Source organism: Bufo bufo, chromosome 8, assembly GCF_905171765.1.
Source record: "Bufo bufo chromosome 8, aBufBuf1.1, whole genome shotgun sequence".
NCBI lineage: Eukaryota > Metazoa > Chordata > Amphibia > Anura > Bufonidae > Bufo > Bufo bufo.
This window is the reverse complement of record NC_053396.1, coordinates 155090636-155378993: the sequence shown is the minus strand read 5'-3', so window position 1 is coordinate 155378993 and position 288358 is coordinate 155090636. Positions and strand designations below refer to the sequence as shown.

General features: G+C 43.4%; 1 protein-coding gene across 1 annotated transcript; it reads left to right on the top strand.

Annotated features, from left to right (window-relative positions):
* The first annotated feature begins 136285 nt into the window (after positions 1–136285).
* On the top strand, positions 136286–267108 carry F9 (coagulation factor IX). Its single transcript, XM_040405666.1, has 8 exons — positions 136286–136434; positions 155639–155802; positions 188089–188113; positions 191972–192085; positions 212055–212189; positions 212983–213209; positions 257380–257497; positions 266157–267108. Exons 1-8 carry the CDS (start codon positions 136368–136370, stop codon positions 266705–266707), a joined length of 1401 nt encoding a protein of 466 aa, XP_040261600.1. The 5' UTR covers positions 136286–136367; the 3' UTR covers positions 266708–267108.
* The last annotated feature ends 21250 nt before the right edge of the window (positions 267109–288358 follow it).

The window sequence follows — 288358 nt, the reverse complement described above, 5'->3', positions numbered from 1 at the left end:
GAAAGAGCCATGGAGCATATTTATAGAACTATATAAGGGGAGTAAGAGGGAAAGTATAGAAGGGGAAGGGTGAAAGCGTTATACTCATCATATTGTACACAGAGTAAGGAGAATCTGCGATTCTTTGCTTCAGAAGACGTCTGCAGCTATGCGTCTTGGAGTGAGAGGTTGGTTCTTCTTCTTTTCTCTCTGCCTCTGGGCCTTAGGGGTGCTCTTCGGTTCAAAGGGTAAAATTGTAGGGAGTCCCGGCAGTGATGTTAAATCCTGGACCGTGTCCCAATCCTCAATTTCCAAGGGAGGAATGTCCAGAAGATCAAATGCAGGGCCTAAGTCCATGTGAGATTTGATGGTGATCCTCCTGCCTTGATACGAAAAGGACAATCCAAACGGGAACTGCCATCGATATAGGATTTTATGACTCCTAAGCCAATCTGTGAGGGGCTTGAGGGTCCTTCTTTTCCGAAGAGTAATTGGAGCCAGATCCTGATAAATACTAATTGGAACCCCATTGTATTTAGCTCCATTTGGTAAGCGTACCTTGATTATTATATCTTCTTTGTCTTGGAAGTGGAGGAAGCGGCATATAATATCTCTAGGAGGCTCATTGCCCTTCGGCAAGGCCCGGTGAGCTCTCTCTATTACTATTGAGGCGGAGTGTTCAGGGCCAAGTAAACTTTCACAAATCTCCTTGACTATATCTGAAGAGTCTTGGGGAGAGTCGGTCTCTGGGACTCCCCTAAACCGTAAGTTGTTTCTTCTCCCACGATTCTCCTGGTCTTCCAGGGCATTGAATGCTTCATTGAGACAAGATTGACACTTTTGCAGGCTAATGGCTGTGGCCTCTTGGAATTCTAGGATCATAGCCTGGTTATTCTCAAGGGTTTCAACCCTGCCGCCCACATGTCTGACGTCTTGCCTCAGTGAGTAAAGTTCACTCACGCGCGGCTCCATTGCACGTTGCAGTGCCGAGTCTAGATATTTCCTGGAGATCGGGAGGTGTTAGCGATGTCTGTAGTCTTCTACATCGCTGCCTTCCGCCTGGAGATCTGTCTCACTCTTCTCAGTTTCTTTACAAGGCTCCGGCGCCATCTTGGCTTTTGCAGCCGCCTTTTTAATAAACTTATCCATATCCCCGCAGTTCGTCGATTGCTTGTGGGAGAGGGACGAGTCCCCCGCTTTTTGCTGGCCGATTTTGCCAATGTTTTATGCCGAGCAGCCAACGTTAGCAGATGAAAGGCCGGGTCTGAACAGCAGAGCTCAAGCGCACACGTCCATTCCGGTTCGGCGCTAGCTCCGCCCCCCTCAATGATTTTTTCTTTGTTTTTTAACACAGTACACATCAGGTGATCATCCCTCCCTTCTTCTAGCTTGTGGGCAAATGAGAAGGCTTTGTCACAGCTTAGCAACATCCCTAGCAACCAATAGAAAAGTTGCCTACTCCTTACTATTGCCGAAAATTCGCAAGCGCAAATATATTGGAGCACGCTATCTTCATATAAAGCTATTTTAATGTTCTGCCGTGCCAATCATTTTCTACAGTCTCAGGAAACTTATACCAGCTTGAAAAAATGTAGCATAAATGACCCACGCCTGTATTTCGCGCATTACGCAAATATTACATTGGCAATTTTCGGAATCAAGAATATAATCTCGAATTCTCGAATTTGCGAATATATGACGAATAGTCTACAAAATATTCGCTAAGTATTGAGAATTTGAATATTGCCCCTGCCGCTCATCACTACTGAGAAACACTGTAATGGGATTGGTGGGGATCAGTGAGGTTAACCGCCTCACGTCCGCCCATAGGATATAAACGTCCTATGGGTGGACGTCTATTTCTGACAGCACGTTTTAAAACGTCCTGTCAGAAATAGCAGCTGCACGCTAATCGTGCAGCTGCTGATCGGGTTGCCCGCTGTCAGTGACAGCAGGGCAACCCTAAGACAAGGCAGGGACAGTGCCCAGGTGTCCCTGCCTTCACGATCGCTGCAGACACAGCGCTCACCGAGCGCTGTGTCTGCAGAGCAGGAAGCGCTATGCGCTTCCTGTTCCGGCCCGGCGGTCATGTGACCGCCGTGACCGGAGAGTGCAGGAGCTGTGTGAGGTCTCTCAGAGACCTCGATCAGCCCTGCTGTGAGGCTGTACAGCGCTGGATTGCTGCTGTACAGCCTCTATAGGGATGCATTTGTCCTGTAACTGGGGCTACTATGTCAGCCCCAGTTACAGGAGAAATCAACAGTGTAAAAAAAAATAAAAAGTGAAGTAAATGTCCCCCAGAGGTCTTGTATGACCTTATGGGGGACGAAAAGTGTAAAATAAAATAAAAATAAATAAAGGGTTGAAAAAATAAAAAAAAAAAAAGTTTCACATGTAAAAAAAAAAAAAAAATCCCAAGTAAGGAATAAAAAAAAAAAATTAAAAATAGAAAAAATAAAATAAAATAGACATATTTAGTATTGCCGCGTCCGTAAAAACCAGCTCTATAAAAATATCACATGACCTAACCCCTCGGATGAACACCGTAAAAATAAAATAAAAAAAACTGTGTCAAAACAAGCAATTTTTGTCACCTTGCATCACAAAAAGTGCAACACCAAGTGATCAAAAACGCGTATGTCCCACAAAATGGTACCAATAAAACCGTCACCTCATCCCGCAAAAAATGAGCCCCTACATAAGAAAATCTCTCAAAAAATAAAAAAACTATAGCTCTTAGAACATGGAGACACTAAAACATCATTTTTTTGGTTTCAAAAATGCTATTATTGTGTTAAAGTGAAACAAATAAAAAAAAGTATACATATTAGGTATTGCCGCGTCCGTAAAAACCAGCTCTATAAAAATATCACATGACCTAACCCCTCGGGTGAACACCGTAAAAAAAAAAAAAAAAAAACTGTGTCAAAACAAGCAATTTTTGTCACCTTGCATCACAAAAGGTGCAACACCAAGTGATCAAAAACGCGTATGTCCCACAAAATGGTACCAATAAAACCGTCACCTATTCCCGCAAAAAATGAGCCCCTACATAAGAAAATCTCTCAAAAAATAAAAAAACTATAGCTCTCAGAACATGGACACATTAAAACATAATTTTTTTGTTTCAAAAATGCTATTATTGTGTAAAACTTTAATAAATGAGAAAAAGTATACATATTAGGTATCGCCACGTCCGTAACAATCTGCTCTATAAAAATGTCACTTGACTCAACCCCTCAGGTGAACGCTGTAAAAATAAATAAATAGAAACTGTGCTAAAACAACCAATTTTTTGGTCACCTTGCCCCATAAAGTGTTATAATGAATGATCAAAAAATCATATGTACCCAAAAATAGTACTAATAAAACTGGCACCTTATCCCCTAGTTTCCAAAATGGGGTCACTTCTTGGGAGTTTCTACTGTAAGGGTGCATCAGGGGGCTTCAAATGGGACATGGCATCTAAAAACCATGTGGAGTTCCTTTCCTTCTGCGCCCTGCCGTGTGCCCATACAGCAGTTTACGACCACATGTGGGGTGTTTCTGTAAACCGCAGAATCTGGGTAATAAATATTGAGTTTTGTTTGGCTGTTAACCATCGATGTGTTAAAGAAAAAAATTGATTAAAATGGAAAATCTGCCAAAAAAGTGAAATTTAAAAATTTGATCTCCATTTTCCTTTAATTCTTGTGGAACGCCTAAAGGGCTAACAAAGTTTGTAAAATCGGTTTTGAATACCTTGAGGGGTGTAGTTTCTACAATGGGGTCATTTATGGGGGTATCCACTATGTAGGCCCCACAAAGTGACTTCAGACCTGAACTGGTCCTTATAAAGTGGGTTTTGGCAATTTTCTTAAAAATTTGAAGAATTGCTTCTAAACTTCTAAGCCTTCTAACGTCCTAAAAAAATAAAATGACATTTCCAAAATGATGCCAACATAAAGTAGACATATGGGGAATGTTAAATAATAAATATTTTATGAGGTATCACTTTCTGTTTTAAAAGCAGAGAAATGTAAATTTAGAAAATTGCGAATTTTTCAAATTTTTGGGTAAATTTGGGATTTTTTCATAAATAAAGGTGAAATATTTTGACTCAAATTTATGACTATCATGAAGTACAATGTGTCACGAGAAAACAATCTCTGAATGACTTGGATAAATAAAGGCGTTCCAAAGTTATTACCACATAAAGTGAGATATGTCAGTTTTGCAAAATTTGGCCTGGTCAGGAAGGGGGCAAAGGGCCCAGATGGGAAGTGGTTAATAATAATTATGGTTATTTTTTTTAAACCCATGCTTGGTTCTATCTGAAGTTAAGAAATAAGGAATGTATATGAAATTAAATGTGTGAAAACAAGCCTTTCATGAAGGACAAAAAGGGGACCTTGAGATGTCTGTTAATCAATTTAGACATTCTACTCAGTTTTCTAAATTTTAAACACTTTATTTTGAGAGTTGCATGATTGATGCAACAGATTAAGAAGATCTGAATCTGGACTGTAGAACTAATGGAAAACAAAATTTCTCTTTGAGATTAGTTTATGAGCCATGTTTCTATAGAAGCACTGCAATATCCAAGTACGTCAATTGTCATTCTTAGTAAAATTTCGGTACTCTGCCACAGCCTCTATTTCAATAATTAAATTTCTCTCCATCACAATGCAATATAATAAACTACATAAACTCTAATCGCGTCATCTGTAATCATTTAGAGCCACAGTTGAATTTGAAATTTGTGCAAAATGTATAATACAGAATATTGAGGAAAAACATTACCAATGTGCCTGTTTTGGACAATCTATTACATGCACTAGGTTTCAGGAAATCATGGAAATTGAAGTTGAAGTTCTTCATGAAATAAAGTCCTGCATTGAAGGGGTTTTATGTATTAGGCCCTGTTCACACTTGCATTGTGGTTTATTTAACTTACAATTAGGGGTGAGCGAATTTTATATTTTGAAGTTCGTGTGTGGGTTCGTGTTGCGGTATTTACTGAATTGCGTTATGGATTCCGTTACCACAGACCATAACGCAATTCCATGAAGGAATGCATAACGGATCCATCCGGTTTATGTGATGCTGGAGTCCTCTCCTGCACAGCAGGGACACAGCAGATGAATTCAGGAGGGCATGTGCGGATGCTGGCCATGAGTACCTGATTCTCACAGCTTTAATTAACACTGAGAGCTCTTTATGTACCCGGCCAGGGGCAGAGAGGAGAGCACTAATGGCATTCTGGGCATCGGCCCCCAGGGAAATTTCCCTCCAGGTAAATGATAAAAAGAGTGGTGGCCACACACTGTTTTATGGTTTTCCATATGCAAATCTGGAGAAACATGGAATTGGTCATGCAATCTTGCTCAGTTGATTCTTAACTCCATAGACGTTATTAAAGTGAGCCTTGCACATGTCCCTAAGTCTAATTTATCCTCTGTCCGGATGTGGAGATGAACGACTGTAATTGCCTATGAAATAGCATTTAGGGGGACCATGTTCTCTAGCAACATCAAAAATATTCAGAAATGTAACTCCCTTATCCCCCACTTACATTCTGCCCTAGAAAAGTGCCTACCCTATCTACAATTTGCCCTGGTCCAGATTGTCCTAAAGCTTAAAAAAGTACTGTTCATTAATTCCATCATAACTGTGCATTACAAACAATCACATTCTGGAAAACAAAACATACAAAAAAAACTATTTTAAATTTTGAGAGAACTTTTTAGAACCACATACTAACATTGCTTTATTGTTGTGTGTCCAGCTTTCTGTGCACAAGACAGTGAAGAGGAAACTTTTGAAAGTGTTTGATTTTCCTAGCATTAATGTAGTAGATACATCAGAATCCAGCTCAATGTGTTCCATTATTATTTTCCTGTTTCTAAAAGGCCTCATGCACACGACCGTTATGTGCACCCGTGGCCGTTGTTCCGTTATCTGTGATTTTCTGCGGACCCATTGACTTTCAATGGGTCCGTTGAAAACTCTGAAAATGCACCGTTGTTCATCCGCAACCGTAATCCGTTGTTTCCTGACCGTCAAAAAAATAGGACCTGTCCTATTTTTTTGGACAGACAACGGTTCACGGACCCTTCAAGTCAATGGGTCCGTGAAAAAACACGGATGCACACAAGATTGGCATTCGCGTCCGTGATCCGTGGCCGTAGGCTACTTTCACACAGACTGATCGCAGATCCGTCTGCATAAAAGCTTTTTCAGAGCTGAGTTTTCACTTCATGAAAACTCAGATCCGACAGTATATTCTAACACAGAGGCGTTCCCATAGTGATGGGGGCGCTTCAAGTTAGAATATACTAAGAACTGTGTACATGACTGCCCCCTGCTGCCTGGCAGCACCTGATCTCTTACAGGGGGCTGTGATCGCACAATTAACCCCTCAGGTGCCGCACCTAAGGGGTTAATTGTGCGTATCATAGCCCCCTGTAAGAGATCAGGTGCTGCCAGGCAGGAGGGGGCACCCCCCCTCCCTCCCCAGTTATAAATTCATTGGTGGTCAGTACTTACCTGTGATGTCTGTGACCGGCCGGGCGCTCCTCCTACTGGTAAGTGACAGGTCTGTGCTATAAGGAATCCGCCGCACAGACCTTTCACTTACCAGTAGGAGGAGCGCCCGGCCGGTCACAGACAGCGAAGGTAAGTATAATGCTTCTAAAATTTCTAAGTAATCATGGCAACCAGGACTGCAGTAGCGTCCTGGTTGCCATGGTTACCGATCGGAGTCCCAGCGATTAAACTGGGCCTCCGATCGGAACTCTCCGCTGCCACCAATGATGGGGGGGGATTTTAATTAGGAGGGGGAGGGAAGGGGGACCCAATGGCCACCAATGAATGTACAGTAATACAGGGGAGGGAGGGGGGCCCACTGGCCACCAATGAATGTACAGTAATACAGGGGAGGGAGGGGGGCCCACTGGCCACCAATGAATGTACAGTAATACAGGGGAGGGAGGGGGGGCACACTGGCCACCAATGAATTTAAAACTGGGAGGGAGGGGGGTGTGCCCCCCTGCCTGGCAGCACCTGATCTCTTACAGGGGGCTATGATACGCACAATTAACCCCTCAGGTGCGGCACCTGAGGGGTTAATTGTGCGGATCACAGCCCCCTGTAAGATATCGGGTGCTGCCAGGCAGCAGGGGGCAGTCATGTACACAGTTCTTAGTATATTCTAACTTGAAGCGTCCCCATCACTATGGGAACGCCTCTGTGTTAGAATATACTGTTGGATATTTTCACGATCTAACTCAAATCCGATGGTATATTCTAACATAGAGGCGTTCCCATGGTGATGGGGACGCTTCAAGTTAAAATATACCATCGGATTGGAGAAAACTCTTATCCGATGGTATAAGAGGGACTCCTAACTTTACATTGAAAGTCAATGGGGGACGGATCCGTTTGCAATTGCACCATATTGTGTCAACGTCAAACGGATCCGTCCCCATTGACTTGCATTGTAAGTCAGGACGGATCCGTTTGGCTCCGCACTGCCAGGCGGACACCAAAACGACTTTTTCTTCATGTCCGTGGATCCTCCAAAAATCAAGGAAGACCCACGGGAGAAAAAACGGACACGGATCACGGACCTACGGACCCCGTTTTTGCGGACCTTAAAAAAAAACGGTCGTGTGCATGAGGCCAAAGTATGTGGTTTTGTGGCTGGTTCACCAACTCCGAGAAAGCCTTTTTAAACTTTTGTGACTTCAGAGTTTTTCTAATTAGTGCATTTAGTAGTGATGGCTGATTGTCGGAAGAGTCCTGGATTCTCTGCAGGGAACTCTTCATTATCCTTAATAAAAACACATAGGTATAGAAGACCAACAGGCAGATAATTACGCTTAAATGATAAGCACAGCAGCAATAAGATCTTAGCGCTATTACAGATATTCCCCAGGGAGAAAACATTATAAAACAGGTAGAATAGTTTAGAAAAGTACAATTGATTCTTGCAGAGGGGAGAACGTTAAAAACAACAATGCAAAACCAAATATTTCTACCAGCAAGTATGCAATGTATATGGCTTAAATACAAATATTATTATATAGGTATAATTTATGTTTCATATATCAGGTATGTCATATGAATATTGAAATACTATCCATGTTTGAGTCCCAAATTCTGTAGGCAGCAAAATACATGTAAGAGCTTTTATAATTAAAATCACACGTAGCATAAAGACAGACCATGCTGTTGCTATGAGGCCCTTGGAGGGCCTAGTTCTGGTTGGTCCCATCCCGTTTACAACTGAGTGTTGAAAAACCGGGCAGAATTTGAATCCTCATAAGAACTGCATTTTAAAAAGGCTAGAGGTTAGGGAATTGGGCCACTGGTCATTAACAGGTCTGGACATGGTGAAAAAAACAGGGGTCTACAAAATCTTCACTAAAAAGAGATAAGGTTTGTCACTCAAAGATATGAATGGAAATGTACAGGAGTGCAATCTATCATACAATACCATCAAGGAGTAGAGATGGCCTTGCGATTCGCCCAGCGGTTGTTTTGCTGCAAACTTTGTTCGTTCGCGGTTCGCCGAACAAGCAAACATATGGCGATGTCCGCCGGCCCCATATTCTTTTGCATTTTGTCGAACTTTTACCCATAACACATCCATCAGGTGGTACAGGACAGCCAATTGAGATATTTCAGCACATGGACATACCCCCTACCTTATAAATAAACCTGATCTGGCAGCTATTTTACATTATGTTTTTTGCCAGTGTAGGGAGAGGTTGCTGTGTGGAGCAGAGACAGGCTGTTAGGGACACCAAATGCTAGCTAATAGGGCCACAAAAGTTCATTAAGGACTGGTATAGGTGTGCTATCGATAGGTGTGACATACTGAGGAGTGTAATATACTTATAATATACTTTCTAACATAGAAAGTATATTATAGTGCAATTGTACAGGGAGTGCAGAATTATTAGGCAAGTTGTATTTTTGAGGATTCATTTTATTATTGAACAACAACCATGTTCTCAATTAACCCAAAAAACTCATTAATATCAAAGCTGAATATCTTTGGAAGTAGTTTTTAGTTTGTTTTTAGTTTTAGCTATTTTAGGGGGATATCTGTGTGTGCAGGTGACTATTACTGTGCATAATTATTAGGCAACTTAACAAAAAACAAATATATACCCATTTCAATTATTTATTTTTACCAGTGAAACCAATATAACATCTCAACATTCACAAATATACATTTCTGACATTCAAAAACAAAACAAAAACAAATCAGTGACCAATATAGCCACCTTTCTTTGCAAGGACACTCAAAAGCCTGCCATCCATGCATTCTGTCAGTGTTTTGATCTGTTCACCATCAACATTGCGTGCAGCAGCAACCACAGCCTCCCAGACACTGTTCAGAGAGGTGTACTGTTTTCCCTCCTTGTAAATCTCACATTTGATGATGGACCACAGGTTCTCAATGGGGTTCAGATCAGGTGAACAAGGAGGCCATGTCATTAGATTTTCTTCTTTTATACCCTTTCTTGCCAGCCACGCTGTGGAGTACTTGGACGTGTGATGGAGCATTGTCCTGCATGAAAATCATGTTTTTCTTGAAGGATGCAGACTTCTTCCTGTACCACTGCTTGAAGAAGGTGTCTTCCAGAAACTGGCAGTAGGACTGGGAGTTGAGCTTGACTCCATCCTCAACCCGAAAAGGCCCCACAAGCTCATCTTTGATGATACCAGCCCAAACCAGTACTCCACCTCCACCTTGCTGGCGTCTGAGTCGGGCTGGAGCTCTCTGCCCTTTACCAATCCAGCCACGGGCCCATCCATCTGGCCCATCAAGACTCACTCTCATTTCATCAGTCCATAAAACCTTAGAAAAATCAGTCTTGAGATATTTCTTGGCCCAGTCTTGACGTTTCAGCTTGTGTGTCTTGTTCAGTGGTGGTCGTCTTTCAGCCTTTCTTACCTTGGCCATGTCTCTGAGTATTGCACACCTTGTGCTTTTGGGCACTCCAGTGATGTTGCAGCTCTGAAATATGGCCAAACTGGTGGCAAGTGGCATCTTGGCAGCTGCACGCTTGACTTTTCTCAGTTCATGGGCAGTTATTTTGCGCCTTGGTTTTTCCACACGCTTCTTGCGACCCTGTTGACTATTTTGAATGAAACGCTTGATTGTTCGATGATCACGCTTCAGAAGCTTTGCAATTTTAAGAGTGCTGCATCCCTCTGCAAGATATCTCACTATTTTTGACTTTTCTGAGCCTGTCAAGTCCTTCTTTTGACCCATTTTGCCAAAGGAAAGGAAGTTCCCTAATAATTATGCACACCTAATATAGGGTGTTGATGTCATTAGACCACACCCCTTCTCATTACAGAGATGCACATCACCTAATATGCTTAATTGGTAGTAGGCTTTCGAGCCTATACAGCTTGGAGTAAGACATCATGCATAAAGAGGATGATGTGGTCAAAATACTAATTTGCCTAATAATTCTGCACGCAGTGTATTGTGCAGCAGTTGTGTGCGGTTCTGCTGTGATACTGCAGCTACACAGAGTGCCAAACGCTATTTGAAGTAACTAATTGCAACTGGTGTGATATACCTGTAGCCCCCCAAAAAAAAATCTGATTGAAGGGTGTGATATATTATACCTTCTAACATAGAAAGTATATTAAAGTGCATTTGTATTGTGCGGCAGTTGTATGCAGTTCTGCTTAGATACTGCAGCTATATAGAGGGACAAACGCTATTGGAATAACTAATTGCAACTGGTGTGATATACTTGTTGCCCCCCAAAAAAACTGATTAAGGGGTGCGATATACCTGCTTCCACAAAATACTGATTGAGGGGTGTGATATACCAGATTCCACAAAATATTGATTGAGGGGTGTGATACCCCTGCTTCCACCAATTATTGATTGAGGCCTGTGATACACCAGCTTCCACCAAATATTGATTAAGGGGTTTGATTTACCCACCTCCAGCAAATACTCATTAAGGGGTTCTATATACCTGTTTCCACAAAATACTGATAGAGGGGATTGATATACCGGCTTTCACCAAATATTGATTGAGACCTGCGATACACCGGCTTCCACCAAATATTGAGTAAGGGGTTTGATTTACCGGCTTCCAGCTAATACTTAATAAGGGGTTCTATATACCGGTTTCCACAAAATACTAATAGGGGGATTAATATGCCGGCTTCCACCAAATATTGATTAAGGCCTGCGATACAATGGCTTCCACCAAATATTGATTAAGGGGTTTGATATACCTGCTTTCAGCAAATACTCATTAAGGGGTTCTATATACCTGTTTCCACAAAATACTGATAGAGGGGATTGATATATCGGCTTCCATCAAATATTGATTGAGGCCTGCGATACACTGGATTCCACCAAATATTGATTAAGGGGTTTGATATACAGGCTTCCAGCAAATACTCATTAAGGGGTTCTAAATACCTGTTTCCACAAAATACTGATAGAGGGGATTGATATTCTGGCTTCAACCAAATATTGATTGAGGCCTGCGATACACCAGCTTCCACCAAATATTGATTAACGGGTTTGATACACCGGCTTCCAGCAAATACTCATTAAGGGGTTCTATACACCTGTTTCCACAAAATACTGATAGAGGGGATTTATATACCGTCTTCCACCAAAAATTGATTGTGTCCTGCAGAATACCTGCTTCCACAAATACTATGCTCTTCTATAGGGACTTTGTCACAGGGTCATTTTAAAAATGACAGGCAGAGGAAGAGGCAGGCCATTTCGCAGGGGTGGTAGGGGTCGGGTAGGTGCACCAGGCCAGAGCCTAAGTGGGAAGTTGGAGAAATTGCGTGCCATTACGTCAAAGGACGCACCAGAGTTGGCTGAGTGGCTCATCCTCTGTATCTGCACCCTCCTCACTATCTGCTGTGTGCACCCACAAAGACACCACAAAGCCCCTCTACTCGAGTCAGAGGAATTATTTTCCCATCCATTCTCAGACCTTATCAATGCGCAACTATTCTTGGCATTGGATCAGGAAGAGGAGGTAGCAACGGCCGCTACTTAGCGGTCTGACGACAGTACCCAGATCAGCCCAAGGATGGAGGTCCCCGCTGTTGCTGCCTACTCCAAGATCTCTAATGTCAGTGGTGGTGAAGGTGACGATGATGATGTGTCTATGGATGTCACGTGGGTGCCCACAAGAGATGAAGAGGAGGGGAGTTCAGAGGGAGAGACAGAGCAGCAGATAGTGGGTAGAAGGAGAAGTAGCAGGCAAAACTCGCAGTGCACAGGAGGCAAAAAGCAGACTACAAATGTATCTGGAGCGAGCCATCCACCATGCACGGTCACATCTTGCGCCCAGGACGCTGGAACATGGCTCCACAGTGTGGGCTTCTGACAATAGTGTTGCAATCTGCAGCCTGTGCTGTCAGCGCATAAGTCACGGTAAGCCCAACACTCACCTAGGGACGACCGCCTTTAGAAGGCCCCTGGCCTCCCATCACCAAGCCCAGTGGGAGCAACACTGTCAGAACCCACAAAGCCACACTCCCGGCACTCCACATCCTGCCTCTTCTCCTTCTCTTCTCTCCTCCCATTTTTCCTCCACTCCACCTTCCACCGTGCCATTGTTGTGTTTATCTGGTAAAAGGCAGGCTTCCGTAGCCTAAATGTTTGAACGTAAAAAGTTGATGATGCCAGATAACCCCCTTTCCCAACGGCTGACCGCTGGCTTGTCGGAACTGCTAGACCGCCAACTTCTGCCATATAAACTGGTGGACTCAGATGCCTTTTTCAAAATTTGTGGCCATTGACACACCACAATGGAAGGTCCCCGTAAGTAAATATTTCTCCCAGAAGGGCATTTCAGAGCTATATGGCCACGTTCAGCGACAAGTGAATGTATCTCTGACACACAGTGTTGGTGCCAAGATACATCTAACCACAGACACGGGCAGGGAAGGTACATAACTTTTACTGCCCACTAGGTGAACCTTCTAACGGCTGTAAAGCATGCAACCCGTGGCACCCGTGTGGATTTGGTGTTACCGCCATGAATTGCATGCAGGCCTGCCTCTTCTCCTCCTCCTACTCTATCCTCCTTCTCCTCCTCGGCTGACTCCTCCTTTTCCACTGCTACCACCTCTTCTGCTGAACCACCCCTTCTGCTGCACCAACAAGCTCCCCAGAACCTATTTGACGTGCCAGGTGAGACGTTGCCATGCTGCGCTGCGCCTGTTGTGCCTGGAAGCCAAGAGCCACACTGGTCCTGCACTGCTTTCAGCTCTGCGGTCACAGGCCGATCAGTGGCTAACCCCGCTCAATTTGACAGTTGGTAAAGTGGTGTGCGACAACGGTGCCAATCTGCTGAGCACGCTGAAACAGGGCAAAATGACACACATGCCATGCATGGCACACGTTCTGAACTTAGCCGTGCAGTGATTCGTTGCCAAATACCCTAGGGTCCAGAAGCTCTAGCGGCAGGCCAGGAAAATCTCTGGCCATTTTAGAAGATCTTACACGGCCATGACTCGCTCTGCTGGCGTTCAGTGGCGACACCACCTGCCCGTCAGATGTCTGATTGTCTGATTTGTGACAGCCCAACTCGCTGGAACTCAACCTTGTATATACTTGATAGGTTGCTCCAACAGCAATGTGCCGTTAACAACTACCTGTACGAACTCTGCAGCAGGACAGGTTCTAGGGGGCTTGGTTTATTTTCACCGCACCAGTAGCTGCTCATGAGCGACACATGCAGACTACTATGGCCATTTGATGAGATCACCAAACTGGTCAGTCGCAGCCAGGGCGCCATCAGTGACATCGTACCTTATGCCTTCTTTCTCGATCGTGCATTGCGTTGTGTCATTGATCAAGCCATCGAGGGGCAGGAGCAGGAAGATGAGGAAGCCGCAATGCTGGATGAATTCCCGGGGGGCTACTCCATCTGAGACAAGTCAACAGGAGTCTGAAGAGGAGTCAGAGGAGGATGGTGCCGGGGCGGGGGAGGAGCAAGAAGAGCATGCCTTAAACGTTCCTGGGATCCTTGGTGTTGTCCGTGGCTTGGGGGAGGAGACCGAGGACGACATTATCCTGGACGATGAGCAGGAGCCAGGCCACTCCACCGCTTCCAGTTTAGTGCAAATGGGGGCCTTCATGCTCCAGTGTTTTAAGAGGGACCACCGTATAAAAAGCATAAAGGGCAAGGACCAGTACTGGGTGGCAACGTACTTAGACCCCCAGGTACAATCACTAAATAGTTACCAGCATCACAGAGCCTCTGTGATGCTGGTATTGAATGTCTCATAGTGCACAAGGCTGCTATTGTAAGGTATGCTGACAGTTAAAAAAAATTGGGATGCTAGCTAATTCTGTCTCCTTTTAAAGTTCTAGCATATCTTACATGGATAGGTTGTGCAAGCCAACAACCTATCCATGAGCATACCTTACAATAGTAGCCTTGTGCACTATGACACATTCAATACCATCTCTCTATCCACACAGACTTGAGAGTCAGTGAGCCTCAAAGCTGCTTGACTTTTGTTGGATGGCTTGGGGGACCTGCGCATCTAAATCATTATAATTAGGGTGACAAAAATTGTAAAAGAAAATGGGATGCCAGCTAATTTTGTCTCCTTTTAAAGTTCTTGCCCCACCCACTTAGTTGGCGCTCACCAATCCCTGGGAGGCAGAGGAGGGCCAACAGGCAGCACTAAACCGTCCTGGCCCGCCCCGCCACGCCTACTGGAAGTGACGCACATTAAGGGGCGGACTGTGACGATCAAGCTCTTCTAGCGATTCAAACCAGTTATTGATAGTATTCCTTGCGATCTATGTTTTGGTAAGATTAGCATATATAAAAGCTACCTGTTCATACTCCAGCAAAATGGTCATAGTTTGAGGTTAATTCTGACTGATTTAACCCTGTTAGTTTTACAAAGGGTTTGCCCTGTCTTTGTCTGATCATATTAACCCTTTATGTATGCTTATCCAAATCAGTTTATGGGATCCAATATTAAAGACAGCATTTCTGGTGCACTTTAATGCTGAATGTTGCTGTTCCATATATGTGTGTCTGGCCTAACGACAGTTGATGCGTAGTTGACATTACCATTACATTAAGGGGGCAGTGATTTATACAGTCTTGCCATTGAGACAATTTGTAGGGATTTGTCTGTAGGGGGGATGCACCCCAAACAGAACTTTATCCCTCCCAAGGGTGTGAATGGGATTACGGGTCAGAGTCCTTGACTCTTCACTGTTGCTCAACTCAGTCATTGGAGGACATGGCTTGAATGAGATATATTCATTCAGGCCGTTCGGTTTAACCGTTTTTTAATTTAAAAATACACTTGGATTCTGCCTTCAAGATTTTGTTATCCCAATCCCCCCCTCTTCTTGGTTGGGGGGATATGTTGGATGCCTACAAATTTAGTGCCTCGCCACTGAGGTATATTTTTCCTTGGCAATATTGTTGTAATGATCTCTAATGCAGCGTCTAAACTCCCTCTTGGTCTTACCCACATAATATAGAGGCAAGGTACACTGTGCCAAGTAGACTACTCCCACTGTCACCACAGTTTATAAAATCCCGGATGTCATATTTGACTCCTGTGTGTGAACTCCTAAATTTTTTCAGTTCTCTGACAAAACAGGAAGTGAGCGGCAAGGAATTCTGCTGGGACTCGTCATAAGATCCCCAATAGAAACAAGTCCGCCCCTTGATGTGCGTCACTCTCAGTAGGCGGAGCAGGCCAGGGCGGTTTAGTGCTGCCTGTTGGGCCATCCTCTGCCACCCAGGGATTGGTGAAGGGCCCCTAAGTGGGCGGGGCTAGAACTTTAAAAGGAGACAGAATACTCTAGCAAGCTGCCGGATAGAACTGCAGTCAGCTATTAGAGGAAGGGATAATTAGGTCAGGCCCAAGGTTCCAGCGGCTGGGGGGTCGCTCTTTTCAGGCGAGTGCTCCGACTACAGCCAGTTAGCCTATCTCCCCACTAAGACTAGAGTTAGGGTCAAAGATAAGTAGGCTTAGCTGTATTTTCAATACTGAGCAATAGCTGCAGATCTCGTCTAGAAGCTACCCCCACCATAAACCGCCAATCCCTGACTAGGGCAAAATACCTTATAACCCCTCTCCTAGCAAAGAGCCATACCTATCAAAGTGCGTGTGTAAGAATTTTTGTAACACTGTTTCACTTATTTTAATAGGAGATAATGAAAGTTACGTATTATTATATCTCACAAGTTACACTTAATTCACGACATAACATCATGATGGGTTAGTGTCAAGCTTAGGGCTAACCTTAAGGGTGTTATTCTGGCACTTCCCTGCCTATACAGTGATCTGGACTTGCTTGTGAGTTAAGAACCAGACTGCTACCTCTGTGGATAGTTCCTGGTGTAGTTTGGAGCTATAGATATAAAAAAGGACAAAAACACTGGAAAATCGCAGGTTCAGTGTGAACGGCATCTAAATGGTGGAAAACCTGGAAAGTGTGCTTCTTGGGTTAAGACCAGCACCTCTGTGTGGCAATCGGGGATGCTCGGTCATTAATTTCTATACGCTGAGTCTCTTCTTAAAAGACCCAGCATATTAGAGTGCAGTTCCTATATAGCCAGCAGGTGGGCAGGCCAACATAGGAGATCAGCAATTAGAGATTTTACTATACTCCCTATGGGAGATAGTAAAAGTCTTAAAAAAACAAACTAGTGACATTGTAACCTCCTAGAAGGGGCTACAAAAAATAATAAAAAGTAAAAAAAAAAGTTAAAAACTAAATTATAATTTTTTTATTAAATAAATCACCCCCTTTCTTTAGAATAAAAAAAATAATAAATCATAAAAAGTATAAACATCATGGGCATCACCACGTCTAAAAAGCCATACTATTAAAATATTTTGCCAATATGGTGAATGGCGTAATGGAAAAAAGTATTAAAATGGCCAATTAGCCATTTTTTCATTGCTTCTTTTACCCCTGAAAATGAAATAAAATGTGATCAAAAAGACACACACATTCCAAAATGGTATAAGTAAAAACTACAGATCATCCACAAAAAATGAGTCCCCACACAGCTCAGTAGACATACTGTACAAAAAAATATAAACACCAATACATATGTAGTATTGTTGCAATCATACCTGACCCAAAGAATGAAGGGCACAGGTCAATTGTGCTACATAGGGAATTCAGTATAGACAAAACTCGTAAAACTGTTGTGGAATTGAGCTTTTCCAAATTCCAACCCATTTGGAATTTTGTTCCTGCTTCTCCCACTACATTGTATGCTAAATTAATGGTGGCATTGAAGTACAACTTGTCCCCGCAAAAAACAAGTAATCATATGGATATGTGAACGAAAAATAAAAAAAGTTATGCTCCAGGAAGACAGGGAAGAAAAATTAAAACCTCTGATATCTTAAGGGTTAAATGGACAAATGAATTATAAATGTAAACAATTAATATAGTTTTTTCACATTGTTTGTCAGTCTCAGTATTTCTGCCATGATCCTGAAACAAACAGTCTTGCGTGAAACCCTGCAAACACAGTGGTTTATCAGTTTGTTGATGTCTCTTATCTCATCTGGCAACTGACGGCTTAATCAAGGGATATTGTCTACTCCGTCGGCCCTACTGCAAACAGAGCAGAGCAGGGCCAGACTGGACTGGATTTCAGCCCTGGTTTTAAAAAAAAGACAGGCCCACTTGCTGTGTGGTGAGTGTACAATATGTTTGCGTGCCCCCTTCAGAAGGAAATTAAATTGAGCACTACCATAAATACATAAGGATACAGCAATACATACCCATAACATCAAGTGATGTCTCCACTTCCCTTTCCTCATAGTCTCCATTTGGCCCAGACTTCAATGATGACTTATTTAAGCCATACCTTATCTCTGCACAGTTTGCTAGACAGACATCTTAGATGCCTCACTTTTCACTTTTTCCTTCTGCTACACCCAATACTGTGCTGCCCAATGCCCCTAAGTTCATTCTAATACTGATCCCAAAAGTCTGAGAATTTATAATTTTTTTCCAGTGTGCCCTCATTACTAATAGTGCCCCCTACAGTGATAATGTTCCCCATTAGTGCCCTCATTATATAGAAACATAGAAACATAGAAACATAGAATGTGTCGGCAGATAAGAACCATTGGCCCATCTAGTCTGCCCAATATATCTGAATCCTATGAATAGTCCCTGGCCCTATCTTATATGAAGGATAGCCTTATGCCTATCCCATGCATGCTTTAACCCCTTCACTGTATTTGCAGCTACCACTTCTGCAGAAGGTTATTCCATGCATCCACTACTCTCTCAGTAAAGTAATACTTTCTTATATTACTTTTAAACCTTTGCCCCTCTAATTTAAAACTGTGTCCTTTTGTGGTAGTTTTTCTTCTTTTAAATATGCTCTCCTCCTTTACCGAGTTGATTCCCTTTATGTATTTAAAAGTTTCTATCATATCCCCTCTGTCTCTTCTTTCTTCCAAGCTATACATGTTAAGTCCTTTAACCTTTCCTGGTAAGTTTTATCCTGCAATCCATGTACTAGTTTAGTAGCTCTTCTCTGAACTCTCTCTAGAGTATCTATATCCTTCTGGAGATATGGCCTCCAGTACTGCGCACAATACTCCAAGTGAGGTCTCACCAGTGTTCTGTACAGCGGCATAAGCACTTCACTCTTTCTACTGCTTATACCTCTCCCTGTTCTGCTGGCATTTCGTGCTGCTCTATTACATTGTCTTCCCACCTTTAAGTCTTCTGAAATAATTACTCCTAAATCCCTTCCTCAGTTACTGAGGTCAGGACTGTGTCAAATATTCTATATTCTGCCCTTGGGTTTTATACGCCCCAGTGCATTATCTTGCACTTATCCACGTTAACATGCTGTATATTGGTACTTCCCCTCTGGTGTGATGAAGGCAGTTTTTCTCTTTGGCAGCCTCCGTCAAGGGTACCTGCCAGTACCCTTTGGTGAGGTCCAAAACTGAAAAATACTGGCTTGCCTAACCTCTCAATAGTTCATCTACCCAAGGCATGGATATGCATCGAATTTAGATATTTCATTAAACTTCCGAAAATTGTTACAAAATCGCAACGTCCCGTCTGGCTTGGAAATTAGGACTATAGGACTGGCCCACTCACTTTTAGATTCCTCAATGACGTCTAGCCGTAGCATGAGCTGCACTTCCTCCGAGATGGCTTTTCGCCGAGCCTCGGGTACCCGGTATGGCTTCACCAGACTTTTTGCCTAGGCTCAGTGACAATGTCATGTTGGATTGCAGAAGTGCATCCAGGGAGGTCAGAGAACACATCCGTATTCCGACTAACGAACTCCCTGGTCTCCTGAGCCTGTTTAGAGGAGAGGCTGTCAGCTATTTTTATTGTGGCAACCGCTTCCCTTGCATCAGACAGAGGAGCCGGAACCTCTTCCCCAAGCAAGCCCGGCCGCGGGCTGTCTTCCGTACAGGTGTCCCCTATCTTTCCAAGGTTTTAGTAAATTACACTGCTCTGGCTTTTGCCTCCCTGGCTGATGTACCTTATAATTTACCTCTCAAATTTTTACCCGACCTCGTAGGGACCCTGCCATCTAGCCAGGAACTTACTGTCCATGGTTGGTACCAAAACCCAAATCCGATCACCCGGGTTAAAGATCCGGACCCAAGCCTGCCGATTATAGATCCGACACTGGGCTCGCTGAGCGGCCTCCATATGCTCCCTGACAAGAGGCAAAACGGTCTCTATCTACTGTTGCATCTTGACAACATATTCCAGGACACTTTTATGCGGAGTGGGTTGCTGTTCCACGCCTCTTTGGCTAGGTCCAACAGACCACGAGGATGTCTGCCATAAAGCAATTCGAAGGGCGGGAACCCAGTAGAAGCCTGGGGCACCTCTCGCAAAGCAAACATGAGATAGGGCAGAAGAAGGTCCCAATCCTTCCTATCTTTAGACACCACCCTTTTTCTATAGTTTTTAGAGTTTTAATAAACCTTTCAAACCAGACCGTCCGTTTGCGGATAGTATACGGACGACCGTAACTGTCTGATATGCAGTAACTTACAGAGGTTCCCTTATCACCTTGAAAATAAAAGGGGTCCCCTGGTCAGTCAGAACCTCTTTAGGTAGCCCCACTCTGGATAACATCTCCATTAGCTCCTTAGCTATAAGTTTCGCTGATGTATGTCGCAGTGGAACCGCCTCTGGGTACCAAGTGGCGTAATCAAGGACAACCAAGATGTGTTGGTGTCCCCTAGCGGACTTCGGTAGTGGGCCTACTAGGTCCATAGAGATTCCCTCAAACGGTACCTCAATGATCGGGAGAGGTACCAAGGGACTGTGGAAAAGGTGCTGGGGGCTAGTTGCCTGGCAGGTCGGGCAAGACTTACAGAACTCGTCCACCTCCTTAAACACACTGGGCCAGTAAAACCCAGATGACCCCCGAGAACATGCGGTGGGCTAACTCTAACACGAGTTTGCGATAAGCCTGGGGCACCACCAACTGTTCAATGAATTCACCTCGCAGCTGGTTTACAGGATACAACATACCCTGATGAACCACAAAATGGGGGAACACCGTCTCTGCCCCTGGTTTTTGTGGTTCACCATCTACCATTAATACATTTTCCCAGGCTCGGGATAGTGTTGGATCTTGGTGTTGTGCAGTACCGAAATTATCCCCGGAGACATTGAGGTCTGCCAGCTCAGGACCTGGTGGCAAGTCCTCCAGGTCTCCCACTATTACACTTAGCGGGGTTGTCTCCTCCTCTTCCACCGAAGTGGCGGTCACCCCTACCACTGGACTCAGGTTCTCAGGGTTCTAGTCTCCCCCCTGAGCCGGGCCACTCTGCTAGGGTTACACCTGTCTCATGGGTATCAGTCACTCTCGGAACAGGCCACAGTGCCGGGAAGCCCGGGAAGTCTCTCCCTATTATAGGTTCATAGTGTAGACAGGTTGCGACAGCCACCTCGTGGGTCCACCGGCCGGAAACTGTGGACAGAGACACCATAGCAGTAGGATAGTCTTTTAAGTCCCCATGTATGCACATGACTCCGACTTTACGGCCAGTATACTCATGACTCCGTACTAGGGGAACCCTTACCAGTGTCACCAGACTCCCTGAGTCCAACAGAGCCTCCGCTGGAGTGTCTCCCACCTTCACCTGGCACAGGTGATTCAGTAACTCCGGAGCACCCACTGCACACACAGTTTCCTGGCATGATGTGGACAGTCAGCTCGAACATGGCCAGGCTGCCGACACCACCAGCAGATTATTGGAGCGGGGTCCACAGGGGTTACATCCTGGGCGGGTTTGGTGGGCACCAGTCGCCGGGTCCGGGGTGGAGAGTAGCAGGATTTGACTGCCCCCCTCCCAAAAGAACCCCCCTGCAAGTTCCGGGTCGCCTCATAGCGTTCCACCAAGTCAACCATCTCAAGCGCATTACCTGGAGAGACCTGGCCAATCCATTGCTGGAGAGGGGGTGGCAGAGCCCTCCAGAACATATCTGCTAACAACCGGTCCAGCATAGCAGTGGGGCTCAGCACGTCAGGCTGTAGCCACTTTTGCAAAAGGTTGAGCAGGTTATAATACTAGGGTCTCACAGGCTCAGCAGCGAGTTGAACCCCCACTGATGCACCCGCTGGGCCCGGACCAGCACATTCACTCCCAGTCTTGCCAAAATCTCACAGTCAGCCGCTTGATCGTCCGGCAAGTCAAAATACACCCGCTGAGACTCTGATGCCAGGAAAGGAGCAACGACCTCAGCCGACTGGTCCTGGGGCAGCCTTTCCCTGCTGGCCACTTTCTAATACATCGCCAGGTAGGTTTCAATGTCATCTGTGGATGTCATCTTAGGGATCACTGCACAGACTGCTTTCCAGGTATCGTGGACGCTTGGGGTTGCTCCTGCTGTCTGCAAAGCCATCACGTGTTGTAGCAGCAACTGGTTGGTCTCTTGCTGTTGCTTGTTAGCCTCTCGCTGGTGCAGGTTGGTCTCTCACTGCTGAAAATTAGCCTCCATGAGGGCCTTCACAACGGCCTCCATTTTGTCGTGTGACACAGGTTTGAATTTAGCTGTTTGATAACTAACATATAACCGTGTCCAAAAATGCAAACAATAAATATTTTGTGGAAGCAGGTACATCGCAGCACTCAATCAGTATTTTGTGGAAGAAGGTATATAGCACCCCTCAATCAGTATTTGGCGGAAACAGGTATATAGCACCCCTCAATCAGTATTTGGTGGAAACAGGTATATGAGACCCCTCAATCAGTATTTTGTGTAAGTAGGTGTATCACAGCCTCATTCCGTATTTGTTGGAGAAGGTAAATAGCAATAGCACCCCTCAAACAGTATTTTGTGGAAGAAGTTATTTAGCAACCCTCAATCATTATTTGGCGGAAACTGGTATATATCACCCCTCAATCAGTATTTGACGGAAACAGGTATATAGCAACCCTCAATCAATATTTGGCGGAAACAGGTATATAGCACCCCTCAAACAGTATTTGGTGGAAACAGCTATATGGCATCCCTCAATCAGTATTTTGTGTTAACAGGTGTATCACAGCCCTCAATCAGTATTTGGTGGAAGAAGGTATATAGCAATAGTACCCCTCAATCAGTATTTTGTGGAAGAAGGTATATAGCAACTCTCAATCATTATTTGGCAGAAATTGGTATATAGCACCTCTCAACCAGTATTTGGCAGAAACAGGTATATAGCATCCCTCAATCAGTATTTGGCGGAAACAGGTATAGGGCACCGCTTAATCATTATTTTGTGGAAGCTGGTGCATTCCAGCCCTCAATTAGTATTTGGTGAAAGAAGATATATAGCAATAGCACCCCGGCTACAACTGAGCAGACGGGGAAGGTTCCCATGGCAACAGGACGCCTTCTCAGGCATCCTGCTGTCCATGGTGCTGAACATATCTATGCTAAAGGCATAGATCTGTTCAGACAAAGTGTAAGTAAAATACAGTACAGTACCCTATATAGTGTACTGTACTGTATTATACAGACATCAGACACACTGGATCTTCAAGAACCAAGTGGTTCTGGGTCAAAAAAATGTAAAAAAAAAGTGAAAAAAGTTAAGATAAAAAAAAAACATTTATCACTGAATAAAAAAATAAAAATAAATACACTACACATATTAGGTATCGCCGCGTCCATAACGACCTGATCTATAAAACGGTCATGTTACTTTCCCCGCACGGTGAACGCCATAAAAATAAAAAAAATAAAAAATATGAGAAAATTGAAATTTTGCCCACCTTACTTCCCAAAAAAGGTAATAAAAGTGATCAAAAAAGTCGCATGTACGCCAAAATATTACCAATAAAACCGTCATCTCCTCCCGCAAAAATCATACCCTACCCAAGATAATTGCCCAAAAACTGAAAAAACTATGGCTCTTAGACTATGGAAACACTAAAACATGATATTTTTTGTTTCAAAAAAGAAATCATTGTGTAAAATTTAAATAAATAAAAAAAAGTATACATATTAGGTATCGACGCGTCCGTATCAACCGGCTCTATAAAAATATCACATGACCTAACCCCTCAGGTGACCACCGTAAAAAAATAAAAACAGTGTAAAAAAAAGCCATTTTTTGTCATCTTACGTCACAAAAAGTGTAATAGCAAGCGATCAAAAAGTCATATGCACCCCAAAATAGTGCCAATCAAACCGGCATCTCATTCGGCAAAAAATTAGACCCTACTTAAGGTAATCGCCCAAAAACTGAAAAAACTATGGCTCTTAGACTATGGAGACACTAAAACATTTTTTTTGTTTTAAAAATGAAATCATTGTGTAAAACTTACATAAATAAAAAAAATTGTATACATATTAGGTATCGCCACGTCCGTAACAACCTGCTCTATAAAATTACCACATGATCTAACCTGTCAGATGAATGTTGTAAATAGCAAAAAATAAAAATGTGCCAAAAAATCGATTTCTTGTTACCTTGCCGCACAAAAAAGTGTAATATAGAGCAACCAAAAATCATATGTACCCTAAACTAGTACCAACAAAACTGCCACCCTATCCCATAGTTTCTAAAATGTCACTTTTTTGGAGTTTCTACTCTAGGGGTGCATCAGGGGGGCTTCAAATGGGACATGGTGTCAAAAAAACAGTCCAGCAAAATCTGCCTTCCAAAAACCGTATGGCATTCCTTTCCTTCTGCGCCTTGCCGTGTGCCCGTACAGCGGTTTACGACCACATATGGAGTGTTTCTGTAAACTACAGAATCAGGGCCATAAATAATGAGTTTTGTTTGGCTGTTAACCCTTGCTTTGTAACTGGAAAAAAAATATTAAAATGGAAAATCTGCCAAAAAATTTTGAAATTGTATCTCTATTTTCCATTAAATCTTGTGCAACACCTAAAGGGTTAACAAAGTTTGTAAAATCAGTTTTGAATACCTTGAGGGGTGTAGTTTCTTAGATGGGGTCACTTTTATGGAGTTTCTACTCTAGGGGTGCATCAGGGGGGCTTCAAATGGGACATGGTGTCAAAAAAACAGTCCAGCAAAATCTGGCTTCCAAAAACCATACGGCGCACCTTTCCCTCTACACCCTACTGTGTGCCCGTACAGTAGTTTACGGCCATATATGGGGTGTTTCTGTAAACGGCAGAGTCAGGGCAATAAAGATACGGTTTTGTTTGGCTGTTAACCCTTGCTTTGTTAGTGGAAAAAAGGGGTTAAAATGGAAAATTAGGCAAAAAAATGAAATTCTCAAATTTCATCCCCATTTGACTCTTGTGCAACACCTAAAGGGTTAACGAAGTTTGTAAAATCAGTTTTGAATACCTTGAGGGGTGTATTTTTTAGAATGGGGTCATTTTTGGGCGGTTTCTATTATGTAAGCCTCGCAAAGTGACTTCAGACCTGTAGTGGTCCCTAAAAATTGGGTTTTTGTAAATTTCTGAAAAATTTCAAAATTTGCTTCTAAACTTAAACGTATTACAGAAGTAGAGAAACTGAAACTTAGAAATTTGCTAATTTTTCAAAATTTTTGGTAAATATGGTATTTTTTTATGCAAAAAAAATTAAATTTTTTGACCCAATTTTAGCAGTGTCATGAAGTACAATATGTGACGAAAAAACAATCTCAGAACGGCCTGGATAAGTCAAAGCGTTTTTAAGTTATCAGCACTTAAAGTGACACTGGTCAGATTTGCAAAAAATGGCCAAGTCCTTAAGGTGAAATAGGGCTGAGTCCTTAAGGGGTTAAGAGTGGGACATCAAGGAATATAGTCATAGGTGTTAGCCAGCTATATCATTAATAGGCCTTAGGTCCCTTTAAGAGATTAACCCTTTCACACCCTGTCCTCCCTTCACCTGCGTGGCTTCGATTAAAACCGCTACTTATAAAAATGATTCCTGCATGTTTGAATAGCTGTTTTTGCCAGCTTTATTAACCCAACCTTTGTTTGCCTATTTATATTTTGGTATGTTACATCTGTCTTTTTTTCTCCCTCTGTCATATGGATATTTTTACGTCACTTACTGGCGGCGCACAGCTGCTGCACATGATGCCGGCTGAGGGGCGTCGCTTATATATGGCGCAGTATTGCGCCTTGACGATCAGAGCGGCCAGAAGAAGCGCGATACACTGCGCGAAACGGCCGTAGCCGCCATTCATCTGCAGGAGCCTGTCCGCCCCAGCACCCCACTCGTTTGTCCTGAATGAAGGATTGAATAAAGAGCAACACTTTTGAACACTCCGGTGAGTGCCGCATATTCTTTTTGTCTTCGCTACATTGTTGTACCCCTCAATCAGTATTTTGTGGAAGCAGGTGTATTGCAGCCCTCAATCAATATTTTGTGGAAGAAGGTATATAGCAATAGCACCCCTCAATCAGTATTTAGCGGAAGAAGGTATATGGCACCCCTTAATCAGTATTTGGCAAAAACTGGTATATGGCACCCCTCAATCAATATTTTGTGGAAGCAGGTGTATCTCATCCCTGAATCAGTATTTGGTGGAAGAAGGTATATATCAATAGCATCCGTCAATCAGTATTTTGTGGAAGAGGGTATATGGCACCCCTCAATCCGTATTTGGCGGAAACAGGTATATAGCACCCCTCAATCAGGATTTTGTGAACGAAGGTATATCGCAGCCCTCAAGCAGTTTTTTTTTGTGCAACAGGTATACCACACCCGTTGAAATTTGTTATTCCAATAGCGTTTGTCCCTCTATCTAGCTGCTGTATAGAAGCAGAACCGCACACAACAGCTGCACAATACAAATAGACTATAATATAATTTCTATGTTAGAAAGTATATTATAAGTATATCACACCCCTCTATAACACACCTATCGATAGCACACCTATACCAGTCCTTAAAAGGACTTTTGTGGCCCTATTAGCTAGCATTTGGTGTCCCTAACTGTCCCTGCTGCAAAATGCAACCTCTCCCTACACTGGCAAAACACATAATGTAAAATGGCTGCCAGATCGGGTTCTGTTATAGGGTTGGGGGTGTGTCCATGTGCTGAAACGTCTTAATTGGCTGTCTTGTCCCACCTGATGGATGTGTCATGGGTCAAAGTTTAGCGCTATGCAAAAAAAAATGGTGCGTGCGAATATTGCCATATGTTTGCAAGTTCAGCGAATCGCGAACGAGCAAAGTTCTCCGCAAAACGACCGCGGGGGCAAACCGCAAGGCCATCTCTATTGACAGATATAATTATCAAGCAGAAAACAGAACAATATGCACAGGGATTCAAAACCAAGGGGAAAAGAAGCAGAGTAATAAACCCATAAAGGAGAGCAGGAGAAATAATAACTTAATAAGTGAAATGGGAGAGGAGGTGAGACCAGAAAAGATGGAGGAAGAAAATTTTCCCCACCAGATGACAAAGGGGCGATTAGTGGATTTGGGAGAAAAGAAGGAAGACAGCGCATTGAATACTCCGGTGAAAAGAAGACATATAGAGTAACAAGAGGAGGGCAAAGAAAATTAAAGCCAGAGGGCAAAGAGGGGCAGGGAAACCAACTAGGAATTTATAATTTGAGCTCCCACAGCCTAACCAACGAAGAGCAGAAGGTATTAAATAAAGGTCTGAAGTTTACTACCACTAATTCAGGGGAACAAATTTCAGACTTATTTACATGTGCAAAGGTACGTAAGGAAGTTGAATATTTGTAAGTATTTAGTGTCCAATCCTATTCTAAACCAAGTGACGGGGAGTAAGTGTGTGCATACTAACCTTAGGAATTAGTCCACATTCTATCCAAAGAATAAGAATAATGAGTGCATAGAAGCATTTCAAAGGTGTGTACTAAAGGATTAGATGGTATAAAGTATAGAAAGATATAGAAAGGATAGAAAGAAGGGTAATTTAAGTAGAAAAGAACGAGATGCCTTGAGAGACCTGGAAAATAATGAGAAGTTATAAAACCGGGGGGTGGGATAGTGATATTTGATAAAGATAAATACGAACAGTGGATGGTGAAAATATTAAGTGATGACATACAAATTATTAAAAGGTAACCCAGTAATTGAATATAAGAAAGAATTGAAAAAAAAACACTAGATAGAGGAGTGAAACAGGGAATTTTGAATAAAAAAGAGTTTGACTATTTGTATAATTCACACCCTAATACACCGGTTATTTACTATTTTCCTAAAATGCTCAAGGATCCCCCGAATCCCCCCGAGAGACCAATTGTCTCCGGGATAGAGTCCATCACAAGCAGGGTTTCGGAGTATGTGGACACATTTCTCCAAAAATATGTACCTACTATACCCTCTTACCTGAAAGATACTGGTCAAGTCCTGAGAGTTTTGAACGAACAAAGGATATGTTTCTAGTAACAGTAGATGTTACATCTTTATATACAATTATCCCTAAGATTATAGGGTTGGAAGCGGGGAGGTACTTTTTGAATGAGGATAACACTCTGGAAGAAAACCAAAAAGTAAAGTATTTATATTAGACTGTATTAATTACTGTCTTAGCCACAACTACTTCTGGTACGGAGATAATTTTAATGTTTAGACTACCAGTACATGTTCTGCGATGGGTGCGAAATTCGTACCCAGTTTCGCTAATTTGTTCATGGTCTACTGGGAGTCTGCATATATTAACCCCTTACTAGATGGGGAGAGGGTAAACAGCAACCTCATTATGTGGAAGAGATATACAGATGATTGTCTATTCATTTGGAGAGGGGAGGGGACCTCCCTGAGGGATTTTATCATCTATATTAATAATAATACTTGGAACATCAAATTTATTGAAAATATTAGTAAAAAGAAAGTAAATTTCCTGGATTTGGAAATAATGGTTATAGAGGGTATAATATATACCAAAACCTTTTTTAAACCTACAGACCGAAATGGTTATATAGATGCGAAAAGCTGACATTACAGTCCTTGGATAAAAAGCGTGCCTAAGGGCCAGTTCCAGAGAATTAGGAGAAATTGTTCCCAGTTAAAGGATTTTGATGAACAAAGTGAGCTTATTATAGACAGTTTTAAGGAGAAGGGTTATAGGGAAAAATTATTGAGAACCCATTTGGAAGCAGTGCGACAAGATAGTGGGGACTGGGAGGTAAAAAATAAGATAAAGGAAGATGGGGACAGATATAAATTTGCTTTCTCAACATCATATTCTACAGTATTCCCTCAGATTAAACACATTATTCAACAAAATTGGGGAATTTTTAAAAACGATGATGTAATAGGTCCCATCATTCCGGATAGACCTGGCAAGTTCACATAGTGCGGCTTCTGTAGGGTGCAAAAATAGATCTAAAGAGTAAAAAAAGAACAGAATTAGAAATACCCTTGTTGCAAAGACAAATCAAAGGGAGTTAAAAGTGAAAGGAGATTTATCTTGTGAGAGTATGGGAGTTATATATGTTTTGGAGTGCCCCTGCAAACTTCAATATGTTAGTAGAACACTTAGAAAGTTAAAAGTGAGAATTAGTGAGCATATTGCAAATATTAAAAAGGGTTTGGAGACTCACAGTGTTTCTGCACATTTTAAAAACGCACCAAAAAAATCCTTCGGGGCTGAATTTCACTGGGGTGGAATTAGTACATAAAAAATGGAGAGGGGGAGATCCGGTAAAACAGATAAATAAAAAGGAAGTAGAATGGATTTATAACATGGGTACACTACAGCCTACAGGTTTAAATATCGAATGGGATATAAAATCTGTATGTATGATAAGATATTGTAAGATCCTGAGAATGCACGTAAGAATGTGAAATGAATAGCGAAAGGAATACCCTCATTGCATACCCAAATATCTGATTACTTAGGTATAACGGAAGGCACTTTAGATCACAAATTAATTATGGTACAAGAAAGAACCATAAGAGGAATGGAAAGAGAAGGAATGAAGTCTCTAGGATCGTGGCATTTTAGGCTATGGAAGGAGTCTTGGGACAGGTTAGGTGTGGTGAAAGCTTCTGCAGTACCGACGATAGGGGACCACTCCATTAGAAGAAACACGGTACCTCATTGATAGGATAGTTGTGGTGAAAGCTTCTGTAACTTTGGAGGTTGGGATCACTCCATTAGAGGGAACACAGTACCCACCTAAGAGTCTATCTTGTCTGAATAGTTTTTTTTACCAGGGTATTGATTGGATTTGGGTTTTATATGTAGGAGAATAAACCATAAGGAATTTATACTGTTATTTAACTCCTTTTATGATACTAGCAATACCCATTTATAGAGTGAGTTAAGGAATTTATATGAATAGCAGTAGATAAGATGGATATATAGGACAGACGCTGGAGTGTAAAGGTTTTTTTATATAATTTTAAAGAATGTAAATTATTAGGAAATGTATGTTATTTAAAAAAATTTGAGATATTGTAACTGTTTTAAAATTTTATGTGAGTAAAATGAAAAGTAAGTACCAAAAGGAGAACCCCTCATAAGAAAGGAGTACCCAATCAATTTTGGGTGGGGAGCTTAGGTAAAACACTTGATTATTGTGATGGGGTAATAAATACCGCCCATACGAAAACAAAACTATGACGCCCCAGACGAAGCAGGAACGAAACCCGGGTCGGGCAGGAGTTTTGTGTATTTTATGTGTGATACTGAAAGAAGAAATTTTGTAAGCACAATAAGTCAATACGAATATCCTGTCTTGCGGGTCTTCCCTATGTTCATGCTTATTTTGAAGGAATAACATCAGTCCTGGATGCTGCTTGGTTCAGAGATCGTGGAAGTTGTAGTCAAAGATTGAGAGAAACAACTCCTGAAAGACCAGTGCTTTTTGAACCATTCTCTACTTGTGAATTTCCAGCGCGCACCCAAACTTGTATGTATTGACAAAGTTACCATAAGCAAGTGCACATGTCAGAAAAAGAGGAAAGGTAAGGATTGACACAACTTATGTGCAACCAATGAGAAGATTTAATGATACAGGGTATCTTTGGTTATAATAAAAATAATATTAATATACTTTTGCTCACTCATGAAAGAATGGGGTTTTAGTCTAGAAGACCTATTGAAAAGATGATGAGACCTAATACGATCCTTATCACTTCTGATGATTAGAAAGACCTCCAAACTGAATCAAAGATTTTTTTTTTTCCTAATTTGGCCTTTGTAATCTAATTGGACTTTCTTAACTAATTTGAGAAACTTCCTCAATGGAAAAAAACTTTTTGTGCAGAGGGAAAAACTTTCTTTTGAACCTGTAACTTTGAACAGCTCTCAATACCGGAAAATATCAATGCTAGTGTGAAAGTACCCTTAGTCTCAATTTTGATTTAACTGAGGCATGCAAAATAGTCAGATGTTAGAATCAGCAGAAAAGCTAGTATCTTACCCCTGAATACTACTCTTCAGACTAGGGGAAGTCAGGGCCAGGCATAATAGCGTTTACCCTGCCTGGCCCTGTAAATTTTCATATATTAAAAGTTCAGATTTCTCTGAAATAAAGCCACAGATGGGGATGGAATAAAGACTGCTAGATTCTGCTGACCTGTGCACATGCCGCAGGTCAGCCTGTTTCACTACAATGATTCTGGCAACAGAAGCCCTTTGGGTACGGCCAAACAGGTTTCTGCATGCAATCTTGGAAGCCAACATCAGGAATGGATCATAAAAGGAGAGAAAGTATAAATGATAGATACGACTTCTTCCTTTTTAAATTCACTCCTGGTTTTGGCTTCCAAAGCTACATCTGGAAACTAGTGTTGAGAGCGAATATTCAAAAAATTTATTTTTATCTCGAATATCGGCACTTTATCTCGAGAATTTGCGAATATTTAGAATATAGTGCTATATATTTGTAATGACGAATATTATTATTATTTTTTTTTAAACACAGTACACATCAGGTGATCATACCTCCCTTCTTCTAGCTTGTGGGCGAATGAGAAGGCTTTGTCACGGCTTAGCAACATCCCTAGCAACTAGGGATGAGCGAACCCGAACTGTATAGTTCGGGTTCGTACCGAATTTTGGGGTGTCCGTGACACGGACCCGAACCCGAACATTTTCGTAAAAGTCTGGGTTCGGGTTCGGTGTTCAGCGCTTTCTTGGTGCTTTTTGAAAGGCTGCAAAGCAGCCAATCAACAAGCATCATACTACTTGCCCCAAGAGGCCATCACAGCCATGCCTACTATTGGCATGGCTGTGATTGGCCAGTGCAGCATGTGACCCAGCCTCTATATAAGCTTGGGTCACGTAGCGCTGCACGTCACTCTGCTGATACAAGCGTAGGGAGAGGTTGCAGCTGCGACGTTAGGGCGAGATTAGGCAGATTAACTCCTCCAAAAGACTTCATTCAGTGATCGATCTACAGCTGTGGATCATAGAAGTGCTGATATTCAATTGCTCACTGTTTTTAGGCTGCCCAGAGCGTTTTTATATCACTTTTTTCTGGGGTGATTGGCGGCCATTTTGTGGCTTGTGGTGCGCCAGCACAAGCTACCACCAAGTACATTTAACCATCAATAGTGTGGTTATTTTTTGGATATATACTACATCAGGGGCAAGTTGAGCCTGTCACCCAGCGCCTAAAAAATAGGCCTCACATTTATATTCAACCAAATCTGTACTGTTTTAGCTGGTCAAGTTATTGTTTGTGACCGTCAAAGCACAGTTTTTGTTCTGGGTTGAAAAACAATTCCCAAATTTGCAATTCTCAAAATTTGTGGTTTCTGCTGTATCAGGCCTACTTTAAATCTATCCCTAAAAGGGTATATTAGATTCAAGGTGCTGATAGGGTCATTCTGAAAAACTTAACACACACGCTACAGTGCAGATCCAAGTCTAATTCTGTGATTAAACGTATACCTGTCACCCAGCGCCTAAAAAATAGGCCTCACATTTATATTCAACCAAATCTGTACTGTTTTAGCTGGTCAAGTTATTGTTTGTGACCGTGAAAGCACAGTTTTTGTTCTGGGTTGAAAAACAATTCCCAAATTTGCAATTCTCAAAATTAGTGGTTTCTGCTGTATCAGTCCTACTTTAAATCTATCCCTAAAAGGGTATATTAGATTCAAGGTGCTGATAGGGTCATTCTGAAAAACTTAACACACACTCTACAGTGCAGATCCAAGTCTAATTCTGTGATTAAACGTATACCTGTCACCCAGCGCCTAAAAAATAGGCCTCACATTTATATTCAGCTAAATCTGTCATTACTGGTGTGCCTGGATTAGTGTAATACGGTACCTAAATAGATAGCCAGATAGTGTAAGGTGTCTGTAAAAAAAGGCCTGAATTTTAATTCAATACATTGGCCCGAATAATATTTTTCTTATTGCGGTGAACGGTAACAATGAGGAAAACATCTAGTAAGGGACGCGGACGCGGACGTGGACATGGTCGTGGTGGTGTTAGTGGACCCTCTGGTGCTGGGAGAGGACGTGGCCGTTCTGCCACAGCCACACGTCCTAGTGTACCAACTACCTCAGGTCCCAGTAGCCGCCAGAATTTACAGGGATATTTGGTGGGGCCCAATGCCGTTCTAAGGATAGTAAGGCCTGAGCAGGTACAAGCATTAGTCAATTGGGTGGCCGACAGTGCATCCAGCACGTTCACATTATCTCCCACCCAGTCTTCTGCAGAAAGCGCACAGATGGCGCATGAAAACCAAGCCCATCAGTCTGTCACATCACCCCCATGCATATCAGGGAAACTGTCGGAGCCTCAAGTTATGCAGCAGTCTCTTATGCTGTTTGAAGACTCTGCTGGCAGGGTTTCCCAAGGGCATCCACCTAGCCCTTCCCCAGGGGTGGAAGAGATAGAATGCACTAACGCACAACCACTTATGTTTCCTGATGATGAGGACATGGGAATACCACCTCAGCACGTCTCTGATGATGACGAAACACAGGTGCCAACTGCTGCGTCTTTCTGCAGTGTGCAGACTGAACAGGAGGTCAGGGATCAAGACTGGGTGGAAGACGATGCAGGGGACGATGAGGTCCTAGACCCCACATGGAATGAAGGTCGTGCCACTGACTTTCACAGTTCAGAGGAAGAGGCAGTGGTGAGACCGAGCCAACAGCGTAGCAAAAGAGGGAGCAGTGGGCAAAATCAGAACACCCGCCGCCAAGACACTCCGCCTGCTACTGACCGCCGCCATCTGGGACCGAGCACCCCAAAGGCAGCTTCAAGGAGTTCCCTGGCATGGCACTTCTTCAAACAATGTGCTGACGACAAGACCCGAGTGGTTTGCACGCTGTGCCATCAGAGCCTGAAGCGAGGCATTAACGTTCTGAACCTTAGCACAACCTGCATGACCAGGCACCTGCATGCAAAGCATGAACTGCAGTGGAGTAAACACCTTAAAAACAAGGAAGTCACTCAGGCTCCCCCTGCTACCTCTTCTGCTGCTGCCGCCTCGGCCTCTTCTGCTGCTGCCGCCGCCTCGGCCTCTTCCTCCGCCTCTGGAGGGACGTTGGCACCAGCAAACATGGGATGTACCACCAACACCACCACCTGCGTCACCAAGCATCTCAACCATGTCACACGGCAGCGTTCAGCTCTCCATCTCACAAACATTTGAGAGAAAGCGTAAATTCCCACCTAGCCACCCTCGATCCCTGGCCCTGAATGCCAGCATTTCTAAACTACTGGCCTATGAAATGCTGTCATTTAGGCTGGTGGACACAGACAGCTTCAAACAGCTCATGTCGCTTGCTGTCCCACAGTATGTTGTTCCCAGCCGGCACTACTTCTCCAAGAGAGCCGTGCCTTCCCTGCACAACCAAGTATCCGATAAAATCAAGCGTGCACTGCGCAACGCCATCTGTGGCAAGGTCCACCTAACCACAGATACGTGGACCAGTAAGCACGGCCAGGGACGCTATATCTCCCTAACTGCACACTGGGTAAATGTAGTGGCGGCTGGGCCCCAGGCGGAGAACTGTTTGGCGCACGTCCTTCCGCCGCCAAGGATCGCAGGGCAACATTCTTTGCCTCCTGTCTCCTCCTCCTCCTACTCAGCTTCCTCCTCCTCTTCTTCCACCTGCTCATCCAGTCATCCACACACCTTCACCACCAACTTCAGCACACCCCGGGGTAAACGTCAGCAGGCCGTTCTGAAACTCATATGTTTGGGGGACAGGCCCCACACTGCACAGGAGTTGTGGCGGGGTATAGAACAACAGACCGACGAGTGGTTGCTGCCGGTGAGCCTCAAGCCTGGCCTGGTGGTGTGCGATAATGGGCGAAATCTCGTTGCAGCTCTGGGACTAGCCGGTTTGACGCACATCCCTTGCCTGGCGCATGTGCTGAATTTGGTGGTGCAGAAGTTCATTCGCAACTACCCCGACATGTCAGAGCTGCTGCATAAAGTGCGGGCCGTCTGTTTGCGCTTCCGGCGTTCACACCCTGCCGCTGCTCGCCTGTCTGCGCTACAGCGTAACTTCGGCCTTCCCGCTCACCGCCTCATATGCGACGTGCCCACCAGGTGGAACTCCACCTTGCACATGCTGGACAGACTGTGCGAGCAGCAGCAGGCCATAGTGGAGTTTCAGCTGCAGCACGCACGGGTCAGTCGCACTGCGGATCAGCCCCACTTCACCACCAATGACTGGGCCTCCATGTGAGACCTGTGTGCCCTGTTGCGCTGTTTCGAGTACTCCACCAACATGGCCAGTGGCGATGACGCCGTTATCAGCGTTACAATACCACTTCTATGTCTCCTTGAGAAAACACTTAGGGCGATGATGGAAGAGGAGGTGGCCCAGGAGGAAGAGGAGGAAGAGGGGTCATTTTTAGCACTTTCAGGTCAGTCTCTTCGAAGTGACTCAGAGGGAGGTTTTTTGCAACAGCAGAGGCCAGGTACAAATGTGGCCAGACAGGGCCCACTACTGGAGGACGAGGAGGACGAGGATGAGGAGGAGGTGGAGGTGGAGGAGGATGAGGATGAAGCAGGTTCACAGCGGGCTGGCACCCAACGCAGCTCGGGCCCATGACTGGTGCGTGGCTGGGGGGAAACACAGGACGATGACAATACGCCTCCCACAGAGGACAGCTTGTCCTTACCTCTGGGCAGCCTGGCACACATGAGCGACTACATGCTGCAGTGCCTGCGCAACGACAGCAGAGTTGCCCACATTTTAACGTGTGCGGACTACTGGGTTGCCACCCTGCTGGATCCCCGGTACAAAGACAATGTGCCCACCTTACTTCCTACACTGGAGCGTGATAGGAAGATGCGCGAGTACAAGCGCACGTTGGTAGACGCGCTACTGAGAGCATTCCCAAATGTCACAGGGGAACCAGTGGAAGCCCAAGGCGAAGGCAGAGGAGGAGCAAGAGGTCGCCAACGCAGCTGTGTCACGGCCAGCTCCTCTGAGGGCAGGGTTAGCATGGCAGAGATGTGGAAAAGTTTTGTCACCACGCCACAGCTAACTGCACCACCACCTGATACGGAACGTGTTAGCAGGAGGCAACATTTCAATAACATGGTGGAACAGTACCTGTGCACACCCCTCCACGTACTGACTGAGGGTTCGGCCCCATTCAACTTCTGGGTCTCCAAATTGTCCACGTGGCCAGAGCTAGCCTTTTATGCCTTGGAGGTGCTGGCCTGCCCGGCGGCCAGCGTTTTGTCTGAACGTGTATTCAGCACGGCAGGGGGCGTCATTACAGACAAACGCAGCCGCCTGTCTACAGCCAATGTGGACAAGCTGACGTTCATATAAATGAACCAGGCATGGATCCCACGGGACCTGTCCATCCCTTGTGCAGATTAGACATTAACTACCTCCCCTTAACCATATATTATTGTACTCCAGGGCACTTCCTCATTCAATCCTATTTTTATTTTCATTTTACCATTATATTGCGGGGCAACCCAAAGTTGAATGAACCTCTCCTCTGTCTGGGTGCCGGGGCCTAAATATGTGACAGTGGCCTGTTCCAGTGGTGGGTGACTTGAAGCCTGATTCTCTGCTATAACATGAAGACTGATTCTGTGCTGACATGAAGCCAGATTCTCTGTTACGGGACCTCTCTCCTCTGCCTGGGTGCCTGGGCCTAAATATGTGACAGTGGCCTGTTCCAGTGGTGGGTGACGTGAAGCCTGATTCTCTGCTATGACATGAAGACTGATTCTGTGCTGACATGAAGCCAGATTCTCTGTTACGGGACCTCTCTCCTCTGTCTGGGTGTCGGGGCCTAAATATGTGACAGTGGCCTGTTCCAGTGGTGGGTGACGTGAAGCCTGATTCTCTGCTATAACATGAAGACTGATTCTCTGCTGACATGAAGCCAGATTCTCTGTTACGGGACCTCTCTCCTCTGTCTGGGTGACGGGGCCTAAATATGTGACAGTGGCCTGTTCCAGTGGTGGGTGACGTGAAGCCTGATTCTCTGCTATAACATGAAGACTGATTCTGTGCTGACATGAAGCCAGATTCTCTGTTACGGGACCTCTCTCCTCTGCCTGGGTGCCTGGGCCTAAATATGTGACAGTGGCCTGTTCCAGTGGTGGGTGACGTGAAGCCTGATTCTCTGCTATGACATGAAGACTGATTCTGTGCTGACATGAAGCCAGATTCTCTGTTACGGGACCTCTCTCCTCTGTCTGGGTGCCGGGGCCTAAATATGTGACAGTGGCCTGTTCCAGTGGTGGGTGACATGAAGCCTGATTCTCTGCTATGACATGAAGACTGATTCTCTGCTGACATGAAGCCAGATTCTCTGTTACGGGACCTCTCTCCTCTGCCTGGGTGCCTGGGCCTAAATATGTGACAGTGGCCTGTTCCAGTGGTGGGTGACGTGAAGCCTGATTCTCTGCTATGACATGAAGACTGATTCTCTGCTGACATGAAGCCAGATTCTCTGCTATGGCATGAAGAGACTGATTCTCTGCTGACGTGAAGCCAGATTCTCTGCTATGGGACCTCTGTCCAATTGATATTGGTTAATTTTTTTAATTATTTTTTTTATTCATTTCCCTATCCACATTTGTTTGCAGGGGATTTACCTACATGTTGCTGCCTTTTGCAGCCCTCTAGCTCTTTCCTAGGCTGTTTTACAGCCTTTTTACTGCCGAAAAGTTCGGGTCCCCATTGACTTCAATCGGGTTCGGGACGAAGTTCGGTTCGGGTTCGGATCCCGAACCCGAACATTTCTGGGAAGTTCGGCCGAACTTCTCGAACCCGAACATCTAGGTGTTCGCTCAACTCTACTAGCAACCAATAGAAAAATTGCCTACCCCTTACTATACAAGTTGCACGTATTGCGAAAAAATATGCACATCATTAATTGTCGAAAATTCGCAAGCGCAAATATATTTTCTCCAGTCTAAGGAAACTTATACCAGCTTGAAAAATGCAGCATAAGTGACTCACGCCGCTATTTCGCACACATTACGCACATAATACATTGCCGATTTTCGCAATCAAGAATATAATCTCGAATTTGCGATTATATGCAGAATATTCTACAAAATATTGCGAATTTGAATATTGCCCCTGCCGCTCATCACGACTGGAAACCTGACCGTGAGGTCATACGCTTTAAATGACCCCACAGAGTGGTGCATGACGGGCTGCCATGGCAATATAATTCACTGGAAAGGATTTGTATCAGAGGAGAGGAGCAATGGAGCAAACGACACTGGAAGCAGAGTAATTGTAGGACTGCCTTTTTAGGTTGGAAATTAGTTGAAAGGTCATGTAAAGGGGATGAAGGGAGAAGCAAACATCTGACACTTCTGTCCCAAGTGGTAAAACCCAGCAGCTTAATGGGGGACTCATTTTTATTTTGTTATGGGCCCCTTCTGTGTGCCTGGAAATTTAAAGCGACTCTCCAGTCAAGAGGACAAAAATTGTAGATAAGTCAATTCCCAAAGGAATGATTACCTGCTATTTACTTTCCTCAGAGCTTGCTTCTTGGGTGCTTTTCTTTTAGTTCCACTTCATTAAGACTGTGCAGGGTCAACAGGCAGTCTGTTGAAGTCTAAGACACACCTGCTATGACATCATTGGTCCTCCTTTAGTCCTGCTTCCTGCAGTTCAGACTCCTAAGATTGGCTGCTATGTACTAACATAAGCCTATCACAAGCTTACCAAGAAGTTTCCAAAGTAGCCTAAAGCTGCAAATACACATTAGATAATGTGGCCAAACCTGCTGATTTCTGTGGGGCCTGCCAATTTTTTTATATGTATGGTGGCCTCTGGAATCAACCAGGGCAACAGATGCTGGGGGAGGCAAGGATCAAGCAGATGGATTTCAACCTGTCTGATCCTTTTGTACTCAGGGAGATACTGTAAGGCTAGGGCTACACGACGACATTTGTCGTGCAACATTATGTCGCACCAATGTCGCGCGACAATTTTTAGAAGGATAGTCTATGGTGTTGCACTGCGACATGCGACGCGCTGTGACTTCGACACGACCGTAGCAAAAAATCCATCTTGGATGGATTTTTCTGCGACTGTCACAGCGTGTCGCAGTGTGACGCCATAGACTGTCATTATAAAAATTGTCGCGCGACATTGGTGCAACATTAATGTTGACCGACACATGTTGCATTGTAGTTGTGCCCTATGTGTCCAGCGACTTATTGACACATGTCATCGTGTAGCCCTAGCCTAAGTCCCCTCTGCCTATTTGCCTGACAGCTTTTTAAAATGCATTGCTAGCTTTCGGACAGGGGATCTTGGAGGGTCATTTTAATATTTAACGTCTTGATATTTTACTTTATCTATCTGACTGTATATGCCTGGCCTGCCTCAATCTTATTGTCCTGATTAATATATGCACAAATGGAACATTTGTCGGTTTAGCTTTGTCCTGTATCATCTTTCTTGTTTATATGCCTAACATGGCATCTGTGTACCAATGAAAATTTAATCTCTTTGGAAGTATTGGCAAGTATAGTGTTCTGTTGAGCATAATGCGCTGTTGATGGTACAATCATTATACAAGCAAAACACAGGTTGTATCCAAAGATCTCCTTTATTATGCTACACGAATAGGAACATGAATCTTTGCAGCCTACCCATTAGATATTTTTTTACTTAATTGACAGATATATATTTTAGATGGCCATACATCATTAACATTTGCGCTTTGCTAGTATGTGACGTCTTTATTGCCCTACGAGATGTAATTATGTAAAAAGCCCCTATAAATATCCAGTCTGCACTTTTTGCCCTTTTGTCCAACAAATAGCTTTTTGGTTTTGTTTTATAGTGTAATGTTTCTTTTGCTGAAAACAGACATGGCATTTAACTTGCAATGGAGTACATTAACACGATTGGAGTCTCTTAGGAAAAAGGGGACTCTGTTATGTTCAGTGCTGGCATCTGCATTTGGCACCAGATTTTAATCATCAAATATATTGGCATAGCAGTTTTCCTTGGCTGCCAAAGCCATGAATCCCTTTTACAAGTTGTAAAGCGGATTACGTTGTCAGTTGTTTGAGAAACTTCTCTCCAAGAAATAGGTGTATATAAGGAAATAGTCTTATTTCTGAAGATATTATCGTATAGTTTATGGGAAATTAACAAGGCTGTACACAAGGATTGACAGACTAATTAAAGTGTACTCAATTAACAGAGAGAAAGAAATGAACTCTTTGACTGTGTATACAGATATAAACAATGACAGTGATAGGACCACCTCCTTGACTTCAAAGCGCAGAATAATCAGGAATTTTAAAGAAACACTCCCACAAAAATTTGTATTCTGACCTGTTAGGGTCCATTCACACGTCCGTATGTGTTTAGCGGACCCGCAAAACACGGACATCGGCAATGTGCGTTTCGCATTTTGCGGACAGCACATCGCCCGCACTCTCATAGAAATTGCATTTTCTTGTCTGCAAATTACGGACAAGAATAGGACATGTTCTATTTTTTTGCGGAACGGAAGTGCGGATCCGCAAAAATGTGGATGCGGACAGCACATTCTGGCCCCATTAAAAATGAATGGCTCTGCACCTGTGACGAAAAATTGCGGAACGGATGCGGACCCATTTTGCGGACGTGTGAATGGACCCAAAGAAAGGAACATGATGTAAACTGTATTTGTGAGTTATAACCTCCCTTCTGATCCTCAGCTGTTTCATGTGACCAACACTTCAAATAACACAGAATTTTATGTGCTGACAGGAAGACAGTTTCTCTATGTATTCCTATGGGAGCCTCAATGTCCAGTCCCGTAGGAATGAATAGAGAAGTAACTGACTTCCTGCCCTGTGTCAGTTGAAGAGGCAGAGTGCTGGTCACGTGAGACAGCTAAGAATCAGAAGAGACTCACAAATGCAGTCACTGGTAAGAAAATTGCCTTCACTATAGTTTACATCATGTCCCTTTATAATGGGCCTGTGAATAAAGATTTTAGTTAGAGCCTTTCTTTAACCCTTAGGATACCGGAGGTCTTTTCGTTTTTGCATTTTCATTTTTCTTCATTGTCTTCCTGGAACCATAACTTTTTTATTTTTCTGTTCAAATATCCATATGAGGGCTTGTTTTTTGTGGTATAAGTTGTATTTTCTAATGCCATGATTTAACCACTTAAGGACCACAGGTTTATACCCCCCTAGTGACCAGGCCCTTTTTTCCAAATCGGCACTCCACAACTTTAGCGGTTTATTGCTCGGTCATGCAACTTACCACCCAAATTTTACCTCCTTTTCTTCTCACTAATAGAGCTTTCATTTGGTGGTATTTCATTGCTGCTGACATTTTTACTTTTTTTGTTATTAATCGAAATTCAACGATTTTTTTTGCAAAAAAATTACATTTTTCAGTTTCAGTTGGAAAATTTAGCAAAAAAAACTACATCCATATATACATTTTTCTCTAAATTTATTGTTCTACATGTCTTCGATAAAAAAAAAATGTTTGGGTAAAAAAAAAAAAATAGTTTGGGTAAAAGTTATAGCATTTACAAACTATGGTACAAAAATGTGAATTTCCGCTTTTTGAAGCAGCTCTGACTTTCTGAGCACCTGTCATGTTTCCTGAGGTTCTACAATGGCCAGACAGTACAAACACCCCACAAATGACCCCATTTCGGAAAGTACACACCCTAAGGTATTCGCTGATGGGCATAGTGAGTTCATAGAACTTTTTATTTTTTGTCACAAGTTAGCGGAAAATGATGATTTATTTTTTTTTCTTACAAAGTCTCATATTCCACTAACTTGTGACAAAAAATAAAAACTTCCATGAACTCACTATGCCCATCACGAAATACCTTGGGGTGTCTTCTTTCCAAAATGGGGTCACTTGTGGGGTAGTTATACTGCCCTGGCATTTTAGGGGCCCAAATGCGTGCAAAGTAGTTTGAAATCAAAATCTGTAGAAAATGGCCGGTGAAATCCGAAAGGTGCTCTTTGGAATGTGGGGCCCTTTGCCCACCTAGGCTGCAAAAAAGTGTCACACATGTGGTATTGCCGTACTCAGGAGAAGTTGGGCAATGTGTTTTGTGGTGTCATTTTACATATACCCATGCTGGGTGAGATAAATATCTCGGTCAAATGCCAACTTTGTATAAAAAAATTGGAAAAGTTGTCTTTTGCCAAGATATTTCTCTCACCCAGCATGGGTATATGTAAAAAGACACCCCAAGGTGGGCCTAGGTGGGCAAAGGGGCCCACATTCCAAAGAGCACCTTTCGGATTTCACCAGCCATTTTTTACAGATTTTGATTTCAAACCACTTCTCACGCATTCGGGCCCCTAAAATGCCAGGGCAGTATAACTACCCCACAAGTGACCCCATTTTGGAAAGAAGACACCCCAAGGTATTTCGTGATGGGCATAGTGAGTTCATGGAAGTTTTTATTTTTTGTCACAAATTAGTGGAATATGAGACTTTGTAAGAAAAAACAAAACAAAAAAAACAACCTTATTTTCCACTAACTCTAGGAACTCGCCATGCCCCTCACGGAATACCTTGGGGTGTCTTCTTTCCAAAATGGGGTCACTTGTGGGTTAGTTATACTGCCCTGGCATTCTAGGGGCCCTAATGTGTGGTAAGTAAGTAAATGACCTGTGAAATCCTAAAGGTGCTCTTTGGAATGTGGGCCCCTTTGCCCACCTAGGCTGCAAAAAAGTGTCACACATGTGGTATCGCTGTACTCAGGAGAAGTTGGGCAATGTGTTTTAGGGTGTCTTTTTACATATACTCATGCTGGGTGAGAGAAATATCTCGGCAAAAGACAACTTATCCCATTTTTTATACAAAGTTGGCATTTGACCAAGATATTTATCTCACCCAGCATGGGTATATGTAAAATGACACCCCAAAACACATTGCCCAACTTCTCCTGAGTACGGCGATACCACATGTGTGACACTTTTTTGCAGCCTAGATGTGCAAAGGGGCCAACATTCCTTTTATGAGGGCATTTTTAGACATTTGGATCCCAGACTCCTTCTCACACTTTAGGGCCCCTAAAATGCCAGGGCAGTATAAATACCCCACATGTGACCCCATTTTGGAAAGAAGACACCCCAAGGTATTCAATGAGGGGTATGGCGAGTTCATAGAATTTTATTTTTTTTTGGCACAAGTTAGCGGAAATTGATATTTTTTTTTTCTCACAAAGTCTCCCTTTCCGCTAACTTGGGACAAAAATTTCAATCTTTCATGGACTCAATATGCCCCTCACGGAATACCTTGGGGTGTCTTCTTTCCGAAATGGAGTCACATGTGGGGTATTTATACTGCCCTGGCATTCTAGGGGCCCTAAAGCGTGAGAAGAAGTCTGGAATATAAATGTCTAAAAAATTTTACGCATTTGAGGGGTATGGTGAGTTACTGTGAGATTTTATTTTTTGACACATGTTAGTGGAATATGAGAATTTGTAAGAAAAAAAAAAAAAATTCTGCTAACTTGGGCCAAAAAAATGTGTGAATGGAGCCTTACAGGGGGGTGATCAATGACAGGGGGGTGATCAATGACAGGGGGGTGATCAGAGAGTCTATATGGGGTGATCACCCCCCTGTCATTGATCACCCCCCTATAAGGCTCCATTCAGATGTCCGTATGTGTTTTGCGGATCCGATCCATGTATCCGTGGATCCGTGAAAAACATACGGACATCTGAATGCAGCCTTACAGGGGGGTGATCAATGACAGGGGGGTGATCAGGGAGTCTATATGGGGTGATCACCCCCTTGTAAGGCTCCATTCAGATGTCTGTATGTGTTTTGCGGATCCGATCCATGTATCCGTGGATCCGTAAGAAACATACGCACATCTGAATGCAGCCTTACAGGGGAGTGATCAATGACAGGGGGGTGATCAATGACAGGGGGGTGATCAGGGAGTCTATATGGGGTGATCACCCCCGTCATTGATCATTCCCCTGTAAGGCTCCATTCAGACGTCCGTATGCGTTTTGCGGATCCGATCCATGTATCAGTGGATCCGTAAAAATCATATGGACGTCTGAATGGAGCCTTACAAGGGAGTGATCAATGACAGGGGGGTGATCAATGAAAGGGGGGTGATCAGGGAGTCTATATGGGGTGATCAGGGGTGATCAGCTGTTAATAAGGGGTTAATAAGTGACAGGGGGGGGTGTAGTGTAGTGGTGTTTGGTGCTACATATTACTGAGCTACCTGTGTCCTCTGGTGGTCGATCCAAACAAAAGGGACCACCAGAGGACCAGGTAGCAGGTATATTAGACGCTGTTATCAAAACAGCGTCTAATATACCTGTTAGGGGTTAAAAAAATCGCATCTCCAGCCTGCCAGCGAACGATCGCCGCTGGCAGGCTGGAGATCCACTCGCTTACCTTCCGATCCTGTGAACGCGCGCGCCTGTGTGCAAGATGACGCCAATCGGCGTTAGTGTGACCTGGGAGAGCCGCCGCGATGACGCCTTTCGGCGTTAGCGCGGCGGCAAGTGGTTAATATGGCATACCATGTAGTGGAGAACAGGGAAAAAATCCAAATCGGGTGAAAAAAAAACTCAATTCCTCCAGAGTTTTAAGGGTTTTGTCTCTATGGCGTTTATTTTGTGGCAAGACCTGTGCCCTTCATCCTCTAGCTCAGTACAATTACAATGATTCCACATATGTATAAGTTTTATATGTCTAAATACTGAAGAAAAAAAAATTTACTTTGAAAATCTTAATTTTTTTTTACATTATCATATTCTGACTCCTATAACTTTTGCATAAATATGTCTACTGAGCTGTGTGGGGGCTCATTTTTTATGTGATGATCTGTGGTTTTTTTATACCGTTTTGGAGTGTGTGTATTTTTTATCACATTTTATTCAATTTCTTTGGGGTATGAGAAGCGATGAAAAAATGGCAAATAGGTCATCTTGATATTTTTTTTCCTGTTACGCCATTCGCCGTATTTTAATAGTACAGGCGTTTTTGGACGCAGTGATGCCCATGATGCCCATTTTTTTAAATTATTTATGTATTTATTTTTTTCTAAAGAAAGGGGGGTAATTTACATTTTTATACTTCTTTATATTTTTGATATTATTTTAGATATTTTTTTTATTTTCCTATCTTTTTTTATTGAATATTTCTGTACTTCCTAAGGGAATATAGAAAACCATAGATTGCTGATTTCTTATGTTGGCCTGCCACCTGCTGGCCGACATAAGAATTGCAGCTCTAATAAGCTAGGTCTCTTCAGAGAGACCCAGCCTATTAGATTTAATTACCGGCATCCCCGAACGCAGCATGGGGCGCATGCTTCTGGGTTTTTCACCATTTAGATATCGTGATCACACTTGATCACCACATCTTAGGGCTGTTTCACACGAGCTGATGCCGTTCGTGACATCTGCTCCGTGAATGACAGCCAAGACCCGATGCAGACTGCAGAAGCACGGAGCATTAACATGATTGATAATGCTCCATGCCTCTCTGTGATCCCTTTACTACGAAATCACAGTGAGATAAAGTTGTCACTGTGATTTCGTAGTAAAGAGATCACAGAGAGCCACGGAGCATTATCAATCATGCTAATGCTCCGTGCTTCTGCAGTCTGCATCGGGTCTTGGCTGTCATTCACGGAGCGGATGTCACGCACGGCATCCGCTCGTGTGAAACAGCCCTAAAGGCTGTAATGTCCGCGATCTGCATTATTGCCGGCCATGGCCATTAGCCGCTGTTTGAAACAGAAGAGACCCGCCGGCCATGCCGCCCGCTGTAAGTGCGAGCAGGCGCCATGTTTTAGGATTACACCAGTGCCCTACATGTACGGCGTTGGTAGCAAAAGGGTTAAATGAATGAAATGCAGCATATACTGAATCATTTTCCACAAAACTATATGTCATTCTGCTCAGCTGCTCCTGCTCTGTAACATGCTGTCTGCGGATTAATTAGCATTTTCAGGGTGACAGGTTCCATTTATTAATGAGCTAAAGTAGCCAAGACAGGAATGAGCCATAACAATAAGAGTTTTTGAACCACAGTAAGTAAAGGGCATTCTGGAGATGCTTCTGAGCTTGTGGTGACATGATCATGCAATGGATTCAATAATTAATTGACAGACTGAACGTTGAGGCAGCAGGCTCGCTGTCTAGGAGTTATGGTAGTACCACACACTGAATTGGAAACATCATATTTGGGTAAGTTAGTACAGTAGATGCTGGAAATGCACACTCACTTGTTGAAAAAGCATGATCTTTTTGAGGACATAGACACATTGGGGCTTATGTATCAAACTAATGTAAAGGAAATATGGCTTAGTTTCCCATATTAACCAATCAGATTCCACCTTTAATTTTCCAAAAAAGCTATGAAAAATGAAAGGTGGAATCTGATTGGTTGCTAAGGGAAACTAAGCCAGTTTTCCTTTATGCCAGTTTGATAAATATCCTCCGTTGTGAAGATTTACCAAAAATTTTGAAAAATTCGCAGATTTAAAAATTTCTATTTCTCAGCTTTTAAAACAGCTAGTGATACCTCATATAATAGTTATTTTTATGTTGGAATCATTTTGTAAATGTCATTTTTTTTTTTTTTTTTAGGACGTTAGAAGGCTTAGAATTTTACGTAGCAACTCTTAACATTTTTAAGAAAATTTCCAAAACCCACTTTTTAAGGACCATTTTAGGACTGAAGTCACTTTGTGGGACTTACATAGTAGAAAAGCCCCATAAAGGACCCCATTGTAGAAACTACACCCCTCAAGTTACTCAAAACTGATTTTACAAACTTTGTTAACCCTTTAGATGTTCCACAAGAATTAAAGGAAAATGGAGATTAAATTTCTAAATTTCACTTTTTTGACAGATTTTCCATTTTAATCAATGTTTTTTCTTTAACACATCGAGGGTTAACAGCCAAACAAAACTCAATATTTATTACACTAATCCTGCGGTTTACAGAAATACCCCCTATGTGGTCGTAAACTGCTGTATGGGCACATGGCAGAGCGCAGAAGAAAAGAAGCGCCGTATGGTTTTTGGAAGGCAGATTTTGCTGGACTGGTTTTTAGACACCATGCCCCATTTGAAGCCCCCTATGCACTCCTACAGTAGAAACTCCCAAAAAGTGACCCCATTTTGGAAGCTACAGGATAAAGAGACAGTTTTTTATTGTTACTATTTTGGGGTACATATGATTTTAAATTGTGCTATATTAAGTTTTTTGTGAGGCAAGGTAACCCAAAAATGGCTGTTTTGGCGCAGTTTTATTTTTTACAACATTCATCTGACAGGTTAGATCATGTGCTATTTTTATAGAGCAGGTTGTTACGGATGCAATGATATCAAATATGTCTACTTTGTTTGTTTCAGTTTTACACAATAAAGCATTTTTGAATGCTATATATTTTTTTATTTTTCGGCCGATCGTCTTGTGCAGGGGCTCGTTTTTTTTGCAGGAAGCGTTGACGTTATTATTGGTACCATTTTTGGGTACATATGATTTTTTTAGCATTAATTTTGTCACTTTATGGGGCAAGGTGACCAAAAAATTGGTTGTTTTTGCACAGTTTTTATTTATTTATTTTTACAGCATTCACCTGAGGGGATAAAACATGTGATATTTTTAAAGAGCAGGTCGTTACGGACAAGGAAGTACCTAATATGTATACTATTTCTTATTTATTTAAGTTTTACACAATAATACCATTTTTGAAACAAAAAAAATATGTTTTAGTGTCTCCATAGTCTGAGAGCCATAGCTTTTATAGTTGTTGGCCGATTTTCTTAGGTAGGGTCTCATTTTTTGCAAGATGAGGAGATGGTGTGATTGGTACTATTTTGGGGGGCATATGTCTTTTTGATCGCTTGGTGTTGCAATTTTTGTGCTGTAAGATGACAAAAAATTGCTAGTTTGACACAGTTTGTATTTATTTTTACTGTGTTTATCGGACGGGGTGGATCATGTGATATATTTATATAGCCGGTCATTACAGATGCGGTGATACCTAATATGTGTATGTTTTTTTTTTTCTATTTTTTATTATACAATCTGGGGGAAAAAGGCGTTTTTTTTTTTTTTTTTTACTTGAAACTTTTTTTTATTATAAACACTTTTTTTAAACTTTTTTTAAAAACTTTATTTCTGTCCCACTCTGGGACTTCAACTTTTAGGGGTCTAATACCCTCTGCAATGCATTACAATACATCTGTATTGTAATACATTGCCTGGGGCTGGATCTCCTCGGTTTCCATAGAAGGCAGGTCCCGATGCCTTGCAAGGCATTGGGCAGCCTGTGCATGGCATCGGGCTGCCTTCTCACCCATCGGGTCCCTACTACAACAGCACAGGGACCTGATGAGCTCCCTCACCCACCGCAAATACTTTCTATGCCGCAGTCAGTGTTGACCAAGGAATAGAAGGAGTTAATACACCAGCATCGGCTTTTACAGCGATGCCAGCGGATACAGCAGGGGCCCGGATATCAGGGACTGCTGGGCCCCTGCAGTGATTGGGCGCACACTGCTCCGACGTCCGCCCGATCACCATGACATAATAGAACGTCAAAATGCGGCAAGTAATCATGACATATTATTACGTCATGTGTCGGGAAGGGGTTAAAGACACTCCCCAGTTTATTATAATAGATGCAATCAGATAGCTGAGATGACTTCTAGGTATAGAGGAACGCTAGCCAGTATCTTCTTTTCCCCAGGACCTATCTTCTCAAAGATAATATTTGAATGTACAGTGCCTTGCAAAAGTATTCACCCCCCTTGACTTTTTTTTGTGTTTTAGTGCCTCACAACCTGGAATTAACGTGGATTGTTTGAGGATTTGCATCGTTTAATTTACAGAACATGCCCACAACTTTGAAGATGCTTTTTTTTTTCTATTGTGAAGCAAACAACAAATAGGACAAAATAACAGAAAAAGTTAATGTGCATAACTATTCACCCCCCTAAAGTCAATACTTTGTAGAGCTACCTTTTGCGGCAATAACAGCTCCAAGTCGCTTTGGATAAGTCTCTATGAGCTTGCCACATCTTACTCCTGGGGTTTTTGTCCATTCCTCTTTGCAAAACTCCTCCAGCTCCTTCAAGTTAGATGGTTTGCGCTTGTGAACAGCAATCTTTAAGTCTAACCACACATTTTCTATTGGATTGAGATCTAGGCCATTCCAACACATTTACATGTTTCCCCTTAAACCACTCAAGTGTTGCTTTAGCAGTGTGTTTGGAGTCATTGTCCTGCTGGAAGGTGAACCTCCGTCCTAGCCTCAAATCATGCACAGAGTGCTACTGGTTTTGCTGAAGAATAATATCCCTGTATTTAGCACCATCCATCTTTCCCTCAACTCTGACCAGTTTCCGAGTACCGGCTGCTGAAAAACATCCCCACAGCATGATGCTGCCACCACCATGTTTCACTGTGGGGATGGTGTTCTTTGAGTGATGTGATGTGTTGGGTTTGCACCAGACATAGCGTTTTCTTTGATGGCTGAAAAGTTACATTTTAGTTTCATCAGACCAGAGCACCTTCCTCCATACATTTTGGGAGTCTCCCTCATGCCTTTTAGCAAACTCACAGCGTGCCTTTTTGTTTTTAGCTGAAAGTAATGGCTTTCTTCTGGCCACTGTCATAAAGCCCAACTCTATGGAGCGTATGGCTTATTGTCGTCCTATGTACAGATACTCCAGTCTCTGCTGTGGAACTCTGTAGCTCCTACAGGGTTACCTTAGGTTTCTGCGCTGCCTCTCTGATTAATGCCCTCCTTGCCCGGCCCGTGAGTTTTGGTGGGCGGCTGTCTCTTGGCAGGTTTTCTGTTGTGCCATGTTCTTTCCATTTGGTTATAATAGATTTGATGGTGCTCCTGGGGATCATCAAAGATTTGGATATGTTTGTATAACCTAACCCTGACTTGTACTCAGTGGTGTATCTATCACAAGGCCTAGGGCGGCACTTGCCAATGGGGTGGCAAAATGCCTTGTTTACTTAGTGATAGTTACACAATATGCTAAATATATTTTTTGCCCCTTGTACGATCCGGGGGTCGTCTTATACAGATCCGATGGTATATTCTAACCTCCAGGTGTTCCCATGGTGACGGGACGCTTGCCTGGGGGTTAGAATATACCATCGGATCTGAGTTTTCATGATCTCAGTGAGATCGCGAAAACTCAAATCCGATGGTATATTCTAACCCCCAGGCGTTCCCATGGTGACGGGGAAGCTTGCCTGGGGGTAAGAATATACAGGGCCACGCCGCTCACAGGAGTACATTTATAAACTGTAATCATTAACTTTAACTTTAATCATCGCTGATCTCTTTACTTGGATACCTTACTCTTAGCTCCGGTAACAGCAGGCAGTGCGGGCGGCGCTCACTCACTGACATCACGTGCCTGCTCCTCCCACTAGGCGGGGCAAGCGTGTGACGTCAGTGAGTGAGCGCCGCCCGCACTGCCTGCTGTTACCGGAGCTGAGAGTAAGGTATCCAAGTAAAGAGATCAGCGATGATTAAAGTTAAAGTTAATGATTACAGTTTATAAATGTACTCCTGTGAGCGGCGTGGCCCTCACAGGAGTACAGGGGGATCTGTGGATGGCACTGTTTAGGGGAGGGGGATCTGTGGATGGCACTGTTTAGGGGGGGATCTGTGGATGGTACTATTTAGGGGGGATCTGTGGATGCCACTGTTTAGGGGGATCTGTGGATGCAGTGGCGTAGGGATCGCCATAGCAACCATAGCAGTGGCTATGGGGCCCTACGCCACTGGGGGCCCTCCGGGCCACCTTCTGTTGTTTTGTTTTTTTTGACACACACACTACAAACAGCAGCCAGGCCAGAGCCGCGGACCGCCCGCCCACTACACTAGTGTAGTGGGCGGGGCGCGGGCGGTCCGCGGCTCAGGCTTGGCTGGGGAGGAGTCAGGACTGGAGCAGGGCGCACGCAGGGCCGGGCCAACACAGAGGCTGGGGAGGCTCCAGCCAGGCCACGGAGTAAAGAAGATCCGATCATATTCTAACCCCCAGGCGTTCCCATGGTGACGGGGACGCTTGCCTGGGGGTTAGAATATACCATCGGATCTGAGTTTTCACGCTCTCAGTGAGAGCGTGAAAACTCAAATCCGATGGTATATTCTAACCCCCAGGCGTTCCCATGGTGACATGGTAACTTGAACTTTAATCATTTACATTGCTGAATGCTGATCTCTTTACTTGCATTGAATACCTTACTCTGTCTTAGCTCCGGTAACGGTAACAGCAGGCAGTGCGGGGGGCGGTGCTCACTCACTGACGTCACGCGCCTGCTCCTCCCACTAGGCGGCGCAGGCGCGTGACGTCAGTGAGTGAGCGCCGCCCGCCCGCACTGCCTGCTGTACCGTTACCAGAGCTAAGACAGAGTAAGATATCCAATCCAAGTAAAGAGATCAGCATTCAGCAATGTCAATGATTAAAGTTCAAGTTACTAATTAGTTTATAAATGTGCTCCTGTGAGCGTCGGGGAGGGGGATCTGTGGATGGCACTATTTAGGGGAGAGGGATCTGTGGATGGCACTGTTTAGGGGAGAGGGATCTGTGGATGGCACTGTTTAGGAGAGGGGGATCTGTGGATGAAACTATTTAGGGGAGGGGGATCTGCGGATGGCACTCTTTAGGGGAGGGGGATCTGTGGATGGCACTATTTAGGGGAGAGGGATCTGTGGATGGCACAGTTTAGGGGAGGGAGATCTGTGGATGGCACTGTTTAGGGGAGGGGGATCTGTGGATGGCACTGTTTAGGGGAGAGGGATCTGTGGATGGCACTGTTTAGGGGAGGGGATCTGTGGATGGCACTGTTTAGGGGAGGGGGATCTGTGGATGGCACTGTTTAGGGGAGAGGGATCCGTGGATGGCACTGTTTAGGGGAGGGGGATCTGTGGATGGCACTATTTAGGGAAGGGGGATCTGTGGATGGCACTGTTTAGGGGAGAGGGATCTGTGGATGGCACTATTTAGGGGAGGGGGCCGGGGGATCTGTGGATGGCACTGTTTAGGGGAGGGAGATCTGTGGATGGCACTGTTTAGGGGAGGGGGATCTGTGGATGGCACTGTTTAGGGGAGAGGGATCTGTGGATGGCACTATTTAGGGGAGGGGGATCTGTGGATGGCACTGTTTAGGGGAGGGGGATCTGTGGATGGCACTGTTTAGGGGAGGGGGATCTGTGGATGGCACTGTTTAGGGGAGGGGGATCTGTGGATGGCACTGTTTAGGGGAGGGGGATCTGTGGATGGCACTGTTTAGGGGAGGGGGATCTGTGGATGGCATTGGGGGGGGCCCATAAAATTATTTTTGCTATGGGGCCCATGCATTTCTAGCTACGCCCCTGTGTGGATGGCACTATTTAAGGGGTATCTGTGGATGCCACTGTTTAGGGGGGAATCTGTGGATGGCACTGTTTAGGGGAGGGGGATCTGTGGATGTCACTGTTTGGGGGGGATCTGTGGATGGCACTATCTAGGGGGGATCTGTGGATGCCACTGTTTAGGGGGGATCTGTGGATGCCACTGTTTAGGGGAAGGGGATCTGTGGATGTCACTGTTTAGGGGGGGTTCTGTGGATGGCACTGTTTAGGGGGGGTCTGTGGATGGCACTGTTTAGGGGGATCTGTGGGAGGCACTGTTTAGGGGAGGGGGGTCTGTGGATGGCATTGTTTAGGGGGGATATGTGGATGGCACTGTTTAGGGGGGATCTGTGGATGGCACTGTTTAGGGGAGGTGGATCTGTGGATGGAACTGATTAGGGGGGGATCGGTGGATGGCACTGTTTAGGGAGGGATCTGTGGATACCACTGTTTAGGGGATCTGTGGATGGCACTGTTTAGGGGGGATCTGTGGATGGCACTGTTATGGGTAGGGGGATCTGTGGATGACACTGTCATGGGGTGGATCTGTGGATGACACATATAGCATAAGATGCTATATAGTGTCATCCATAGATCCCCCCATAGCAGTGTCATCCACTGATCCCCCTCCCCATAGCAGTGTCATCCACAGATCCCCCTCCCCATAACAATGCCATCCACAGATCCCCCTCTCATAACAGTGCCATCCACAGATCCCAGTCAGTTCCCTGGACTGGAGAAGATCATCTTGAAGACAGGGAGGGCTGGGCGTTCAGGGGTAGTCTTATACGGCAAGTATAGCCCAAAACCTTTATTTTAAATGGAAAAGTTGGGGGTTGTCTTATACACCCGGTCGTCTTATACGCCGGAAAATACGGTACTTCCTTCTCCTCCTGACTTCCTCCCGACCTTCCCTTGCCTTTTGCGTCCGCGCGTTGCCGTCGTGACGTCACATGGGCCGGCAACTCTTGGGTGAGCCTTAGCTTCTGCAAGTGCAGAACAGATCCTGCACACGGTCACCATGAACAAGTCGTGAGGCCAGGCCCCGGCCACCGATGCACTGATCCCTGAGCCTGCTGTCTTCAAAAACTGTAAGTACCTAAATTACAGTAATTCACAAAAAATCTATTACTTAGTTGTTTTATGGGGTAAGGGGGTTGGGACCCGTTGGGGGGTTAGAGGGGGGAGAATTAGGGAGGGGTTAATACTGTACTATCTCTAGCTGCACATTGTTTTAAAAAAATAAATAAAAAGTAATCTGTAAAATACATTTGTGTTAGAAATTGTGCTTTTTTTTTTTTCAGAGTGGTGAATGTGGACGCGATGACGTGAGGTGGTAGCGTTGCGCTCTCCCCTCCTCCTCCAACGTCGGATCTCCTCTGCAGCATGTGTGGACGCCGTGTCTGATCGTGGCAGTGTGAGCTGCCTGACTATCTTCGCTCTCCTGACGTTTTTTGCGGAGCTTTCACTGTACTGGGAATTACTCGACTGGAACTAATCGACTGTCGGCTTGCCCTTGCCTGTGTGGGGGTGGAAGCGCCGGCGTCTATGTCCGGTGGTACTCCCCCCATGTGTCTCCTGTGTCTCCTGGCCGTGACCCCTTAGTGAATGGATGTTTTCTGAACTCCTGCGCCTGGCCTTTCCTGCTACTCTACCTGTCCGAATTTGATCCTGCCTACATAGCTGCTTCTGGCTGCTCCAGCGGTGGCCCCATTCCTCTGGGTGTGCAGCTGTCCTGCTGTGTACCTTGGACTTGCTCTGTGGGTTGAAATCCTAATGGGACACTCTTTGAAGACCCCGGATTGGTGAGATCTACCCCTGTTATTTTCCCCTGGTCTGGATCCCTCCTTTTGCTGTCTTCCTTGTTTCTCCTGGTGTCTCGCTGCCTCACCTAACCCCACTAAACTACTCCCAACCCCACTGAACTTTAGTTTTAAACCCCTTCTCCCAGTTCTTTTTTTCTCTCAAATAAATTATAATACTAACTCCTTTTGTTGAAGCTTGAGGGCCGGAAGGAAGGAAAAGCAGAAAAAAAGAAGAGATAGTAAAATTTATAATGGGACAGGGGAAGAAAAAAGCAAAAGAAAGGGCGCAAAAAAAATATAAAAAATGAATAATAATAATAACTAGAAGGTGTCGTTTCTGAAGCAACCACAGGATGTTGGCTTGAAATCTGATTGGCTGTTGGTGGCTCCACCCACTTTTTTGAATTTGAATCCCAGTCCTCCAGTGACCAACTGTGCCAAGTTTGAAGACTGTGCCAATACGGGGTGGTTGCACCTAAGGGTCGGGTGGTTGCACCTAAGGGTCGGGGTGGTTGCACCTAAGGGTCGGGGTGGTTGCACCTAAGGGTCGGGGTCGTTGCACCTAAGGGTCGGGGTGGTTGCACCTAAGGGTCGGAGTGGTTGCACCTAAGGGTCGGGGTGGTTGCACCTAAGGGTAGGGGTGGTTGCACCTAAGGGTCGGGGTGGTTGCACCTAAGGGTCGGGGTGGTTGCACCACTTTTTTGAATTTGAATCCCAGTCCTCCAATCACCAACCGTGCCAAGTTTGAAGACTGTGCCAATAAAAGTCTAAGAGCAGCGGCAGTTTTAAATTTTCCTATTAAAACAACTGACTAAAATTTGATTGGCCGTTGTAGACTCCGCCCACTTCTTATAAATTTTAACCTTTGTCACACACTGACCCACCCTGCCGAGTTTAGGTGCTGTGGCTTAAATACTGTGAGAATGACAGCTTTTTAAAGGTTTCTCATTGAAGTCAATAGGGAAAATCTGATTGGTTATTGTAGACTCCGCCCACTTTTTAATGTCCCTAAAATGTGACATAAATTTTCTGGTTGACCCCATGACTAAGTGACCCAAGTTTGGTGAGTTTCACTCCGAAGCTGTATGAGTGACAAACGTTTGCATTTTTCCAATAAAACTCTATGGGAAAAAAAGAGGTTTTCGGGGGCCCGCTTCAGGGGCCCGGAGGGTGGGATCGGTTAACAAAGCACAAGCAAGATACTCGGGTATGTGCCGACCAAGAGTGCAAAGTTAGGTATTTATACTCCTAAATCTGTGCGAGGAGTAGCAATTTGAACGTCTCATTATAGTCAATGGGGAGAATTTGATTGGTTCTGTGTGGCCCCGCCCACATTTTAGGGTCTCCGAAATGTTCTAACAAATTGCGCGTTGACCCCATGACTAAGTGACCCAAGTTTGGTGACTTTAGTTTAAAATCTGTGCGACTGGGAGCGATTTGAAAATTTCCCCTGTCAAAGTCAATGGGAAAAACTTGGATTTTGGGGGCCCGTCCCAGGGGCCCGGAGGGTGGGATCGGTTAACAAAGCACAAGCAAGGTACTAGGGTGGGTGCTAACCAAGTCTGCAAAGTTTGGAATTTGTACTCCTAAAAATGTGAGAGGAGTAGCAATTTGAAGGTCTCATTACAGTCAATGGGGAGATTTTGATTGGTTCTGTGTGGCCCCGCCCACTTTTTGGGGTCCCCGAAATGTGCCAAAAATTTTCGGGTTGACCCCATGAGTAAGTGACCCAAGTTTGGTGACTTTAGCGTCAAAGCCTGGCGAGTGGGAGTGATTTGAAAATTTACCCTGTCAAAGTCTATGGGAAAAAAGGGGGCTTCCGGGGCCCGCCACGGGGGCCCCGGGGGTGGGATCGCTTATAAAAGCACAAGCAACTCGAGTCGCTATAGGTCGAAGAAGTGTAGAAAGTTTGGGGTATGTAGCCCCAAAACTGTAGGAGGAGTAGCGTATAGAAAACGCCGCTAAGAATAATAATAATAAAAACTAGGTGTCGTTTCTGAAGAAACCACAGGATGTTGGCTTGAAATCTGATTGGCTGTTGGTGGCTCCACCCACTTTTTTGAATTTGAATCCCAGTCCTCCAGTGACCAACTGTGCCAAGTTTGAAGACTGTACCAATAAAAGTCTAAAAGCAGCGGCAGTTTTAAATTTTCCTATTAAAACAACTGACTAAAATTTGATTGGCCGTTGAAGACTCCGCCCACTTTTTATAACTTTTAACCTTTGTCACACACTGACCCACCCTGCCGAGTTTGGGTGCTGTGGCTTAAATACTGTGAGAATGACAGCTTTTTAAAGGTTTCTCATTAAAGTCAATAGGGAAAATCTGATTGGTTGTTGTAGACTCCGCCCACTTTTTAATGTCCCCAAAATGTGACATAAATTTTCAGGTTGACCCCATGACTAAGTGACCCAAGTTTGGTGAGTTTCACTCCGAAGCTGTATGAGTGGCAAACGTTTGCATTTTTCCAATAACACTCTATGGGAAAAAAAGAGGTTTTCGGGGGCCCGCCCCAGGGGCCCGGAGGGTGGGATCGGTTAACAAAGCACAAGCAAGATACTCGGGTATGTACCGACCAAGAGTGCAAAGTTCGGTATTTATACTCCTAAATCTGTGGGAGGAGTAGCAATTTGAACGTCTCATTATAGTCAATGGGGAGAATTTGATTGGTTCTGTGTGGCCCCGCCCACATTTTAGGGTCTTCGAAATGTTCTAACAAATTGCGCGTTGACCCCATGACTAAGTGACCCAAGTTTGGTGACTTTAGTTTAAAATCTGTGCGACTGGGAGCGATTTGAAAATTTCCCCTGTCAAAGTCAATGGGAAAAACTTGGATTTTGGGGGCCCGTCCCAGGGGCCCGGAGGGTGGGATCGGTTAACAAAGCACAAGCAAGGTACTAGGGTGGGTGTTAACCAAGTCTGCAAAGTTTGGAATTTGTACTCCTAAAAATGTGAGAGGAGTAGCAATTTGAAGGTCTCATTACAGTCAATGGGGAGATTTTGATTGGTTCTGTGTGGCCCCGCCCACTTTTCGGGGTGCCCGAAATGTGCCAAAAATTTTCGGGTTGATCCCATTACTAAGTGACTCAAGTTTGGTGACTTTAGCTTCAAAGGCTGGCGAGTGGGAGCGATTTGAAAATGTACCCTGTCAAAGTCTATGGGAAAAAAGGGGGCTTCCGGGGCCCGCCACGGGGGCCCCGGGGGTGGGATCGCTTATAAAAGCACAAGCAACTCGAGTCGCTATAGGTCGAAGAAGTGTAGAAAATTTGGGGTATGTAGCCCCAAAACTGTAGGAGGAGTAGCGTATAGAAAACGCGGCTAAGAATAAAAATAATAATAATAAGCTGAAACGCTTTTTGACTATCGAATAACAATATGTTGGCTTTTTCAAGCCAACATAATAATAAGCTGAAACGCTTTTTGACTATCGAATAACAATATGTTGGCTTTTACAAGCCAACATAATAAAAGGGTGAAAACAATTGAAAAGGAAAGAAGGAAAAAAAAAAAAGGAAAAAAAGACCAGGGAAGATAATGGAGAAGTAAAAAAAAAAGGAGGGGCGGTGAGGAGAGAGACCGAAGAATAAAAAAAAAAAGGACTATTCAAAGGAGACTAGAGGGGAAAAAAAAAAGGGAGAAGAAAAACAACAGCAAAAAAAAAAGGCAGGACAGAAACAAATAGAGTCCTTCAGAATTGATAAATTTTTGAGATCACCAAATTTGAGTACCAGGTCGGGTCCAAAAGGGAGGCAGGACATTAATCTAAGAAATAATACTCCTGAACATAGATCGGAGGAGGCACCTGAGGGGGACCCCCATATCGGCGATGGGGAGATGCTTATGGACGACTCCTCCCCAATAGAAGAGATTCTATCTATTGTTAAAAATAACGGAAAGGCGATACAAAACATTGCGGTTCAATTACGGTCAGTACAGACAGACGTCCTCATTATAAAAGATGATTTGATAAAGATTCGTGATAAAATCAAAGAATTAGAAAACACAGTGAATGACACAGAGAAAGAGGTGAAAATATTAAAAGAGGAGAATGCAATATTAAAAAATGATTATAATCACCTGGAAAAATAAATGGTGGATTTAGAAGATCGGTTAAGAAGATGCAATGTCCGAATTATCGGCCTACCAGAATCTTCAGATGATAAAGATTTAGTAGGAATGTTACAATCTATAATCTTGGATAATTTTGGGAAGGAACATTTTTCACCATTGTTTCTAATTGAAAGGGCCCATCGAATCCCTGGTGGAAAACCTACTTTGGGGAGGCCTCCAAGGACTGCAATTATCAAGATGTTAGCCGCCTGTGATAGAGATATGATCCTCAGGCGAGCACGGAATTCTCCTCCGATTTTGTATAATGGGTCTAAACTCCTTTTTTTTCCTGATTTCTCCAAAGAGGTTCAAGACAAGAGACGCACTTTTTTCGATGTTAAAAAATGCCTTCAGGGCAAGGATATTAAATACTCCTTTTTGTATCCAGCCAAATTAAGGATTGTGTTTAATGATACTGTGTGTTTTTTTTTTATACTCCAGATGCGGCCACTGATTGGCTAGATAGGAAAAATAAAATAAAAAAGTGTTTTTTATTGATTGAGGGAGGTTCGGCTGAGGGAGTGGGGGAGGGATGGTCCTAGTTGAGAGTTCTGTTACTTTTTGTTACAGATCAAGGGGGATTTGGGATTTGTGGTTGGTGGAGGGGGGGAGTGATTGGGGAGGGTGGGCTATGGTGCGTCCTTTTTCTTTAGAGGTGGGGAGCGGAGTGATGCCAGGGACTCTACTAACTGGAAGTTTTATTATTAAATAATGGCTACAAGAATACTAACATGAAATGTTCGCGGTCTTGGGGAGAAGAAAAAAAGGCAGGTGGTTCTAGATTTGATACGGAGACACTTGCCAGCTATAGTTAGCCTAGTAGAAACCCACTTTACACAGGACGATCTTATGTCTAGGGGGGAGGTGGGCCACCCAGGTCTACAATTCTACATATACCAGTTACTCTAGAGGAGTTACTGTTTTAATTCATAAACAGATTAACTTTATATGTTTGACATCTTTTGTTGATAGACAGGGGAGATATGTCTTCCTCCATGGTAGGTTAGAGGGCAAGTTATGTATTTTGGCCTTTGTTTATATCCCTCCTCCTTTCTCTATGCAAATAATGACCTCCTTGATGGCTTTTGTGGATCAGTGGCCTCAATGTATGGTAGTGGTCAATGGGAATTTCAATTGTGTTATGAACCCTGAGGCGGATAGGATTTCTAGAGGGGGGAACGGTTATTTTCCGTCCCAGGGGTCCCCTTTGGCTCGGTTTTGCCAAGAGGTGGGTGTGGCGAAACCAACCTCGCCACTGGGTGCTGGAGAAGCCTGGTTGCCCCAGGATTACGGGCCCTCGCATCAACCCATGCTAAACTTAAACCCCATGGCGATTTGACTGTGTTTGTGGGATCTGAGCGCTGTTCGGATATATTGAGTGCTCAGATCCAAGCCATCTGGGGATAAGTTGAATGTGGGGGTTCTGTTCAGTTTGATAGGAGTTATGTATTTTTGTGTAGTTTTACTGTTGTGAATAGAGGTATTTTCTGTACCTAGTTGGCTTACCACACCCAGTTAAGCTAATTATCTCACACAGCCTAACTCTGTAAAAACTGGTTTTGGGCAGAAAAGCCATGCTTCCTTTGTTCACAAAGGACTTTTACTAACTTTTGAACCCCCGTTTCTAATTCGTGCCATTTTTGGATATGTTAAATGTCTGTGTTTACTGTAATGGTTGTGACATTGTATATTTGAATAGTGATTTCTATCCTCACGTGTGTATTGGCGATTTCCCTTTGTCCTGAGAGATAATTGAATTACTCCTCGGTTGTCTCCAGGACAGAAGACATTGTTTAAAACGATGTATTCTCCTGCCTGTGATAATTAAATCAACCCATTGTGTAAGGTAATTGTATCACAGGCAGAGGGGAGGATTTTGTATGGGAGTGTTTTACTGTATTGTACGTGTTTATTGGTTGTTTTTACAAATCCCTGTGGGTGGTACTAATGTGTAACAATGTTATATAAGAACAATAAACACACAGCTCTGGCTGTCCACTGCTTTACCCTCAACACGGAGCTTGGTCTCGTTCTTGGAGGGATTCACTGTATGGTGTTAGAGACTGATTGCTAGGAGTGTAAGCCGCTTGGGTGCGTTTTCTATTCGTCTGCTAGCAGCTATTCGTGAGGTTCCGTTCGGAGTTTGGAGCATTCCCTCTTATGCCGTTCGGGAGTTTGGTGTTCTGTAAGTAGCTGTGCCTGTAGCTCTGGAAGGGGAAGATCGCCTAAACGGTTTTAACCCCTTTTATGCCCGGGGTGCCATAACAGTGGGCCTCGTGGTTGTTTGGGAATACCTATCCAAGGGAAAAAGAGCTTACTCCTGTGTTAGTAAATCGGGAAATTCTATGTCTACAATTGATCCGGCCCTGATAAACAAGGGATACCTGAATTGTATTAAACGGATGAAATACGAGACCAGATCCGTATCTGACCATGTTCCCTTTTTTATAGAGCTATGTATGGTCAGGAACAATGTTAGACTGAAACCCCCTTTTAGATTGAATCCCCATTGGATATTAATACTTGACATCATAATCAGATAACAAAGGAGATCATTTCCTTTTGGGATAACAATATCTTTTCAGCTAAATCCCAATTTGTTTGGGATGCATTTAAAGCGGTTACGAGAGGAATTTTTATTAGTACAATTGCTGATCTAACTAAGCGTTATTCAAAGAGGGAGAAAGAACTGGAGGAAGCAGCCGCGGCTGGAATGGCTGGCTTTATTAGGTTAAAAAGAGAGGAAGCTAGAGAGACTATGCAGAGGACTAGACAGGTTTTCTCTGATTTCCTTTTGGATAAAGCGCAACAGAGGTTATTCTTTAGAGGACAAAAATATTTTTCTGAGGCAGGACGTCCTGGGAATATGCTGGCCAGGGTAATAGCTAGTCAGGATACAAAAAAAGAGATTTGCAGTATTCGTGCCCCGGATCGGACAATTATTGAGAATCAGGAGGGAATAATAGAAATATTTATAGATTCTGTGAATTGTATAAATCAGAGAGTGTTCTCTCAGAGGAAATGATGGACTCATACTTGGATTCTATTTCCCTCTCAGCGCTTACAGATAGTCAAAAAGAACGTTTGGAGATGGATTTGTCTCTTCAGGAGATAGAGGAAGCAATGGACTCCTGTTCAGGTAATTCCTCCCCTGGACTGGATGGACTCCCGTATGAGTTTTATCGTAAATATAGGGAGGTGATTCTTCCCCATCTGTGGAGAACGCTCTCTAATTCAATAAAGGAGGAAGCTCTTCCAGAAACAATGACAGAGGCGGTGATTACAGTGATATTAAAGAAGGGTAAAGACCCCAATGATTTGGGGTCATATAGACCTATCTCTCTCCTTAACACAGATGTTAAACTACTGGCTAAAATCTTGGCGCAGAGGTTATCCAGTGTTATGACATCAATTATACACCCAGACCAAAATGGGTTTATGCCTAATAAAGAGACCCATTACAATCTCCATCGGCTTTTTGCCAATCTGCAGACTTTTGGAGGGTCTTCTCGTTCCATATTGTCTATTGACGCCTCCAATGCCTTCGATAGGGTTGAGTGGGGGTTACTTTCGAGAGTGTTTCTTAAGATGGGCTTCGGCCCCAGATTTACTAATATGATTAAACTTCTGTAAACATCTCCCACTGCAAGATTGAATATAAATGGCAATCTTACAAGAAGTTTCTGTATGACTAGAGGCACTCTTCAGGGATGTCCACTCTCTCCTCTTCTATTTGATATCTATATTGAGCCCCTGGCTGCTAGGGTCAGACAAGACCCCAGGATTTTAGGGTTTGGGGTATTAGGAACGGAAGATCGCATTTCACTATATGCAGATGATATCCTATTTTATGTTCAACAGACTCAAGTTAACTTGTTATATATTATTCAAATGATCAATCAGTTTGGAGAAGTCTCAGGTCTGGATGTAAATTGGGAAAAAAATACACTTATGCTATTGGATAATATGTCCTTAGATAAATCTGCACTCCCCACGTTAAAAGTCCTTTCAGTATTTAGGTATTACAATTTCTCCAAGGGTGGAAGATTTTGTCCCGCTGAATCTAATGCCATTGATAAATAAGTTGAGGTCTAAAATAACAACATGGCTTCGCTTATCGTTATCAAAGGCCGATATAATATCTTTAGTTAAGATGGTGATTCTCCCCCAGCTACTTTATCTCTTTAGGAACTCTCCAGTTTGGATCGGGGATAGGTTCTTTAAATTAATGGAGAGAATTATTAACGATCTACTCTGGGGGAGGAAACGTGACAAACTTAAATTAGAGCATTGGTATAAACCCTTGGAGAGGGGAGGACTTAATATCCCCTGCTTCAAGGGATACTTCTTGGCCATTCAGCATTGCTTTTTCCGGAAATGGAATGATAGCCTGCTATTTAGGCATTTTCTGAATAAATCCCCATATGATAACTTTTTTTCGTTCTTGGAGTCAGATCAATTGACCTACTCCGATAAGGAATTTAAATCCGCCAGCAATCTTTTTATGAAGTCATGGTATTGTATTCGATTTTGGTTTGGATTGAAGGGTTCAATAGGATGCACTCCTTTGTGGTATAACAGGCACTTTCAAACTTTAGTTGAATTAGGTAGAGATCCATATTGGCAAAAAAGTAATATATTACACGTCACACAGGTAGTAGGTAATGGGGATATAGTTTCATTTACTGTATTATCACAAAAATAAAAATCACAGAAATTAACATGGTTTCGTTACCTACAGTTATGATCGGCACTATTAAGTATTAAAAAAAAAGATAGGCTTGAAATACACACTTCTACACAGTTTAATGATTTGATAGGGAATTTGGGGTATAGGATGAAGATTTCCCAACTTTACAGAAATATAATTAGAGCACGATTTGTAGATACCATTTCTCCAGGACAGAGGGCTTGAATGAATGTGCAATGACTTCTCTGGATGACAGGGAAGAGGTATTTCAGGATTTAAAAGTGGTTTCGCATAATTTCAATCACGTTGTGGTGCAGTTTAATATTTTGCATAGACTCTATGTTACACCTCTTTGGCTTAGGAGATGTGGTATTAGGAGTGATTCCAACTGCCCGAGGTGTGATACTCTTGATGCAGATTATTTGCATATTTTCTGGTTCTGTTCAGTGTTGAAACAGTATTTGTGGAATATTCATGAATACATAGAGGGATAAAGGATACCCTTTACTGCTGAATGTTGGGTATTGGGTAATCTTGCCAAGGTGGGATGCCAGTGGGATAAAAAAAAACTTCTCTATAAGATAATGTTTTTGGCCCGAGATGCTCCTAGTATGAATATATGGTTAAACATGATAAACACTAATAAGAAATATGAATATATTTTATATTAGCGAGACAAAATGGCTTAGAATTTGGGGAAATTGGAGCCCTTAGAGCTTCCTCCGCTCTCTTTAGCTCTCTAGTCCTCTTCATCTCTCCCCCGTCTTGTTACGGGGCGGAGGCGGTGAGGGAGGACGCACCATGGGAGGGGATTGGGAGGTTACTTTTGTATGGAAAAAATGTTAATATTTATATATTTTTATTTTATTGTTAAGATTTGAAACACAATAAAGAAAAAAAAGTTGTGCTTTTTTAATTTTTAGAATAATGATACAGCCATTTTATTTAATGTATTTGTGCTAATTTCTGTGCTGTTTGGAGGAGGGGGTGAGGGGCAGTATTACACAATCTTTATATATTTTTTTATACATATACAGATTGTGTAATACTGCCCCTCACCCCCCTCCAACCAACACAGAAATTAGCACAAATGTATTAAATAAGATGGCTGCCTGTATCATTATTCTAAAAATTAAAAAAGCGCAACTTCTGACACACATACTTTGTATTTTACAGATTTGTATATATTTTTTATACATCTGCAAAATACAAAATATTTGTGTCATACTAGGAATGTGCATAGTTTTTTTTTTTAAATTACTTTTTTCGATGATAGACATTTTATTTTATTTCATACATACATTTGTGATGATTCTTTTACAGAAAGGAAGATGTGAAGCTCTAACAGGAGAGGGTGGGGCCTAAAGAGGAAGGGTTGGGGTTTACAGAGGAAGGGGTTTGGCCTTGACAGGAAGCGGTGGGTCAAATTTATATTAGGGGGGTGCCCGAGTTTAGTCTCGCCTAGTGCAGCACAAAACCAAGATGCACCACTGCTTGTACTTCTCAACAACATTGTCCCTTACTTGTTTTGGAGAGTTCCTTGGTCTTCATGGCAGTGTTTGGTTAATGATGCCTCTTGCTTAGATTTTGCAGCCTCTGGGGCCTTTCAAAAAAGGTGTGCATATGTAATGACAGATCATGTGACACTTAGATTGCACACAGGTGGACATCATTTCGCTAATTATGTGACTTCTGAAGGTAATTGGTTGCACCGGAGCTTTTTATGGGCTTCCTAACAAAGGGGGTGAATACATATGCACATGCCAATTTTCTGTTTTCTATTTCTAAACAATAGTTTTATTTATATATTTTTATCATTTGACTTCACCAACTTAGACTATTGTGTTTTGATCCATCACATAAAATTCAGATTAACAAAACATTGAACTTAAGGCTGTAATGTAACAAAACATGAAAAAATTCAAGGGGGTGAATACTTTTGCAAGACACTGTATCTGTACGGTGGGCCCCCAAAATACATTTTACTGGTGGGCCCTGGGCAACCCAGTATTACACTGGCTATACCTTATCCTTCATCATTCTTGATGGACTAGTGATATGCCACCAATGTCTCAGGTGACAAAACCCCTTTAAGAAGGAAAATGCTAGAACCGGGACTGAGTTGCAAACAAGTATTGTGTTTTACATATTATGGGTACATCGTTATTTTCTCTATTTGAAGATATATATTGAAGGGACCATCTGGAACTAGAAAATTTAATTTCCCCTAGGCAGTTTTTGCATAAGCTATGAAGGTACTATTTTAAAATTTCTCTTTAAAAAGTCTCACAAACCTAATATTTTCAGGCAATGTTTTAGGCAAAATAAGCAATCAGTGAGTCTGCTTTTAAGAGAATGCCAGCTACCAATATGTTAATGCTTTGTAAACTGCTGTCTGAAAGAGTTCAATCTGGAACTGGGCCCTTTAGGCAGCAGTAACCATAAAATAAGGCAGTAATTGCAGCTGAGCGTGCATCATATCTGGTTCACAACAACAGCTCATTGTTCATTATTTCCATGAATGCGGACTGGGCCATGTGTGCATCTCATGACTTTTATTTTGAATGGTGGATATCTCGAATATCATCATATGCGCTGCTAGAGGCATAGTAATGCTCCTACCAAATGCTGCATGTCACAGCATGTGTTATCCAAAGCTCATAAGTCACAGCAGAAAGCTTGTGTGCCCTTGATATTCAATGTATCATGATATCAACCACCGAAGATTATCACATGTAAAATGAGAGTATCCATTTTTTGCATCTTGTATTTCAATAGGCTTATAAGGTGCTTTTTTACTCCCATAAAATTGTAGAAACTTTTGGTACATTAGCACATTTTTGGTTACTTATTTTAGAACTCAGGAAATATAAAAATAAACCTCAAAACAGAATGCCATAAAATAATAAAAGAACTGATACTCACCATACCGATCCAATATTTCATATGTGTAATACCACAAAGCAGGAAATATCTGCAAATGGTTTGTTGTTTGTTATATTATATATTGTTATGCTGTCGGTTGCTGTGCCATGCATTACACCCAGTTTAGCTGTAGAGGGATGGCACAGTCTAGAAAGTGTTGGGGGAGGGTTTAGAGAGGAAGGAAGCAAAGTCCATTTTCTGCTTCTTCTTAGGCCTCAAGTTTCTCAAGATCTCTCGCCGAGGTAGCCCGTAGATGGTAACATACCCCATCCATGCAGCAAGGGGCCTTATGTACTTCCCCGAAACACGCCGAGCTCTATCTTAATAAAGCACCTTCTATCATTGGAGTCCACCGGTCTATCTTGCTGCACGGACAGTGTGTGTTACCATCTACGGGCTACCTTGGCGAGGGATGGGAGGGTTGCAAATGTCTTGAGTTTATCTTGCACCCCCCTCCCTGGTGAAGTGAGTAATACACTATTCTGGCATAATATAGTTTTCTTGCAATTATAGCTATAACGAGTCAATCGTGTCTATTAGGACTACTTGACACCTATTAATCCTGCACCTACCAAATTACCTAAGACTTAACTTTTATTATTTATCACTACTTAAATGAAGGGAGAGAAAATTATACGGTGTATAGGAACATACGACACAGAACATAGAGCTATACAACAAATTTTAAAACGACATTGGCATATTTTGCAGGCCGATGTAGACCTGCAACAAGTAATACCGAAATATCCAGCCATAACATTTAGAAGAGGACAGAACTTGAAAGAAAAGCTAGTTCACAGCCATTATCAACCCCACGGAACTGGCAAAAAAAACCACTTGGCTGTCCCACAACGGATCATACCCCTGTGGGGATTGTACCTTCTGCAGTCGGATGGAAGTTACAAAAACATTTACAAATCCAGTGGACGGGAAAAATTATGAAATCAGGGATTATATCAACTGTAAGACAAAGGGAGTAGTTTATATTATCAAATGCAAATGCCCGAAATTATATGTTGGTAAGACTATCCAGGAGCTGAGAAGGCGAATATCAAAACACCTGAGTAGCATCAATACAGGAGAGGACACTAGCCTGGCCAGACATATGAGAGATAAGGATCACAATACAGATGTAAAATTCTGGGGAGTGATGAAGGTCAAAACGGGTCCACGCAAAGGGGACATAGACAAAAAACTCCAACAAGAAGAAACCAAATGGATTTACCTGTTAAATAGCCTATCCCCGAATGGCCTGAATGAGGGGTTCACGTACTCGTCCTTCCTGTAGGCATCACCCCCACCTAAGAATAAAGGAAATAAAAATAACATAATAAATTATCATTTAAAATTAAATAATGATGTAGTATTTTGAAAAAATAGAGCAATCTCCCTGCGCTAAGACCTAAGAAAAATAATAAAAGAATAAAATAAAAATAAAATAAGGACAGCTCCACTGAAGAAGATGGCAACTCCACAAAAACTCCATAGATTTACTGAATAAATTCAGCTCGACTGAAGAAGATGGTAATTTAGTGAAAATGCCATAAATTTACTGTATAGCGAATATATAAGGGGTGGATTATATAAATTATGACCAGGCAATAGGGGAGAAAAGTGGGAATAACTTCAAGGAAATGAAAAATAATGAAAGGGTAATAAATTAATTAGGTATAAGGTAACCGGGGATGTCTAAGAAGAAGTACACCACGAATAGTTAATTTAAACTCGCCCACAAGTCACCGCCTATAATGTGTAGATATACTCATAAATATATAATTATGCTAACTAGAAGGGAAATGAGTAAGGCAATAAGTATGTAGGTCCCCCACCTTCCTCCCCCCCCCCCCCCCCCCCCCCCCCCCCCCCCCCCTCCTAAGGTCTGGTTGTATAAAAGCACTAAGTTTAGCTGAAGTTATTCAATAGGTATGGAGATATATGAGAAGCTAGTGGGGATACACATAAAGCTGTATAAGTGATAACCATAATATTAAGTCTGAGGAGGAGCTATAAAATGAGAGACAATATATGGTGAAAATTTGGGGGATACCTGCTGAGAAATAGTGATTATTGGAGTTGGTGGATATCGAGGCAGGGAAAAATACAAAGCAACAGGATGTAAGTAACTATAAGAAATGAATTCGGAGATAGACATTACCTGTAATATCAGAGGATCGGAACATATGAGTAGCGACGTCGCCAGAGCTTAAGGGTGCAGGCATGCGCAGTGATGAAGCAAAAAGATCCGGAATCAGAGGGATCGTGAACTAAGTTTAAAAACATGCGCAGTAACATACTCAGCGGAGAAAGCCCCAGTTTACCTGACATGCGCGGCACTACCCGATGACATGCACCAATCAGGAAGAGAAGGATAGGAGGTAACTGATGTCAAGGGGTGAGGCCAGAACGTCACAGAGCCGAGCCTTGCCATATACCCAATCGGCACTCTAGCAAGGATTTCCACCACACCCCCAAATGAAACGTAGTGACAATACGTCACCAACGAAGGTCTTATAAGCCAGCGGTGAGGAGAACACGCTCACACACTGCCCTAACCCCTAAAGACGCCGTGCTACGGCGAAACATGTCGGGGGGCAGCGTGAAGCTCTGATTTTAAACAGTTAATCACTGTGGCCTACTAATACAGGAATAATGAAAGACACAGTGCCTATATAATACAGGCAAGCGCGCAGCCTGTTACGGCAGTAGTGTGATCGGACATAGCAGCAGGCACATCTAGTCAGATGACTACACTGCCAGAGTGTTCCAAGTGACATATAAAGGCCAGTGACACTGGGAATTTTAAACCACTAATTGTTACCTAATACATTTTAGTAGTGATAAATAATAAAAGTTAAGTCTTAGGTAATTTGGTAGGTGCAGGATTAATAGGTGTCAAGTAGTCCTAAAGGACATTAGTAGAAGTGATTGTTGTAAACACACCGTATCCTTGCACTTAAAGGGAAAACTTAGAAATTGTAATCGTGTCTATTACAGACCAACAGGTATTTTATGTCAGCAAACTTTTTCAGTGTGTGTTTATATTCACATTGTTTGCTCCAACTACCTATTAATATTCACCCACCGTATGGCTATGTGGTGACGCTTGCACTCCACACCTTTTTCTCTATGTGACCCCATCCACTAATATGGCACTCTACCTCCTGCACCTCTGTGTGTAAGTGGTTATCTTTTTCTCTTCATGGCTCCAGGAAGACAGGGAAGAAAAATGAAAATTTAAAAAACCTCCGGTATCCTAAAGGTTAATCCCAGTTGTGCCACAGATGTTACACACTAGAATATTTGGGTGTACAGTGCACCAAAATAAAAACTTAGCAGTTCTCTTATTTGGCTCATAGAGGTGGAATCTCAATTGCCTAAAGATATTGTCTTATTGAGCAGCCCCTTTAAATACCTAATAGGTAGACAGGTAGGTGCCTTCTATGCAGGGATGGGGTAAGACAGTCTAGGGCCATTGTAGGAAGGGGTACAATTGATGGGGAAAAATAGATCTGTTGATTGTATATTTCATTGAACGACCAAATTAAGGGCTGTGCGAGTGGTTGGTGTAGGCACCGAGTTCTATGTGTGCTTCTACTAAATACACTGGTGGGGATATGGTGTCTGTCGCACACATATGTGGTAGGGTGGGCACTGCAGCACTGAGAAATGCACATAATCAGAAAAGATGGAAGTATATGATATTACAGATATATTATAAATAATCTAAATGTATCATAGAAATATAAATAAAATCTATGACTCTGAGTAAATACTATTATCATGAGGATCTACAGGCACCAATAGTGTAGAAGGGGGGTAAGTACTTAAACTTACCCCCCACTCCTGCCTCCTACAACTAATTTCTCTCAATTATCAAATAAGATTATAAGGAGTATTACCATGGAAAGCTATGTTTAAAGTGTGCATTTTATGATCAAGTAAGATAGCATGAGTCACTCACGCTTGTATTAAGCCAGGTAAATCGTTTTATATAGTAACACCCTTGTATCCCTCTCACAGTTAGCACAACCATGGATAATAAAACTAACAAATCGAGGAACAGCATGCTGCATTTTCTCTTTTAATTATGGGGAGACAATAAACATGTTTTATGAATACGCCGCCACAAAGAAATAACGCACATTCATGCTGATTGCTTTCCAGAACGAGACATGGAGGACAAAGGAGAATGCTTGCTTAAGGTATTTGATGGGGAAAATAATCATAGGTAGATTCTATGGCTACTGCGTCTCACATATTAGCCTTTCAATAGACAATCTATTGTAAATGAAACCATGATAATAGAAAAAGGCTAGAACATGAAAAATGACTTCTCTTCCTAAAAATGTAAAAGTGATTATGAAGCATTAACCAATGTCTATATCTTGTAATACAAACAGGGAAGATCTAGGATTCAGCTGATCATCCCTGGAGGAGATTTCCCGGATGCTATGATAGTGCTGATATGGAAGATAGGCTTTTGCAAAAGTAGAAAATGCAATACAAAGTTCTACGAAATTTAATTTAGAGCTTGTGTTTAATATTACCCTGCGCTGAACATATTTTTTTTTTCATATTGAAAATGGTTAAGCCTTGTAATTAGAGCCTTAAGCGATTTCCCAAACACAAGTCATATTAAGTAAGGGCTCTGTATAACTGCTTTCTTCACTTTTTTTTATATTATTTCATTTATCTATAGTAATGTATGTCACCTTTGGGACATCATGCAAACAGGACACAGGCAGAAACAGTCCAGGGACCAACAAAATACTTTATTACACATATTATAAAAGAACATGACAGTACAATATATGCAGGTTAGGCAATAGTGGTAGCACTACCACAGAACCAAGTGCACCGGCAGACCAGAGGCAAAACCCAGAGGGCGGAGAGCCAGCGAGTCCCATTCTTCACAGAGCCCCTGGTGGTGAGGATGAATTGGGCCGAGGGCTCACTGGTCGCACCTCCAGGAAGGTCCCGGTACACTTGGCCCCTACCTGCAGAGAACCACACTGGTGAAACCACCAGCGGAATAGACAACAGAACTGGAACCCAAGCAAACACAGGACATGGATAAGACAACAAGACAAACGGGAACCGTAACAGAAACAGATGCCTGGACCCCATGTGGAATGAAAGCATTGCGGTCTCAGGCAGACCTGCACACAGACTAGAGATCTTACCTCTAGAGAACCCAGGAGCCCTCTCACAAAGGCAGGACAAACACAGGAACGGACTAGATCAGATACAGTTAGAGCACTGCTAGGCTACACAAGGAACAGAGTGGATCCAGACAGAGAACAGGTACAGAAGAACAGGCAAGGAATGGACAAGGATAACAACATCATTACAGAACAGGTACAGAAGATCAGGCGACAGAATAACATCAATGCATACCAGGCGACACCACAAACAAGGGCAGATGGCAAAACCCCCTGGGTCAGCAGCATTGGGCTACACCCAGTAAGGCACAGGACAGGTTGAACCCCTGTGTGAGCAGCAAGGTGCAACACTCAGCAAGGCAGAAGATAGTCTGAACACAAGCCCCACAGCTCACAGATAGATATAGCTGGATAAACGAGGGCACCTGAAAAGCCACACCCAGAAACAGATCAGGGGCCGTTAAACCCATCAGAACAGTAGTACCAGAACAACAGAACATGCAATCACGAGTGTATCCAAACTCAGTCCCTGTTCACACTCAAGGCTGCAGCCAGCACGGATCTCAGAACCAGCATGCATGGTACCATCCACAGCCAGCACACCGAGCGCATGCAGCTAGCTTGCAAGGCACCAGAGACAGGAACCACAGATATGGAGACACTGAAATCCACAAACACAGGCCACAGTTCACACAAGACACTGCAGCCAGCACGCAGCTCCAAGCAACCAGCATACACAGGTGTCGGCCTGCAGCCAGTATTCAAGAGGGCATGCAGCCAGCCTACACGGCCACAACTGTCACAGTGAACCGCACAGTGACAATGTACAGTCATGGCCAAAAGTTTTGAGAATTACATAAATATTGGAAATTGGAAAAGTTGCTGCTTAAGTTTTTATAATAGCAATTTGCATATACTCCAGAATCTTATGAAGAGTAATCAGATGAATTGCATAGTCCTTCTTTGCCATGAAAATTAACTTAATCCCAAAAAAACCTTTCCACTGCATTTCATTGCTGTCATTAAAGGACCTGCTGAGATCATTTCAGTAATCGTCTTGTTAACTCAGGTGAGAATGTTGACAAGCACAAGACTGGAGATCATTATGTCGGGCTGATTGGGTTAAAATGGCAGACTTGACATGTTAAAAAGAGGGTGATGCTTGAAATCATTGTTCTTCCATTGTTAACCATGGTGACCTTCAAAGAAACGCGTGCAGCCGTCATTGTGTTGCATAAAAATGGCTTCACAGGCAAGGATATTGTGGCTACTAATACTGCACCTCAATCAACAATTTATAGGATCATCAAGAACTTCAAGTAAAGAGGTTCAATTCTTGTTAAGAAGGCTTCAGGGCGTCCAAGAAAGTCCAGCAAGCGCCAGGATCGTCTCCTAAAGAGGATTCAGCTGCGGGATCGGAGTGCCACCAGTGCAGAGCTTGCTCAAGAATGGCAGCAGGGAGGTGTGAGCGCATCTGCACGCACAGTGAGGCGAAGACTTTTGGAAGATGGCCTGGTGTCAATAAGGCCTGCAAAGAAGCCACTTCTCTCCAAAAAGAACATCAGGGACAGATTGGTGAATGGACTGCTAAGGACTGGGGCAAAGTCATATTCTCCGATGAAGCCTCTTTCCGATTGTTTGGGGCATCTGGAAAAAGGCTTGTCCGGAGAAGAAAAGGTGAGCGCTACCATCAGTCCTGTGTCATGCCAACAGTAAAGCATCCTGAGACCATTCATGTGTGGGGTTGCTTCTCATCCAAGGGAGTGGGCTCACTCACAATTTTGCCCAAAAACACAGCCATGAATAAAGAATGGTACCAAAACACCCTCCAACAGCAACTTCTTCCAACAATCCAACAGTGAAGAACAATGGTGAAGTTTGGTGAAGAACAATGCATTTTCCAGCACGATGGAGCACCGTGCCATAAGGCAAAAGTGATAACTAAGTGGCTCGGGGACCAAAACTTTGACATTTTGGGTCCATGGCCTGGAAACTCCCCAGATCTTAATCCCATTGAGAACTTGTGGTCAATCCTCAAGAGGCGGGTGGACAAACAAAAACCCACTAATTCTGACAAACTCCAAGAAGTGATTATGAAAGAATGGGTTGCTATCAGTCAGGAATTGGCCCAAAAGTTGATTGAGAGCATGCCCAGTCGAATTGCAGAGGTCCTGAAAAAGAAGGGCCAACACTGCAAATACTGACTCTTTGCATAAATGTCATATAATTGTCGATAAAAGCCTTTGAAACGTATGAAGTGCGTGTAATTATATTTCACTACTTCACAGAAACAACTGAAACAAAGATCTAAAAGCAGTTTAGCAGCAAACTTTGTGAAAACTAATATTTGTGTCATTCTCAAAACTTTTGGCGACGACTGTATAATGTGGTAATGTGCACAAGCAAACAAGAGGAGTGTATAATGAAATAGTTAAACGCATTCTGTCATAAAGAAAATATTCAAAATTTTTCAAACCAGCACCTGGATTTGTAATTGCATGTAATAAAAAATTTAGTATAACCAATATTAAAAAAAAATTATCCGTATAGTGTTAGGCTAATATCCGTATAGTGTTAGGCTGTTCACCCTGTCGGATCTGTCCTGCCGATATTTCGCCGTGCAGGACGGATAGTCGCTAGTGTGAAAGTACCCTTAAAGGTGGGTTCACATCAGTGTTATTAATTCCGTTTTTGTTTTCCGTTATATCTATGTTAATAATAGAATCCATAAGACGGAAGTCAAAACGGAAGCCTTTGAGAGGCATTCCGCTTTGATCCGTTATAACAAAAGTCTATGGGAATCATAACGGATCCGTCTGGTTCCGTCTGGACAGGACTTTTTTTTCCATTCTGCATAACCGGAACCAGACGGATCCATTATGATTCCTATAGACTTCTATTATGACGGAAAGCAAAATGGAATGCCTTTTAAAGGCTTCCATTTTGCATTCCGTCATATTACAACAAGTCTATGGGCAGCATAACCGATCCGTCTGGTTCCGGTTTTGCAGAACGGAAAAAAAAGGACTGCATAATGGAAACCAGGACGGATCCATTATACTGCTTATAGACTTGCATTATGAAGGATCAAAGCGGAATGCCTCTTAAAGGCTTCCGTTTTGACTTCCGTCTTATGGATTCCGTTATTTTCCGTTATAACCATGGTATAACGGAAAGCAAAAACGGAATCCATAAGGCTGATGTGAACCCACCGTAACTGCTGTTGGCCACTAAATTTACTATAATCTAGGCCAGGAAACAGGCCTAGATTATAGTGGAAATCTAGAAAAGCTCACATGCTGGTCTAGATTTCCACATTGGCGCACTGTCCTGCAAAGATGTGACACAAATATTAAGAGTATGTAAAAATACAAACATGAATAATAGGGCGCCACATGTGCGGTATCAGTTATTTAATAGTAGTTAAAAAGCAAGTTTGCTTACCAAATTGTATTGTGAGGAGTCACAACAACTGTAGAATGCTTGGCTGGTTATTTAAAATCCCGACCAGTAAGCGGTTGTCCTAGGCTGCAGCTGTGGTCCTCTGTGCTGCTCTGGAGCAAACGACAGGCTAAGTAGATAACTGCAAGGGTCCATTCACACATCCGTGGTGTATTGCGGATCCGCAATACACCCGGCCGGCACACTCCATAGAACTGCCTATTGTCCGCAATTGTGGACAAGAATAGGACATTTTCTATTTTTTTGCGGAGCCACGGCCCAGAAGTTAGGGGCCGAAACGCGGAAGTCGGGGCCGCTCTCCGGAAAATAATCTTTGACTACCTGTAAATAATCTTTTATTTACAGGTAGTCACAGACTACCTGTAAATAAGAGATTATTCTTCATCATCAACATCGCTCCTGATGTACCATTCAATTTTAGTCCTGGCAGCGCCTTCCCTGATCCTGAATTATTTTTCCAGTTATCTTCAAATATTAAGAGGCATGTGCCGGTCTTGGTAAATCTCCCAAATGGTGCATAAAATTCACCAATGTTCTGCTGATTCAATAACTGGCATGAGTTTTTGGAATGGGTTTCGATGGTTGAGCAGCTACATGAAAGCTTTACATCACCAAGCAGAATGTCCAGCGTCGGATGGAGTTATATAAAGCACACTGCTACTGGACTTTGGTGTGGTTGAAAAGTGTTCAGTAGATCGGCCAATCATGTTTCTCTATTGGTATTTTGATGTACGAGTCTGGGTTTGGTGAATGCCGGAACGTTACTTGCCTTACTACATTGTGCCAACTGTAAAGTTTGTTGGAGAAAGGATAATCCTATGGGGTTGTTTTTTAGATGTTGTCCTAGGCCCCATAGTCCCAGTAAAAGGAAACTTTAATGCTTCAGCATAGCAAGACATTATGGACAACTGTATGCTTCCAATCTTTGTGGGAATCATTTGGAAAAGGCCTTTTTCTCTTCCAGCATGCTCCAGTGCAAAAAGCAAGGTCCATAAAGGCATGGTTGGGTGAGTTTGGTGTGGAAGCATTTGACTGGTCCGCACAGATAGCTGACCTCAACCCCATTAAACACCTTTGGGATGAACTAGAGCAGAGTTCGAGCCAGGCCTTTTCATACATCAGTGTCTGACCTCATAAATGTTCTTCTGCATAAATGGGCAAAAATTCCCACAGACAATCCAAAACCTTGTAAAAAGCCTTTCCAGAAGAGTGGAAGCTATTATTTTAGCAGCAAAGGGAGGACCAACTCAATTTTAATGCCTACGGATTTAGAATGGGATGTCATAAAAGCTTCTGTGGGTATAATTTTCATATATACAGTATTTATATATAAAATCTATATCTAAACATTTTAAATAAATGTCTTTGGCAAAGCGAGCAAGTACAAGTCTATAGAACCTACCTAAACCTGCAAGTACAGCCATGCTGTTAATCTCATACAGTTCAATATATATGACTCATGTACCCAACCAAAATATTTCATGTCAAATGGTTCATAGAAAAAGATGCCTTTGCTCCGAGGTAAGTGAGTCATCTTGTATTGAGAGCATGGATTGCTCAGCAGTGTAGGCAGCATTTCTTTCACTATTAAGTATTTTTCTTCTGACAGTTTTTGTCTCATGATTGCCCATACTTATACTTTCATGACACATAATATTGTATCGGAGTCCTATCAACAAACATGCCTTGACATTTACAGGTTCTAACTCATAATTTCCATTTTAAGCAGTAATCCGTCATAAGCATTTACATACTTCTAGCCGCAGTCAGTTCTTTTGAAATAGAGATGGGTCAATATAAGAACATACAACCCTTTTCCTTCCCATTCCAATAATGTATACTTGTCCAAGGAAAATCAAGCCAAACTTAAGAGAGTTGGAAAAGAAAACAATCAGTAAATGGTTCTATATCCTAGAAAAAAAAATAAACTGTCATTTTTCAAGTACAATAAAAGAACATATACAGGACAAAGTTATCAGATTATCATACATATCAAATACAAATGAGAGTACATTCAGGATATGGGCATAAAACACAATGAACCATCTGGTCCAGAGGAACAAAAACCAGTCCATAACAAACAAGGAGACACAACAAAGACAGACACACAAGGGAAATAAAAAAAGGCAAAGACAGGAGAAAAGAAAGCTACCCTTTAATATAATAGACTGAGGAATCAACCTAAGAAGGTTGAGAACACAGATATGCATTCCATGGTGCTCATGCATCCTGAAACTTGTCCACTCTATCCAAAAGAAGTGTCGTGATGTACTCCAAACTACAGACTTCTTTAATTCTAGCCTCTAGCACAGCACCGGGCAGAGGACCAGGTTGTCACCATGATCTAGCTGACATCAGGCTGCAGTCAAAATGTGAATGAGCAATCTCAGTGGAAGCCTACACATAAAGCCTGTGTCGGAAACACATTAAGTAGATAAAGATATAAGAGGATCAAAAGGCAGATTTATACCCAGGACATCATAGATAAGTCTCGGTACCTCCTCCCAAAAGGGACAGATGAGAGGACACAGCCAAAATATATGCACCAAAGTTTTCCCCTGACTCACCACAGTGCCAACAGACATCTGATATGTTCGGTTTCAGGCAATGTAAAAAAGGTATGGTACCAAAACATAAGAAGTTTATACTAGTTTTCCCAGTATGTAACACACAATGATGTCTTAGCTGCACAATGCCAAATTAATCTCCAGGTGTCGAAAAATAGAGTACAGACCAAAAAAGCCTCCTATCTGTCCATATTAGGGAAGTGTACTAGTGTATTGGGGGAAGACCGGGGAAGTATCCCATAAGTCACAGAAATCAGCCCCCTAGTTGTAGTCATTGTTTTAGAGAGTTTCTCAAAAGGAATAGGGAGACTGACTTGCTCTGTTCTTAATTTTAAGATAAGAATAATGAAATCCAGACAGGAGATTAAAAGTAGGACATAAAACATCAAATGGTAGGATAGCCAGCGTTTTATAATCCACTAAGTCGGCTAAGCAGAAGAGCTCTTTTTCAGAAAAGAGGTTATGGAGGACTTTTCCGATGCAAGGGGAAATATTACGCCATATGTCACACATGAACGCCATAGATCTCAGCAATAGACCACTCCTCAGAGGGTGCTCTGATCCCCCACAATAAAGAATTAGGGTGCAGAGGCGCAATCCACAATTTTTCTATTTCCATACATTTAGTATACAGTATGCCAACAGAGACGACCATGCCGGGAGTCAACAAAGGGGAGTGGCCTAAAAATATTTAATCACATCCGGAACTGGCATTCTGCCATCTTCCCTAGAGGTCAACAGGATCTTGCAAGAGATGCCATGTCTCTTCCTGGCCCATTTAGATCGAAATGTATTGGACTGGCAGAGTTGCAGCACTGTCTGGGGGACTGAAACAGGGAGTGTCTCAAAAATATATAGTAGTTTAGGCCATATAGTCATTTTGACAGCTGATATACGGCCAAAAAGGTAAAGAGGTAATGAGGGCCTATTCATCAGCTTCTTGACATCTGAGAACAGGCGGGGGAAATTATGGGCATAAAGAGAACCATAAGTGGTCATTAGATTCACTCCCAAGTAGTGAAGAAAAGTAGAACACCAATGGTAAGAAAAAGTACTTTGTATAATCCGCAATAAATCCATGGGAACATTAAGAGGGAGGGCTTCAATTTTGGATGGGTTAATTTTCTAGCCATAGAGTAGTGATGAGCGAGCATGCTCGGCACATGGCAGTACTCGAGTGCTCGAGTGCAATGCTTGAGTCTCCACCCCGCACGTTTCGCGGGTTTTAAGCAGCCATAAAGGGGCAGATAGCCCTCACTGTAATGCCAGTAGCCATGTTGGCTGCTGGCATTACAGTGATTGGCTGACCGGAACGCGTCACCGGGTGCTATATAGCACCCGATGACGTGTGTTCGGCTCAGACGTAGACAGGGAGAGCAGAGCGTAGGACAGGAAAGACAGAGTAGGGAGCGAATTTCACAGTTTTTATTCTGAGAAAGCTTTTCCAAGACCCAAAAGTCCTTTTAAGGACTACTGTGTGTGTGTGTGTGTGTGTTTCAGAGCAGCAATATACTGTATTTAGCTGCAGTCTCAGGGACAGTGCTAAGGAAGGGACATATAGTGCAGGGAGAGAAATTTGCAATTTTTACTACCAAAAGCTTTTCAAAAAGACTCCAAAGTCCTTTTAAGGACTACTGTGTGTGTTTGACAGCAGGAAGATATTTTTATTTTATACCTTTTAGTGACATATACTGTATATCATCCGCAGACTGTGTATTTAATAATCTAGGCCACATCTAGTCCATAGTGTGTGGCTTTGTGTAAAAAATACTGAACTACATCTGCAAACAGTGTCTGTATTACAAATTCCAATAATCTGGGCCTAATATAGTGTCCATAATCTGTGGTGTTCTGTAACCAATACTATACTACATCAGAAAACTGTGTCTGTATTGCAAATTCCAATAGTCTGGGCCTAATATAGTGTCCATAATCTGTGGTGTTCTGTAACCAATACTGTACTACATCAGAAAACAGTGTCTGTATTGCAAATTCTAATAATATGGGCCTAATATAGTGTCCATAATCTGTGTTGTTCTGTGACATATACTGTTCTGCATCCGAAAACTGTGTCTTTAGCGGACAGTAAAACAATCTGCGCCACATCTAGTGACAAAACCATTAATATGAAGAAGGTGAGCACTAAGCGACGGGGAAGTGGGCGTGATGCTGAAGGTGCATTAAGAGGGCGCAATGAAACTGTGCCTGCTGCCAGTGCACCAGAAAAAAAAAAAAAACATCCACCATACCCAGTTTTATGTCTAACTTAGCTGGGCGGCGCAAGACAACAATGTCCAAGTGGGACCAGTGCAAACAGTTGGTCGGTTGGATTGCTGAAGATAATGATTCCAGTCGGTTAAGCACCACCCTCTCTTACACCAAGTCTAGTCTCTGTATCCAAGAGTCTGGTCAACTGAATCCTTACTCTGATCATTCTTCCTCCCACCCTGGAGAGGCTTGCCAAACGAGTGATCCCACACTCGGATATTCCAAGGAGCTCTTTGCAGCGCCACTATTACATTTGGCCCTCGCACCCAGCACGCTTGAAGAGGGACCTGAGATATTGTGCCCTGATTCCCAACCTCTTGAGCCTTCACAGTCTCAAGAAGATGACGATGGTGAACGGCAATCATTCGTTCACGAGGTGGATGATAATGAGACACAGTTGTCAATCACTGAGGTTGTGGTTAGGTCAAGTCAGGAGGATGAGCAGAGTGAGGAAGTGGAAGAGGAGGTGGTGGACGATGAGGTCACTGACCCACCATGGGAAGGTAAAAAGAAGAGCGAGGACAGCAGTACAGAGGGTGAGGGATCCGCAGCACCGCAACAAGCTGGAAGAGGCAGTGGGGTTGCAAAAGGGAGAAGTTGGCCCACACCAAACAGGCCCGCAACCGTTACACCGAGCACCCCCATGTGTAAATCTACCTTGCCAAGGTGTAGGTGTTCCGCAGTATGGCGCTTTTTTGAGGAAAGTGCAGACGACAAAAGAGTGGTAGTTTGCAACCTGTGCTGTACCAAATTGAGCCGGGGTGTGAATACTAGCATCCTCACCACCACCAGCATGATCTGCCACATGGCATCCAAGCACCCTAATAAGTGGGCCAAACGCCTGGGTCCACAATCTGGGTCTGCGGGTCACACCACTGCCTCCTCTTCCCCTGTGTTACGCACTGCTGGCCAATCCCCTGTCGAAGGCGCAGGCCCGGATGTCTCTCGCCCTATACCTGAACCTTTGCATGAACCATTAGCAACAACATCCACTTCCCTGTCCAGGTCCAGCGTCCAAATGTCCATAACACAGTCATTTGAACGCAAGAGCAAATACCCACAGGCCATAGCACTAAATGCGCAACTTTCCAAATTACTGGCCCTTGAAATGTTGCCATTTAGGCTTGTGGACACTGAGGCCTTCCGCAGCCTGATGTCGGCGGTCGTCCCTCGGTACGCAGTCCCCAGCTGCCACTATTTTTCATGATGTGCCGTGCCCGCCTCACACCAGCATGTGTCCCAGAACATCATCCGTGCCCTGACCAATGCAGTTACTGGGAAGGTCCACTTCACCACGGACATATGGACAAGTGCTGGTGGCCAGGGACGCAACATTTCCCTGACCGCACACTGGGTGAAAGTCGTGGAGGCCGGGAGTGAGTCGTACCCTGGGATGGCACAGGTGCTATCCACGCCCAGGATTGTTGGCCCTACGTCCATCAGGGTCTCTGCCAGCAGCTATGTTACTGGCTCCAACCCCCACTTCTCCTTCTCCACCGCCTCCTCCTCCACTTCCACCTCCAGCAGCAGTCAGCCATCAGTCGCTAGCTGGAAGCAGTGTAGCACTGCTGTAGGTAAGCGTCAACAGACCGTGCTGAAGCTGATCTTCTTAGGGGACAAACAGCACACCGCCGCAGAGCTGTGGCAGGGTATAAGGGACCAGACCGAGCTGTGGCTCTTGACACTCAACCTACAACCAGGCATGGTTGTGTCTGACAATGGGCGTAACTTGGTGGTGGCTTTGGAGCTCGGCAACCTGACACACATCCCATGCTTAGCCCACGTCTTAAACTTAGTGGTTCAACGATTTATCAAAACCTACCCCAATTTGCCAGAGCTACTAGTGAAGGCGCGCCGCGTGTGTGCCCATTTCCGCAAGTCATCCACAGCTTCAGCCGGTCTGTCAACACTGCAGCAGCACTTGCGGCTTCCAGCTCACCGACTGTTGTACGATGTGAGCACACACTGGAACTCTACGTTCTTCATTTTGTCCAGGCTTTGTGAGCAGCAGAGGGCAGTTGTCGAATACCAGCTGCAACATGGTCGTCGCCTTTCGAGTCAACTGCCACTATTCACAAGCGAGGAGCGGGCATTGATGTCAGACCTCTGTAACGTTTTAAAAAACTTCGATGAATCCACACAGATGTTTAGTGGCGATAACGCTATTATCAGCGTAACCATCCCACTGCTGCGTCTTCTCAAACGATCGCTTCTCACAATTAAGGATGACTCTCTGAATGTGGCAGACGAGGAAATTGGGGAGGACATTACACAGGGTGATAGCCAGACCACCCACAGTTCGTCTTCTCAGCATAAATTAGACCATGAAGAGAAGGAGGAGGAGCTGGAGACAGTTGCCTCTGCTACAGAGGGTAATACTCATGGAACTTTAATTCCATCTGTTCAGCATGGATGGGCAGAAGAGGAGGAGGAGGATGTGGAGATGGAGAGTCATCCTGATGTTGACATTGACGTCTTGCCTGTTGGTACTCTGGCACACATGGCTGACTTCATGTTAGGCTGCCTTTCCCGCGACTCCTACGTTATACTCATTTTAGATAACACAGATTACTGGGTGTTCACCCTTCTCGACCCCCGCTACAAAGAGAACTTCTCATCTTTCATTCCTGTGGTGGAGAGGATGAGTAAAACTTGTTGAGAAGGTACTTGTTGAGAGATTGCTCCAAAATTTGGCAGAGTACGTACTTCCTTAGGCAGCCGAGGAAGGGAGACAAGGGGAACACACAGCAGTTCCAACAAAGGCAGGGCAACACTCTCCAAGGCTTGGGACACTTTCATGACACCCCGCCAGCAACCTCACCCTGAAGCGCGGCCTAGTGGTACAAGTAGGGAAAAGTTTGGGAAGATACTGATACATAGCAGACCGTGTCAGCGTCCTAAATTATCGCTCAGTGCCTTATATATCTACTGGGTGTCCAAGCTGGACACGTGGCACGAACTTGCACTCTACGCCTTGGAGGTGCTGGCCTGCCCTGCCGCCAGCATTTTTTCTGACCGTCTATTTAGTGCTGCTGGTGGCATTATAACAGATAAGCGTATCCGCTTGTCCACTGGGAATGCTGACAGGTTGACTCAGATAAAAATGAACAAGGCCTGGATTGCCCCTGACTTCTCAACTCCACCAGAGGAGAGCTGAGCTGATGATGAACATAAAGGCAATTTCAATCTATTATTTATAATGTACTCAATCTACTGTAGTGTATTCCCATGCACCTTTTCCACCACAAAAAAAAAGAGTATATGGTTGAATATTGTTTTCTCCTCCTCCTTCTCATCCAGATTGTATATATTCCCTCCACTCAAATTTTTTTATAGGAGCAGCTCAACTGCAGGCCCTCAACTAAATATTTTTTTTATAGGGTTAGCTGAACAGCATGCACTCGCATATAATGTTTTAGAGCGTCAGCTGTACAGCATGCACTCGTATATAATGTTTTAGAGCTTAATTTGAACAGCATGCACTCGTATATAATGTTTTAGAGCGTCAGCTGAACAGCATGCACTTGCATATAATGTTTTAGAGCAGGCATGCTCAACCTGCGGCCCTCCAGCTGTTGTAAAACTACAACTCCCAGCATGCCTGAACAGCCTACAGCTATCAGCCTACAGTAGGGCATTGTGGGAGTTGTAGTTTTACAACAGCTGGAGGGCCGCAGGTTGAGCATCCCTGTTTTAGAGCATCAGCTGAACAGCATGCACTAGCATATAATATTTTAGAGCATCAGCTCACCTGAAGGCACTCGCAAATAATGTTTTAGAGCGTCAGCTGAACAACAAGCACTTGAAAATAATGTTTTAGAGCGTCAGCTGTACAGCATGCACTCACATATAATGTTTTAGAGTGTCATTTGAACAGCATGCACTCACATATAATTTTTTAGAGCGTCAGCTCACCTGTAACCACTCACATATAATGTTTTACAGCATCAGCCGAGCAGCATGCACTCGCATATAATGTTTTAGAGCAGCGGTTCTCAACCTAGGGGTCGCGACCCCTTTGGGGGTCGATCGGCCCTTTCCGGGGGGTCGCCTGAGGCTTCCTATTGTGGGTCGTCCGCACAACGGCAGCGGCCCCTTATCCTCGCGCACAGGAAGTGATGTCCTATCACTGCCTGTGCTTGAAGGAGCCTGACGTCTGGACGGGTAAGTCGGGCCGCCTGTCTGCTGAGGTCCGAGTTTTTTCGTTAATGACACCGCCGCTGAGCACCACTGCCACCAATGATTTAATTGAGCCTGGCTGAGCCTGGCTAATTTTATTTTAATTATTTGGCTGAGCAAGGCTTAATTTATTTGGGGGGACATGAAGCACCGCTGATTTATTTATTTGGGGGACCCTGAGCACCATTGATTTATTTATTTGGGGGGGACCTGAAGCACCACTGATTTATTTATTTGGGGGACCCTGAGCACTTCTGATTTATTTATTTGGGGGACCCTGAGCACTGCTGATTTATTTATTTGGGGGGGACTTGAAGCACCACTGATTTATTTATTTGAGGGAGACCTGAAGCCCCGCTGATTTATTTATTTGAGGGGTACCTTGAGCACCACTGATTTATTTTTTAGGGGGTATTTGTTGTTTATTATTTATTTTAAAGTTATTTATTTGGTTTACAAATATTTTTTATTTATGCTAAAGTTCTGTGGTTATGAATGAATACTTGTGTATTTGAATTAACATTTGGTGTATTGGTGTCTGTGCGTGTTTTTGGTGGGTCATCATAACAGTAGCAAAATTAGTTATGACGTAGCAAGGAAAAAAATGTAATGGTTGGGGGTCACCACAACATGAGGAACTGTATTAAGGGGTCACGGCTTTAGAAAGGTTGAGAACCACTGTTTTAGAGCATCAGCTCACCTGCAGGCACTCGCATATAATGTTTTAGAGGGTCAGCTCAGCAGCAGGCCCTCGCCCCTCATGTTTTGGATGGTAAGATCAGCAAGCCCTTGCTCCAAATGTTTTTGAGGGTCACTAGCACGCCACCAATCATAATTTTTGAAGGGTGTGTATGATGCCCTCCTTTATGTGTAATAAAAGGTGTATTGAAGTGCCTGTTCCTTGTAATTTTTGGCAGCCCTTTCACTTAGTGCATAGGCTTTATGAGTGTAGGAGTCCCACTACCTGAACAATTGTACCACAATGTGATTAAGGGCCCTCCTTTATGTGATATACAGGCTGTTTCGGAGTGCCTCTTGCTTGTAATTTTTTGCTGCACTTGCACTTTATATACAATTGAATAAACAGGAAAGAATGTTTCCAAACAATTTTTCCTGTAAAATATTTTTTGGGGGGGTTTGTGCATATTTTTTTCAGTCTGTAAAAGTGGCCTACAACTCGGACAACATGGTTCCCAGCAGTGACCTGGGAGTCCAAGATGCATCCAGACATCGTCCTTATGCTGTTCCCGATCCATTTCGGTGGTGTTTCTGTCACTTTCTGATCTTTTCCAATGGACCAGGCACCCTCCCCTCTTCAGAGCAGCGGGTGCCTGGTTGTCTCCCATTGACTTCCATTATACTCGGGTGCTCGGTCGAGCACACGAATATAGCAATGTGTTCGAGCTGAACACCCGAGCACCCAAATACTTAGGTGCTCGATCATCACTACCAGACAGATATCCATACTGATTTAAAAGGGAATGTAGATTTGGGAGAGAGATTTGAAAATTAGTTAGTCAACAAGACATCATCTGCAAAAAGGGACACCTTAAATGCTTTATCTTGTACCAGGATAACTCTAATGTCCAAGTGTGTACAAATCGCCAATGCCAGGGCGAACAAACAATAAAGGTGAAAGGGGGCATCCCTGGTGAGTTTCATTAAAAATTTGAAACCACAGGGGGGTGGTATATGGCAATTTAATAGCCGCAGAGGGGGAAGAGTATAACGTTTTAAGGGCCATCAGAAAAGGACCACCAAAACTGAAAGCGGAGAAAAGGAACGGCCAACCAAGCCTATCAAAGGCCTTTTCTGCATCTAGAATCAATAAGTGCCCACATTGCTGTGTGGGGTTAGCTACATCTATAAAATCAATAGCTCGTCTGGTGTTATCTCCTACTTGTCTATGTAATTGAAAACCCACTGGATCCTTGTGAATAAGATTAGGAAGCCAGAATGAGAGCCAACAGTTTCTTAAAAATCTTCTAATCAGACTTAAGGAGGGCAATTGGTCTATAGTTGGTAATATATGAATGGGACATTGTAGATGACATTTTGGGCCCTGTCATCAAATCATTAATGATCTGCATCAAGGTAGGGGGCAGTTCCTGTCTAAATATTTTATAATATAAGTATGGCAAGCCATGCGGACCCGAAGATGTAATGTTAGGTAAGCCTTAGATGACACTATCAAGTTCCACAGCCGTAATAGGAGCGTTGAGAGATGTGATAGCCTCAGGCGACAAAGTAGGGAGGTTACAGGAAAGTAAGAAGCCTTTGAGAAGTTTGCTTCTATCATTGGCATTCCTAGGTAGGTTATCAGGGAGAAAGTATAACTTAGAGAAGAACTTCTGGAAAAGACTGGAAACAGAGGTCGAGTCATACACTAAAGTGCCGTCCGCTCATCGAAAGTCATAAGGGGCATTCAAGTCACTTTTTACTGGAGTTAGTGGGTCAACAAGCTAGAATATTATTTTATATAGTCATTTAAAGGCTATGAGCACCTTCGGGGTAAATTTTTAAAATGATTGCATTTGTCACAAAGAGGGGGAGGGGATGGTGCACCATTGACTCCACCCACACCCCTGTCCCTGCCTACTTGTACTATCTGTCCTAGGTAATGGAGCACAACTGGGCGGCGTTCCCTAGCCTTAGTAAGTGCGGAGGGACAAACAAGACAAACAAACATAGAATAGTCAACAAGCCGAGTAGGAACTTGGAGGTAACTACAGTACAAGAGGATCAGCAAAGACGGGTCAAAAACAAGCCAAAGTCAAAAACCAGGAGAAGCGAAGCAGACACAAGGAGCAAGCAAGGACGGAGATGATCAACGAGTTGGGAGTCAAAAGCCACGCAATCACTCAAAGGAACACTGGATAGGACTACGGTTGAGCGAACCCGAGCTGTAAAGTTTGGGTTCGTACTGAACTTTAGGATTTTTGGACCCCGAACCTGAACTTTTCAGTAAAAGTTTGGGTTCAGGTTCAGTGTTCGGCGAGTTAATGGCGCTTTTTGAAAGGCTGCAGAGCAGCCAATCAACAAGCGTTTAACTCTTGTGCCCTTAGAAGCCATCACAGCCATGCCTACTAATGGCATGGCTGTGATTGGCCAGTGTAGCATGTGACCCAGCCTTTGTATAAGCTGGAGTCACGTAGCGCTGCACGTCACTCTGCTCTTATTAGTGTAGGGATAGGATGCTGCTGCTGTGAGGGAGAGAATAGGAAAGAATCAGTTATCAAAAGTGCTTGTTAACTCAGCGATCTACAGAACTTTTGTTTTGTGGGTGCAGTGCACAATTTTTTTACCCTGCTCTGAGCCCAAAAAGAACTTGTATCCGTCTGTTAGTTAGGTGGGCATCGGCGGCCATTTTATGCAAGTTCAGTGCACCAGCAAAGCATATTTGCATTTGTGACAGTGAAATACAAGCTTGAAATACTGCAATTATATTCTGGGTTTTAAAAAGACACTCATTTTTTGCAAGACCCTACATCTGGGGCCTTTGCTGCATTTGTCAGAGTGAAATACAAGCTTTAAATACTGCAATTATATTCTGGCTTTAAAAAAACACCCATTTTTTGCAATACCCTACATCTGGTGCCTTTGTTGCATTTGTCACAGTGAAATACAAGCTTGAAATACTGCAATTATATTCTGGGTTTTAAAAAAACACCCATTTTTTCCAAGACCCTACATCTGAGGCCTTTGCTGCATTTGTCACAGTGAAATACATGCTTGAAATACTGCAATTATATTCTGGGTTTTAAAAAAAACACCCATTTTTTGCAAGACCCTACATCTGGGGCCTTTGCTGCATTTGTCACAGTGAAATACAAGCTTAAAATACTGCAATTATATTCTGGCTTTAAAAAAACACCCATTTTTTGCAATACCCTACATCTGGTGCCTTTGTTGCATTTGTCACAGTGAAATACAAGCTTGAAATACTGCAATTATATTCTGGGTTTTAAAAAAACACCCATTTTTTCCAAGACCCTACATCTGAGGCCTTTGCTGCATTTGTCACAGTGAAATACATGCTTGAAATACTGCAATTATATTCTGGGTTTTAAAAAAAACACCCATTTTTTGCAAGATCCTACATCTGGGGCCATTGCTGCATTTCTGACAGTCCAATACAAGCGTTAGATACTGCTGTTATATTCTGGTTTTAAAAAAACACCCATTTTGGGCAAGATAATAAATTTGCGGCCTTTGCTGCATTTCCGACAGTCCAATACAAGCGTTAGATACTGCTGTTATATTCTGTTTTAAAAAAAACACCCATTTTGGGCAAGACTCTACATTTAGGACTTTTGCTGCATTTGTCACAGTCAAATACAACCATTCAATACTGCAGTTACATTGTTGTTCGACAAATTAAAAAATTTTGTGACCGTGAAGAAATTGTATAAAATTCTCCTGGCACACTGTTGTGTGACCTCACGAAATGTTTCCTCTTTATGACACCGGCAATGCCTTACTTTCAGTGAACTTAATTGTTGACTATTGGCGGTTACATTGTCGCCTGACATAAACCATCTGTTAGTTTGGTGGGTGAACGCAAAGAATGAGGAGAGCGTCAAATAAGGGAAATGGCCCCGGTCGTGGTGCTGCTGGTGGAGCTCCTGTTGCATGGAGAGGACATGGTCGATCTGTGTCAGCTACACGCACAAGTGAAACCCTTTCCTCAGGTGTGAGTAGGCGACAGAACCTTCAGCGTTATTTGGTAGGGCCAAATGCGGCTCTGCGAATGGTGAGGCCAGAACAAATACAGGCGATAGTAGATTGGGGGGCTGACCGTGCCTCCAGTTCCTTCACATTGTCTCCCACCCAGTCTCCTGCTGAAAGATCAGAGTTGGCACCTGCAGCCGATGTCCATCAGTCCTTCACCTCACCCCCTGCAAATCAGCCAAGCAGTCTGAGCCCCAAGTCATGCAGCAGTCTCTTCTGCTTTTTGATCACTCTGTTAGCAGGGTTTCCCAGGAGCATCCACCTATCCCTGCCCCAGAAGTGGAAGAAATTGAGTGCACCGATGCCCAAACACTTATGTTTCAAGATGAGTACATGGGAGGACCATCACAGCCTCGGATGATGACGAAAAACAGGTGCCAACTGCTGGGGCTTTCAAAAGTGTGCAGACTGACAAGGAGGGCAGGGGTGAAGACTGGGTGGAAGATGATGTGGAGGACGATGAGGTCCTCGACCCCACATGGAATCAAGGTCATGCGAGTGACCTGTGTAGTTCGGAGGAAGAGGCGGTGGTCGCACAGAGCTACCAGCACAGCAGAAGAGAGAGCAGGGTGCAAAAGCGGAGCGGCCATCCCCTAGACAGTACGCCTGCTACTGCCCACTGCAGCAAGGGACCGAGCACACCAAAGCCAGCTCCAAGGAGTTCCCTGGCGTGGCAGTTCTACGGACAATGTGCTGATGACAACTACTTTTCCAGCGGAGCCATCCCTTCCCTGCACAACCAAGTGGGGTACAAAATCAGGTGTGCACTGCGCAACACCATCTGTGGCAAGGTGCACCTAACTACGGATACGTGGACCAATAAGCACGGTCAGGGACATTATATCTCCCTAACAGCACACTGGGTAAATGCAGTGGCGGCTGGGCCTAAGGTGGATAGCAGTTTGGCTCATGTCCTTTCACCACCGAGGATTGTAGGGCGCTTCAGTTTGCCTCCTGTTGCTTCTCCTCCTACTCTGCTTCCTCATCCTCTACCGCCTCCTCATCCGGTCAGCGTAACACCTTCACCACCAACTTCGGCACACCCAGGGGTAAATGACAGCAGGCAGTTTTAAAACTTATCTGTTTGGGGGATAAACCCAACACCGCGCAGGAGCTGTGAACGGGCCTTGAACAACAGACCGATGAGTGGTTGGTGCCAGTGAACCTCAAGCCCGGTCTGGTAGTTTGCGATAATGGGCGAAATCTCGTAGCAGCTCTGGGACATGTGCTGAATTTGGTAGTGCAGAGATTCCTTAAAAATTACCCCGATATGTCAGAGCTGCTGCAAAAAAGTGCTGGCCGTCTGTGCGCACTTTCAGCGTTCTCACCCTGCTGCTGCTCGCCTGTCAGCGCTGAAGTGTAACTTTGGCCTTCCCGCTCACCGACTCATATGCGACATGCCCACAAGGTGGAACTCCACCTTGCACATGCTAGCCAGACTGTGCGAGCAGCAGCAAGCGAGGTGGAGGATGAGGAGGAGGAGATGGAGGAGGAGGAACCTTGTTCACAGCAGGGTGGCACCCAGACCAGCTCATGGCCATCACTGGAGCAGGGCTGGGGGGATACAGAGGACACAGACAATACACCTCCAACAGAGGAGAGCTTTTCGTTGCCTCTGGGCAGCCTGGCACACATGAGCGATTACATGCTGCAGTGTCTCCGCAACGACCTCCGAGTTGCCCACATTCTAACTTGTGCTGATTACTATGTGGCCACGCTGCTGCATCCTCGTTACAAGGACAACATACCGTCCTTAATGCCGTCACTGGAGCGTGATCGTAAGATGCGCGAGTACAAGAGCATGCTGGTAGACGCGCTGCTGGTGGCATTCCCACCTGACAGCGGGGTCACAGTGGAAGCACAAGGCGAAGGCAGAGGACGAGGAAGAGTTCGCCAACGCAGCTGTGGCACCGCCAGCACCTCAGAAGGCAGGGTTAGCATGGCCAAAAATGTGGAAAAGCTTTGTCAGCACACCACAACAACCAGCACCACCAGCTGATATGGAACGTCTTAGCAGGAGGCAGCATTTCACCAACATGGTGGAGCAGTATGTGTGCACATGCCTACACGTACTGAATGACGGGTCCGCCCCCTTCAACTTCTGGGTCTCCAAATTGGGCACATGGCCTGAGCTTGCCCTTTATGCCTTGGAGGTGCTGGCCTGCCCTGCAGCCAGTGTATTATCTGAACGTGTGTTTAGCACAGCAGGGGGCGTTATCACAGACAAGCGCAGCCGCCTGTCCACAGCCAATGTGGACAAGCTCAAGTTCATTAAAATGAACCAGGCATGGATCCCACAGGACTTGTCCGCACCTTGTGCAGAATAGACATGTGTACCGGGCTTACCCAGCCATTGTTATACTACAGCGCAATTGCTCATTCTTGTATTTTGGATATTTCACACTCTTTTGGAGTGTACCCTAATAAAAAAAAAGAAAGAAAATGTGTTGGCTACCTCGTCCTCCTCCACCGCTGCTTCCACCTACACCGCTACGTCCACCGCCTCCTCAAACTCCTACTCCATATGGACCTCCACCTCATAAATCAATTTCTTGTACATATTTAATTTTATTCTATGTAATTTCACTACTTTGTCTGTTACATTTTCGGGTGAGATTCACCAATTTTTGGGTGTGATAACTAGGTAAAGGAGGGGTATATTACACAAATTGGTGAATTTCACCTGAAAATGTAACATACAAATTAGTGTTTTTTTTTTTACATGCCTACTAGGTATAGCAGTGGTACATCACACCTAAAAAATTGTGAATTTCACCAGAAAATGTAACAGACAAATTAGTGAATTTTTTAAACCTGTCTATTAGGTATAGCAGTAGACAGGTTAAAAAAATTCACAAATTTGTCTGTTACATTTTCGGGTGAAACTCACCAATTTTTGGGTGTAATGTACCACTGCTATACCTAATAGACAGGTTTAAAAAATTCACTAATTTGTCTGTTACATTTTCTGGTGAAATTCACAAATTTTTAGGTGTGATGTACCACTGCTATACCTAGTAGGCAGGTAAAAAAAAAACACTAATTTGTCTGTTACATTTTCAGATATACCCCTCCTTTACCTAGTTGACAGCTTAATAAATTTCACAAATTTTTCTATTACATTTTCGGGTGACATTAAACAATTTTTTTCTGTCATAGAGCCCTGCTCTACCAAGTAGGTTGATAAATTTCACTAATTTTTCTGTTACATTCTTGGGTTGACATTTTACAATTTTTGTCGTGAATAAACCCCTGCTCTGCATAGATGACAGGGACAGAAATTTTTAAAAATAATCTGTTTCATTTGTAGGTGACATTAACCCATTTCTGGCGATGATAAACCCCTACTCTGCATAGGTGACAGGGACTTAAATTTCAAAAATTCGTCTTTATTTGGCCCTTTCATTCGATCCTTCTGCTTCAATAATTTGTCCCACATTTGCGCTTCAATAATTTGTCCCACATTTGTGCTTCAATAATTTGTCCCACATTTGAGCTTCCATAATTTTTCCCACATTTCCATATTTAATTAGAAACAATAAACCTTCCTTGGATGTTGTCTCTCTTTCTCACACTCTCCCTCTCTGGCGTGGAACCCTGATTCACCGATAACCGTGATCAACATGGTAGGCTCAGAAAAGAACATCGAAAGTTGATAGAGAAGATATCCAAATGGATCGTGGACATCACAGGGACGTGCGATCAGGAAGTTATCTAGAGTCAACAAAGCAGCAGCAGGGCCTCTCCTGGCTAACGTTTCCAAATTCAAAATACCCCAGTGACATTCCCTATAATTTTTTATTAATCATTCCAATAACAGGGCATCTTAAGAGTCCTGTATTGACACGTGCCCCCTTCTTTCCTTCAATTCTTTAGTTTTAATAGCTTTTCCCACATTTCCGCTTGATCAGAATTAAATTTCATGCATTGATCTCCCTTGGATGTAGTCTCTCTTTCTCACGCTCCCTCTCCGGGGTGGAACCCTGATTCGCTGCTAACCGTGATCAACATGGTAGGCGCAGAAAAGAACATCGAAAGTTGATAGAGCAGATATCCAATTGGATCGTGAACATCACGGGGGCGTGCGACATGGTGGGGCAGTATGTTTGCACACGCCTACACAAACTGACTGATGGTTCTGCCTCCTGCAACTTCTGGGTCTCGAAATTGGGCACATGGCCTGAGCTTGCCCTTTACGCCTTGGAGGTTCTGGCCTACCCTGCATCCAGTGTATTGTCTGAACGTGTGTTTAGCACGACTGAAGGGGGTTATCACAGGTTATATTTCCCAATGTTTTGGGGTGTACCCTAATTTAAAAAAATATAAATAAATTTAAAACCAAAAAGCAGTGTAGGCTACCTCCTCCTCCTCCACCGCCGCTTCCACCTACACCGCCTCATCCACCGCCTCCTCAACCTTCTACTCCATATGGACCTCGTCCTCCTAGCCCAAGATTATTATTTTTTATTTTTACGTATTTTATGTTATTTAAAGTCATTTCCCTATCCACTTTTGTTTGCAGAGCATTTGCCATGCTCTTAACCACATTTTGCTGGCATTTGCAGCCCTATAACCTTTTCCTTTACATTTTTACAGCCATTTTTGTGCTCAAAAGTTCGGGTCCCCATTGACTTCAATAGGGTTCAGGTTAGGGGTCAAGTTCGGTTCAAGTTCGGGTCCCCATTGACTTCAATGGGGTTCAGGTTAGGGGTCAAGTTCGGTTCAAGTTCGGGTCCCGAACTTGAACTTTTTTGTGAAGTTCGGCCGAAGCCGTCGAACCCGAACATCCAGGTGTCTGCTCAACTCTACTCACAAGACTTCGCGAAGTAATAACTTCGGCTCATGGGAGCCAATACATTGTAATATTGTACGGAGTGCTCGCTCCGTACAGTATTCTAGCGAAGTTTTATGTGAATCGACTTCAGATGTTTCATCCAAAGTTGATTCCCTTATCCTAGTCATGATAATCTTACACATGCGTAAATGTTATGCCTGGTCATATGAATCAGTGATCCTGCATGCACCACTGAAATTAATTTAGCAACGCACTCAAATTTGTTAGTGTTGATATAAATATCATTAAGTATGAGCCCTTAACGGCGCAGGTACAAGATAAACAAACTGCTTGGGATGTGCAGCCATCATAATCTGCCAGTTGAAGGAACGTTCTGAGCTGTGGTGACACTCCTTAAAAAGTGAAAATTTGTTCAGGTTAGCTAATCAATTTATATGAATCAATTTGCTCATCTGCTGACTCTAGTACAGAATAAATCAATTGTGCCTTTTTGTACATTAGAGCATCTATAACAAGTAGAAACTGTTGGGATAATATGACATCTTATGCTTTTTTCATGTTCTTTTCATCATTAAATATCTTCAATAGAGATGAGCGAATAAAAAAAAATTTTGATTCGCCAGTTAGCCAAATTTTTGGGGAAAAATTTGGTTTGATCCGAATTTATTTGCGGCGAATTACGTTAAAAACAACTATTTCCTGGCTGCTGAGAGCCTTTGTAGTGGTGTAGAACACTGTGCCTTGCAGTACCACGCATAGGGAGTCTGCTTTGGTAGTGAAATAATACTGTGAGTCCATATGACATGCAGATAACAGGCGTCGCTCTTAGAATCACTGCCCACTTTACTCTTTTGGGCAGTCACGGTGCCAAAACCCAGCCTTACAGGTCAATTTTAGCGCCAAGAAGAAGCGCACTCCTTTTACTATTGATGAGCGGCAGGGGTCATATTCGAATTCACGATATTTCATGAATATTTTTCAGAAAATCTGTTGAATATTCGCGAATTTGAATATTCATTATATTCTCGATTTTTTTTTACTCAAAAAATCAGCAAGGTAATGATCACGTAATATGCGAATTTTCATAATGCGAATTTTTATCGCAAATTTTTCAATTGCCGAGTAAAAACATGATTCCTCCCTGCTTCTTGCGTGTGGGCCAATGAGTCATAGCACTATATAGAATATATTTGTTTTTTTAAATATTCCTAATATTCTAAAACAAGAATATATGGGCGGGTCCCATTCATTTTAATGGCATGCGAACATGAAAAACCTCCAGGTCATATTTGCAGCCACAAAATACTTAGTAAATGCGCACACATAGTCCCACAACATGGACACTGACATACCAGAAGTATTAAGCGATTTTACGATCTACAAGCATTTCTTTTTTATCTGCAAAATTTCGGCAAAGTATTAATCGCAAGAGCACATGCGTTCTGAAGGCGTGGCGTACAGGAACTGGTTTACACACTGACTAGCAAATAGATGGATGCGATGGTTGGAGCGAAGTTCAAGGAGGAAGAGGAAGAACTCCTGGTGACTGTAAGTAATCTTACATTAAAGTAGTGTATTTGATTACATTCCACCTGCATGTCTGAACAATTGCTTTATATGCAAAGTGCGAACTTCTGCGATTCAAAATTTTTTTTAAGTCCACCAAACTTCACATTTTATAATGTCTCACTAGATATTAGTGATAGTTGCATTAAGTATTCCTGTGACATCACACCCACTATGTTAGGTTACCCTGCAGAGTGTCCGAGCGCACGGCATCATTGGTTGCTAATGCTAACTCGCTATGACGCCGCACGCTTCTTGCCGCCACCACTGTACAGTAATATACTTGTATAGATCATACAAGTGTATCACAGTACAGCGGTGGTGGCCTTGAAGCGCACATCGTCATAGCAACCAATGACGCCGTGCGCTTGTCCACTCTGCAGGAAGTCAGGACTGGTTTGTACGGTCCGTAGTTTTGAAAAAACACGCCCGTGTGCATGCGGCCTTACTGTTACGGTTAGAAGATGGGATTGTAGTACGACTGCATGTGGGTGGGGTCTGAGCTATCAGATACTGTCCAGCTAAGCAGAGATGTACCTGTCTAGTGAAGTGACGGTACGGTATGGGGTGTACTGCTGGTTCGTCTCCCCGGGATGCACCCTGGGTAACTCTAAATGAACCAGCAAATACTGGCGGTGCAGGCGGCCTAAATCTAATATTTCCACCTTAAAGCATTAAATACTTTTAGCAGTTTACTTGAGTAAATTATTTTCAATACTATTATTGTTAAAAAAGGGGATTATATGCTTGCATTTTTCTCTTGCAGCGGATGTTGGGTCGGGGCTACAACCGAACCCGATCCCACGCCGAGAAACAAAGGATTGTGCGGGAGTTGGCCTATGAAATGTGGAGGAAAATGGGTCGCAAACACCGCCGTCTGGCCATTTTAAAGAAATAGTCAGACATGAAGCGAAGACAGCCCCGTTTCATTAAAAGAATCCGGGACGAAAAATGCCCAGGTACATACGTAAATAACTTTTGTATGTTTTGCCAGCACTCTGTAATGTATACAGTGCTAAGCAAAAGTATTCACCCCCCTTGACTTTGTTCTTTTATATGTTGACTCACCCCCTGGAATTAACATAGATTGTTTGAGGATTTCCATCATGTAATTTGTAGAACATGCCCACAACTTAGACCTTCTTTTAAATAGGTTTAATTGTAAAGCAAACAACTAATAGGACAAAATAACAGAAAAGGTCAATGTGCATAACTATTCACCCCAATAAAGTCAATACTTTGTAGAGCTAACTTTTGCGGCAATCACAGATCCAAGTCGCTTTGGATAAGTCTCTATGAGCAGTTGCCACATCTTACCACAGGCGTTTTTGCCCATTCCTCCTTGCAATACTGATTCTGCACATTCATTTGATGGTTTGCGCTTGTGAACAGCAATCTTTAAGTCTGAACACAGATGTTCTATTGGATTGAGATCTGGGCTTTGACTAGGCCATTCCAACACATTTACATGAATTGACTCACTGTGTGTAGCAGAGGTAACGCAGTGAAAGCGGATACATTTCTGCAGCACACAAATACACTATTTGAGTAGTATATTCTTAGATAACACCCCGCTTCAATATGTGGTTTTGGGGGCCACTAGTCTATCACACCATTTTGAATACTTTTTTCTAATTGCGTTTGTCACTCTTTGTAGTTGTAGTATCGCTGCAGAACCGATCACCAGTCACAATGCTGCACTATACAGATCCACTATTATATGCTTTCTATATTAGAAAGTATCTTATAAGTGTATTACACCCCTATATACTGCACACCAATCAAAAGGACCTTTGTGGACCTATTAGCTAGCGATTTGTGTCACTATTAACACTCTAACAGTCTGTCCCTGCTCCACACAGCAACCTCTCCCTACACTGACAAAAGACAGAATGTAAAATGGCGGCCAGATCAGGTCTATTTATAAGGTAGGGGGTGTGTCCATGTGCTGAAACGTCTTAATTGGCTGTCCTGTACCACCTGATGGATGTGTCATGGGTCAAAGTTCTTCACAATGTAAAAGAATATGGCGCCGGCGAATATCGCCATATGTTCGCATGTTCGGCGAACGGCGAATGAGTGAAACGACCGCCGGGCGAACCGCAAGGCCATCTCTATTCCTCAATGCACTTTTGGAGTAATTTTGGCAGGCCAGCCACTCCTGGAAAGTTTTAACACTGTTCCATGTTTTCTCCATTTGTGAATAATAGCTTTCACTGTGTCCCAAAGCCTTAGAAATGGCTTTGTAAACTTTTCCAGAATGATAGATGTCAATGACTTTCTTTCTCTTCTGTACTTGAATTTCTTCAGATGGGGCACAATGTGTTGCTTTTTGAGATCTTTTAGCTTATTTCATGTTGTCAGACAGGTTATATTTAAGCGATTTCTTGTTTCTACAGGTCTGGCAGTAATCAGGCCTGGGTATGGCTAGTGAAATTGAACTCAGCTCTCCAAAAACTGTGGTTACGGTAATCACTTTTAATTCATGGAGGAATGGGTAATTATTTTTACCAGGTTGTTTGCGATAGCTTTTTTCCCTTGATAAAGTAAATCATTTAAATACTTTTTTCTCAGGTTATATTTGTCTGATATTCAAATTTGTTTGATCGTCTGAAACATTTAAGTGTGACAAATGTGCCAAAACATTGTAAAACATTGCTGTAAGGTGAGGGACTATGGCTAAGACACCCATTACCCAGAAGTTAACTAGGCCAGTACAACCTAAGGGTACTTTCACACTAGCGTTTTTCTTTTCTGGCATAGAGTTCCATCCTAGGGGCTCTATACCGGAAAATAACTGATCAGTTTTATCCTAATGTATTCTGAATGGAGAGTAATCCGTTCAGGATGCATCAGGATGTCTTCAGTTCAGTCTTTTTGACTTTTCAGGACGGAGATAATACCGCAGCATGCCGCGGTTTTATCAAAGAAACTCAACACTTGCATGAATGCATTTCTTTTCCATAGGAATGTATTAGTGCCAGATCCGGCATTCAAATTGCCGCATCGACAGAACTGGTATTCCGATCTGCGCATGAGCAGACCTTTAAAAATGTGGAAAAAATATACACCGGATCCGTTTTGCCTGATGACAGCAGAAAAACGGATACAGTATTGCAATGCATTTTTCTGACTGACCAGGCATTTTTCAGGCTGCCTGCCGGAATAAAACAACGCAAGAGTGAAAGTACCCTAAGTCCCCTTTCACACGGGCGAGTATTGAGGTGATGCGTGAGGTGAACGCATTGCACCCGCACTGAATACCGACCCATTCATTTCTATGGGGCTGTTCACATGAGCAGTGATTTTCAAGCATCACTTGTGCTTTGCGTGAAAATCGCAGCATGCTCTATATTCAGCGTTTTTCACGCAACGCAGGCCCCATAGAAGTGAATGGGGTTGCGTGAAAATCGCAAGCATCCGCAAGCAAGTGCGGATGCGGTGCGATTTTCACGCACGGTTGCTAGGAGACGATCGGGATGGAGACCCGATCATTATTATTTTCCCTTATAACATAGTTATAAGGGAAAATAATAGCATTCTGAATACAGAATGCATAGTAAAACAGTGCTGGAGGGGTTAAAGAAAAATAAAAAATAATTTAACTCACCTTAGTCCACTTGATCGTGTAGCCCGGCATCTCCTTCTGTCTCCTTTGTTGAATAGGACCTGTGGTGAGCATTAATTACAGGAACAGGACCTTTGATGACGTCACTCCGGTCATCACATGGTACGTCACATGATCTTTTACCATGGTGATCGATCATGTGATGACCGGAGTGACGTCATCAAAGGTCCTGTTCCTGTAATTAATGCTCACCACAGGTCCTGTTCAACAAAGGAGACAGAAGGAGATGCCGGGCTATGCGATCAAGTGGACTAAGGTGAGCTACATTTTTATTTTTATTTTTTAACCCCTCCAGCGCTGTTTTACTATGCAAGTTCGGGTTTGGGTACCAAACAGCGCCCCTCTTACAGTGCCCAAAACGCCTTCCTCGAGAACCCCTAACCGCCCACAGCGTCTCATCCCTCTCCTCCCCCTCCCTGATGGCCGAGCGAAGTCTCGCGCGAGCATCGGACGTCACTGGGCTCGGCGCATGCCCAGTGACGACGATGAAGCTCCTGCCCTCAGTCTCCAGCAAATTGCACTGGCACAGCCCTCAGTGGGTACTGCGTCTGCGCGAGACTTCGCTCGGCCGTCAGGGAGGGGGAGGAGAGGGATGAGACGCTGTGGGTGGTTAGGGATTCTGGAGGAAGGCGTTTTGGGCACTGTAAGAGGGGCGTTACTGGGCACACCAAGGGGAACATAACGCCCCTCTGGGCACCTTCAGGGTTTTATAAAAGTCGTTTTTCTGCAAAACTGCTGGACGGATTACAATAAAAAACAGCACAGCCGATTCAAGGTAAGCTGTGGAGCATGACTGGTTTAAAATCTGAATTTGTGTTATACGAGGTGACAGAATCCCTTTAATTTCCCCCAGTAATATCTCAACAATTCCACCACTAAGGTTTGTTTCAAGAGCTTACACTTTACAGGAAACCTTCAGTTACTCTCTAATATCTCTATATAATGCAAGTTTGTTAATTATATTTTACAATTTTACATTTGTACATATTAAAATTTACAAAAGACATACAGAAATATAATGTACAACAGTTTCTTAAATTAAAAGAAAATAAACCAGAAACCTAACACTCACATAGATGGCAAAACCTCTGCCAGGGCAGGCAGAAAACCAGGACCAATCTTCACTACTTTGGGGAGCCTCCAAGAAATTACCCCCAGCACTAGTTTTTCATACCTTATGAACTTTTTCTTTATCCATTTCCTCATCCTCTGCTGTCACTGTGGAGGATCTGAGCATAGCTTGATTCTTGAGTTTTATGACGCCATCCCTGTGTTATCCCTAGATGACTAGACACAGTCCTGCACACACAAATATATATACAGGACTCACCAGGTAAGGCAGAAGAGCTGGACCCATATTAATATCAATATTTGCAACAGGATGTATTTGAAGTTCTGTTCTACTTTGCACTTGACTGTTATATGTTTAATTCTGATCTCATTCTTCAGTATGACATTTTCACTGCACTGATCCTGAGGAAGTAACGGCCTGAGGGAGTACACTGTGACACAACACTTCATCAGGGTCACTACTAGTGATGAGCGGCAGGGGCAATATTCGAATTTGCGATATTTCATGGATTTGGTAGAATATTCGTCATATATTCGAGAATTTGCGAATTCGAGATTATTTTCTTGATTGCGAAAAATCGGCAATGTAATATTCATATGTATAAAGTAAAAACAGGTGCCACTGTTTTTGTATATTTTTGCAATCTGGTGATATAAAGACTGGGACCGAAAAACTTTCACAACTGGTGCTGGATCCTTTTCTTGTTACATGTGGATGTTCATCAGGACTTACTTGGGTCTGTTCCATGCACCTGTCTGCAGGATTGATGTGGGTGAGCTGGATTTCACAATTTCTATTTCCTAAAAACAGGCACTCACCATCTGGTCTAAATAATAAAATGTCATATTTAATAGGTAGTAAAATATTTGATAAGTAATATAATAAAGTATGAACCCCTAGCTGATTACATTTGTAAATATAACATGTATTGGAGGATATATGTACAGTCGTGGCCAAAAGTTTTGAGAATTACATAAATATTGGAAATTGGAAAAGTTGCTGCTTAAGTTTTTATAATAGCAATTTGCATATACTCCAGAATGTTATGAAGAGTGATCAGATGAATTGCATAGTTCTTCTTTGCCATGAAAATTAACCTAATCCCAAAAAAACCTTTCCACTGCATTTTCATTGCTGTCATTAAAGGACCTGCTGAGATCATTTCAGTAATCGTCTTGTTAACTCAGGTGAGAATGTTGACGAGCACAAGGCTGGAGATCATTATGTCAGGCTGATTGGGTTAAAATGGCAGACTTGACATGTTAAAAGGAGGGTGATGCTTGAAATCATTGTTCTTCCATTGTTAACCATGGTGACCTGCAAAGAAACGCGTGCAGCCATCATTGCGTTGCATGAAAATTGCTTCACAGGCAAGGATATTGTGGCTACTAAGATTGCACCTCAATCAACAATTTATAGGATCATCAAGAACTTTAAGGAAAGAGGTTCAATTCTTGTTAAGAAGGCTTCAGGGCGTCCAAGAAAGTCCAGCAAGCGCCAGGATCGTCTCCTAAAGAGGATTCAGCTGCGGGTTCGGAGTGCCACCAGTGCAGAGCTTGCCCAGGAATGGCAGCAGGCAGGTGTGAGCACATCTGCACGCACAGTGAGGTGAAGACTTTTGGAAGATGGCCTGGTGTCAAGAAGGGCCGCAAAGAAGCCACTTCTCTCCCAAAAAAACATCAGGGACAGATTGATCTTCTGCAGAAAGTATGGTGAATGGACTGCTGAGGATTGGGGCAAAGTTATATTCCCCGATGAAGCCTCTTTCGGATTGTTTGGGGCATCTGGAAAAAGGCTTGTCCGGAGAAGAAAAGGTGAGCGCTACCATCAGTCCTGTGTCATGCCAACAGTAAAGCATCCTGAGACCATTCAGGTGTGGGGTTGCTTCTCATCCAAGGGAGTGGGCTCACTCACAATTTTGCCCAAAAACACAGCCATGAATAAAGAATGGTACCAAAACACCCTCCAACAGCAACTTCTTCCAACAATCCAACAACGTTGACATTTTTGGTCCATGGCCTGGAAACTCCCCAGATCTTAATCCCATTGAGAACTTGTGGTCAATCCTCAAGAGGCGGGTGGACAAACAAAAACCCACTAATTCTGACAAACTCCAAGAAGTGATTATGAAAGAATGGTTTGCTATCAGTCAGGAATTGGCCCAGAAGTTGATTGAGAGCATGCCCAGTCGAATTGCAGAGGTCCTGAAAAAGAAGGGCCGACACTGCAAATACTGACTCTTTGCATAAATGTAATTGTCGATAAAAGCCTTTGAAACGTATGAAGTGCGTGTAATTATATTTCACTACATCACAGAAACAGCTGAAACAAAGATCTAAAAGCAGTTTAGCAGCAAACTTTGTGAAAACTAATATTTGTGTCATTCTCAAAACTTTTGGCCACGATTGCAAATATAACAAGAGGTACTGACAACTTTTTGATATTTCCTACACGTTTTTTGGGTTATTATATTTTTTGAGCACAATTATGCATATGCCCTCACACAATACGTTGTACTAATGTTTTTATATTTATATATTTGCTCCTAGTTTTATAAGAATCACGCAACAACTTTTGTTTTCCACTAAATCACGTTATTAAGTACATCCAGCAGCTCTATCAACGCTAGGGAATAGGTATACTCACCACCCTACTATGTACATATATCCTCCAATACATGTTATATTTACAAATGTAATCAGCTAGGGGTTCATATTTTATTATATTACTTATCAAATATTTTACTACCTATATAAATACGACATTTTATTATTTAGACCAGATGGTGAGTGCCTGTTTTTACTTTATACATTTTAATACAATTTTTTGGATTATAGGGTGAATCATCTAAAAACAGAGCACCTTGACCACAGACCGGGTACGGGTGAGCCACGATATACTTGTTATAATGTAATATTCATGTAATGCGCTCGAAATACAGGCGTGGTTAACTATAGCTACATTTTTCAAGCTGCTAGAAGTTTCCTGAGACTGGAGAAAATCGTTGGCACGGCAGAACATTACAATAGCTTTATATGCAGATAGAGTGCTCCAATATATTCGCGATTGTGAAATCGGCTCCAATGATGCGAATATTTTGTGCGCAATATGTGCAACTTCACATTTTAACAGGTCTGACTACTTATTAGTGATTGGTGCACTAAGTATTGTCGTGAACTTGTGACATTACAGCACTATGTATGTAGAATGTATGTATGGACAGCAGAACCTATATCAAAAGCTAACCTAACTATCTCCCACTAACTATCTGTACTATATATAAGCTAACTAACTATCTAATGTAATGACACAGCAAAGCAGAGAGCACAGCAATGACACTGCTATCTCTCTCAGATCTGCAATATACTGCATACAAGGGCTGCTGGGGAGGTTCTTATATAGTAAGGGGTAGGCAACTTTTCTATTGGTTGCTAAGGATGTTACTAAGCTCAGACAAAGATATTGCAGCCTTCTCATTGGCCCACAGGCAAGAAGGGAGGTTACTGTTAAAAAAAAATATCTAGAATATTCGAAATTACGAATATATATCACTATATTCTAAATATATATTACTATATTCTTAAATATAGTACAGTCCCCATTAATTAGACATTCACCTGACAGAAAAGGCCTTTTATGCTGCTGTATATGCATAAGTCAAGGACCATTCTATGTTCTGTGTGGTGGCAGATATTTGTGGGCTGGCATGAGGAAATTCAGTTAAACGTGGTCATCACAGGTGTTGAATTCCTCCGAGATCCATGCCTCATTTATTTTTAGAAATGTGAGGTAGTCCACACTCGACGAGGGGCAAGCCAAGAGTTCCATGGCAAATTGTGCCAGCTCTGGCCACAGGTCAAGCCTGCACACCCAGTAGTTCAGGGGTTCCTTGCTTCTCAGAGTGTCCACATCGGCCGTTAACCCAATGTAGTTGGACACCTGTCAGTCTAGGCGTTGCCTGAGGCTGGATCCGGAGGGTTGGCTGCAAGAATGATCTCATATCTGAAGTGACCAACACATCTTCAAACCGTCATCTTCTTGCAGGCGCTTTAGGATTGGTACCCGCACCTGTTTCGCTGTGGGTGTAAATGTCTCTGCCAGCGCCTGCAACAGCAGAATGCAGCATCTCTTGCAGCAAGGCCTGGAAATTCTGCATTCTGACAGCCCTCTGTGATGCTGGTAACATGTCCGCCATTTTGTGTTTGTACCGAGGGTATAAGTACATTGGCACCCAGTACTGGTCCTTGCCCTTTTTTTTTATACAGGGGTCCCTCTTCAAACACTGGAGCATGAAGGCCCCCATTTGCACAAAATTGGAAGCGGTGGAGCGGCCTGGATCCTGCTCATCGCCCAGGAGAATGTCATCCTCAGTCTCCTCCCCCCACAACACCTGGGATCACCCTCAAACCCTGCTCTTCTTGTTTCTCCTCCCCCAGCCACCATCCTTCTCTGACCCCTCTTCAGACAACTGCTGACTTGTCTCAGATGGAGTAGCCCCCCCTGGGAATTCATTCAGCATTGCGACTTCCTCATCTTCCATCTCCTGCTCCTCGATGGCTTAATCAATGACAAAATGCAATGCACACTCCAGAAAGAAGGTGTAAGGTACAATGTCACTGATGGCACCCTGGCTGCGACTGACCAGTTTGGTGGTCTCATCAAATGGCCTCAGAAGTCTGCATGCATAGCTCATGAGCAGATACTGGCACGGTGAAAAGAAACCAAGTTCCCCAGAACCTGTCCTGCTGCAGAGTTCGTACAGGTAATCGTTAACAGCATGTTGCTGCTGGAGCAGCCTATCAAACATATACAAGGTGGAGTTCTAGTGCGTCAGGCTGTCATAAATCAGACGTCTGACGGGCAAGTGGCCGTGTAAGATCTTCTAAAATGGCCATAGATTTTCCTTGTATTTGGCAACGAATGACTGCACTACTAAGTTCAGGATGTGTGCCATGTACGGCATTTGTGTCATTTTGCCCTGTTTCAGCGTGCTCAGCAGATTGGCACTGTTGTCGCACAGCACTTTACCAACTGTCAAATTGAGCGGGGTTAGCCACTGATCAGCCTGTGACCGCAGAGCTGTAAGCAGTGCAGGACCGGTGTGGCTCTTGGCTTTGTGGGGCGCAGCAGAAAGGGTGGTAGCAGTGGAAAAGGAGGAGTCAGAGGAGGAGACGGAGGATGGAGTAGCAGGAGGAGGAGAAGAGGCAGGCCTGTATGCAATCCTTGGTGGTAACACCAAATCCACACGGGAGCCACGGGTTACATGCTTCACGGCCTTCAGAAGGTTCACCCAGTGGGCAGTAAAAGTTATGTACCTTCTCTACCCGTGTTTGCTAGACCACGTGTCTGTGGTCAGATGTATCTTGGCACTGACACTGTGTGCCAGAGATATATTCACTTGCCGCTGAACTTGGCCATATAGCTCTGGGATGCCCTTCTTGGAGAAATATTTCCTTCCGGGACCTTCCATTGCGGTTTGCCAATGGCCACAAATTTTCTAATGGCCTCCGAGTCCACCAGTTTATATGGCAGTAGTTGGTGGGCTAGCAGTTCCGACAAGCCAGCAGTCCAGCCGGTTGAGCAAGAGGGTTATCTGGCGTCATCAACTTTTTACGCTCTAACCAGGGGCAGACATACTGCCTGTGCAGCTGGTTCAGCTGCACTGGGGTCCAGCAAGAGAGGGGACCCATCCCAGTGCCAGCAGAGGTGTTTATTTTTTTTATCTTATCATAATTTTCATTCCCTACCTCTGCCAACAGGGTAACCTGGGCACCTTGGTGTGGAGGTGAGGAGGGGGCCTGATTAGCACTTACTGTGAATCTGCTGCCAGTGTCTACACTCCATAGCTGAAGGACCTTCGATGACATCATAGTCCTGTGATCTTTTCTGCAGTGGAAGTGGAGGAAGGACCTGTGATGAGGTCACCATCATGTGACCAGTGCAGAAAGAGGCAGCCCTCAGCAGTGGAGACCTGCTTAGTGGGAGGGAAATATGTCATTTAACTGGGACTGTATGTTAGAGGGGCTGAAGGGAGGGGAGGGTTATCAGTTACATAGGACTGTATGTTATAGAAGACTGTAAGAAAGATAGGTTTTTACATGGGACTGTATGTTACAGAGGATTGGAGGGAGATGACTGGTGTTATTTACATTGGACTGGATATTTTAGAAAACGGGAGGGTATTTATATGGGACTATGTGTTGGAGGGGGTTGAAGGAGGTGATTTAAGTTATTTACATAGTACTGTATGCTATAGAGAAGTTATTTACATGGGACTGGAGGGAGAGGATTGGTGTTATTTACATGGTACTGCACGATATAGAAGACTGAAGTGAGAGGAGTGAAGTTATTTACATGGGACTGCATGGTATAGAAGACTGTAAGGAAGATAGGTTATTTACATGGGACTGTATCATATAGAAGACTGGTGGGAGACGACTGGTGTTATTTACATTGGACTGCATGGTGTAGAAGACTGGAGGGAGAGGACGGGCATTATAATTCATGGGGGCACTACAGAGATGCAGGAGGTATTATAATTACAGAGGGACTGCAGGGAACATTATAAATACTGTGAGCAGTGGTGGAGGGCATTACTACTACTGAGGGCTCTATAGAAGTGCCTTATAGATTATAGGAGGTGCCCTATAGGGAGGCCTTCTTAGTACTGAGGGCACTGTAGGGAGCCTTATTACCACTGGGGATACTATTTGGGGGTGGCTTCTGCCTAGCAGTGAGCCCTGTGATGTCACTGGCACTAATGGACATGCTTAAGTGGTGCCTTAGCCTGTAAAATGGCTGGGGCAGCGCTAAAGCCACGCATCAGTGCCGGTCTGTGTTGGGCCCATGTTCATATATGCCTGAATTATTGAGAAAAAAAAGGAATATTTGAATATATGCAAATTATCCTCTAGGAGCAACGGGTGCGTTACCATTACACCTAGAGGCTCTGCTGTCTCTGCAACTGCCGCTCCCTGTCTACTTTGACAGGGCCTGGCAGTGAAAATGTAATTCCACCCGGCCATGTGCCAAGTGCAGAGGGCGCGGCAGTTACAGAGAGATCCTCTAGGTGTAATGGTAACGCCCCCATTTGTATATAATAAAACATCATTTTTGTCAGCAATGCAGGCACATAAGAACATGGTAACAAGACAGATGCTTTCAGCTGCCAAGCACACACGTAACAGGTCAGTCCTTTAATTGTCTAAGTGTATGAGGGAGTCCTGAGGGATAGCTGAAGGCCTAGGGAGCATTTTACCATCAGCTATGGGCTTCATTGGGGGGAGAAAGCTGGCACTAAAGTGACTAGGGCAGCATCAAATCTAAATATGGAACTGGCTCCACAGCAGTAGCAGGATGTAGTGGCACACATCACACTGCTGGTCTGTGTAAGAGGAGGAGCGGTGTGGCCGGGAATCTGCTGTGCTCCTCCTCCTACACCTACCAGTGTGACACTACATCCTGCTACTGTTGTGGAGCGCCAGCAGCTGAACTGTGATCATGAGGAACTAGGTGAGTATATTTTTTTAACTTCCTATGAATACCTGACCATTACTATTGTGAGGGGGCACATATCTGGACATAACTACTATGTACTGACACAAAGGGGGAATAATTACTATGTGGGGGCATTAAGTATGATGTGGGGGCATTAAGTATGACCTAGTATGAAAAGAATATATATATGTATTGTAAACATATTCACAAGATGTTTTTTATTTGCACATATATGTTTATATTTGTATGTGTGGTTTGGGGGGGGGGGGAGCCCACGTACATCCTTTGCACAGGGGCCCTTTGCTGCCTGTGTCCACACCTGGCTCGAAAATTTGGGCCACGGAAGCCTGCATTCTACCAGATTAACGTGACGACGGCAGGGTGAAATGGTGGAGTGGAGGACAAATGGGAGGAGAGAGGAGAAGGTGAAGAGGCAGGATGTGGAGCACTGGGAGTGTGGCTTTATAGGTTCTGACAGCGTTGCTCTAAATAGGCTTGGTGATGGGAGGCCAGGTGCCTTTTTAAGGCTGTCATCCCTAGGTGAGCGTTGGGTTTACCACAACTTATGCGTTGACAGCACAGGCTGCAGATGGCAACACTATTGTCAGCAGGTGACAAGTTAAAAAAAGGCCACACTGCGGAGCCTTGTGCGGGTGTCCTGGGAGCGCCAGATGTGACCGTGCATGGCTCGCTCCAGATACATTTGCAGTCTGATTTTTGCCTCCTGTGCACTGCGAGTTCTGCCTGCTTCTCCTCCTTCTCCTCCCTATCTGCTGTTTTGTCTCTCCCTCTGAACTCCCCTCCTCTTTCTCTCTTGTGGGCACCTAGTTGATGTCCATCGACACGTCATCATTGTCACCTTCACCACCACTGACATTTGAGATCTCGGAGTAGGCAGCAACAGTGGGGACCTCCCTCCTTGGGCTTATCTGGGTACTATCGTCAGACCGCTGGGTGGCAGCCGCTGCTACCTCCTCTTCCTCATCCGATGTCAAAAATGACTGCACATCGGTAAGGTCTGGGAATGGATGGGAAAATAATTTCTCTGACTCGAGTGGAAGGGCTATGGTGGTTGTGGTGGTATTTGGGGGTGCACACAGCAGAGAATGAGGAGTGTGCAGATACAGAGGATGAGGAGGGTGCAGAAGCGGAATGGTGAGTGAGCCACTCAAACAACTGTGGTGCGCCCTTTGAAGTAATCCCACATGCCTTCTCCAACTTCCCACTTAGGCTTCGGCCTGGTACACCTGCCCGACCCCTACCACCCCTGTGGGACGGCCTTCCTCTTCCTCTGCCAGTCATTTTCAAAATGACTCTGTGCCTAAGTCCCTAGAAAAGAGCAGTATTTGTGGAAGCGGGTATATCGCAGGCCTAAATCATTATTTGGTGGAAGCAGGTATATCAAACCCCTTAATCAGTATTTTGTGGAAGCAGGTATATCGCAGGCCTCAATCAATATTTGGTGGATGCAGGTATATCAAACCCCTTAATCAGTATTTTGTGGAAGCAGGCATATCGCACTCCTCCATCAATATTTGGTGGAAACAGGTATATCGAACCCCTTAATCTGTATTTTGTGGAAGCAGGTATATCGTAGGCCTCAATCAATATTTGGTAGAAACAGGTATATCGAACCCATTAATTAGTATTTTATGGAAGCAGGAATATCGCAGCCCTCAATCAATATTTGGTAAAAACAGGTATATCGAACCCCTTAATCAGTATTTTGTGGAAGCAGGTATATCGCAGGCCTCAATCAATATTTGGTAGAAACAGGTATATCAAACCCCTTAATCGATATTTTGTGGAAGCAGGTATATTGCAGGCCTCCATTAATATTTGGTAGAAACAGGTATATTGAACCCCTTAATTGGTATTTTGTGAAAGCAGGTATATTGTAGGCCTCAATCAATATTTGGTATAAGCAGGAATATCGAACCCCTTAAACAATATTTTGTGGAAGCAGGTATATAGCAGGCCTCAATCAATATTTGGTGGAAACAGGTATATCGAACCCCTTCATCTGTATTTTCTGGAAGCAGGTGTATAGCAGGCCTCAATCAATATTTGGTGGAAGCAGGTATATCAACCCTCTTAATCAGTATTTTGTGGAAGAAGGTATATTGCACCCCTCAATCAATATTTGGTGGAAGCAGGTATATCACACCCCTCAATTATTTTTTGGGCCACAACAGTTATATCACACCACCCAGTTTTTTTGGGGCAACAGGTATATCACAGCCCTCAATCAGTATTTTGTGGAAGAAGGTATATTACCCCCCTTAATCAGATTTTTTTGGGGCAACAGGTTTATCACACCCATTGTAATTAGTTGCTCTAATAGCATAAGTCCCTCTATATAGCTGCGGTATCGCAGCAGAACCGCACACAACTGCTGCACAATACAAATGCACTATAATATACTTTCTATTTTAGTATATCACACCCCTCAGTATATCACACCTATCAATAGCACACCTATACCAGTCCTTAAAAGGACTTTTGTGGCCCTATTATCTAGCGTTTGGTGTCCCTAACAGCCTGTCCCTGCTTCTCAAATCAACCTCTGCCTGCCCTGACAAAACACAGAATGTAAAATGGCTGCCAGATCGGGTTCTTTTATAGGGTGGGAGTGTATCCATGTGCTGAAGCATCTCAATTGGCTGTCCTCTCCCACCTGATGGATTTGTCATGGGTCAAAGTTCAGCGCAATGCAAAAGAATAGGGCACTGGCGGACATCACCATATGTTTGCATGTTCAGCGAATCGCAAAAGCCCATAGTTCGCTGCAAAACGAACGCCGGGCGAACCACAAGGCCATCTCTATATATCATACCCAGTCTTGTGTAAATGCCTGATGTTAGCGGTAATGCTAGTCCTTATTGAGTTGAATTTTTCTGACATTTATAACAGATAACCAAGGTTCTTAATTAATAAAACTATTGAGGTTCAGATACTGAAGAAAAGACTATAGTTCAATTTGCCGTTCCTTTTCAGAAGGCTTGGGGTTTAACATATAAAAAAAAGTATATACTTATATATACTTATATAGTTTCCTTTTCCTTAACAGGACCATAAACGGATTCCCAAGCTGTCTATCATCTTGAAAACCTACACTTTATAGTTTGGCTTCTTATTACCAAACCACAGAGGAGATGAGGAACTGCAGCCAGCTACTGTACATCTACATCAGCTGCATTTCACACAGTGAATCTCTATAGCCTTTTATAGCCATCCTACAACATAAAAAAGCTGTTTGCATAATGGTTTGGTTTGCCAATTTTATATACTCCATGACAAGAACTTTTATCTTATCAACTGCAGTATTGAGAAAAAATCCTTAACCTCCTAACAGCCACATTAAAATTGGAAAAACTCTACTAAAAATATCACTTTTTTAATGTAGATTTATAATATGTGTTTGAAGTAAAACTTGGTGGCGCATAAGTCTGGGGACACAATTGAATTTAACCGCTTAGTGACAATTGATTTAGGCTTAAGGACCAGTAATATTTTCCCCCTTCGTGTTCCAGCAGTTGTAAGTTTTACATTTTTTACTTAAATTTTTTTTTAATTGTTCATGATTAGTTGTAGGTTTTTTAAGAACTATTTTGCGGTATATATAATGCATTAAATACCTTTTATTAATTTATTTTTAGTTGGAAAAAGAAAAAAACAGCAATTTATTTATTTACGACATTCACTGTGTGGTAAAAAAAAAACACATACCTTTATTATGTAAGTCACTATAATGATGATAATGACCAATTTCTATATATTTTTACTTTTTTCATTTCCTCTTGCAGGCTGTCAGGTCTCCAACTGCTCCCCCCTCCTCCTCCAGACTGAAGGGGAGGGCGGCAGCAGCTTTAGCTGCTCTTATCTCTGGATTTGAATTGTTTGAAAGCTGACATTCCAAGCTTTTAAACAATACCAGAATCACAGCATTATCTTCACTACATGAGAAGATATCACTGTTAGAAATCGGGATGCAGTGAATAAAGTGGAAAGTGAAAGTAAAAGCATTTTCTTACTGTGTTTATTCCTAACTTGATGTCTAACAGTGATGTCTCCTGCTTTTATTGTGCTAATGCTGTCATTTTGCTCTTGTATGAAAGCCTGGAATTCCAGCTTTTAAACAAGAACAGTCCCATGTCCCATGTCACTGCTACCAACCAGGAGATATGAGAAGCTAAAGCAGCCCCCCTATTCCCTTCCTGCTGGTCTCGGGCAGAACAGTTAAGTACTTTTCCCACAGCTGGACAGTTGGTGGTAAAAGGGGTTTCCCAGGATTAATGAGGTTTTTGTAACAGATATGTTTTTACCATGTAAACAAATCATTTTGGTTTATTTTCATCCTGTGTGTACCACTTCTTGTTGCTATATCCAACCAAACCCATGATGCACTTCTCCTTTCCCTGCCACAGTTCCAGTAGTACCCCTAAAATGCTCAGCTATAGCTCCTCCCACCCAGGCTTTTACATAGACACTTCCCTATCACTGCTCCGCTCATGGACATCACAGCACAGTAAATAAGAGAGAGCTGCATGGACATAGTCATGTGGCCACAACACAGAAATGGGGAGATAGAAGCAATAAAAGGTAAAAGAAAAACATTTAAAAAATGACAGATACCTTCATAAATGATTATTTAAAGGATGCTGATTCAAACCTGAAAACCCTTTTGACACCTTCTATAACTGTCAGCAAGGGGTCACTGAATGGTGATTATAACTCCTTGAGAATTCTAACATCACCTGAAGACAATTCATTGTGGAATATATTTAATCTCTAATAGGGTTGAGCGAACCCAAACTGCAAAGTTCGGGTTCGTACTGAACTTTGAGAGTTCGGGTACCCGGACCCGAACCTGGACTTTTTCACAGAAGTTTGGGTTCGGGTTCGGTGTTCAGGTGATTTTATTATTTTCCATTATAACATGGTTATAACGGAAAATAATAGCATTCTTAAGATAGAATGCTAAATAAAATGGCCATTGAGGGATTAAAAATAATTAAAAAAACTCACCTCAACCACTTGATCTCGCAGCCGGCATCCTTTTCTTTCTTCAGGACCTGAAAAAGGACCTGTGATGACATCACGTGGTGAGCGCGGTGATGTCATCTCAGGTCCTGCTGAATGAAGATAGAAGGTGTTTTTGCAGGTCCTGAAGAAAGAAGAGGATACCGGCTGCGCAATCAAGTGGATGAGGTGAGTTTTTTTTATTATTTTTAACCCCTCAATGGCCATTTTGTTTAGCATTCTATCTTAAGAATGGTATTATTTTCCGTTATAACCTTGTTGAAATTCGGTGTTCGGGTAAAGTTTGGGTCCCGAACCCGAACTTTGACCTGAAGTTTGGGCGAACCCGAACTTCACCGGGTTTGCTCATCCCTAATCTCTAATTCTAGTTAGAGAAATCAAAGGTGATGTTAACATGATACAAGATTCTAGACATCTACAAGAAGTGAAGCTGGTTATATTTGGTATGGTTATAGTCACACAGAGCTACATAAGCATGCTTACTGTCTATGCTACCTGCATTGCACACTGTTCATGCACTTACTATTAGAATGGCCATACTACCCAAATAGTGTAGACCACCGCAGACCACTCTATTAATAGCGTAGAACACTGGTGGTTAAGATAAATTCTACTACATTTGTATGTCACCACAATTGTTGGTATGTAAGCCAAATACTTTTAGGGTATGGCCACAAGGTAAGGTTTCTGCATGCAGGTTTGGAATCCAAAACCAGAAGTGAATTAAAAAAAGAGGCAAAGTCGGATCTTTCCTTAATTCTTTTTCTCCTTTTATGATCCACTCCTGATTTTGGCTTTTAAAATGGCATGAAGAAACCTCATTATGGGGCTGTACCCTTACAGCTTTTTTTCTTCTTGATTTCACTGTCACAGATATGTCCATTCTTAATTTTTCACAAATTTTAAGAACTCCAGTTTTTCATATTCGAAATTAAATATGTTATCGCACAGATTTATTTAACACAAACAACACCCCCCAAAAACTGGTCATCTCACACTACACATATCGGGTTTAGAAGTAAGGTAAGGAGGGCACATCTCTTAATAATGTTATCAAATCTAGCTGCTTGTAGACTCAGGTGAAATCATTTGCTTGCCCCTTATTCTCACACTGAAAATTGTTAACTTAAATAGGACAAGATCTCAATAAATTACATGTCTCGGGTTGGTGTATTTGCAGTGGGGCAGGCAATGACACACTCTCAGACTTTGGGGTTAAAAGTCCAAACAATGTTTATGTCCAAACATGATAGGCATCCAACAGAATACACAGCATCCAAGTTAACCATCACTTAAGGGGAAAGCAACAGCACATAAATCATAGCAAACATCAAAGAAAACACCTGCCCGTCTGGATGCTAATTATTACAGAGAACATCTATCTTTCACCTATGCCTTCAGTATGTCAAGAGGATCAGGATTTGAACAGAGACATGGTCAAATAGCTAGCATGCTCTGACATTGACTGAGGCTTCTTTTTTCTACACTAATGATCCTAGTAGCCACACTTGGGATCTCCTCAGGCTGGGGGAATAGCTGTTACAGAGTATTGATGTGGACTTGTAGATCCCCCAGAAAACCTACTGTAAAAAGGTACCTGGAATCATCGTGGATGGAAGGTATGTGTCACCAAGGTTCCTGGCCTCAGTGAAGTAAGAGCCGGTATTTTATGTGTCAGCAGCAGCTATTGCAAATTGACACCTTGAGATTTAGCATGGCTGTCATAGCTGATCTTACTGGGAGTAGTCAAAGTGCTGGGTGGGTAACTACTCCCCATGTTCCAGGCCGGGTTTTGCCAGGCATAAAAACCAGCCAGCACTGCCAGGTGGGTGGATTTACCTCCCTCTGATAGTGGAGCTCAGGAGTCTGTGTGCTGTGAACTGAGGGCTGTGCTGAGATTTGAGGTTTGAGTCGGGCTGGAGGACTCAGGCCCCTCTAAAGGCAACCAGGCTGCCTATGGACTTGATGAGGCTGAACTGCTAACAGGGTGTAAATTAATACCCAGGAGAAAAGGTGACTTTTATTGTTTAAGGACTTTCCTTGTGTGTGAACAAACACCAAGCCACCTGTGTTTTGTGATACACCTTATCTGCATTTTGTTATTAGTGATAAGGAGGAAGCAATATTCTAATTCGCAATATTTCGTGAATTTTTGGCCGAATATTGGCCATAAATTAGCAAATTCGAAAATTCGTGATCTCCAGTCATTATTTACTTGATTGCGAAAATCGTCAATGTAATATATTCACTATAAAAATTTGCAATTAGATTATTTGCGATCAACACTAAGGGGTAGGCAACTTTCCTATTGGTTGCTAGGGACGTTGCTAAGTGCCGATATTCACGATAAATTCACGATAAATTTGCGATTAGAATATTCGCGATCAACACTATTCACGAATACGAATATGAAGCACTATATTCTAAATATTTGTGAATTCTCGAAGTGGCGATATTCGCGATTAAAATTTGCGATTCGAATATTCATGCTCAACATTATTTTTTATACACCAATGTGTGAATAAACAATACTTTGCCTCTATACTGCATCCGCTAGTCCTAACTACCAGAGCAAAACCACACAATTGGTGGAGGATGTGGGCAAGCGCATTGAGGTTGGCGAACGCCAATATATTTTTGGGTTTTCATTTTTGGGCACAGTTGGGTGTATTACATCAAACCAGCTGTATTTCAACCCGTGCCCCACAACAAAAGGGAGGCTGTTGTGAAGGCCCTCATGGAGGCTAATTTGCAGCAGCGAGAGACAAACCTCCACCAACAGGAGGGTAATAAGTAGCAGAAAGAGACCAACCAGTTGCTGCTACAACACGTGATGGCTTTTCAGACAGCAGGAGCAACCCCGAGCGTCCACGATGCCCGGAAAGCAGTCGGTGCAGCGATCCCTAAGATGACACCCGCAGGGGACATTGAAACCTACCTGGCGATGTACGAGAAAGTGTCCACCAGGGAAAAGCTGCTTCAAGACCAATGGGCTGAGATCGTCGCTCCTTTCCTGGCATCAGAGTCCCAGCTGACATATTCTGGAGAGCGCTACCACCCCCTCTCCAGCACTGGATCGGCCAGGTATCTCCTGGAAATGGTTGACCTGGTGGAACGCTATGAGGCCACCAAGAATCTCAAGGGGGGTTCTTTGGGAGGAGGGCAGGCAAACTCCAGAACTCCCCACACCAGGGCCACCAGTAGGAGCCATTGAAACCCCCCGGGAGGTTCCCACTATGGGCCGGACCCAGTTAATCTGCTGGCGGTGTCAGGAACCTGGCCACACCAGGACTGAATGTCCTCATCGGGTTGAGCCCATGGACACTAATTGTGGTAACCAACAATCGCTATATGCTAGGAACAGGTACCCCAGAGGCTTTAGACCACTTGTGCCAGGTGGAAGTGGGAGACACTCAAGCGGAGGTGCTGCTGGACTATGGGAGCTTGGTGATCCTGGTAAGGGCAACCCTGGTGTGGTCCGCTGAGTATACTGGCCGGAAAGTTGGGGTGATGTGCATTCATGGAGACTTGAAAGACTAGTCCACCGCGCTGGTGTCTCTAACCACGGTGGCCGGAAAGTGGACCCACGAAGTGGCAGTCCCCACGAATCTCCACTATGAACTCAAAATAGGGAGAGACTTTCCAGGTTTCCCTGCCCTATGGCCGGTTGTGACAGTTAAGGATACCCCTGAGACAGGAATAAGCCCAGGAGATTGGCCTTGTTCAGGAGGATGGCCAGTACCCTGGGAACCTGAGGCCAAAGGGCCAGCAGTAGGGGTGACCACCACTTCGGTGGAAGAGGGGGAGACAACCCTGCATAGGGTAATGGTGGGAGACGTGGAGGAGTTGTCACCGGGTCCTGGGTTGGCAGACCTCAACGTCTCTGGGGAGAATTTTGATACAGCCCAACGCCGAGACCCAACCCTATGCCGGGCCTGGGAGAATGTGGTAATACTTGATGGTGTACTCCAACAACCTGGGGCCGAGTTGATGTTTCCCCGTTTTGTGGTCCACCAGAATATGCAATATCGGCTAAACCAGCTGTGGGGTGAACCTGTTGAACAGTTGGTGGTGCCCAGGGCCTATCGAGAACTCGTGTTAGAGTTAGCACACTAACATGTTCTCGGGGGTCATCTGGGACTGCAGAAGACACAGGACCGGATACTACAACGGTTTTACTGGCCCAGTGTCTTTAGAGAGGTGGATGACTTTCGTAAGTCTTGCCCAACCTGCCAAACCACTAGCCCCCAGCACCTGTTCTGCATTCCTTTAGTGCCCCTCCCAATTATCGAGGTACCATTTGAGAGAACCGCTATGGATCTCGTAGGCCCAGTACCGAAGTCCTCTAGGGGGCACCAACACATCTTGGTCGTCCTGGACTACGCCACACGGTACCTGGAGGCAGTGCCACTGCAACATACAGTCAGGTCCATAAATATTGGGACATCAACACAATTCTAATATTTTTGGCTCTATACACCACAACAATGGATTTGAAATGAAACAAACAAGATGTGCTTTAACTGCAGACTGTCAGCTTTAATTTGAGGGTATTTACAGTTTGCATATGTGTCTCCCACTTGTTAAGGGACCAAAAGTAATGGGACAGAATAATAATCATAAATCAAACTTTCACTTTTTAATACTTAGTTGCAAATCCTTTGCAGTCAATTACAGCCTGAAGTCTGGAAAGCATAGACATCCCCAGACGCTGGGTTTCATCCCTGGTGATGCTCTGCCAGGCCTCTACTGCAACTGTCTTCAGTTCCTGCTTGTTCTTGGGGCATTTTCCCTTCAGTTTTGTCTTCAGCAAGTGAAATGCATGCTCAATCGGATTCAGGTCAGGACTTGGCTTTTGGATAACATTCCACTTCTTTCCCTTAAAAAACTCTTTGGTTGCTTTTGCAGTATGCTTTGGGTCATTGTCCATCTGCACTGTGAAGCATTTGGCTGAATATGAACAGAGGATATTGCCCGAAACACTTCAGAATAAATACAAGAGAACCAGTTCCATTGGCAGCCATACATGCCCACGCCATGACACTACCACCACCATGCTTCACTGAAAAGGAACTGCCTAGAATTATGAGCAGTTCCTTTCCTTCTCCATACTCTTCTCTTCCCATCACTCTGGTACAAGTTGATCTTGGTCTCATCTGTCCATAGGATGTTATTCCAGAACTGTGAAGGCTTTTTTAGATGTCGTTTGGCAAACTCTAATCTGGCCTTCTTGTTTTTGAGGCTCACCAATGGTTTATATCTTGTGATGAACCCTCTGTATTCACTCTGGTGAAGTCTTTTCTTGATTGTTGACTTTGACACACATACACCTACCTCCTGGAGAGTGTTCTTGATCTGGCCAACTGTTGCGAAGGGTGTTTTCTTCACCAGGGAAAGAATTCTTTGGTCATCCACCACAGTTGTTTTCTGTGTTCTTCCGGGTCTTTTGGTGTTGCTGAGCTCACCGGTGTGTTCCTTGTTTTTAAGAATGTTCCAAACAGTTGTTTTGGCCACGCCTAATGTTTTTGCTATCTCTCTGATGGGTTTGTTTGGTTTTTTCAGCCTAATGATGGCTTGCTTCACTGATAGTGACAGCTCTTTGGATCTCATATTGAGAGTTGGCAGCAACAGATTCCAAATGCAAATAGCACACTTGAAATTAACTCTGGACCTTTTATCTGCTCATTGTAATTGGGATAATGAGGGAGTAACACACACCTGGCCATGGAACAGCTGAGAAGCCAATTGTCCCATTACTTTTGGTCCCTTAACAAGTGGGATGCACATATGCAAACTGTTGTAATTCCTACACCGTTCACCTGATTTGGATGTAAATACCCTCAAATTAAAGCTGACAGTCTGAAGGTAAAGCACATCTTGTTCGTTTCATTTCAAATCCATTGTGGTGGTGTATAGAGCCAAAAATGTTAGAATTGTGTTGACGTTCCAATATTTATGGACCGGACTGTACATCGGCCAAACTCATAGCAAAAGAGTTAATGGAGATGTTTTCCCGAGTGGGATACCTTTTATGTCCAAGGTCATGCGGGAACTCTGTAAGTTGCTGAATATCAAACAGATACAGACATCCGTCTATCACCTGCAAAACTGACGTCCTAGTAGAAAGGTTTAATGAAACGTTAAAAACTATGTTAAAACGAGTAGTAGCTAAGGATGGAAAGGACTGGGACCTCTTTCTGCCCTATCTTATGTTTGCAGTGCGAGAAGTGCCCCAGGCCTCTACTGGGTTCTCACCCTTCGAACTACTATATGGCAGACATCCACAAGGTCTGTTGAACATTGCCAAAGAAGTGTGGGAGCAACAACCCACACCACATAAAAGTGTTGTTGAATACGTCATCCAGATGCAGGAACTTATGGAAACCGTGTTGCCGCTGGTAAAGGAACATATGGAGGCAGCTCAGCAAGCTCAAAGTCAGGTGTGTAATCGGCAGACTTGGGTCCCGATCTTTAATCCGGGAGATCGGGTTTTGATTCTGGTACCGACAGTGGACAGTAAGTTACTGGCTTGGTGGCAGGGACCCTACGAGGTACTCGAAAAGGTTGGAGAAGTAAACTACATGGTACACCAGCTGGAGCGGGGGAAGCCGGAGCAGGTGTACTATGTGAATTTACTCAAACTGTGAAAGGATAGGCAGACTAGTACTGACTATAACCCGCGGCCGAGTTTTCTAGAGGGAGAGGTTCTGGCCCCTAAGTCTGATGTAAGGGAAACGGTTGCCACAGTGAAGATTGATGACAGCCTCTCCTCTAAACAGACTGAGAAGGCCAGGGAGTTCGTCAGCAGGAACACGGATGTGTTCTCAGACCTCCCTGGAAGCACTTCCATAATCCAGCATGACATTGTCACTGAGCCTCAGGCCAAAATCCGGTTGAAACCATAATGGGTACTCGAGGCTCAGTGACAGGCCATCTCTGAGGAAGTACAACTAATGCTGCAACTAGACGTCATCGAAGAGTCTAGAAGTGAGTGGGCCAGCCCTATAGTACTGATACCCAAACCAGACGGGACGTTGCGGTTTTGTAATGATTTTCGAAAATTAAACGAGGTATCTAAGTTTGAAGCGTATCCCATGCCCCGGGTAGACGAGCTGATTGAGAGATTAGGACAGGCCTGGTATTTTTCTGTTTTGGACCTCACCAAAGGGTACTGGCAGGTACACTTAACGGACGCTGCCAAAGAAAAAACGGCTATACCAGTATAAGGTCTTACCCTTTGGGCTACATGGCGCCCCCGCCACTTTCCATAGGCTAATGGACATTGTGCTGCGACCACATCGTCGGTACGCTTCGGCTTACCTGGACAATATTATCATCCACAGTACCGACTGGGAAAGTCACCTGCCCAAAGTGCAAGCTGTAGTAGACTCCCTTCAAAAAGCTGGACTAACCGCTAACCCAAAAAAATGCGCGATAGGGTTAGAGGAGACAAAATACCTGGGGTATGTCATTGGGCGCGGATTGATCAAACCCCAAGTAAACAAAATAGAGTCGATAAAAAATTGGCCCTGACCTGTCACTACTAAACAAGTAAAGTCGTTACTAGGAATGATAGGCTATTACATGAGATTTGTTCCCCACTTTGCCACTATATCCGCGCCCTTGACAGAGCTCTTGAAGGGACAAAAATCCGTGATGGTCCACGGGGATTAGCGGGCGGAAGAGGCTTTTTCCACTTTGAAGTCGGCCCTGTGCGGGTCACTAGTTTTGGTGACTCCCGACTTCAATAGGGAGTTCATGGTACATACAGATGCCTCCGAAGTAGACCTCGGTGCTGTACTCTCTCAGGAAGTCAACAGGGAGGAGCATCCCATTGTCCCTTTAAGCCATAAGCTCATCCCAGACAAAACCATGTATAATCAATACAAATATAGGCTGGCTCACAGTATTTTTGCATAAAATTTATTGATACATTAGATCAACACAGATTAACTTATTGTCAGTATCAGCATACATATATAAACAAAATGTGTAAATAGGTATATGAGTGCGGAGCTCGCGCACAAACCTAAATAACCGGAGTACTCCTAGGAATAAGACCTTATGGCTAGAGTTAGGCTGCAAGAGGTATATACATATCAGACACCCCAGCATGTAATTTATTATTATTATATTAATTCTCATTTTTATCCCCCCCCCCCCCCGTTCTTATTCTTCCTTTTTTTACTTTTTTATTATTTTCATTCTTATTTATTATTTTTTATTATATAATTTTAATCATATTTATAATATGAACTAAATATGTACTCTTATAATGCAACATTGTAAAGTATATGCAATAATGTACTGGAATTTATTGATTATCCATATACTATAGGGTAAAGGTTGAGACTGTGTGATTGGCCCAGTCCAAAATCCGACCCATATTTTCTACCAAACCTTTCAATATCAAAATCCAGCCATTTCAGCATATGTTGCATTCTAACTGTTCTATTTCTTGTTTTTAACATGTATCCTACACATATATAAATGTAATATGATAGTAGGATGCATATTGTAATATATCTGTGGTTAGTCACTGTCTTTTGTTATTAAAGGTGAAGATTGCGGCTGTGCAGTATAGCCCAGTCCGCCATCCGACCCACATTTGTTAACAAACCCAAACAGGGTATATAAAGTAACAACTTGTGTCTGTATTCAGCATTATACAATTATCTACTGAGGAAGGAACTTGTTTCCGAAACGCGTCTAGTGTGTATTAGGACCAGGCTACCGGTGCGGTTTTTCAAAAAACGCAAGAGGACTTTCTTCAACCATTTATTGTTTCTGCAATTCTTTTCCAAAGCATCAGAAGACGTCATATACCGCTGCAAAGATTTCATCTACTAAGGATCTACCAAGTGGACTGATACTGTGTTGCTATATCTGACATTGCCGCAAATACAAGGTAAACCTTGTTCACTCTCCCTGGTCTGACAAGTTCAGGAAACACCGGCTCGGCTCAGCTGTACCAGCTTCCGTTGGTCTGACGGTTCAGACTCCTGCGTCACAGGCCAGCGATCGACTATCTGGCTGGACACGTGGGACGCTGAGTGAGCGGGTCGGATGGTTTGCTCCGCTGATAACAAGTAAGTGGAGCTTCACAGAGCGGAGAGAGTGTGGTTTCTATCTGTCAGACGACATTTAAACACAGAGTCCTCCTGTGGGAAATTACAACTGGGATAATTAGAACCTCCGGTTCCAACTGTTCAGCAAATCGGCATCTGAAAGCATGGACATATAAGCAGTTCAATAGAATACCTCTTGCAGCCCAACTCTAGCCATAAGGTCTTATTCCTAGGAGTACTCCAGTTATTTAGGTTTGTGCGCGAGCTCCGCACTCATATACCTATTTACACATTTTGTTTATATATGTATGCTGATACTGACAATAAGTTAGTCTGTGTTGATCTAATGTATCAATAAATTTTATGCAAAAATACTGTGAGCCAGCCTATATTTGTATTGATTATTTATTCTTTTCAGCTGGTAACTGAAAGGCTGAGCTCCAGTAGTTTGCTGGTGGAGCCTTTTCTAAATATCTGTTATTTGGTAAAACCATGTGTAGTATAGTGGAGAGAGAGTGCCTGGCTATCAAGTGGGCACTCGAGTCTCTTCGCTACTATTTGTTGGGGAGAAAGAGCCGCCTGGTGACTGAACACTCCCCTGTCAAGTGGATGAGCCAGGCCAAAGAGAGAAATGCCCGAGTCACCAGGTGGTTTCTATCCTTACAGAACTTTAAGTTCTCCGTGGAACACAGGGCAGGCCTGTTGCAGGGAATCGCACATGCCCTGTCCTATGTATACTGTATGGTTAGTTTTCACCCCCTCAGGGTTGAACAAAGTGGGGGTATGTAAGAAGGTACCTAGAATTATCGTGGATGGAAGGTATGTGTCACCAAGGTTCCTGGCCTCGGTGAAGTAAGAGCCGGTATTTTATGAGTCAGCAGCAGCTATTGCTAATTAACACCTTAGCATGGCTGTCATAGCTGATCCGGGATGGCTCTTACTGGGAGTAGTCAAAGTGTTGGGTGGATGACTACTTCTCATGTCCAGGCCGGGTTTTGCCAGGCATAAAAACCAGCCAGCACTGCCAGGTGGGTGGATTTACCTCCCTCTGATAGTGGAGCTCAGGAGTCTGTGTGCTGTGAACTGAGGGCTGTGCTGGGATTTGAGCTTTGAGCCAGGCTGGAGGACTCAGGCGCCTCTAAAGGCGAACAGGCCGCCTATGGACTTGATGAGGCTAAACTGCTAACAGGGTGTGAATTAACACTCAGGAGAAAAGGTGACTTTTATTGTTTATGGACTTTACTTGTATGTGAACAAACACCAAGCCATCTGCATTTTGTGATACACCTTATCTGCATTTTGTTATACACCAATGTGTGAATAAACACCGCTGTTTGATTCAAGATCTGTTTACTTTGCCTCTACATTGCATCCGCTAGTCCTAACTACCAGAGTGAATCCCCACACTACCTATAGTACCAGTCCAAAAAAATTCAGCCCACATCAAGGTCTGTAGAACACAGCTCTAGCAAATTAACTTTGCTAAACCAAATACGGCTTTCTTGATTCTTTTTATCTTACCCAGCTGAGGACTCTGGGAGAAATATGCACCTCTTCTAGTATTCTACCACACATTTTGTTACATACTGAACTGACTTCCTATAGCCTTCTTCCATGCAGCTTCAGTTGATGCCTTTGTCTTTATCGCCTGTGTAACCATCTGTTACCAACTATGTACCATGCAAGAAGAGTATAGGTCACTGTGAAATGAAGTATTATCTGCTTTATTGTTAGCACATAAGGCACCTTACAATAGATTAGCCTTTGAGCTATATTTTGGCTTTTTCTTCTACGAAGTCGTAAAGAACCTCAGTCAACAGGGTCAACCCAATCAAACCAGGTATACTACTTGGTAGGATTGACCATACCCATTTTTTAGAAAATTCACTTTTTCTTTATATGCAAATTAGGTTGGTGGAGCTCCCAGGGGTTGGCTTGATCTCTTGGAGCTCCAATCCACCACCACCCACCATCCTTCAAGTTTTGGTGCATGCGCAGAGGAACTACTGCTGCTTCCTAAACAGGGCAAATACCTACTGTGCATGCATGCATCAATGACATGAATGTATACTGGGAAGGCAGCAGCTTCGGGCAGAGGCTCTGCAAGATGCCTCCGTCTGAAGCAGCCACTTCCAATTCCTGGTGTATCCTAATGTAAATGACACATGTTCAGTAGGTATCTGCGCAGATTAGGAGGCAGCATATCCTCTGCGCATACGCCAATACTTGGTACAACAGTGCAAGTGCAAGTATACAGGGCCAGTTGAACTGTCTGGTCCTTTCAATCAAAGGAGAGAGGGGAGTGTCTGATGATGTGGGGTGGTGAAAAACTGGTGATCTGAGTGAGGGTTTGGGCCAGCCTCTTGGTGCTCCAACAAGCTCATTTGAATATCAAGAAAAATTTACATTTCTCAGGAACAGGGGAATGCTGTTACATAAATAAGGTATCAATTGAATCTACAGGGCCAACCCTACCAGGCAGTATGTCTAGTTTAATAGGGTTGTCCCTGATGAAAGGTGCTCTTTAATAGAGCACCCCTAGTTTTGCACAAGACTCTTACTGTTCCTTTGTTCATAGCCATAGAGTGTTATTTTTGTTGGATTCCATACAACTGCGACAGAAAAATAGCGGTACGCTCTATGGCATGTCATATGCACAATTTCTTCTCCCTAGATTGCTTCTAGAGGGATTCTACAATGAGCAGGACACTGGGTCAGTGGGGATGCTATGCAGTGGGTCAGTTTATATGTGTATAAGTTCGTGACGCCAGTTGCAGCTTGCGCAGGTACTGTAGCAGGGCCCTTTAAGATGTTATAACTCAAGTACCATGTGAGGAATGCCAGAGGGGGATAATGTCTCTGTCTAACAGATATGGTAGTGTCAACGGTGTCTCCTACCTTGGTACGGCTGGACTTCTGTATCCTGGCTCAATTGCAACAAATTGAGTGTTGTCAATAGGAGTAACGGGGGAATGATGGAAATCCACACAGATAATAGGGTCCAACTTGTCTTTACTTGGTGTTATGCAGCTTTGATCCATACAGTGTACAGCAATAGTCTAGGGTCCCAGCAGGTAGTGGCAATATGTGGCAGGAATTTATATCTATTCTGCTTCTTGTACATACGCCTAGTAGAACTGGCAGGTATCTGTCTTCTGCTCTGTCTGTAGTCTTCTTGATATGGGCCTGACTAGCTGAAGAGGTACTTATCTTCTCTTTGTCTTTGGATCTGTACTTACAGAACTGCTCGCAGGGAATGGTGTTGTCTTCCTGGAGATCTATATGTCTGTGAAGGGCTGCTTTCTTAGTCCACCGGCTGAGGTAAGGGACTCAGGCTGGGAAGGTTGATCTTGGGCTTCAGCTGAGGCTTGGATCCTAGGTTGGGATCCCTGTTTCTGGGAGCTCCTACTAACACAGCCTACCCCAGCAGGGGGGTGGCTCACACACTGACTAGAACTTTCCTTCCTCCCCCTGAAGTAGGATGTGGGAACATTCCACTCCTCCTCAGAAAGGGGGGAGCTAGCCTCGAATGGACTATTCCAGCCTAGATATACTTAACTAGCTATGATCCTGTTACATACTGCTGCCACCTGCTGGTGTACATTGGGAATTACAGCATATACACTCACCTAAAGATTTATTAGGAACACCTGTTCTATTTCTCATTAATGCAATTATCTAGTCAACCAATCACATGGCAGTTGCTTCAATGCATTTAGGGGTGTAGTCCTGGTCAAGACAATCTTCTGAACTCCAAACTGAATGTCAGAATGGGAAAGAAAGGTGATTTAAGCAATTTTGAGCGTCGCATGGTTGTTGGTGCCAGACGGGCCGGTCTGAGTATTTCACAATCTGCTCAGTTACTGAGATTTTCACGCACAACCATTTCTAGGGTTTACAAAGAATGGTGTGAAAAGGGAAAAACATCCAGTATGCGGCAGTCCTGTGGGCAAAAATGCCTTGTGGATGCTAGAGGTCAGAGGAGAATGGGCCGACTGATTCAAGCTGATAGAAGAGCAACGTTGACTGAAATAACCACTCGTTACAACCGAGGTATGCAGCAAAGCATTCGTGAAGCCACAACACGCACAACCTTGAGGCGGATGGGCTACAACAGCAGAAGACCCCACCGGGTACCACTCATCTCCACTACAAATAGGAAAAAGAGGCTACAATTTGCACGATCTCACCAAAATTGTACTGTTGAAGACTGGAAAAATGTTGCCTGGTCTGATGAGTCTCGATTTCTGTTGAGACATTCAAATGGTAGAGTCCGAATTTGGCGTAAACAGAATGAGAACATGTACCCATCCTCTGATGGCTACTTCCAGCAGGATAATGCACCATGTCGCAAAGCTTGAATCATTTCAAATTAGTTTCTTGAACATGACAATGAGTTCACTGTATTAAAATGGCCCCCACAGTCACCAGATCTCAACCCAATAGAGCATCTTTGGGATGTGGTGGAACGGGAGCTTCGTGCCCTGGATGTGCATCCCTCAAATCTCCATCAACTGCAAGATGCTATCCTATCAATTTGGGCCAACATTTCTAAAGAATGCTATCAGCACCTTGTTGAATCAATGCCATGTAGAATTAAGGCAGTTCTGAAGGCAAAAGGGGGTCCAACACCGTATTAGTATAGTGTTCCTAATAATTCTTTAGGTGAGTGTATATATAAACAGGCATAGAAATATATATATTGGCAAATGCACAGTTATGTTACACTATACGACAATACATTCACACTTAACATTATGAAGCAGGGTGGAAGACGTTTAGTGACATACTTCAGGATGTTACAATTCCATGCATTCATGAGACATTTTAGAAGAATCAGACGATAGTATGTTAATTATTCTAACATGCCAAGTAACCCAACTAGTAACCAACTGCTGTTACTGCTGCTTTCTACAGCTGGGTCATCAGTCACGTCTAGATGAGTAAGAAGCAGACATGGCAAGGCAGGACAAAACTGTGTCATTTCTGGAACTCTGGTACATTCTGTGACCGTTCATCTAAAAGCATACGGCTAATAACATCATATTTCCAGTTACTGGATAAATGGCACTAAGCTGAGTCTCATAGTCCATACCTTATAAAAAAATATTACATTTGTCTCCTGTTTACCACAGGAAATCTCTGTTAAAAATTAAACATGATCTCTGGGAAAACTCACAGTTACCATTAACAGAACATCAAACAAGGACAAAAGATAAGACAAGTCATCATTCCATGCAATACAACATATGAACACATATATAACAAAAAGTCATTTATTAGAACTGTTATATTCAAATATTAGATATTATTCATTAATTTTCCATTTCAGCTAGTATAATAATGACATCGTAACCAGATCCAAATATTAAGGTAGTCCCCATTGCTCACAGTTGTGTCTGAAGTATCAAAGGGCTGATGTTTTTACGGAATTAGGGCTATACAAAACTATATGTGATTAAATTGTAACATATAACAGGGTTTTGAGTGGATGTACAGGATGAGTGATTACAGTATACAGTATGCAAAGAAGAATAAAAGTTACAAGTTACGAGCTTAAAGATAGAACTACAGTCAGGTCCAGAAATATTGGGACATCAACACAATTCTAAAATTTTTGGCTCTATACACCACCACAATGGATTTGAAATGAAACAAACAATATGTGCTTTAACTGCAGACTGTCAGCTTAAATTTGAGGGTATTTACATCCAAATCAGGTGAACGGTGTAGAAATTACAACAGTTTGCATATGTGTCTCCCACTTGTTAAGGGACCAAAAGTAATGGGATAGAATAATAATCATAAATCGAACTTTCACTTTTTAATACTTGGTTGCAAATCCTTTGCAGTCAATTACAGCCATAAGTCTGGAACGCATAGACATCACCAGACGCTGGGTTTCATCCCTGGTGATGCTCTGCCAGGCCTCTACTGCAACTAGGGGCTGGGGGGGAGGGAAATTACATTATTGGAGGGGAAGATAGGGCAGATAGAGACCGGGGGCAAGGTAGTGGGACTGGGGGAGGAATGGAAGGAGGGACTAGAACAGTTCAGAAGGAAAGGTGCAGGGTAAAAAATATACATAAACCTCTCAAATGTATGTATACTAATGCCAGAAGCCTGACTAATAAAACTGGGGAGCTGGAATTAGTGATGTGTGAGGAAGACTATGACATAGTGGGAATAACTGAGACATGGCTGGATGATAGCTATGACTGGGCAGTTAATGTACAAGGTTACAGTCTGTTTAGAAAGGATCATCAAAACCGGAGAGGGGGAGGGGTCTGCCTTTATGTAAAGTCCTGTCTAAAGCCCACAGTTTGTGAAGATATAAGTGAGGGACATGAACATGTGGAGTCACTGTGGGTAGAGATACATGGAGCTAAAAACAACAATAAATACTAATAGGAGTTTACTATAAACCACCTAATATACCAGAGTCCACAGAAAATCTACTACTAAACGAGATAGACGAGGCGGCAAATCATAATGAGGTGGTTATTATGGGGGACTTCAACTACCCAGATATAGACTGGGAAACTGAAACTTGCATATCACATAAAGGAAACAGATTCTTGGCAATAACCAAAGACAATTACCTCTCCCAACTGGTTCAGGACCCGACTAGAGGGACGGCCATACTGGACTTAGTATTAACCAATAGGCCTGACAGAACAACAGACGTGCAGGTTGGGAGACACCTGGGAAATAGTGACCATAAAGTAATAACCTTCCAATTATCATTCAAAAGAGCATTTCTACTGGTAGGAACAAAAATACCAAACTTCAAAAAAGCTAAATTTAGCCTAACTAACTGGGACAAAGTCCTCAAAAATAAAAATACTGCCACAAAATGGGATATCTTTAAAAGCATCCTAAAATCTCATTGTGAGAGGAACATACCATATGGGAATAAAAGGATAAGGAACAAAAAGAAACCAATGTGGATAAATAGAACTGTAAAGAAAGCAATAAATGACAAAAAGAAAGCATATAAATCACTAAAACAAGAGGGTAGCACGGAAGCACTGAAAAACTATAAGGAAAAAAATAGAACATGTAAAAAACAAATAAAAGCGGCCAAACTAGAGACCGAGAGATTAATTGCCAAAGAGAGTAAAACTAACCCTAAAATGTTCTTCAATTATATAAATGTTAAAAAGTATAAATCTGAAGGTGTCGGCCCTTTAAAGAGTAATGAGGGGGGAGTCGCAGAGAACGACGAGGAGAAAGCAAATCTGTCAAATATTTTTTTCTCCAATGTATTCACTGAGGAAAATAAACTGTCAGATGACATGCAGAATGTAAAAATAAATTCCCCATTAAAAGTGTCCTGTCTGACCCAGGAAGAAGTACATCAGCGACTTAAAAATATTAAAATAGACAAATCGCCAGGACCGGATGGCATACACCCCCGTATCCTAAGGGAATTAAGTAATGTCATAGCCAGACCCTTATTTCTTATATGTGCAGACTCTATACTGACAGGGAATGTCCCACAGGATTGACGCATGGCAAATGTGGTGCCAATATTCAAAAAGGGTCCAAAAACAGAGCCTGGAAACTATAGGCCGGTAAGTTTAACATCTGTTGTGGGTAAACTGTTTGAAGGTTGATCGGTCATGCCAAACTAATTTAATCAGTTTCTATGAGGAGGTAAGTTCTAGACTTGACAGCGGCGAATCAATGGATGTCGTATATCTGGACTTCTCCAAAGCATTTGACACTGTACCACATAAAAGGTTAGTATATAAAATGAGAATGCTCGGACTGGGAGAAAACGTCTGTATGTGGGTAAGTAACTGGCTCAATGATAGAAAACAGAGGGTGGTTATTAACGGTACACACTCAGATTGGGTCACTGTCACTAGTGGGGTACCTCAAGGGTCAGTATTGGGCCCTATTCTCTTCAATATATTTATTAATGATCTTGTAGAAGGCTTGCATAGTAAAGTATCAATTTTCGCAGATGACACTAAACTGTGTAAAGTAATTAACACTGAAGAGGACAGTATACTACATAGGGATCTGGATAGATTGGAGGCTTGGGCAGATAAGTGGCAGATGAGGTTTAACACTGACAAATGTAAAGTTATGCACATGGGAAGGAATAATGCAAGTCACCCGTACATACTAAATGGTAAAACACTCGGTAACACTGACATGAAAAAGGATCTAGGAATTTTAATAAACAGCAAACTAATCTGCAAAAAACAGTGTCAGGCAGCTGCTGCCAAGGCCAATAAGATAATGGGTTGCATCAGAAGGGGCATACAGGGAGTGCAGAATTATTAGGCAAGTTGTATTTTTGAGGATTAATTTTATTATTGAACAACAACCATGTTCCCAAAAAACTCATTAATATCAAAGCTGAATATTTTTGGAAGTAGTTTTTAGTTTTTTTTTAGTTTTAGCTATTTTAGGGGGATATCTGTGTGTGCAGGTGACTATTAATGTGCATAATTATTAGGCAACTTAACAAAAAACAAATATATACCCATTTCAATTATTTATTTTTACCAGTGAAACCAATATAACATCCCAACATTCACAAATATACATTTCTGACATTCAAAAACAAAACAAAAACAAATCAGTGACCAATATAGCCACCTTTCTTTGCAAGGACACTCAAAAGCCTGCCATCCATGGATTCTGTCAGTGTTTTGATCTGTTCACCATCAACATTGCGTGCAGCAGCAACCACAGCCTCCCAGACACTGTTCAGAGAGGTGTAGTGTTTTCCCTCCTTGTAAATCTCACATTTGATGATGGACCACAGGTTCTCAATGGCGTTCAGATCAGGTGAACAAGGAGGCCATGTCATTAGATTTTCTTCTTTTATACCCTTTCTTGCCAGCCACGCTGTGGAGTACTTGGACGCGTGTGATGGAGCATTGTCCTGCATGAAAATCATGTTTTTCTTGAAGGATGCAGACTTCTTCCTGTACCACTGCTTGAAGAAGGTGTCTTCCAGAAACTGGCAGTAGGACTGGGAGTTGAGCTTGTGAGCTTGACTCCATCCTCAACCCGAAAAGGCCCCACAAGCTCATCTTTGATGATACTAGCCCAAACCAGTACTCCACCTCCACCTTGCTGGCGTCTGAGTCGGACTGGAGCTCTCTGCCCTTTACCAATCCAGCCACGGGCCCATCCATCTGGCCCATCAAGACTCACTCTCATTTCATCAGTCCATAAGAAAAATAGAAAAATCAGTCTTGAGATATTTCTTGGCCCAGTCTTGACGTTTCAGCTTGTTTGTCTTGTTCAGTGGTGGTCGTCTTTCAGCCTTTCTTACCTTGGCCATGTCTCTGAGTATTGCACACCTTGTGCTTTTGGGCACTCCAGTGATGTTGCAGCTCTGAAATATGGCCAAACTGGTGGCAAGTGGCATCTTGGCAGCTGCACGCTTGACTTTTCTCAGTTCATGGGCAGTTATTTTGCGCCTTGGTTTTTCCACACGCTTCTTGCGACCCTGTTGACTATTTTGAATGAAACGCTTGATTGTTCGACGATCACGCTTCAGAAGCTTTGCAATTTTAAGAGTGCTGCATCCCTCTGCAAGATATCTCACTATTTTTGACTTTTCTGAGCCTGTAAAGTCCTCCTTTTGACCCATTTTGCCAAAGGAAAGGAAGTTGCCTAATAATTATGCACACCTAATAAAGGGTGTTGATGTCATTAGACCACACCCCTTCTCATTACAGAGATGCAAATCACCTAATATGCTTAATTGGTAGTAGGCTTTCGAGCCTATACAGCTTGGAGTAAGACAACATGCATAAAGAGGATGATGTGGTCAAAATACTAATTTGCCTAATAATTCTGCACGCAGTGTAGATGCCTGTGATAAAAACATAGTCCTACCACTTTACAAATCGCTAGTCAGACCACACATGGAGTACTGTGTACAGTTCTGGGCTCCTGTAAACAAGGCAGACATAGCAGAGCTGGAGAGGGTCCAGAGGAGGGCAACTAAAGTAATAACTGGAATGGGGCAACTACAGTACCCTGAAAGATTATCAAAATTAGGGTTAATCACTTTAGAAAAAATACGACTGAGGGGAGATCTAATTAATATGTATAAATATATCAGGGGTCAGTACAGAGATCTATCCCATCATCTATTTATCCCCAGGACTGTGACTGTGACGAGGGGACATCCTCTGCGTCTGGAGGAAAGAAGGTTTGTACACAAACATAGAAAATGATTCTTTACGGTAAGAGCAGTGAGACTATGGAACTCTCTGCCTGAGGAGGTGGTGATGGTGACTACAATAAAGGAATTCAAGAGGGGCCTGGATGTGTTTCTGGAGCGTAATAATATTACAGGCTATAGCTACTAGAGAGGGGTCGTTGATCCAGGAAGTTATTCTGATTGCCTGATTGGAGTCGGGAAGGGATTTTTTATTCCCCTAAAGTGGGGAAAATTGGCTTCTACCTCACAGTTTTTTTTTTTTGCCTTCCTCTGGATCAACTTGCAGGATAACAGGCCGAACTGGATGGACAAATGTATTTTTTCGGCCTTATGTACTATGTTACTATGTTACTATGTCTTCAGTTCCTGTTTTTTCTTGGGGCATTTTCCCTTCAGTTTTGTCTTTAGCAAGTAAAATGCATGCTCAATCGGATTCAGGTCAGGTGATTGACTTGGCCATTGCATAACATTCCACTTTTTTAACAAAATAATAGCAAAGACAGGTGCACTCTGCGGTCTTACTAAACCCTCAAACTGATTTTAAAATTGAGAGATTAGCCAACATGTCCTACGGTGTAGGACATGTCTGAGCCCGAGCACCGCGCCAAGGTTTCTCAAGTAGCTCGGGACCTAACACTCACCTACCTGTGCCATGTGGGCAATACCAGGAGCCAGTGGGAAAATTACAGGAGCATGAGGCCGACTTACAAACAACCCACCAGTTACCTCCAGCATGTAACCATGCTAGCAATGGGAGGAGGGAGGAGTCTGCGAGTCCCACTCAAGACTGGCTTATATGGCCCAGGCCTCACAGGTGCACCTAAATGTAGCCTGTAGATGGAAAGCAGGCACATTTAAATTGGAGTTTATACACCTCCAGGCATCTCTATATATACAAACTGAAAAGAATGGTGTGGTATTAAACAGGCAGGAAATGCTCAAACCCACATGCAGTTGTGCATATATATACAGGGGAGCAAATCCTGCACTTGTGGCCCGCTACTAATGACGATCCCCAGAAAAAATGCATACAGTGGAGGATGCCTGCAGCGAACCACAAGTACCACAATAGACATGCTACCCAAGAGTGTTAGGTCCCGAGCTACTTGAGAAACCTTGGCGCGGTGCTCGGACTCAGACATGTCCTACACCGTAGGACATGTTGGCTAATCTCTCAATTTTAAAATCAGTTTGAGGGTTTAGTAAGACCACAGAGTGCACCTGTCTTTGCTATTATTTTGTTATATTGATTACTACATCCACATAATTGCTATCTTGTGTAGGATGTTTATTGTGGTACTTGTGGTTCGCTGCGGGCATTCTCTACTGTATGCATTTTTGCTGGGGATCGTCATTAGCAACGGGCCACAAGTGCAGGATTTGCTCACCTGTATATATATGCAAAACTGCATGTGGGTTTGAGCATTTCCTGCCTGTTTAATACCACGCCATTCTTTTCATTGCACTTCTTTCCCTTAAAAAACTCTTTGGTTGCTTTTGCAGTATGCTTTGGGCCATTGTCCATCTGCACTGTGAAGCGCCGCCCAATCAGTTCTGAACCATTTGGCTGAATATGAGCAAATAATTTTGCCCGAAACACTTCAGAATTCATCCTGCTGCTTTTTTCAGCAGTCACATCATCAATAAATACAAGAGAACCAGTTCCATTGGCAGAGAGGGGGGGGGGGGGGGGGGAGGCAGCACCAAATGTGTAGTACAGTATTAAGTAATTATAGTATTACAGAAGTAATGCGCTTACCAGAGTGTGTTGTGAGGAGTCACAACACCTTCAAAAGCCCTGCTGGTAAATTAACCCGACCAGCATCCTGGGAGTGCCTTGCTGCAGCCTTGGTTCCAGGACACACTTATAGATTAAATGTGGAAGCAATGTGAAGTAAATAAAAAGAAAGAAAAACTAGAACTGCTTATTCTTTTTGCGGCGCTGCTAGGCTGGATACATCACGCAGGTGGTAAAGTAAAAGGTAGTATTTTATTTGTCTACGCGTTTCGAGGGCATAGGACCCTCTTCTTCAGGACAATACACTATTAACCTAATAATAGTCTATTGTCCTGAATTAATTACTGTTTACAGTTCCATTGGCAGCCATACATGCCCACGCCATGACACTACCACCACCATGCTTCACTGATGAGGTGGTATGCATAGGATCATGAGCAGTTCCTTTCCTTCTCCAACCTCTTCTCTTCCCATCACTCTGGTACAAGTTGATCTTGGTCTCATCTGTCCATAGGATGTTGTTCCAGAACTGTGAAGGCTTTTTTAGATGTCGTTTGGCAAACTCTAATCTGGCCTTCCTGTTTTTGAGGCTCACCAATGGTTTACATCTTGTGGTGAACCCTCTGTATTCACTCTGGTGAAGTCTTGTCTTGATTGTTGACTTTGACACACATACACCTACCTCCTGGAGAGTGTTCTTGATCTGGCCAACTGTTGCGAAGGGTGTTTTCTTCACCAGGGAAATAATTATTCGGTCATCCACTACAGTGGTTTTCCGTGGTCTTACGGGTCTTTTGGTGTTGCTGAGCTCACCGGTGCGTTCCTTCTTTTTAAGAATGTTCCAAACAGTTGTTTTGGCCACGCCTAATGTTTTTGCTATCTCTCTGATGGGTTTGTTTTGTTTTTTGTAAGCCTAATGATGGCTTTCTTCACTGATAGAAACAGCTCTTTGGATCTCTTTTTGAGCGTTGACAGCAACAGATTCCAAATGCAAATAGCACACCTGAAATGAACTCTGGACCTTTTATCTGCTCATTGTAATTGGGATAATGAGGGAATAACACACACCTGGCCAAGGAACAGTTGAGAAGCCAATTGTCCCATTACTTTTGGTCCCTTAACAAGTGGGAGGCACATATGCAAACTGTTGTAATTCCTACACAGTTCACCTGATTTAGATGTAAATACCCTCAAATTAAAGCTGACAGTCTGCAGTTAAAGCACATCTTGTTTGTTTCATTTCAAATCCATTGTGGTTGTGTATGGAGCCAAAAATATTAGAATTGTGTCGATATCCCAATATTTATGGACCTCACTATAGATGCCCTAAAAACTATGGTCACAAAAATGATCAAATGCCGTATTATACATCCCACTAGTTACCGGTAAGTGAGCATTAGTCACTGTATGTATCCATGGTAGAAGCATAAAATTACGTAGCCTAGTGTAAAATTACCTAGCCTAGTGTAAATCTACTGCATATTCTGGATCCACAAGAAACAAAATCAAAGTTACAGAATAAGTGACCTTGATGTGTTCACCTGTATTGGGAGATGTGTAGATGGTAAACTCGTGAGTAGAGATGAGCGAAGTATTTAAAAATTTGATTCAGCTGCTTCGCCAAATTGTGCAAAAAGAACTGCTTTGTGACGAATTATTTTGTCACGAAGTGCATTTCTTTGTAAGTAGACATAGCAGAGCTGGAGAGGGTCCAGAGGAGGGCAACTAAAATAATAACTGGAATGGGGCAACTACAGTACCCTGAAAGATTGTCAAAATTAGGGTTATTCACGTTAGAAAAAAGACTATGTATAAATATATCAGGGGTCAGTACAGAGATCTATCCCATCATCTATTTATCCCCAGGACTGTGACTGTGACGAGGGGACATCCTCTGCGTTTGGAGGAAAGAAGGTTTGTACACAAACATAGAAAAGGATTCTTTACGGTAAGAGCAGTGAGACTATGGAACTCTCTGCCTGAGGAGGTGGTGATGGTGAGTACAATAAAGGAATTCAAGAGGGGCCTGGATGTATTTCTGGAGTGTAATAATATTACAGGCTATAGCTACTAGAGAGGGGTCGTTGATCCAGGGAGTTATTCTGATTGCCTGATTGGAGTCGGGAAGGAATTTTTCTATTCCCCTAAAGTGAGGAAAATTGGCTTCTACCTCACAGGGTTTTTTTGTCTTCCTCTGGATCAACTTGCAGGATAACAGGCCGAAATGGATGGACAAGTGTCTTTTTTCGGCCTTATGTACTATGTTACTATGTTACTATGTTACTATGTGGGTGCAATGATGGGGAGTGGCGATTGCGTCGTCCCCCATCATTGTACCCCTCAGATGCCGCGTTCATACATGATCACGGCATCTGATATTAATAACAGAGTGTACAATTAAAATAAATAAATAAATCATACTTACCTGATCCATTTGCTCTTAATGGGCCTGGCCACCGCCATCTTGCTTGAAGGTTTGGCGAGAAATCTCGAGCGGCCCGAGATGACGTCACCACGCACGGGATTTCGGACGAAATCTTCAAGCAAGATGGCGGCTTCTGGCCTATCGAGAGCAAATGGATCAGGTAAGTATTATTATATATTTTTTTTACACTATTTCATGTTAAATCAATTCACTACTGCGAAGCACGAGAAAATTCGGACTTGAATTTACTCATCACTACTCATGTGGAACGCTCCCTCCTATAGTGCTTTCCTCTGGTACATCTAAAAACTACTTTTTTCAAGGGGCTCAGATAATGGTAATATTTGGTATATAGTTATAATTTTTGGGAGGGGGGGCAGGACATGTCTTGGGGCTTGTGCCCTGATGTTTTAAAACCCACATTTGTCCTAAACTAAACAACTTTCCCGCCAAACAATCTTTAAGCTATTTTTCTCATAAATTTAGCCCACACCATACCACATATAGTGCTATATAGTTCTACATATAATGCTATATGCAGCCCACATAATTCCAGCCCACATCATATAATATGTAAACTCCAAGTACTATTTCTTTAAATAGTCCAATTAAACCCAAATAGTACTGCAATTTAATCCACAAACAATAACATGGCCATGCCGATGACCATGACTGTAGACCAATACTGTTCATTTTTATGCTCCTGTGGTTCCTATTCTTCGAAGTCTCCAAGGATACAGGGACCTGGGAGAAATTGTTCACATTATTCACCCATCATAGCAAATTATTAAATGGAACTAGCAGAGAAATATTTGAAAATAAATACAAAATGAACATTTACCTAGCATCATAAAAATTCATTGTGAGCGTTACGACAATTTACTCGTTTTTGAGAATATTCATAACCCAATGACATAAACTCGTTCACAGGGTCAGCACAATGACTGCTGAAAAACTGGAGGTATTTTACACACCTTTAAATTAATTGACTTGATAAATAGTAATGTTCCTATTTGCCCCTTTAATATACATTGATTTTTCTAAGTTACAGACCCTCCTAATGCACCATTATCTGCTGATGTTGTTTTTGTCAACATGTTTCACCTCCAAAAGTGAAGTTTTAGCTGTAAAACAAAAGTAAACAGAGAGGAGAGAGAGCGTGGACTTTGGAATCATTGATCCTATTCTAGCTCCAGACTAATTTCCCAGTAAGATTCTTCAGAGTAAGAATATGGCATCTATTGCAAGCCTTCTCATTATTTTTCTCCTGGGCTATTTCTGCAAGGCGGAAAGAGCAGGTTGGTTACCTTTAATTATATCCCAATATGTCCTTTTTTCCATAATCAGAACTATGTCTTGAAATGATGATGTCTGGACAATTGATATTATATAAATATCTAGTAGAGAAATATTTTAATATTTAATTCCAGGAAAAAGCTGAATTTTCCATTTTAACATAATGTTCTTTTCTAAAATAAGCACAAGTCACTCTAACCTTGCTCTAAGCACATATAATAGCTATATTCATGTGTGTGGCGGTGCTGGTGTTTGTGACTAGCATAATACCATGGTATAAGTGCACTAGACGTTAAAGGGGTTGGCCACTTTTATAGCATTTTATATTTCCTTCCTGTATGTTCTTTCATCTTTCCATTGTATTCATGGCTTTTCTTCCTGATTCCTACTTTGCTGTTTGTTTCTGGTGGCATCCTCTGCTGTAAACTGTGGCCGCGCTGTTTGAGGCACATTAAATGATGTCATCCAGTGGAGGGTTTACCTCACCCACCCATCCACCACACATAGCAGTGTGCGCCCTGGGGTTCATTTATGCGCAGATGCAGGGAAAAGTGTTCTGAACATGCCCAGTCTTCGCCTGCTCCACTTCTTGAATATGCAAGCTCCAGTCCTAGTTTCACTGTGCTAACTCCCTATGAAGCATTTGATGCATGCGCTGTTAAACTCAGGCATCAGGATGGAGTTTAGACAGCGCATGCGCTTAGCGCTTCACAGGGAATCCTACAGTTGTGTTCAAAATTATTCAACCCCCACTGAAATTGAGTGTTTTGGCCAGTTTGACATTGATTTTGATCACTTCAGTCATCTTGTTTACAATTAAATCAAAAAGGCACTTGTAAGTCAGACAAATATAACATAACATTTATAATGAAATAACCACAAATGTCTTTTCTGTGCTCACATCATTATCAGTTTTATTCAACCCCCAAGTGACATTCAATCTTAGTACTTAGTACAACATCCTTTTCCAGTTATAACAGCTTTTAAACGTGAAGCATAGCTTGACACAAGTGTCTTGCAGCGATCTACGGGTATCTTCGCCCATTCTTCATGGGCAAAAGCCTCCAGTTCAGTCACATTCTTAGGCTTGCGCGCTGCAACTGCTTTCTTTAAGTCCCACCAGAGGTTCTCAATCGGATTTAAGTCTGGTGACTGCAATGGCCACTTCAAAATGTTCCAGCCTTTAATCTGCAACCATGCTCTAGTGGACTTGGAGGTATGCTTGGGATCATTGTCCTGTTGAAAGGTCCAACGTCTCCCAAGCCTCAGGTTTGTGACGGACTGCATCACATTTTCATCCAATATCTCTTGGTACTGAAGAGAATTCATGGTACCTTGCACACGCTGAAGCTTCCCTGTACCTGTAGAAGCAAAACAGCCCCAAAGCATGATTGACCCCCCACCATGCTTCACAGTAGGCAAGGTGTTCTTTTCTTCATAGGCCTTGTTCTTCCTCCTCCAAACATAGCGTTGATCCATGGGCCCAAACAGTTCTAATTTTGTTTCATTAGTCCACAGAACACTATCCCAAAACTTTTGTGGTTTGTCCACATGACTTTTGGCATACTGCAGTCGACTCTTCTTATTCTTTGGAGACAGCAAGGGGGTGCGCCTGGGAGTTCTGGCATGGGGGCCTTCATTACGCAGTGTGCGCTTTATTGTCTGAGCTGAAACTTCAGTACCCACATCTGACAAATCTTTTTTCAGTTCCTCAGCAGTCACACGGGGACTTTTCTCCACTTTGCGCTTCAGGTAGCGCACAGCAGTCGAAGTCAGCATCTTCTTTCTGCCACGACCAGGTAGCTTTTCAACAGTGCCCTTTGCCTTGAATTTGCGAATGATGCTTCCTATGGTGTCTCTTGGTATGTTTAACATCTTTGCAATCTTCTTATAGCCATTGCCCTTCCTGTGAAGAGAAATCATCTCTTCTCTTGTCTTCCTGGACCATTCTCTTGACTTCACCATGTTTGTAAACACACCAGTAAATGTCTAGAAGGAGCTGAGTATCACAGTCCTTTTAAATCTGCCTAATTGGTGCTTATTATGCTTGATTGCTGCTCCTTGACATCCACAGGTGTTTTCAATACCTGATCAAAAACACTTGAATGAACCTCTGTTCTTAAGAGTGGTAGTCTTTAAGGGGTTGAATAATTGTGTCAATGAAGAAATCACAAAAAAAAACATTTAATACTGTATTACAAAAACAATTGATGTCATTTTTGTTGCATCTGGTTCTTTAAAAAGTCCTTGTAAGATTTCATTCTGAACACAATTACAAATGTACACTAAATTCCCTAAAACCCTTTACAGCATTGGGGGTTGAATAATTTTGAACACAACTGTATGATCAGAGCTTATATCTTGAAGCAGGACAGAAGATTGGGCATGTGCAGAATGCTTCCTCCTGCGCAGTACAAGTAATAATTCATGATGGGATAGGATTAAGAGGAGGTAAATGACACTGAGTCTGTGCAAGACAAGTCCAGAGAGTCTGCTCAGTAAAATGAAGGCTGGTAGCGCACACTGCTGAACGGACAGGTGGGTGAAGGGAGACCTCCACTGGATGATGTCATATGAACATGCCACAAACAGCACAGCCACTGTTTAAGTAGAAGATGTGGCCGCAAACCAGGGGTCAAGAAGCAAGGTAATTAAACTGTTGGAAACATTAAAGAGAATACAGTAACAAAACATAAGATGCTATAAAGGTGGCCAACTGCTTTAACTATTTAGCTTTATTTTGGTTGACGAGAAAGTAGATTCTTTGACCAAAAAGCTTAAAATGAAATGGGAAAATTCACAATTTCGAACCAGAAAATATAGGAGATTTGACAATACTAGTTCAAGGGAACAGTGGAGATGTTATCGGTAATAACCATTCCAGTTGCCGCTGAGAGATGCAATATGATCGGTTGCTATCTGCAAGTTCTCCACTCTTCCTGCTTATCAGTTTTGGCAAATCTCATCCATAGCCTTTACTGGGTAAGGATATGTTCCCCCTCGGATTTCTGCCACAGTTGTGGTGCAGGTTTATACCACATCTACATGAGGATTAGCCCAATTTGTTATTCAATTGGGCCAATCCTTGGCATTTTCACAGACAAAAAAGTGACTGACTGTTTTTTTTTACAGAAACCCGATTCATATAAATAGGCTGCATGCTGTTGATGGACTTTAGTGTATGTGAGTTTCAGTGCCAAATATGCTCACAAATATATATTGAATCCTGAACAAACCCAATTAGTCCATGCATTAGGGTCTTTGACACCCTAACTCTTCCCAGAGCAGATAATAGAAATCTGTGATTTAAAATATTATTGCAACGGCGGTCCACCACTGCTGTTTAGCTCCCCTAGTACCTGGTGAAGACTCGCCTCCCGCTGTTCCCTTCTTCCAGTGGGTTCCTGGCAGTCTGCTTGCCGAGAAGGCCTCTCTTCCTATAGGTCGCACTCTCTCTCTGGCTCTTAAAGGTCCAGTGTGCCCTAATTGTCACTAGCCAATGGCTGCCACCTTGGAGTACTTTAGGCGCATTCCTCTGTGGGAAGGTGCATGAGCAATAGATTCTGAGCTTGCTAGTTGCTGCAAAGGTGTGCTGTTTTAATTTGTCTACCCATGTACTAACGTATGCCTGTTTCCTGTATATTAATCTTCCACTGTCTGACCAGACCTGTACCTGTTTACTTTACTGACCCTATGCTGCCTGCCCTGACCTCAGACTGTTTATTGAATTGCTTGTACTTTGCTTGCTCTGACCTCAGCCTGACCCTATGATTCCACCTGACCCCTCAGTGTGCTGCACTGGTTAATCTGACCCCTGTGGGTCAGCTGTCAATAATTCATAGAATACTTCAGGAGGTAGCAACCTGATGGTTCTACTGCAGCAAAGTCCAGATCCCTGTACAGTGGTTAAAGGGTGAGGACTGCAAAGATAATGATATTAGGAGTAGCCCAAATGCAAATCTTTTGGTTGACACAGTGGTTCCACACCCACATCAGTAACAAATATATATAAACAGATGTACATAGAAGATAAGGGCCCCACGTCCTTTCCAAGACTCCTACAAATTTTGCCCACATGCTTGCTTGCTATCAATGCAGTCCCTCTGGAGATGGTAGTCCTACACATGTTCTCAATACCCAGTAGCTCTGAGGATGGCACCGACCAGGATTGCACCCCATCTCTCCAAGGAGCACTCCACAGCAGTAGCACAGCCTATGTACTTGTGTAAATGCTATTATTCTTTCTAATAATTAACAGCAGTGATGGCTAAATATATTAATGTATTCAACACCCTGTCTGTGAAACAGGAAAGAAGTCAAGAACAAGATGTTCTGTTTGCTCTGAGAGAATTTTTGATGTACTGACCAACAAAGACCTTTCTGGTGTCTGGGGTCATCCATGCTGTTTATAGGTTATCTGGCAACTGTCAAGAGTAGCGTGAATACATATCTTGAGTTGTAATTTCCAAACAAGGAAAATAATTGCATTCAGTCTTGGCAAGTGTATGTTCTACATAATCTCGAGCTGGCCCCGGAGAGCACATTGTATATGCATAGTTTGTGAAGGTGATTTGTCAACAATTTTATAAAGATGTCTTTACAGCAGCCAAATTTTCCATCCACAGTTTGTAGCTATGCACGGGCTTCATGCCTTTCATTTTGGAGCTTGTGTATGTAAATTTAGGTTACATAAGATCTGCCAATAAATAGGTCTGTACAATAATATCCTCCAATAATAAAGGAAACAGAAGAAGCCCAACAGTCCCCTCCTCAAAGATGAACCATAGGCAGGCTTTCATTAATCTTCATGTAACTGCATGGCCATTTCAGTATTCCTTACATAGGAAATGTGCTATGTCTTGTGTCCTCCACACATGAGGCAAGGAAGAAAAGTATGAAGGGAAGGAGGCACTTTACAAGCAAGTCTATTGGCGATACTGAAACAACAGTTTTGAGTAAAAGTAGCAGTTGGGACGGGAGAGAGATTCTTTGCTTATATACTGTATTTTTGCTCATAGGGAATATCTACTCTGGCACTAGGTCTCTGTGGAATTTCAGCCCCTTAACGCAAAAAAAATATACTTTCGTTATATAATAATTAAGAGGAGTTGTCCAGCGACATAGAACTTTCTTTGCTCATTACCCAAATGTAATTTAAAGGGATTGTCCTATCTCAACATTTACATTATTGTGGTAGGATATGCCACAAATGTCAGATAGCTGTGAGTATCACCTCTGGGACATGCTTCTATCTCCAGAATGGAGCTCCTGAAGGAAAGGGAGATCAGCTACACACATAGGTCCACCTCCATTCACTGATATGGTGTTCCAAAAATAGTCAAGTGCTGTCCGATAGTGGTGAATGGAGAGGTGACCGCACTTGCACTGCTTGCTCTCCATTCACGGCTATGTGCCCCCCTTCACCTCGGCGACCCCATTGTAGAAATAGGCAAGATTCATATATATTTTACATTTGTGGCATATCCTAGTGATATGCCATAAATATTTAAATGGAACGACCCTTTAATAAAACATACTAATGTACTTCAATCCTGAATACTGACACATTGGTCCAGTTTCAGAGGCCCTCTTGCAGTCCCAAAAAATCAGCTTCTTATGTGGTTCTGACACAAGCAGAGAGTTTTGTCCCTGTTTCGGTGTCAGTGATGTGAGGCTGGTATTAGGAAAAAATATTCCAGCTCACCTAACTGGTCTGCATGTAATCCCGGCTCCAGAGGCCCTAGGGAAGTGTTCCCGTGGCAGGCAGAAAATAGAAAAGGAAGGGTCCCGGAGACAAATAATATCCTCTTTCAGCTCTTCTTTATTGGTTATGGACATCAACAGACATGACCATCAGTTGCACGGCACAATTGACGCGTTTCGGGTAAGTACCTTTAGTCGTAACAAATTGCTAACTGTGGCCCCTCAATATAAAGGGGTTGAAAGCACTCCTCCTCAAATGGGGAGGAACCGGTTTCAAGCAACATCCGTTGCACCACACCTAGGCACACCTTTTTTGTTTAAGCTTGCATCAATCGGTTTATAATTAGTAGCACACTGTGCGAACCTTTCCCTGACATCTTAACCTTGCCCTGTGATTATTTTCAACAGAAGTCGCACAGTGTGAATACTTCATTACATAGAAAACATAAATTGTATGTAAAAAAACACATTTGATACCAACATTAACATACTAAAACAAATATAAATACAATGGTCCTATGTGTTCGGGCAGGTTCATGTTAGCAGCCTGGTACTGACACTTTTATAGCAGACTTATCAAAAAATATATATAATGACAAAAATACATTGTTATATGTCAGTAGGGCTGCAATACCACTATTACCCAGTAAAACCGGACGTTTTGAATATAATTGCAAGATAGATCAGATCACAGAAGGAATATAATAAGAAAATTTTTCTACACTCCTGTGCAAATTCGTTGGAAATCTTTTCTCGCAACATCCAAAACAAACCAAGACAAGAAAATAACCGCATTGTATAATGTTGGCATTATAGTGCCAGTGACGAACAGAGATGCACAGTCCCTATGGTAATATGGACTCTCACATATACAATATTATTTTTGTGGTCATGTGTATCTCATTAATACCCCCAAAATGGCAATAAAGACATCAGAGATGTGTGTCCGCCTAAATGTAAATATGCCTAACATAAATGTTAATAGTGACACATATCAAAATTCTGCTGCTTATGTAAGATATTTTATTGGTATATATAAATGAGTTCTTTCTTGAGGTTGAGACCCCTTGGCACCCTAGTACCCAGTCTAAAAATCCAGTAAGCCTCACGTAACAGGATTTTCTTGCGATAATCTCCACCCCTTTGCGGAGCTAATACACGTTCAATGGCATACGCCTGAAAGAATGATACTTGGCGGGCATGAACGTGTATAAAGTGTTTAGCTATATTTGAAATATTAAGAATATTGGGGTTGGCGATATAGTTGAGATGTTCTAACACTCTATTTTTAAACTTGCGGACGGTGCTACCCACATACATAAGATCACATTTGGTGCATCGGATTGCGTAGACAACGCCTTCCGTATTGCAATTTATGTACACACGGATTGGGAATTTGTCTACATGGTCTGCACTGTCAAATGTTTTTGTGGGTAGGACATATTCGCAGGTCTTGCAACGGGCACTGCCGCATTTTGCAAATCCTTTATATATAAGCCAACTAGGTCTAGACTGTGTGCCACTGCCACTGGCAGTATAGAGAGACGGGGACAGCGAGCTGGACAGGGTGGGAGCCCTTCTAGAGACAATTCTACAACCTGATTTGAGTGCTTCATAAAGGATGGCATCGTCATACAAAATAGGTAGGCACTTCTTGATTGCGGAACTGATTATGCTAAACTCATTACTGTATGTTAGGGAAAGAGTGGGGACCCTGTCCAGATCGCCGTCCACCCGTGTCTCCACACTACCAGCAGAAGTCAGCACACTAGATTTACATTTGCGCTTCCCAAATAATATATCTCTTCTATTTTTCTGGAGGGCTATCTCCCTTCCTCTATTGATCATCCACATTGGGTAATTCCTGTCCCTCAACCTTTTCTCAACTCTGTCAAATTCATCATCTAATCTCTCTGCTACACTACAATTCCTGACCGTACGGATAAATTCACCCACGGGAATTGCTCTGACGGTATGTACTGGATGGTGGCTTTTAGCATTGAGTATAGTGTTGCCCGCCACCTCTTTTCTATAGGTCATGGTGTGCACTATTTCTCCAGCAATTCCGCAGAGTGTCAGATCTAAAAAATTAATATGGGTTTCGTGTGCCAAGCAAGTGAACCTCAAATTATAGTTGTTGTTGTTTAAGTATGCCTGGAGGTCTGGGACGGCAGATATACCGCCCGCCCATACCATGAGCAGGTCATCGATATACCTGCCGTACCAGGCCAAACCAGGCATAAATGGGTTCTCCAGATTATAGATGTACTTCTCCTCCCAAAATGACATGGTCAAATTAGCTAGGGATGGAGAAAATCTGGCTCCCATTGAAACTCCGCGGATCTGGAGATAGTGGACACCATCAAATGCAAAATAGTTGTGGGTTAGCAGGTATGCTGTGATCTCACACACAAAGTCAATATGATTAGTGTTTAATCCAGTGTAGCGATGGAGATGATATTCCATCGCCATCAGAGCAATCCCGTGGGGAATGGACGGGTAGAGGGATACTACATCAGCTGTAATCCAATTGAAATTGGCTTCCCACCTGAAATCATACATAGCTCGCAAGACATCGCCCGTATCTTTCAAATATCCCGGTATACGTCTGACGAGAGGCTGGAGAAGGTGGTCCAGCCAACTCCCCAGACGCTCGGTAAGCGAGCCAATGCCGGCAACTATGGGACGGAGGGGGGGGGGGGGGGGGGGTGGACACCCTTGTGGACTTTAGGTAAGGCATGTATAATGGGTGTGACAGGCACATCCACGCACAGATATTTGTATTCTCCATCATCAAACATGCCATTATCTCTTCCTTTCATGATCAATGACAGGTAACTATGCATATATTCTTTTAATGGATCATTCGGTAGTTTACTGTACGTGGATGTGTCTGCCAACATATCCCGTAACTGCCCGCCATAAGTCTCCTTGTCCATGATGACCACCGCCCCCCCTTTGTCCGCCATTTTGATGACAATAGAGTCACATTTCTGTAAGTCCTGGAGTGCTTGGGCCTGAGAAGCACTGAGATTATTAGATTTATGCTGTCTATTACTTTCTATCTCTATGCTCCTAAGCTCCTTTTCCAGAACCTCCTGGAAAACATCCATACCACCCGTACGGGATATAACAGGATAAAATTTGGTGTTTTTGGTATGGAATTTTCCAGGGGGTCTGGGAAGCTCCCTGACTCCCTGTTCCTCCTGAAGCCCCACCAAAGAGCACAAGGCAACTTGTTCCCTGAATAATAAGTTCTTAAATGAATTCTCTTCAAAATCTGGTGTCTCACTTGGTAGGGTCTCAGAGGAAGATGGAATGTCATGAAAATGTCGTCTGACCGTAATATTACGTACAAATTTGTTGATGTCAAGTAGGGTAGAAAACATATCAAAGTGATTGGTAGGGGCGAAATTCAACCCAAGGGACAGTACACATCTCTGTTCGTCACTTAGCACAACGCCAGACAGATTTATAACACTTAACTCATTCATTTTTGTTTCATTTGTAGTCGAGTGGACCTTGGATGCCGCCGACTGGTGTCTCCGTCCACCCCTTGCTCTATGTTTTTTGAGGCAGATACAGCATCTCTTATATCTTTATCTGATTTAGTTTTTTTATAATAACATGCAGTGCTGTTAACCTCATCCTGTGAGCAGGGATGTGCGGAGACCTCAGAGCTAGACTCCAAATCACCAGCAACATGTGAAAATTCAGAACCCTCAGTGTCTGAAGAGAAGCTAACTCTAGGTGCCCGTTTAGATGAGCGTCTATTTTTGCGGTTTTTCAAAATTGATCTAGGTGTGGAGTAAGCATTATCTCGCCTCCCCCACTCATACACTTGGTCATGATTATAATCATATACATCGCGCAAATATTTTGAATGCTTATATTGCATGATGGTATCTTCTAATTGGGAAAGAGTTCGTTTCATGTGTTCGTCCATTTTTATAAGGTCCTGATGATTGCTGAATTTCTCAAGAGAGTCTCTCGTAGATTGTATGTCTCGCTGTAATGAGCAAAGCTTATCATTTTCAAACTCAATGATCAATTTCATTAGTTCCATAGAGCAGTCCGTCAGTATACTATTCCATCTGCAGACAAAAACATCCGAAAAAACGGTGGTGGGAACTTTCTTAATTCTCAGGCCGCGTGGGATCATATTTTTTTCTTTATATTTGGTAAGAGTTATGCAGTCCCACCACACGCGGGTCTCTTGATTCAGTAAGCGCTCCAGATTGATCATACCACTTTTTATATCCGTGTCACTGGAGCTGCTTATATCTTCTCCTGAGAAAACAGAATCTGCCTTGGATTGTCGGTCCGGTCGAACACAAAAGGCCATATTAAAAGAAGGTATGTCCGTGTAGACTGAATGGAAGCCTGTAATCACTGATATTTTGTCAGAGCTAGAGGTGCATAATAATTCACGGGATACCAGAGGTGGAGCACGGAAACAACACTTTGTGTAATAGGAAAAAATATTCCAGCTCACCTAACTGGTCTGCATGTAATCTCGGCTCCAGAGGTCCTAGGGAAGTGTTCCCGTGGCAGGCAGAAAATAGAAAAGGAAGGGTCCCGGAGACAAATAATATCCTCTTTCAGCTCTTCTTTATTGGTTATGGACATCAACAGACATGACCATCAGTTGCACGGCACAATTGACGCGTTTCGGGTAAGTACCCTTAGTCGTAACAAATTGCTAACTGTGGCCCCTCAATATAAAGGGGTTGAAAGCACTCCTCCTCAAATGGGGAGGAACCGGTTTCAAGCAACATCCGTTGCACCACACCTAGGCACACCTTTTTTGTTTCAGCTTGCATCAATCGGTTTATAATTAGTAGCACACTGTGCGAACCTTTATCCGTACGGTCAGGAATTGTAGTGTAGCAGAGAGATTAGATGATGAATTTGACAGAGTTGAGAAAAGGTTGAGGGACAGGAATTACCCAATGTGGATGATCAATAGAGGAAGGGAGATAGCCCTCCAGAAAAATAGAAGAGATATATTATTTGGGAAGCGCAAATGTAAATCTAGTGTGCTGACTTCTGCTGGTAGTGTGGAGACACGGGTGGACGGCGATCTGGACAGGGTCCCCACTCTTTCCCTAACATACAGTAATGAGTTTAGCATAATCAGTTCCGCAATCAAGAAGTGCCTACCTATTTTGTATGACGATGCCATCCTTTATGAAGCACTCAAATCAGGTTGTAGAATTGTCTCTAGAAGGGCTCCCACCCTGTCCAGCTCGCTGTCCCCGTCTCTCTATACTGCCAGTGGCAGTGGCACACAGTCTAGACCTAGTTGGCTTATATATAAAGGATTGGCAAAATGCGGCAGTGCCCGTTGCAAGACCTGCGAATATGTCCTACCCACAAAAACATTTGACAGTGCAGACCATGTAGACAAATTCCCAATCCGTGTGTACATAAATTGCAATACGGAAGGCGTTGTCTACGCAATCCGATGCACCAAATGTGATCTTATGTATGTGGGTAGCACCGTCCGCAAGTTTAAAAATAGAGTGTTAGAACATCTCAACTATATCGCCAACCCCAATATTCTTAATATTTCAAATATAGCTAAACACTTTATACACGTTCATGCCCGCCAAGTATCATTCTTTCAGGCGTATGCCATTGAACGTGTATTAGCTCCGCAAAGGGGTGGAGATTATCGCAAGAAAATCCTGTTACGTGAGGCTTACTGGATTTTTAGACTGGGTACTAGGGTGCCAAGGGGTCTCAACCTCAAGAAAGAACTCATTTATATATACCAATAAAATATCTTACATAAGCAGCAGAATTTTGATATGTGTCACTATTAACATTTATGTTAGGCATATTTACATTTAGGCGGACACACATCTCTGATGTCTTTATTGCCATTTTGGGGGTATTAATGAGATACACATGACCACAAAAATAATATTGTATATTACCATAGGGACTGTGCATCTCTGTTCGTCACTGGCACTATAATGCCAACATTATACAATGCGGTTATTTTCTTGTCTTGGTTTGTTTTGGATGTTGCAAGAAAAGATTTCCAACGAATTTGCACAGGAGTGTAGAAAAATTTTCTTATTATATTCCTTCTGTGATCTGATCTATCTTGCAATTATATTCAAAACGTCCGGTTTTACTGGGTAATAGTGGTATTGCAGCCCTACTGACATATAACAATGTATTTTTGTCATTATATATATTTTTTGATAAGTCTGCTATAAAAGTGTCAGTACCAGGCTGCTAACATGAACCTGCCCGAACACATAGGACCATTGTATTTATATTTGTTTTAGTATGTTAATGTTGGTATCAAATGTGTTTTTTTACATACAATTTATGTTTTCTATGTAATGAAGTATTCACACTGTGCGACTTCTGTTGAAAATAATCACAGGGCAAGGTTAAGATGTCAGGGAAAGGTTCGCACAGTGTGCTACTAATTATAAACCGATTGATGCAAGCTGAAACAAAAAAGGTGTGCCTAGGTGTGGTGCAACGGATGTTGCTTGAAACCGGTTCCTCCCCATTTGAGGAGGAGTGCTTTCAACCCCTTTATATTGAGGGGCCACAGTTAGCAATTTGTTACGACTAAGGGTACTTACCCGAAACGCGTCAATTGTGCCGTGCAACTGATGGTCATGTCTGTTGATGTCCATAACCAATAAAGAAGAGCTGAAAGAGGATATTATTTGTCTCCGGGACCCTTCCTTTTCTATTTTCTGCATGTGAGGCTGGTAGTCTGGTTCAGTTCATTAGCTATTCCAGCCTTCTTTTCTGTATCTGAATCACCCATGATGGCAAAGTGGGCTAGCTTAACTAATGAACTGAGTCGGTCAGACAGCCCCTTTGTCATGTCACTGACACTGAGTGTGTGAGGGGGCGGGGATAAAAATTACCGGAAAACTCCTTTAACCCCTTCCTGACATATGACGTACTAGTGCGTCATGGCGGCAAGTGACTTGCCGCATTTTGACGTACTATTACGTTATAGTGATCGGGCGGGCACTGGAGCGGTGCGTGCCCGATCACTGCAGGGGCCCAGCAGTCTCTTAAAGCCGCTCCCCTGCTGTATCCACCGGCATCGCTGTAAAAGCCGCGGCATAGAAACTGCATGCGGCGGGTGAGGGAGCCCATTGGGTCCCCGCGCTGCCGCTGGGGGGATCCGATGGGTGACAAGGCAGCCAAATGCCATACACAGGCTGCCCAATGTCTTGCACGGCATCGGGACCTGACTTCTACGGGTGCCCAGGAGATCCAGCCTCGGTCTCCTAGGCAACCTGTTAGTGTATTACTTAGGGTATGTATTGTAATGCATTGCATAGGGGATCAAACCAAAAAAGTTGAAGTCCCAGAGTGGGACAGAAATAAAGTTTAAAAAAAGCAAAAAAAAAGTGTTTTTAATAAAAAAAAATAAGTTTCAAGTAAAAAAAGAAAAAACGCCCCGTTCCCCAGATTTTATAATGAAAAATATAAAGAGAAAAAAAAAGGAAAAAACACACATATTAGGTATCACTGCGTCCATAATGACTGTCTCTATAAATATATCACATGATCCACCCTGTCCGATAAACACCATAAAAAATTTAAAAAGTGCTAAAAAAAAGAGATTTTTGTCACCTTACATCACAAAAAGTGCAACACCAAGTGATCAAAAAGGCGTATGTCCCACAAAATGGTACCAAAATAAACATCACCTCATCCCACAAAAAATGAGCCCAAACATAAGAAAATCGCTTAAAAAATAATAAAACTATAGCTCTCAGAACATGGAGACACTAAAACGTAATTTTTTTGTTTCAAAAATGCTATTATTGTGTTAAAGTGAAATAAATAAAAAAGTATACAAATGAGGTATCAACGTGTTCATAACAACCAGCTCTATAAAAATGTCACATGACCTTACCCCCTCAGGTAAACGCTGTAAAAATAAATAAATAAAAACTGTGCCAAAACAGCCAATTTTTTCGTCACCTTGCCCCATAAAGTGTAATAATGGATGATCAAATAATCATATGTACCGAAAAATTGGACCAATAAAAACGTCAACTCTTCCTGCAAAATACGAGCCCCTGTGCAAGATGATCGGCAGAAAAAGAAAAAATATATGGCATTCAGAAAATGGAGACACAAAAACATAATATTTTTTAAAAAAATGCTTTATTATGTAAAACTGAAACAAACAAGGAAAGTAAACATATTTGATATCATTGTATCCGTAACAACCTGCTCTATAAAAATAGCACATGATCTAACCTGTCAAATGAATGTTGTAAAAAATAAAAACGGTGCCAAAACAGCGATTTTTTTGGTTACCTTGCCTCACAAAAAACATAATATAGAGCAATTAGAAATCATATGTACCCCAAAATAGTACCAATAAAACTATCACCTTATCCTGTAGCTTCCAAAATGGGGTCAGTTTTTGGGAGTTTCTACTATAGGAGTGCATAGGGGGCTTCAAATCGGGCATGGTGTCTAAAAACCAATCCAGCAAAATCTGCCTTCCAAAAACCATACGGCACTCCTTTTCTTCTGCGCCCTTCCGTGTGCCCATAGAGCAGTTTACGACCACATAGGGGGTGTTTCTGTAAACCGCAGGATTAGGGTAATACATATTGCGTTTTGTTTGGCTGTTAACCCTCGATGTGTTAAAGAAAAAAATGGATTAAAATGGAAAATCTGCCAAAAAAGTGAAATTTAGAAATTTCATCTCCATTTTTCTTTAATTCTGGTAGAACACCTAAAGGGTTAACAAAATTAGTAAAATCAGTTTTGAGTAACTTGATGGGTGTAGTTTCTACAATGGGGTCATTTATGGGGGGTTCCACTATGTAAGCCCCACAAAGGGACTTCAGACCTGAACTCGTCCTTAAAAAGTGGGTTTTGGAAATATTCTTAAAAATTTTAAGAATTGCTTCTAAAACTTTAAGCCTTCTAACGTCCTAAAAAAATAAAATGACATTTACAAAATGATGCCAACATAAAGTAGACATATGGGGAATGTTAAGTAATAAATATTTTATGAGATATCACTTTCTGTTTTAAAAGAAGAGAAATTGAAATTTTTAAAATTGCAAATTTTTCTACATTTTTGGTAAATTGTGGATTTTTTCATAAATAAAGATTAAATATATTGACTCAAATTTATGGAGTACAATGTGTCACGAGAAAACAATCTCAGAATGGCTTGGATAAATAAAAGTGTTCCAAAGTTATTACCACATAAAGTGACATGTCAGATTTGCAAAAATGGCCTGGGCAGGAGGGCAAAAGCTGGCCCGGGGTAGAAGGGGTTAAAGAGGACCTTTAATATCTCTGTATTACCAACCACTTACTTTCCCAATGTAATAAAAATTCTGGAACATTTACTGTTATGACTCTATATTCTGCTATTCCTTTATTATTACTGCTAGATGTTTATTCAAGAATTGATAACAGTTGAAGGTGCAGCTGGATGTTACCAGTTCAGTTGGGGTGTGTCTCTGCACAATCTGCCACTGGCAGCATTGACTGGATAGTGTCAGACTGTTTAGAGACACACCTACCTTGACCTACCCATCTGAACCTTCAATGCAAACTGCTGACAATTCATTTATAACTTCTGAGAGGAATAACACAACATAAAGTCACAAGAATAGAAGCTCCAGAATTGCTATTACCAGGGGGTTAAGTAGTAGCTAAAGCATATATTTCAGGAGAGGTTACAGGTCCTCTTAAAATACCCCAGAATTATCACAGTGGCTCAGGCATCTATTAACTGTCTGTCTAAAAGTTTAAACCAACTTTCAGTTGGCTTAATATCTTTCATATTTTTCTGCGAGGGAGGGTTTTCAGCGGGGCAAGTGGAATCTTCACATTCAAGTGGGCAAAATTTTCCTGCGCAAGTGCCCAAAACATTAATATTACCATTACTATCCCAAAATGGCTGCACATCTCCTACCTTGCCCATGAGGTCCCAGTGTTCCACACTGCACTACTGATCCCAAGAAAGGGAGAACTGTTTTTTCTGATACTACCATGTGTGTATAAACACCAGCAGGCATCTGCCCCCTATATGGGGCAATTTAGGGAATGATTTTTAATTTAAATTTAAAAAGCATAACACATGCTAGGGTGCAGTGTGTTTTAAATATGTTACTTATTAACACTGTCAACCATGCGTTTACACATACGTATATATGACAGTGTCACTCTGACAATTTTTACTTTTGCTGTCATTACATTAAAGAGCTTAAAGGGAACCTGTCACCTCCAAAACACATATAAAACCGGCATCATTACCTTACAGTAGCCCCCAGTGTGTTCACAATGATGTTTTTCATTCTTCCATCGGTTGCTGCATACTGTAAAAAAAACCACATTTTTAATCACCCTTCTCACTATCTTCATAGTCAGCTTGAAGTCAAGGAGGCAATGGCCTCTTTGCTTCAAGTAAAAAATAAACCCGCCCCTTACCCGTCCTCTTCACTTTGATTGACATCCTGCCTAGAGGCTGGGATTGTGCAAGTCTCGCGCATGCCTGGTGCGCTCCATGTTACTGTACGATCCCGTTTCTGGCTCCCGCAGTCAGCCGGCAGCTTTGTTCTCACTGCGCATGCGCCGGCCATTTCAAGTGTGCGCGCGCGCCCGAAGTTTCTTGTCCGCAGCGTCAGTGTGATCACTGGCTTCAGGCGCAGGAGAACGCAAGCCAGTGGTCACGCTTCGCCCCGACCTCACCAGCATCAGGCATTACACTATTTAGGCACATTATCCAGGGGCACAAATATTATATTACCTCAAAAGAAACGCCGGGCGCGCGCGTACACTTGAAATGGCCGGCGCATGCTCAGTGAGAACAAAGCTGCCCGCTGACTGCAGGAGCCGGAGATGGGATCGCGCAGTAACATGGAGCGCACCGGGCATGCGCGAGACTTGCGCGATCCCAGCCTGTAGGCAGGATGTCAATCATAGTGAAGAGGACGGGTAAGGGGTCGGGCTTATTTTTACTTGAAGCAAGGAGGCTGTTGCCTCCTTGACTTCAAGCTGACTCTGAAGAGATAGCGAGAAGGGTGATTTAAATGGCTTTATTAACAGTATGCAGCAACCGATGGAAGAATGAAAAACATCATTGTGAACACACTGGGGGCTACTGTAAGGTAATGATGTCGGAAAGGTTCCCTTTAAAGGAGGGGGAGACTTTTTTTTTTTTAAAGAGTGAAATATCAGAGGGAAAAACATATGAGTAGTAGAAGACCTCAGATTGTCATATGCCAATTTTCAGGCCAATTGAAGCACTTTAGATTCGGGTTGAATCGTTTCGGACCCAAATTTAATTTCTTGACTGATTAGTTCTAATCAGAACTGAGATGAATATTCAAGAAATTGGCTCATCTCATTCGGTTCTATTCATTGTCCACAGCATATCCCTGAATACACAGGGACATGTGCTGCCGATAATCGGGCATCTTTTATCCTGATGAAAGATGCCTAGCAGACGACGAACGAGCATTAGCCTGTTCACCGGCTGAGCAGCTGCTCAATTATACAAGCCATTATACCCCTGTGAATGCTTGTTCATGATAATTCACGATAATCCTGAGGTCTTTTAGGCCCTTAAGACAACATATTCCCTTTAAGAAAAGTTTTGCACTGAAGCACTAATGCTTCTTTGCATTGAGGCAAAATACTCAGGACCCACCACAGTGCCAGAGGATTAGTGGCGTCGCTAGGGGGGGGCAAGGGGGGGCAATCACCCCCCCTATGTTGTGCTTTGCCCCCCCGGTTGCCCCCCCGCTGATTCCCCCACGTGAATACTAATGAGCGCTTCCATTATGGAAGCGCTCATTAGAACCGAGAGACCAGGAAGTGGTGAACGCTCTGTACTTACCACTTCCTGGTCCTCGGCTGTTGGCTGTGCAGGGCTGCGCACAGCGTGAGGGCGCTCTGTTGCCTCACGCTGTGCGCGCCAGTTCAGAGCACAGTCGACTGAGGAGAGGCAGGCAGCGTCCAGGAGCAGGAGAGGTAAGTGATTTTTTATTTTATAAACTATGTGGCTGCTGGGGGCATAAGGGGGCTAATGATGAGAGGCATATGGGGGGCCGGGGCTAATGATGAGAGGCATATGGGGGGGCCAGGGCTAATGATGAGAGGTAAATGGGGGGCAAGGGCTAATGATGAGAGGCATATGGGGGGCCAGGGCTAATGATGAGAGGCATTTGGGGGGCTAATGATGAGGCATAAGGGGGGCTAATGATGAGAGGCATATGGGGGCTAATGATTAGAGGCATATGGGGGCTAATGATGAGAGGCATAATGGGGCTAATGATGAGAGGCATTTGGGGGGCTAATGATGAGAGGCATTTGGGGGGCTAATGATGAGAGGCATAAGGGGGCTAATGATGAGAGGCATTTGGGGGGCTAATGATGAGAGGCATTTGGGGGGCTAATGATGAGAGGCATTTGGGGGGCTAATGATGAGAGGCATATGGTGGGCTAATGATGAGAGGCATTTGGGGGGCTAATGATGAGAGGCATTTGGGGGGCTAATGATGAGAGGCATTTGGGGGGCTAATGATGAGAGGCATTTGGGGGGCTAATGATGAGAGGCATTTGGGGGGCTAATGATGAGAGGCATTTGGGGGGCTAATGACGAGAGAGGCATTTGGGGGGATAATGATGAGGCATATAGGGGGCTAATGATGAGAGGCATTTGGGGGGCTAATGATGAGAGGCATATGGGGGGCTCATGATGAGAGGCATATGGGGGGCTAATGATGAGAGGCATATGGGGGCTAATGATGAGAGGCATATGGGGGCTAATGATGAGAGGCATATGGGGGCTAATGATGAGAGGCAAATGGGGGCTAATGATGAGAGGCATATGGGGGCTAATGATGAGAGGCATATTGGGGCTAATGAGGCATAATGGGGGCTAATAAGAGGCATAATAACAGTGTCTTCCACAGATGCCCCCATAACAGTGTGTCTTCCACAGATCCACCATAACAATGCGACTGCGCACTGATGAGAGACAGAAAGAAGGGGAAAGAATCCGCGGAAGCAAGAAGAGGACGGCACCGCAGACGACTGAATGGCTTCTTTTGTAAGTAAATAGTTTTATTATAAATGTATCCCTGCATACCGCAATTCTCTGGTATTTTGTAATCTTATTTATACTTAATTTGTTTTTTCCCCCCCATTTTTGACTGTGGTATCTTTGTGCCCCCCCTATATATTGATCCTAGAGTCGCCACTGCAGAGGATCCTCCAGAGGGTGCAGGCTCTTGACACAATAATGAGCCTCAAAGGACCAGCTGAAGAAGATAACCTTGTTCTGAGCTGACTTTTGAGACAAGGGAGGTTATTCACTAATAACCTATTACACTTTAGTGATTGTATGTCCTCAGTGTATAACCACAGCAACAAAGGTTACAGTGGACATATGCGAGTTCTGTAGAGATGGAGGGTGGGACCTCATATCAGATACTCACATACATGTTAATGTTTTCTTGGTAGTGTTCCTGACTGATAAATCTGCAAGCAATGTTCTGGTGAGACAAAAAAGATATAATGCTGGTCGTTTGGAAGAGTTTGTCGCAGGCAATCTTGAACGAGAATGTATAGAGGAAAAGTGCACTTATGAAGAAGCAAGAGAAGTTTTTGAGAATGATGACAAAACTGTAAGCAAAATAATAGTCCTGATAATTACAATGCATGCACTCAAATTGCAGAAAGATATAATTTTGGACTATGGATTTGGGAGTAATTTATCTTGTCCAGCAGAAAAAAAATCTACCAGGAGACTCAAGCATACCATTATAATCCATGCACCTAAATGTCAAGATTTCCCTTACTGCCAAATTCATGTTCGATTTATGTATGCAAATTCCTGTCTTTAAATGTGACATAGAGTATCTCATATTTTTATGAGCAGAGGTTGCCAATCTAGCCCACCTTGGATTTTGACCACCACGGAAATTCAGAGAGACAAAATTAATACAAGGCACTAATGTATTGTGATTGTCCATATTGCCTTCTTTGCTGGCTTGATTCATGTTTCTATCATATTATACACTGCTCATTTCCAGGGGTTTGCAACCATCCTGCAATCCAGTACCAGTGTCCATGCTTGAACACTATAGGAAAAAGTACCAGTCTCTGATAACCAGAACCGTGGGAGCACATATGAGCACGCATGCGCAGCAGCTCCAATCCCAGCCACCTCGTATCTAGGCTGCAACAGTGGCCGTTTCACCTGGAAACAAACAATGTATAATGCAATGGAAAAATTAATCAAACTAGCAAAGGAGATAATTTGCTGAAGCGAGACAACCTTTTTAAGAATTATAATTGGAGGGTCCAATACATGCATCAACATGTTGAGTCACAGGGTTATGTTTTAAAAAGATCACATCATGTTTGAAAATGACTAATATATCACACACCCCTGGGTCCATGCACTAGGTGTGCCTGATATTGTTTTTTTTATAGGTAAAGGATAACATGGTATTTCCAACTTCTTTAATCATGACATTTTCAAAGGACATCATATGGTTCAAGGGTTTCTGACCTGGATTCCATATCAATACCGATATCAATGAAGCCATGTAATTAACTAATATTCTATTTCCAAATTTGCCATGAATACCTCTAAGCCACTACTCCGGCCCCTATGAAGCCATCTGTGTGGCACATGTAACCCTACCTCAGTGCTACTGTATGTACTGACTGTTCTGCCTCTAGAAGAGAGGGATTCATTTCATTTCATATCTATTTCATTTCTAATTCATTCTCTGCAATCTTTGTGTTCCTGTAGTGATTAGTTAGGTAACAGCACCATCTAGCGGTGGTAAAAATGTATTGCACATTGTATTCTTGGTAATAAAGATTATTGCTTTGTGGAAGGTGCTAGGTATTGTGGGTAGTGCAAGGCATTCTGGGATAGAGAAGCCCAGTCTTCAGTCTACATACAGACTACAGGACATCAGCAAAGCTGTTCCATGCAGTTCTCCTTCTTAACCGCTTTACGTCCGCCCATAGGATATAAACGTCCTATGGGTGGACGTCTATTTCTGAAAGCACGTTTTAGAACGTCCTTTCAGAAATAGCAGCTGCACGCTAATCGTGCAGCTGCTGATCGGGTTGCCCGCTGTCAGTGACAGCAGGGCAACCCAGAGAGGAGGCAGGGACAGTTCCCAGGTATCCCTGCCTTCAGGATCGCTGCAGACACAGCGCTCACCGAGTGCTGTGTATGCAGAGAGGGAAGCGCTGTGCGCTTCCTGTTCCGGCCCGGCGGTCATGTGACCGCCGTGACCGGAGAGTGCAGGGGCTGTGTGAGGTCTCTCAGAGACCTCGATCAGCCCTGCTGTGAGGCTGTACAGCGCTGGATTGCTGCTGTACAGCCTCTCTAGGGGTGTATTTGTCCTGTAACTGGGGCTACTATGTCAGCCCCAGTTACAGGAGAAATCAACAGTGAAAAAGAAAAAAAAAAGTGAAGTAAATGTCCCCCAGAGGTCTTTTATGACCTTATGGGGGACGAAAAGTGTAAAATAAAAAAAATAAAAATAAAAGGTTGAAAATAAAAAAATAAAAAAAAGTTTCACATGTAAAAAAAAAAAGTCCCCAAGTAAGGAATGAAAAAAAAAAGTTAAAAATAGAAAAAATAAAAAAAGTATACATATTAGGTATTGCCGCGTCCGTAAAAACCAGCTCTATAAAAATATCACATGACCAAACCCCTCAGGTGAACACCGTAAAAAAAAACAAAAAAAAACTGTGTCAAAACAAGCAATTTTTGTCACCTTGCATCACAAAAGGTGCAACACCACGTGATCAAAAATGCGTATGTCCCACAAAATAGTACCAATAAAACCGTCACCTCATCCCGCAGAAAATGAGCCCCTACATAAGAAAATCTCTCAAAAAATAAAAAAACTATAGCTCTCAGAACATGGACACATTAAAACATAATTTTTTTGTTTCAAAAATGCTATTATTGTGTAAAACTTTAATAAATGAGAAAAAGTATACATATTAGGTATCGCCACATCCGTAACAATCTGCTCTATAAAAATGTCACTTGACTGAACCCCTCAGGTGAACGCTGTAAAAATTAATAAATAGAAACTGTGCTAAAACAACCAATTTTTTGGTCACCTTGCCCCATAAAGTGTTATAATGAATGATCAAAAAATCATATGTACCCAAAAATAGTACTAATAAAACTGGCACCTTATCCCCTAGTTTCCAAAATAGGGTCACTTCTTGGGAGTTTCTACTGTAAGGGTGCATCAGGGGGCTTCAAATGGGACATGGCATCTAAAAACCATGTGGAGTTCCTTTTCTTCTGCGCCCTGCCGTGTGCCCATACAGCAGTTTATGACCACATGTGGGGTGTTGCTGTAAACCGCAGAATCTGGGTAATAAATATTGAGTTTTGTTTGGCTGTTAACCATCGATGTGTTAAAGAAAAAAATTGATTAAAATGGAAAATCTGCCAAAAAAGTGAAATTTAAAAATTTGATCTCCATTTTCCTTTAATTCTTGTGGAACGCCTAAAGGGTTAACAAAGTTTGTAAAATCGGTTTTGAATACCTTGAGGGGTGTAGTTTCTACAATGGGGTCATTTATGGGGGTATCCACTATGTAGGCCCCACAAAGTGACTTCATACCTGAACTGGTCCTTAAAAAGTGGGTTTTGGCAATTTTCTTAAAAATTTGAAGAATTGCTTCTAAACTTCTAAGCCTTCTAACGTCCTAAAAAAAATAAAATGACATTTCCAAAATGATGCCAACATAAAGTAGACATATGGGGAATGTTAAATAATAAATATTTTATGAGGTATCACTTTCTGTTTTAAAAGCAGAGAAATTAAAATTTAGAAAATTGCAAATTTTTCAAACTTTTGGGTAAATTTGGGATTTTTCATAAATAAAGGTGAAATATTTTGACTCAAATTTATGACTATCATGAAGTACAATGTGTCACGAGAAAACAATCTCTGAATGACTTGGATAAATAAAGGCGTTCCAAAGTCATTACCACATAAAGTGAGATATGTCAGTTTTGCAAAATTTGGCCTGATCAGGAAGGGGGCAAATGGCCCAGATGGCAAGTGGTTAAACTCCATTATCTTTGTACAAGTATATCTGGTGAGTGAGATCTACCTTGTTTCAGGGACATTATGTTTGCAGAGATGTTTAACTAGGTATAAGTGTCACTCAGGGAGTTATTTCTGTTAGCTAGACATGCAGTTCTTTGTATAGACAGACATTTCGAACATATGCTTTCTCTGTCAATGTATTACTGTACATGCTATTCTACATTTATATGGATACACCTTAATAAAATGGGAATGGTTGGTGATATTAACTTCCTGTTTGTGGCACATTAGTATATGTGAGGGGGGAAACTTTTCAAGATGGGTGGTGACCATGATGGCCATTTTGAAGTCGGACATTTTGAATCCAACTTTTGTTTTTTCAATAGGAAGAGGGTCATGTGACACATCAAACTTATTGGGAATTTCACAAGAAAAACAATGGTGTGCTTGGTTTTAACGTAACTTTATTCTTTCATGAGTTATTTACAAGTTTCTGACCACTTATAAAATGTGTTCAATGTGCTGCCCATTGTGTTGGATTGTCAATGCAACCCTCTTCTCCCACTCTTCACACACTGATAGCAACACCGCAGGAGAAATGCTAGCACAGGCTTCCAGTATCCATAGTTTCAGGTGCTGCACATTTCGTATCTTCACAGCATAGACAATTGCCTTCAGATGACCCCAAAGATAAAAGTCTAAGGGGGTCAGATCGGGAGACCTTGGGGGCCATTCAACTGGCCCACGACAACCAATCCACTTTCCAGGAAACTGTCCATATAGGAATGCTCGGACCTGACACCCATAATGTGGTGGTGCACCATCTTGCTGGAAAAACTCCAGGAACGTGCCAGCTTCAGTGCATAAAGAGGGAAACACATCATCATGTAGCAATTTCGCATATCCAGTGGCCTTGAGGTTTCCATTGATGAAGAATAGCCCCACTATCTTTGTACCCCATATACCACACCATACCATACATTTTTTTGTTCCAACAGTCTTGGAGGGATCTATCCAATGTGGATTAGTGTCAGACCAATAGCGGTGGTTTTGTTTGTTAACTACACCATTCACATAAAAGTTTGCCTCATCACTACACAAAATCTTCTGCGTAAACTGAGGGTCCTGTTCCAATTTTTGTTTTGCCCATTCTGCAAATTCAGTGCGCCGATCTGGGTCATCCTCATTGAGATGCTGCAGTAGCTGGAGTTTGTAAGGGTGCCATTTGTGAGTAGCTAATATCCGCCGAAGGGATGTTCGACTAATGCCACTCTCCAGTGACATGCGGCGAGTGCTACGCTGTGGGTTCTTGCTGAATGAAGCTAGGACAGCCACTGATGTTTCTTCATTAGAGACAGATTTCATGCCTCCACATTTTGGCAAATCCAACACTGAACCAGTTTCACGAAACTTAGCAAGCAGTTTGCTAACTGTAGCATGGGAGATGGGTGGTCTCGTAGGGTGTCTTGCATTGAAATCTGCTGCAATGACCCGGTTACTGCGTTCACCAGACATCAACACAATTTCTATCCGCTCCTCACGTGTTAACCTCGGCAACATGTCAATGGCTGTAAAAAAGAGAAACTTGTAAATAACTCATGAAAGAATAAAGTTACGTTAAAACCTAGCACAACATTGTTTTTTGTGTGAAATTCCCAATAAGTTTGATGTGTCACATGACCCTCTTCCTATTGAAAAAACAAAAGTTGGATTCAAAATGGCCAACTTCAAAATGGCCGCCATGGTCACCACCCATCTTGAAAAGTTTCCCCCCTCACATATACTAATGTGCCACAAACAGGAAGTTAATATCACCAACCATTCCCATTTTATTAAGGTGTATCCATATAAATGGCCCACCCTGTATATGTTTTACTTACACGAGCCATTTGTATTCTTGTAGTTTTACCAATTCACAATCCTGTTGACCAATAAACAAGTTAGACTACAGAAAACAGTCCTCTTATTTGGAAGACAGGAATGGTTTATACTGAATGTCAGACTGCACACTATGTGAACATGTATGAAGACAGAAGAATGACAATACTCAATGACATTAAAAAAAATTGCTTTTTTTTGTGGTCTACTATGCCAATTCACAAAACGTCACCTGCATGCATCCGCGCTCATACTCCCGCTCATATAGCTCAGTCTTACAAATTTATATTACCTGTGAGCCAGAAGCCCTGCAAAGGTTGGCATCACAGCAAACACGCCTTTACCACTGCTAATCTGGAGAAGTCCAAAAACATAATATTTCGCACTATACAACATGAATGTTATGCTAAAGAAATAGACTTCCTCAGCAGAGGCCAAACAGTTTCTAAGGACAGCGCTTTGAACAAGCTTGATTCCATCATTGACCAAAATGGGTTGATAAGAATAGGAGTCCGTCTTCAAGAAGCCATAGTGGAATTCGTGGAAAAACATCCTATAATAATTCCCGGACATCACCACATCATGACCCTGCTTGCATGACATCACCACGTTCAAGTGAAACACCAGGTCTGATTGTTTACCAAAGGGAATCTACGAGCTGCCGGACTATGGGTTGTTGGAGCTAAGAGGTGTGTGAGCAAGCTCATCTTCAACTGCGATACCTGTTGCAAACTTTGTGGCATGTCCCAGAACCCAAAAATGGCCAGTCTCCCAACCGAGAGACTCAGTACAGATCCTCCATTCACCAACGTTGGTCTAAATGTATTCAGTCCTTGGTCAGTGGCTACACGCTACACTAGAGGTATTCACGCTAGTGCAAAACTCTGGGCAGTCATGTTTACTTGTATTTCCAGCAGAGCTGTCCATATAGAAGTGATCGAATCCATGGATGCTTCAAGTTTCATAAACGCACTTGAGGGCCTGTGAAGCATATTTGTTTGGACAGAGGGGCAAATTTTGTTGCAGCAGTTAAAGAACTTCAAATTCCTTCCAACTTGGACACTACCAACGTGGAAAGATACTTGAGCGAGCAAGGATGCACCTGGACTTTTAATCCACCTCATTCTTCTCACATGGGTGGCGTCTGGAAATGATGATAGGGATAGCAAGAAAAATATTGGATTCCATCTTCTTGCAAGTAGGAAGTACGAGACTCACACACAAAAGCTTGACCACATTCTTGGCGGAAGTCTCAGCCATCATGAACACAAGACCGTTGACTACCCTTTCCAGTGACCCTGAAGATTTGACTATCCTCCTGAATGCTGCTCTCTGAGAATTTAATGACAAGGACCTCTATAGACGACAATGGAGGCAGGTGCAAAGTCTTTTTAATGCCTTTTGGGACAGGTGGAGGAAGCGGTATATCTCTATCATGCAGTCCAGAAGGAAGTGGCAAACTAACAAACCAAACATCAGACCTGGGGATGTCGGGCTCATAAAAGACAGCCAATCGCACCGGAATGAGTGGCCTCATCACAAACACATTTCCAAGCAAGGATGGGAATGTGCGCAGCCGAGGTCAAAATCCGGAAGCTTGGCGAGTGCAAACTATTCCTCAGACCAGCAGCGGAGCTTGTTTTGTTGTTTTGACCTGAGAGACCTAGTAGTGACGCCAGACGGGGAGTGTTCTGCCTCCAGCAAAGAGAGATTCATTTCAGTTCACGTCTACTTCTTGTCTATTTCATTCTGCTGCAATTTCTGTATTGCTGTAGTTATTATTTGGATACCAGCACCATCTAGTAGTGCACGGAATTCTTGGATGGAGAAGCCCAGTCTTCAGTCTACATACAGACTATAGGACATCACAGAGCTGCTCAATGCAGTTCTCCTTCTTAAACTCCACCATCTTTGTGCAAGTATATCTGGTGAGTGAGATCTACCTTCTTTCAGGGACATTATGTTATGCAGAGCTGTTTAGCTAGGTTTTAAGTGTCACTCAGGGAGTTAGCTAGACATGCTTTTCTATGTATAGGAAGCTATTTTGGACATATGCTTTCTATGTCAATGTATTACTGTACATGCTATTCTATATGTTTTACTTACACAAGCCATTTGTATTCTTGTAGTTTTACCAATTCACAATCCTGTTGACCAATTATCAAGTTAGACTACAGAAAACAGTCCTCTTATTTGGAAGACAGGAATGGTTTATACTGAATGTCAGACTGCACACTGTGTGAACATGTATGAAGACAGAAGAATGACAATACTCAATGACATAAAAAAAAGGCTTTTTTTTGTGGACTACTATGCCCTGACCCTGGATCTTTTACCGTATAGCACCTACTCTGCACTAGAGACTCTCTCCTCCATGGGCTAGATGTCAATCAGACAAACACTACAACATGAAATAGCGGCCTGTTGGTTCCCCTGCAATAAAGTTCAGATCCTTTTACAGGGTTTAAAAGGTGAATAACAGGGGACTACCAGGATAATGCCCTTAGGATTAGCTCAAAGTCAAATCTGTTGGTTGACACAGTGGCTCCGTAACCACTGTCGTGAGATGGAGTATGCACTGCCTGTCATAGACCTGAATCTATGGTTCTCCACCATCCTGCTCACAATTGGAAAGTATCGTTATAATTATAGCTTCTGCTAGATGTGATCTGGCCACATCTAACCATGTGATAACAGGGCAATGTGTAACACCCCAGAGTTGTGTTACTAAACTCTTTTACCCCACTACAATCTCCTAAGAGCATTATCTTTGTCATCTGATGTAATTTTACATTATATCCTCACAACTGTGCATTAGAGTTGAGCGAACACCTGGATGTTCGGGTTCGAGAAGTTCGGCCGAACTTCCCGGAAATGTTCGGGTTCGTGATCCGAACCTGACCCGAACTTCGTCCCGAACCCGAAACCCATTGAAGTCAATGGGGACCCGAACTTTTCGGCACTAAAAAGGCTGTAAAACAGCCCAGGTAAGGGCTAGAGGGCTGCAAAAGGCAGCAAAATGTAGTTAAATCCCCTGCAAAAAAATGTGGATAGGGAAATGAATAAAAATAAAAATAAAATAAATAAAAATTAACCAATATCAATTGGAGAGAGGTCCCATAGCAGAGAATCAGGCTTCATGTCAGCAGAGAATCAGTTTTCATGTCATAGCAGAGAATCAGGCTTCACATCAGCCAAAACTGGAACAGTCCATTGTCATATATTTAGGCCCCGGCACCCAGACAGAGGAGAGAGGTCCCATAACAGTGATTCAGGCTTCATGTCAGCAGAGAATCAGTCTTCATGTCATAGCAGAGAATCAGACTTCACGTCAGCCAAAACTGGAACAGTTCATTGTCAGATATTTAGGACCCGGGCACCCAGACAGAGGAGAGAGGTCCCATAACAGAGATTCCGGCTTCATGTCAGCAGAGAATCAGTCTTCATGTCATAGCAGAGAATCATGCTTCACGTCACCCAAAACTGGAACAGTCCATTGTCAGATATTTTGGCCCCGGCACCCAGACAGAGGAGAGAGGTCCCATAGCAGAGATTCAGGCTTCATGTCATAGCAGAGAATCATGCTTCACGTCACCCAACACTGGAACAGGCCACTGTCAGATATTTTTAGGCCCCGGCACCCAGACAGAGGAGAGGTTCATTCAACTTTGGGTTTCCCCGCAATATAATTGTAAAATGAAAATAAAAATAGGATTGAATGAGGAAGTGCCCTGGAGTACAATAATATATGGTTAAGGGGAGGTAGTTAATGTCTAATCTGCACAAGGGATGGACAGGTCCTGTGGGATCCATGCCTGGTTCATTTTTATGAACGTCAGCTTGTCCACATTGGCTGTAGACAGGCGGCTGCGTTTTTCTGTAATGACGCCCCCTGCCGTGCTGAATACACGTTCAGACAAAACACTGGCCGCCGGGCAGGCCAGCACCTCCAAGGCATAAAAGGCTAGCTCTGGCCACGTGGACAATTTGGAGACCCAGAAGTTGAATGGGGCCGAACCATCAGTCAGTACGTGAAGGGGTGTGCACACGTACTGTTCCACCATGTTAGTGAAATGTTGCCTCCTGCTAACACGTTCCGTATCAGGTGGTGGTGCAGTTAGCTGTGGCGTGTTGACAAAACATTTCCACATCTCTGCCATGCTAACCCTGCCCTCAGAGGAGCTGGCCGTGACACAGCTGCGTTGGCGACCTCTTGCTCCTCCTCTGCCTTCGTCTTGGGCTTCCACTTGTTCCCCTGTGACATTTGGGAATGCTCTCAGTAGCGCATCTACCAATGTGCGCTTGTACTCGCGCATCTTCCTATCACGCTCCAGTGCAGGAAGTAAGGTGGGCGCATTGTCTTTGTACCGGGGATCCAGCAGGGTAGAAACCCAGTAGTCTGCACACGTTAAAATGTGGGCAACTCTGCTGTCGTTGCGCAGGCACTGCAGCATGTAGTCGCTCATGTGTGCCAGGCTGCCCAGAGGTAAGGACAAGCTGTCCTCTGTGGGAGGCGTATCGTCATCGTCCTGCATTTCCCCCCAGCCACGCACCAGTGATGGGCCCGAGCTGCGTTGGGTGCCACCCCGCTGTGAACATGCTTCATCCTCATCCTCCTCCACCTCCTCATCCTCGTCCTCCTCGTCCTCCAGTAGTGGACCCTGGCTGGCCACATTTGTACCTGGCCTCTGCTGTTGCAAAAAAACTCCCTCTGAGTCACTTCGAAGAGACTGGCTTGAAAGTGCTAAAAATGACCCCTCTTCCTCCTCCTCCTCCTCCTGGGCCACCTCCTCTTCCATCATCGCCCTAAGTGTTTTCTCAAGGAGACATAGAAGTGGTATTGTAACGCTGATAACGGCGTCATCGCCACTGGCCATGTTGGTGGAGTACTCGAAACAGCGCAACAGGGCACACAGGTCTCGCATGGAGGCCCAGTCATTGGTGGTGAAGTGGTGCTGTTCCGCAGTGCGACTGACCCGTGCGTGCTGCAGCTGAAACTCCACTATGGCCTGCTGCTGCTCGCACAGTCTGTCCAGCATGTGCAAGGTGGAGTTCCACCTGGTGGGCACGTCGCATATGAGGCGGTGAGCGGGAAGGCCGAAGTTACGCTGTAGCACAGACAAGCGAGCAGCGGCAGGATGTGAACGCCGTAAGCGCGCACAGACAGCCCGCACTTTATGCAGCAGCTCTGACATGTCGGGGTAGTTGTGAATGAACTTCTGCCCCACCAAATTCAGCACATGCGCCAGGCAAGAGATGTGCATCAAACCGGCTAGTCCCAGAGCTGCAACGAGATTTCGCCCATTATCGCACACCACCAGGCCAGGCTTGAGGCTCACCGGCAGCAACCACTCATCTGTCTGTTGTTCTATACCCCGCCACAACTCCTGTGCGGTGTGGGGCCTGTCCCCCAAACATATGAGTTTCAGAATGGCCTGCTGACGTTTACCCCGGGCTGTGCTGAAGTTGGTGGTGAAGGTGTGTGGCTGACTGGATGAGCAGGTGGAAGAAGAGGAGGAGGAAGCAGAGTAGGAGGAGGAGGCAACAGGAGGCAAAGAATGTTGCCCTGCGATCCTTGGCGGCGGAAGGACGTGCGCCAAACAGCTCTTCGCCTGGGGCCCAACCGCCACTACATTTACCCAGTGTGCAGTTAGGGAGATATAGCGTCCCTGGCCGTGCTTACTGGTCCACGTATCTGTGGTTAGGTGGACCTTGCCACAGATGGCGTTGCGCAGTGCACACTTGATTTTATCGGAAACTTGGTTGTGCAGGGAAGGCACGGCTCTCTTGGAGAAGTAGTGGCGGCTGGGAACAACATACTGTGGGACAGCAAGCGACATGAGCTGTTTGAAGCTGTCTGTGTCCACCAGCCTGAATGACAGCATTTCATAGGCCAGTAGTTTAGAAATGCTGGCATTCAGGGCCAGGGATCGAGGCTGGCTAGGTGGGAATTTACGCTTTCTCTCAAATGTTTGTGAGATGGAGAGCTGAACGCTGCCGTGTGACATGGTTGAGATGCTTGGTGACTGAGGTGGTGGTGGTGTTGGTGGTAGATCCTCTGTTTGCTGGGCGGCAGGTGCCAACGTTCCTCCAGAGGCGGAGGAAGAGGCCGAGGCGGCAGCAGCAGAAGAGGTAGCAGGGGGAGCCTGAGTGAGTTCCTTGTTTTTAAGGTGTTTACTCCACTGCAGTTCATGATTTGCATGCAGGTTGTGCTAAGGTTCAGAACGTTAATGCCTCGCTTCAGGCTCTGATGGCACAGCGTGCAAACCACTCGGGTCTTGTCATCAGCACATTGTTTGAAGAACTGCCACGCCAGGGAACTCCTTGAAGCTGCCTTTGGGGTGCTGGGTCCCAGATGGCGGTGGCCAATAGCAGACGGATTCTCTTGGCGGCGGGTGTTCTGCTTTTGCCCACTGCTCCCTCTTTTGCTACGCTGTTGGCTCGGTCTCACCACTGCCTCTTCCTCCAAATTCTGAAAGTCAGTGGCACAACCTTCATTCCATGTGGGGTCTAGGACCTCATCGTCCCCTGCATCGTCTTCCACCCAGTCTTCCTCCCTGACTTCCTGTTCAGTCTGCACACTTCAGAAAGACGCAGCAGTTGGCACCTGTGTTTTGTCATCATCAGAGACGTGCTGAGGTGGTATTCCCATGTCCTCATCATTAGGAAACATAAGTGGTTGTGCGTTAGTGTATTCTATCTCTTCCACCCCTGGGGAAGGGCTAGGTGGATGCCCTTGGGAAACCCTGCCAGCAGAGTCTTCAAACAGCATAAGAGACTGCTGCATAACTTGAGGCTCAGACAGTTTCCCTGATATGCATGGGGGTGATGTGACAGACTGATGGGCTTGGTTTTCATGCGCCATCTGTGCGCTTTCTGCAGAAGACTGGGTGGGAGATAATGTGAATGTGCTGGATCCACTGTCGGCCACCCAATTGACCAATGCCTGTACCTGCTCAGGCCTTACCATCCTTAGAACGGCATTGGGCCCCACCAAATATCGCTGTAAATTCTGCTGGCTACTGGGACCTGAGGTAGTTGGTTCACTAGGACGTGTGGCTGTGGCAGAACGGCCACGTCCTCTCCCAGAGGGTCCACTAACACCACCACGACCATGCCCGCGTCCCTTACTAGATGTTTTCCTCATTGTTACCGTTCACCACAATAAGAAAAAAATTATTTGGCCCAATGTATTGAATTCAAATTCAGGCCTTTTTTTTACAGGCACCTAACACTTGTCGGGTATTTATTTCATATAAGATATGAAATCATAAAAATTATGATCTCATATTTTTATGAAATATGAAAAATTAAAAATTAAAAATTTAATTGGCGGACATATAGACGCCAGTTCTTTTATTGACGAGATCTAAAGTTAATTTGTGCAGATAATGAAACATGGTGCAATTAATTATATAAAATATAATTTATTATAACTAAATACATGCAGTAAAAATGGCATACAAATGAATACAAGGATAATATAAAAATTGACCACCGTTTACGCCGGGCTCACTTAAATTTAGTACACCAAGTACAATACAATACTACTCTTTTCTTTTATCAAATTATTACCGATTAGTGTACTGATTATCAAAATATTATAATGTAACAACAACAATAAAACAATAGAAATGAATCTGTGGAAAATCCCTTATGCTCAATCAAAGAATATGGCAGTAAGAGACACCTTATAAATATGCCCGTTGGCCTAACTACGGATAATAAAATCCGATCAGAGATTCCACTCTAATAGCAATATTACAGGAATTCTAATGATGTGCACGTTCATTAAAATTTCCCATAAAATTATTGTTTTAACACTATTGACCCACTAATAATGGGGTCTCAACTATATGCCAATTGGAGCGATTTATAATTACTGCAAATTAAATAGATTATACATTACCCCTGGCTTTGGGATAAAGAGCTTTTAGAATGGACCCAGCTTTCCAAGATTTAGATATGTCCCGTCCTGTGGTACGTTCCTGACGTGTGAAGTGATGCTGATGAATGAATCTTTGTGAAGTCCTTGTGAAGAAGTCCTTGTGAAGTTTTTCTTTTGTGAAGTGTGTGAAGTGTCTGTGAAGTGTTGATTTTTGTGAAGTCCCCTGATCTATTTACTTATATATGTTTATAACCTTGTAACTAATAAAACTGCATATTTTTATAATACCTGTGTATTATTGTATAATGCAGAACTACATTTTATCATTAACATCATCTCACGTCAAAAAGAACTTATTTATCTGAGGAAATAATCGGACTCAGATGTGAATTGTATCAATTAGGTTGTCTACAATTCACCAGGTCATGATTTTAAGAATTTATGACAAATTTTATAAATTGTATTTTTTTATGGTTAATTTTTTTTTATGACCATAATTAATAATTCTTAATTGAATTATTACCCCCCGACACACTATCTGGCTATCTATTTATGTACCGTATTACACTAATACAGGCACAACAGTAACGACAGATTTAGCTGAATATAAATTGTAGGCCTAGTATTTAGGCGCTGGATGACAGGTATCCCTTTTACGGACAGAATTAGAAGTTATTGAGGATGACCCTATCCGCACCTTCAATCTAATATACCCTTTTATGGATAGATTTAACCTTGGCCTGATAGTAATTCCCTAAATTTGTGGTTTCTGCTCTAAGTTGGGAATTGTATTTCAACCCAGAACAAAAACTGTGCTTTGGCAGACACTAAATAGATTGACCAGCCACAACAGTATCAACAGATTTAGCTGAATATAAATTGTAGGCCTAGTATTTAGGCGTTGGATGACCGGTATACGTTTACGGACAGAATTAGACTTGGAGATGCATGGTAGCATGTGAAGTTATTGAGGATGACCCTATCCGCACCTTCAATCTAATATACCCTTTTATGGATAGATTTAAAGTTGGCCTGATACAGCAGAAAAAAAATATTTAGGGAATTGCTAAGTTGGGAATTGTATTCAACCCAGAACAAAAACTGTGCTTTGGCGGACACTAAATAAATTGACCAGCCTCAGCAATAAACACTGATTTAGCTGAATATAAGTTTTAGGCCTATTATTTAGGCGAGGGGGGGCAGGTATACGTTTACAAATAGAATTAAACTTGGAAATGCACGGTAGCGCGTGAAGTTATTGAGGATGACACTATCCGCACCTTAAATCTAATATACCCTTTTATGGATCGATTTAAACTTGGCCTGATACAGCAGAAAAAAATTATTTAGGGAATTGCTAATTTGGGAATTGTATTCAACCCAGAACAAAAACTGTGCTTTGGCAGACACTAAATGAATTGACCAGCCTCAGCAATAAACACAGATTTAGCTGAATATAAATTTTAGGCCTATTATTTAGGCGCTGGGTGACAGGTATACGTTTACGGACAGAATTAAACTTGGAAATGCACAGTAGCGTGTGAAGTTATTGAGGATGACACTATCCGCACCTTAAATCTAATATACCCTTTTATGGATCGATTTAAACTTGGCCTGATACAGCAGAAAAAAAATATTTAGGGAATTGCTAATTTGGGAATTGTATTCAACCCCGAACAAAAACTGTGCTTCGGCAGACAGCAGACAGTATTACAATTGGCTAGCCACAGCTGAAACACCAGATTTAGGGTACTGCTATTTTGGCAATTGTATTTTACCCCTCAATAAAATAGCAAGCACAGCCAAGCCCCTGATGTAGGATATAGCAAAAAAATAACCACACTATTGATGGTTAAATGGACTTGGTGGCAGCTTGCCCCTGATGTAGGATATAGCCAAAAAATAACCACATAAGCTTGTGCTGACGCACCACAAGACACAAAATGGCCGCCAATCACCCAAGAAAAAAGTGACATAAAAACGCTCTGGGCAGCATAAAAACAGTGAGCAGTTAAATAGCAGCAGTTCAATGATCCACAGCTGTAGATCGATCACTGAATTAAGTGTTTTTGCAGAGTTAATCACTGTCTAATCTGGCCCTAACAGCAGCTGCAACCTCTCCCTACACTGATCAGAGCAGAGTGACGTGCGGCGCTACGTGACTCCAGCTTAAATAGAGGCTGGGTCACATGCTGCACTGGCCAATCACAGCCATGCCAATAGTAGGCATGGCTGTGATGGTCTCTTGGGGCAAGTAGTATGACGCTTGTTGATTGGCTGCTTTGCAGCCTTTCAAAAAGCGCCAAGAAAGCGCCGAACACCGAACCCGGACTTTTACGAAAATTTTCGGGTTCGGGTCCGTGTCTATACAGTTCGGGTTCGCTCATCCCTACTGTGCATTATAAACCATATTACATGTATATTGCTGTAATTTCCATGTTCACTAGCAGGTGGCAGCAATGCGTTGGTAAGGACTTAGGTTCAGTTTAGTACATCTAAGCTGGAATAGTTTATTCCAGCTTAGCTCCCCCTCTGTGCGCAGAGTGCGCTGTGCCCACATCCTGCAGCATGGGGAGAGAAGGAAGTTAGAGTGAGTGTACTCCACCCCCTGCTAGGGGTAGGGTGTGCATGTTAGGAGCTCCCAGATATAGGGAACCGAACCAGGATTTTGTCTCGGCTGAGACATTGATCAAATCTCCAGCCTGAGCCCTGCAGCCTCGGCTGAATGAAGCAAGCAGACAAACTCCAGTTCCAGGAAGAAAGCATCCCTGAGAAGATAACTGTGAGTAAAGTCCAGAGACCCAGGAGAAGCCATATTCCCCATAAGTCCCTATACAGCAGAAGATAGAGAGTGCAGAAGCCAAATTCCTGCCACAGTACAGAGCTACAAAGCAGACGTCCTTTCCTGCAAGCTCCAGGTTGATAGAGCAGAAGATAAATTCCTGCCAACCATTGCCAATACCTGCTGGGACCTAAGACTAAAGCTGTACCTTGCTTTGATGAAAGTTACCCTCAGTAAAGACAAGTTTGAATTGCATCTAAAGGTCTGGATCTTAATCTCTGCTGCAAAATCCCTATATTATTCCTACTAGCACTACACTCAATTTATTGCAAGTGATCCAGGATCTAGGAGTCCAGCCATACCCAGGTAGGTGACACCGTTGACACCATTATCACCACCATACAGAGACATTACACCACTCTGGCATTCCTAACCTGGGGCGTGAATTATAACACCTTTAAAGGGCCCTGTGAGAGTACCCTGCACATGCTGCAATTGTCGTCACAAACAAACTTACAGACTAGTATACCCATATCCTGACCCACTGCATAATTTGGCATCAGAGTAACCGTTTCATGGTCCTGCCTGTGCTCATTGCATTTTTTGGCGTCACAAACAAAACTATAGACTATTATACCCATATCCTGACCCACTGCATAATTTGGCATCAGTGTAACCATACCACGGTCCTGCCTGTGCTCATTGCAAGTGTACTGGGGAAAATGGAGTCACAAGAGCTACTGGCTGGAGAGAGTATTTTCTACAATCAAAATGGCAGAGAAAGACTGGACAGAAGATTGCATGAGACTACATGAGAGGAAAATGGAAGGGCTGGTGGTGGAAGATACGATTTCATGTGCCTACTGGAGTTTCTCTTTAAGAAAAGATATTAAGGAGTTCTTTCTTAACCCCTTAAGGACACAGCCTTATTTCACCTTAAGGACCAGGCCATTTTTTGAAAATCTGACCAGTGTCACTTTAAGTGGTGATAACTTTAAAACGCTTTGACTTATCCAGGCCATTCTGAGATAGTTTTTTTGTCACATATTGTACTTCATGACACTGGTAAAATGAAGTCAAAAATTTTTTTTTTTTTGCATTAAAAAATACCTAATTTACCAAAAATTTGGAAAAATTAGCTAATTTCAAAGTGTCAGTTTCTCTACTTCTGTAATACATAGTAATACCCCCAAAAATTGTGATGACTTTACATTCCCCATATGTCTACTTCATGTTTGAATTATTTTGGGAATGATATTTTATTTTTTGGGGATGTTACAAAGCTTAGAAGTTTAGAAGCAAATCTTAAAATTTTTCAGAAATTTACAAAAACCCAATTTTTAGGGACCAGTTCAGGTCTGAAGTCACTTTGCGAGGCTTAAATAATAGAAACCACCCAAAAATGACCCCATTCTAGAAACTACACCCCTCAAGGTATTCAAAACTGATTTTAGAAAACGTCGTTAACCCTTTAGGTGTTGCACAAGAGTTAGTGGCAAATGGGGATGAAATTTGAGAATTTCATTTTTTTGCCTAATTTTCCATTTTAACCCATTTTTTCCACTAACAAAGCAAGGGTTAACAGCCAAACAAGACAGTATCTTTATTGCCCTGACTCTGCCGTTTACATAAACACCCCATATGTGGCCGTAAACTACTGTACGGCCACACAGCGGGGCGTAGAGTGAAATGTGCGCCGTTTGGTTTTTGGAAGGCAGATTTTGCTGGACTGGTTTTTTTGACACCATGTCCCATTTGAAGCCCCCCTGATGCACCCCTAGAGTAGAAACTCCATAAAAGTGACCCTATCTAAGAAACTACACCCCTCAAGGTATTCAAAAATGATTTTACAAACTTTATTACCCTTTAGGTTTAATGGAAAATAGAGATAGAATTTCAAAATTTCACTTTTTTGGCAGATTTTCCATTTAAATATTTTTTTTCCAGTTACAAAGCAAGAGTTAACAGCCAAACAAAACTCATTATTTATGGCCCTGATTCTGTAGTTTACAGAAACACCCCATATGTGGTCGTAAACTGCTGTACGGGCACACGGCAGGGCGCAGAAGGAAAGGAATGCCATACGGTTTTTGGAAGGCAGGTTTTGCTGGACTGTTTTTTTGACACCATGTCCCATTTGAAGCCCCCCTGATGCACCCCCTAGAGTAGAAACTCCATAAAAGTGACCCCATTTTAGAAACTACAGGATAGGGTGGCAGTTTTGTTGGTACTAGTTTAGGGTACATATGATTTTTGGTTGCTCTATATTACACTTTTTGTGCGGCAAGGTAACAAGAAATAGGTTTTTTGGCACCGTTTTTTTTTTTTTGTTATTTACAACATTCATCTGACAGGTTAGATCATGTGGTAATTTTATAGAGAGGGTTGTCACGGACACGGCGATACCTAATATGTATACAATTTTTTTTATTTATGTAAGTTTTACAGAATGATTTGATTTTTAAAACAAAAAAAAAGTTTTAGTGTCTCCATAGTTTTTTCAGTTTTTGGGTGATTATCTTAAGTAGGGTCTCATTTTTTGCGGGATTAGATGATGGTTTGATTGGCACTATTTTGGGGTGCATATGATTTTTTGATCACTTGCTATTAAACTTTTTGTGACGGAAGATGACAAAAAATGGCTTTTTTTACACCGTTTTTATTTTTATTTTTTTACAGTGGTCATCTGAGGGGTTCGGTCATGTGATATTTTTATAGAGCCGGTCGATACGGACGCGGAGATACCTAATATGTATACCTTTTTTTTATTTATGTAAGTTTTACACAATGATTTCATTTTTGAAACAAAAAAAATCATGTTTTAGTGTTTCCATAGTCTAAGGGCCATAGTTTTTTCAGTTTTTGGGCGATTATCTTGGGTAGGATAGGATTTTTGCGGGATGAGATGACGGTTTGATTGTTACAATTTTGGCGCACATGCGACTTTTTTGATCACTTTTATTACCTTTTTTGGGAAGTAAGGTGGGCAAAATTTCATCATAGTTTTTTATTTTTATGGCGTTCACCGTTCGGGTAAAGTAACATGACCGTTTTATAGATCAGGTCGTTACAGACGCGGCGATACCAAACATGTGTAGGGAATTTCATTTTTTTCATTTTTAATCAGTGATAAATGTGTTTTTTGATTTTTACTTTTTTTTCACATTTTTTCACTTATTTTTGACCCAGACCCACTTGGTTCTTGAAGATCCAGTGGGTCTGATGTCTGTATAATACAGTACAGTACAATATATAGTGTACTGTACTGTATTTTACTTGCACTTTGTCTGAACACATCTATGCCTTTAGCACAGATCTGTTCAGCACCATGGACAGCAGGATGCGTGAGACGGTATACTGTTGCCATGGGAACCTTCCCCGTCTGCTCAGTAGCGGCCAGAACTGCGCAGACAGGGAAGGGTAAGGAGGGGGGCTCTTTGGGGGCTGTCTGGGGGCTCTCTCCCTCTCTATCGGAGGGCTGCAAAGGCACAGCAGCCCCCCGATGGGAGAGGGAGGGAGCTCCCTGAGCTGTTAACCTTTTCCATACCGCGGTCCGTATGGAAAGGGTTAAACGGCTGACATCGCATCACAGATGTCAGCCGTTTATACCAGGGTGTCAGCAATGTGCTGGCACCCTGGTATACCCACTCTACACCCACTCTGCACCGCCCGCAACACCCCCCCTGCACCTCCCACCGGGATAAAATCATTCAGGGGTGCAGGGGGGGGTGAAACATATATTTTTTCGGCATATAAAAGTTTCTTATCCCCACGGTCAGGGACCACGGGGATTAGAAACTGCAGAAAGCGCAACAACCCCCCCCCCCCCCCCCCGCATTTAGCCGAGGTGCCTGCTCAATGATTTGAGCAGGCACCTTGTTCTGATCACAGCCGGCAGGGCGGCAGTGATCGGAACAACACATGACGTACCAGTACGTCATGTGTCCTTAAGGACTCGGGAAACATGCCGTACCGATACGTCATGTGTCCTTAAGGGGTTAAAGAGGTTGTATGGCTGATACATTTTTTTAAAGGAATAAAAAAAAACACAGCCATGCTTACCTCCACGTTCCGCTCCTATTCTGATGCTTCCCTGGCCAGTCTCTACCTGTTGGTTCTTCCCAACTCGAACGTTCAGATTTTAAGAATTTAGGAGACAATAGTTAACCAAAAAAAAACAACAGTCACAGTAGAAAGATGATATAGTGCTTCATCATCATGGCAGCTTCCATTAAAAAAAGAGTTATCTTCATGAGATAACCCTTTTACAGTGCCTTGCAAAAGTATTCACCCCCCTTGACTTTTTTTGCATTTTGATGTCTCACAACCTGTAATTAACATGGATTGTTTGAGGATTTGCATCATTTAATTTTCAGAACATGCCCACAACTTTGAAGATTTTTATTTATTTATTGTGAAGCAAACAACAAATAGGACAAAGTAACAGAAAAAGTAAATGTGCATAACTATTCACCCCCTAAAGTCAATACTTTGTAGGGCCACATTTTGTAGCAATCACAGCTCCAAGTCGCTTTGGATAAGTCTCTATGAGCTTGCCACATCTTACCATTGGGATTTGTGCCCATTCCTCCTTGCAAAACTGCTCCAGCTCCTTCAAGCTGGATGGTTTGCGCTTGTGAACAGCAATCTTTAGGTCTGAGCACAGATTTTATATTGGATTGAGATCTGGGCTTTGACTAGGCCATTCCAACACATTTACATGTTTCCCCTTAAACCACTCAAGTGTTGCTTTAGCAGTGTGTTTGGGGTCGTTGTCCTGCTGGAAGGTAAACCTCTGTCCTAGCCTCAAATCACGCACAGAGTGGTACAGGTTTTGCTCAAAAATATCCCTTTATTCAGCACCATCCATCTTTCCCTCAACTCTGACCAGTTTCCCAGTCCCAGCTGCTGAAAAACATCCCCACAGCATGATGCTGCCACCACGTTTCATTGTGGGGATGGTGTTCTTTGGGTGATGTGATGTGTTGGGTTTGCACCAGACATAGCGTTTTCTTTGAGGCTGAAAAGTTCAATTTTAGTCTCATCAGACCAGAGCACCTTCCTCCATACATTTTGGGAGTCTCCCACATGCTTTTTCGCAAACTCACAACATGCCTTTTTGCTTTTAGCTGAAAGTAATGGCTTTCTTCTGGCCACTCTGCCATAAAGCCCAACTCTATGGAGCATACGACTTATTGTCATCCTATGTACAGATACTCCAGTCTCTGCTGTGGAACTCTGCAGCTCCTCCAGGGTTTCCTTAGGTCTCTGTGCTGCCTCTCTGATTAATGCCCTTCTTGCCCGGTCCGTGAGTTTTGGTGGGCGGCTGTCTCTTGGCAGGTTTTCTGTTGTGCCATGTCCTTTCCATTTGGTTATGATAGATTTGACGGTCCTCCTGGGGATCATCAAAGATTTTGTTTGTTTTTTATAACCTAATCCTGACTTGTACTTCTCAACAACATTGTCCCTTACTTGTTTGGAGAGTTCCTTGGTCTTCATGGCAGTGTTTGGCTAGTGATGCCTCTTGCTTAGTTGTTGCAGCCTCTGGGGCCTTTCAAAAAAGGTATGTATATGTAATGACAGATCATGTGACACTTAGATTGCACACAGGTGGATATTATTTCACTAATTATGTGACTTCTGAAGGTAATTGGTTGCTCCAGAGCTTTTTATTGGCTTCCTAACAAAAGGGGGTGAATACATACACACATGCCAATTTTCTGTTTTCTATTTCTAAACAATAGTTTTATTTATATATTTTTCTCATTTCACTTCACCAATTTAGACTATTGTGTTCTGATCCATCACATATAATTCAAATTAACAAAACATTGAACTTAACTCCTTAAGGACACAGCCTTATTTCACCTTAAAGACCAGGCCATTTTTTGCAAATCTGACCAGTCATTTTAAGTGGTGATAACTTTAAAACGCTTTGACTTATCCAGGCCATTCTGAGATAGTTTTTTTCGTCACATATTGTACTTCATGACACTGGTAAAATGAAGTAAAAAAATATATTTTTATTTATAAAAAAATACCAAATTTACCAAAGATTTGTAAAAAATTGCTAATTTCCAAGTTTCAATTTCTCTACTTCTATAATACATAGTAATACCTACAAAAATTGTTATTACTTTACATTCCTCATATGTCTAATTCATGTTTGGATCATTTTGGGAATAATATTTTATATTTTGGGGATCTTACAAGGCATAGAAGTTTGGAAGCAAATCTTTAGGGACCAGTTCAGGTCTGAAGTCACTTTGTGAGGCTTATATAATAGAAACCACCCAAAAATGACCCCATTCTAGAAACTACACCCCTCAAGGTATTCAAAACAGATTTTACGAACTTTGTTAACCCTTCAGGTGTTGCACAAGAGTTATTGGCAAATGGGGATGAAATTTGAGAATTTCATTTTTTTGCCAAATTTTCCATTTCAACCCATTTTTTCCAATAACAAAGCAAGGGTTAACAGCCAAACAAGACAGTATCTTTATTGCCCTGACTCTGCCGTTTACAGAAACACCCCATATGTGGCCGTAAACTACTGTACGGGAACACAATAGGGCATAGAGGGAAAGGTGCGCCATATGGTTTTTGGTAGGCAGATTTTGCTGGACTGGTTTATTTACACCATGTCCCATTTGAAGCCCCCTGATGCACCCCTAGAGTAAAAACTCCATAAAAGTGACCTCATCTAAGAAACTACACCCCTCAAGGTATTTAAAACTGATTTTACAAACTTTGTTAACCCTTCAGGTGTTGCACAAGAGTTATTGGCAAATGGGGATGAAATTTGAGAATTTAATTTTTTTGCTAACTTTTACATTTTAACCCATTTTTTCCACTAACAAAGCAAGGGTTAACAGCCAAACAAGACTGTATCTTTATTACCCTGACTCTGCTGTTTACAGAAACACCCCATATGTGGCCGTACACTACTGTACGGCCACACGGCGGGGCGTAGAGGGAAAGGAACGCCGTTTGGTTTTTAGAGGGCTGATTTTTATGGTTTATTTACACGTGTCCTGTTTCAACCCCCCTGATGCACCCCTGGAGTAGAAACTCCCTAAAAGTGACCCCATTTTGGAAACTACGGGATAAGGTGGCAGTTTTCTTGGGACTATTTTTAGGGTACATATGATTTTTGGTTGCTCTATATTACATTTTTCTAAACTAAGGTTACCAAAAATTGAAATTCTGAAATTTCATCTCCATTTGCCATTAACTGTTGAGGAACACCTAAAGGGTTATTAAAGTTTGTAAAATCAGTTTTGAATACCTTGAGGGGTGTAGTTTCTTAGATGGGGTCACTTTTAGGGAGTTTCAACTCTAGGGGTGCATCAGGGGGGCTTCAAAAGGGACATGGTGTCAATAAAAAAGGCCATCAATATCGGCCTTCCAGAAACCTTTCCTTTTGCGCCCTGCCTTTTACTGATACAGCAGTTTACGACCACAAATGTGGCGTTTCTGTAAACTGCAGCATCAGGGTAATAAATATTAAGTTTTGTCTGGTTGTTAACCCTTGCTTTGTTACCGGAAGAAACGGATTGAAATGGAAAAGTGCTAAAAATAGATGTTTTGGCACAGTTTTTTTTTTGACCGTGTTAATCTGGGGGGTTAAGTCATGGGGTATTTTTATAGAGGAGATTCTTACGGACGCAGCAATACCTAATAAGTCTACTTTTTTTACAATTATTTAGGTTTTAGACTATATTATCTTTTTGATACAAACATTTTTTTTGGTCTCTCTAAAGTCTGAGTCATTTTTTTTGTTAGTTTTTTAGCCGATTATCTTATGTAGGGGCTAATTTTTTGCAGGGTGAGAGGACGGTTTTATTGGCCCTATTTTGGGGGCTATATGACTTTTTGATCGCTTGCTATTAAAATTTTTGTTATGTAAGGGGACAAAAAAAGTTCTTTTTTTGCAGCGTTTTTTTTTTTTTTTGGACCATGTTAATCTGGGGGGTTAGGTAATGGGGTATTTTTATAGAGGAGATTATTACCGACACGGCGATACCTAATTTGTATACTTTTTAAAAATTATTTTAGTTTTTACAATTTTTTTGGTGTCTCAAGTCTGAGGACCAGTTTTTTTATCCGATAGTCAGTGGCTAAATTGGGATATAAATTTTGTACTCCATGGAAGTGTGGTACTCCCTGAAGCAACCGTCAATGCAGAGGCCCGGATGATCGGGGCACGTGTCACACTGAGTAGTGGTGTCCTTCCGTATCCCCCTCCTGCGACACACTCTGCACTTTTTTGGGGTTCGTCCCTTCTTTCCAGTATGGGGGACCACACCTGGAAAGTGTTGGCCAGGGACGATCCGGGCGCCTCCAGTTCCCGAGCCTTGAGGACTGCCTCATAGAACTGGAGGAATGTCCCTGTGTTGCCATTGCTCCAGGACAGCACAAAAGAGTTGTACAAGGAAACCTGCACCAAGTAGACTTTGTACCAATGTAAACTTTTTTGTACCATGCCCGGGTTTTGCGCATGGCATTATATGGCTTGAGGACCTGATCAGATAGATGAACTCCTCCCATATACCGATTGTAGTCGACGATACAATCGGGCTTGAGGACCGTTGCCGCGGTACCTCGCACAGGGACAGGGGTGATGCCGTTACCATGAATTGTGGACAGTACAAGGACATCCCTCTTGTCCTTATATCTGACCAGCAACAGGTTTTCACTGGTAAGGGCATGGGTCTCACCGCTGGGGATAGGTACTGGGACCGGGTGGGCAGGGAGGCGGCGTTGATTTTTCCGCACGGTCCCACAAGCAGATGTGGATCTGGCGGCGAGGGACTGGAACAAGGGGATACTAGTATAAAAGTTATCCACGTACAGGTGATAACCTTTATCTAGCAGTGGGTGCATAAGGTCCCACACAAGTTTCCCGCTAACACCCAGAATGGGGGGACATTCTGGGGGTTGAATACGGGAATCTCGCCCCTCGTACACAGGAAACTTGTAAGTGTACCCTGAGGTACTCTCACAAAGTTTGTACAGCTTCACGCTATACCTCGCCCGCTTTGAGGGAACATACTGGCGGAAAATGAGTCTCCCCTTGATTGCAATGAAAGACTCATCAACCGCGACCTTCCTTCCAGGTACATAGGCCTGTACATTATCTGAATAATGCAGGCATTTCCGGATGGCCTCAAACCGGGTACGTGTCATGGCCGTACTGTAAAGTGGGGTCTGGTAGAGGACGTCCCCACTCCAGTAATGCCTGACACTAGGTTTCTTGACTAGGCCCATGTGGACCACGAGGCCCCAAAATGTTCTCATCTCGGCTGCACAGACCGGGGTCCAGCCACCGGGCCTAGCCAAAAAGGAGCACGGGTGTTGAGCAACAAACTGTTGGGCGTACAGGTTTGTCTGCTCCACCATTAGATTTACCAGTTGGTCACTGAAAAAAAGACTAAAAAAGTAATATTCAGTGAAGCCCACTGTGGAAATCTGGATTCCTGATTGGCCTACAAACTCAGGAATCACGGGGTCAAGTCGCTCTGGGGTACACCAGACAAGTTCACCGGCAGGGGGCTCCAGTGGATTTAACTGGTGGGCCGGAAAACTAGTACGAGCCCCAGAGCTGCTCGTACTAGGGTGGGCCACAAGGTCCCTAGCATGGCGGTCCTCTTGCTCCGCCTGGCAGCCTCTCCGCCGCCTTGGGGGATCATCATCGCTAGATGATGAGGAGGACGCGGATGACAACAGGAAAGTGGGGTCATCCTCGTCCTCACTAGGACTCTCGGACTCAGAGGCAAGCTGGGCGTATGCCTCCTCGGCCGAGAACATCCGGCGGGCCATAGGGGAGTGTGTGTCTCCGTGTGTGTGTGCTTGCGTGTAAATCTTTATTCAGTGTGCGTGTGTGTGGGGGCATGGGTCTTCGCACACTTATCCCTAAAACTAACAGAAAGAAAAAAAAAGAGTAACTAAAAAAAAGGGGAAAAATGTGAAAAAAAATAAATATTTAAATTAAAAACCGCTGATCAACCGTCCGAAGTTGATCAGCGGTGGGGTGTGCGATGCGCTAACAGTGGCCCGACGCTAAGAGTGCCGGCCACAGTCAGCGTACGCACACAAAAAAAGTTGTGGGGGGGAGGGGGGGCAGGGGGGCAAGCTGTGCTGTGGACCCCAGACACCCTACTTAGAGTGATGCAAGAAAACTTTTTTTTACCACTAACTTTCACTTTATTTTCCCTGCCTAGCCCAACCTTTCCCTAGACTTTCCCTAATTACCTGCAGATAAGACAGGGGGTGCTGGGGCACAGATTGGGTCCTGTGGGCAAGGATGGGTGCTGGGGCACAGATGGGGTGATGCTCCACACGCGCAGGCAGCGCTCCTCTCTCCTCCGACTCCGGACACAAAAGGGGGAGGAGAGGAGTGCTGCTATGATTTGAATCTCCCGCCGGCCCGCCCTCCTACCAATCAGAAGCAATCCTGAGAGGTGATGTCACCATCACCACTCAGGATCTAAGGATGGTGATTGGTGGGGTGAAAACACACCACCGATCACCATCCTGTTCCGGGTTATAGGGTCCTCAGAGACCCGAATAACCCGGAAACGCAGCAAACCGCAGGTCTGAATTCACCTGCGGTTTGCTGCAATCGCCTACATGGGGGGGTCACAGGACCCCCCGACGCATTTGCCCCAGGTGCCTGCTCAATGATTTGAGCAGGCATCGGGTTCCGATCACCGCCTGCCGCACGGCGGTGATCGAGAATACACAGGGCGTACAGGTACGCCCTGTGTCCTTAAGTACCAGGACATAAGGGCGTACCTGTACGCCCTGTGTCCGGAAGAGGTTAAGGCTGTAATGTACCAAAATACGAAAAAAGTCAAGTGGGTAAATACTTTTTCAATGCACCGTAGTTAGGAAAAGTACAGGATATATACATAAAAGCATATAAATAAAATCTTGTGCTAGATAAACTTATTTAGATGTCTGAAAACGAATGGTCAGTGTTGTCTTTTTAGAGGCTCCGATCAGTTTCAATGGTAATTGCTACACTTTTTCTTCATTTATATGGTCAATTACGCCTTGGGTCTAATTCTCTGTAAAGCATATCTAATTAAGACTTCTGCGTCAAACCTAATGAAAATGCTCTTTTACATCTGACACAAAAGCAACAGGACACAAGAAAAACACATTAGTACGTGGTATAAATGGTTTATTTATGCAGCACATTTATTCTCTTACGTAATGTACAATTTAATGTACGGGTACAATTTTCTGCTAGATTATATTTATTTGTTTGTTAGATGAGAGGTAATGTTCTTCATTTAAAGGGGGGAGTAGCAGGCTTTAGGTACACTGTTCTGTTTGTACATCTTCAACTGAACAGTGTCAAGTTAAAAAAGTCTTCATATTGGTTGATTATTGGGCCGATTATCGAGAACAAACGCTCCTATGAACTCTCTTTCCCAACAAAGACGTTGCAGATCATGCGATGAATGAGCAAACGCGTGTTCATTTGGTGAAAGCATAGTTGATGACACATCCAAAATCATTGGCCCCGATTTTGAGCCAATAATCTTGCTAAAAAGTGGCTAAAATGGAGCAGATTGGCGCAGATTGGCACATCTAGAGTTTCTACACTTTTTCCCGACATTCTTAACAAGGCAAGCAGAAAGTGGGAGAGGGTTTTGCAGGAAAAGAGGAGTCTAAGATGCGCCATTTTGCACCAAAATTTCTGCGTGATTCTGCCTTAAAAATCTGTCTCAAAGTAAGCCAACCAATAGTTGGTATAGAGTCATAGAAAAATGTCTATCCCTGCACCAGATTTATCATCCAGCCTCAGCCTTTATAATGAATCTGGCACAGGGCTTAGCCTGTCTAAGCTGAAGACATCTTTAGGATTAGATAAGCTAGGCCATTGTTTCTGGGCAGCAGTTCATGCTGTGAAAACAGGGATCGTGGCCTTAGCCTTTAGGTATGATGAGTAATCTGATCCACTAGTCTGACATTGATGCCAAAGATGCTTGATTTTGTTAGCAAATGCAGTTGGCTTCAATGATGTCACTGGAACAACCAACTTCTAAGGGCTCATTCAGACAGGAAAACTCCAAGTCAAGTCCAACATATATTGGGCAGAAAAAACATTGCTTTAATTAAATGGACTACACGGAGATGGCATCCATGTGCGGTCCATTTTACTCACGCGCTTGTTCGCTAGAATAAGCAAGTCTTGAGGGAAAATGAGTCCAAAATGGTGCATACTGTAATCACAGTAATGATATCACACATGTAAATTGGCACATTGACTATAATGGGTCAGTGTTCAGTCTAGGTCCAGTTCATTCTATACTCAGACAGCACCAAGACAGGAACATCATTCATCTGAATGAGCCGCAGGGTGCTAGTACACGACTGCTGAAGAGCAGCATGCAGATTAGCCCTTATTGCAGGGTTGCACTTGTACTTATTGTGGCAAGTTGCAAGTACAGGGTCAGTCCTGCAATTATCGGCAAACCGCTTGCCTCCACGTGTAATAGCACACTCAGACTGACCGGATTTGAATACACTGGCTGTCAGCATTGAGTGGAAGGCAGCAACGTTTTTGTCCGGTTTGCACACAGCCATGTACTTATCAAGGTCCGTTGTGATGTGCCTGCAGTATGGAGTCATGCTAAAACCGGCATGATATTTCCTCATAGGGCATATAATAGCCCATCCAGTCTGGTCTAGTTCATTCCCAAGAATAGATAGCACACTGTATAATTGTTCTATGCAGTATATCACACGTTATCATTGCAAGTATTAAGTGTTGTATGCAGATACGCCATATTATTTATTTATGCATTCTTTCTATGATAATTCACAAGCCATGGGTGTATTTCATCTATTGTACGGACCCCCTGAGGAACCCATTGTATGGGGGAAACGCGTTGGGATGCTAGGGGTAACAGGACCCTTGAGGGACAGTGAGGGTGTGATAGCCCAGGTACGAGGACAGAGTCCCCACCATTAGGGGTTGTCTCTGGGCTGAGGTTTATTGTAGGGTGATCTTTCAGGGAAAGGTCTCCACACCCCACTGCACTTTGAAATGTGCTTGGTGTCTGTTCGTTTATATGCACTTTTTGATTAAGCATTGCGTATCTTGGATCAGCTATCATAGTATTTAATTGACTATCTTCCATCGGGTAATATATTAATTCTGAACCGATCGTTCATCACCATTGACACTAGAGGGATATAACTTTTTAATTGATAGAATAAAGTATAATGTTTTTAAGGGTTGTACATGTTGCTGGATTTTGATTTTGTTATATAGAAGTGTAGATTAGACCTGGTGGTTATAGATGTTAAATTCTAGCAAAACTTCGTAAAATGCACAAAAGAATTAGCAGCAAAATCATAAGAAAATGCACAATTTAATCTGAGAGTAAATTCACCATAAGAAGCCTTGAGGTTATCTACCGCCATTAGGAATAGAATCCCTAAATGAATAGATTTTTTGTTTCTAGGCAGTCTAGAGAATTAGCCTAGCTAGCATTATTCATTACGGAATGTGTTCTGTAAAATTTCAGTTAGCATACTATTAATCTGCAAAATGTTAATTTATGTATTTTTGGAGTATAAATCAAAGCAAAATTGCTTTAAAAAAAAATCAAAACACTGTTTTACCAGTATCAAATAAAGTTTTAGTGATACACATCCCACATCAGAACATTCATTGAGAACATCATAGCACAATTATCCTAGGGCAATAGAACCTTTTTTCTGTTGCCTTAGGATAGGATACATTCATGTGCCTTTTCTTTATATGTGTCAGGATTATTTAGAGATTAAAAGGCATTACTAAATTTACAAAAATATTACATTTACTAATATAAAAATCTGATTAATTTGGAAGAAATAGCTGATGAACTTTAGCATAGAATTACTAAGTGTCTATGCCTAGAATCTGCCCCCCAAAAAGTACTGCAAATTGCAACAATTTGACGTAACTAGAGTTTTAACACTTCTTTTTCTGACTTGCTTGACATAGAGGGTGGTGCTAAGTGGGAAAAGGTGTGGCCTACCATTCTTCATTTTGTGTGATTACTGCACAATTCTGGCATAAGCGTCTGTCTCAAAGTAAGTCAACCAATACTTGGTATAGAGTTAGACAAATGTTTCCATCCCTGCTCCACAGTTAGTTATCATCCAGCCTGAGCCCCTGGGATAGATCTGGAGCAGGTCTGGACAGTCTGTCTAAGCTTACACCACCTACAAAATTACTAAATCTCGGCCCATATGCTTTGATGACAGACAATTTTTTGTTGCCAAGGACTGATGTTCATTTAGATAGGCCAAACAAATTTTTACATTGATGTAAAATTTCTCAGGTGATGAGAGTGATAATGGGACATATTTGAAAGTGAATGCATTAAAGTGTATTTCAGTGCTTAACCCCTTAAAGAACACCCATATAACTTTTTACAGCTGTTACTAAGGGTCCCCAGACTAGGCCACTGCCTTTTTATGGCAGCCTAGTCTAAATGTTGCACGGGTCCTTGCCAGGTGGATGACATTCGGGCTCATACACAAATGGCCAGAATAAAAAGAACCTCTGATCCCAGGTGTTTAAACCCTTAGATGCTTTGATAATGAGCACGCAATTCAAGTAGTTTCAGAGCAAGGGACTCCAAAGGCTTCCTTATGACATGAGTGCAGGGTGTCAATGGTCTCTATGGCAGCTAGATATTTAACAATGGCCAATGGAGCTGCTATCTATGGAAGCCTAATAAGGATCAAAAAATGTATGTACCCAAAAATATACCAATGAAAACCACAACTTGTAAGCCATACTAATGCAAGATACCATAATCAAAGTCCACAATCAATGCTGGATGACGTGATGACCTGCAGGCCACTGTAGACACAGGCCAGAACACCAAAATAGATCCTGCTTTCTTTTAGCCAAGTTGCATATCCTACAAAAAAATATTTCTAGTGGACCTTGGCATTCAAACAACCATCAAACTTGAGGAATCTCCTTGACAGGAGGGCCCTTCCATCACCATCACAAACGGGCACTTCATGTAACCACAAAAAATGCAAGATCTGCACACATGTCTTATCCACAAATACAGTCCGTATATCCAACACCCAACAGACCTATGACATCACGGACACCTTTTCATATAAATCCTCCAATGTAATGTACTTGATACTCTGTACAAGGTGTCCTAATGAAGCAATTTATGTTGGGGAGACTGTACAGAAACTGCCACCCAGAATAAACTTACACAGATTCAAGATAAACCACAAGGCCGATACAACTGTTGGAATCCATTTATCTGGACCAGGACACTCCATGGTCAACTTAAAGGTTTTAATTCTCAAAGGGAATTTTAAGAATGATAGAGACAGGAAAACTTGGGAATTTAAAATGATGACTACATTCCAATCATTAAGTGATGGAGTGAATCTCACCCATCTTATAACCCACTATTTAGACAAAATTCACCCCTCCCTCAGTTCTACTCCTAATCCCTAATGTACATTGTCTCCGCTGATCATGTCCACTTGTTGCTTGGCCTTATCTTAGTTATGCATCCCCCATGTACATGTTTTGCTGTTACATAAGTTTTGTGTCTGTTTCTCAGTCTTCAATTTGTAATCTAGCCTGAAGAAGGAGCCTTTGTGCTCCGAAAACTTGCAATATGTTTTTTTTTCTGGTTGGCCTGTAAAGGTATCACTCCCTTAATACTTTTGTATTTATTAATGCAAAAGTATTCAATTTCACATAGTGTGAAACAGTAAATCCCAATTAATATATATCTTTAGCTGCTTTAGGATTAAAAGTGTTTTTTCTTTTAAATATAGGGCTGAACATGTTACAACTTACTGTATTCATGTGAATGCATTCGTCATACAGGGGTTTAAAACTTCAGAATCTGTCACTGTACCTCCCATTTAGGAATACTTTGTCATGAGCTTTATTAGCACTCATGCAGGAGACCCAAGAATGATATAAGAGATGCATACAAAGCCTTATCTGTGCAAAGTTTTTATTATTATATATCGAGGCCTCCAGTTGTACAATACAGTAGAGCTGTAATGTAATTCCCTGCCCTCTGCTGAGTTACTCCAGTCTACACAGCAAAGCCGACAAATAAGTGTCAACCTATTGTTTTTGCTCTAGTGGCTAGTTTTAAACAAGCATTATTCTAACATTTTTATATGGATAGTCAAATATCAAATAAGACACTAAAAATTAAAATAAAATAAAAATCTGATTTAAGTAAAATGTCATTTTCTAATAATACAGTACATTTCCTTTAACGGAATATTTTTTTATTCTTCTCAGATGGAATTTTGGAAGCAGTACATAGGTAAGACATATTTCTATACATATTTACATGATTTTATTTCAGGAGAATATGACAAATAATGTCTTATAGATTGCAATCTTTGTTTAACCCCCTTCCCCCCCAATGCTGTACACGTACAGCTCTGGGCAGGTCTTTTAAAGATGGCATTAACATTAATACTGGCTTAGGGCAGTTTCACATCAGCGCTTATTATTTCCATTCTTCTGCTCTGTTATAGGAGCAGAACAAAAATAACGGAAGTGACAGATTTGGCACATAACTGACAGGAACGGAGCCTAACAGATCCCATTGACTATAATGAGATCCGTTTGATTTCCATTCAGGAGAACATTCTTTTTAGCAGAGAAAAAAGTCTGTCATGCAGGACATTTCTCTCCCTTTTTTTTCCAACAAACTCTGTGATAGAGGCCCTGAACGGAACCTTTGACGCAGATGTGAACATGTCCTTATTTGTTTTAATTATTTTCATGCACAAGACACTGTCATTTAAATGTATATATTCAGCCCAGCTGCTATAAGGAGATAAAGACTCAGTGATGCTAACCACATGTACTGTATGCATATTGATGGCTATCCTACAAAAGTAAATTATTGTATAGAATCTGTTAACCTCTTTTGTACTTTAATTGTGGCACCCACTCATATTTTAAACGGCAGGCACCCAGGGCTAATATTAAGGGTTAACAGCCAAACAAAACTCAATATTTATTACCCTGATTCTGCAGTTTACAGAAACACCCCATATGTGGTCATAAACTGCTGTATGGGCAAATAACAGGGTGCAGAATGGAAGGAGTGCCATATAGATTTTAAGGGAAGATTTCACTGGGATAATTTTAAGTTGCCATGTCGCATTTGAAGACCCCCTGATGCACCCACACAGTAGAAACTCCCAAAAAGTCACCCCGTTTTGGAAACTACGGGATAAGGTGACAGTTTTATTGGTATTATTTTGGGGTATGCATGATTTTTGATCACTCGATATTACGCTTTTTATGAGGCAAGATAACCACAAAATGGATGTTTTCATTTTTTTTGTCGTTTTTGTTTTTTTACAATGTTCTCCTGACAGGACAGATTATGCGCAGGGGGCTGATGGGACCTGAGTGGGAGCCTCCTCTCTCTGTAAATCTCACACGTGCTGTGGTCAGTGTCATTTTCAGCTATGCCAGCGGATACAGCAGGGGCTCGGCTGTCAGTAACAGCGGGGCCCCTGCCCTTGATCGAGCAGCCACAGCTCCTTCACCCGCCTGATCAGATCACTTACATGCGGCATGAGACCACATTCCCCCACATACATGTACCTGAAAATGCGTGAAGAGGATATATATAGAGGTTGACATGGAACATAAAAAATAACATCATCAAAAATTCTTTAAAAATATGTTAAACATAAAAACAAACATGATTTAAACAATAGATCATTCTATGATGACACATTCCCCTTTAAAAATCTCAGTATGGGTATGGCCACACAGCCAGATTTCCTGATGCAGTTTTGGAAGTCAAAATCAAGAGTGGATCTTGAAAGGAGAGAAAGTATAAAAGACAAATATGACTTCTACTCTTTTTCAAATTCACTCCAGGTTTTTGCTTCCGAAGCTGTATGCAGAAACCTGATCGTGGGGCCGTAGCCCAAATGTCATATTGCTAGGATATGACATCAAAGTCCAATCAATGATGGTTTGACCTCTTCAGCTTTCATGAATTGTTACGACAAAGCGGCAGCTGTGCTAACTCTATTTCAACACCCTTTGGACTCCTGCCATCTTACCTAATCCTACTTCCAGAGGGTGGATGGTCTACCCATTACAAAACTATAGGGTCTGCAGAAAATGCTGAGCAAAACAGGAACCAAAGGGGCATGGCACTTTCCTAGCAATTGACATAACCCCTTTAAGCAACTGACTTGTACAATTGACCATGATCCTGTAATTTTCGGTGGCCTGCAGACATACAAAGGTCATCGTAGAGGCCAGTTGTTATAACCAACAGTGGTGGTCCTAGCTCATGGACTTCCACTGATGCTAGCACTATAGCTACATTTTAAAGCATTTTCGATTCATGCATCCTGATGGTTAGCTGTTCTACCCATTGGATTGGTCTTCCGACTGAATGTAAAGCTTCTTCCTATTGGCTCATTTACAGCATATGACCCTATAGACAAATAGCACTTTTTCTTACTGAGAGATGAATAATACCTTCTAGCTCCCCCAATAGACCGCGTAATCATTTCATTCATCACTGATAGGTTTTGCATACACAGAGGATTTGCCTACTGTCTCCGTTTATACAGGCCGTGCAGACACAGATGCTTCCAACTGAGAAACTAATACAAAAATCTCATATCATGAGAGCTCAGATAGTTAGTGCTTTGTTCACAAAATGAACACGCTCTATGCAATAAATCATTCTGATAGTAACATGAATTCTTGAAATAAGTGTTCTACATGCAAAGCGGCCTCTAGAATAATTGAATTGTTAGAGATAAAGAGAGTTTGATTGAGATATCAGGGCAGAAATATGAGTTTTGATCCTGTAATTAAATGCAATTTGGCAAAGTCTGCATTTATTATGATTATCAATGAGTTTTGACTCATTGCCCAGTATATAAACCCACATTGCTGAACCTACACCAGTATAGCAAATGACTGCTTAAGGCTTCATGCACACGTCCTTTGTGCAAAGCATGGATCCGCAAAATACAGATACCGGCCGCGTGCACACCACTTCACAGTTTGGACAGTGGGTCAAATATTGCAGCAAGGTATTACGATCTGTCCTATTCTTTGGCGGCACTGCTGCAGAATCCCTGAATCGAATATACTCCAATTGCCCTGAAAGTTCACATATACCTGTATACTTTTGAAAATAAAATCTTTGTCGCACACTGCTAGTTGGTGCTGTATGTAGGGATCCAACCCCATAAACTACAATACGTACAGTATGGTCTTGAATTGATAGTAGATTTTATTAGACACGCGGCGGTAATCATGTAATGTTTCGGCTCGCAGGCCTTCATCAGACACTATGCCACAGTTGGAGATCAAGGGAAGAAGGCAGAGTACGGGCGCATAGGTAGGAGTGTGATAACACAGGTGTAGAAGACTGGCATGTGTTATCACACTCCTACCTCTGCGCCTGTACTCTGCCTTCTTCCCTTGATCTCCAACTACGGCATAGTGTCTGATGAAGGCCTGCGAGCCGAAATGTTACTGCCGCGTGTCTAATAAAATCTACTATCAATTCAAGACCACACGTGCTGTAGTTTTTTCTCCAGTTCATATATGTATATATACTCTGTGAGCGAGAGAGAGGAGAGAGGAACAGAGAGCCAGCCTAGTATACTGCTCTACTGCAAAATTATGCATTGTCTGGGGGTACTCTTTCTCAATACGGGGAGTGCCTAGTATGCATATTACGTGTGTGGAGTATTGCAGGCCAGACAATGCTTCTCTGGATTTCTGGGAAAGATATTCAAGTTAGCTTTCCTAAAGCTATCTGATTTTCAGATATTTTTCTCAGAAACACAGAGACGCATTGATTGGCTTACAATAGTCTGCACACGTACTAAGCATACTAGGCCCTCTCTGTAATGAGAAAAAGTACCCCCCCAGACAACGCATATATATATATATATATATATATATATTGCCCAGAAACCCAGAGTAGCATACCAGTCTTTCTAGGGGCAAATTCCAAACCAGTAAAATCCATTCGCTCATCTTTAATCTATACAACAATCTAACAATCCTTGCAACTGCCAGTAGTGCTGGTGTGTGAAAATACATAATTCCTTGCAAATCTGAATTTTTCATTTTAATGATCTTACTTGCTATTATCCCTTTTTTTGTCTAGATGGAGATCAGTGCATATCTGCTCCTTGCTTACACGGGGGCGTATGTAAGGATGATGTGAGCGCCTATGTGTGCTGGTGTCAACAAGGATACAGGGGAAAGAACTGTGAACTTGGTTTGTATCACCCACCTGTGTTTGCACGCAGATGCTTTCAGTATGATAATTCAGATTATGTCATTCAATACTTGTGTTGACGTTCTTGAGTGCATCAAGCTGATTTTTCAGGGAAGAAAGCATTGAACCCTGAAGATATAACCATCTTATGATCACTGACCGTGCAATGACATTCTGCATTTAGAATGAATACTAATTTTTACACAGTGTAAAGTTAGGATAGCCCGCCCCGAAATATACCAGATGCTGAATAATAAATCTGGCTCAAATTTAGACTGTCTTTGGGTTTGATCTTTTTGTCTTACATCGGCACATCTTAAGGGGACCTGTCACCTTTCCTGATGTGTCATTTAGTAACTTCAGTTTCCTGGTGTAAATGAGGATTGAAATGTACTCCAGTCGGGGCCTAGAGTAGCTATCAATCTAGGTGCAGGAACTGTAGAAGGATGTGCCTAATTTATGATGAGCCTTGTGCTTCATCATAAATTAAGAAAATCCTCAAGCAGTTTAGGGGATATCAAAGACCAGCATAAACGGACAGTCTTTGATAATTGATTCCCATTATGTTATTCTACTTCATAAGAAACCCTGTTGATCAAGCTTTATTAGGATTTCCAAACTCTCACAAAATCACTTAAAGGACCAGTCAAACATTCTGGCTGATACTGATATACTGTATAATGCTTAGAATCCGGTCCTGAGGGGAAGAAACAGGGATTTTCTGCTCCATGCCCCGCATCTCCTATACGACAGTTTTGTCAGATGTCTTGTCAAACTCTGGGCAAATGTTCATAATAAGTTAAAAGGAGCTCCTAAGGTTATGTAACCAGGGCCATAAATTCTTCCGCTCTGGTCCCTGAAATGCAAGTTTCAATGGTGCTACACTATAAAAGAAGTTGTACGTAGGAATGCCTTCAAAATGGAACCTTGGGGTTTCAATCAGTCTCACATTGACTAAACTAGGTGCAGAGTTTATGGAATCCTCTTGTTTTTGTACCAGTAACCTCTGCAATAAATTTTGGTTGGATGCCAGGTTTCAGTCCTTAAATTAGTCGATAACTGGCAGCGAGACATTGCAGATATATTGAAATTGAAGAGAAGTCAGACAGATCTATGGACCAGAAAGGGAAGACCAATCAGAAGGAAGAAATCCAGACAGAGAAGAAAAAAGCAGAAGTCCAGGCCAGGGGGGGAAATTGGAGAGAAACATGGAAGGGCGAAAGAAACCAAAGGGCGAGGCAGAAAGCAAGCTCCAGGAAGGCCAGCTGGGTCAAATACAGTTAGTAATGGAGTAAGGCAGAAGGCTAGAGGAAGTACAATGGTGGACAAGTGATACTGTACTTTTGGAGACCCCTGTTTCCTTAAGTAGACCAGTAAAATTGGTGACAACATTAGCAAGCAACTGACTGCAATGGCAATGTGGCACTCACATCAGCAAGACATGGAGGAGTTGTGCTGGAGAGGAGGATCAGTATATAACAAAAAAAAAGAAAAACTGTGCATGTTACTGGGCTTTGCAGAAGATTTCACCAAAATAATACCCTCTTTTCTGAATTAACTTCCTGAAGGTGCACATCACAGGCTTCTTGCTATGCATGATAACAATATGGCTTAAAGGGGTTGAGCAGTGCAAAGAAATTGATGACATATCGTACTCTCCAGTGAGACTTCTAATCCAGGAAGTTTACTAGAATCAAGAAGGCTGCTTTTAAAAAAAGCTACTGTGTGCAAAGTTAGCAGAGTCATCAGCGAACAACAGGTTATCAGACCCTGCAGGTGAGGGACTAATGCTCAGACACCCATCACTGAATCAACATCCAGGCCAATTCAGCATCCAGGCCCATATCACATCAACAAAACCTATAACCACAAGTGCCTGCAAGTGCCATTTAATTGCTATATAGCCAGCCACCATACCTCCTGATCTGGTGACAGAAACTGCACTTTGTACCTACTACTATTGGATGTACTACAAGTTATATTTTGCAATAAGTAAAGAGATACTGTTATACATTTACTTCTAGCCTGCTTCTTCAAGCTACCTTTCCTCTGCACCGATCCCCAGGGAGAAACAGCTTGAGTGAGTACACCATGACACAGCATCTCAACAGGGCCATTGCCATTCCCATCCTCTACATTGGTTCCTCCGTGGCTTGCTACAAATGCTGTATAACAAACGCCTTACAAATTTTAATTAAGAACAATTTTTTTTTTTTTATGATTTTCATATCCATAGCCTTTAAATTTTAGAACTTCTTTTTGGGTACTGTTCCTGCTTATTGGATCACAAACAGAAAGAAGCAGCTATAATTGGCAAAGAACTCTCAGTATTATCAGTTTTATGTGCCAAGTGCATGCCAGAGCAGGCAGAGAATGAAGCCTGGAGGTCCAGCTTCAACCAATATTGTGAAGGAGGAAGAGATGTCAGAGACAGGGCATCATTTTGGCAACTTTGCCAGTACAGGCCAAAAACACGTAGGCCACTTTGTCATTTTCTATGCTGTTAAGGACCTATAGAGTACAGACCACAGAAGAACTCTGGAAACTTGCTTTAGTGGGACCAGAGGAAAAGAATTCCTAGTTCTCTCATGTTTCACACATAATATTAATAGTGGCTAGATATGAGATATGAATTGAGCAGGGTCCACCACCCAGACACTATACTGTAAATTTCTGAACAAATACAATGCACATCTTACAGGGTATCAATCAAGTCTTTAACTTCATGATGATACAATATACAGAAGAATACAATGTGATCAATAAATAGATTTCAATAGAAAATATTCTGTCTATAACAATAGTATCAATGATGGGATGCATTCAGATGGCACTGCTCATTATCCACGTACATTATTGCATTTAATGGTTCATACAATCTCACATAATTTCATCGGTAGTGGTTATATACTTCTGGCTGAACAGCTGCAGATCCACTGTATGAGTTTACATAGTCTGGTAATTACTGTTTGATGAGATGCTTGTTATTAACATGTCTGAGTAAGCAGCAATATGTGGTGTGGATGCAGTTTTTTTTGTATCTGTTGCTTCTATATAGTGATGGACGAACATCGTCCAGGACGATTTGCGAACGCACGTTCGCGATCAAATGTTCGCGAACCGTGCGTTCTCGGGCCCCATTCACTTTAATGGCAGGCGAACCTGAAAAACCTTCAGGTCATATTTGCAGCCAGCAAACACTTAGAAGTACACAAACAGTCCCACAACATGGACAATGATATACAAGAGGGGGATCATTGGCAGAAATTCCAACAAAAAATATGTATTTTAATCAGGGGCCATTTTTATGCGTCTTAAAGGGAAACTCTCAAAAATGTGCCCTGCTGTAGACTAGAAAATTTTTATTTCCTATCAATTTGATGTATACAGATGTGCAGCACTCCATGTTTTTGTATCCTGCAGAGTCCATAAAAAAAATGAATATGTTAGAACTGTATGTGAACAGACGCCACTGTACGGCATCAGTCTGAGGTATCTGTTAACTCATACATTTTTGGTATGCATTAAATGGATGGAAAAAATAGTGTCAGAATAAGCACCAGCACACAGCGGAGCAGCGTGGCGGAGAGGGGAGGCCGCCATGTACTGACAGAGCGCTACCTGGTCCTGGTGGTCAGGGATGAGGACTGTGTTTCCCAAGGATCATTTTCTACTGGGAAATACAGGGCACAGTATAATACACTAGAATCTATATAATATAAAGATATTAGCCCTACCCCCGAATAATAATACAATTAGGTGGTCATTTATTATATAGAAATACGTCTATGTTAGAAGTATTTCTGACACAGATTGAGGCGCAAAGGTCCTTAGCACCGCAATCTGCATATTTTTCCCGCTAATGCCAGGTAAAAATAAGGATGGCATGGGCAGGGAAAGGGATACAGTTATGGCCATTCAGTTATTGGATACCACCGCCATACATTGACCGGATAACACCTCTGTACAGCGACCGGATAACACCGCCATGCCGTGACCGGATAAAAGGGTATAAGAGGGCACAGTACAGGGAATGACTAGGGGAACTGCATAGGGTGTGGTAAGAGGACACAATGCAGAGAGTAAGGGGGCACAGTATGGGGTAGGGGCACAGACACATGACCTTGTGACATTATAAGGCCCTTATGGTGAATGCGGTTCATACGCCATCATAATGAGAAGCAGAGGTTGAGACAGTGGTGTAATTATGTGGCTAGAGATAAAAAATTTAACTGTCGCCCAGTACAGGCCCCAAAAAATAGGCAATAGGCATTCACCTGACAGCCCAGAACTTTGGATTCTGTGGCTGGAGGTACATTACGCGGTCACAGGATGAATATGTAACTGTCGGCCAGTATAGGTCCCAAAAATTAGGCAATAGGCATTCACCTGGCAGCAAAGAACTTTGGATTCTGTGGCTGGAGGTACATTAGGCGGTCACAGGATAAATATGTAACTGTCGGCCAGCACTGGCCCCAAAAATTAGGCAATAGGCATTCACCTGACAGCAAAGAACTTTGGATTCTGTGGTTGGAGGTGCATTAGGCGGTCACAGGATAAAAATTTAACTGTCGGCCAGTACAGGCCCCAAAAATTAGGCAATAGGCATTCACCTGACATAAAAGGCCTTGTATGCCGCTTTATATACATAAGGCAAGGATTATTCTTTGTTCTGAATGGTGGCGGATATGTGCGGGCTGGCATGAGGAAATTCAATTAAAAGTGGTCATCACAGGTGTTAAATTCCTCCAAGATCCATGCCTCATTAATTTAAAAAAATGTGAGTTAGTTCTCACTGTTGTGAGCTAGGCGAGTGAGCTTATCAGTCACGATCCCCCCTGCTGCGCTGAACGTCCTTTCGGACAGGACACTCGACGAGGGGCAAGCCAAGAGTTCCATGGCCTGCACACCCAGTAGTCAAGGGGTTCCTCGTTTCTCAGAGCGTCCACATTGGCCGTTAACCCGATGTAGTCGGACACCTGTAAGTCTAGGGGTTCCCTGAGGCTGGAACCGGAATGCGGCTGTCGATGGGTTGATTGGAAGAACTATCTCATATCCGAAGTCACCAACACATCTTCAAACCGCCCTCTTTTTGCAGGCGCGCTAGGATTGGTATCCGCACCTGTTTCGCTGAAACAGCAGAATGCAGCATCTCTCGCAGCAAGGCCTGGAAATGCTGCATTCTGACAGCCCTCTGTGATGCTGGTAACATGTCCGCCATTTTATGTTTGTACAGGGGGTCTAAGTACGTTGCCACCCAGTACAGGTCCTTTACCTTTATGCTTTTTATACAGGGGTCCCTCTTCAAACACTGGAGCATGAAGGCCCCCATTTGCACTAAATTGGAAGCGGTGGAGTGGCCTGGCTCCTGCCCATCACCCAGGAGAATGTCGTCCTCGGTCTCCTCCCCCCATCTACGGACAACACCAGGGATCCCCGAAAAGTTTAAAGACTACTGTTCTTGCCCCTCTTCCTCCTCCTCCTCCTCCCCAAGCCACCATCCTCCTCTGACTCCTCTTCAGACTCCTGCTGACTTGTCTCAGATGGAGTAGCCCCCCCTGGGAATCCATTCAGCATTGTGACTTTCTCATCTTCCAGCTCCTGCTCCTCGATGGCTTGATCAATGACATGACGCAATGCACGCTCCATAAAGAAGGCGTAAGGTACGATGTCACTTATGGCTCCCTGGCTGCGACTGACCAGTTTGGTCATCTCATCAAATGGCCGCAGAAATCTGCATGCGTCGCGCATGAGCAGCCACTGGCACGGTGGGGAAAAAAAACAAGCTCCCCAGAACCTGTCCTGCCGCAGAGTTCATACAGGTAGTCGTTAATGGCACATTTCAGGCACAACAGCCGCAGCACAGCATGGCAAGGTCTCACCTGGCACGTCGAATAGGTTCTCTGGAGCTTGGGGGGTGCAACAGAAGTGGTGGTAGCATTGAAAAAGAAGGAGTCAGCCGAGGAGGAGACTGAGGATGGATTAGGAGGAGGAGAAGAAGAGGCAGGCCTATATGCAATCCATGGCGGTAACACCAAATCCACACGGGTGCCACGGGTTACATGTTTGACGACCATCAGAAGGTTCACCCACTGGGCAGTAAAAGTTAATTACCTTCCCTGCCAGTGTTTTCTAGACCACGTGTCTGTGGTCAGTTGTATCTTTGCACCGACACTGTGTGCCAGAGATATATTCACTTGCCGATGAACGTGGCCATATAGCTCTGGGATGCCCTTCTGGGAGAAATATTTCCTTCCGGGGATCTTCCATTGCGGTGTGCCAATGGCCACAAATTTTCTAAAGGCCTCCGAGTCCACCAATTTATATGGCAGTAGTCAGCGGGCTAGCAGTTCCGACAAGCCAGCGGTCAGCCGATGGGCAAGAGGATTATCCGGCGTCATAATTTTTTTACGCTCGAACATTTGGGCCACGGAAGCCTGCCTTGTGCCAGATGAATGTAAAGAAGGCATGAAGGAAGGTGGAGTGGAGGACAAATGGGAGGAGTGAGGAGAAAGAGAAGAGGCAGGATGTGGAGTGCCGGAAGTGTGGCTTTGTGGGTTCTGACGGCGTTGCTCCCACTAGGCATGGTGATGGGAGGCCAGGTGCCTTCTTAAGGCAGTCGTCCCCAGGTGAGTGTTGGGCTTACCGCGACTTATGCGTTCACAGCACATGCTGCAGATGGCAACACTATTATCAGCAGCTGACACATTAAAAAAAGCCCACACTGCGGAGCCATGTGCCAGCGTCCTGGGAGCGCCAGATGTGACCGTGCATAGTGTGTCACAGGGTTCCGAAGGTGCACTCGGTCCCCCATTAATCGCAGAACTGTTGCTTAGCTTTTGGAATGAGGTTCTGTGTTTGACCTCTTTCCCAGGGCGGCTTTACTAGCTGGGTGGCTCCCTGCTCCTAGTCTGCCTTGAGCGCCGAGCTGATCACTCGGTGCTCGACTGGTTGGTCTGTCGGTCATGTGACGCTGGCCACGTCACATGACCCTCACTCCCCACTATAAATACAGGCAGCCTGCTGGCTACAGGTTGCCTGTTAATTTCTAGGTTCCTGGCTATTTGTTGGACTGCTGAATACTTACCTGATCCTGTTCCCTGACCATCCTTTTGCCTGCTCCTCCTGTACTGCGCTTCCGTCCTGGTATTGTGACCTCGGCTCCCACCTGACTACTCTCTTAGGACTCCTCTTGTACTTCTCTGCTCTCCTGGTATTTATGACCCGGCTTCTCCTGACAATTCTCTGCTTGCTCCATTTGTACTTTGCATCTTTCCTGGTATTGACTCGGTCCGTTCACGTCCTGTTGTTTGTCTGTCTGTCATCCCTGCACTTACTCCAAGTTAGTAATTGCCGTCCAGTTGTCCCCTGTCATTAGGACTCGTGAGGCACGTAGGCAGGGCCAGGGGTAAGGGTGGAGCGCAGTGGTCACTTCCCTCCCCCCTGTGTGAGTGTGTGTGTGTACGCCACCGTTACAGATTAACAGGCCCAATAACCACTGTATTATGAATCCTCTGGTGACCCTGACTGACCATGTCTCTAATCTGACGCAGGGGGTGCAGGAGTTAGGGGAAAAACTCAGTTCTTTTAAGTTAGGGCAAGGTTCTTCCACTCCTCAGGCCTCCAGTCCGCATTTTGAGCCCCAGATTAAGCTCCCAGAACCCTTTTCTGGAGACCGGAGGAAGTTTCTCTCTTTTAAGGAGAGTTGCAAACTTTACTTCCGTTTGCGCCCCGTGTCCTCTGGCCCCGAGAGTCAACGCGTGGGCATTATCATTTCCCGATTACAGGGTGATCCCCAGGACTGGGCGTTCTCTTTACCTGCTGGCACCAGTTGTTTATATTCTGTGGAGGGGTTCTTTCAGGCCTTGGGTACCCTCTATGATGAACCAGACAGGGCTCTAGTAGCCGAGACGGCTCTAAAGGCACTGGTTCAGGGCAATTTACCAGCGGAGGATTATTGCACCCAATTCAGAAGGTGGTGTGTCCCCTCAGGATGGAACGAACCAGCCCTGAAGTGTCAGTTCAGGTCAGGTCTGTCTGATAAATTAAAGGATCTTCTGGTCAGTTATCAACTTCCAGAGACCTTAGAGGAGATGATGACCCTTGTTGTCCGACTTGACCGACGGGTTAGAGAGAGACGACAGGAACAACAGTTCTCTTCCCAGATGGTGGTCCAGCCAGAGGCCTATCCCAGAGACAATGCTGAGGTCTCCACCGAGGAACCCATGCAGGTTGGCATGACCCGAGGGAATCTTTGCCGCAGACGTGGAGAATGCTTTTACTGTGGAGATCCTGACCGTTGGATCAACCAGTGTCCTAAGAAGGTCCTCTCTGTCAAGTCTCCTAAGACAAGGCAACCTAAAGACCAGGTACACCCTGAATTTTCTAAATGTAAGCTTTCGGTACCCATTACGATTTCTCTGGCAGTAGATAAATGGCCGGGTAAGGCCTTTATTGATTCTGGCTCACCGGCTAGCTTTATTGACTCTGAGTATGCTGTAAGATTGGGTATTCCTATGTTTGCCTTACCAACTCCTATCCATGTCATGGCTATTGATGCTACTCCTCTTATTGGTGGTACGGTGAGCTTATGTACCTCGGAGATTTCTCTAACCATGGGTGTGTGCCACTCAGAGAGATGTTCGCTTCTCGTCCTGGAGAACCTACCTGCTGAGGTGGTACTAGGGTTGCCTTGGCTCCGACTACATAACCCCACTATAGATTGGTCCAATGGGGAGTTGGTGAGATGGGGGCCTAAGTGTGACTCGTGCTTGTCCGTGGTACAGGCTGGGGTCTCAGTAAAGTCTGATACTTTACCCTCCCCCATAGACCTTATGATTGTACCATAGAGTTAGTAGAGGGGGCCAAGTTTCCTAAAGGACGAATTTATAATCTTTCTATGCCCGAACGCAAGGCCATGGAAGATTATATTAAGGAGAGCCTTGGTAAAGGGCATATTAGACCTTCTGTCTCTCCTATGGGGGCGGGGTTTTTCTTTGTTAAGAAAAAAGATGGTGGTCTTAGGCCATGTATCGATTACCGGAGATTAAATAAAATCACTGTCCAGAATAGATACTCCCTCCCATTGATTCCGGATTTATTTAACCAGGTTCTGGGGGCAACCTGGTTTTCCAAAATTGACCTGAAAGGGGCATACAATCTAATCCGAATCAAGGAGGGAGACGAATGGAAGACGGCGTTCAATACTCCGGTAGGACACTTTGAATATTGTCTTTGGTGTACAGGAGATTCTGTTTCTAGGGCATGTTCTGACTCCTCACGCCTTCAAGATGGATCCTGATAAGGTACTAGCAATTAAGGAATGGGTAAGACCTTCATCCTTAAAGGCCTTACAACGGTTCTTAGGTTTCGCCAATTACTATCGTAAATTTATTTTGAATTTTTCCGTAATTGCTAAACCGTTGACCGACCTTACTAAGAAAGGGGCGGATTTGGAGAATTGGTCTACTGAGGCCATTTCTTCATTTGAAAAATTAAAAAAGGCATTTAGTAGCGCTCCCATTCTGATCCAGCCTGATCAGGAGAAACCTTTTATTGTGGAGGCGGATGCGTCCGAGGACAGCGTAGGAGCAGTCCTTTCACAAGGTGCTGCTAGCCTCACTAATCTGAGACCATGTGCCTTCTTCTCCAGGAAATTCTCTCCCACGGAGAGAAACTACGACATAGGGAATAGGGAGCTGCTGGCCATTAAATGGGCATTTGAGGAGTGGAGGCATTTCATGGAGGGGGCAATACATTGTGTAACTGTTGTCACTGACCATAAAAACCTTATGTTTCTCGAGTCTGCTAAGAGGTTGAATCCCCGTCAAGCCAGATGGGCTCTGTTTTTTACTCGTTTTGATTTTTCCATCACGTTCAGGCCGGGAAGTAAAAATGTGAAGGCGGACGCATTATCTCGGGGCTTCCAGGCTTTTCAACCTACTGAGGTACCACCTGAATCCATCCTACCAGCAAAAATCTTCTTAGCAGCTCTTACCCAGGATATCTCGGCTCGCATTAGGTCTGAACAACATCTGGCACCGGTATCCACCCCAACAGATAAGTTGTTTGTTCCCGTACAATTTCGTCTCCAGCTGTTGGGTGAGTGTCACGATTCTGCCTTTTGTGGACATCCGGGTGTTGAGGGCACTAAGGATCTGGTTTCTAGATCTTATTGGTGGCCCACTCTAACTAGGGATGTCAAGTCCTACGTGTCAGCCTGTGAGGTTTGTGCCAGGTCCAAGACACCTAGGACTCGCCCTGCTGGTAACCTACGACCCCTACCCATTCCCAGTAGACCCTGGTCCCATATCTCAATGGACTTTATAACTGACCTACCGCTGGGGAGGGTAAGACTGTGGTTTGGGTAGTGGTCGATAGGTTTAGCAAGATGGTTCATTTCATTCCCCTGTCTAAACTTCCGAATGCTAAAATCCTAGCATCTATTTTTGTGAGAGAGATTGTTCGTTTACATGGCATCCCGGAAAATATTGTTTCTGACAGGGGTGTGCAGTTTGTGTCCAAATTCTGGAGGGCCTTCTGTCAAAGATGTAAAATTTTATTGTCTTTTTCTTCCGCCTACCATCCTGAGAGTAATGGGCAGACTGAACGCCTTAATCAGTCTGTGGAACAATTCTTGAGGTTGTATGTTGCTGATGACCAGCAATTATGGGTCATATTCCTTCCGTTGGCTGAATTTGCTTTGAATAACCGTGTCAATTCTTCTGCTGGGGTCTCCCCTTTCTTTTGTAACCATGGTTTTCATCCCCGTTTTCATTCTGGGTCGTCCGTCTCCTCCTCTAACCCTGAAGCGGATAAACTCTCCTCCGAACTGTGCACAGTTTGGGCCCGGGTTCAATCGAACCTAGAAAAGGCTCAATGTTCTCAAAAACTCAAGGCCGATAGGAGACGTTCAAGGGGGGTAAACTTTCAGGTTGTGGATAAAGTATGGTTGTCCTCCAAGAATCTATCTCTCAAGGTAACTTCTAAAAAATTTGCTCCTCGTTTATTGGACCATATAAGATCACGGAAGTGATTAACCCAGTATCTTTTAGGTTGGAGCTGCCTGAATCATTCCACATTCATAATGTGTTCCATAAATCTCTGCTTAAAAAATATTTTGAACCGGTAGTACCATCAAAAGCCTCGCCTCCGCCGGTTCTTGTTAATGATGCTGTCGAGTATGTGGTGTCTAAAATAGTGGATGTCAGGAAGGTGCGTAATTCCTTGCAGTACCTGATTCACTGGAAGGGGTATGGACCTGAAGAGAGATCTTGGGTACCTGCCAGGGAGGTTCATGCTCCTAGACTTGTTCGTAAATTTCATTTAGAACACCCTGAAAAGCCATCGCCGGAAGTCTTGAGTCCGGTGGCCCCTCGTAAAAGGGGGGGTACTGTCACGGGGTTCCGAAGGTGCACTCGGTCCACCATTGCCCGCAGAACTGTTGCTTAGCTTTTGGAATGAGGTTCTGTGTTTGACCTCATTCCCAGGGCGGCTTTACTAGCTGGGTGGCTCCCTGCTCCTAGTCTGCCTTGAGCGCCGAGCTGATCACTCGGTGCTCGACTGGTTGGTCTGTCGGTCATGTGACGCTGGCCACGTCACATGACCCTCACTCCCCACTATAAATACAGGCAGCCTGCTGGCTTCAGGTTGCCTGTTAATTTCTAGGTTCCTGGCTATTTGTTGGACTGCTGAATACTTACCTGATCCTGTTCCCTGACCATCCTTTTGCCTGCTCCTCCTGTACTGCGCTTCCGTCCTGGTATTGTGACCTCGGCTCCCACCTGACTACTCTCTTAGGACTCCTCTTGTACTTCTCTGCTCTCCTGGTATTTATGACCCCGGCTTCTCCTGACAATTCTCTGCTTGCTCCATTTGTACTTTGCAGCTTTCCTGGTATTGACTCGGTCCGTTCACATCCTGTTGTTTGTCTGTCTGTCATCCCTGCACTTACTCCAAGTTAGGGATTGCCGTCCAGTTGTCCCCTGTCATTAGGACTCGCGAGGCAAGTAGGCAGGGCCAGGGGTAAGGGTGGAGCGCAGTGGTCACTTCCCTCCCCCCTGTGTGTGTGTGTACGCGACCGTTACATAGTGGATGACTCGCTCCAGATACATTTGCAGTCTGCTTTTTGCCTCCTGTGCACTGCGAGTTCTGCCTGCCTTTCCTCCTTCTCCTCCCTATCTGCTGCTCTGTCTCTCCCTCTGAACTCCCCTCCTCTTCCTCTCTTGTGGGCACCCACGTGACGTCCATCGACACGTCATCATCGTCACCTTCACCACCACTGACATTAGAGAACTCAGAGTAGGCAGCAACAGTGGGGACCACCCTCCTGTCGATCTGGGAACTGTCATCAGACCACTGGGTGGCGGCCGTTGCTACCTCCTCTTCCTCATCCGATGCCAAGAATGGCTGTGCATCCGTAAGGTCTGGGAATGGATGGGAAAATACTTCCTCTGACTCGAGTGGAGGGGCTATGGTGGTGGTGTCTTTGGGGGTGGACACAGCAGAGAGTGAGGAGGGTGCAGATACAGAGGATGAGGAGGGTGCAGATATAGAGGATGAGGAGGGTGCAGAAGCGGAAGGCTGAGTGAATCACTCAACCAACTCTGGTGCGTCCTTTGAAGTTATCGCACGCACCTTCTCCAACTTCCCACTTAGGCTCTGGCCTGGTGCACCTGCCCGACCTCTACCATCCTTGTGGAATGGTCTGCCTCTTCCTCTGCCTGTCATTTTATAAATGACCCTCTACCTAAGTCTGTAGAGAAGAGCAGTATTTGTGGAAGAAGGTATATCGCAGCCCTCAACCAGTATTTGGTGGAAAAAGGTATATAGCAATAGCACCTCTAAATCTTTATTTTGTGGAAGAAGGTATATGGCCCTCCTAAATCAATATTTAGAGGAAACAGGTATATGGCACCCCTCAATCAGTATTTGGCGGAAACAGGTATATAGCACCCCTCAATCAGTATTTGGCGGAAACAGGTATATGGCACTCCTCAATCAGTATTATCTGAAAGCAGGTGTATCGCAGCCCTCAATCAGTATTTGGTGGAATAAGGTATATAGCAATAGCACGCCTCAATCAGTATTTTGGCGGAAACAGGTATATAGCACCCCTCAATCAGTATTTGGCGGAAACAGGTATATGGCACTCCTCAATCAGTATTTTGTCGAAGCATGTGTATCGCAGCCCTCAATCAGTATTTGGTGGAAGAAGGTATATAGCAATAGCACCCCTCAATCTGTATTTTGTGGAAGAAGGTATATAGCACCTCTCAATCAGTATTTGGCGGAAACAGGTATATAGCACACCTCAATCAGGATTTTGTTGAAGAAGGTATATGGCAACCCTCAATCAGTATTTGCCAGAAACAGGTATATAGCACCCCTCAATCAGTATTTTGTGGAAGAAAGTATATTGCAGCCCTCAACCAGTTTTTTTGGGGGCAACAGGTATATCACACCCGTTGCAATTAGTTACTCCAATAGCGTTTGTCCCTCTATCTAGCTGCAGTATCTCAGCAGATGCGCACAGAAATGCTGCACAATACAAATATACTATAATATAATTTCTATGTTAGAAAGTATATTATAAGTATATTACACCACTCTATATCACACCTATCTATCGATAGCAAACCTATACCAGTCCTTAATAGGACTTTTGTGGCCCTATTAGCTAGTGTTTGGTGTCCCTAACTGTCCCTGCTCCACACAGCAACCTCTCTCTACTCTGTCAAAACACATAATGTAAAATAGATGCCAGATCAGGTTCTGTTATACGGTTGGGGGGGTGTCCATGGGCTGAAACGTCTTAATTGGCTGTCCTGTCCCACCTGATGGAGGTGTCATGGGTCAAAGTTCGGCGCTATGCAAATAAATATGGCGCATGCGAATATCGCCATATGTTCGCATGTTCGGCGAATAGCGAACGAGTAAAGTTTGCCGCGAAACGACCGCCGGGCGAACCGCAAGGCCATCTCTACTTCTATAGTCCTGTGCAGGAGCAGACATATAGAATGTTCAGACACACAGGGGCCCAAATCGGTGTAGGTGCTCACTCCGTCCCTGACATCTCATGATATGTCAGTTATATGAACTACTTGCATTCCCTATGTATAGCAGCTCTTATTCTAAAGCAGCGATGGCTAACCTCCGGCTCTCCAGCTGTGGTGAAACTACGACTCCCAGCATGCTCCATTCATTTCTATGGAGCTCTGAGAACATCCAAGCAAGTGGTTATCTTGGGAGTCGTAGTTAGCCATCACAGATGTAGAGCATCTATTCTTATGACTTATGCTGTGCCATTTCTAGAAGTGTATGAATGAACTACCGGCAGTCTGCACTAAATATCTGGACCTTTCCTGCAAACTGCTGGCAAATCATTCAAAACTTCTGGCAGGAATAACAAAGGAGTGGCACAGTTATAAGAATAGATTTTCTAGAAGCAAGTGACAAGTCTAAGTCCTTGCTTTTCTTGGCCTCTGCTCACACTTCTCATGGGTCTATCAGAAATGACCCACAGTATACACTTTATCATCCTTGTCAGCCAATCACAGAGCTACTATAATTGTCTATACTGCCCTGTGATTGACTGATAACCGATACTGCAGAGTAGTCAACAGTCACACTGTCATACCCCCGAGGATTTTATAATTTTATCTTCATTGCCCTATACAACCGGGAATGATGCCTATAGCTGCAGGGGAAATTATAAGAATCTGGCCACTTTTGCTGAGCAAAAAATGCAGGTTGCAGGTATAAATGCTGAAGGGGCCACACATGCTGCTTTTGCAAAGCAGCCCACAGTTGTGTTATGCACCCCTACCAAAGTTATATATTGCACGCACCCAGTTTTCACCATACAGTTACTAGCTGCTTGATGTATCATACATAGGGCATATTACAGATTAATATTTTTTACGTCAACACCAAGACATGTGAAGATAGTAGAGTAGCTTTAAGGAGTTCTAGCTGAAACCCAACCCTAACATCTTGGAATCTCGCAGTCACCTAATAGGTTTATAAGATGGTGGTACCATGCCTTGTTTTATTGGATTCTAGCATGTGAGTCTATGTAGAATGTTGAAGGTTACAAGTAGGTTACACAAAACATAGACAAACACATAAACGGTAATTAGATGTACTATGTTAAATAGACCCGAAAAAGTAAGTAAAAACCCACTCAGTGTACATAGATACACCAAACAACGAGAATGAACTGAGATTAGACGGGTATATCATCAAAAATAAATCCTTTATTGAATAAATAACATATATAGATGAGAACGTGAGACAACAGATAAAAAATGGCTACATCTGAGGAGGCATATCAGCACAAGTGAAACATAAAGGGGAGGGATGGAGTACAAGAACGGAGGCAGAGAAAGAGAGTACAGTCGTGGCCAAAAGTTTTGAGAATTACATAAATATTGGAAATTGGAAAAGTTGCTGCTTAAGTTTTTATAATAGAAATTTGCATATACTCCAGAATGTTATGAAGAGTGATCAGATGAATTGCATAGTCCTTCTTGGCCATGAAAATTAACTTAATCCCAAAAAAACCTTTCCACTGCATTTCATTTCTGTCATTAAAGGACCTGCTGAGATCATTTCAGTAATCGTCTTGTTAACTCAGGTGAGAATATTGACGAGCACAAGGCTGGAGATCATTATGTCAGGCAGATTGGGTTAAAATGGCAGACTTGACATGTTAAGGAGGGTGATGCTTGAAATCATTGTTCTTCCATTGTTAACCATGGTGACCTGCAAAGAAACGCGTGCAGCCATCATTGTGTTGCATAAAATGGCTTCACAGGCAAGGATATTGTGGCTACTAAGATTGCACCTCAATCAACAATTTATAGGATCATCAAGAACTTCAAGGAAAGAGGTTCAATTCTTGTTAAGAAGGCAACAGGGCGTCCAAGAAAGTCCAGCAAGCGCCAGGATCGTCTCCTAAAGAGGATTCAGCTGCGGGATCGGAGTACCACCAGTGCAGAGCTTGCTCAGGAATGGCAGCAGGCAGGTGTGAGCGCATCTGCACGCACAGTGAGGCGAAGACTTTTGGAAGATGGCCTGGTGTCAAGAAGGGCAGCAAAGAAGCCACTTCTCTCCAAAAAAAACATCAGTAACAGATTGATCTTCTGCAGAAAGTATGGTGAATGGACTGCTGAGGACTGGAGCAAAGTCATATTCTCAGATGAAACCTCTTTCCGATTGTTTGGGGCATCTGGAAAAAGGCTTGTCCGGAGAAGAAAAGGTGAGCGCTACCATCAGTCCTGTGTCATGCCAACAGTAAAGCATCCTGAGACTATTCATGTGTGGGGTTGCTTCTCATCCAAGGGAATGGGCTCACTCACAATTTTGCCCAAAAACAGCCATGAATAAAGAATGGTACCAAAACACCCTCCAACAGCAACTTCTTCCAACAATCCAACAACAGTTTGGTGAAGAAGAATGCATTTTCCAGCACGATGGAGCACCGTGCCATAAGGCAAAAGTGATAACTAAGTGGCTCGGGGACCAAAACGTTGACATTTTGGGTCCATGGCCTGGAAACTCCCCAGATCTTAATCCCATTGAGAACTTGTGGTCAATCCTCAAGAGGCGGGTGGACAAACAAAAACCCACTAATTCTGACAAACTCCAAGAAGTGATTATGAAAGAATGGGTTGCTATCAGTCAGGAATTGGCCCAGAAGTTGATTGAGAGCATGCCCAGTCGAATTGCAGAGGTCCTGAAAAAGAAGGGCCAACACTGCAAATACTGACTCTTTGCATAAATGTCATGTAATTGTCGATAAAAGCCTTTGAAACATATGAAGTGCGTGTAATTATATTTCACTACATCACAGAAACAACTGAAACAAAGATCTAAAAGCAGTTTAGCAGCAAACTTTGTGAAAACTAATATTTGTGTCATTCTCAAAACTTTTAGCCACGACTGTACAATGCCTCACTAAATTCTGCATGTACTTCTGTAACCACAATTACTCAGTATATGGGGGCAAAAAAAAAATACTAAGGTGCAAGTGCAAATAATAAAACACCACATCAATAAATGGTTACAGACTACACCGCAACGTATCGATGTGTAATAGTTTCAAAAGATGTATGGGAACATACAACAGCCAAGAGAAAATTAAAGTGCAAGTGCATAGAGAGTCACCACATCAATGGTCAAATATCACAATGGAAACTGTGGTGACAACTTAGAACTCTATATACATAAAGATATGGCTCAGGTACACGGCAACATCCACCTATGGATAACCCAAGTGGGTATAGCTAAGCACCAGAGCCAGTAAACACATCCCCAAAAATCCACAAGAGCATTACATATCTACAAGGATATTACATATCCTTGTAAATGCGCTTCTTATAAAGGACCTTACACACTTTGTGACACAGGTGTGTAAGGTCCTTTATAAGAAGCGCATCTACAAGGAGAGCCTCACCCCAAAAGAAAGGCATCCGCCGAAACGCGCGTCGGGGTTACGTGGCTCTCCTGAGGTGTATATCCCCATACTATGGGTATGTAGATATGTAATGCTCTTGTGGATCTTTGGGGATGTGTTTACTGGCTCTGGTGCTTAGCTATACCCACTTGGGTTATCCATAGGTGGATGTTGCCGTGTACCTGAGCCATATCTTTATGTATATGGAGTTCCAAGTTGTCACCACAGTTTCCATTGTGATATTTGACCATTGATGTGGTGACTCTCTATGCACTTGCACTTTAATTTTCTCTTGGCTGTTGTATGTTCCCATACATCTTTTGGAACTATTACACATTGATACATTGCGGTGTAGTCTGTAACCATTTATTGATGTGGTGTTTTATCATTTGCCCTTGCAGCTTAGTATTTTTTTTTACGCTCCCATATACTGAGTAATTGTGGTTACAGAAGTACATGCAGAATGTAGTGAGGCATTGTACTCTCTTTCTCTGCCTCCATTCTTGTACTTCATCCCTCCCCTTTATGTATCACTTGTGCTGATATGCCTCCTCAGATATAGCCATTTTTTATATGTTAAGTCCAGAAATAAATCAAAAAAAGGGGCCCGCTCACCTCTGTCCCCTCAGGGCAGGTGCTCTAGTCCAGAAATTGAGACACCCCTCAAAGAAAATTCTAAATGGATAATTCGGGGTCTTTAGTCCAGGATATTGCCTAGATGCTCACCATCTAGGCAATATCCTGGACTAAAGACCCTGAATCTTATTTGGAGCAAAAGTGCACTTTTTTCATAAGGTAAAGGACTTCCTGGATACCTCTTGGTTAAGAGTGAACACGTCATCCCGCCAGCGCTCGGAAACAAGCTGCTGCATACCTCACGTAGGAACATCACGTGAGAGGCAGCAGTGAAGAGACACGAGGGACGCTAACACCGCAGCCGGGACGCCGGCATACTGAGCGGCATAAAAGACTATCTGTTGGTCCCATCGAGTAGAGCGCAGGCGGAGGTAAGCCCACACTTGTGGGAAATATACAGGAGGCATAATATCCCTCCAACTAAAGTAACACTGATCACGGTAATTACCGCTGTGGTTATATGAGAAAACAGAGCTACTAAGTTGCACCATATGACATGAATTACAGTGGATCAACTAATAGCCCTCTATCAGAGAATTGAATAGCGGACAAGTAGCCTGCAACAGTATCAGCTGTGGAAATTGTTACACTGTTTCTCTTTGGAAAGTTGCCGTGGAGGAACTATAGGCATATTTTAAGTACGGGCTGCTAACGCTGGTTTTCAACAGCATGCAAACATTGTGAATACTGTCTTGTTGAGAATTGTCCTATTTTTCAAATATCAGTATACTGAAAGCACTGAACCTTGCATATCCGAGATTTTTTTAATATACGGAACTCCAATCAGTAAAACTTGGAATAATACATGGAAATTGTTGCTTGAAAGAAATACCATTCAGGATTGCAGAAACCGGCGGCACTATTGTCTATTGAATTTAGCAAATACGACCATATAGGTCCAAAGACGTCTAGTGCCATCTGCACCATAATTTTGATGTTTTAAGATTTTATTATATGATTTATTGTATTTACATTGTATTTTATTGAAAAATTATTTGTGACAGGTGACATTACTTCTAATTTAATTTTATCCAATAAACCATGTTTATATTCCATATATGAGTGCCAGTCCAATACAATTATCCATTTTTTATCTGTTGTCTCACGTTCTCGTCTATATATGTTATTTATTCAATAAAGGATTTATTTTTGATGATATACCCGTCTAATCTCAGTTCATTCTCGTTGTTTGGTGTAGAATGTTGAAGGGTCTGGCTTTAAAGGTTATGGATACCTTTGGAGGCAATTTATTTTATTATTGTACAGTACTGTATTCATTTTGGGCTAAAATTATTTTTTTCTATTGGACTTTATTAAAAATGTTCAACAGTTTTTCCTGTATAGCCTTCACTTATAAACACTCATTATAGCTCACTTTTTAGCAGTTTGATAAAAACTGAACTATAATGAGTGTATGAGCCTTTTTAATAAAGAGTCTAAACTAATTGAAAAAAAAAAGATTTTTAGCCCAAAATGAGTAGAATGCAATAATTAAAAATGCCCCCAAAGGTGTCCATCGCCTTGAAAGAGGTTGTCCAGAGTTTAAAAAAAATGGACCCTGGACAGAGGTGGTATTGTTTTTGGAACAAACAATCATGTTTTTCTAATCTTGGACAATACAGTGTGTGCCAGTATAAATGGGGTTGTCCAGGATTACTGCATTACTTTTTCCAAAAACACTGCCAATGCCTATATTTAGTGAATGAGACTATACTTCCGAAACAGAGAAAACTTGTCCTTTGACTTGTAGATTTATATAGTGAATAGAAGTACAAGAGCAACCTTTGGAGATAACCTTTAGTTTACACTATGCTGTTATACTAGATCATGTATATCTTTCTACAAGATAGACTAATGGTTTCTCTTGGATTCCAGCATTGCCAATCACGTGCACCATTAACAATGGGGGATGCCACCAAATGTGCAAGGAAGATCCAAGTAGAAAAGTTGTCTGTTCCTGTGCAAGTGGTTACAAGTTAGGAGAAGATGGCAAGTCATGCGAGGCAGCAGGTAATCAACGGATTTAATATTTTCTATGCCAGTCATGAAGAAGGATATATATACGGTGGCAGATTCTGATTACTGGAGTAAGAGCCATGAGGAGGCAAACCTTCAGACCCCATGGAATAAACATATATGGTAATATGGAGAAAATTTGCCATTACGGAACAAAAATCCCGACCATATAGCATCTGCATGCTATTGTAAGCCAAAGGGGCCAAGGTCTAGCCATCCTAACCAAAACAACCCACTCAAAAGGTATACAGTAGCCTCAAAGTACCCACCTTGTACTATATTGCATGGCTAGAATGAGCAGACGTAGGGAGTAGCAAAGTGACCCTACATTATATTATCTTCTAAACTCATCAATGGTGGAGAAATGTTGAAAAGTATATTTTTAACCAGAAAAGTAGGTAGACAAGAGTAGAGCAAGTGGATGGAATCCAAACCATATTTTTTCTGGTCTACTACAGCTTGAAGCAAGATGTGACAAATGAAGTTGCACTTTGGTTCATCAATTTTGTTTAAATTTTTTTATCAGATGTATATAGTGGGATTTATCTCCACTCTTGGTATAAAATAAACTTTCACTTATCCTTATTCAGATAGTAATGCTATAAAAGGTCAGCCACCAGTCCACAGACCAACAAAAATTACAGGTCCACCGACATTGGCAACTGATGTAACAAAAAGTAGACACACAATCCAAAAATATATAAGAATAGATGAGATAATCCAGGGTGAGGCCGAAATGAACCTCTATCAACTTAATTTATTTATAATTGTCTTTTTTTTTGCACAGTACAATATCCGTGTGGAAAGGTCACTGCACCAGAAGCTTTACCAAAAGATGTTACCCGTTCTATCATCGATCTTGAAGATTATAACGCCACCTCTGTTACATACCATAACTCCACAAAAAATCTCCAATCAAATGGAAGTTCAGATGACATTGTGCCTACAATAGTCGATCCAAACGTGAGGATTGTTGGTGGAACAGACAGTCTAAAGGGAGAATTTCCATGGCAGGTACAGTAATAGATAATTTCAATGTGATTACCTCAATGTTAGGCGTAAAGGGGTTATCCGAGACCTAAAACCTTATCCTTAATCTAGTCCCCCATTCGTCTTTCCAATTTACTTACCTTTCAAATTGTGCCTTAGCAGAGAAGAGTGGTGGCAAACTAGGGAGGTTGATGGGAAGGAGCCACAAAGGGGGGCTTTGTATCAGCGCTGAAGTCGACATCAGTGCTGGGGATTATGGGTCCCGACAACTCTCTGCAGCGGGTGTGTTGAAGTGAAGCCGGTTGGCGCATAATGTGACTGCAATTGAGAGCAGGCGAAAAGGACACAACTTTGTAAGGCAAGTAAATTGGAAAGTTGCATTGGGGACTAGATTAAGGCTAACTAAACAAGGTTTTAGGTCTCGGATAACCCCTTTGAGGCCCACATACATATTCGTGTATTGTTCTGGTTCAGCCAACAGTCTAATGTGTATGAGGAGCAACTTAGGCCTCTTTCACACGAGCGTTGCGGGAAAATGTGCGGGTGCGTTACGGGAACACCCGCGATTTTTCTGCGCGAGTGCAAAACATTGTAATGCGTTTTGCACTCGCGTGAGAAAAATCGCGCATGTTTGGTACCCAAACTCTAACTTCTTCACAGAAGTTCAGGCTTGGGATCGGTGTCCTGTAGATTGTATTATTTTCCCTTATAACATGGTTATAAGGGAAAATAATAGCATTCTAAATACAGAATGCATAGTAAAACAGCGCTGGAGGGGTTAAAAAAAATAAAAAAATATTTAACTCACCTTAGTCCACTTGATCGCGGCCCGGCATCTCCTTCTGTCTCCTTTGCTGAACAGGACCTGTGGTGAACATTAATTACAGGAACAGGACCTGTGGTGACGCCACTCCGGTCATCACATGATCCATCACCATGGTAAAAGATCATGTGATGGATGTGATGACCGGAGTGACGTCATCAAAGGTCCTGTTCCTGAAATTAATGCTCACCACAGGTCCTGTTCAGCAAAGGAGACAGAAGGAGATGCCGGGCCGCGATCAAGTGGACTAAGGTGAGTTAAATTTTTTATTTTATTTTTTTAACCCCTCCAGCGCTGTTTTACTATGCATTCTGTATTCAGAATGCTATTATTTTCCCTTATAACCATGTTATAAGGGAAAATAATAATGATCGGGTCTCCATCCCGATTGTCTCCTAGCAACCGTGCGTGAAAATCGCACCGCATCCGCACTTGCTTGCGGATGCTTGCGATTTTCACGCAGCCCCATTCACTTCTATGGGGCCTGCGTTGCGTGAAAAACGCAGAATATAGAGCATGCTGCGATTTTCACGCAACGCACAAGTGATGCGTGAAAATCACCGCTCATGTGAACAGCCCCATAGAAATTAATGGGTCGATATTGAGTGCGGGTGCAATGCGTTCAACTCACGCATCGCATCCGCGAGGAATACTCGCCCGTGTGAAAGGGGCCTTACTCTTCCCCAAAAAATGATGAAGGAATGGGTGAAGTGAATATTTTCACCCTATCCTTTTCTTCTCTCAGGAGATAAACTATCGCCAGAAGTGACTGGTAGTGGGTTTCTCCTCTCTCCCCACTGAATACACATTTGGCCAAATCGAACATGTATGTGTATGATAGCTCTTGGCCAAACAATTGAATGACAGCGATTGAATGTGTATGGCTATCTTTAGTCATACCGTAAGGAGCTACAGTGGAGATCAGGTGCTGGACATAAGCAGGTGCCTGAAAAAGGGAGTATTAGCACCTGAAAAGCTGTGATTGATGGATTCACTTTTTGTGGTGTTTACAATAAATTCTTGAATTTTGCAAGCAATCCATCCTAGTGCTGTTTCAAATTTTGGCTTTACCTGTGTTGGAGTTCAGGTCAGAGGCATGTTAAAGGCTTGCCGTTGCACCCGAGTTGGATGTTGGATGATGGTAATCTATCCTTTTTTTAACATGTATTTGACGTTAGTGTCCATTTTTGTGAAAACTTTCTTTTTTTAACTAAAGATTTGAACTATATCAAAGGAAGTAGGAAGTATCTAGATAAAAATTATTATGTTAAACAGATGGAAACATATTTTCTTATGTTTCCGTCCATTTTCCATTCACTGCAATGTAAAAAAAAAAATGTTTCAATATGGTTTTTTTTTCAGGACAAAAAAGTGTGGTATGCTACTTTATTCTTTCCTGCAAAAAAAAAAAAAAAAAACACATACAGAAATGTAAACAGTGACAAACAGAGTCAAAAGTATGCACTGTATGAACATTTGCCTGACTATAGTCTATAGTTATGTCAAGCTATACATTTCTATACTTTTTTCTGTTCTGTTTATAAACTTATCCTCTTGACGCAGTGGCGTGACGGGGGTTGGTATTGCGGTCCGCCCCGGGTGCCTGCTCTCAGGGGGGTGCCACAAGCAATAAGTTCTTCCAATACAGATGGAAGCGCTCATTGCTGGAGCTCCTTCCCTCCTTCAGGCCTGCAGCGCACGCCACCATTCAGCCTGCAGACACAGATTGCGCTGCCGGACTGTGTGGGAGGAGTCTGCAGCTCGGGAATAAGCTCCCATACAGTACTGCAGGGCGATCTGTGCCTGAAGGGGGAGAACCGGATGTGAGCTTCAGGAACGGGACAAGGTGAGTAGTTACTGTTTTTTTTTTTCTTTGTTTTATTAACACAGAGGGGGCACAGAGGGCATTACTACTATAAAGGGGGCACAAAGGGCATTACTACTATAAAGGTGGCACAGAGGGAATTACTGCTATAAAAGTGGCACAAAGGGGTTTAATACTATAACCGGGGCACAGGGTTTTACTACTGTGAAGGGGGCATAGAGGGTTTTACTACTATGAAGGGGGCACAGAGGGCATTACTACTATAAAGGGGGCACAGAGGGAATTACTGCTATAAAAGTGGCACAGAGGGCTTTACTGCTATAACGGGGCACAGAGGGCTTTAGTACTATAAAAGGGGCACAGGGCTTTACTACTGTGAAGGGGGCATAGAGGGCTTTACTACTGTGAAGGGGGCACAGTGGCCATTATTACTTTAAAGGGGGCACAATGGGCATTACTACTATGAAGGGTCACAATGGGCATTACTGCTGTAAAGGGGGAGCGGAGAGGGCATTACTACTGTGAAGGGGGCACGAATACCACTGTGAAGGGGGCAAAATAAAAGGATAAGTAATTTAAGGTGGGCACAGTGTGGGCATAACTATTGTGAAGGTTGTACAATAAAGCATAAATACTGTGAGGAGGCACAGTGTGGGCATAACTACCGTGAGGGGACACAATGTGGATATTATTAGGGGGCATATATCTGGACATAACTACTGTGAAGGTTGTACAATCAGGGCCGTCTTTGCCACAGGGCAAAAGGGGAAGCTGCCCCGGGCCCAGTTGCTCATGGGGGCCCAAGGGAGCTCCGTTTCCCGACTCCCATTCACTAGTGACTGCGTCGCTAGGTTAAAACATTCGGGGCCTGGGCCCCTGATGTTTTGTCCCAGGCCCCGAATGTCCTGCCTGCCTGCTAGATACAACTGTATTGCCGTACACAGAACGGCAATACAATTGAATCTAATAGACTGGGAAGAGGTGAAGGACCTGTGGTGACATCACAGGTCATGTGATCAGCAAAACAGGCTGTGATAGGATGACCTGGATGATGTCATCATCATGTGACCAGTGCAGGATTGGACCGGAGTGAAGAGGAGAAGGAGCCTAATGCTGATGTCTGTATATGAGGACTGGAGAGGTAAGTGAAGGGAAAGGCAGAGCAATGCTGGGAGTTGTAGTTATTTAACTAGGATGTATGTTTGGGCTGAAGGGAGGGATGTTATTGACATGGAACTGTGTGCTTGAGGTGGCTGGGGGAGGGAGTGATGTTATTTACATGGGACTGTATGTTGAAAGTGGATGGTGGGGGGGAATGATATTTATGTACATGGGACTTAATGTTTAGGCTACGTTCACACTTGGGTTTGGGGATCCGCTTGTGAGATCCGTTTCAAGGCTCTCACAAGCAGCCCCAAATGCATCAGTTTAACCCCAAAGCATTCTGAATGGATGCGGATCCATTCAGAATGCATTCGTTCGGCTCCGTACGGCCCCCTGTTCCGCTTTGGAGGCGGACCCCATGGCCTTGCGGAGCCAAACGGATCCGTCCTGACTTACAATGTAAGTAAATGGGGACGGATCCCTTTGCATTGACACAAAATGGTGCAATTGTAAATGGATCCGTCCCCTATTGACTTTCAATGTAAGTCAGGACGGATCCGTATTGGGACTTAGAAATTCAAATCTAATACAAACGAATCGGTCCTGAACGGATGCATTCGTTTGTATTATCAGTGCGAAACGCAAGTGTGAAAGTAGCCTTAGGGGGTGATGTTTACATGGGATTGTGCGTTGGAGACGGCTGGGGAGGAGGTGATGTTATTTACATGGGACTGTATGGTGGAGGGAGGATTATAACTGCAGGGGGCACTGCAGATCCAGGGGACATTATAGGCGGTCTTATTACTACTGGGGGCTCTATAGGAGGGTCTTATAGATCCGCCTTTTATCTACTAAGCGCACTATGGGGGCCTTATTACTACTGAGGGGTCTGTAGGGAGCTTTATTACCACTGGGGGAACAATAGGGGGCCTTATTTCTACTGGGGACTCTGTGAGGGTATTATTAATATGGGAGGGCTCTTCTAATAATGGGGGCATTGTTGAGGAGCATTATCACGGTTGGGGCAGTGTTACTAATGAGGGCATTCTAGAAGGGAATTACTATTGGTGGGACTATGAGGAGCACTATTACTATGGGGGGCAGGAATGTTTCTTCAGGATAGTATTTGGGGGAATTGGGGGGGGCAGGGGCGTAACTAAAGGCTCATGGGCTCCGGTGCAAGAGTTCAGCTTGGGCCCCCCTTCCCTCAGTGCTTTGTGTGTCTTCTTATGCGGCACAAGTGTCTTTGGGCCCCTTCATGCTCCTGGGCCCGGTAGCGACTGCTACCTCTGCACCCCCTATAGCTACACCCCTGGGGGGGGGGGGGGGGGGGCACAGCAAGCAGCAGGATAACACTGTGGGGATTCCAGTTGGGGGATAATGATAGAATGTGAGGAAGCTAAGATGTCTGTGTGTCACACTCTGCAGAGACGAGGCGGCTGGGAGAAGTTGTCCAGATCGAGTGGAGAAGATGATGAGAGAGAAGATCTACAGAGAAGATGATGACAGAGAGGAGACGTCACCTGGAGGCCCTGGACGTGACAGGTAAGTGCTGCTGTATAGCAAGTACAGCAAAGTGCGGGGGGGGGATGCGGGATCCAGGGGGCCCAAGTAAATTCTTGCCCAGGGTCCAATCAATATTAAAGACGGCCCTGTGTACAATGAGGGCAATACTACTGTGAAGTGGCACAATTATTGACTTGTCCTGGGTGCCAAACACCTTAGACACGCCACTGCTAAGATGTACAGCAAAAACGAGAAGTGAACAGCCTCTAATGCTGTCTCACTCAAGGCACTGAGTCTAAACCTTGTCTTCACCCTTGATCCCTGCAACAGGGTTTGCAACCCCCGAGACATCCTTTGTAAGATGGTGGCTTAGAGGAAAGTGGCCAATCAAGGCAGGTCAGTAATAAGTAAACAATCAGTGGTGCTAGATCATCAGGAAAACTCGTAGTCCAGGAGAACATTGTCAGAGTGCATGAAAAAAAAACGCCAAAAGCAGAATTCAAGAAATTCACCAGGGTCGAACACAGAAGAACAAACAGAGCTGAGGAAACATCAACAAATCCTCTATATTGCCAAGATAGCCAAGCAATTACCTGCAGGTGGAGGGCACTTACAAGGCCCTGGTGATGTCATTAGACTACTACTCTTTGGCGTCCTAGATGCTAGCATTGCCTAGGCAACACAATACTAACACTACGCCTACATGCAGCATTATGGCCATGATAAGTTCAATGTTGAGTTGTCATAGACTCGCCCACTTTCTAAAAATATGATGCCTTTAACTTTGATATTATAGCTAAGCTGTAATGCCAGACACAGCCATGAACTGACAATGTTTGTGGAATAAGAAGAAACCCTCAGACAACCTTTTAACTAGTAACAATTTTTTGGAGATCATAACCTATTTTTTTTTAAAACTAGCAAACCACGCAGCCAAGCACTTCTGTGATCAAATGGTTAAGGGTCACATAGAATTGCATCATAGGACACATGTGCCCCCAAGGCACAACTTGTACGCCCATGATCTAAAATAATAATATATGTTTATAAAAGTTAATAGAACATTCAGAGTAATAAGGAGTGATCTGCTCCATTGGTGCAAAAATATATATATATAAATATATATACAATGTACTACCGTGAATTACTATGATGTTTTCTTCTTCTGTCACTTATAACATTACAAAGGGTAAAAAACAAACAAACTGCATTTTATATATTTTCCATACAGTTTTACCCCTCATTCTAAAGTGTACTCAGATCAGGAGCAGACTGGCCACTGGCCCTACAGGTTAATTTCCTGATGGACCATTTCCCCATCAGCCACCCAAGTCCTCCTCACTGCTCCTGGCAGTGTACATAATGTTGATAGTTGGATTCCAGGTCACCTGAATAGTAATCATTAATCTCCAGTGCACGGAGCAAGCCAGGTAAGACCTTTGGTAATGGAGAAAATAAAAGTAGTTCCAGCACTTAAATTTTGTTGTGTTGCCTTCTTCTTTATTAGGGTGACCAATTTACAACATATAGAAAAATCCAAATACTCCAACACCAGTTAACGCGTTTCGGACGAACCGTCCTTAGTAGAGTTGAGCTGACACCTGGATGTTCTAGTTCTACGGGTTCGGCCAAACTTCACAAAAAAGTTCATGTTTGGGACCCGAACTTGACCTGAACTTGACTCCGAACCCCATTGAAGTCACCATTGGGGACCTGAACTTTTGAGCACTAAAATGGCTCTAAAGATTTCATGGAAAGGGCTAGAGAGCTGCAAATGCCAGCAAAATGTGGCTACGAGCATGGCAAGTGCTCTGCAAACAAATTTGGATAGGGAAATGACTTAAAATAACATAAAATACATAAAAATACAAAAATAGAATCTTGATCTAGGAGGACGAGGTCCATATGGAGTAGGAGGTTGAGGAGGCAGTGGATGTGGCGGTGTAGGTGGAAGCAGCGGTGGAGGAGGAGGAGGGTAGCCTACACTGGTTTTTGGTTTAAATTATTTTTTATTTTTTTTTAATTAGGGTACACCCAATACACTGGCTGCAGGGCAGGCCAGCACCTCCAAGGCATAAAGAGCAAGCTCAGGCCATGTGTCCAATTTGGCCTTGTGCTTCCACTGTGCCCCTGCTGTCAGGTGGGAATGCCACCAGCAGCACGTCTACCAGCGTGAGCTTGTACTTGCGCATCTTACGATCACGCTCCAGTGAGGGAGTTAAGGACGGTACGTTGTCCTTGTAATGGGGATCCAGCAGAGTAGCCACCCAGTAATCAGCAAAGTTAGAATGTGGGAAACTCGGCGGTCGTTGCGGAGACACTGCAGCATGTAATCGCTCATGTGTGCCAGGCTGCCCAGAGGCAACGAAAAGCTATCCTCTGTGGAAGGTGTATCGTCTGTGTCCTCTGTATCCCCCCAGCCACGCACCAGTGATGCCCATGAGCTGGTTTGGGTGCCCCCCTGCTGTGAACATGGTTCCTCCTCCTCAATCTCCTTATCCTCCACCTCATCATCCTCCAGAACTGTGCCCTGGCTGGACAATTGTGTACCTGGTGTTTGTGGGTGCAGGAACCCACCCTCGGAGCCACTTGTGAATGACTGGCTGGAAACCCTATGAAATTATCAATCTTCCTCCTCCTGTGCCACATCCTCTTCCATTATCGCCAGCAGCGTTTTTTCAAGGAAACATAGAAGTGGGATAGTAATGCTGAGAATGGCGTTATCGGCACTGGCCATGTTGGTGGAGTACTCTAAACAGCGCAACAAGGAACACAGGTCTCCCATGGAGGCCCAGTCATTGGTGGTGAAGTAGTGCTGTTCCGCAGAGCGACTCACCTGTGCGTGCTGCGGCTGAAATTCCACTATTGCCTGCTGCTGCTCGCACAGTCTGGCCAGCATGTGCAAGGTGGAGTTCCACCTTGTGGGCACATCGCATATGAGGCGGTGAGCGGGAAGGCCGAAGTTATGCTGCAGTGCTGACAGGCGAGCAGCAGCTGGGTGAGAACGCCGAAAGCACGCATAGACGGCCCGCACTGTCTGCAGCAGCTCTGACATATCTTTATAATTTTTAAGGAACCTCTGCACCACCATATTCAGCATATGCACATATGGATGTGCGTCAAACTGGCTAGTCCCAGAGCTGCTACGAGATTTCGCCCATTATCGCACACCACCAGGCCGGGCTTGAGGTTCACTGGCACCAACTACTCATCGGTCTGTTGTTCAAGGCCCGTCCACAGCTCCTGCGCGGTGTGGGGTTTGTCCCCCAAACAGATACGTTTTAAAACTGCCTGCTGTCATTTACCCCTGGTTGTGCTGAAGTTGGTGGTGAAGGTGTTATGCTGACCGGACGAGGAGCCGGTAGAGGATGAGGAAGCGGAGTATGAGGAGGAAGCAACAGGAGGCAAACTGAAGTGCCCTGCAATCCTCGGTGGTGGAAGGACATGCGCCAAACTGCTATCCGCCTCAGGCCCAGCTGCCACTGCATTTACCTAGTGTGCTGTTATGGAGATATAACGTCCCTGACCGTGCTTACTTGTCCACGTATCCGTAGTTAGGTAGACCTTGCCACAGATGGTGTTGCGCAGTGCACACCTGATTTTGTCCCCCACTTGGTTGTGCATGGAAGGGATGGCGCGCCTGGAAAAGTAGTGGCGGCTGGGGATGACGTACTGTGGGACAGCCACCACCATAAGGCTTTTTAAACTCTCTGTCTCCACCAGACGGAATGACACCATTTCAAAGGACAGTCATTTTAAAATGCTGGCATTCAGGGCCAGGGATCGCGGGTGGGTAGGGGGGTACTTCCTGTTCCGCTCCAGTGTTTGGGAGATGGAGAGCTGAACACTTCTGTAGGACATTCTGGACATGCTTTGTGACCCAGGTGGTGGTGTTGCTGGCAGATCCTCTGTTTGCGGGGTGGCAGGTGGCACTGTCACTCCAGAGATGGATGAAGAGGCCGAGACTGCAGCAGAAGAGGAAGCAGGAGGAGCCAGAGACCTTTCTTGGTTTTTGAGGTGTCTACTCCACTGTAGCTCGTGCTTTGCACTTAGATGCCTGGTCATGCAGGTTGTGCTCAGGTTGAGAACATTTATGCTTCGCTTCAGGATCTGATTGCACAGCGTGCAAACCACTCGTGTCTTGTCGTCAGCACATTGTCTGAAGAACTGCCACGCCAGGGAACTCCTTGGAGATGGCTTTGGTGTGCTCGGTCCCTTGCTGCAGTGGGAAGTAGCAGGCATATTGTCTAGGGGACGGCCGCTCCGCTTTTGCACCCTGCTTCCTCTTCTGCTGTGCTGGTGGCTCTGAGCGACCACCGCCTCTTCCTCCGAACTACACAGGTCACTTGCTTGACCTTGATTCCATGTGGGGTCAAGAACCCCATCGTCCTCCACATCATCTTCCACCCAGTCTTCACCCCTGGCCTCTTTGTCGGTCTGCACACTTTCGAAAGCCACAGCAGTTGGCACCTGTGTTTCGTCATCATCCGAGACGTGCTGCGGTGATCCTCCAATGTACTCATCTTGAAACATAAGTGGTTGGGCATCTCTTCCACTTCTAGTGCATGGCCCTGGGAAAGCCTGCTAGCAGAGTCATCAAAAAGCAGTAGAGATTGCTGCATGACTTGGGGCTCAGACTGCTTGGCTGATTTGCAAGGGGGTGAGGTGAAAGACTGATGGACATCGGCTGCAGGTGCCAACTCTGATCTTTCAGCAGGAGACTGGGTAGGAGACAATGTAAAGGAACTGGTGGCACTGTCAGCAACCCAATCTACTATCGCATGGACTTGTTCTGGCCTCACCATTCGTAGAGATGCCTTAGGCCCGACCAAATACCGCTGAAGGTTCTGTCGCCTACTTGCACCTGAGGAAGGTGTTTCACTTGTGCGTGTAGCTGTCACAGATCGACCACGTCCTCTCCCTGCAACAGGAGCTCCACCAGTAGCACCACGACCGGGGCCACGTCCCTTATTTGACGCTCTCCTCATATTTCTCAAATTTAGGATCTTCCCTAAAATGGGTGTTTTTTTTAATAACAGAATAGAACAACAGTATCTAACGCGTGTATCTCACACTGACAGATGCAGCTAAGGCCGCAAATTTAGTATTTAGCCCAAAATGGGTATATTTTTAATAACAGAATAGAACACCAGTATCTAACACTTGTATTTCACACTGAAAGATGAAACAAGGGCTGTAAAATGTAGTATTTGGCCCAAAATGGGTGTTTATTTAATAACAGAATAGAACTCCAGTATCTAAAGCTTGTATTTCACACTGAAAGAGGAAACAAGTGCTGTAAAATGTAGTATTTGGCCCAAAATGGGTGTTTTTTAAAAAACAGAATAGAACACCACTATCTAACGGGTGTATCTCACACTGATAGGTGCAACCAAGGCCGCAAATTTTGTATTTGGCCCAAAATGGGTGTTTTTTTTAATAACAGAATAGAACATCACTATCTAATGCGTGTATCTCACACTGATAGAAGCAGCCAAGGCCGCAAATTTAGTATTTGGCCCAAAATGGGTGTTTTTTTAATAACAGAATAGAACACCACTATGTAACGCGTGTATTTCACACTGACACATGCAGCCAAGGCCGCAAATTTTGTATTTGGCCCAAAATGGGTGTTTTTTTTATAACAGAATAGAACAGCTGTATCTAAGGCGTGTATCTCACACTGACAGATGCAGCCAATGCCGTAATTTTAGTATTTGGCCCAAAATGGGCGTTTTTTTAATAACAGAATAGAACACCACTATCTAACGCGTGTATCTCACACTGACAGATGCAGCTAAGGCTGCAAAATTCTATATTTTGCCCAAAATTTGTGTTTTTTTAAACCCAGAATATTATTGCTGTATTTCAAGCTTGTATTTAACAATGACAGATGCAGCAAACGCCGCAAAATTAGGATTTTGCCCTAAATTGGTGTTTTTTTAATAACAGAATATGACAGCAGTATATAACGCTTGAATTTCACACTGACAGATGCAGCAAGGGCTGTAAAATTTAGTATTTTGCCCAAAAAGGGTGTTTTTTAAAACCCAGAAAATTATTGTTGTATTTCTAGCTTAAATTGCACACTGACTAATGCTGCATAATGCTGCATGGAGGGTATTGCCAAAAATGGGTGTTTTTTTAACCACTTCAGCCCCCAGTGCTTAAACACCCTGAAAGACCAGGCCACTTTTTACACTTCTGACCTACACTACTTTCACCATTTATTGCTCGGTCATGCAACTTACCACCCAAATGAATTTTACCTCCTTTTCTTCTCACTAATAGAGCTTTCATTTGGTGGTATTTCATTGCTGCTGACATTTTCACTTTTTTTGTTATTAATCGAAATTTAACGATTTTTTTGCAAAAAAATGACATTTTTCACTTTCAGTTGTAAAATTTTGCAAAAAAAACTACATCCATATATAAATTTTGCTCTAAATTTATTGTTCTACATGTCTTTGATAAAAAAAAAATGTTTGGGTAAAAAAAAAATGGTTTGGGTAAAAGTTATAGCGTTTACAAACTATGGTACAAAAATGTGAATTTCCGCTTTTTGAAGCAGCTCTGACTTTCTGAGCACCTGTCATGTTTCCTGAGGTTCTACAATGGCCAGACAGTACAAACACCCCACAAATGACCCCATTTCGGAAAGTACACACCCTAAGGTATTCGCTGATGGGCATAGTGAGTTCATAGAACTTTTTATTTTTTGTCACAAGTTAGCGGAAAATGATGATTTTTTTTTTCTTACAAAGTCTCATATTCCACTAACTTGTGACAAAAAATAAAAAGTTCTATGAACTCACTATGCCCATCAGCGAATACCTTGGGGTCTCTTCTTTCCAAAATGGGGTCACTTGTGGGGTAGTTATACTGCCCTGGCATTCTAGGGGCCCAAATGTGTGGTAAGGAGTTTGAAATCAAATTCTGTAAAAAATGACCTGTGAAATCCGAAAGGTGCTCTTTGGAATATGGGCCCCTTTGCCCACCTAGGCTGCAAAAAAGTGTCACACATCTGGTATCTCTGTATTCAGGAGAAGTTGAGGAATGTGTTTTGGGGTGTCTTTTTACATATACCCATGCTGGGTGAGATAAATATCTTGGTCAAATGCCAACTTTGTATAAAAAAATGGGAAAAGTTGTCTTTTGCCAAGATATTTCTCTCACCCAGCATGGGTATATGTAAAATGACACCCCAAAACACATTCCCCAACTTCTCCTGAGTACGGAGATACCAGATGTGTGACACTTTTTTGCAGCCTAGGTGGGCAAAGGGGCCCATATTCCAAAGAGCACCTTTCGGATTTCACAGGTCATTTTTTACAGAATTTGATTTCAAACTCCTTACCACACATTTGGGCCCCTAGAATGCCAGGGCAGTATAACTACCCCACAAGTGACCCCATTTTGGAAAGAAGACACCCCAAGGTATTCCGTGAGGGGCATGGAAAGTTCCTAGAATTTTTTATTTTTTGTCACAAGTTAGTGGAAAATGATGATTTTTTTTTTTTTTTCATACAAAGTCTCATATTCCACTAACTTGTGACAAAAAATAAAAACTTCCATGAACTCACTATGCTCATCAGCGAATACCTTGGGGTCTCTTCTTTCCAAAATGGGGTCACTTGTGGGGTAGTTATACTGCCCTGGCATTCTAGGGGCCCAAATGTGTGGTAAGGAGTTTGAAATCAAATTCTGTAAAAAATGACCTGTGAAATCCGAAAGGTGCTCTTTGGAATATGGGCCCCTTTGCCCACCTAGGCTGCAAAAAAGTGTCACACATCTGGTATCTCTGTATTCAGGAGAAGTTGAGGAATGTGTTTTGGGGTGTCTTTTTACATATACCCATGCTGGGTGAGATAAATATCTTGGTCAAATGCCAACTTTGTATAAAAAAATGGGAAAAGTTGTCTTTTGCCAAGATATTTCTCTCACCCAGCATGGGTATATGTAAAATGACACCCCAAAACACATTCCCCAACTTCTCCTGAGTACGGAGATACCAGATGTGTGACACTTTTTTGCAGCCTAGGTGGGCAAAGGGGCCCATATTCCAAAGAGCACCTTTCGGATTTCACAGGTCATTTTTTACAGAATTTGATTTCAAACTCCTTACCACACATTTGGGCCCCTAGAATGCCAGGGCAGTATAACTACCCCACAAGTGACCCCATTTTGGAAAGAAGAGACCCCAAGGTATTCGCTGATGGGCATAGTGAGTTCATGGAAGTTTTTATTTTTTGTCACAAGTTAGTGGAATATGAGACTTTGTATGAAAAAAAAAAAAAATCAGCATTTTCCACTAACTTGTGACAAAAAATAAAAAATTCTAGGAACTCGCCATGCCCCTCACGGAATACCTTGGGGTGTCTTCTTTCCAAAATGGGGTCACTTGTGGGGTAGTTATACTGCCCTGGCATTTTCCAGGGGCCCTAATGTGTGGTAAGTAGGTAAATGACCTGTGAAATCCTAAAGGTGCTCTTTGGAATATGGGCCCCTTTGCCCACCTAGGCTGCAAAAAAGTGTCACACATGTGGCATCGCCATATTCAGAAGAAGTTGGGGAATGTGTTTTGGGGTGTCATTTTACATATACCCTTGCTGGGTGAGAGAAATATCTTGGCAAAAGACAACTTTTCCCATTTTTTTATACAAAGTTGGCATTTGACCAAGATATTTCTCTCACCCAGCATGGGTATATGTAAAATGACACCCCAAAACACATTCCCCAACTTCTCCTGAGTACGGCGATACCAGATGTGTGACACTTTTTTGCAGCCTAGATGCGCAAAGGTGCCCAAATTCCTTTTAGGAGGGCATTTTTAGACATTTGGATACCAGACTTCTTCTCACGCTTTGGGGCCCCTAGAATGCCAGGGCAGTATAAATACCCCACATGTGACCCCATTTTGGAAAGAAGACACCCCAAGGTATTCAATGAGGGGCATGGCGAGTTCATAGAAATTTTTTTTTTTTGGCACAAGTTAGCGGAAATTTATATTTTTTAATTTTTTTCTCACAAAGTCTCCCGTTCCGCTAACTTGGGACAAAAATTTCAATCTTTCATGGACTCAATATGCCCCTCACGGAATACCTGGGGGTGTCTTCTTTCCGAAATGGGGTCACATGTGGGGTATTTATACTGCCCTGGCATTCTAGGGGCCCTAAAGCGTGAGAAGAAGTCTGGAATATAAATGTCAAAAATTTTTTACGCATTTGGATTCCGTGAGGGGTATGGTGAGTTCATGTGAGATTTTATTTTTTGACACAAGTTAGTGGAATATGAGACTTTGTAAGAAAAAATAATAATAATTCCGCTAACTTGGGCCAAAAAAATGTCTGAATGGAGCCTTACAGAGGGTGATCAATGACAGGGGGGGTGATCAATGACAGGGGGGTGATCAATGACAGGGGGGTGATCAATGACAGGGGGGTGATCAGGGAGTCTATATGGGGTGATAACCACAGTCATTGATCACGCCCGTGTAAGGCTTCATTCAGACGTCCGTATGCGTTTTGCGGATCCGATCCATCTATCAGTGCATCCGTAAAAATCATGCGGACATCTGAATGGAGCTTTACGGGGGGTAATCAATGACAGGGGGGGTGATCAATGACAGGGGGGTGATCAGGGAGTCTATATGGGGTGATAACCACAGTCATTGATCATGCCCCTGTAAGGCTTCATTCAGACGTCCGGATGCGTTTTGCGGATCCGATCCATCTATCAGTGCATCCGTAAAAATCATGCGGACATCTGAATGGAGCTTTACAGGGGGGTAATCAATGACAGGGGGGTGATCAGGGAGTCTATATGGGGTGATAACCACAGTCATTGATCATGCCCCTGTAAGGCTTCATTCAGACGTCCGGATGCGTTTTGCGGATCCGATCCATCTATCAGTGCATCCGTAAAAATCATGCGGACATCTGAATGGAGCTTTACCGGGGGGTAATCAATGACAGGGGGGTGATCAGGGAGTCTATATGGGGTGATAACCACAGTCATTGATCATGCCCCTGTAAGGCTTCATTCAGACGTCCGGATGCGTTTTGCGGATCCGATCCATCTATCAGTGGATCCGTAAAAATCATGCGGACATCTGAATGGAGCTTTACAGGGGGGTAATCAATGACAGGGGGGTAATCAATGACAGGGGGGTGATCAGGGAGTCTATATGGGGTGATAACCACAGTCATTGATCATGCCCCTGTAAGGCTTCATTCAGACGTCCGGATGCGTTTTGCGGATCCTATCCATCTATCAGTGGATCCGTAAAAATCATGCGTACGTCTGAATGGAGCTTTACAGGGGGGTAATCAATGACAGGGGGGTGATCAGGGAGTCTATATGGGGTGATAACCACAGTCATTGATCACGCCCCTGTAAGGCTTCATTCAGACGTCCGGATGTGTTTTGCGGATCCGATCCATCTATCAGTGCATCCGTAAAAATCATGCGGACATCTGAATGGAGCTTTACAGGGGGTTGATCAATGACAGGGGGGTAATCAATGACAGGGGGGTAATCAATGACAGGGGGGGATCAGGGAGTCTATATGGGGTGATCAGGGGCTAATAAGGGGTTAATAAGTGACGGGGGGGGTGTAGTGTAGTGTAGTGGTGCTTGGTGCTACTTTACTGAGCTACCTGTGTCCTCTGGTGGTCGATCCAAACAAAGGGGACCACCAGAGGACCAGGTAGCAGGTATATTAGACGCTGTTATCAAAACAGCGTCTAATATACCTGTTAGGGGTTAAAAAAAACACATCTCCAGCCTGCCAGCGAACGATCGCCGCTGGCAGGCTGGAGATCAACTCTCTTACCTTCCGTTCCTGTGAGCGCGCGCGCCTGTGTGCGCGCGTTCACAGGAAATCTCGGCCATCGCGAGATGACGCATATATGCGTGACTCTGCGCAGGGCTGCCACCTCCGGAACGCGATCCTGCGTTAGGCGGTCCGGAGGTGGTTAAAACCCATAAAATTATTGAAGTATTTCAAGCTTATATTTAGCAATAGAGGAATGTATATAGTACAGTGGCTCAAAACCTCCTGTATCACCTGGATGCGGTGCACAACCCTTGTATTTAACAATGACAGATGCAGCAAACGCTGCAAAATTATGATTTTGTCCTAAATCTGTGTTTTTTTTAAGAACAGAATATGACAGCAGTATATAACGTTTGAATTTCACACTGACAGATGCAGCAAGGGCTGTAAAATTTAGTATTTTGCAACAAAAAGGGTGTCTTTTAAAACCCAAAAAATTATTGCTGTATTTCAAGCTTAAATTGCACACTGACTAATGTGGCATAGGTCCCAGATGGAGGGTATTGGCAAAATTGGGTGTTTTTTAAAACCCAGAAAATGATTGAAGTATTTCAAGCTTTAATTGCACACTGACAAATGCTGCAAAGGCCACAGATGGAGGGTCTTGCCAAAAATGGGTGATTTTTTTCAACCCAGAATATAATTTCAGTATTTCAAGCTTCTATTTGACTGTCACAAAAGCACATATGCAGTGCTGGTGCACAGAACTTGCATAAAATGGCCGCCGCCGCCCACCTAACAGACGAATAAAAGTTATTCTTCTGTGTCACTGGGCTCAGGGAAGGGTAAAAAGATTGTGCACTGCACCCACAAAACAAAATCTATGTAGAGTTAACAAGCACTTCAGATTAAAGATTCTTTCCTATTCTCTCTCTCACAGCAGCAGCATCCTCTCCCTACACTAATCAGAGCAGAGTGACGTGCAGCGCTACGTGACTCCAGCTTATATAGAGGCTGGGTCACATGCTGCACTGGCCAATCACAGCCATGCCATTAGTAGGCATGGCTGTGATGGCTTCTAAGGGCACACGAGTTAAACGCTTGTTGATTGGCTGCTCTGCAGCCTTTCAAAAAGCGCCTTTAACTCGCCGAACACCGAAGCCTAACTTTTACTGAAGTTCGCTCAACCCTAGTCATAACTAATAAAAATTGCCTAACTCAAAGATATATATAGGTGGTGTTACTTCCTCTAACCTAATCAAGGGAGGAGAGAAACAGGGTGGAGAGCCATCTGTTTAATTGAGGAAGGCATTGTTTATTTCACCTCGTGACATACATACAAAATACATATATATTTAATATTTAAAATCATGTATGCTATGGAAACCACTCTGCGCACATTGTTGCTCACATAATAATTGTATTGTGTGGAATTTATGTGATAATAAATAACCACAACGCATGCAACAAAATCGCAAGGTGTGAACATAGAAAGGTAAAATTATTCTTTCTATACAACATATTGAAATGCAATATGAGGCGTATGGTAACTGCAAAAATACAAAGACAGACAGGAAAGAAAAAATCCACTAGTAAAAATACATTAGTTCTTTTCTGAGATTTAAACCCGATGGATATCGGGTATTTAGTCTAAAAATCCAATAAGCTTCTCTCAATAGGATCACTTTTTTAATGTCTCCGCCGCAAGGGGGGGTTGTCACCTTTTCAATTGCTTAGCTTTTTCAATTGTAGCTTTTTTAATGATCGCCCATGTTGTTTAATGAAGTGTCTAGCTGCATTTGAAATACCCGTGCAAGAGGGGTTGGATACATAGTTCAAATGTTCAAGAATTCTGGTTTTAAATTTTCTTGAGGTACTACCCACATATAGAGGGGCGATGTGTCTGCCATACCCTCATTTTTGCCCTTTGTTAGTTCTTTTGATAGGACCGAAATAAATTTTTTGGACATAAAAAATCTGAATCCGATAGTTAAGTACCTGGCCAACAGCCACAGGTGCCCCTGTAAATTCAAGTGTGTCACTGTCCTCTTGACAATGATACAATTGAATTCTGCAGTAGGGCACAAGAGCCCATGGCTCCCTGCACTGCTGTTCACCCTTAGACCCCACAGGCCACTATATGAGGTGGTGTACAAATGTTGCAGGAATGCAGGTGTCTCAGGATGCAGGGTGGAAGAGGCCTGACTCTGCTTCTGAAATAGTGGCTTGGAACAGGCCATTACTAGTGGCAGTCCAGCCAGTATGCTGATGGTAGGTTTGGTTTAGTGCCATGGCCTGCATCTTAAGCCCCCCCCCCCCCGCTCCATATGTTAATTAGAAACAACTGGAAGAGGAGGAGGACAGAATGTAGCAGTTGGTGCTGGCCACTACATAAGGGCAGGTTCTGGTGAGGTATTTTGTGCTGCACTGAGGTACTTGGTTCTGCCGAGATGGTATTTTCTGTTGCACTCTAGTATTGCTGACCCTGCTTACTTGTGTAGGCCTTGCCTACTTAGGTTAGCTTGCCTTCTGTTGATTTAGACCCAACCACAACATGGAGGCCACTTTTATTTATTTTTTTGTCCAAAGCCACTTAGAGTTCCTAGTCTACTTTCGTCTCATAGAAGTCAACATTTGGCTGGGAGGGTCCCTGACTAATCAGCTGTGTTTAGGAGCCACTGGTGCCTGAAAGCATACACTAGATGGTGCCAGAGGCAGTAATGTGTGGTTTCCAGCAAAGGTGTATTGCAGCTTTGTTCCCATGAATGTCGACATGACCACTACACCATGGACAGAGGCTTCTGCTTCGGGTATTCGTCCACAAAATAGTTTGTGGCATCTTTGTCTGCCCAAAACAACTGTGGCATGTCAGACCACTGCCAATGTGATATTGATGATCCTGAGAGTAGGTCATCAATGTCTAAGCTCCAGAAAGCACCTTTAAAATACATTCTTCAGACTGTCTACTCAGTCATGGAGAACTGAACTGTCATTTTTCAGGTACCGTAGTTCCATTCACAATATCTAAGGATGTGTCCCCCAGAGGACTTTGTGGTGCATTGCATTTTCTCTTAGCTGTAAGACACTGCTTTGACTCCAAGCATCTTTGCAGTAGGACAATATCATGATACATCTTCATGTAACTCCAAATCACACCCTGCAAACAGCTTTGTGAAGTTGTCACAAAATGTTTCAGTAATGTAAAACAAATGTGCAAAGTTGTAAGAAAAGGGAAGAAAGGTGAGTTTGTCCTGAAAGACATCATCACCTGTTTTACTCCAAACATTGAATAGATGTACAAGTTTCGTCCATTGATGATGGGTTAAAGTATACAAAGCAGTGAATTGTAGTCTCTAAACTGTTTAAATAGGAAACTGGTACTGCCCTCTAGTGGGTGAATGGCTGCACTACACAAATGAACAGCATTACATTTGGGTTCTAGACACTACACAACTTTGTCCTAAATATCTACTATTCTTGGTGTACAAAGCCAAGTTTCTAAATATATGATTAATGGAATAATGCTCTCAATGCGTATCCTAAACTAACAGTCTACAAATAACTCCCGTATCAATGGGATACTGTATGCAATGCAAAAAAGATATCATGGTGTGCTTGTGTGTCATGTATCTTTTAAAGAGGTTGCTTGATTTGGATAGAAAATAGAGAGGGGTCTCCAATCTCCATGCTTTGGGACACAAGATCAGCAGCTATCACAAGGCAAACCATATGTAATACAAAATTTCTCATGTGTCCAGCATGGATGCTCCCTTTAGAGCTATGAACCATGCTGGATACAACTTGTAACTTTAGATAATAAATTGGGTCCCAATTAGCTCAATGTACCCTATGAGGGCCAACGTTGGCATCAGTCTCCGACCCATGGTTCTTCGACTGTTGCAAAACTACAACTGCCAACATGCTTATGGGGCTGAAGACTGCTGTAAAGAATCACATTTGCAGACTGCAGAAATAATTTGTTTCTGTGCCCCTCTCGGCAGACCCTTATATTTCGTAGTAGACACTTGGCGGCATTTGTTTTAAGTTTGAGTCAATGCAATGTATATCATTTCCAGCTCTTCAATGGGCTTTATCATTTGGTGGCAGCTAATCAAGGAAAAGAATAGCATTTTTATAAATAGCATGCCTTTTCGTTTTTCTGTCTTCCCAGAGCCATAACTTTTTTAGTTTTCCATTCACATAGCAGTATGAGGACTTGTTATTTGTGAGACAAGCTGCACTTTCTAATAGCATCATTTAATATTGCATAAAATGTAGTGGGAAGCTGGAAAAAAATTCCAAATGGGGTGGAATTGGAAAAAAAATGCAATTTTACAGGTTTTATGGGTTTCATTTTTACGGAGTCCCTTGTGTGGTAAAACTGACCCATTACGTTCATTCTCCAGTTCAGTACGATTACAGCGATACCACATTTATATTGTTTTGATTGTGTTTTAATTTTTTACTTTAAAAAATGTAAACTTTGAGGAAAACAGATTTTTGCTTTCCTTCACCATATTCTGACCCTTATAAGATTTTTATATTTATAACTATGGAGTTGTGTGAGGATTTCTTGTGGGGCATTCTTACTTTTTATTGATAAAATTTTGGGGTGTGCATGTGCATTACCCAAGAGTAGGGGGTATCTACAAATTGTTTGTCATTTATTGTATTGTATTGTTATGCAATGTATACCCAGCATAGCATGGTATGTAGAGATGAGCGAATTTATCAAAAATTCGATTCAGCCGGTTCGCCAAATTTTCTGAAAAAATGTGCGAACATATTTGCGACGATTTATGACAAAAAACTGCTATTTCTTGGCTGCAGAGAGCCTTTATATGGGTGTAGAACACTGTGCCTTGCAGTAACACGTATAGGGAATCTGCTGTGGTAGTGACATAATACTGTGAGTCAGTATGACATGTAGATGACAGGAGTCGCTCTTAAAAAACTGCACACTTCACTTATTTGGGCAGTCATGGGGCCAAAACTGACCAAATAACACAAGTATGAACTCAGCCTTACAGGTCGATGTTAGCGTTAAGAAGAATCGCACTCCTTTTACACCGTCATCAGCTGATTCCACATAGATGATTACAGAACCTGTTCTATTAAACACTTATACAAGTAGAGCCCCCCGACAAAGTGGAGAGGAAGTCAGCAGTAAGTTTGTGTTGAAGTCTGATTAATTTGCCCTTCCTCTGATCCGTCAGAACAATAAACCACAAAAAATGGATCCTGTCTGTGGAGCATCCGCCTTCACTCGGTCAGCATTTGCTCAGTAATCCTTCAGTATTGGTAATTCCAAAAAAACAGGAGTGGATCTAAAACAGAAATGACACGCAAAGGTAATATTTGCAGGTCTTCTGTGTTTTGTACCTACTCCTGCTTTTGGCTACCAAATCATAAGCCAATTCTGATGCGACCATACAGGCGTTACAGCTTCTACACAGACAGGATCCGTTGTGCGTCTCATTTTTCCTCTCTTCTGACCAATCAGAGGAAAGGTCAAATAAATGGTGATTTCAAGAAGGCCAAAGAAGGACAATAGCGGCCCCATCATAGAGTGGGGAGGGTGGTAACAGCATGAGAAGTCCACAGAGTGGCCCTATGACATATTGGTGAGGTGGAAGAAGCATGAGGACACCACCAAGTGGCACAATGACATGGTCTGGAGGTGGCGGCAGCATCAGGAGGCCACAGAGTGGCACAATGACAAAGTGTGGAGGTGACAGCAGCAGTAGGATTAGGCCACAGAATGGCACGGTGACATAGTGTGGAAATGGCAGCAATAGCAGCAGCATGATACCACAGAGTGGCAAGGTGACATAGTGTGGAGATGGCAGCAACAGCAGCATGATACCACAGAGTGGCAAGGTGACATAATGTGCACATGGCAGCATCAGGAGGCCACAAAGTGGCACATTGACATATTGTGGAGATGGCATCAGGTGGACACAGAGTGGTATGGTGACATAGTGTGGACATGGCAGCAACAGCAGCAGCAGCATGATACCACAGAGTGGCACAGTGACATAGTGTGGAGATGGATGATTTAATCTGATGCATCAGGCATTGGGTAGGTGGAAATCCTGGCTGATCCACGCCTGATTCATCTTGACAAAAGTAAGTCTCTACACATTTTAGGTGGAAAGGCGAGTTCTTCTTGGGGTAACTATTGCCCCCGCCGCACTAAACACCCGCTCTGATTCCACACTACTGGCCGGACAGGACAGCTTTTCCAGGGCAAACTCGGCCAGTTGCGGCCACAAAGCCATTTGGCTGCCCAGTAGTCCAGCAGATCTTCTATGACGGCTGGCAGGATGCAGTCAAAGTATGCCACCACCTGCTGGTTCAGGTCCTGCTCGAGGTCTACCTGCTGCTGGTGACTGGTTTCTTCACTATGTGAGTGAAGAAAGCTGCTCATCAGCTACTCTAGATTCAAGCTGCTGGTGCTGCTGTCACTTGCGATGAAGTCAAAGATCCAGTCAACCAAACAAGAACCACTGAGTTGCTGGTCAAGACACTACCGCTAGCTGATATGTGGACCTGAGGCCTCGGGAAGAAACCCCTGCTGCCACGCCCCCTTACTCTGCTGCGACCGGTGCCAGAATAATTTACGCCTCTGACACTCCCCTGTGCAGGGCCTGGCACTTCTCTGTCTGACATACTTTTAGCTGAACTAAATAAATTAAAAGCAAATTAAAACACCCCTAAAAGCGCCAAATACATTTTATCTTTTTTTTACTGAGATAGGCAACTAAAGGATTTGAAATTGTCAATAAAGCAATTTTAGCTTAAATAACAGCAAAAGTGAACTGCGTATATATTTCTCGCATTGGACTAAAATAGGCCCCTAAACAATTTCTAAGTAACTAACAGAACAAGTGAACAGCGAATATTTTTCTCTCTTTTTCTGGAAATATGACAATAAACGCTTTTAGCGCAAATAACATCAAATGTGAACTGCATCTATTTTTCTTGTATTGTAGTGAAATATGACAATAAAAGCTTTTAGGGCAAATAACAGCTAATATGAACTTAGTCTATTTTTCTCTTTTTCTCTAGAAATATGGCAATACACACTTTTAACACAAATAACATCAAATGTGAACTGCGTCTATTTTTCTCGTATATGACAAGAAACGCTTTGAGCGCAAATAACACCAAATATGAACTAAGTCTATTTTTCTCTTTTTCTCTAGTAATATGGCAATAAACGCTTTTAGCGCAAATTACACAAAATGTGACCTGCGTCTATTTTTCTCGTATTGTAGTGAAATACGACAAGAAACTCTTTTAGCGCAAATAACAGCAAATATGAACTTGGTCTATTTTTCTCTAGAAATATGGCAATAAACGCTTTTAGCACAAATAACAACAAAAGTGACCTGCGTAAATATTTCTAAATGATGTCAGCGCAGTTAACAGCAAAAGTGACCTGCGTATATATTTATCTTTTTCCACAGATAAAAGCCACTAAAGGCTTTTCAACATAGCACTTGCACTCCAATAACTAATTGATGGAATGACAGAGCTGTATTATGAGACTATCTGGATCCCCAAGTAAAGTTTCTCTGCACTTGTAAATCGCTTTTTTCCACAATGAGGATTTTTCTATGACTCTCCCTAGCATCTTCCCACGTCTCTCCCTGCCTGTGAAATGATTCCTCTCACTATCCTTTCCCTGCACTAGTAAATCGCTTCTATCCCTTTTTTTTAACAATTAGTTTTTCTTTCACTCTCCCTAGCGCCTGCATACACGTCTGTCCCTGAACAAAGTATGATAGTGAATGGCAGACTCTAAGATGGCCGCCGTATTTATAGGGCTGCAACATCACCTGGCTGGCTGCTGATTGGCTGCATGCATGGCATTATGGGTCATCCCGCCTTCCCAGAGTTCCTTGCCCCATGTCCTCACACGTGTAGCCGTCATTTTATCCGCCATTGTAGCCGGCTAGCCGCCATGTTAGAAAAAATTGCAAATCGTTTCAGCAAAGCGCGAGGAAATTCACATTTGTTCAGAATAAAAATTTTCCTGAAATTCAGAACGAATTTGACTTCATTAGCTTTGATTCGCTCATCTCATGGTATGGATGACCCAGCCAGGGTTAACATTCCTGGCTTAGCCCTTGTAGGAGGTTAGGAGTAGAGTGGCCCCACCCCTAACCTTATGAGAGTCTAGAGTTGAGTTCTAAGAGAGAGGAGGCAAAGTCCATGCTCTCCCTATTCTTAGGCCCACAAAGCTAGAGACTCAACAATCTCTGCATGATCTACACGAAGAGAAAGACAGGGGAGAGAACTGGAGAATCTAGAATCTGCATGGCTGAGCATTAGAGTCAGTAAGGTAACCTGCTACTAAAAGCTGCTAAGACTTTACTGCTTTGAGGGATACTATTAAGACTCTTAAACTTTGACATGTCCTGGCCAGACGATCCTTCAAAAAATCCTGTATCCCACAGTAGACACTACAGCCATTATTGCACCAGTACAATTGTCCACCCAAGGTTCTGTTGGAAGAGACTTTAGCAAGGTAGAGAGGAAAGAGGGCTATAATTCCCTTGCCTAAATCCTTACATCGTTATCTAGGAAGAATTGCACTGTGTACAGTTGGAACTGTGTCTGCTATAATTGGATGTACTACAACTCCTATTTTGCAATTGAGTTAAGGGAGACGTTTATTCGGCTACATCTCACCTGGTTACTTACCATATGCCGACCATTGCACTGTACCTACTCTAAAAAATACAGTAAATAGACAAATAGATAGAAAGATAGATAGATAGATAGATAGATGGATGGATATATATAAGATAGATAGATCGATATGAGAGAGAGAGATATAGATAAAAGACAGAAGAAAACATAGCGATGAGATCTGAAAGATTATCATAGTACATTAGAATTGTTACCTCACTGTTACCGTAGGTTTCTATTTTTTCCTTCATCATCATCAATCTTTTTTCAGACAGGCCATTTCTCCCATTCCCCGGATTGTACATTAGATGCGATTATCCACTGTTGTTATCTGTTCTTTCTGTGCTTCTATTTTTTACGCATATTGATCTTTTTGCTCTAGTACATTGCCTTCATTTTCCGCTTTCATAATCATACCATTTTATTATCTTGTTGATAATAGTGCATTTTGCTCTGATGGCACTAATTGGATGAGACATTAAACCTCATATTTCCCATCATTTCAAACACGTTATTATGACTGTAGTTTAGCATTAGTCTTTATTAGTGTTGATCGAGCAAAAAAGTTCTTGGGTGCTCGAGTAGAACACTTTGGGATACTCGGGTGCTCTACAGAGCACCCGAGCATAATGGAAGTCAATGGGAGAACCCGAGCATTAAACCAGGCACCCCCTGCTCTGAAGAGGAGAGGGTGTCTGGTTCACAGGAAAAGGTCAGAAATTGAAGGAAACACCACCGAAATGGTTCAGGAACAGCATGGGGAGGATGTCTCGATGCATCTTGGACTCACAGGTTGCTGCTGGGAACGATGTTGTCCGAGTAGTACGCCACTTTTACAGACTGACAATAATACGCACAAAACTGAAGATAAAATCGATTTTAAAGGAAAAATTGTTAGGAAACATTCTTTCCTGTATATTTACTTGTATAAAAAGTGCAAGTGCTGCCAAAAGTTACAAGGAAGAGGCACTCCGATACAACCTGTATATCACATAAAGGAGGGCCTCATTTCAATTGTGATACAATTGTTCAGGTAGTAGGACTCCTACACTCATAAAGCCTATGCACTAAGTGAAAGGGCTGCCAAAAATTACAAGGAACCGACACTCCAATACACCCTTTATTACACATAAAGGAGGGCATCATACACACCCTTGAAAAATTATGACTGATGGCCTGCTGGTGACCCTCTAAAACATTAGGAGCCAGGGGTCTGCTGGTGACCCTCTAGACATTAAGTGCGAGGGCCTGCTGCTGATCTGACCATCTAAAACATTAGTGGTGAGGGTCTGCTGCTGAGCTCACCCTCTATAACATTGGGGTGAGGGTCTGCTTGTCACGGCTGAGGATGGGGGAAACCCTCAGCCGTGCGATGCTAGCAGATGTTTGGTCACTGCTCGACCAGGACGACAGAATTAGGGAGCAGGTCACCTCCTACAGCGTCCCTAACTCTGACTCCTAGCTGTATGAGCTGACCCTGATGGTAGGAGGGCTCATACTCCGGAACCTTGGAGTCCCTACTAGCCCTCAGGGTAGCCCTAAACTAGGAGCAGGGTAAGACGACCTGTTCCTCCTGGATGTGGAGGAACAGGGGTCTCACTGGCCAAGCTGCAAGGAAGGGGAAACACATACAGACATATGGATATGGCAGGTGAACAACACTAGTTCCAAACCTACCTGCCACAGCATTGGTGACTGGAACCCATGCACCAATATTGCTGACCACACAAACACCAAGGAGACAGCACACCACAAAACACACAGGAAACCAGGACATCCATAGCTGTAATACCCCTGTTCCGCCGTATCCAGGAGGAACAGGTCGTCTTACCCTGCTCCTAGTTTAGGGCCACCCTGAGCTGAGAGCTAGTAGGGACTCCAAGCTTCCGGAGTATGAGCCCTCCTACCATCAGGGTTGGCTCATACAGCTAGGAGTCAGGGTCAGAGTTAGGGACGCTGTAGGAGGTGACCTGCTCCCTAATTCTGTCATCCTGGTCGAGCAGCGACCAAACATCTTCTGGCATCGCACGGCTGAGGGTTTCCCCCATCCTCAGCCGTGACAGTATGACCACAAGGGTGGCCCTCACTGGAAGATGGTAAATAACCAGGAGGATGACTCCAGCAAACCATGGCTGAAGTACCCCTCAGAGTCTGGCATCCAGCAGGAGCTAAATAGCCCCAAGTGGCCACACCCACACACACACAGTGTTCAAACACTAAGAAGGGAGTTAACCCTTCCTACACCAGGCAAGGGAAAAAGCCACTTAAAGGGGAAGTGAACAAACAACTATTACACTGCAGCTGTTACCACAGGCAACGACATGCGTGGCAACCATGTCCTGGGAAAGAGCCAGAAGGCAGAGACACTGCCACCACATGTACACAAGACCACATGTTGCCACGGGCAGCCACAAGTGAAGGGAAGTGTCACAGTGCACACATACATAAACCTCCTGCACACCAGACATAGAAAGTGCACACCATACAAACAAAAGGCACACCTACAAAGACAGGTTGCCAGGTGTAACTGCATGCACTTGACAACAAGCTCCCTAGCAACAGCTCAGGCTGCTATACTGCCAAGTACAAACATGTTGCCAGCGGCAATCACATGTGAGGCAACATACCAGCAGCCCTCACCATGTGGTTGACAACAGACCAAACCGCAGGCAACTGCATGCGGGGGAGTCACGACCATGACCATGGTCGTGACACTGCTGCTGAGCTGACCCTCTAAAACATTAGGGGCGAGGGCCTGCTGCTGAGCTGACCCTCTAAAACATTATGGGTGAGGGCCTGCTGTTGACCCTCTAAAACATAAGGGGTGAGGGTAGCCTAATAAGCATGTTGATAAAATAGAGGAGGACGAGAAAAGGAAGAGTCAAGCTGTCAGCATTTTCAGTTGACAGGCGGATGCGCTTATCAGTTATTATGCCCCAGCAGCACTAAAGACCAGCTCTGACAAAATACTGGCGACAGGGCAGGTCTGCACCTCCAAGGCATAGAGGGCCAGTTCGTGCCACCTGTCCAGCTTGGACACCCAATCGTTGTAAGGCACAGAGGGATCACTGAGGACGCTGACACGGTCTGCTATGTACTCCACCATCTTCCAAAACTTTTCAATCCTTGTGACACTAGGCCATGCATCAGGGTGAGGGTGCTGGCGGGGTGTCATGAAACTGTCCCAGCCCTTGGAGAGTGTTGCCCTGCCTCTTTTTGAACTGCTGTGTGTTCCCCTTTTTTCCCCTCTCGGTTGCCCAAGGAACTACGTACTCTGCCGCCAGCGTAGTCAGTTGGAAATATTTTAGCAATTTTTCCACAAGGACCTTCTGGTATTGCACCATTTTGATAATCCTCTCCACCACAGGAATGAGAGATGAGAAGTTCTCTTTGTAGCGGGGATCGAGAAGGATGAACAACTAGTAATCGGTGTTGGCCAAAATGCATATAACGCGAGTGTCACGGGAAAGGCAGCATAACATAAAGTCAGCCATGTGTGCCAGAGTCCCAACAGACAAGACTTCGCTGTCCTCATCAGGAGGATTACTCTCAATCTCCTCATCCTCTTCCTCCTCTTCGGCCCATCCATTCTGAACAGAGGGAATAAACCTGCTGTGGGTACTACCCTGTCTCCTGCTCCTCCTCGTCATCATCATCATCCAATTTGCGCTGAGAAGATGAACTGAGGGTGGTATGGCTATCAATCTGTGTACTGTCTTCCCCCATTTCCACCTCTTCCTAATGCAAAGCGTCCGCCTTCAATGTGAGCAGCGAGCGTTTCAGTAGACACAGAAGTGGGATGGTTATGCTCATAATAGCGTTATTGCCGCTCACCATCTGTGTTGATTCCTCAAAGTTTCTAAAAATCTCACAGAGGTCAAACATACATGCCCACTCGTCACTTGTGAAAAGCAAAAGCTGACTGGAAAGGCGACAACCATGTTGCAGCTGGTATTCCAATACTGCCCTCTGCTGCTCACAAAGCCTGGCCAACATGTGGAACGTGGAGTTCCAGCAAGTGCTCACGTCGCACAACAGTCGGTGAGCTGGCAATTGCAAGCGCTGCTGCAGCGTTGCCAGACCAGCAGCAGCTGTAGATGACTTTAGGAAATGGACACACACGCAGCGCACCTTCACCAGTAACTCAGGCAAATTATGGTAGGTTTAGAGGAACCGCTGAACCACTAAGTTGAACGCGTGGGCTAGGCATGGTATGTGTGTGAGCTTGCCGAGCTCCAAAGCCGCCACCAAGTTACGGCCATTATCAGACACAACCATGCCTGGTTGTAGGTTGAGTGGTGAGAGCCACAGCTCAGTCTGATCCCTTATACCCTTCCACAGCTCTGCGGCGGTGTGCTGTTTGTCACCTAAGCAAATTAGTTTCAGCTGGGCCTGTTGCCGCTTCCCCACTGCAGTGCTACACTGCTTCCAGCTACTGACTGATGGCTGACTGGCGCTGCAAGATGATAATTCAGAGGTGGAAGTGGAGGAGGAAGTGGAGGAGGAGAAAGGGGGGTTGCAGCCACTAATATAGGTGGTGGCAGAAATCCTGATGGAAGTAGGGCCCACTATCCTTGGCGTCGGCAGCACCTGTGCCATCTCCGGCCTCCACAACGTTCACCCAGTGTGCTGTCAGGGAAATATAGCGTCCCTGGCCAAAAGCACTTGTCCATGTCTCAGTTGTTAAGTGGACCTTCCTAACTGCGTTGGTCAGGGCACGGGTGATATTACTGGACACATGCTGGTGTAAGGCAGGGACGGCACACCGAGAAAAATAGTGGCGGCTGGGGACTGCATAACGAGGGGTGGCCGCCACCATCAGGCTGCGGAAATACTCAGTGTCCTCAAGCCAAAATGGCAACATTTCCAGGGCCAGCAATTTGGAAAGTTGCGCATTTAGTACTATGGCCTGTGGGTGGGTGGCTGGGTATTTTCATTTCGTTTAAAGGCCTGGGGTGTGAACATCTGTATGTTGCGCTGGGACACAGAAGTGGATGTGCTAGATGATGGTGCTTGAGAAGGTTCAGATGCAGGGCAGGAGGCAGGAGGGCCTGCGTCTTGGACAGGGGATTGGCCAGCACGTAACACAGGGGAAGAGAAGGCAGTGGTGTGACTCGCAGACAGTGATTGTAGACCCAGATCATGCTGGTGGTAGTGAGGTTGCTAGTGTTCACGCCCCTGCTCATTTTGGTACCGCACAGGTTGCAAATGACAATTTTTTTATCGTCTGCACTTTCCTCAAAAAAGAGCCAGAATGCGGAACACCTACCCCTTGGCAAGGGAGATTGCCACAAGAGGGTGCTCCAGGGAACAGTTGTGGGCCTGTTTGGTGTGGCCCGTCTTCTTCCTTTTGCCACCCCACTACCTCTTCCAGCCTGTTGCGGTGCTGCGGATATCTCCCCCTCTGTACTGATGTCCTTGCTCGGCTTGCCACCTTCCCAGGTTGGGTCAGTGATTTCATCGTCCACCACCTCCTCTTCCATTTCCTCACTCTGCTCATCCTCCTGACTTGTTGACCTAACAAGAACCTCACTTTTTGACAGCTGTGTCTCACCCTCATCATGAACCTCTTGAGACACTAATTGCGGTTGACTTATTGGCAACTATGTCTCATCATCATCATCCACCTCATGAAACACTAATTGCCGTTCCTCACCGTCATCTTTTTCTGACTGTGGATGCCCAAGAGTTTGGGAATCAGTGCACAAGATCTCCTCATGTCCCTCTTCAAACGGGTTTGGCGAGAGGCCCAAATCAAGAAATGATGATGAAAAGAGCACCTCGGAATATCCGAGTGTGGGATCACTTGTTTGCCAAGACTCTCCATGGTGTAAGGAAGGAGGATCAGGGTGAGGATTCTGTTGACCAGACTCTTGGCTACTGAGACTGGACTTTGTGGAAGACAGGGTGGTGCTTAACCTACTAGAAGCTTTATCTACTGCAATCCAACCGACCACCTGGTCGCACTGGTGTGACTTCGAGAGTGGTGTCCTGCGCCGCCCTGCAAACTGGGACTTGAAGCTAGGTATCGTGGATGAGTGTGTTTCTTGTGCTCTGGCAGCAGGCACAGTTTCACCACGGCCTCTACGTGCACCATCAGCAGCACGGCCATTTCCCCGTCTCTTACTGCTCGCCATGAGCATATTAAATGGTATATATGCTTGCAAGTATGTCACATGTACAGTAGCGCAGGTTTTGTAAGTGTATGCGCAAATAAATTAAACTGAATGTCACAGATATTTAGGATGCTCAAACGTTATACAGGAGATGTAGCGCAGGTAATGTCACTGTCACCAGCGGCGAAAAAATTTAACTGAATATCACAGAAATTTAGGATGCGCAAACGTTATACAGGAGATGTAGCGCAGGTAATGTCACTGTCATCAGAGGCCAAATAATGGCGCTGAATGTCACAGATATTTAGGATGCGCAAATGTAACACAACAGATGTAGCAGAGGTTGTGTCACTGTCAGCAGCAGCCAAATAATTGCACGCAATTTAGCGCAGGTTGCGCTAATAATATATATTGGAGCCAGATAAAACAATAGTCCTTAAAAGGACTTTTGGGTCTCTAACACCTTTCAACAATAAACCCTGCCTAAAATATGGTATGGGTGTCTCTTTTAACGTCTCTCTCTGTCTGATTTGCTCGAAACAAGCCTCAAGAGATTTGGGAAGTATTGCGAATCGATTTGCTCATCTGTAGTCCAGTATTGAAGGCATGTTTTTACACACAGTGTCTCAATGTGAATACTTTGATGTCCTTTGTATAATAGTAAGTAACAGCAGCAGTCTACATAGTACAGGAAAACACTAGCACTGAAGACATTTTGCTGTACTTGCTATACAGCAGCACGTACCGATCACATCTAGTGCCTCCCAGGTGACGTCTACAGTTGTGGCCAAAAGTTTTGAGAATTATATAAATATTGGAAATTGGAAAAGTTGCTGCTTAAGTTTTTATAATAGCAATTTGCATATACTCCAGAATGTTATGAAGAGTGATCAGATGAATTGCATAGTCCTTCTTTGCAATGAAAATTAACCTAATCCCAAAAAAAACTTTCCACTGCATTTCATTGCTGTCATTAAAGGACCTGCTGAGATCATTTCAGTAATCATCTTGTTAACTCAGGTGAGAATGTTGACGAGCACAAGGCTGGAGATCATTATGTCAGGCTGATTGGGTTTAAATGGCAGACTTGACATGTTAAAAGGAGGGTGATGCTTGAAATCATTGTTCTTCCATTGTTAACCATGGTGACCTGCAAAGAAACGCGTGCAGCCATCATTGCGTTGCATAAAAATGGCTTCACAGGCAAGGATATTGTGGCTACTAAGATTGCACCTCAATGAACAATTTATAGGATCATCAAGAACTTCAAGGAAAGAGGTTCAATTCTTGTTAAGAAGGCTTCAGGGCGTCCAAGAAAGTCCAGCAAGCGCCAGGATCGTCTCCTAAAGAGGATTCAGCTGCGGGATCGGAGTGCCACCAGTGCAGAGCTTGCTCAGGAATGGCAGCAGGCAGATGTGAGCGCATCTGCACGCACAGTGAGGCGAAGACTTTTGGAAGATGGCCTGGTGTCAAGAAGGGCAGCAAAGAAGCCACTTCTCTCCAAAAAAAAACATCAGGGACAGATTGATCTTCTTCAGAAAGTATGGTGAATGGACTGCTGAGGACTGGGGCAAAGTCATATTCTCCGATGAAGCCTCTTTCCGATTGTTTGGGGCATCTGGAAAAAGGCTTGTCCGGAGAAGAAAAGGTGAGCTCTACCATCAGTTCTGTGTCATGCCAACAGTAAAGCATCCTGAGACCATTCATGTGTGGGGTTGCTTCTCATCCAAGAGAGTGGGCTCACTCACAATTTTGCCCAAAAAGACAGCCATGAATAAAGAATGGTACCAAAACACCCTCCAACAGCAACTTCTTCCAACAATCCAACAACAGTTTGAAGAACAATGCATTTTCCAGCACGATGGAGCACCGTGCCATAAGGCAAAAGTGATAACTAAGTGGCTCGGGGACCAAAACGTTGACATTTTGGGTCCATGGCCTGGAAACTCCCCAGATTTTAATCCCATTGAGAACTTGTGGTCAATCCTCAAGAGGCGGGTGGACAAACAAAAACCCACTAATTCTGACAAACTCCAAGAAGTGATTATGAAAGAATGGGTTGCTATCAGTCAGGAATTGGCCCAGAAGTTGATTGAGAGCATGCCCAGTCGAATTGCAGAGGTCCTGAAAAAGAAGGGCCAACACTGCAAATACTGACTCTTTGCATAAATGTAATGTAATTGTCGATAAAAGCCTTTGAAATGTATGAAGTGCGTGTAATTATACACTCACCTAAAGAATTATTAGGAACACCATACTAATACGGTGTTAATTCTACGTGGCATTGATTCAACAAGGTGCTGATAGCATTCTTTAGAAATGTTGGCCAATATTGATAGGATAGCATCTTGCTTTTGATGGAGATTTGAGGGATGCACATCCAAGGCACGAAGCTTCCATTCCACCACATCCCAAAGATGCTCTATTGGGTTGAGATCTGATGACTGTGGGGGCCATTTTAGTACAGTGAACTCATTGTCATGTTCAAGAAACCAATTTGAAATGATTCGAGCTTTGTGACATGGTGCATTATCCTGCTGGAAGTAGCCATCAGAGGATGGATACATGTTCTCATTCTGTTTACGCCAAATTCGGACTCTACCATTTGAATTTCTCAACAGAAATCGAGACTCATCAGACCAGGCAAAATTTTTCCAGTCTTCAACAGTCCAATTTTGGTGAGCTCGTGCAAATTGTAGCCTCTTTTTCCTATTTGTAGTGGAGATGAGTGGTACCCGGTGGGGTCTTTTGCTGTTGTAGCCCATCCACCTCAAGGTTGTGCGTGTTGTGGCTTCACAAATGCTTTGCTGCATACCTCGGTTGTAACGAGGGGTTATTTCAGTCAACGTTGCTCTTCTATCAGCTTGAATCAGTCGGCCAATTCTCCTCTGACCTCTAGCATCCACAAGGCATTTTTGCCCACAGGACTGCCGCATACTGGATGTTTTTCCCTTTTCACACCATTCTTTGTAAACCCTAGAAATGGTTGTACGTGAAAATCCCAGTAACTGAGCAGATTGTGAAATACTCAGACTGGCCCATCTGGCACCAACAACCATGCCACGCTCAAAATTGCTTAAATCACCTTTCTTTCCCATTCTGACATTCAGTTTGGAGTTCAGGAGATTGTCTTGACCAGGACCACACCCCTAAATGCATTGAAGCAACTGCCATGTGATTGGTTGACTAGATAATTACATTAATGAGAAATAGAACAGGTATTCCTAATAATTCTTTAGGTGAGTGTATTTCACTACATCACAGTAACAACTGAAACAAAGATCTAAAAGCAGTTTAGCAGCAAACTTTGTGAAAACTAATATTTGTGTCATTCTCAAAACTTTTGGCCACGACTGTACTCTGATGTACAGTAGATCTTCTCTGTCATCATCTTCTCCATTTGGTCCTTACAACTTCTCTCAGCTGCGCCTCATCTCTGTACAGTGTGACACAGGGACATCTTAGCTTTCTCACATTTCTATCTTCATCTCCCAACCTGGAGTCCCCACTGTGTTATCCTGTTGCTCGCTGTACCCCCCCAATACCCGCAAATACTATCCTGAAGGAAAATGAGTGCCCCCCATAGTAATAGTGCTCCTCATAGTCCAACTAATAGTAATTCCTTATAGAATGCCCTCATTAGTAATTTTGCCCCCTACAGTGATAACGCTCCCCAAGAATGCCTCCATTAGTAGAACAGCCCTCCAGTATTAATAATACCCTCACAGAGCCCCCAGTAGAAATAAGGCCCCCTAATTTTCCCCCAATGGCAATAAAGCTCTCTACAGACCCCTCAGTAGTAAAAAAAAAGGCCCTTATAGTGCTTTTAGTAGAAATACTGTGGATCTATAAGTCCCTCCTATAGAGCCCCCAATAGTAATAAGAATGCCTAATGTCCCCAGTATTTATAATGCTCCCTAATGTAATAATGCTCACCCTGAAGTGCCCCAGTATTAATATTGCCCCCTACTGTTCTAATGCCCCACAGTGCCCCCAGTATTTATATCGCTCCCTACTGTTATAATGTTCTCCCTGAAGTGCTCCCAGTATTTATAATGCTCCCTGCAGTGCCCACTGTAGTTATATTCCTCGGTTTACTGTCCTCAGAAATGTTAATTTTTCAGCCCCTCCAACATAGAGTCCCATGTAAATAACAGCACACAATCTATCCAGCCCCCTCCAATATACAATCCCATGTAACTAACATCCCTCTCTATCTACAGCCCTCTCCAAAATACAGTCATATGTAAATAACATCACACATCTCTCCTGCCCCCTCCAATATACAGTCCCACATAAATAACATCAACCCCTCCCCAGCCTCCTTCAACATACAGTCCCATGTAAATATAATCACCCCCTCAATATTCAGTCCCATGTAAATAACATCACCCCCAGACACCTTCAACATACAGTCCCATGTAAATAAAATCACCCCCTCCCAAGCCACCTCCAACATGCAGTCCCATGTAAATAGCATTACCCCTCAACATTCAGTCCCATATAAATAATATCCCTCCCTCCCACAGCCACCTCCAACATGTGTTCCCATGTAAATAACATCACCCCCCTCAACTTTCAGTCCCATGTAAATAACATCACTCCACCCACTGTCCTATGTAAATAACTTTCCTCTCTTAAGCCCTAACATACAGTCCCAGTTAAATAACTACAACTCCCAACATTGCTCTGCCTCTCACACTGAGTAATCTGCCCCTTCACTTACCTCTCCTTATGTACAGACCTCACCACAGCTTCTTCCCAGGAATTCTCTTCACTGCTGAGCCCTCCTCTCCTGCACTGGTCACATGATGGTGACATCATCGCATGTCCTTTTCAGCTACTGCATTTAGAACTGATCACATGGACTGTGATGTCATCACAGGTCCTTCAGCTCTTGCAGGGCATTAGATTCAATTGTATTGCCTGAGGACAGCAATACAGTTGTATCTATCTGGGTTGCATCTATCTGGCAGGCAGGACATTTGGGGCCTGGGACAAAACATCAGGGCACCAGGCCCCGAATGTTTTAACCTAGCAACGTCCCTGCCTATTAAACTGGCTGACCAGTTACATGTACACTTGGCAGCTGAAGGCATTTGTGTTGGTCCCATGTTCATATGTGCCCGCATCGCTGAGAAAAATTATGTTTTAATAAATGCAATTGAGTCTCTAGGAGCAACAGGGACATTGCCGTTACACCTAGACGCTATGCTCTCTCTGCAACTGCCACTTCCTCTCCGTTTTGATTGACAGGACCAAGCGTGATGACATATTTACTGCCTGGTTCTGTCAATTAAAGTGGAGAGGGGGCAGAAGTTGCAGAGAGAGCAGAGCCTGTAGGTGTATTGGCAACATCCCTGTTGCTCTTAGAGGCTCATTTGCATATACTAAAACATCATTTTTCTCAGCAATGCCGGCACATATGAACATGGGACCAACACAGATGTTTTCAGCTGCCAAGTGCACATGTAACAGGTCAGCCAGTTTCAGAGCTACAATTCTGTTGACAGATGCCCTTTAAACACATAATCAAATAAAAAAACTAATACACCAAAGTATAATGAAAATAATTAAATTTTTATTCACCAAATATATTATAAAAATAGTTTCAAAAAGCAACTATACAAAAGCACTAAAAACCTTGTCCCAGAATCCCAATACATAAATACATCATAACAGTTGATACAGGTTTATACACAGGCCTGTGAAAATGATCCCATGAAAAATGATAGGTCGACAAACATGTCCAGATGCAGAGCGTTGCCCTTGTTGACCTACTTATATTTCATGGGATTATTTTCCCCTGGTGCCAATTTTTTTACCTTTTTTATGATATATTTTGGGAATAAGAATTAAATTATTTTCAATATACTTTAGTGTATTAGGTTCTTTTTTTGATAGGTGCTTAGCTTTGTATACTTTGATCCTATACCATTTATTTGCATATCAGTGGTCATATTAGTATCCTTCACAATTAGACTTACTGTACATTTGTATATTATCTTCTAGTAGAGTTTGCTGCTGTAACTCAAAATAACCAAGACTATAGATTGCTCTATGTACAGCTTACTTGAGTCTTAAGTAGGGCTGGCATTGGGGGGAGCAAACTGGGCAATTGACCAGGGCCCCCATGGTCTAAGGGGACCCCTGCTTCAGTGCTGCTGTTCAGAGGAACGTCTGTGGAAGCAAATGGACGGACAGCTGAACAGCTGCACTTTATAATGCAGTGTAAGGCCCCCTCCCTGTACATAAGACAAGTCATTACCATAGTGTTGCTCGGCAAATTGACAGCTCTGGACACCAGCAACTCTCTTCTACTAGAGCTGTAGGACCTGCCATGATGTCACGTGCAGGAGGCGGAGCTCAGCAGAGAAGAGGGGATGAAGGACCTGGGATGACCTCACCATTATGTGACCAGAACAGGAGGCAGGGCTATGCAGTAAAGTAATAAAGAAGATCAGTGACGCATGGGAAGAAGTGAAGGATTCAATGTAAGTGCCAGGGAAGTGCTGGGAGTTGTAGTCCTCTCCTCTTATACCTTCTGTTATATATTATCAGAGTACATTACAAGATCAGGTATCAGGAGAGGACTAAACCTCCCAGCATATCCAGCTTGTTTTGTAATATCAGAGTACATTACAAGAGGAGATATAACAAGAGAGGACTATAAGTCTCAGTATGTCTAGGCCATTATTATGTAATATCGGGGTACATTACAACACCCTGGATATGCTGGGAGTTGTAGTCCTCTCTTATAATTTACTCTGATATTGCATAATAACGGCTTGGATATACTGGGAGTTGTAGTTCCATCCTCTTATATTTTGCCCTGTAATGTGCTCTGATATTAAATAATAATGGCTTAGACTGCTGGGATTTATAGTCCTCTCCTGTTATACCTCCTGCGGCAATGTGCTCTGAATTAGGGCGGGGATGATGGATAATGGAGGGTAGTCATCCGCCTAGGGTGCCACTTCGCCCCATAAAGGGGGGGCGCACTCATGGCCGTCCAACTTCACAAGCCTCTGGCTGCTAGGCCTCAAGCCTGTGAGGCATTAGAACAGCGCAAGAAGCCACAATGACATCAACGCAACCTCCTGCACTGGGTCTCGCATGATGACGTGATCACATGAGACCCGGAGCAGGAGTGGTGATGTCATTGGGACCGCATGCATAAGGACGCAGCAACACAAGCCACAGATAAAACTGTGGTCTGCATCGCAGACAGCGGCGGGGGGACGGGAGGGAGGCATTCATTTATTTTTTATACTAAATGTCTGCACTGCTGGGAACCAGGCACCAGGGAAGGAGATCATTATATATACTTGGCACTACTGGGGAGGAATGGAGGAGCTTTATATACATACTGGCACTATGAGGGAACATTATATATATATATATACTGGCACTATGTGGGGGAGCATTATATATTGGAACTAGTGGGGGGCACTACAGTTTTCCATAGTTGCCCACAGTCCCAAATTTACAGGGACTGTCCCTACTTTTCAGATACAGTCCCGGTAAATGGGGGCTGTAAAGTGCTGAAAATTGGTTGTCCCTTTGCAAGCCTTGCTCATAGGTGGGTGGTCTCAGGTGGGTTTGAGACATTTCCAGACTTACATACCCCAAAGTTACCAACAGAAATGTTAGTAAGTATACATTTCCCTTGCTAGGGCCAATCTGCTTTGCTTCCCCTTCACAAAGCCTGCATAGTCTTCCTCATGTCTGGTCTTTTTCATTTCATCTACTCCATTAATTCTCTGTGAAACTGCTAGAGACAGCCAAACATTGTGCTCGGCTACTTCTGGTCTTCCCATAGGGAATTCTTAGATTGGTGGAGCAACATGCTTGACTGCAGCTCCGTTCATTCAGGGGAATCCGAACACCCCTATTCTCAGGATTGGTCAGGATCAGATTTCGGCAGGACCGACTGACCATTTAATGTGATTAGGGGTGTCCCGATTTTCTCCAATGGCAGATGTCAGAGTAACGAAGGATGGGGCTGTTTTGTTCTCAAAGGACATTAGCCACCATCAGAGGTGTCTGAAAGCATCTTATATCCTTCTCCCCATTCCAAGCTGATCATGCATTTGAATGGGGGTGCAGCAGGAGCAAGGAATAGCTATCTGATGACTAGCTTTAGTGGATAGTCTTTGGTAATCACAACATTGTACATTCTTGCAAAGGTTATTCACCCTCAGAGAGTTCCAGGAAACTAAAGTATGAGTAGATGTTTGGCAGGGTGTTCAATGAAGACCTAGCGTGTCTGGTCTTGGCCCGCAGCCCTTTTGTTCTGTTTGAATTCTCTTTATATTGATGAAGTGTAGCGTGGCGGCCTGACAGTTCTTCAGCTGCTACATTATCCTATATATCAAACCTTATCATTCTCTAAGATATAAAATAATCTATGACGGATTCTCAAGCAAGTTCCTCAAATGAATTTAGAAATCAAACCCTGTGGGTAAGTTTACTGTGTAAATAAAGACTCCCTAGGTTTAATCACTATCTGGTCTCTTAGGGAATCAACTCAAAGCTAAAATCCACAGTAATTATCACTCCATGAATAGCCTAAATTATATAGTATAATCTCTTGCCTTACTCTATTTGCATCCACTTGAGTAAATCCGACATATTAAGAAATCCACCAGGAATCAAATTGTACTGCTTTATTCGCCAGAAGATGGAAGGATTACATAGTCCATGTGAACTTGATCCTACTATAGTAATATGAGGCGCGATGGTGATGTATAGATAAACTGGACCCCACTGCTAGGGTGGAAAATGCACATGGCATAGCCCCCTGTACTGAGCTGTCTAGCCTCTCTGCAAGACGGTATAAACTCCTTGTGTATGGAGATAGAAGTGAGACTGGAAGTAGTGCTTGGATGTGATAATACCTCTCTCTCTATATACAGTCAGGTCCATAAATATTGGGACATCGACACAATTCTAACATTTTTGGCTCTATACACCACCACAATGGATTTGAAATGAAACAAACAAGATGTGCTTTAACTGCAGACTGTCAGCTTTAATTTGAGGGTATTTACATCCAAATCAGGTGAACGGTGTAGGAATTACAACAGTTTGCATATGTGTCTCCCACTTGTTAAGGGACCAAAAGTAATGGGACAATTGGCTTTTCAGCTGTTCCATGGCCAGGTGTGTTATTCCCTCATTATTCCAATTCCAATGAGCACATAAAAGGTCCAGAGTTCATTCCAAGTGTGCTATTTGCATTTGAAATCTGTTGCTATCAACTCTCAAGATGATATCCAAAGAGCTATCACTATCAGTGAAGCAAGCCATCATTAGGCTGAAAAAACAAAACAAACCCATCAGAGAGATAGCAAAAACATTAGGCATGGCCCAAACAACTGTTTGGAACATTCTTAAAAAGAAAGAACACATCGGTGAGCTCAGCAACACCAAAAGACCCAGAAGACTACGGAAAACAACTGTGGTAGATGACCAAAGAATTCTGGTGAAGAAAACAACCTTTACAACAGTTGGCCAGATCAAGAACACTCTCCAGGAGGTAGGTGTATGTGTGTCAAAGTCAACAATCAAGAGAAGACTTCACCAGAGTGAATACAGAGGGTTCACCACAAGATGTAAACCATTGGTGAGCCTCAAAAACAGGAAGGCCAGATTAGAGTTTGCCAAATGACATCTAAAAAAGCCTTCACAGTTCTGGAACAACATCCTATGGACAGATGAGACCAAGATCAACTTGTACCAGAGTGATGGGAAGAGAAGAGTATGGAGAAGGAAAGGAACTGCTCATGATCCTAAGCATACCACCTCATCTGTGAAGCATGGTGGTGGTAGTGTAATGGCGTGGGCATGTATGGTTGCCAATGAAACTGGTTCTCTTGTATTTATTGATGATGTGACTGCTGACAAAAGCAGCAGGATGAATTCTGAAGTGTTTCAGGCAATATTATCTGCTCATATTCAGCCAAATGCTTCAGAACTCATTGGACGGCGCTTCACAGTGCAGATGGACAATGACCCAAAGCATACTGCAAAAGCAACCAAAGAGTTTTTTAAGGGAAAGAAGTGGAATGTTATGCAATGACCAAGTCAATCACCAGACCTGAATCCGATTGAGCATGCATTTCACTTGCTGAAGACAAAACTGAAGGGAAAATGCCCCAAGAACAAGCAGGAACTGAAGACAGTTGCAGTAGAGGCCTGGCAGAGCATCACCAGGGATGAAACCCAGCGTCTGGTGATGTCTATGCGTTCCAGACTTTAGCCTGTAATTGACTGCAAAGGATTTGCAACCAAGTATTAAGAAGTGAAAGTTTGATTTATGATTATTATTCTGTCTTATTACTTTTGGTCCCTTAACAAGTGGGAGGCACATATGCAAACTGTTGTAATTCCTACACCGTTCACCTGATTTGGATGTAAATACCCTCAAATTAAAGCTGACAGTCTGCAGGTAAAACACATCTTGTTCGTTTCATTTCAAAGCCATTGTGGTGGTGTATAGAGCCAAAAATTTTAGAATTGTGTCGATGTTCCAATATTTATGGACCTGACTGTATATATATATATGGCATCAGGTGATATCTGATACTTTTTTTCTCTTTGATTTGAATGGAATCCTACCAAAAAAACATTGGTTTGCTAAAGAAGATCTGTCACCTCTCCTGATATGTCTGTTTTAATGACTACTTGAATCCCCTTGTAATAAAAATTCTGAAGCATCTATTCTTATGGCTCTATGTTGTGCCATTCCTTTATTATTCTCACTAGAAGTTATGAATGAATTACTAGCAGCTTACAATGAAGATCCAGATGGGTGTTAACAGTTGAGGGTGTGCCCTTGCACCATCTGACCCTGCCACTATAATTGTATGACACAAAGGTAACAAATCTTATTAAACAAATTGTTTTAAAATGGACTCACATATATACGTGTATTATCAGCATTACATTCACAGGAAAAATACCCACAGGACTACCATTCATGATACATATAAATAACAGTTGCTCCCATAGGCTAAGGGTGTCAGTAAACCTCATCCATAAATAAATAAAGTGCACAGTGCCACAAGATGGATTAATACATATAGGAGATAATGCGGTAAAGTATAAAGACCAAAGCAGTCCTGAATCCCGACACGTGTTTCGCGGTCGCTTTCTCACCGCGAAAAACATGTCGGTATTCAGGATTGCTTTGGTCTTTATACTTTACCGCATTATCTCCTATATGTATTAATCCATCTTGTGGCACTGTGCACTTTATTTATTTATGGATGAGGTTTCCTGACACCCTTAGCCTATGGGAGCAACTGTTATTTATATGTATCATGAATGGTAGTCCTGTGGATATTTTTCCTGTGAATGTAATGCTGCAAATATATATATGTGATTCCGTTTTAAAACAATTTGTTTAATAAAATGTGTTACCTTTGTGTCATACAATTGCTGTCCTGTTCTTTAGTTGTTTTGGGAGTATTATTGATGCTTTAACGGACAGCGTTATACCGGACGTTTTCTGCTCTGTGTTTTGGGGGACCATCTGACACTGGCCGCACTGATCGGATACCTCAACTGGTAACGCCAATCTGGACCTTTATTGCAAACTGTTTGTAAGGACTCAAGAACGTTTGTGTGCTGGCTGGGCCCATGTTGCGGACCGCAATTTGCGGTCCACAATGCACAGGCACCGGCCGTAGGGCCGCCGCATGCGGTGTGAGCTGACACTTTAAAATGTGAAGTCCTTTTTAAGTGCAGTTAACAGCACTTGTGGCCTGACACAAACAGCAAACCTAACTAAGTGAGTACATGCCTGGTCTCAGTCTCTGGGATCCTAGGCGCCAGAACTGTATGAGATGCGTGTACGATTAGTCTTACCGACCCGGCTCTGCTTTGTGTAAGCTGATGACCGTGGATGGAACAAGGGTTTCTCCAGCAAGCACACCATACCTTCCTCTGCACAAAATCAGGGTCATGGACACAATCAGATCCACTTGGCTGCAGCTCTGGTCCCTGAAGGATGCTCTCACGCCTGGATGTCGAGGGATTCTCCTGGATGCCTCTTCCAAGCTCACCCTAAGATGGCTGCTGTCTTCCTCTCCAGGCCTTGTAACTCCACCCCCTGAGAGTTTTCAACATCACATGAATCAAGAAATTTTAGCTGTGCTAAGAAAACAACGGCCTCTTGTGGCCAAAAAGCAAAATGTCAATCCAAATCATTTAACTTCATTTACACAAATACAATGTCCAGATAATGAGTGCTGTCCTCATCTCACAGACTCACCAAGAAAAAAAAGCTGTGTACTAGGCCAATTTCACACAAGTGTATGCAGTCCAGGCAATGGTCTGTATTCTGTAGCATTTCACAGACCGACAATGGCTCAGCAGATCTAAACTCACTGCATCATCGTGATCTACAGTGCTGTGAGTTCTAGCCAAGTACAGGAAAATAGACCTGCAGTAAGATTGGATCTCACAAGATCACTAAGATACAATGAGTTTGAGTCAACCAAGCTGCTGTCGGTCTGGGAAATACAGGTGTCATGCGGACAATATTTCCCAGACCGCAAAAGCTCATGGAACACTTAGGCTGGAATCACCTGTGCAGTTTATGTGGCAGGTTTCAATGTGGTTTTGTGAGCCAAAGCCAAAAGTGGATTTAAAAAAAAAACTGCAAAGTATAAGAGAAAGACTATTACTTTTTTTCTCTTTTGTATCCACTCCAGAGTCAGACTATCTAAAACTGCCCATGTGATTCCAGGCCTAAAAGTTTTCTCCCCTGGTCTCTGTTTGCTGTGCTGTAGCAAAGATGTTGGACAACCCCCTTAGGAAAGCTGCAGTGCAAAACTGAATTTCCCATAGCAATTTATTATTATAAGTCTTTAAAAAGTAAGTAGGGAACATTTGAATGTGTTAAACTGTTTTTCCAGGCCCCTGATATTGATGTCCTTTTCTCAGGATACATCCAATATCCAATCAGCAGGGGTTTGAAACCTCCACCGTTCAGCTCTTCCCTGCAGCCTCTAGTGTTGGAACTAGTACTTTGAATGGAACAGGAAGCACAGCTCCGTTCAAAGTGTAGTGGCCATGCTAGGTTACTGCAGCTCAGCTACCATTCACTTCAATGAATGGAGCTGTGCTTCCTGTTCCATTCAAAGTGCTAGTTTCAACACTATAGGATGCAGCGAACAACTGATCAGTAGGGATGTGGAGTTTCATACCCCCGCTGGTTGGATATTGATCACCTATCTTGAGGATAAGTGATCAATATCAGGAGCCTGGAAAACCCCTTTAAGTATATTATAAGCAGAGACTACCCTTTACTCATTGTCTTGATAATTTTATAGGTTCACATTGTCAATAACCATGGTGAAGGCTTCTGTGGTGGAGCCATTGTGAATGAAAAATGGATAGTAACTGCAGCTCACTGCTTTCTTATACCTGGTGAATACAGAGTCGTTGCAGGTAAGACACAATTTATGGACATAAGTGCTGTGTCACCTTTGCAAGTTTTTATGCATATTTTTTCATTAGATGATAAGTGGTGGTACAAATTTTTTGCCCACTACCCCGTTTCAAGATCAACATGTTCCAACTGAAACATGCAACAAAAGTGGCGTATATCAGTTCATAAACAAACCCAAAAATGTTTCCTCAACTCAGAAGTCTTTGGTTTGTTTCTCCAGTGCAAGAAAAATGGGTGACAGTGGGGTCAGATTGGGATGAAATAATAAAAGAAGAGATACTCACCTCCACCAATTACCCACCAATGCCGTTCTGATGCTGCCCAGTTCTTTGCTCTCTACATCTGGTTTCCTTCTCAACAAACACGAAAGGCTTCTAAATCCATGCTCATCCATCCATTGGCTGAGGTGGGTCATTATCACAGCAACTGATTGGCTGAGAGAGCATTTCAGGGTATTTCTAGAGTAGAAGGCAGCAATGTACTAGGCAGTGGTGTCAGAGGAGGTGAGTATTGCTTCTTTTATGTATTTAAGATATTCTGACTAGTGTTGAGCGAGCATGCTCGGCCGAATACCAGTTCGGCTCGAGCATCGCTATGCTCGGCACATGGCGGTACTCGGCCGGGTACCGGATGTGCTTGAGCGCAATGCTCGAGTCTCCTTCCCGCACGTTTCACGGCTGCTAAGCAGCCAATAAACGTACAGTTAAGTACTGCCCTCACTGTAATGCCAGTAGCCATGTTGGCTGCTAGCATTACAGTGATTGGCTGGCCGGCACGCGTATATAGCACCCGATGACACGTGTTTGGCTCATTCGAAGTCAGGGAGAGCTGAGCATAGGAAGGGACAGAGAGTGTAGGGAGTGTAATAGAATTTTTTTGGTACAAAAACGTTTTAGAGACCCAAAAGTCCTTGTAAGGACAATTGTGTTAGACACCAGCAATATATGTTTGTAGCGCAACCTGCGCTAAATTGCTCAGTGTTAGGGAGAGCTGTGCGTAGGAAGGGACAGAAAGTGTAGGGAGTGTAATAGGAAGATTTTTATACCAATACCTTTTCAGAGACCTAAAAGTCATTTTAAGGACTATTGTGTGTGACAGCAGCAATATATATTTTTAGCGCATCCTGCGCTAAATACTGTGTAATAGGCTGCTGTGGACAGTTAAATTATTCGCACATCCCTAAAATATCAGTGACATCCAGTGCACTTTTTCCGTAGACGGTGTCCGCTGCAGACAGTTAAATTATCCGCGCCACATCTCCTGTTTAAAGTGTGCACATCCCTAAAATATCAGTGACATCCAGTGCACTTTTTCCATAGACGGTGTCCTCTTCTGACAGTGACCTTACCAGGCCCACATTTGCTGTGTAAAGTGTGCACTTCTAAAAAAAATTCTGTGACAAAATTACATTTTTCAATAGATGGTGTCCTCTTCTGACAGTGACCTTACCAGGCCCACATCTGCTGTGTAACATGTGCGCTTCAAAACATTTTCTGTGACATATGCTGTACTTTGGCAGATTTGCAACCATTTTACCCCCGGAACAAAAAGACTTTGGTTTCCCGGAAGCAGCTCAGCGGGTCATGGGAACAACGCCACCAGATCGCCGGTCGTCATCGTTTATGGTCAGAACTACGACAGTATCTGATCGTCTTCGAACCTCAGACTTTCTTTTTTTTTTAAATAATGAAAATATTCTTGGATAATGCTTTGGCTTTGGTTCGTCTTGTGCCAGTCCAAGAATTTTACTTCACCTCTAGTGGCGCACTAGGGATGCCCACAGCCGTCCCTCTTAATCATGGCCCCAGTTCCGAAAACCCACAAAATAGAACCGGAGTCCTATTCCTAGCTAAAGTATAGGGGCGAACCGGCCTGCTTTGAACACTGTAAATTTTTAAAATGGTCAGCTAAGCAGCAGCCACTCTCTCATCATTTTTTTAATGGTCAGCTCAGCAGCAGGCCCTCAACCATAATGTTTTAGAGGATCAGCTCAACAGCAGGCCCTCGCATATAATTTTTTACAGGGTCAGCTAACCAGCAGGCCTTCACCTACAATCTTTTAATGGGTCAGCTCACCTGAAGGCCCTCTCATATAATTTTTTTAGAGGGTCAGCTCACCAGCAGGCCCTCATCTACAATCCTTTACAGGGTCAGCTCACCTCCTGATGATGACAGCGAAGACTTGCCTATTGATACTCTGGCACACATGGCTGACAAGCAAAACGGTGCTATACCAGAAGGTCCTTGTGGAAAAATTGCTCCACATTATATAGGGCTGACATCAAAATGGATCGTCGACGTCACGGGGACGTGCGATCAGGCCCTCGCCCATAATGTTTTCACTGGTTAGCTCACCTGCAGGCCCTCGCATATCTGTGACAAACAGTGTACTTTTGGCGTAGACTCTGCGAACAGTGACATTACCTGTGATACCTCTCCTGTATAACGCTTCCTCATCCTAAATACCAGTGACATTCCCTGTATTTTTTTATTACTCAATCCAATAACAGGGCCTCTTAAGAGTCCTGTATTGTTACTTATCGTCACTACCTCCCCAAGTCGGGAATGGGTAATTTGCTCGCCCCCCGCTTTCCTTGGATGTGGTAGCTGTTTCTCAGGCTCCCTCTCCGGAATCGAACACTTTTTCCCCGTTACCCGTGGTCACCATGGTAGGCGCATACCAGAACATCGAAAGTTGATAGGGCAGACATTCAAATGGATCATCGACGTCACGGGGACGTGCAATCAGGCAGCAGGGCCTCGCCCATAATGTTTGCGATGGTCATATCACCTGCAGGCCTTCAACCAAAATGTTTTCGATGGTCAGCTAAGCAGCAGGCACTCTCCCATAAGAGTCTGGTCAACACAATCCTCACAGCCAAGGGTCACGTAACTAATTAGCATGGAGGAGTCTCGTTGGTTATCGAAATTAACCAGACAAATAGCTCCACCAACTCAGAACGGCCATACACCACTACCCACAGAATCAAGAAAGAGCTATCAATCTGTCAATCCTTTCCGTGTCCAGGCCAGGTGAGGTTTGCCGTGTTGAGTCAAATTTAGCCGCAGGCTTCACTCCTGGTGGTGCCCTTCCGTCAATTAGTTTAAGTTTCAGCTTCGCAACCATACTCCCCCCCGGAACCCAAAGACTTTGGTTTCCCTGAAGCTGCTCGGCGGGGTTATGGGAAATACGCCGCTGGATCACCTGTCGGATCGTCTTCGAACCTCCGACTTTCGTTGTTGATTAATGAAAACATTCTTGGCAAATGCTTTCACTGTGGTTCGTCTGGCGCCGGTCCACTAATTTCACCTCTAGCGGCGCAATACAGATGCCACAGGCCGTCCCTCTAAATTATAGCCCCAGTTCCGAAAATCAACTAAATATTTGGCTGAACTTGCACTTTATATACAAGTAAATATATAGGAAAGAATGTTTCCTAACAATTTTTCCTCTAAAATCGATTTTATCTTCGGTTGTGTGCGTATTATTGTCAGTCTGTAAAAGTGGCGTACTTCTCGGACAACATCGTTCCCAGTAGCGACCTGGGAGTCTAAGATGCATCCAGACATCCTCCCCATGCTGTTCCCGAACCATTTTGGTGGTGTTTCCATCAATTTCTGACATTTTCCTATGAACCAGGCACCCTCCCCTCTTCAGAGCAGGGGGTGCCTGGTTAAATGCTCAGGTTATCCCATTAACTTCTATTATACTCGGGTGCCAGAGCACCCAAGCACTACGGTGCTCGATCAACACTAATTCTGACCACCATTTTTTGTGGTGCAGAAAAACCCCTTTTAATATAATATTGAATTGGTCAATTTTTATCATTATCATAGCTCCTTATGAAGGTGACAACTTTCAATAGCAGCCATTATATAGGTTTCCAACCAGCATTCCATGCAACCAAAATATACAGTATTTGTATTCCAAGGAAAATCTATGAAAAGCTAGGAGATACAATCTATGGTATGATGGGCATTGTTAGAGATTGTTACACAGCATCTGTTCTCTGTGTAATAAGACCAGCTAAATGTAATACAATTTATTGCAATTATCCTCATTTCAGGCCAAAACTGAAACGTTGTCTTTTTGTTTGTGTTATTTTGCTATTTTGATTAAAAGGTTGCAAAACTGGGCAAATGTAAACCTTCTGAGAGACAATATACAAAAAGAGAGACAGTAAAGAGGAGAACTTAAAGGGAACCTGTCACCTGGAAAACACATATCAAACCAACCACAGTACCTTAAAGTATCCCCCAGTCTGTTGGTAATCATGATTTTCTTTCCTCATTCTGTCTCCTCATATTTGTTAGGCTACTTTCACACTAGCGGCACGGAACTCCGGCAGGCTGTTCCGTCGGTGAACAGCTTGCTGGATCCGTCCTGCCGCTAGTGACCGTGCCCCCCCGGACTTCCGCTCCGTCCCCATTGACTATAATTTGGGCGGAGTTCTGGCAGAGGCACGGCAGCGCACGGCGAGAGGCTGCTAGAATAAAACTATGACATGTCCGACATTTATCTAGTTAATGTGGACAGAGCGGCAGTCACTAGTGGCAGGACGGATTCGGCAGGCTGTTCACCCGACGTAACAGCCTGCCGGAGGTCTGTGCCGCTAGTGTGAAAGTAGCCTTAAAATCGCAGTTTTAATGTCTGTTGGTGCCTTCTCCAAGTCAGGCTTGAAGTCAAGGGGCAGCAGCCTCCTTGCTTCAAGGCACGATAAGCCTGCCCCTTACCCCTACTCTCTACTTTGTGATGGACATCTTGCTATGATGCCAGGACCGCGCTCTTCTCGTGCCTGCGCCGTGCGCTGCCTGTCACAGCGCAATCCCGTCTCCGGTGTTCTGTCAGAAAACCTTATCTTGTCAGATTCGCTTGCCCACGTGACTTCCGGGGGTGTGTGCCTCCGCGCAAGCGCAGTACCACGGAACGGCGCCTCCATGCAAGCGCAGTACCAGGGCATGGGTAAGTTAAAATTACAGTGAGCGTTGACTCATGGACACCGCGCGTGTGCTCTCAGGGATAAGGAGATCTGACGGTCTTTTGTCTTGTTAAATCTCCTTACCCTGCGCACGTGCGGATTGTAAAATCTCCTTACCCTCACTCCACATGACGCTTCAGATTCATTGCTGGCTGAATCCGCGTGTGCGCAGTGTGAAGGTAAGGAGATTTAACAAGACAAAAGACCGTCAGATCTCCTTACCCCTGAGAGCGCATGAGCGGTGTCCGTGCACACGTCCACGAGTCAACGCTAACTGTAATTTTAACTTACCCATGCCCTGGTACTGCGCTTGCACGGAGGCGCCGTGCCAAGGTACTGCGCTTGCGCGGAGGCATACACCCCCGGAAGTCACGTGGGGTAAGGTAATCTGACGAGTTAAAGTTTTCTGACAGAACACTGGTGTTCCGTGATATTTCCCTAACCGTGAAATTTCCCTACCCTCGTCACTTCCTGTTGTGACACGGCCGCATTGGACAGGATGTTCCCAGCTTTGGAAGGAGGTGTGCCGCGCCGCGCAGGTGCACAACGACGGGGTAGGGAAATTTCACACCAGAATTGGGGAGAAAGGGCCACCTAAAGCGCTTGCGCCTTACCTCTAAGCTGGACACTGGACGACACTGCACATGCGCCGGGAGCCTCACCAGCGGTTAGAGGGTAGGGAAAAATTATGGGCCAGTAACTACTCCCGTCGAGAAACACTGCGCGTGCACACCAGCGGACAGGGAGATCTCTTATACCGAACATCCATCCGATCACGGCGCATGCGCAGTGTGGGGGTAGGGAGATCTGATGGCCGTTTGTTCTGTTAAATCTCCCTACCACTCACTGCGCACGCGCGGTGTCTGATCATCTGGGGCCAGCTGAGAGGTAAGGTGCAAGCGCATTAGGTGGCCCCTTCTCCCCAACTCTAGTGTGACATTTTCCTACCCCGTGGTTGTGCGCCTGCGCAGCGCGGCATACCTCCTTCCAAAGCTGGGAACGTCATGTCCGATGCGGCCGCATCACAACAGGAAGTGACGAGGGTAGGGAAATTTCACGGGTAGGGAAATATCACAGAACACCGGCTCCCTCACTCACCGCCTTCATTTTGCAGACTGCGCATGCGCCGTTCAGTTCCATTGTGCTCACGTCCGGACGTCGCTTCTCGTCTTTAGCATGAGCGTGATCACTGGCTTGCGTTCTCTAGCCCCTGAAGCCAGTGATCACGCTCATGCTAAAGACGGGAAGCGACAGCCTGACACAAGCGCGATAGAACTGAATGGCTCATGCGCAGTCTGCAAAATGAAGGCGGTGAGTGAGGGAGCCGGGATCGCGCAGTAACAGGCAGCGCACTGAGCATGCGCGAGAAGAGCGCGGTCCCGGCATCACGGCAAGATGTCCATCACAATGTAGAGAGGAGGGGTAAGGGGTGGGCTTATCGTGCCTTGAAGCAAGGAGGCCGCTGCCCCCTTGACTTCAAGCCTGACTTGGAGAAGGTGCCAACAGACATTAAAAGGTAAGGTACTGTGGTTGGTTTAATATGTGTTTTCCAGGTGACAGGTTCCCTTTAAAGGGTGGAAAAGTCTGAATATTCAAATCAATCATATCAATCATGAAGAGTATTTTCCTATTATTATTCATTATTTTCTTTTCTTATTCCTGTCTGTCATAATTCAGTCTAAAACAGAACATAATTTGTTATTATGCTTCTTTTTGCATAGGCATGAAATAACCAACATCCTCTATAAAACAGCAACATTAAGGCTCCATTCACACGTCCGCAATTAATGCGGACCCATTCATTCCTATGGGGCAGCACGATGTGCTGCCCGGACACGGAATTGCGGATCCGCACTTCCGGGTCCGCACTTCCGTTCCGCGAAAAAATAGAACATGTCCTATTCTTGTCCGCAATTGCGGACAAGAACAGGCATATTCTATTAGTGCGGAACGCACATTGCCGCTTTCCGTGTTTTGCGGATACGCGGCTCCGTGGATCCGCAAAACACGTTGCAGACGTGTGAATGGAGCCTTAGGATGAATAGACATAGGTCAGGCATTCACTAATCAAGTAGTTCCATGCAAACATGAAACCTGATCCTGCAGAAATCCAATAGAAAATTTGTTACGAGGCCACCCACACATATGACAGGGGGTGCCTTTGGTCTTCTTAGGCACTAAGGCACATGTGCAACTACTAGCTGCACCTTCTATAGCTATGCCCCTGCTTCTATAAGTTCAATAACCCAGTTATAGGTATAGTAACAATTGCCTGTGTAAGTTAAGTGCAAAGTGAGATGTGGCAATTGAAAGTAATACCTTGGATATACCATTATAAGATCCTATTAAAAGATGCACCATTAAAGGGAATCTCATCTCCAAAACAACCCCAAATTATAGTAGGTTGTGTATAGTGTGTAGCGTAGAGTCCGGTTATGTCATTTTTATCTTCTTACTCACTTGCTTTCTGACACTGTGCTCCAAGAAACCAGCAGTAAAATGCATTGAGAGGACTCCTCTTTGAGTCCTTTCCATTATGTGCACGAGCTCAGGAGTCTTCTTAATGCATTTTACTGCTGGATTGTCGGAGCACAGCATCACAATGTAAGTGAGTATGAAGATAAAAATTACATAACCGGACTCGACATCAACTAGTATACACCACTTACTCGAGTTGGGGGGGGGGGGGGTGCTGGAGTTGACAGTTTCCCTTTAAATCTTGTTATCCTGCAGATGATTCATAGTGTTGGGCGTGAATATTCGAATAGCAAATATTCATCGCGAATATCGGCACTTTGAGATTTCGCGAATATTTCAAATATTCGTAATTTCGAATATTCTAGATTTTTTCTTCATCAGTAACCTCCCTTCTTGCTTGTGGGCCAATGAGAAGGCTGCAATGTCTTTGTCTGAGCTTAGTAACATCCCTAGCAACCAATAGGAAAGTTGCCTCCCCCTTACTATATAAGAACCTCCCCAGCAGCCCTTGTATGCAGTATTTTGCAGATCTGAGAGAGACAGCAGTTATTGCTGGGCTCTCTGCTTTCCTGTGTCATTACATTAGATAGTTAGTTAGTTAGTTAGCTTATATATATAATACAGATAGTTAGTGGGAGATAGTCAGTGTAGGTTAGTGATATAGTGTAGCTGATACGGTAGGTTCTGCTGTCCATATATACATACATACATACAGACATAGTGCTGTGATGTCACAAGTTCACGACAATATTTAGTGCACCAATCACTAATAAGTAGTCAGACCTGTTAAAATGTGAAGTTGCACGTATTGCGCCAAAATATTTGCATCATTAGTGCCGATATATTGGAGCACTCTATCTGCATTTAAAGCTATTGTAATGTTCTGCCGTGCCAACCATTTTCTCCAGTCTCAGGAAACTTCTAGCAGCTTGAAAAATGTAGCTATTATGACCCACGCCTGTATTTTGCGCACATTACGTGAATTTTACATTGCTGATTTTTCGCGATCAAGAATTCGCAAATATATGATGAATATTCTACCAAATATTCGCGAATTCGAATATTGCCCCTGCCGCTCATCACTAATGATTCATTGTATTTGATCCACTCAATGTTATTTTCCTACTTTTCCAATGGTATATGAAGTTTTGTAAAGACAAGACTGGGAGTCAATAAAGCTCTTTTTTACTGCTTTCAACAGGAGACTATAACACAGATGTTCAGGAGGGGACGGAGCAATATCTGCCAATAGCACAAGTTATCACACATTCAACCTACAATGCAAACAAGAGTAAATACAATAATGACATAGCGCTTGTAAAGCTAGCAGACCCAATCAAACTGAATGACTATGCAAGGCCCATCTGCATCGGAAACAGAGATTTCACTGACAAACTGCTGCAAACTGCATCGCACAGCTGGGTGACTGGCTGGGGGCATGTCAGATTCTTAGGAAGACCAACTATAAAACTTCAGAAGCTAGCTGTGCCCTTCATTGACCGAGCCACCTGCAAGAAGTCAAGCAAGTTCTTCGTGTCCACCAACATGTTCTGTGCTGGATACTCTGAAGAAGAAAAAGACACATGTCAGGGGGATAGCGGAGGGCCACATTCTTCCGAATTTAGGAGTGTTTGGTTTCTGACCGGAATTACCAGCTGGGGTGACAAATGTGCAGAGAAAGGCAAATATGGAGTTTACACCCGAATGTTCAGATTCATTGACTGGATACTGAGTACTACAAAGGACATTTAATCCAGGCTTGGATTTATATATGAAGATGTCTTCTCTTTATTGCTTTAGCACCCAAGGAAATGTGATGCTTATAACCTAATATGATTCATCTTGCCATTTTAATTTTAGCCAGGATTTAAATCATTAAAGAGTTGCTTGGATTATAAGCTAAACATTTAGTTATAGATAATCTCTCTTTAAGACATTGCTGCAGTAAAGTATGTGAGATGAAAACTGCTAGCTCTGTTTGATGAAAGAAATTTTATGGTACAATCTAATGTTGTTCTGAGTTGGACCTTATATCGGAAAGAGTAAAAGTATGAAGGGTAAAAGGTAGAGTAAAAGTAACAGTATTAACAGTTCAGAGTTCATTCTACCAGATTCATCTCCAGTACTAATTTTCATTCCAAAGGTAAAAGTAAGGCCTCATGCACACGACCGTTGTGTGCATCCGTGGCCATTGTGCCGTTTGCCGTTTTTTTTTCGCGGACCCATTGACTTTCAATGGGTCCGTGGAAAAATCGGAAAATGCACCGTTTTGCAGCCGAGACCGTGATCCGTGTATCCTGTCCGTCAAAAAAATATGACCTGTCCTATTTTTTCGACGGACAACGGTTCACGGACCCATTCAAGTCAATGAGTCCGTGAAAGAACACGGATGCACACAAGATTGGCATCCGTGTCCGTGATCCGTGGCCGTAGGTTACTTTTTATACAGACGGATCCGAAGATCCGTCTGCATAAAAGCTTTTTCAGAGCTGAGTTTTCACTTCGTGAAAACTCAGAACCGACAGTATATTCTAACACAGAGGCTTCAGGTTAGAAAATACTAAAAGAACTGTGTACATGACTGCCCCCTGCTGCCTGGCAGGTGCTGCCAGGCAGCAGGGGGCAGCCCCCCCCTGTAGTTAACACATTGGTGGCCAGTGGGCCCCCCCCTGTAGTTAACACATTGGTGGCCAGTGCGGCCGGACCCCCTCCCTCCCCTGTAGTTAACTCGTTGGTGGCCAGTGGGCCCTCTCCCCTCCCTCCCCCTCCTAATTAAAATCTCCCCCCCTATCATTGGTGGCAGCAGAGAGTACCGATCGGAGTCCCAGTTTAATCGCTGGGGCTCCGACCGGTAACCATGGCAACCAGGACGCTACTGCTGTCCCGGTTGCCATGGTTACTTAGCAATTTGTAGAACCATTATACTTACCTGCGAGCTGCGATCTCTGCGTCCGGCCGGGAGCTCCTCCTACTGGTAAGTGGCAGGTCATGTCACTTACCAGTAGGAGGAGCTCCCGGCCGGACGCGGACATCGCAGCTCACAGGTAAGTATAATGGTTCTACAAATTAAACTGGGACTCCGATCGGTACTCTCCGCTGCCACCAATGATAGGGGGGGAGATTTTAATTAGGAGGGGGAGGGAGGGGAGAGGGCCCACTGGCCACCAACGAGTTAACTACAGGGGAGGGAGGGGGGGCCCACTGGCCACCAACGAGTTAACTACAGGGGAGGGAGGGGGGCCCACTGGCCACCAACGAGTTAACTACAGGGGAGGGAGGGGGGGCCCACTGGCCACCAACGAGTTAACTACAGGGGAGGGAGGGGGGCCCACTGGCCACCAATGAGTTAACTACAGGGGAGGGGGGGGGCCGGCCGCACTGGCCACCAATGTGTTAACTACAGGGGGGGGGCTGCCCCCTGCTGCCTGGCAGCACCTGCCAGGCAGCAGGGGGCAGTCATGTACACAGTTCTTTTAGTATATTCTAACCTGAAGGGTCCCCATCACCATGGGAACGCCTCTGTGTTAGAATATACTGTCGGATTTGAGTTTCACGATGTAATTTAATTCCGACGGTATATTCTAACATAGAGGCGTTCCCATGGGGACGCTTCAAGTTAAAATATACCATCGGATTGGAGAAAACTCTGATCCTATGGTATATTAACTCCTGACTTTACATTGAAAGTCAATGGGGGACGGATCCGTTTGAAATGGCACCATATTGTGTCAACGTCAAACGGATCCGTCCCCATTGACTTGCATTGTAATTAAGGACGGATCCGTTTGGCTCCGCACGGCCAGGCGGACACCAAAACGACTTTTTTTTCATGTCCGTGGATCCTCCAAAAATCAAGGAAGACCCACGGATGAAAAAACGGTCACGGATCACGGAAAAACGGAACCCCGTTTTGCGGACCGCAAAAAAATACGGTCGTGTGCATGAGGCCTAAAATAAATGTAAAAATCAAAGCCATAAACTTCAATTGACGTTTCGACAGACGACATTTCAGTTTAAAGGGTCACTACGTTTTCTAAAAACTTTGGAAATGTCATAGAGGCATTTCAAAAATGTTGATCAGTGGGGTATGAGTGCTGAAACTCCCACCAATCTCTAGAACGAGGGGAGAGAAGCGCTCATATACAGCATTCTTTCACCTCGTTGCAGGAGACAGGCCCGATTCCATCCTCTTCGGTCTATCAATCACTGGGGTCTCAGCATTCAGACACCCCCCCCCCCCCCCCCCCCCCCCGCCGATCAAAACTTTTAATATATCTCTATGAAAAGTGTTTTAAAAATTCAGTGACCCTTTAATTTTACAACACGGAGTAAACATATAAGTGTACATTCAGTAATAGCGGCGTAGGACCAACCATAGGACTCCTAATTCTAGAATGAGTAGGGTTGAAAATGAATTATGAGTTATACAGAATCTTTTCCCACTAAGCTATATATCAATCTGCTCAGCTTCTCCTGTCTATAACATGCTGCCTGTAGATCAAACTGTCTGTTCAATGCGACGGGTTCCCTTGAAGGCACATAGACATAACAAAACTGTACCGTATGTAACCGTATTGCGCCACTGTATAGCACTATATTCTCCTCTAAAAATTAATGTTCTAAGAGAAAAAAACAGAACATGCCACAATTTTCACTCATAAATTTCATACCAAAATAACTTCTGTATGCCTCCACCGGTGGTCCACCTACCATAAACCACTAATCTGCTATGGGGCCCAGAGGGAGTAGACCCAATGCTGAACTACTTCTCCTGTCCCCACAATCTATTCAGGGTATTTGCCTGCTGCCACCACTAGTGGGAGCTTAGTGCATAGAGGTTTTACAGCTTCCATTCAGTGCAAGGGTAACCAGAAATTCCTATGCACAGCCCTTTATCAATGTATTTATATCAGTTGTCTGGTGAAAATCCCTTGAGAAATGTGATGTTCTGAATGAGCCCCATATTTATGAAGCACCAGTATCACTTTTTCCAAAGTTGGGTAAAGTCAATGAAGCGGATTGAGACTTTATTTATTGAAAGGTTCCTCCACCTAATACAAAAAAAAACTAAATTTGTCAGAAATGTCACTATGGGGTGGGGTACATACCAAGTATTGCTATGAGATCTGTGTATGCAACTGGTCTCCACATGAAATTGGAGGTATGTTGAGGTATAGTATGAGCCCATAGACTTCTGTGGGTGCTGTATCATGGATATGCACTATGGCAAGATGCATGTGACCTTACCATTATTAAATATTGTTACCTTAAAGTTCGTCTTAAATATATTAATCTACTAATTCTCTCTTCATACTGCCATTTGAACCATGCCCACACATTTTATGGCAAGCAGTCCCACGCATTTTATGGCAAGGGTAGAACAACATGCAGCAATGGCCATTTTGACAGTACCCTGAAAAAAACCCAATAATAAGACAGTGGTGTCTGTTCAACTCCGTGTGGATCCATTGAACAGCGGCTGGACATGACAGATGAATTGGTGAAAGTATGGATACTGCCCACAATCTCACTAATGATATTCCTAGGACATTTACATGGATTGCAGATGGAGTTTCTCTAAATGACATTCACCACTTCCTAAGCACAATTTCTCTGTTATTTCTAGTGCTTAGCATAAGGACCTTAAGAGGTCCCCTAAGCTGGTACACCATGTCTACTGTCATATCCACTGAATGCAATGTCCATGAAAACCTTTCGGAAGGTCCTAAATCTGTAATAGTCTGCATAAATCTAAATAAAAGGAAATGTCTTTCATCTTTCTATATTCTTAAGAATGGAGGATTGGTGAAGGGGAGGGGGAGTATATGATCTGGATAATGCTATAGTTTAGAAAATACGTCTTTCCATCCTCTTTCAGAGCTCCAAAAGCATCATAGAAAATTCACTTTTATATGTCATCGATCAAGCTAGGTCATTTTCTATTAAGCCTGATTTTCAGAGCCGTTAATATACATTTATCAGGAAAATTGTGTGTATGTGGCCCATCAAATGAATAGGGGGTATATTAGTTCTGTCATATAACATTCTATAGCAACCTATTTAGATAGATTTCTTGCACGGCACTTTAGACATTACAATTTACATTTCAGAATATTTCATCGATTGCAAGTTATGCCTCAGAAAGCTGTTAAGTATTTATTCATACAAGCTCCATGTATTAGTGACTGTCATCTTTTCTTGTGCTACATTAAGAAGACTCCAAATTACAAAATACCTTCTTCAAATTGAATCAGGAGCTATTGCAGTAAATTCTGCTGCTCCAATTGAGTCAATTTATTTTCTGTGCTGTAGATTGAATAAAACACATATATGCAAAATATAAGCTATACTAGGATATACACAACTGTGATTCAGTCCTTCACGTGGACACAGAAACAGATTGAGGAGGGTACAAACAATATCATGACCCTGTAGTCATACTATTTGGCCCTATTTATTAAACCTTTACTCCAGAATTCTGGCATTAAAAGCCGCAAAATGGACTTTTTGCACTCACTTGCACAGAATTTTTGCAACTTTTTGCTTTTTTACACCACTCACTCCAGTTTTCAAACATGGATGGGAAGTGGGCATGGTTAGAAATGTCAATGAGTTTTATTCCAGATTTATTTTTTAAAAGGTTACAAAAAGGCACAATTTCACTCCAGTCGGAAGATGGAGTAGGAAAACTGGAGTAGCTTTTCTAGAAAAAAGTCTTAGGTTTAAGGATGAGACAAGTTTATCAAACAATATGTGACATTTTCTAAATGTGGCATAAAGTACTCCATGACTCAAGCTTAGCTTCAATTCAAATACCCCATTAGTTAAAGGGGTTGTGCAGCCAGTATCTATTGATGACCTATCCTCAGGAAAGGTCATCGATATCTGATCCATGGGGGTCTGACTCCTGGCAGTCCCGCTGATCAGCTGTTTGAGGAGGGGATGGCACTCATGCGACCGCTACTCCCTCTTCAAGATTACACTGTGGGTCGTCTCACTTGTGGCAACAGCGCAGTGTAATTATAAAGTGCTTGTTACCTTGAAGTGAATGGAACAAGCATACACTGAGTCATCAAGACTTCCTAGACAATGAGCAGTGCAATCTTGAAGGAATTATCACTATACGAGCGCCACCTCCTCTTTAAACAGCTGATGACCTATCCTAAGCTCCCAGCATAGCTTGAACAATGGTGAGTGTAAGCTGGGAGTTAGTGTTTCATAAAAATGAATGGTACCTTATCATCTCACTTCATTCAACGCATTCTTCCGGAAGATTAAGGTTTATTGCTGCTAGCCGAGAGCATTAACAGCTTCAATCACACAAGGAAAATGCTCAAACGGGGAGAGGCCCACACTCATCTTATACACATAACCATCCTAAACACTACATACTTGTCTTATCCTCATTGGATAGGTTAAACTCTCTCTACAACCCCATTGGACATCTCCATGCATGGACAATGAGTGCTTGCTTCATGTTCTTCTTGGCCAACATCTGTTATTCATTACCAAGGCTTGCTTCATCCTGTCTAATCTATAGCCCCTCACCCAAGGGAGTTCTACCACCCACCTTACGATTGTGTACACACATATAAGATTTGGGAATGTATTGTCTAGTATAATCAGGCGACATTAAACTATATATTTTTAATTTTCTCCTTCATTCCCCCCTGTTGTTGGTTTTCCCAACACACACACAGATAGTGACATTTATACTACACACACACACAATGTCTCTGGCTTTCTGCAATTCAATATATGATATTCTCCTCATCCAATGAACAAAGTTCACACTCCGGACACAATATCCATACTGGAGCACATGCAAGCATGACAGTCTTCAGTAATGGCAGGAACTAAGATGGAAGATTCAAAGACCACCCTGAGAACCAGTCACCTGTAACTCCAGCTTCATCAATCATCTGCTTATTCAAGGAGTGGAGGTGCTCGATGGCCCTAACAAGAGTCCCATTTTGCTCAACATCATTCGATGGGATGAAAGTAAAGCAAGAGTCTCCAATAACTGCACAAACTCCTCCTTGAGAAGCGAGAATCATGTCGAGAGCATATCGGTTCTGTACCGCTGTCAATTTCAGACCTCTAAACTCATCTGTAATATTTATAAACTTTAATAGCTCGTACCTGTTTTTCTGGTCTGGATCCATTTTGCATTTGCAGCTGCTTGTACTCCAGGAGCCAACCAACTTTCAAAACAAATGTCAGCTTTTGAAAAATTTAAAAATCATCTGAAACTTCCTCTGGAGCAAAATATGGATTTCTCTTAATTCGCACACGCTCACCTGGAACCCATGCATGCTTAGGGATTATCAACAAGGGGTACATTATTTTAACCATTGATAACACACCTGACCAGTCTCCAGGGAGTCTGGTATGCGCCAGACTACCACATTGCCAATATACATCCATCAGTACAGCAGTCCCTTGACTCAAATATTTCTCATATTTTACCAACTTACATCGTGTGTTTGTTCCCGACCTTTATCCATTCCCATCATTAGAATAACATATATAAAATTTCCTCTTTTCTGTGACTTTGAGACCTTTCTCTTCTGGATCTTCACTCCACCATGTTAATGAGGTTACAAAATCTCCCCATACTTTTTTACACCGATCAGTATTGTTTACCAAACTGAAGTTGGAAGTGCAGTTCCAAAGAGTCTGGCCTGCACAACTACAATACTTCTACAAAACCTACAAATATTCCTAATCTATATGCAGCTAAACCTGAAAATACATATGTTATATAGACATTATTATAAATCAGTAACACTAATAACACCCACTAATTCACATTGTATAGTATAAAATTCCAGCAATATGGTGTCATCAGCTCCTCCTCAGTAACAGGAATAGAAAACATAACATTGGAATCATTTGAACAATTTGTACACTTTTACAGTAGCCATATGACGATAAATAAATGTATTGTCCTAAATGTCCTTTAAACCTCAAGTCCATTAAGCAGCACAATGCAGAGACTGAAGTCTCTCCTTGTGTTTCCCTTTAGTTACAGATGTATTCGTAATGGTTGGTAGGTCTCCAGGTGGTTTCTCCTTCAAACGCTTCACTAATTTTGAAGTGATCAAATCCGTAATTCAAAGTTTTCCTTATGTCTCTTAACACCTGGCCAATCATCAATGCTCACAGGATTTGTGGAAGGGTAAATCCACTGAATTCACATCTGGAAGGAAATCACACCTCAGTTTTAGAGGGTGAAAATAGGAAAACAAAATATTTTGAACAAAAGGTGTGTCAAAACTTTTAATAAAATAACAGACCAATATTTTAACACTGTAGAAAATTAACAGTAGTAACCAGCAGCATTAATAACCATCATTATTGACTTAAATGTCCAGATACAGTATTCCTCTATTCATCAGGGAACCCCAAAAACTCCTCATCACTATTGTCCAGGTTAATCACACTCTGTGGCTCAGTATCACTAGTATCGCTGCCTTCAGTTTCATCGTACAGCATATTGTCCTCAGTGCCATCCAAGGCATTGCTAAGGCCACACTTTTTAAAGGATCTGACGATGATTTCATTGTTGACTGCCTGCCATGATGTTTTCACCCACTCACAGACTTGGGTAATGGTGGGCCTCTTCATCCGTCCAGTTGGAGTCAGGTCATGGTTCCCAGCTGCAATCCACTTGTTCCATTCCTCCTCATGAACACTTTAAATGCTTTATTAATAGCAACGTCTAGAGATTGTAGCTGGCTGGTAAGCCCCCCAGGAATTACCGCTAGATGGGTGTTCACTTCCTTAAATCTTGTTTTTGTGGCTTAGCTGATATGTGCCCTAAACTGGTCAAGCACTAGTAGGGCAGGTTTCTTCAGAAGTCCTCCAGTGCACTTGGACCACACCTTTTCGATCCATACTTTCATGCCATTTTCGTCCATCCACCATTTGTCGTGAACATGGACAATCACTCCTCGTGGGATCACCTCTTTTGGCATGGTCTTCCTTTTAAAAATTAGCATTGGTGATAGCTTGGCGCCATCTACACAGCAGGACAACACAACCGTGTAATGCGTTTTCTCGTGTCCTGAGGCAGTGGCGTAGGGATCGCCATAGCAACCATAGCAGTGGCTATGGGGCCCTACGCCACTGGGGGCCCGTCCGGGCCGCCTTCTGTTGATTTTTTATTTTTTTTTACACACACTACAAACAGCAGCCAGGCCCGAGCCGCGGACCGCCCGCCCACTACACTAGTGTAGTGGGCGGGGAGCGGGCGGTCCGCGGCTCAGGCTTGGCTGGGGAGGAGTCAGGACACGCAGGGCCGGCCCGACACAGAGGCTAGGGAGGCTCCAGCCAGGCCACTGAGTAAGGAAGATCCGATCATATTCTAACCCATGGTGACGGGGATGCTTGCCTGGGGGTTAGAATATACAGGGCCACGCTGCTCACAGGAGGACATTTATAAACTAATTAGTAACTCTTGAACTTTAATCATTGACAGTGCTGAATGGTGATCCCTTTACTTGCATTGGATACCTTAGCTCTGTCTTAGCTCCGGTAACGGTAACAGCAGGCAGTGCGGGGGGCGGTGCTCACTCACTGACGTCACACGCCTGCTTCTCCCACTAGGCGGCGCAGGCGCGTGACATCAGTGAGTGAGCGCCGCCCGCCCGCACTGCCTGCTGTACCGTTACCAGAGCTAAGGTATCCAATGCAAGAGATCAGCATTCAGCACTGTCAGTGATTAAAGTTCAAGTTACTAATTAGTTTATAAATGTGCTCCTGTGAGCGTCGGGGAGGGGGATCTGTGGATGGCACTGTTTAGGGGAGGGGGATCTGTAGATGGCACTGTTTAGGGGAGGGGGATCTGTGGATGGCACTGTTTAGGGGAGGGGGATCTGTGGATGGCACTGTTTAGGGGAGGGGGATCTGTGGATGGCACTATTTAGGGGAGGGGGATCTGTGGATGGCACTGTTTAGGGGAGGGGGATCTGTGGATGGCACTATTTAGGGGAGGGGGATCTGTGGATGGCACTATTTAGGGGAGGGGGATCTGTGGATGGCACTGTTTAGGGGAGGGGGATCTGTGGATGGCACTGTTTAGGGGAGGGGGATCTGTGGATGGCACTGGGGGGGGGCCATAAAATTTTTTTTGCTATGGGGCCCATGCATTTCTAGCTACGCCCCTGTCCTGAGGTCTTCACCATTACGGTTTTCGCTCCTCTCACATCGATGGTCCTATTCGATGGAACATCAAAGGTTAACGGGACTTCATCCATGTTCCCAATCTGGCCTATTCCATAGCCATGTTTCTTTCTTGAATCCAGCACAAATTTATGAAAAGAGAGAATCTTGGACTCATATTATTTGGGTGTTTTTTGTGCAATTCTAGTTTTGGTGCACATAGCAAGGCCATGAATCTGTAGCACCATAATGCCGATCCAGTGAAGTCGTCAATGCCTTTCTCTGCAGCAAGATGTTTGGCTTCATATATGATCATTTTCGTGTATACTGCGAAGCCGTTGTTCCTGTGATGTGTGATCCATTCTTTCATGTCCACGTCTAGGTGTGGCCACTTTGCAGCACACCCACAAAAAGTGTGTTTACTTTTCTCCGCTTTCTCCAACCGATCCTCTTGTTTCCTCCATTCACGAATCATCTTTTCATTTGGAGGCGGCCCGAAATGTCTCTCCGCTGCCCTGTTTCCATGCTCTTTGGCGCATTTTATCACCTCTAGTTTAAAAGGATTTTTATAAGAAAGCCTTTTCTGCTTTGACATCGTTCAGAAAAGTATGCAGCAGGAGACTACGGTAATTTTCTGCAATAGAATACAGTAATGGAAGAACTGTTAGCACTACAATTATGGGGGTACTGTAGCTAAGAACATCAGTGGATGACAATGTTATGGGGGGATCTGCCACTAACACAATGTTATAGGGGGATCTGCTGCTGACACAAGTTTATGGGGGGGGATATGCTGCTGACATACGGTACTTATTGGGAAAGGGGGGGATCCAGTGACACTTTAAGGCATCATGCAGACATCCATGGAGCACGGTCCGTGAAATCCCGTCCTGCTGAGTGCACGAAGCGCACGGCATCATAGCAACCAATAACACCATGCGCTTCGTGCACTCAGCAGGACGGCAGGCTGGGATATCACGGACAGTGCTCGACGGATGTCTTCATGACGCCTTAATAAGGGGGTCACTTTATATGGGGGAGTCACTTTATTAGGAGTGGGGTCACTTTATTAGGAGTGGGGTCACTTTATTAGGAGGGGGGTCACCTTATTAGGGGGGGCACTTATTAGCAGTGGGGTCATTAGGGGTACTTAGGGATGTCTTTCTGGCAGGGTGCAGCTCTGCATGCAGCCAGTAGCATTTTTTGCCACCAGTAAATGTAAAGTGGGAGAAGAAAATGTTTGATGTGCTAAACACCGATGAGCCTCCAATGGTCTGCAAGGCACAGCTGTTTTCCCTGACTGGGGTGCAGCCAAACAAACAGAAGGTCATGTTCAAAGGAGGAACAATAAGGCCTTATTCACACGTCCGTTTTTTCTTTCCTGATCTGTTCCGTTTTTTGCTGAACAGATCTGGACCAGATCTGGACCCATTCATTTTCAATGGGTCCTGGAAAAAAACGGACAGCTCAATGTCTGATTTTTTTCAGGACCCATTGAAAATGAATGGGTCCAGATCTGGTCCAGATCTGTTCAGCAAAAAACGGAACAGATCAGGAAAGAAACAACGGACGTGTGAATGGACCCTTAAGGTATTAACTTATCAGGACATGCGGTAATCTGGACAAGTTTTCAGCCTCTGAATGTCCATTCACTGACATGCAGAGTTATTAAATATGGCATACCTAAGACACTATGGGCGCAGGCAGTGTGACGACTTCCCTGTCACACATGCCTACTCTGCCCCTCGTCTGCCTGCTCCTGTGCTGCAACTTTCCTCCTCCTCCCCCCTCTATAACAGCGCTTCGGGTCGGCCGGTCCCTACCACCCAACACTTGCTGAGGCCGGCCGGTCCATACCACGAACAGCCCGCAGAGCCGACCAGCCCCTGCATCACCATCTGCAGCGGCACCTGATCCCAGCCTACGAACACCCACATCGCTCCTTCTGCCAAGCAACACAAGCGCCGCCGGTCGTGTGATCGCATCGCAGCACAGCAGCACTGCAGGTACAGTTACATCAGAGGCCACAAGCGCCGGACATGCTTTTTTACCCTATGTTCACACCTATATTCACCCCATAAGATGCACTAACTTATTCCCCCCCATTTTTTTGGGGGGGGGGGGGCGTCATATAGGGTGAAAAATACGGTAGTTATCTACAGCAATCAGTTGGTTTTGTGGGACTCCCATACATATGTCACACTAGCAGCTTGTCTCCACTGCTCCTCTCTAAAAGAACTATAAATTCTAGACTGTATTATAGATCTCCACAAACTTGTCCAAGACCACAACATGTCACCTGATTACTAGTACAGCCTGTATCTTGTACAAACTATAGCCCACTTCCCCACTTTGGTGTCTCTGATCCTCATGGGTCAGAAGCCACATACCATAACAATAGGTAGTGAGACCAAAAATACAGTATCTGGGCCTGTTGGAGATAATACTGTATAGCCCTGTCCTAGATAATATAGCCCAAGAATATCTCATACGGTGACAAGAAGATATTCTTCTGAGGCACGATCCTTCCTGAATACAGAACTATGAAATGACATTATTTCCTTTGGCCTTGATCTTTCAATAACATGTCATTATTCTATCTTTCCACCATACCCAATTTTCTTCTGTGAAATGTATTCCCTTATTAACCTCCATCCTCTCTGAAATCCCATATCTATATACTACCTCAGCCAGTATGTTCGTAGCTGTAGCCTTTGCTGTTGCCTTTGCTACAGGCCAGGTTTTTGAATATCCTGGAAAGAGATCAATACAGACAAGGACATAGCAAAAGTAACAAAATAGGGAGGCTCAACACCCTGATGAACGGATAGCGGTGGGTTCACTGCCAATTGGGTCACTCACCCAATCAAGAATAAAAGTGTATAAGCAGAGAAAAAAAGCAAGCACACCACCTTCTGGAATGTAGTTGAACACTTGGAAAATTTAATCAATGATAAAATATCACACTTAAAAAGGCCAATACATAAAACATTCAATACAATAAAACAGTATATAAAAAATAATAAATAAAATCAAATGAATATATATCCCAATTGGAGACTGTACTCTGAATAATGTCAAACTGTTATATAGTCTCCTGAGATAATGAAGAAAAATTTTGACGTCAAACTATATCCATCGTCTCTGTTGCATAGTTCTTTGAATAAGGTCAAAATGATGGACAGAACTACCTTTTTCGAGGAAAAATCCAATAGAGAGCAAAAGACGGAGGTAGATGAAAATAAGATAAGACTCATCCTTCCCTTTAATTCTCAGTACAGGAAAATTGAGAAAATGATTAAGACACACTGGCATCTCCTCCGTGAAGATAAAGTCATTGGACACCTTCTTCCAGCTGTGCCTGATATTACATACACCAAAGTTCCTTCGTTAGCATTAAAAATTGCCCCAACTATTAAGAATAGGAATTTCACTCAAACAAATACCATTGTGAATTGGGTAGGCCTACAGGGATTTTTCCGTTGTGGGAGCTGCTCAAATTGTAAGACCACTAAAAATCAGAACAAAAAAACAGAAGTAGTGATGTCAACAAGTAATAACCACAGATGGAGAATTAGAGAATTCCTAACATGTAGTACCACAGATGTCATCTATCTGCTCCAATGTACATGTGATAAGCAATACATTGGAAGAACAAAAAGGACACTAAAAAAGAGAGTGTCAGAACACATTGCGAATATACGCAAGGGATATGAGAAGCATACGGTCTCTAGGCATTTTAAAACTCACCACAATCAAGATCCCAGTACACTACGATATGTGGCCCTAGAAAGAATACAACCTAATTGGAGGGGAGGGAACCATATTATGCATATGTCCCGGGTAGAGTCAAGAAGGATTTTTGAATTTGGCTCATTGGTTCCGAAAGGTCTCAACGCAGAATTAGAAGTATTCGGCTTTTTATAGGTTGCCTGGGACCGATGAGACATCGGGGTTAGCTGTTTTATCCAGCACCCCGATCTCTCCTTGCTCCCAGGCACCACTATATCTACATTTAGCGAGAAACAAAAATAATTTTCAGCTGAATAAGTATATGAAGAAAGATGTGTATATAAAAAATATATGATGAACACTGTTTATAGATTGGGCCTTTTATAACAACTGAGAAGGTATGAGAAAAAAACGCATAGGAATACATGTGTGCACTGAGACCGAATACTATGAAGGAATTATGCTAATACTAGTCACATTATAAATATCTTTTCGCGATTTTGGATATCTAGAGAGAAAAGAACAAAGAAGATATATATTTAGTTTGTGTGGTATAGAAAAATACTAGATATTTTGATATTTGTCTGTTTTTACGTTTGTCTCCATTCTATAATCCATTTCATGTTTTACTCGATTTCTTAACCTGACCTCAGGTTGCATCAATGATTTTAATTAATTTAATTGTGTACCCTATAAAATATTTGGAAAAGCGCAGTCTGGTAGCTACTGAGGAAGAGACAGGTAGTCTCGAAACGCGTCTAGCGGACTACGCAAATTTCCACATCTAGTACTGGTCCGGACCCCAAGTACAAAGGATTTCGTGGAGAAAGAAAATTATTCTTTGCAACAGCTATCTGCCAACATAATCATTTGTTGCAGTATAGGACCTGGACCCATGCTATGCCATATTACCACTACGGTATAAGGACCTGTGCAGCACGTAATTGGGTGATTTGCACCAGCTGACCTGATCATCTGACTCAGCCACAGAGGATCACCTGACCTAGGTGTGCATCTTCTGAGCGGAGCGCTCGGCGTCTGGTGTTCAGCGTTTTTGTGGCCGCACCTTTCACCGGACCACCTGACTTGGCGTGCGTCTTCTGAGCTGAGCACTCAGCGTCCAGCGCTTTGGTGACTGCATCTATCACCGGTATGTGATTACTTACCCGGAACACGTCCTCCAAGCTGCACGCTTCTTACTTACCCAGCATCCAGGATCCAGAGTCCAGAGCTTTGGTGACTACATTCTTTCACCAATTCATGCAAGTAGACCATTCACTGATATCACTGATACTACTGAGTGGTAAGAGTCTCATGGAGACGATTTTATTTGGCAACAATTGACTGGTTGACTGCATATTTGCTACACTCTATCTCAAGAGACATTATCTCAGGAGACTATATAACAGTTTGACATTATTCAGAGTACAGTCTCCAATTGGGATATATATATTCATTTGATTTTATTTATTATTTTTTATATACTGTTTTATTGTATTGAATGTTTTATGTATTGGCCTTTTTAAGTGTGATATTTTATCATTGATTAAATTTTCCAAGTGTTCAACTACATTCCAGAAGGTGGTGTGCTTGCTTTTTTTCCCTGCTTATACAGACAAGGACATATTCACACTGTTCTACCTTTGGTAACTGAATGTAGTCAATACGCAGTCTCTGAAATGGTTAAGATGACCTGGGCATATGCCTCCCTGGAAGTTCCATAGTTCTCCCATCATTATTATAGCACAGCTCATTCAACCTTGGACTAACCTGGTGGCAGCATTGTTGAACCCAGGAGCCATCCACCACTGAACCCAATCACATATTCCCTCTCTTGATTTGCCCATGCTCTAAATCCATCCTCATTGGGTAGAGTGCCCTCTGAAGGTAGAGTTTACAACCCACCAGAGTTCATTCTCACTCATCACTTCTACTTCTTGCTTCCATTTTTCCCTTCAGCCTCTGTAGCCTGTATTGGACTCACATTTTGGAAGTCTACTGGCCCTAAATCAGCCTGTATCACATAGACCTCCACTTAAAGTAGGCTCCAGGTAATAGTTTAGCCTTTAGCTCCTCAGCTAGCATCAGGGTATCAAACACCTTTCACACATTCAACATCCATTATTGATCGGCTTACCCATGGATCCAGCAAAATCTCTGCGCCTCCAGATTACACTATAATAATGGGTGATACCAAAGGCATTCCTAGAACCTATATTAATGTTAGCAGTCTTACCCTGAGCCATCTTACAAACCTCAGCGAGTGCCTTCAGCTCGGCCTCCTGCACTGACATTGCTGGAGAGAGTGGTTCTTACTTGACAACATCAGTTTGGGTAGAGGCAACATATCCTGTCCAAGATGATCCATCTTTGAAGAACCTAAAACCAACTACAAGAAACTCAGTCTGGATTATTAATTGGAAAGGTTGCATTCCGCAAATACTCTGGTAACCCATCCTTCCACTTGATTGTTTCCCTTTAAAATGCTGCTGAGGAGGGAAGTTTCCTACCTGGAGAGAGACTTAAAGTAAACATATGCTTACAGTGAGTTTGTTAAAGTTTCACTGCATGTGCTATCATTAAATGTAAAGAAGGACTCTTACTGCGTTGGAGAAATCTCAGTGTTTGGTTTAGATAACTGTGTAAAGTAATTAACACTGAAGAGGACAGTATACTACTACAGAGGGATCTGGATAGATTGAAGGCTTGGGCAGATAAGTGGCAGATGAGGTTTAACACTGATAAATGTAAAGTTATGCACATGGGAAGGAATAATGCAAGTAACCCGTACATACTAAATGGTAAAACACTCGGTAACACTGACGTGGAAAAGGATCTAGGAATTTTAATAAACAGCAAACTAAGCTGCAAAAACCAGTGTCAGGCAGCTGCTGCCAAGGCCAATAAGATAATGGGTTGCATCAAAAGGGGCATAGATGCCCGTGATGAGAACATATTCCTACTACTTTACAAATCATTAGTCAGACCACACATGGAGTACTGTGTACAGTTCTGGGCTCCAGTGAACAAGGCAGACATAGTAGAGCTGGAGAGGGTCCAGAGGAGGGCAACTAAAGTAATAACTGGAATGGGGCAACTACAGTACCCTGAAAGATTATCAAAATTAGGGTTATTCACGTTAGAAAAAAGACGACTGAGGGGAGATCTAATTACTATGTATAAATATATCAGGGGGCAGTACAGAGATCTATCCCATCATCTATTTATCCCCAGGACTGTGATTGTGACGAGGGGACATCCTCTGCGTCTGGAGGAAAGAAGGTTTATACACAAACATAGAAAAGGGTTCTTTACGGTAAGAGCAGTGAGACTATGGAACTCTCTGCCTGAGGAGGTGGTGATGGTGAGTTAACTAAAGGAATTCAAGAGGGGCCTGGATGTATTTCTGGAGCGTAATAATATTACAGGCCATAGCTACTAGAGAGGGGTCGTTGATCCAGGGAGTTATTCTGATTGCCTGATTGGAGTCAGGAAGGAATTTTTGATTCCCCTAAAGTGAGGAAAATTGGCTTCTACCTCACAGGTTTTTTTTGCCTTCCTCTGGATCAACTTGCAGGAAGACAGGCCGAACTGGATGGACAAATGTATTTTTTCGGCCTTATGTACTATGTTACTATGTTACTATGTTAATTGTTTGAACATCTTGTTCTGCAGTTGTTAATAAGAAGGTTTTTCCTACCTATAGGATCATGTATCAGTAGATAGGATGTAATGGAAGTCCACTCATTACAATATCCCACCTTTCCTCCTCCCCTTTACATAACTTGTCCACACCCCTTGGGGTCTGGTGAAATGTACCATGTTTCCTAAGTCAGTTCTGTTTTAGTGTATAACAGTGCACTGGCCCTAATAAGATGTCCTAACACATAACATACAGTCAGGTCCATAAATATTGGGGGTATTTACATCCAAATCAGATGAACGGTGTAGGAATTACAACAATTTGCATATGTTCCTCCCACTTGTTAAGGGACCAATTGGCTTCTCTCAGCTGTGCCATGGCCAGGTGTGTGTTATTCCCTCATTATCCCAATTACAATGAGCAGATAAAAGGTCCAGAGTTCATTTCAAGTGTGTTATTTGCATTTGGAATCTTTTGCTGTCAACTCTCAAGATGAGATCCAAAGAGCTGTCACTATCAGTAAAGCAAGCCATAATTAGGCTGAGAAAACAAAACAAACCCATCAGAGAGATAGCAAAAACATTAGGCGTGGCCAAAACATTGGAACATTCTTAAAAAGAAGGAACGCACCGGTGAGCTCAGCAACACCAAAAGACCCGGAAGAACACGGAAAACAACTGTGGTGGATGACCCAAGAATTCTTTCCCTCGTGAAGAAAACACCCTTCACAACAGTTGGCCAGATAAAGAACACTCTCCAGGAGGTAGGTGTATGTGTGTCAAAGTCAATAATCAAGAGAAGACTTCACCAGAGTGAATACAGAGGGTTCACTACAAGATGTAAACCTTTGGTGAGCCTCAAAAACAGGAAGGCCAGATTAGGGTTTGCCAAACAACATCTAAAAAAGCCTTCACAGTTCTGGAACAACATCCTATGGACAGATGAGACCAAAATCAACTTGTACCAGAGTGATGGGAAGAGAAGAGTATGGAGAAGGAAAGGAACTGCTCATGATCCTAAGCATACCACCTCATCAGTGAAGCATGGTGATGGTAGTGTCATGGCGTGGGCATGTATAGCTGCCAATGGAAATGGTTCTCTTGTATTTATTGATGATGTGACTGCTGAAAAAAACAGCAGGATGAATTCTGAAGTGTTTCGGGCAATAATATCTGCTCATATTCAGCCAAATGCTTCATAACTCATTGGATGGTGCTTCACAGTGCAGATGGACAATAACCCAAAGCATACTGCAAAAGCAACCAAAGAGTTTTTTTCAGGGAAAGAAGTGGAATGGTATGCAATGACCAAGTCAATCACCTGACCTGAATCCGATTGAGCATGCATTTCACTTGCTGAAGACAAAACTGAAGGGAAAATGCCCCCAGAACAAGCAGGAACTGAAGATAGTTGCAGTAGAGGCCTGGCAGAGCATCACCAGGGATGAAACCCAGCGTCTGGTGATGTCTATGCGTTCCAGACTTCTGGCTGTAATTGACTGCAAAGGATTTGCAACCAAGTATTAAAAAGTGTAAGTTTGATTTATGATTATTATTCTGTCCCATTACTTTTGGTCCCTTAACAAGTGGGAGGCACATATGCAAACTGTTGTCATTTCTACACCGTTCACCTGATTTGGATGTAAATCCCCTCAAATTAAAGCTGACAGTCTGCAGTTAAAGCACATCTTGTTCGTGTCATTTTAAATCCATTGTGGTGGTGTATAGAGCCAAAAACATTCTCCTAATCAGACATTTTGGAGAAAGTAAAAGTAATTAGCAAGAAGCCTCCAAGCGTTTGTGACGTCCGTTAACCCCTTAAGGACTTAGGACATACCGGTACGCTATGTTTTCAGAGTCTTTAAGGACCCAGGACGTACCGGTACGTCCTAACTTTAAAACTACATTGCGGCACGGTGGGGGTTAATCGGAACAGGATGTCCGCTGAAATCATTCAGCGGGCATCCTGTCACAACGCCGGGGGGATGATCGCAGCAAACCCAGGTCAATTCAGACCTGCGGTTTGCGGCTTTTACCTGCGGTTGCGGCGGCGGGTGGTGCCATCGGGTCCCCATGCGGCTGTAGGGGGGGCCCGATGGCATGGAAGGCAGAAAAAGCCGGTGAAGAGCCTGTGAGATCCAGCCCCCTGGATCTCACAGGCCGGAAGCTGTATGAGTAATACACACAGTATTACTCATACAGCCAATGCATTCCATTACAGAAGTATTGAAATGCATTGTAAAGGGGATTAGACCCCCAAAAGTTCAAGTTCCAAAGTGGCACAAAAAAATTAAGTGAAAAAGAAAGTTGAAAAAATTAAGTTTTCCCCCCAAAAAATTAAAAGTTTCAAGTAAAAATAAACAAAAATGTAATTTTCCCCAAATAAAGTTAAAAAAAAATTGGTAACAATTAGGGAAAAAAAAAAAGTATACATATTAGGTATCGCAGTATCCGTATCGACCGGCTCTATAAACATATCACATGACCTAACCCCTCAGATCTACACCGTAAAAAATAAAAAATAAAAACTGTGCTAAATAAACAATTTTTTTGTCACCTTACATCACAAAAAGTACAACAGCAAGTGATCAAAAAGGTGTTTGCCAACCAAAATAGTACCAATCTAACCGTCACCTCATCCCGCAAAAAACGAGCCCCTACCTGAGACAATCGCCCAAAAAATAAATAAACAATGGTTCAGAATATGGAGACACTAAAACATCATTTGTCACCTTACATCACAAAAAGTGTAATAGCAAGCGATCAAAAAGTCATATGCACCCCAAAATAGTGCCAATACAACCGTCATCTCATCCCGCAAAAAATGAGACCCTAACTAAGATAATCGCCCAAAAACTGAAAAAACTATGGATCTCAGAATATGGAGACACTAAAACATGATTTATTTTTTTGTTTCAAAATTGATATTATTCTGTTAAACTTACATAAATAAAAAAAAGTATACATATTAGGTATCGCCGCGTCCGTATCGACCGACTCTATAAAAATATCACACGACCTAACCCCTCAGATGAACATCGTAAAAAAACTGTGCTAAATAAACCATTTTTTGTCACCTTACATCACAAAAAGTGTAATAGCAAGCGATCAAAAAGTCACACGCACCGCAAAATAGTACCAATAAAACCGTCATCTCATCCCACAAAAATCATACCCTACCCAAGGTAATTGCCCAAAAACTGAAAAAATTATGGATCTCAGACTATGGAAACACTAAAACATGGTTTTTTTTGCTTCAAAAATGAAATCATTGTGTAAAACTTACATAAATAAAAAAAAAAGTATACATATTAGGTATCGCAGCGTCCGTGACAACCTGGTCTATAAAAATATCATATGATCTAACCTGTCAGACGAATGTTGTAAATAAAAAATAAAAAGAACTGTGCCAAAACAGCTACTTCTTGTTACCTTGCCTCACAAAAAGTGAAATATAGAGGAACCAAAAATCATATGTACCCTAAACTAGTACCAACAATACTGCCACCCTATCCTGTAGTTTCTAAAATTGGGTCACTTTTTTGGAGTTTCTACTCTAGGGGTGCATCGGGGGGGCTTCAAATGGGACATGGTGTCAAAAAAAAAACAGTCAAGCAAAACCTGCCTTCCAAAAACCGTATGGCATTCCTTTCCTTCTGCGCCCTGCCGTGTGCCCGTACAGCGGTTTACAACCACATATGGGGTGTTTCTGTAAACTACAGAATCAGGGCCATAAATATGGAGTTTGGTTTGGCTGTTAACCCTTGCTTTGTAACTGGAAAAAAATTATTAAAATGGAAAATCTGCCAAAAAAGTGAAATTTTGAAATTGTATCTCTATTTTCAATTAATTCTTGTGGAACACCTAAAAGGTTAACGACGTTTGTAAAAATCAGTTTTGAATACCTTGAGGGGTGTAGTTTCTTAGATGGGGTCACTTTTATGGAGTTTCTACTCTAGGGGTGCATTAGGGGGTTTCAAATGGGACATGGTGTCAAAAAAAACAGTCCAGCAAAACCTGCCTTCCAAAAACCGTATGGCATTCCTTTCCTTCTGCGCCCTGCCGTGTGCCCGTACAGCGGTTTACGACCACATATGGGGTGTTTCTGTAAACTACAGAATCAGGGCCATAAATATGGAGTTTGGTTTGGCTGTTAAACCTTGCTTTGTAACTGGAAAAAAATTATTAAAATGGAAAATCTGCCAAAAAAGTTAAATTTTGAAATTGTATCTCTATTTTCCATTAATTCTTGTGGAACACCTAAAGGGTTAACGACGTTTGTAAAAATCTGTTTTGAATACCTTGAGGGGTGTAGTTTATAGAATGGGGTCATTTTTGGGTGGTTTCTATTATGTAAGCCTCGCAAAGTGACTTCAGACTTGAACTGGTCCCTAAAAATTGGGTTTTTGAAAATTTCAGAAAAATTTCAAGATTTGCTTCTAAACTTCTAAGCCTTGTAACATCCCCAAAAAATAAAATATCATTCCCAAAATGATCTAAACATGAAGTAGACATATGGGGAATGTAAAGTAATAACTGTTTTTGGAGGTATTACTATGTATTATAGATGTAGAGAAATTGAAACTTGGAAATTATCTCCTAACTCCCACAAACCTGAGAAATCCCCATCTTCTTCTTCTTCTGGAGAAGAGCTATCTTGCTTTTCTGTGTTTTTACTTCCCAATTCAACCTTGGCTCTGATCTTAGAATCCTTTACAATTACTAGGGGATACTTATATCCCTCAGCAGGTAGTGGTATATGTCCCATGTGTTCCACCGAGTCACTTTCAGAAGATATTTGTTTTGCTTGCACTAGCAGTTCACTATAGTTGGGGGTTTTATGATATGGGGTGGGGAAGGTGG

What these genes read in the sequence shown, in the direction of transcription:
- F9 (XM_040405666.1), top strand. Translation starts at nt 136,368, where the DNA reads ATGGCATCTATTGCAAGCCTTCTCATTATTTTTCTCCTGGGCTATTTC. An exon ending in TTGAGAATGATGACAAAACT is followed by an intron (nt 155,803 to 188,088) that starts GTAAGCAAAATA and finishes TATTCTTCTCAG; the next exon opens with ATGGAATTTTGGAAGCAGTA. An exon ending in AGGGAGAATTTCCATGGCAG is followed by an intron (nt 213,210 to 257,379) that starts GTACAGTAATAG and finishes ATAATTTTATAG; the next exon opens with GTTCACATTGTCAATAACCA.